The sequence below is a fragment of the Cylas formicarius genome, unplaced genomic scaffold (genome assembly GCF_029955315.1).
Source record: "Cylas formicarius isolate icCylForm1 unplaced genomic scaffold, icCylForm1.1 PGA_scaffold_9__14_contigs__length_23061073, whole genome shotgun sequence".
In the NCBI taxonomy this organism is placed as follows: domain Eukaryota; kingdom Metazoa; phylum Arthropoda; class Insecta; order Coleoptera; family Brentidae; genus Cylas; species Cylas formicarius.
This window is the reverse complement of record NW_026844365.1, coordinates 3,989,429-4,201,986: the sequence shown is the minus strand read 5'-3', so window position 1 is coordinate 4,201,986 and position 212,558 is coordinate 3,989,429. Positions and strand designations below refer to the sequence as shown.

The 212,558-nt window shown below is 34.7% G+C and overlaps 11 protein-coding genes and 1 long non-coding RNA gene across 16 annotated transcripts; 6 read left to right on the top strand and 6 right to left on the bottom strand.

Annotated features, from left to right (window-relative positions):
- The first annotated feature begins 9,196 nt into the window (after positions 1–9,196).
- LOC132707592 (uncharacterized) lies at positions 9,197–11,477 on the top strand. Its single transcript, XM_060679501.1, has one exon. It carries the CDS (start codon positions 9,272–9,274, stop codon positions 11,057–11,059), a length of 1,788 nt encoding a protein of 595 aa, XP_060535484.1. The 5' UTR covers positions 9,197–9,271; the 3' UTR covers positions 11,060–11,477.
- Positions 11,478–15,635: 4,158 nt separating this feature from the next.
- Positions 15,636–27,254, bottom strand: LOC132707410 (uncharacterized). 2 transcript variants are annotated; one of them, XM_060679257.1, is made up of 8 exons: positions 27,103–27,254; positions 23,863–24,177; positions 23,549–23,800; positions 22,830–23,009; positions 20,079–20,348; positions 18,516–18,722; positions 16,475–16,655; positions 15,636–16,365 (listed from the first exon to the last, which is right to left on the bottom strand). In XM_060679257.1, exons 2-8 carry the CDS (start codon positions 24,172–24,174, stop codon positions 16,202–16,204), a joined length of 1,566 nt encoding a protein of 521 aa, XP_060535240.1. In that variant the 5' UTR covers positions 24,175–24,177; positions 27,103–27,254; the 3' UTR covers positions 15,636–16,201. The 2 variants fall into 2 exon arrangements, with proteins under 2 accessions (XP_060535240.1, XP_060535241.1); XM_060679258.1 differs by lacking the exon at positions 20,079–20,348.
- Positions 27,255–27,811: 557 nt separating this feature from the next.
- Positions 27,812–37,723, bottom strand: LOC132707669 (uncharacterized; the record flags this gene model as incomplete). Its single annotated transcript, XM_060679592.1, has 7 exons — positions 27,812–28,110; positions 28,742–28,896; positions 31,058–31,214; positions 32,470–32,673; positions 32,737–32,894; positions 36,957–37,083; positions 37,630–37,723. Coding segments are annotated over 7 exons (1,026 nt in total), but the record flags the coding sequence as incomplete, so codon positions are not given.
- A 5,820-nt stretch (positions 37,724–43,543) lies between these two features.
- Positions 43,544–47,477, bottom strand: LOC132707283 (zinc finger protein 711-like). The gene is made up of 4 exons (XM_060679074.1): positions 47,340–47,477; positions 47,129–47,284; positions 46,788–46,901; positions 43,544–44,475 (listed from the first exon to the last, which is right to left on the bottom strand). Exons 1-4 carry the CDS (start codon positions 47,408–47,410, stop codon positions 43,587–43,589), a joined length of 1,230 nt encoding a protein of 409 aa, XP_060535057.1. The 5' UTR covers positions 47,411–47,477; the 3' UTR covers positions 43,544–43,586.
- Positions 47,478–48,162: 685 nt separating this feature from the next.
- On the top strand, positions 48,163–54,831 carry LOC132707237 (zinc finger autosomal protein-like). Of its 2 annotated transcripts, XM_060679006.1 has the most exons (7): positions 48,163–48,215; positions 48,280–48,647; positions 48,704–49,069; positions 49,164–49,361; positions 50,014–50,222; positions 51,069–51,438; positions 54,340–54,831. In XM_060679006.1, the coding sequence occupies exons 2-7, from the start codon at positions 48,454–48,456 to the stop codon at positions 54,782–54,784; spliced, it is 1,782 nt and encodes a 593-aa protein (XP_060534989.1). In that variant the 5' UTR covers positions 48,163–48,215; positions 48,280–48,453; the 3' UTR covers positions 54,785–54,831. The 2 variants fall into 2 exon arrangements, with proteins under 2 accessions (XP_060534989.1, XP_060534988.1); XM_060679005.1 differs by lacking the exon at positions 48,163–48,215 and having other exon boundaries at positions 48,239–48,647.
- Positions 54,832–57,930: 3,099 nt separating this feature from the next.
- On the bottom strand, positions 57,931–60,395 carry LOC132707238 (protein halfway). The gene is made up of 5 exons (XM_060679007.1): positions 60,243–60,395; positions 59,938–60,163; positions 59,552–59,875; positions 58,875–59,470; positions 57,931–58,816 (listed from the first exon to the last, which is right to left on the bottom strand). The coding sequence occupies exons 1-5, from the start codon at positions 60,243–60,245 to the stop codon at positions 58,538–58,540; spliced, it is 1,428 nt and encodes a 475-aa protein (XP_060534990.1). The 5' UTR covers positions 60,246–60,395; the 3' UTR covers positions 57,931–58,537.
- Positions 60,396–77,569: 17,174 nt separating this feature from the next.
- On the top strand, positions 77,570–91,938 carry LOC132707206 (uncharacterized). 2 transcript variants are annotated; one of them, XM_060678952.1, is made up of 8 exons: positions 77,570–77,649; positions 80,658–80,921; positions 80,993–81,244; positions 82,877–83,059; positions 84,688–84,957; positions 86,180–86,386; positions 88,863–89,043; positions 91,760–91,938. In XM_060678952.1, exons 1-8 carry the CDS (start codon positions 77,638–77,640, stop codon positions 91,927–91,929), a joined length of 1,539 nt encoding a protein of 512 aa, XP_060534935.1. In that variant the 5' UTR covers positions 77,570–77,637; the 3' UTR covers positions 91,930–91,938. The 2 variants fall into 2 exon arrangements, with proteins under 2 accessions (XP_060534935.1, XP_060534934.1); XM_060678951.1 differs by having other exon boundaries at positions 80,658–80,939.
- A 1,087-nt stretch (positions 91,939–93,025) lies between these two features.
- Positions 93,026–101,180, top strand: LOC132707768 (cytochrome P450 6a9-like). Its single transcript, XM_060679709.1, has 7 exons — positions 93,026–93,257; positions 96,434–96,697; positions 96,878–97,187; positions 99,164–99,300; positions 99,545–99,715; positions 100,101–100,352; positions 100,442–101,180. Exons 1-7 carry the CDS (start codon positions 93,050–93,052, stop codon positions 100,606–100,608), a joined length of 1,509 nt encoding a protein of 502 aa, XP_060535692.1. The 5' UTR covers positions 93,026–93,049; the 3' UTR covers positions 100,609–101,180.
- Positions 101,181–101,979: 799 nt separating this feature from the next.
- Positions 101,980–145,092, top strand: LOC132707668 (uncharacterized). Its single transcript, XM_060679591.1, has 21 exons — positions 101,980–102,202; positions 103,440–103,703; positions 106,296–106,605; positions 107,826–107,962; positions 108,271–108,441; positions 109,573–109,824; positions 114,539–114,696; positions 119,789–120,053; positions 120,517–120,780; positions 124,305–124,614; positions 125,183–125,319; positions 125,367–125,537; positions 125,597–125,848; positions 125,931–126,096; positions 137,316–137,557; positions 139,923–140,186; positions 142,556–142,865; positions 144,107–144,243; positions 144,294–144,464; positions 144,524–144,775; positions 144,836–145,092. Exons 1-21 carry the CDS (start codon positions 101,995–101,997, stop codon positions 145,000–145,002), a joined length of 4,608 nt encoding a protein of 1,535 aa, XP_060535574.1. The 5' UTR covers positions 101,980–101,994; the 3' UTR covers positions 145,003–145,092.
- Positions 145,093–153,683: 8,591 nt separating this feature from the next.
- Positions 153,684–157,578, top strand: LOC132707769 (probable cytochrome P450 6a14). The gene is made up of 7 exons (XM_060679710.1): positions 153,684–153,932; positions 155,036–155,299; positions 155,672–155,978; positions 156,597–156,733; positions 156,781–156,951; positions 157,011–157,262; positions 157,316–157,578. The coding sequence occupies exons 1-7, from the start codon at positions 153,725–153,727 to the stop codon at positions 157,480–157,482; spliced, it is 1,506 nt and encodes a 501-aa protein (XP_060535693.1). The 5' UTR covers positions 153,684–153,724; the 3' UTR covers positions 157,483–157,578.
- Positions 157,579–157,703: 125 nt separating this feature from the next.
- LOC132707767 (cytochrome P450 6a2-like) lies at positions 157,704–168,250 on the bottom strand. 2 transcript variants are annotated; one of them, XR_009619773.1, is made up of 9 exons: positions 168,028–168,250; positions 165,845–166,108; positions 163,203–163,515; positions 162,254–162,390; positions 162,024–162,197; positions 159,338–159,589; positions 159,093–159,284; positions 158,197–158,426; positions 157,704–158,125 (listed from the first exon to the last, which is right to left on the bottom strand). XR_009619773.1 is itself a non-coding variant. In XM_060679708.1 (7 exons), exons 1-7 carry the CDS (start codon positions 168,239–168,241, stop codon positions 159,112–159,114), a joined length of 1,527 nt encoding a protein of 508 aa, XP_060535691.1. In that variant the 5' UTR covers positions 168,242–168,250; the 3' UTR covers positions 159,067–159,111. The 2 variants fall into 2 exon arrangements, 1 of the variants encoding a protein (XP_060535691.1); XM_060679708.1 differs by lacking the exons at positions 157,704–158,125; positions 158,197–158,426 and having other exon boundaries at positions 159,067–159,284.
- Positions 168,251–192,920: 24,670 nt separating this feature from the next.
- Positions 192,921–194,500, bottom strand: LOC132707518 (uncharacterized). The gene is made up of 2 exons (XR_009619743.1): positions 194,268–194,500; positions 192,921–193,151 (listed from the first exon to the last, which is right to left on the bottom strand). It is a non-coding gene; the product is annotated as an uncharacterized LOC132707518 (long non-coding RNA).
- Between the last annotated feature and the right edge of the window lie 18,058 nt (positions 194,501–212,558).

Genomic DNA, 212,558 nt, shown 5'->3' with positions numbered 1-212,558 from the left:
CGAAGTATCATTAAATACCCACAATGTTACTCGGCGCAATTATAGCTGACGCTGCCACTGTCAAAATTATCCACATTTTATGCTCTTATCGATATTCACTTTGCGGGAAAATTCACTACAAAAAAGGGAATAATTTTCCTCGACTTGCTAATATTACAGACGTGAGTGCTCTTGCATAAAATATAATTTGCGTGATTTCATCCTATAGGGGGATTTTAAAGGAACGCCTCTTGCACTGCGAACAGATTGTTTTTACGATATTCAAATAAGAATTTAGTTATGGGAGTCGTAACGTGAAATCGTCTTTTTTTACATAAGCAATGAGCTTAAGAAAGTTAAACGAATTTGGTGAATTTAGATTGGATTTTGGATATCAAAAGTAAACTTTGTACTGGTTTAGAACGATGACAAAACACTTATTTTTAAAATAAAGAAAACAGGTAGGTATAGCGTCAAATGTTTTTCACTTTTCCATTATTATCAACTTTAATTTTCCTTTAACCTTAAATTGCAAAAGGCTTTTGTTTGTTTTGTTTATGTTGATCAATCAAATAATTAACACACTAAGTATCAAAGTTATTTGTTTTATAAAAAAAATATGATATACGCTTCATTCGAACTGGAAGTTTTGATTTTGAAAAGAATGATAGAGTCAAGACTGTAGTGAGCAAGGAAAATGGATTTCAAGTGCCACTTATTTTCATAGAACACCAACATGTATGTGTACGACAAATGTTCCAATTTCCAAGAGTTCATCAAGAACTGAATGAAAAGTATTAATAAATTAGATCAGCATTTGGTGAATGTGCACAACAAACAACTTTTGAAGAAGTTGACTATCAAATTTATTACTTATGGATGAATCGACATTCCATAAAAACAGTTGTGTTAATGGGCATAATTTTCACTAATTTTCTAACACCACTTTATGGTGTTTAAGTGTTTGGGGTGGTATAATAATGTAAGTTCTCAATTTTTTTGAAAATGCGCTAGTAGACTTTGTAAAGCAAAAATTACAAAATATGTTAAGTATTATTCCAAAAGAACTGGCGCATGGCGGAGCTCGTGTATACTATGCCCATTAAGTTACGAACAACTTCAGTTATTTATTTCCCCAACAGTGGGTAGGAAGAGGTAGATGGCCTAAATCTCCTTATCGAACACAGATGGACTTTTTTTGGTGCGGCTATATTGAAAACCAGGTCTGTAAAACTCACCTCACAATACGAAAAGACATAAAACAGAGGATAAGAGAAGCCTCGATTTTTTTGGTTTTTCAGTTATCATTTTTAATCATTTTTGATTGCATCACTTTACGTGACGTAACTGTATAACTTCCACTTCATAAAAACCCTCAGTATGGATCGTAGCAACCCTACATTGGATGATAAAGTATAGAAGGGAGTATCTACTAATACCATAATATAAAAAGATAAGTTTGCTTTACCACATATTTATTAATCACCCTGTATTTTTAAAAATGATTTTAGATTGTATTTAAATTTTTTCTGAAACAAATAATTTAGGAGATTTGTTAATTATTTATTAAAATTCTGCTACATTTATTAAAAAAAAAAACTGAAAGTTTTGTAACTTACATAATGAAGAATTGGTTGTCCTGTTTGTAAAGTGAAATAAGATGTCCCATTGTATTTGTAATAAAAATATTCCTCAAATAAATTTTTTGGCATTTGAAACTGTACCCTATATTTTATTGTAGCTACATTTTAGTATTTCCTGTACCGTCATAAGACTAAATATTGATACGGAATGGAATTTTACTTAACGAGATTGATAAATTGATTAGTTAAAAATCATACGAGTCAAGCGAATTCACCAGCACACGACGAAATCACACATAGTGTTTTCCTTATATAAAAAAAACACTCATTACCACTCTGTACATTTCTGAAATAAACTATAATTGGGTCCAATTTATTTTGCGCATTTGATTACCTTTAGTAATTGCTAGGCTATAATTTACAATTAATAATAATAAATCGCCTTTATTAAAAAAAAAAAAACTAATTTAAGTTAAAATGACACCGGTGGCGATATCTCGTAGCTTTACTCTACTTAAACCCAATGTGAATGTTATCGTGTAAAGCAGAAAGAAAAATGAAAACATTGGAGTCTTTCTTCAGTCTCTTTAATCCACTTAAATAGTAGCGAACTCAAAACACTTAACTGCCCAATGCCATCGTTTCCGACCTAATTTTCGCTGTTTTTACACTCTACTTCACCGCTTACCTTGAAAGTTTGTCAAAAGCTTTCTCTAAGTCTAGGAAAGCTAGGTAGATCTCTGTATTGCTGTGTCGTGCTGAAGATGTGACCGTGTACGCTTCTTCCTTTCCTGAATTCGCTTTGAGATTGCTTTAGTTGTGGTTCCAGGACTTTTGAAAGGGTTTCTTGTAAGACCCGCTTTTAAATATTGAAACAATGGCTCCTATCTTCGGGCACCTTTTTCCTGTTGTCAAGCTTCTTTGCATTTTTAAGCTTACTCTGAGCACTTTTCATATCGTCCATGCTCGTGTCGCCAGTGACCTGTTCAATTTCTTGATCTACTTCATTGCTGATATCCAATAAGTTTTAAAAATATGTTCACCACCTGTCAATTATAACGTTATCGTTGTTGAGTATCTTTGTCTTTTATTGGTTTTATAGTTCAATGCTTGTCTTTAGTCTATTTTATTTCCAAAATCTTCCTATGATTCTTTCTTTGCCTTCATTACATTTTTTACTCGTGATAGCTGTCGTCGTTTTTAGTTGCTAGATATTTTTTTCATTTTTCTTTTAAATTCTTTTAGTATCGTAATTGATCGCAGTTGATCTAGGTTGTTGGATTTTGTATCACACATGATCATCTTGCATTAATTCTATAAGGTTGTTCGGAAAGTCATTTCGTTTTTTCCCGTCAGAGGACTTAATTACGTTTTTTCGAAACCAACTTCACACTTAAGCATAACCATTATATGTCTTGAGAGCTGATATTGCAAGGCTTGTCTGTGAAAAAGTTCTATTAATTCTACGCTGTAGTTTCTGGTTGGTGCCCTTTTAAATATGGAGAGCAATAAGCAGCATTTTCGTCATATTTTACTTTTTTACTTCAGAAAAGGTAAAAATGCTGTCCAAGCGAGAAAAAAATTGACGGATGTGTATGGAGAAGGCGTGTTAATAGTACGCCAGTGCCAGAACTGGTTTGCAAAATTTCGATCCGGCAATTTTGATGTCGAAGATGCACCACGGTCTGGAAGGCCGGTCGAAGCTGACAAAGATGCGATAAAGGCATTAGTTGATGCAAATCGGCGAATAACCACACGAGAGATCGGTGAGAGATTAAATTTGTCGAATTCGACTGTTTATGGCCATTTGAAAGGCATGGGCTTAACCTCGAAGCTCGATATGTGGGTGCCCCATGTCCTTACGGAGCGAAATTTGTGTCGTCGCGTTGACGTGTGTGATTCGCTCCTCAAAGGTCAAGAAAATGATCCATTTTTGAAGCGGATTATTACTGGGGACGAAAAATGGGTTGTATACAACAATGTTAAACGCAAGAGGTCATGGAGCAGAAAAGATGAACCGGCTCAAAGCGTGTCAAAAGCAAACATTCACCAAAAAAAGGTGATGCTCTCCGTTTGGTGGGATGTCAAAGGAATCGTTTTTTTTGAGCTTTTGCCGGACAATACAACGATTAATTCAGAAGTCTATTGTCATCAACTGGACAAATTCACTTAAAGAGAAGAGGCCCGAATTAATCAACAGGAAGGGTGTAGTGTTCCACCAGGATAATACGAGACCTCACACAAGTTTGGTCACTCGCCAAAAACTTTTACAGCTTGAATGGGACGTACTGCAACATCCACCATATTCTCCAGATCTGGCGCCTTCCGACTACTATTTGTTCCGGTCCCTGCAAAATTTTTTGAATGGCAAAACCTTTACCTCAAATGAAGATGTCAAAAACCACCTGAACCAGTTTTTTGCCAGCAAGGACCAAAACTTTTATGAGAGGGGAATTATGTTACTGCCAGAAAGATGGCAAAAGGTGTTGGACCAGAATGGCCAATATATAATTTAATAAAACATTTATTCATTATACGAAAACTGTCTTTCATGTTCCCCAAAAAAAACGAAATGATTTTCCGAACAACCCAATAGTTTGGAATCATCTGCTATCTCTTTTATGCCAAGTTTCTATGATCAAATTGAATCCTTTCTGTTTTTATTATACATGATGTGTTTGGGTGAGGTAGCGGTCACTACCAATCTCTACTCCTATTATTTAAGATCCATTTTTTAATTTTTTCTAATTGACCATTGATCCAGGCTGTTGTATTATATCTAATATGAGTTTCGACAAATGCCTGATAGAGCAGTTTAGGTGATTATCCTAAATGCTTTATATGTCATTTGGATTTTATTTGGACAACTTTGTGATTGATAGTAAATATAAATCCAAATAAGTAACGATGTTTCTGGCATATAATGTAAAGGCTAAGGAAAATGTTTTTTTTTTACAATTTACAGTCAACAAAATACTAAGTCCCGTTCAGTGATTAAATTAGGTTCCGTAAAGTTTACTGCACTATAAATAACTGCGGATTAATCATCAAAACTCAGAACCCGTCTTTTGATGCTTAACTTGAAAAGTCGGTTAATGTAGATATTAAAGAGTATAGGGCCAAGTACCGTTCCTTGAGGCACCCCATATTTTATCAATTGGAATTCGCTCGTCGCATTTTGAATTTGAACACATTGTTTTCGATTATTTAACTAACTTTGTAATAACTGGTATGGAATGCGTTTAAAGTCACTATCGTGCTGACAAGCTGAAAAACGTTCCTGATCGACTGTGTCGAATGCTTTTGTCTGTACATTTGTTTATGTTAGCGACTAATTCAGATACCGCATCCTCTCTCTGATATCATAATGATTTTCTGACAAAATGTTGTACTTTTCTTAGCCCATCTTCTTTTTTAAAACTCTTTTTTTTTATATAAACGATTTGTTTATTAAGTATGTAAGAAGAGACAGGGACAACATAATGCCGTCCATTCCAGGAGCTTTATTATTTTTTAAGGCTTTAATTGTTCTTAGCACATCCTCGTCCGTGAAATGGAATTTTCCAGTACTCTATCATGTTTTTGAGGACTTAGAAAACCTTGTTCTAGTTTCATATTTTGTGATAATTTTTCGCCTGTTTTTAAGTAATAGCTACAAAAGTAATTGGCAAGGGCAGGAGAAGTCATTTTTATTTTTATTTATTTGTTCGCTGTGGTAGTTTTGTTTACATAATTTAATTAATAAGTTTTGATGGTTCTTATAATTGTTTGTATATTCAGGGGTCGGCAATACCTTCATTTTCCGGTAAAGTTTATTATTGTAATTCGCGGATTTTGCGAGCTAACGAGTTTCCCATGAGTTTCTTTTTTATTTCGATGTTTCGTTTCCACAACCGTGGTACAATTTTCGTTATAGTATTTTTATCAGACTATCAGCGTTTCTGATAAATATGTGATCAATACATGATTCAACGCTACCTTCGTCGTATCGTTATGTTGTTAATAGCAGATTTAAATCCATGTTCATTTAGTATGTTTAAATAATCTTGCACGTAAAGATCAGAATTTAGAATATTTATATCAGAAAATGTAAGTAATATCTTTAACGCAGTTAGTAAGGCCAAACAAACTGTTATTATTATTTATTATTAATATTTATTATTAATTATTACTACTTTACTATTGTAAATCAATCAAGTAGTTTACAAGTTTAAATTGTGATAGATCTTCAATATTCCATGTTCCTGAGAAAAATAAAACTTCAAAATCAGTTTTTTTCTGACTCAGAAGAATATTCACTTCCAAGTCCTCATTTAACATTCGAATATTATAATGAAGGATACTCAAAGTAATTTTATTCATAGTTTATATATATTTCGTAGGTACATCGTCATATTTTATTAATTAAACATGCACCGCCTCCCCTAGCTCGCTCGTTGGTATTTACTCCGCTTAGTACCATAACGTGACCGTTTTCTACTTCTTTGATGCTTCCTCCATTTTTCTTACTTTAAGTGATCCCTAGTATGCTTACATCTATCTCTTCAAATTCTCTTATCAGTACTTGTCATTCCTTTTACTGTGTTTGAATTGGTATCACATTTCAATTCCAATTTTCCTCCGGTGGTTTTGCCGAGTGGTCGCCACGTTCTGTTGGTCCTACGATTCATTATATTCATTATATTTTTCGCCGCTTGGTCTTTTATTGTTTCCTTTTTCTTTACATTGTTCGTAACCAAGTTTGCCTGAAAGCGGTGTGTATCAGTTTTTGTTGTTGAAGGTAATACACATATCGTAAATGCGGTAAGAAAGTTGATTAATGTCTCCCTTCCCGCCGCCGTACATGAAAACGTAATTGTTCCAGAAGAAAAGGATAATCGACTCCGTAATGAACTAACTTATAGAGAAATGCTCAGAGGCAGTACAGCAGCCGAAGATCATGATCAACTCTCCTTTCAGAATAGGAACCTTCCGCCCTCAACATTAGATACTTCAGTAATCTTCTGTGCACACTTTTAATGGACTGAACGTGGCAGTTATATATCGCTGACCATACTAGCAAGCCACAGTCTTCCTTGGACCTAACGTAACAGTTAAATTGCAATTTAACAGTAGCTAACCTACAAAAACGAATGCAATTTCTTATCGATGATAATAATAATCTCGTCAAACGCTTTGTGGGAGTCAGTGAATATAACGTCAACTTGAACTTATTTGTTCAGGGAGTCACAGACATAAGAAGAGAGGGAACTTAAGTGGGTGATACATAGAAACCATGTTGTTAAGAAGATAGTTTATTTGTTCAAAAATTGCACCAGATCGGTGATTCTCGGTTGCGAAAGGATCACCTTTTTTGAGAATAGGAAGGTTCTGGATAAACATGCGTTTCAAGTCCCACGTAAAAAGTGTGACGAAAGGAGCACACGATGCGTGGAAACAGTCTCTGAAGGTAAAACTTGGTATGCCATCAGGACCGGCAGTTATTTTATATTTGAGTTTTTGCTCGCTGATCACACATTCTGGGTGGTAAAAATCGATATGTGGACTAGATCGCAATTACAGGACGTGGTTAAAGATGAACATGGATCTGGCTGGGATATGGTGTAAACGCTACCAAAGTACTTTGCTTCGACGACCATACTACGCCCATGGCATCTCTGATTAGAATACGACACCGTGGCACTGTGGGCCCCATGCATAAACTAGGTTGCAATAAATCATTATTAAAAATGCATAATTTGTCAATGTTTTTAAATTAGGAACATACTCAAACATGTAAAAACAGTATTGCTTTCTTTCAAGAATTTTTTATTAAGGCACGATGCCAGATGTTTAAAAGGAAGTCTCTTTTTATTGCAATCTCTTCAATAAAATAACGAACTTTTCGTACTTTTTAAATGGCTTAGTAGGCATTGAAAACAAATGCCGCTTTAAGTATTTGACATCTGATGTCAGTCCTGTTAATTAGTTTAGACCTGTATATGCAATGTAGAATGTTTGGGTTTTTTCTGCGATTTGACAAGAAGTGACGGGACAAGTACCATAAATATTTAATTTTTTAAATTCTATAGAGTAAAAAAAATATGAAGGCCAACGAGTGCCAAACAAAAATATACATTTTTTTATTAGACAAGGATGTATACTACTAAAAACTGTTAGCCAAAAATGTCGCGAAACGTATGCCACTTAAAAATGTCAACCTCTGAATGATAAAAATATTAACAATTAATATGCTCTTAAAGTTTTTTATCGCAATGAGCCAATTATAATGCATTATTTTTATACATATTGTTTTCATTTTATACACCCGTTTAAACTCAAAATTGCAAGACTACTTTTGTTTTTGTGTTTTTAGAAATGTACGAAATATCGAAAAAAACATTGTTCCAATTCTGGAGTGTCTCCAGTAAGAAAAACCTTGTAGAAGAAATATTTAAAATATTTAACTCTTTACTCGTGGTATTATATGGCCATAACCGTCCGCAAACTGCTGTACCATTCAACAGATATTATTAAACATTGTATTGTGCCTATTGGGCAGCTCTCTGAGGAGGCCCAAGAGGCACGTCACAATGAGGCGATATCGCGAGCATCATACCCAAAAAAAATTGCGCATTGCCACGAATAAAGACTTGATGCGAATGTTATTGGTGTCCTCTGACCCCGTTATAGCCAGTTACCGACAAAAAACTGAAACACCAAAAAAACCACTATCATCTGATATATTGGCTTTACTTAAAAGCCCAGAGCTTCCATGCCTTACAAAAAATGACTATTTTTCGGAGACCTCCGAATATGACTGTGAGTGTAAGGGTAGTGAGTCTGACATGCCACGACAGCGAGAATGAATAAAATTATAATTTACCTAGCGGGTTTCAGGGTTAAAAAAAGTATGTTAAGTAGAAAACGTCCCTGCCAAAAATTTATTTATAAGCCAATTCTAAGGGTTTTTCTTATCCTTTAAGTTTTTTGTGTTTTGTTTGATCCCTTGGTTGCTGTGTTGTTTTAATAAAATAGTTATATTTTCAATCAGTTAATTTAATTTAGGTAAATAGTTTATATATTTGGAATTTGTTAACTAGTATGTTTCCTGTTTCCTTAAATACAGTTAAATTGTTTCACGCGACTGCTGAAACTTTTTGAATAAAACCGGGCAGTAATTGCAAAATGTTTCCAATTTTTTTTGTTCTAGTTTTGGTATGTCTTTAAAATATTCTCCGAAAAGTACTAATGTGGCAACGCTGGAAAATTGAAAAAAAATTATATTATTATTTACCGGCAATGTATAAAAATAATAAGTAATAATTTTTTTTTAAGGTTTTTAAGTAACTAGAAAATAATCGAATTAATGCAACCTAGTTTGGGCAACGGGCCCACAGTGCGAGGATTTGCGCAACGTGGAATATTCGCCCAAATATTAAGACTTGTGTTGCTTGAAATTCCGGATAACCCTCTCCTTTTCAAATATATTTAGGATAATGTCATTATTGAACCGTGATTATCTCAGCTTCCTGCAATATACGGAGTTATATTGCACAAGTTCCATCGCTTGTTGTGTAGCAGCACACGCATTTGCGAATAAGCGTATTAATTATGTTCAATTTAAACACCAAGGTCAGATGTAATTATTCGCGCATACCGACCTGCGTCAAAATGCATTCCGCAGTGAAACCAACAGGCGAGTGGGTCGCATTTTAATTTAAAACGCAATGTCGGAACAAGACGAAGAGAACCTGCATATAATTAAAACGATTTTGCAGAAGCTCGCTGCCCATCACACAGCCGGGGCCTCGTTCGACCCCAAGCTAACTAAAAGAAAACACCTGTCGAAGGAAAAATGGACGGGGGATCTGAAACTTTCCAACTTCGCTGACAAGTTGGACGCCGAGATAAAAAACTTTGACGACGCCCAAGCTGCGGGACCTGTGGTGAAGCAGTTGGTATGTTTGAGATCAGAAACTGTAGTTTTAAACGAAGATCAGGAGGAATACGTGCCGCTACCCTTCGACGCGTTGCTGGTGATATTTTCGCTAACCGACGAGCAGTTCAGGAAGAAGAACTTTCAAGGGGTGCTTCATTACTACTTCGAAAGTCTGCGTCTCAAGAAATCTTTCAGCGAAGATGTTTTCCTGGGGTTAGTGAAGGCGGTGTCGTTAGCTGCCAAGCTCGAAGCCGCTTGCGGCTTGGTAACGTGCAGTCGGGTCGGGTTTGAAGAACTTCTGAGGAATATCTCATCGGATTTGAAATTTACGCGATTAAGCAGAGAAGATATCTACGAAAGCGTCCGCAACAAACTCAAGACGTCCGAATACGAGCTCGTTTCGTACCACATCACGCCGTTGGACGAGAAAAACGGCCACTTGGGCGACTACTTCCGGCTCAACGCGGAAGTGGAGACATTCGGCAGCAAACGCGACCTACAACTTTTTATCAAACTGCTGCTAAAGAACAACGAGGGTTTGAAACTCCTGGTGGAAACCGCATCGATCAAAGAGGAGTTCTTCTACCAAACGCTCCTGGCGGACTTCGAGCGTCACGGTCTCGATCAGCTGATGTCGTTCTCGCCGCGATGCTACTTCAGCAGGGTTAACAACGTCTTGGTGTTGGACGACATGACGGAGTTGGGATTCGTGGGCTTCGATCCGAGCGCCATGTTGTCGTACGACGAGCTGAGCGTCTTGGTGCTGCAGCTGGCGAGGTTTCACTCTTGCTCGCTGATAGTGGAAGAGATGCTGACCGAGAAGGAGGGCAAACCAGTCCGACTGACCGATTTGTACGGCGACTATATGAAAGACGTCGGCAAATACTTTTTCTACGAAAAGACGGCGTACGCCGCCAGTACCGACGGCATCACGTACTGCATCGAACTGTTTCCGGAAGTCGCCACTCAAATGCCTTTGGAGGAGTTCAAAGCAAGGGCCGTGAAACTCTACGAGGTCAACTTAACGAAGTGCAAAGATTACCGGGAGTTTCGCAGGGCGGTTTGCCACGGAGACATGTACGCGGCGAACACGCTCATTAAATATGGCGACGCCGGTAAACCGGTCGAAGGCAGACTCATCGACTTTCAACTTTTTAAATACGCCCTGCCGGCGGAAGACTTGCTGGTATTCATTTACATAAATTCCACCAAAGACACCAGAGACGAATACATGGACATCTTAATCGAGGAGTACTACGCCGAGATGTCTAGGTGCTTGAGGGTGTTTGGTTTCGACGCGGACGTCGTGTATAACAAAACAGATTTCCAAACGTCCGTCAGGTATTTACAGTCGCTGGCCATATGCCACGCCATGATGTACAACCACTACGTCAAAGCTCCCGGGGAGGTCAGGCAAGACATTTTCACGAACGAGGAGAAGCACAAGTATTATCTGATCGAGCACATGAGGGAATTCATAGACCTCGCGATGGTCTCGGACGATTACAAGAAACTTCATGAGGGCATGATCAGGGACTTCTACGACATCTGCTCGAGGGAGGACTTCGAAGATTAGGTTTTATATAAATATTTGGTTAATATCTAATACGATGTAGTCAACAATCTTTTAAATAAAATTGAAGCAGTTACGATTCCATTTCAAAATATTAATCTCAAATTTTCCTATGTGAAATTTGTTCATTGGGATATTTTGAATATGTTTTAGGCAGTTTAGTCGGATTCCACTGACTCAAAACGACATCGTGGGCAGGTTTTCTTTTCCTTTTTTTTCATCCTGATCGACTTTTCACGATTCCGACACTTTCCGGTTGCCGACGAGTACATGTTGGATTTGGCTCTTGTAACATGGAAAATGTTGTGATATTTCAAAAATGGATATTTTGGAGTTTTGATGCAGCCTGTTTCAGTTTTGATGCTTCCTTTTTGGTTGCGATATTGATTACGACGCCTTGGTAGTCCCGTCCCAGTTTCTTTCAAGTCTTGGATGTGAGCCAACAATATCTAGACCTCTACGAAGCATAGTTACCTACTCAGGTAGGTTCTTTCATGTGAAACTGAAGATCGCTTCTGCTTTTCCAGGATTTTTTCCGAATACGCGCTGGGTTCTCCATAAGGCGTGCGTTTTTCTCTAATTCTGTTAAACATTGTTCTCAGAAAAAAAAATCTGCATTTCTAGTTAGATCAATAATTTTGTGCTCCTCCTCCTTCTTGTCCCAACAAACCTAAAGAAAGACGTTGAGCAAGCAAGAAAAACTCATTCTGTGTGAGAGAATGTCTTCAGATCCGACAAACGACCGTCGTACGTTTTACTTGATCTGATTGGTCCGGTACTGACAATGATGTTGAGACATTTGACAGGTTTTGCGAATATCCCAGGAAATCAAACATTCTAAAGCAAAAACAGTACTGCCTTACCGGAGCGCATCATCAGAACTTTGATCGCGAGTTCAAATCTTCGCCGATATTAAACAAGCGGGCCTTGAACTATCTAAAAACAATTAAATCGCGGAGTACACATCTCCATGGTAAACGTAAACAGCATCCGGATATGTGCCATCGTGTTACGCCTCCGCTTTCTTGCAGAAATAATAAAAAGCCGTCCAAGTTCTGCTTCCTGTTTTGTGGCCACGATAAGTAAATACCTTTTTTCAATAGACGGAGTTAATAGAGGCAAGTTTAGGCTACTTATATCAATAAGGGCTATTAATTTTGTTTTTTTTTTGGAATCCATTAATCGAGAAAAACGGTATCACAATCTTTTTTTTATGAATGCTCTTGTCTCATAAACCTTCCTAAAAAATAAAATTCTACCCATCACTGTCTCCCTATTTTATGGCTATTGTTTGATATACAGATTTCTCCATACTGCCGAAATTGTCAATTGCCAATATATATTTAGGCGAAATTTGAAAACACAATTATCAATCAAATAGGAAATATTTTCATGATGCCTATAAATGAGGAATACCTGGTATTTCCTCACTTCGTACGTGGTGCTTAGAATGTCTTCCAAAAATTAGTTATTGGTTACATTGGTTGGATTCAGAGATTCATAGACGCCGTTTTTGACAGGTAACAGAAAAATCAATTGCTTCATGGATTTAGAAGAAGTGTTCGATCATGTGCAGCTAAGAAACGTAGTACATCTCCTCTAGAATAGGCAAATCCCACACAAGGGAATCCAATTTGAGCCATAATTAATGGGGTTCCGTCCGAACCAATAAATTTAGGTCAAGGTAACACTACACTGCCAAATCTCTTAATATGATAATGTCAACACAGAAAACTAAATGTATGACGACATCAAAAGTACTATTGAGATGCAAACTGGAAATTGAAGGAAACGTTATAAGGCAGGAAATCAAATTGAAGTATTTAAGCATAGAGATCTCAGAATACGGTGAATTTAAAGAGAACGAGGAACAAAGGCAACAAGAATAATGATGCCTCAATGACACGATATGGCGAAATAAAATTATGAAAGTGGAAACTAAAAGAATGAATTTATAAGGGAACGGTGAGATCAATTATGACAGACACTGCAGAAACTCGACCTGATACAGCAAAAACCAAACAACTTCCCGAGGCAATAGAAACGAGAGTACTTCGCAGAATAGTTGGAAAAACGCTGTTAGACAGAGATAGAAATGGGAATATAAGAAGAGCAAGGTGGAAAATGTGAATTAATGGGTACACAGTAGAATGAAAGAATGGATTGAACATATCAGCAGAATGGAGGAAGAAGGATAGTAAGAGTTGAACGCGACCAATCACCGCTAGAACGCAGAAGTGTAGGACGTCCTCGACTTGCCTAATGTGAAGATGGAAGAAGAAAAATGTTACAATTGGAAAAATGGCAGGCACGTGGAAAGGACAAGTTACTTGTTAAAGAAGAAAAAAGAAGAATTCAGAATGAATTTCGATGTCGTTCGGTAGGCAAGGCTCAGACTTTTCAAAAATTATACAGTTTCCGCCGAAATTACCAAATTAGATGAAAAACTCATTTCCAGTTTTTGTTATTTAACAAGTGGACATAAAAACTGAAAATGAGTTTTTCATCTAATTTGTTAATTTGGTGATATCAGAATCAAGGCGTTTCAAAGAAAATATTAAAATTGTAAGAGAATCAGACGAACGTAGCGACTCTGATTAAGGGTTGATTTAAACTTAAAGTTGTTATAATAATAATATTAATCATTTATTGTCTAACAGATTCTACATCCATTTACAAGACAATCTGACAAGCATATGATACATCATTTAATGTATAAACAAATTAAAGACAAGAAGGAGAGGTTGACAATGTCAATATCACTACAACGGTCATTGAAAAGATACAGATACAGATATAGCATTGTATAAGGGGGTTTTTATAAGAAAATTCGTAGATGGGGTAAGCAGGTGGAAAATCGGCGAACTGCGGACAAATCGTTGAGGAAGATGGAGGGGTAAATGCATTAATAGCTCCGAGCAGTCAATCCTGGACAGAACAATTTTGCAGAGGAATATAACCGCTAGATAGTTTCTCCGCCATTTTAAAAACGGGAGTTTAAATCTTTCCAAAAGTAATGACTGTTCAGTACCCCGCGCCGGAAACACTCCGTCAGTTTTAAATGCCAGGAATTTAACGAACTATCTCTGTATACAATCGAATTGGTCTATATATTTAGCGTGAATGGGGAATCAGATTGTCGCACAGTACTCAAGCTTGCTTGAATGTTCCGAAACTCCTTAGCGTTACGAAACATAAAGCCCATCGGTCTTGTTGCATCTTTGCAAGTGGTTTCAATATGAGAGGCAAAGGACAGTTTAGTGTCGTACAAAATAATAAGGTATTTGAAACAGGTGCATCTGGTTATTGGAGTAGTTTCCAGGCTGTAGTTAAAAACTATTGGGCGCCGTCTGTTGCAGAACGTCATCACAGAACACTTATCCGGATTCAGATGAAGATTGTTTGCCACACACCAGCTCCCTCGGCAATGTCCACCACAATCCGAAACAGCTTCAGGTCATCGGCAAACAGCTAGTTATGTAGTCGGCTATGTCGTTAACGAATAATAGGAAGATCAGTGGAGCCAGATTACTGCCCTAAGGTGCCCCGCTTGTGGCTATAAAATTATATTATATTATTATTATTATTAAATTAAAGTTGATACTGTTTAGTTTTATTTTGAAATATTTTCTGCCTTTTTTTCAAATCGGTGCCTACAAAAACTACAGATTTGCCATTATCTCAGAATAAAGAATAAAAAGTGATATTTTTCTACACTATTTACTCATCCAAATTCAGATACTAATTTCTCGTTCAAATATTTATCACAGAATGAATGAATGCAGATACTCTAATTTTACTAATTTAGTATTTTCTCATTACCTTGGCTATTACTTGCTGCATCACATGATTTCCGAAAAAAACAGCCTTTCAAACTAAGGTAAGTCTACAGGGTGGCTCAAAAAACGCGACGAGTACCCTGATAACACACAATATCACCAGTATATCTGGTCAATGTCCCATTTAAGTAGCATGTCATATTCATCTAAGTGAAAAAATTACAAAAACGTAAACATAATATATTTGTTTTTAAGATCCCATTTGACAACACTGTTCGGCTGCAACCAATGACGCAACTACTCGCGATCGTGCCCCGCCGGACTCGCTCGAGTCTCGTCGGCTTCTCCTCCGTCTCGTCATCCGCCATCTTTTCAGCCTTGTTTTTGCAGTTATTGGCGGTATAAGGTATACGGCGACTTGACGTCTATTTCGAGTATTTTGTGTCGTGTGCTTACTGCTTTCAGTGCTTTAATTTTAGTTTTTTTTGGTATTATTATTACTAAAGAACTAATAATTCATGTAAGTAAAACTTTATGGTAATATACAACATAAGATTTGATTGATTCCTGTGTAGTCTACCAACATCATGCCTCGTTTTTTATAATTTTGCTAGGTCAATGAGATAGCAAGATCGAGCGGCGGCAGCAGTTATGAAGTTGTAAAACAAGCTCTGACGCCAGCGATTCAAAATTAAAATTGCCCAAATTAATACTTGGAAAGAAGGAATTATGTTTTTTAAAAATAAATAGGAAGTAAATGTAATATAAATAATACATATATATTATAAGAAATATAATTTAATCAAATATATATCATGGTGATTGCTTAGTTTTCTGAACCGAGTTGAGCTAAAACTGCCTTTTCTGTAACTTACACATACACGTTTTAGATTACGTATCTTTTTTGATTCTAGACTTCTTTTCGTATCTTATTGCTTAGTATTTGAAAACAAAAATAAAAGCCACTTTCTCTACATGTTTTTTGAGCAGTTAAATTTAGGCATACAAGACTAAACTAATTTCTTATTTATGTAAGCAATTTTAGAGAAAATCTCCAGAACAAAATTATATTGTTACTTATATACTATAGTTAGTACATTTTTTTCTTAAAATAGGTGCGATAATAACCCCGCAAAAACAAAGTATTAATTTAGGAATCACCCTTCGTAATTTACAACATTAAAATGGTTGTTGGGTAAATTCATGAAAACATTTTTCAAGGCTTGTTTTCATGGAGATAGACGAGCAAAAAAAACTAGGAAATTTTTTCGAAGGAACATAAACATCCTATATTTAACATTCATAGGTCACTTCATAATAATCAATTACTTCATAAATGATTTATTATTACTCTAATATCAATGTTTTAATTAGGGTACATGCGGTTCGTCTCCAAATCCAACTGCCTTATATACTTAAATACGTCGTCGGTAATTTTTTGGGCTTCTTGGGGACTGGATATCAAAGCTTTGTCGACCATCAGTCCTATTTGAAACCTGTCATCGTAAGTACAAATACCGACGCTTAAACCTAAATGCAAATTTCATTAATATTAATTAAATCTCTCCCAAACAAAATTTCTGCTCGCTTCATTTATGTTATAAAAAGGACTAAATAACTTTTAGGTAGTTTAGCTCACCCAGTTTTTCCCTATGCTGCGGAAAGAACACAATATGTTTCAAATTGCATTGGTCAAATACTTGAAGTTTGCTCGTTGCCGGTACATTTGATACGCACATCGTGACACCCGGTATAGTCAATAATTTCTTGAGTAGAGGCATTGGGATCACACCGCTTATGTATTGAAATAACATCATAGCCTACGGCAAGTATACACTACATAGCACAGGAATTATGAAGCAACCACTAAAAAATGGAAAGTTACATTTGCGATTTATAGTTTATAGCGAGAAAATTTGGGTATTGGGCATAGGGTACATTTGTATTTAACAGAAGCATTATACACACCAAATTTCAACAAAAATATGTGAAAAACTCAGAATTGTTTAAATCAAAGTATCAAAGGTTTTAAATAAGAAAATGATGTCCAGACCTTTTACTCAGCAGGTTAATTCATTACTTCTTCTTCTTACTTATTCATTACTAACCAAGGCTAACTAAACTTTAGTCTTATCGCATTTTGACTATGCAGATTTTGTTCGTGTTGTAGATTCGTATGCTCTCGTATGTTTAGAGAGTTAAACATCCTAGGAATTAATTAGTTTTTCACTTTCCAATAATAATAATAATAATAATAATAATTCATAAAGTTAAGCCCAAATATGCAACTGCCCTTTATCATTATATTCTCAACAACCTTAAACCTCTAAATAATTTTAAGCCTAAATATGAACGATTTTAATTACTCTTCCAAAGAGTAACTATAGAATAGTCCTTTATATACAAGGACTTATATGGTATACGAGGTTAGCGCCAAAATTTCCCGGCCTGACATAGATGCAGCTCCAGTATCACGATAAAACTTGGTCTTCTTTTAAATATATATCTTAGTAGGCTGCGAAAAAAATATTGAAGTCTTGTCTTGAAGACGTGTCCGAAAAAATGTGGAAAATAACGCAAATTGAATATAGAACAGTCATAAAGTTTTTGACAAAAGTAGGGTTAGCACCTAGAATTATTAAAGAAAGGCTGGATGGTCTGTACGGCCAAAGTTCTCCTTCGTATTCTGTAGTGAAAGAATGCGCAAAACGTTTTCGGATGGGGCAGGAGTCCCTTGAAGATGATTCAAAAACTGGTCGACCAGTGGAGGTCATATTGTTGCGATTGTGGAAGAGGTGGTATTGAGTGATAGACGTTTAAAGGTCAAGGAAATCTCAGAAATTACTAAGCTTTATAATGCAACTGTTCGTCGAATCCTGCAGGATCATTTAGGGATGCATAAGGTTAGTTCAAGATGGGTTCCTAAAAACCTTTCGGTTATTCAAGAACAACGCCGTGTCGAGTGTGCGCGGTCTTTTTTGGAACTCTGTGGGTCGGGACCGAAGCCTGTAATAGAAACCATTGCGACGGGGGATGAAACTATGATTCTCTATTATGACCCTCTATTGAAAAAAGAATCAATGGAGTGGCGTCGTAAGGGTGAAGCACCTGCAAGAAAATTCAGAGTCTGCCAGTCAACAAAAAAGGTGATGGCCACGATCTTTTGGGATTGTGAAGGAATTCTTTTATTTTTTTTTAAAGATTTTAAAGACACTAACTAATACCACTGTCAATGGTAAATATTACGCAACATTATTACGTAAATTGGGAGACTGCATACGTGTAAAACGTCGAGGAAAACTGACCAGAGGCGCGCGTCTTTTGCATGATAATGCACCTGCCCATACTGCTGCTGTTGCACAAGCTGCAATTTTAAAGTGTGGGTTCCAACAGACAGATTATCCTCCCTATAGTCCAGATATGACCCACAGCGACTATTATTTGTTTGGATTTTTGAAAAAGGAATTAAGTGGACGGCGGTTTAACGACGAAATTGAATTAAAAGAGGCTGTTTTAGCTCATTTTCCAGACAAACCAAAAGAATATTTTTTTAAAGGAATTGAGTTGACTATATTGAAAAATAATAAAAAACTGTTACTCAACTTTGTTTCTTTGATATTCAGGCCGGTAAAGTTTGGCGCTGCCCTCGTACATCGATTAGTGTTATTGTATGGCATTACCTTTGGATCTGGAAGGGTTGACAGTAGCTCCGATTGATCTATCGTTTTCTGCATGGTGTCTATGAGGGTAGATCTAACCGTATCCAACGGAAAAATCACCATGCTAAAATTATTGGTGAGCGGGATGGGTCCTTCGGCGAAAATGAGTCTATAGGAAAGCACCAAAGGGGCGGCCAATGTTATACGTTCTGGAGTGTCAAATCTGTTCTAGAACATATACGTAGTTGCGATAATACGAGAGATATTAGCAAAGTTCTGGGAATTGTGCCATAAATAAATATTCGCAAAACTTATTAGTATTTTGCAAGACAAGTTTTGCATTATTTCCTCCGTCTTAGGTATTCGGCTGATAAATCAAAATCTCACCGGGCACTAATTTGGGTGGAAACGACCGAAATAATTTAGTGTGCAGAATGCGGAAGTACTGCCCATCGGTTGATGGATCATTTTAAAACCGGAAAAACATCACTAGAACGCGAAGGCGGTGGTTTTGTTTGCCATGGAAAAACAAGAAGTTCAAAAAATTATAATAAATTTGCAAAGTCAGTTGCCCAAGAAAGAAGGATGGAGGAGCAGTAGTCAAAAATAACTGGAACTGGCGCAGACGCAGCAAACTCTAGCACATGTCAATTTTGTATTAACTTTAGGACTGTCGATAGCCATTTTGTGTGTGTGAGAATGATTTGAATTATTATGTATTAGTGTGTCCGTGTGTGAGGGTTTATGGTAAATGAAAAAATCTAATTTGTTCTGTAATTTAGTTATAGCTAAGTCCAAAAAGTTGAAAGAGTTATGTAGTTACTTATCTATGATAAATTTTATACGGTAATTTAATTAATATGAATCAAAAAGGACTGTAGTTGTCATTCCGTTCCAGTGAAACAAGCGAAAACATCATCTACGTATCTATACCACCAATGAAATCTTTTACTTAGAGGATGGTTATGTATGATACTTACTATATTGTCCATGAAAATTTCTAAGTGGATTTCCCATAATTAATCCTTCTTTAGCCATATACAATTTAACGACTAAATTCCAAATAATTATGGTCTAAACACACTATTAAAGTAAGGTGAATAGTGATGATACTGATCCTAACAGCTTCACGAGTCAGACAGCTGGGTTATTAACATGCATAAAAGAAAAGTTAACTAATCTTGATGAAAAAGTATGTAAACCTGAAAAAGATAGTATTATGTTATGTTAGGAGATGTATCTCCAATATTAGGTGATCTGAAACGGTATCCAAACAAGAACAGCTATTGACATAGATTTAAAAAAGACAAAAAAGTTTATAAAATGACCACAAGGGGCGTGGTTTCAACTCTTTTACACCGGGTCAAATTATAGCAGTTTTTCGTTTAATGGCCTTTGCTCTATATCTACACATGGTGTAAGGGTGTTCTAGCATTTTCGGAAATAACTGCTGATAACTCCAAAAATGCATAGAAACTTAGAGAAAAGTGCTTTTGCTAGGCTATCGATCTTACTATGTGCGTCTATTTTCCGAAAAACATATCGAAAATGCCTTTCGAAAAATAAAATTAGGAAGATAATCACCCTTTTGAAGAAATCGGTCAAACTTGCGGACAAGGCCGTAAGCACGACGGAGGAGAATTTTCCTCCGGGCACTCTGTTTTTAATTCTTCTCACCGTGGGCACCAATCCGGCGGTCTCTTCGCAGGACCATGTTGCAATTTTGTCGCCGGTAAGGATTCGTCCGTGTAACTCGTGCTTATCAAAATCTCTGAGGCTATGATGGTAGATCGACAATCCCAAAAATATGAAGAGGAAGTACGCGAAGTTGACAAATTTCGAGACTCCGTCTTTCTAAGAGATCTTATATATAGTGTTTTTAAGCTTTAACAAATACTTTAAAATTGTATGTGCTTGTGTGGCGAGAACTGAGAAAAACAGTATTTTTAACCTTAAACAAAGACCTGTGTTCGTGCTGCTTATTTGCAGTGTTATTTAAGAAGAAATACATTTCTTTTACCTTTTCCAGTGGGATAAGTTACATCAAAAAATAGTTAGGTATGCCTGGAACGAGATGTGCCATGCATGGGTGCAATAAAAACTATTTTGATGAAAAAGCAAGTTCTCGAAAATGTAGTTTTCATGGCTTTCCCGAAAGGAAAGATCAAGTATCCCGAACTATTCGGAACGAGTGGATAGTTCGATGTAGAAGACAGGACAAACTTAATCCAGATAAAAGCTATATCTGCTCAGTTCATTTTACTGAAAATGATTACGAAAGAGACTTACAAAATTAGTTATTAGGTTTTGTTTGTCTTGAGTAACGCATTAAATTCAGATTGAAGTATATGTACTAATATGTATTTTTATACTATGTACATACGAGGGTACTTATAAGGACATATTATTATTTACTTATTATTATAAATAGTTGTTATGTATGCCTAATATATTGTTTGTTTTTTATTATGTTCTTTAACATGTATAAAATAGGGATTTCTAGTTTATAAGTATTTGTTGATTTTTGTATATTTAAAATGCCGTAAAACACAAAGTTTTACAAGTAAATCGTTTTGTCCGCTAGTTTAATGTATTTATGTGTAACAATATTTAATTAATACATGTATTTCAAGATAATACATATCAGCCAACCTTGATTGCCATAGTATTATTTTTACCCTACCCTACGCTACTTCCCAATAATTATTAGGTAATCCTATTAGGTTTACGATTCTTGTGGATATTAAAAATTCTAGACACCTACATTCCGTTATACTTTGACACACAACAACGGGCTTTGTAGTAGGTTATATCAACGAATCATAAATTTAACAGAATCGCCAGGATCTTCAGCTAAATAAAATAACAGAATATACCATACAACTTGAATGATCTGTAATAAAGCCTATAGCCATGTACAATTTGCAATAATAAACATACGTAGATCTATTCTGTTCCATAATGTTCTGTTTCTCTCATCCTCATCCATAATAGCTATGAAACACGAACATCACCAACATTGGCATATGGTTAGTGAAAAAAAGAAGAAGAATGCAGAAAACAGCATTGAACATAACCTATAGGTATTCTGTCAGTGGCAATGCACATGGCGGTTTAACCTACGTTCGCTCCCGACGGAATCCGTTGTAATCGTCCTTCTTTGGTTCCAAAAGTAAAGTGTTTTTTCTGAGTGTTTAGTAAATGGTTTAAAGTTATAATCGTTGTCGGCTGTTTTTTCTTGTTCAGAGGCCTGATAGGCTCTGTTGGTCTGCGGGGAAAACGGGGGAGTCCGTTTTGTGCTATCGGTTAAAGATACTTTTTTATTGATGAATTGAATAATATTCACTATTGTTGTAAGTGGCCGAATCGTAACTAGTTTTTAACTATGCATTGTTAACTGATATTCGAAACTGCTAATTTGTAATTTGGAGAAACAGATTACAGATTGTTAGCCATCATTTTTACTTGGCAAGAATATCTAAGATTATTAAGATCACTTTCGCTCGGACCCATATGGGCGCTAGTCGATTAAATTCGCAGTGATATTGTCTTCTTTCTTTGTTTTGTTATTTTCATGACAAAGTTGGTGTTTTTTCTGTGCTTGGCGGATGGTGGCTGGAATTATCCAAAACCATTGTACGGTCGGTCAGAAGATACTTCTTGAAAAACATGGGTATTCGTGTCTTCGTAATAATCTCTAATTCAAGAGGGCCCAGATGTCAATAAGGAATCCGTTTGCGTTATAGAGAGAAAATTCATAAACTTCAAGGTTTGTGATAATAGGTTTTACTTTGTTATAAAGCTGTAATTATAATGTCTTTATACTTTTCTTTAACTGACGAGAGAAGATTATTACAGCTTTTTATAGAACTAGTTGTGTTGTTCATTGGGACTAACCAAATGCTCATTGTTTATTTGAGGTTTGCCCAATTTATATGGTTTAAGAGGATAATTTTCCACTTACATCTATGGAGGACACTTACATTCGGTTAGACTGAACTTTTTATTACTCTTTAATTTTTAAAAACAGACTTCAAGATTAGACAACATGCATCCTAATCATAGAATAAGGAATTTTTTTATACCTACAAGGGGCACTTGGTTCCTAAAAAAAGTTGTTTCAATCAATTTTGCTCACTAATGTAAAAAAAAAAATTGTTTTGATTATTTAAATCCTTTTAACCACTTTCGGTGAGTCGATTTACCAAATCAACAAGAAAAATTCTGTATGAATGATATGATCATTAAAAGCTGGAACAATAGCACTACTACACATCTACATGAAAGTACTGTTTTCAAATTTCACCATAAGTATTTGAATAGCTACATACATACCAATACAGTGTACCAATTAGCAGCGCTTTGTTCCGAATTGGCATATGCTTTTTTAAGGTGATCTTGTAGATAGGAACTTATACTACCATTGCTGAATATCTTAATCAGGAAGGAAACGTATGTCACTCCATCCCCGACTGCGTGACTGAATCTTAGAATAATCGGGTATAAGTATTTACCCTGGAAGGAAAGGATCATAATTTGTATCAGTTCTTGTCGGTACCAACTACAGAAACTTAAGAAATAACTAACATACACAAAATATCTGGTCATCAGGATATCAGGAAGTTTCAGTGGCACAGTCAAATGGCAACTGCAGATATCACCAGTAAGATTTACGTATCTTTTAAACGTAGGAGTGAAAACACTTCAATAAGATTGAAAGCTCCCAGTTTATCTTGTTTTTGGGGAGTTCGCGTTGCTAAAATGAAGGATTTCCAGTGGAAGCAAGGAGCTGCTTAAATTTTATAAGCAGGAACTCCAAAATTTAACAACAAAATTAAATGTATTCAAAACGTGAATGGTAGAATCTAATTTTTTCATTCTACGTGGTGTGGATTTCTTTTTCAACGCAGATCTTTTTTTTGCTATGAAGTTGACACTTTACCTTTCTTGTCAGTTTTAAACGCTGCATTAGGTGGTAACTTAAAGATAACTTTTCGGTTGCTCTTAAATAAAAGAAATTGCAGCTTGCGGTTCCACTCATTGTCTCGACTGACCTCGTTTTTTTGCGCCAGTGGTATGGGTGACACTAGCAAAGCCCACATGGCGGTGTCTTCTTTATCTAACGGACTGTTGCAAACTTCACTTGCTACCTCGTTGAGTGCACTCTCATCAAACGGTTTGTTTTCAGGAATTTTTAGTAAACTAATACCCTCTTCTGCGGTATAAGTGTTCCTTAACATGTAAGTGTAGCCCAAAAAGTGGTGACGCGTACTAGAGAGTTTAGGATAATCTGTGGTGTGAAACACCTAAAAATTAACCTTGTTTCCAAAAGAAATCCCAATGACATTCATTTTTGAGTTGCACTCACCCTTTCTTCGGCGATTTTTCGCAGTCTATCTCTCATATCCATTTTTGTATCGCTTTCTAGCACAAGTATTATCGACAGTATACTCCTCCATTCTTTTTCTTGAATCGCCCAGACCATATCAGCGCCCTCGAACATGCCACCGAACTTGTCACCGTGTCTTAAAACGAGCAACAATCTGACCAGGTGCCGATAGGCGGCGAGAACAATCAAACTGAGAACTACAATCGGTACTAGGGTCAATGCTAACAGGTACAATAATGTACTAGGGCGTTTCATTGAGGTGGTGCCACATCGTAAAATTCGAGTAAGCATTATCTGAAACAAAATTCATTTTGAGTGCTATTTCAGAACAGTGTAGGGTTATTCCTTGAATGACACTTTAATGACAGAGTATTTGGTACTTGGTATTTGTTACTCATGTGAATCAAGCAGAAAGTAATGGCTACCATTGGGAACACATGATATAAATTTAGAGACGCTGATAAATCGATTTTCATCTTTATTTGTCACACATCGATTTGAAAAGGTTTATGTTTGCTGAGACATGGACAATGCGTGCTTCTTTCTAGCTTGCAGGGTTGTTCATGCCGATGACCAATACTATCGAATCTCATCGCCATTCGGCACAGAACTCGTGGGTTTTCAACTCTCAACCCACCTAACAACTGATGAAGAGAGTTCACCATGACCTTCCAAGGAATACGATTATAACTTAATTTTAAGAATTTATGTATATTCCGGACCGTCCGGGCACTTTTCCGGGAATATAATTGACAGACCTCGTAGTTCGAAAGCAACCCCACACTTGCCACAGAATACATTGAAGAGACAGGACGAAAAACATCAACTAGGCTTAAAGAACATAGCAGATCCTCTTATTAGAACATCTTATTCAACGATACCAGTTATTCTAAAATATTAGCAATTATTCTAGCAAATAAAAATTCGAAAACAGAATATATGCAGGTACAAAGTTGAATGGAAACCAGTTTAAGTTAAGGTGATTGGCGAAACGTCAGCAAGTTCGATTCATCAACAATGACACTAGATTTTTAAATAGTATTCTGCATAATATATTTTTTGTTTGCTAATTTTTAGATTTCTTTTTATGTAAAAACGTTAGTACTAATATTAAAATAAAAAGATATGCCAATTTTGATATTTAAAATCACCCCTAAAAATGTTGTTCTTTTTAATAATGTTATTTATTGTCTTTGTTTTTATATACTTACTTTATGCTACAAAACTGGTATTACAAGCTTACTCTTTTACGTTACGTTTTTATAAAAAGAGGTTAGTAATTTGTAGCTAATGTTATAGTCTATAAGTATACCGGGACAACCATAAATTATCTACACCACTGTATTCTACGAAAAAATTAAAAAAGAAGTTATTTTACACCTTCGTTTAATAGGAATGGGGTCCCAAAACATTTTAAAAATGCCCTTGTATCTTAAAGACTGAAGGAGTAATGAAAATATGAATGAAAAAAATATGGTATTTTTAATTTTACGAAAGAACATCACTATCTCTCAAAATAACGGAGATACAAATGTACATAATACGTGAATTTTATTCAGTTAAAGCAAGCTTCTTTCTTGCATACCATTTAGTCATAGACAAAGTCCATAAACTTACGCTGTCAATCGCAATCAGTTGCTAAAAGTATGCAACCTCCTAAAAAAAAAGAGTAAACCAGAAATAAAATTTCAATGGGAGAAGGGTGATTTGAATAGTGCAAATGTCTCTTGGAGTGGTACTCTCGTACTACCGTTAACATTATCTATAGATAGTCATCCTGTCGATTTTTTTCAACTTTTTATGAGTCCGTCACTTGTCGAAGAACTCGTAAAATATACGGTAAGGTATGCCACTCAAAAAAATGTTCCTGGATTTGAGCTTTACGTTCCTCTACCTCGCCGAAGAATGTTTTGGGAAGATGCAGAAGATGTGCATAATTCACTGGTAGCTCAGTCAATGAGACGCAATCGGTTTAAGGAAATATGCAGATTCTTTCATGCTGCTGATAACAACGCCTTACCTCAAGGGGACAAAATGGCAAAGTTACGGACAATTATTGACACTTTAAACAAAAAATTTATACGATATGCACCCTTGCAGTCAAATATTTCAATAGAAGAGTCGATGGTTCCTTACTATGGAAAACATGCCTGCAGGCACTTTATACGCAGCAAGACGATTCGATTCGGATACAAAGCTTGGGTTATAAGTACCAAACCAGGTTATTGCTTGCAGTTCAAAATTTACGAAGGACGAAAAAACAAAAAAATCGCCAATGAAAGTTAATGTCTTGGGAATCTGTTGTACTAAACTTTGCTGAGGTTCTGCAAAGAGAATATTCTAGTTTGCGCTTTTCAGTATACTTTGACAATTTCTTTACCTCTGCTAAACTGATATACAAACTTACTCAGATAAATTTTGGGGCAACAGGGACAGTGTGAGAAAATAGAACTGTGAAATGTGAATTAAATGACTCAAAGATAATGAAAAATGAAAAAAGGGCAATTATGGACAGTGCGGTGGATAAGGACAAAGGTATCGTAGGAATAAAATGGAAGGACAACAGTGTTGTCAGTGTTTTGGCAAATGACTTGAGCCTTTACAGAAATATAAAAGGTTTTCGATTCAAGAAAAAATGAAATTTTATGGAGGGTGTGGATCAAATGGATAATAATATATCCAACTACCGAATTGCCATGAAGGGCAAAAAGTGGTATACCCCCTAATCACCCTAATCACAAGATAATCTTTATTTTCGAAGAGAAATTTCCCAGTATCTTTTAAAAAAATACTGAGCAAAACCGAAAATGCCTGGGCCAAAGATATCTTCTATATATTGTACCACTTCGGAAAGCCACTTGATAGTTTGTCAGCAGCCAATTATAAGTAAAAACAACAACTCAAAATCGTATGAAACTTTTTAATGTTTCTGTTTAAAATAACAAAAAATGAAAAATATATAATTAAGTCTTGTTTTTTATTCTATAAGACCCATTATCAAAATCAAAAACATTTCTTTTCAAATACATTTCTAAAAAAATTTTTGTCATTAATTCAAAACAATGAATAAATGTTAAAAAAAAAGGTCATATTTCTGGGCATTGATGGGTTAAGTGGACTTGCATATATTCGTTTTGGTTTGTTTTGACTAGACTAATTTAGGCGACAGAGGAATGTTTTGAAACACCTGCTCTAATATATTTTATAAAATACAATTACCTTTATTTTACACAGCACGTTTACACGCGAATTGTTCAGCTACGGTGTAACTCTGCGCTCGAGTCCGCGGAAACATCGTTTTCTAAGATTCCGCATTGCGTGTTGCCTAAATACTGCTAACGCAGCAATCAACTGATCATAAACAAATCAAAACAGCTCAATTAAGTTTTATGCTTTTCGGTGTAAACGGTTCCGGGAAATTAACTAGGGCTAATTAAAGCGGAGATAATTATTTTAAGTAATCTCCACTATTAAGTTATGGCGTACAACTTTTATAGTATTAAAATCTGGAAAAAACATTTTTTTGATGGTCATTTGTGACCACAATGTATAATATACTTTCGAATGTTGTGACTTCATATAAGGTTGACTATTTCAAAAATTTGAGACATACAGATTATAAAATTGTCGGCTTCTATGAACTGCAATTAGTTGGTTGTTACCACTATGGCTATAAATTAACAATAACAATAATAAGACAGGTATTACAGAAAAGTCGTTATAAAAAAATTGCAAAAAAGGCGGTGGCAGAGAGGACAATTTTAATACAGGCCAGTTTCGACAAAATCGAGCAAAATATATTTTTTCTCTATTTTATTTCGAACCCTTTACTTTTTGAAACACACTGTACATCATTCTAGACGACACGAAACTTGATCTGGTTTTCATAAGGTTTGTAAATAAATAAATCGAATTTGACTTTCGCTGTTCAAATGTATTTGATTAACTACTTATGAATTAATACAATTAAATTGACAATTAAATACACTACCACTAAACGTTTCATTAAGGCAATGCCATACTTCCTCGATTTACTTTTCAAAGTCAAGGTGGAAAATCAAAATTGCAATTAGATCCTCTCTGACAACATCTGATGCTAAGAAACGGTAGGACAAGTATTATGGGATTGCACTTCATAATTAATTAAAAATCCGTATTTTTCTGCGGTGATAGGTCCGTCCAAGTCTATGGCCTTGACGAATATTTCTAGGGGTCCTGGAGCCACATCTACAAAAGAAATTTGCGTATTGGAGACGTTACGTCACATTGTATCCAAATTACAAGATTTTTAAAAAGTTTCACCTTTCGGACACACGAGGTCCCCTGTATATTGTAGCATTTATGGATCTTCGATCAAAATTGTTGTAATATAATTATTATAAAAAAACTTTTCTTTGTTCCGAAACAAAAGCACATTGCAATTGACCTAGACACTCAAAAACCTGTTTACACTACATTTCAATTTTAATGCTAGCTAAAATTAGATAATCGAAAACAACAATTTCTTTGGAAAGAAATTGTTGGAACATCAGTTTACTAAATTTGTTGTACCAAACTGTCACTGTAAGATTGTTGTAGAAAACGCTATATAGTTTTACTTCTAATAAGTGAACAAAAACAACAACAAAACAATTTTGAAATTCATTTAGACATAAATTTAATTCCTGTCAAAATAAAAAACACCAAATATTTAGTCTAAGGCAATAGATAATGATGAATTAAATATTACCGTAATACAGTTTTGCTGTCCTTTTAATACACATGTTATAAAGTAATGAATATTGAACTGTAAAACTGTAACTATCACAACATGAAAGTAATTAACAGTAATGCACTGTTTATTGTCTATCGTACGTACCATAAAAGAAATCGCCCTCACTACCCAAACATATTTGAGAGTTGGTGGTCGTCACAGTAGTCGAATAAGCATCTGGCACAAACAAATACTGCGAACAGGCAGCCACGGTTGTTCCAGATGCCTTCGGCCCGAGTTGAAGGTACTTGATGTTGAATCTGAGAATTAAATAAATATATGTTCGTGAGTTCCGCTTAAAAATCAAAACATGAGCACTTAAATTTTTCTGTTCAGTCGAGAAAACTTTAATATTTTGTGCAAGTTTTTCATCTAAGTAAAATATTTTACCAATATTTTTTTAAGGTATATGAGGATTATAAAAAACGGTGATAGATACGTTAGTCACTATCCCATCGTTAAACCGTCTTAAAACGTATTATATTTTATGGGCATTTTGAACATTTTGAAGAACGTCTAAAAAAATTGAGGTGGATCAATACTGAGGACACCCTTTTTTATGTATAATTATCATATTGTACAAACACTAACTTTAATAAATAAAATGAACTCTGAGGTGGATAATAAAAACATTCATACGTCACTATAATCGTAATTCTTCCATCGATTACTTAAGGTTCTATCAAATGGCCGTTAATTGTGATTTGTTCGTTTGTGCCACTCAAAAAACCCATTAATCGGTAATTTACCCTCAATTATCATTAAACATTGATGCCAGTGCTACGTTCACTTAATTGCGAATAAAAAATTAATTGCAGCTTTGTGCTGCGGTCGTGTAAATATCCACTAGTGATTTTTTCATTTCGGGTACAGGGTGTCAAATTTTGGTTAGTTTTGGTTTGGAAGAACTTCATACTTAAGTATATACAGTGAACTCCTGTTATAAAATACTCTCTAGGGAGCAAAAAGGAGTACTACATAAGAGTATGCTATAAATAAAAACACATAGAAAACTAAAAAACACTAATACAGGTACTAAAAAAACAAAAAAAAAATTATACTACCTAAACTAAAAACTTATCTGTCTATATAAACTTTACAACGTACAAGTAAAAATACATATTTTATTCTTTTTGAGTAAAAAAATTCGTTATTTTTGTTTGTTTATTTTTTCTCAATTCAAATTTCATATTTTCGATGTGCTTCTCATCCTTCCAGGGCGCTTACATACATATTTGGTACTTCGTCCTGTTGAACATTATCGTCGCTTTCGTTACCAGACCTATAAGGATCATTTGGCTGTAAAACTTCTGCAATAATATCCCTTAATAACTCCGGTGTTATTAAATTATCATCAACAGCTCAAGAAGATACATTTCAATCTTGGTTAGATCCTGGCCGCTATTGCCCAACCAATTACTTAGGGGAACCTCCCGGTCACCACCTGAACCAAAGATCAGTCATCGTCTGAATCAAACTCATCTTCCGATTTTATCACACCTGCATGTCGAAAGCCGTTTAAAATAGTGGTTGAAGTAACGTCATTCCAACATTGTGCAAGTAATTTTCAAATGACTGGATCGAACGATACAAAAAATATCTGCGGCAATATGTCTTAAGGCATTTTTTTTGGATGATCTCCACAATTGTCAACCAGAAACAATATTTTTCTATTCTGACGTTTTAGTTTTTGTATCCAAATACTTTAAATAATCATGACTTATAAATGACAGGTAGATTTTTCACATTTTTCGTGAATCTCGATCCTTTATATTTACCAATAACAAGAAGTTTGCAAATTTCGCTTCTTGTTATATTTGCACAAACCCAAAAGGTGTACTTCAACTTCGACCGCTTTCGAGAAAGGCTGTGATAGAAATGTGGTGCACGGAGAGCGTTTACATCTCAAGTTTAATGTGGGTTCGTCTTCTTATGGCGCGTTGGTGTCTATTTCAAATTGTTGCATATTTTCTAACTATATACTCAGTATTATGTGTTTAAAGCTAAAAACTAGCAAGTGGTCCCCACTGTATCTCACTCATTTTATTGCAATTGTTTTTCTTTTAATCAAGTGTTGGTAGTACCCACCGGTATATAATATATAATATAAAAATACAATTAGGTAAGAAATAATAATAAATAAACAATAATTTCATTGCACCAGTTTTCCTATGCTGAAATTAGGCGGAACTTTAAGAAATTGTTTATTTTGTTATCCAACGCTTGAGATGTACATTATTTCCTGTATCCTGGGGTTCGTCGTCTTACTGGATATTCTTGCTTATTAGGAAGGCTAGTCACTCAAATGCTAATATATATTGTATGTAAAATAAGTTATGTTGAGTCTTCTTTTTATTAAGAAGTAAGTAAAAACGCTAGCAAAGCGTCATTAAAAATACATCTAAAATTTAAATCGCTTACCTGATACCACAGACGTATTCCGATCTTTTAAATGCTATCCCGTAATATTCTCCGAAAGGATAACTCTGCTGAATGCTGTCGTCTAAAGTTTCATCGTATCCGAAGGACTTGATAACTCCAGTTCGCTCCGTGAAATATTGAATAGCTCCGGGTGGAGCTAGAATTAAGGAGAAATCAATGTTTTCACTTTCCGTTTCTGTTCTACTTTTAAGTTAAGGTGTTAATTAATTATTGATTAATGATATTACGAACACGATAATATATAAAAATATAATGTGAAGTAAATTAGAATTTTATTGATTTTCTCAGATTAAGGAATGAAAAATACAACTTTTATGTCAATTCACTTTTCGTTCTTTCTCGCCTCATTTTTGTAGAAAAAATAAAAATTTTCTAACAAAAATTAATTTGCTCGTGTTTTTTAGAGTCCCGAGCTTAATGCTTTTTTAATATATATCTAGCATTAAAAAAAATAAAAAGAAAAAAAAGTGCTTCTAATGGCCACACATAACCTAGAGAACTGAAAAAAAAAATCAACAAAAATGAAGTAAGATACATAGAAAAGGCAGGAGGCTTAAAAGATTTATTTTTGGATACTGTATCGAATCAATAACATCGCCATGTTTTATTATTTAAGAAAAAACACTTCACCTTTTTCATTTAAATAATATTTGTTTGCCGTTGCCTAATTTTACAACATTCAAATTTTTAACAATATCGGCAACGTAATAGAAATATTAATGCAAAACCCGAAACTTTTTCTACCTTAAATTGTTTCAGGTACAAGCAATGAAAATTAGTACAAGCCTTTAAGTAGATAAAAAATGTATAGTATCATCCTTCAATGTACAGTTTCATAAAAAACTGATACTGCTTGAAAGTTCCATTACTTAAAATAAAATATATTTTGTATTACGTTTGCGGTTAATCAGCCTTTGCTCATTATTTGAACATGAAATTATTATAAGGAACATCCTCCATGGTAAATCTGTGAAGAAATCTTGCAAAAAATGTACATTATGTAAGTATTGGAGGTCGATCCCTTTCAGCAGGGGCCCAGCATTTTAACATAAACAAGACAAGAAGAAACACTTGAAAGGAATTTAATATTCCCTGCAATCTTCATCCGCATCAATCACAGCTTGAAGTCTTCGTCTCATGGTTATGAAAGGAGTTATGAAGTTTTCTTCTAGCCTCCCCCTACTTCCTGAATACCTTGCCTCGCTATTTTGAGGACTAAAATGTCTTCGATACAGCCGTTTTGGAGACATTGTGTAAATACGTTTCAGTGTGGACAGGACAGTTGTCTTGTTAGAACATATACATACATACATCAAAATGCTGAGCTCAGGCTGATGAGGACCACCATGAGAGTCGTATCAGTTTATTATGACACCAGCCGTACAATTCACCTAACAATGGAAAGTCGGTAGCTATCTCATTGCTATCCTTATATTTCGATAAATCGAAATGTGATTTTTTCCTCGGGCATTCTAACTGCGTCACTTTAATTTTCCAACTGGGTGCGAGTAGGGAGGTTGATTCTCGACTCGCCAGACTAAATTCCAAAACGACCCCATTCACTTGTTCGTCCATTTCGCTCAAGTGGACATACACTACAATGGAACTTTTGTTTGCGAGGTGTACATTTTTTAATACTAAGATAATTTTGTTGTTACCGTGCTGGTCATTGTTTCTACCGCATATTGGCGGAATTCCGTAGTTATTCGGGGAAATACTCAAGATGTCATCCTCGCATCGATATGTTTCGGTGTTCACAGTTGTCGATAAAACTGTCCGTTTCGCTGGTGCAAGAATTAGCTTCTCAAAGTCGATTCTAAAATATTTAATTACTAATAGTACGGTATAGTACGCATACGTAGTACTCATGTGAATAATCAGAAGATAAAATATGAAATAAATAAATTAACTAATAAAATCAAAAATAAAATAACCATTAATATTAATATACAAAATTCGAGTCGTTGCAAATTATATGAATGAGGAAACTTTAAAAATTATGTACTTTGCAAACTTTCAGTCACGCATGAGGTATGGAATTATCTTTTGGGGGGGTAATGAAAATTTTCGTGGTTCAAAAGAGGACTCTTCGCACTGTCAAAAAATGCAATTTAGAGAGAGCTGTGGGAGGGGTGAAGATGTTTTTACTGTATATGCTTTATATGTTTATGAAGCATTGATATTCTTTTTTAAAAATTGAAAGGACTTCGAACTACAGATATTTCATAGATATAATACCAGAACCCTAAATGTAAATTACCCTATTCACCGTTTAACCTTAACTGAAAGGAGTTCTTATTGCATTTGCCTGAGATTGTATAATAAATTACCAAATGAGGTAAAAACAATTGCAATAAATCTAAAAATCTTTAAATACACAATAAAAAAGTTATTGATAGGGTTAGAACCTTACTCCATAGAAGATTTTTTCTGTAAAATTTAAATAATTGTAAATACGATGTGATTGAAATTTGTAACAATATCTGGTGCTTTTCCTTGTTTGACGCCGTTTTCCTTTGTGTTTGGTATATTATTTTTAGGTAATATATTTTTGGCACAATGTGAAATAAAGTTAATTAACATTATTATTATTATAAGAATATATTATTTTAGGTAGAATAGTTCATAAAACTCTGTGTCCCAAAATGTCTGTAGTAATTATAGTTAAACCCAATGGCGTTTCGACGGGCACGCTCACTAAAAAAATGCTGATATATTCCTTGGATTAAGCAAGTGAAAAGCAGATATAAAGTAAAGGCAACAGACATAGAAGTTACATTTTTAGTTGGTCAATACGAACAATATGCTACTACAGAATTATGAAAAACCTATTAAACAGACAAGTCGCCGATGAAAAAAAGGCTTTCTTCTCAAACTTAGTAAGTCTTTCTAACAACAAAAGTAAAAAAATGTGGGAACTCGTCAACGAGAAGCTGAGTAAGGAAAAAACTCAACGCCGTATACGAATAAATGTTAATAATGTCAATGTAATTAATGATAACATAATAGCAAATGAATTCGGATAATTTTTTGCCACTCACGTGCAGTCGAAGACCGATACTATGTTCACTAAAGATGAAACTGGCACTCTTCCAACCACCAAGGCAAAGAGTATGTTTTTCATGCCATACACCGATAGAGAGGTACTAACCTTAATTCAATCACTCAAAAACAAGCGATCTGTTGGAATCGATGAAATACCTATACAACTCCATATTTAACCACTTCCGTTCTCTGCGGGCAGTTCCTTGCGGCATTGAAAAAATCAAAAATGATTCCTGTATTCAAAAAGGGAGACTCTGAGCTAATAGAGAATTATAGGCCTATAACAACCGCACGTTGGTTCTCTAAAGTACTCGAAAAGCCCATGTAAGACAGAATGACAAATTTTTTGGAGCAAGAAAACATTATATCGAATGTGAAACATGGTTTCCGTGTTGGTTACTCGACGGAAACGGGGACTGATGACCTTGTCCAGTATATCGACGACAAACTCGACATGGGTGAGACAGTTGTGGGAGTGTTTTTTGATCTATCGCGCGTCTTCGATTCCTTAGGTTTGAATATCATGGCAAAAAACTAGAATGCCTGAGGTTTCGAGGTAATATCAATAGTTGGATAATATCATATATGAAACACAGGGAAATAAGGGTCAAAGTGAATGGAATATACAAATTTTTGCATTCCTAATATTTTTTTATGCATTTGTAAGGTATTTTAAAAATATGAATTACTGTACTTTGCCTGGAAAGAAATAAAAACAGAAACCCAGATTTATTTGGCAGATCTGCGCACTCAGAAAACTCATCAAAATAGGAAAATTGTAGTTAGTAATAGTAGTATTCTTAGGAACGAGAATAATATTCTAACCGAGTTGACAGCCCTATTGATACTCTAGTAAATATATAAGGTTGTTCGGAAAGTCATTTCGTTTTTTCCCGTCAGAGGACTTAATTACGTTTTTTCGAAACCAACTTCACACTTAAGCCGCATAACCATTATGTCTTGAGAGCTGATATTGCAAGACTTGTGTGTGAAAAAGTTCTATTAATTTGGTGGTTGGTGCCCTTTTAAATATGGAGAGCAATAAGCAGCATTTTCGTCATATTTTACTTTTTTACTTCAGAAAAGGTAAAAATCCTGTCCAAGCGAGAAAAAAATTGACCGATGTGTATGGAGAAGGCGTGTTAACAGTACGCCAGTGCCAGAACTGGTTTGCAAAATTTCGATCCGACAATTTTGATGTCGAAGATGCACCACGGTCTGGAATGCCGGTCGAAGCTGACAAAGATGCGATAAAGGCATTAGTTGATGCAAATCGGCGAATAACCACACGAGAGATCGGTGAGAGATTAAATTTGTCGAATTCGACTGTTTATGGCCATTTGAAAGGCATGGGCTTAACCTCGAAGCTCGATGTGTGGGTGCCCCATGTCCTTACGGAGCGAAATTTGTGTCGTCGCGTTGACGTGTGTGATTCGCTCCTCAAACGTCAAGAAAATGATCCATTTTAGAAGCGGATTATTACTGGGGACGAAAAATGGGTTGTATACAACAATGTTAAACGCAAGAGGTCGTAGAGCAGAAAAGATGAACCGGCTCAAAGTGTGTCAAAAGCCAACATTCACCAAAAAAAGGTGATGCTCTCCGTTTGGTGGGATGTCAAAGGAATCGTTTTTTTTGAGTTTTTGCCGGACAATATAACGATTAATTCAGAAGTCTATTGTCATCAACTGGACAAATTGAATGATTCACTTAAAGAGAAGAGGCCCGAATTAATCAACAGGAAGGGTGTAGTGTTCCACCAGGATAATGCGAGACCTCACACAAGTTTGGTCACTCGCCAAAAACTTTTACAACTTGAGTGGGACGTACTGCAACATCCACCATATTCTCCAGATCTGGCGCCTTCGGACTACTATTTGTTCCGGTCCCTGCAAAATTTTTTTTTTACCTCAAATGAAGATGTCAAAAACCACCTGAACCAGTTTTTTGCCAGCAAGGACCAAAACTTTTATGAGAGGGGAATTATGTTACTGCTAGAAAGATGGCAAAAGGTGTTGGACCAGAATGGCCAATATATAATTTAATAAAATATTTATTCATTATATGAAAACTGTCTTTCATGTTCCCCAAAAAAAAACGAAATGACTTTCCGAACAACCCAATATAATATACGATACAAATGTAAATAGGTCATATACTTCTTTTACTCACTGTAATGGAGTAGAATTTTTATTAAATGAAACTCAGCTTAAGAACAACATTTAAAAAATGTTCCTTTTTGCAAAAAATATACCAAAAAAGAAAGATAAGAATACCTGCAGTGGCATGGTGGATAAGTTAGAAGCAATACCATAAAGATTATGAGAAAGTTAAGGCAGAAAGAACATTAAAGAGAGAAATGAAGCAGAAAAAAATTGCAGTACGGTATTAGAAGAGCAAAAGGACCTTCAGAAAGTCTAAGCGAACTTCGGATAACACAAGTGTCTGGAAATGACCTTCAAAGGAGGACCAGCATTTATGGTAAGATGTACGAACTTGTTATAACTAACGACCGAGGGATACCTGAGCCTTGTAATTTTGTTACTTTCAAAATGTTTAAAAAAAACCATTTGCAACAAGAAAATTGTAATTTCAAAAAATACTGTATTTATTTTTATATACTTCTTAACCCATATTTCCTAAAAATCGTAAATGACATTGCTAAAACACAATTTTATTCTTTATAATGTCAGCTAATGACTGCGTTAACTTTGAATGTATCAAGAAGAAGAAGCCAGTTATTTTACACGAGTTGATACTTTCACATGCAACACTTCTGCAATATAAAGTTACAATACTAACCAAAACTAAAATTGAAACGGTTTAATCTTACCTCACTTGACATACATTTTTATTATGTAACTTGACAGTGTACTTGCAATGAGTGGTGTCGGAAGTTATTTCTGAGGACTCAAAATATGACACTTTGTCCTGGGTGGACTTTACGCAGCTCCTTTGATCTAGAAATTGACACAAGAATATTAACCGAAATTAATTTTAAATTTTTTGGTCATTGGGAGAAATAGATGAACGACAATAGGTCATTAATAAGTAGTAAGACAAACGAAAGCCAATAAGTAATAATAAAAAAGAAAGAGCATTGACTTTTGGCCGTCTTTATTGATATATTTGGGAAATAGTTTTTATAATAAAATCGAATTCAATTATATATTAACCGACATTATTTTTTATTTTTTGGTAATTGTGAGTAATAGATGAACGACAATATGTCATTTATAAGTTGTAATAAAAAAAGAAACCGCATTTTAAGTCCAATTGACTTTTGGCCGTGTTTATTGATTTTTTTGGGAAATAGTTTTTATAAGAAAATCGAATTCAATTGAATATTAACCGAAATTATTCTTTAATTTGTTGGTAATTGTAAGAGATACGTAAACGAGAATAAGTCCTTAATGAGTAATGATAAAAATAAAAAGAGTATTTTAAGTCCGACTTCAAGTGAAAATATTCCTGTTAAAAGCTGTACAGGATTATGTTATACTTACGGCTGCAGCAGGACGATAGCATTCCACAGTATCCAATAATTGATCCCCCGGAGAGCAAGCATTTCGTCTTTCCTATGCACACCCCCTTCTTGTTGGTGCCAATCTGACATTCAGTTACTTTATTAAATTGATTTGCGACAGCTGTAATGGTAAAAATTGATTTTTTTTTTAAATTTTGGCGTGCATCCACCAGACTATCAAGAATCCTCGAAAACGTTATTTTAAATGGACAGAGAAAGCCACAGAATAAACAAAATTGACTCTTTTTAATAGCAGACAATCCCCCGCAGACCCGCTTCACCTCAAAAGATTGAGTTAATATAAGAATATGATATCAAATCTACAAAAATTTTTCCTCAAAAAAAGTAAATTATAGAGAAAATATTCAAAAAAATATAAAAAAAGAGATTTTTTTATAAATATAAATATGAATTGTTAAAAATATAAATATAAATATAATAATATAATATAATAGTAAAAAATAAATTGTTAAAAGAAAAATATGACATATAATTAAAAAATATGTTAATTTAATTTATTATTTAATTTAAAAAGGCATTAACATATGGGTGTTTTATTTAATTTATTTATTTAATTTATTTAATTTTATTTAATGATATTTATCCTCAGTGCCGAAAACAATTTTTTCATTCCAATCGATAACGAGAATACTGTTTCTCGCATATTTTATTGCGCACCATTGAATGTAATGTGACTATTTAGTTGCTTATTTACTTATTGCTGACTTATTATACTCATTACTTATTAATTTTTACGCATTTCTAATCAGCTTGTTTTCAGCTTTACAAAAATATATAGCCCTATATAAAGTGAGACGGAAAAAGGATATGGGCACTTTTTTAAATTTTTCTTTTACTGTTTTTTTTTTCATTTTTTTCCATTTCCATTTTCCATGAACCATCAAGCTAAAGTAAAACGGAAAAACGGGAAGCGCATTTTTTAATTTTAAATGAAAAATAAATACGAATCTAATCTAAATCGTAAGAATTTTCAAATGGTCAAGACGCCGTTGTTGCCAAATTAAATCAAAACGTACGAGGTCAGAGCAACAATTTATAGGACCCTACCTATATTTATTCATTTTTAATCAGCTTTTAAAATAAAACGGTTAAGCGCATTTTTTAAGATTAAATGAAAAATAAATATCTTAATCTTAAGAATTTCAAACTGATTAAGACGCCATTGTTGCCAAATTGAATTAAATAAATTATTAAATTTCCGGACTAAGCGTACGAGGTCAGGTCAATAAGTTACGGGACCTTTCTTATATTTACTCATTTTTAATCAGCTTGTTTTCGAATTTCAAAAATATGTAATTCAATCTAAAAAAAGTCTGCAATTTAAATTTTCCATGAACCATCAAGCTAAAGTAAAACGGAAAAACGAGAAGCGCATTTTTTAATTTTAAATGAAAAATAAATACGAATCTAATCTAAATCGTAAGAATTTTCAAATGGTCAAGACGCCGTTTTGCCAAATTAAATCAAAGCGTACGAGGTCAGATCAACAATTTATAGGACCCTACCTATATTTACTCAATTTTAATCAGCTTTTAAAAAATATACAGCTCTGTCTAAGACAGCAATTAAAATTTTCAAAAAAACTATCAAACTAAAGTAAAACGGTTATGCGCATTTTTTAATATTAAATTAAAAATAAATATCTTAATCTTAAGAATTTCGAAATTCTTAAGACGCCATTGTTGCCAAATTAAATTAACTAATTAATTACATTTCCGGACTAAGCGTACGAGGCCAGGTCAACAAATTATGGTACTCTACTTATATTTTCTCAAAAACATATAATAAGAATTTCTAAATTTTTAAGACGCTGTCGTTGCGAAATTTGGCGAATACGCGAAAACCACTCACGTCTGATGTTCCACAGCAAACCCATAGGATCTTCAACATCGGTGAGGTCAAAAAACCCGCATTCCGAAAAGCTCACGATCGTCAAACATACCGCGAGAACTTTGTACATCTTGGCGCGTTTGGTCAACACCTACTAAATTTCAAGTGCCTTGACAGCACCTTTTATTAAAGATTTTTCATACACGGCCCGTAGATATGTTGATATAACTGAACCTCCGGTTTCCTGCTTTTAGGCAAATTAGGCCGTGGCTCTAACAAACAGCGCTTAATGCTTCGGTCAACATTCGTTTTCGGGGCTACGAAATGTTTGATTTAAGGTTGTTCGCCCTGGACCTCCGGACGTTTCAGTCTTTTACTTAAAGCTCGAATTTTATAAGGTTTACTTGACTGAGTTAAAACAACGAACTGAGTAAATCGGAATCCTCACTGCCCATATCGATGAAATGCATTAAGACATTTATAAAAGGTATTTCTTAAGTGTAGGACAATACTATCAAAATCTATTTCTTTGAGATTTAAGCACACTTAATTCTCAAATAAATTGGCATTTCACACGCAGCCCTGATTTAGTAAAAGTGACAAAATAAAAGTGTTTCAAAAATCTGTCACTAGAGGGCCACCTAGAACATTTTTTTCCCTGTATTTTATTTATTTAAACTGATATTGCCATAAGCAGAATCACAAATCATCAAAAACTGTTACTCTTGTTTTAGGTCGATAGGTGTTATCTTTTAGCCACAATTTATTTTTTATTTTCTGCCCTTCTAATTTACAGAAAGGTAATACTGTATATCGCGATATGCATTCCAGTTACGGAAAAACAAGTGCACTGCACTATATTTTTCAAAACAGTATGCTACAAATTTCACAGCAGGTTTAAATTAAGTAACATTTCACATTTTCCAAGATAAAAATTATTAATAATAATCGAGAATTAAATAGTATACAACGCTAATTACAATTCATTTTCAAAATGCCCACCGTTAATTTGTAAACATTTATTATCCATTTGAAAAATTGTCGTCAAACATGAAAAAATATGCCTAACCAATTTTTTATGATTTCACAACGGTTAATTTTTTTTTCGCAGATCACTGATGTCTGTTATAGGTGTTTCACGCACTAAAAACTTTAAATGCTCCCAAAAAAAGAAGTCCATGGGATTAAGGTCCGGCGAGCGAGGCGGCCAAGTTAAAGGCCCTCACCGACCTATCCATCGATGTTGAAATGATCAGATGATGATCAGTGTAGAAATTTATCTGTCTCTTCTCATAAAGACTACATAAAAAGTCCTTTTGGCGATATGCGAACTCAAAGAAAAAAAACCTTGAGTGTCCACAATGCATGTCGCTTGATGATGAAAGTACCAGCGACACTCAGAGAATAGCGGATATGTTTAACCAACATTGCACGTCAATCTATTCGGAATATGCAAAATGCAATACATCATTTTCTTGTGATAAATCGGTTAGTCTGGGATTTTTAAAATTAAATGTTGTGGATGCTTTCAATAGAATAAGTATTTTAAAGCAAATCTTAGGGCCGGGACCCGACGGTATACCTTTGATACTGGTGCAGAATTGTAAATTCGTTCTATCCGAAATTTTATGTAAAATTTTTAATGCTGCGGCGTTTTTCCTTCATATTGGAAAAAATCTTGTGTTACACCCATTTTCAAAGATGGTGGCAGGGCTAAAATCTGCTTGTTTTCGAAAATATTTGAGGGTATAGTTGCCGATTACGTCACCCCTCATTTTAAAAGCTTTATTATAACCGAACAGCATGGTTTTGTCAAGGGAAGGTCAACTGTTTCGAACCTCGAACCTGACTTCTCCAAGGCCTTCGACAGGGTTGATCATGGCATTCTGGTAAGGAAGCTCTCAATTGGGAATTGGTTTCGCAGTAATAAAACCGGAAGCAATCAGTTAAACTTAAAAATTACATTTCGTTAGAGACTGTTGTGACGTCGGGTGTACCACAAGAGGGACAGCTTTCCACATTCCTTTTTAATGTCTTCATTAATGACCTAAAAAACATTTTTCGCTTTTGCCAATTTCTTGCGCTTGCGGATGATCTAAAGCTTTTTAAGGTTATAGCATCACCTCTTGACTGTCATCGATTACAGGAGGATCTTGATGGGTTTTCTTTGTGGTACAGACAGAACAATTTAACTCTTAATACAAACAAGTGCAAAATTGTAAGCTTTGGCAGATTCAAAAATCCAGTAACTTTTACCTATCAGGATATAAACTACGAGGAGATTATGAAGCTTTTGAATCTGACATTTTTGGAGAGTAGGCGCATATTTTTTGACATCGCTACATTATACAAAATCCTTAATAATATGATGGATTCACCAGATCTTCTGGCATCTGTTGGTTTTCATATTTCTCCTGTTAATGCAAGAAATAGGGCTCTTTTTAATATTGATTTTCATAGGACCAACTATGGCATTAACTCGCCTATCAATCAAATGTGCAAACTCTTGACTGGAACCTTCGGCGCTGCACTAACACACAATAACGCGTTTTACCACAAGCCGAAACTCAATTTTATGTACTCGACTCGCGTTTCGCCAACCAAGTTGCCATCTTCAGGAGAAAATTAAAACTAAACTTAATGGAACAAATGCTCACGGGAAGTGGAAGTGAACTTTTCATGCATCACTTTGAACATAATGCTAAAGAAAATTCCGCGTACTTTCCTAGGATATGGTATAGATACGTCGACGATGTTTTCGCACTTGCACGGATTTAAATGACTTTATTTCAAACTTTAATAATTACTTCCCATCTATTAAATTCACATACGAAATAGAAAGTAACATGCAGTTGCCTTTTTTTGACGTTCTCGTTATCAAAAACAGTGAAAATCATATAGTTTTTGACATTTTTAGGAAAGATACTAGTACTTTAAGATACATAACCAATGAATCTAACCATGCTTTTCAACATAAAATGGCAAGTTTTAATTTTCTGGCCTTTAGACTTGTCACATTTCCTTTAAATCAGGGGAAAAGAAGCCTTATAAAAAAGATGGCTAGAATCAATGGCTATGAAGATAGTTTTATCGATAAGTTAATTAGGAAATTTAGATTTAAAAACAAACTTCAAAAATCAACGACTTTTCAAGCTGATAAGGAAAATTTAAAAGTAGTCTCAATTCTTTTCTCTCCCCAATATACAAGTGGACTTGACAGATTCTTCAGGGCCGCAGGTCTTCGAAGTGTCTATCAGTCCGGATCAAAATGAAAAAATCTCTTCGGTAATTGAAAAGTCGGGAATTTATGAAATATGTCGTAACGATTGTGACAAGTCATATGTAGGGCAAACCAAAAGATCAATCAATGTTAGATTCAAGGAACACTTGGCTCATTTAAAATTTGCTAGATTAGAAAAATCAAGTGTAGCCGAACATAGGTTCAACAATAATCATAAGGTAGATATTAGCAACTTAAAATTAGTTGAACATGTAAATAATAGTAGAAAATTAGATGCCTACGAAATCTTAGAAATTGTTAAGAGGGGGAATAAGACACTGAACAAGGATAGAGGTCCAATCCCATTTAGCCCATTATATGCGCTGATTGGTTGCGTGAACAGTGCGTAATTCCCCCTCCCACTTTCCGATGTGTATATATATAGAGAGAGAGCATTTGTTCTATTAAGTTTAGTTTTAATCTTCTCCTGAAGATGCCAACTTGGTTGGCGAAACGCGGGTCGAGTACGCAAAATTGAGTTTCGGGTTGTGGTAAAACGCGTTATTGTGTGTTAGAACAAAAATTAATGTTTTGTGGTCATTTTTCGGTATATATAGTAGAAGGTAGTTCGTAAATCTTATGTTTGATAAAGACACGTTGTTGTCAAAACAATTGTCACGTCAAAATATATAATTTCGTGAAAATCTGAACTTTTAGTTCTTATTTATGTTGATAAATGGATTTTCATCATGTAAAAGCCGCCTCAGTCCGAAGGGTTGAATGTTGTCGCTAATGAAACACCAGAAATAAATAATTCGTTTAATCATCAAAAATATCTCCCTAACCACTGCTACGTTAAATTCGTACTAAGTGTCTTCCAATAAACACCCGGTCGCCGATCCGCGAGGGGCCCGAGCCAGTCCCAAGTGCCTCTTGCTCAGCAAATGCCTCTTCAGGTTGTACCTGAGTTTCGTTTTGAACGAACACTTCGAACATTCGTAAGTGCGCAGGTTTTCCGCGTCCTTGTGCGTCGACACGTGCACCGCCAAGTTTCGCTTGTACTTCGTTTTAAAGTTGCACTGCTCGCACGTAAACATGGTCGCTTCGTCTGGACCCTCGTGGGTAACCAGGTGACGTTTTATGTCGGAACTACGGACCGTTTTGTACGGACACTCGGTGCACGTGTATTCCTTCACTTGGGCCAAGTTACGGAAAATGGAACGGTTTCGGGGATCCAACCCTTTCGTCAGACGGTTCAGGTGGACAGCTTTAATGTGCAGACGCAATCGGCACTTTTGCTTGCTCGAAAAGGTACAGTCGTGGCACCGATACATGACCACGTCTTCGGGGCTTTTGTGCACCAACAGATGGCGCGTCAGGTGCCCGCTTTGCCGAGTCCGATAGTCGCACAGGTGGCAGCACTTCAAACTTCTGTCTTTTTTGCGGGACGGCGGAGGTTTTTTCGATTCGAAAGTCTCGCGGTTGCATGTAAAATCTCCAAAGTCGTCCACGTGCTTGTGAATCTGTTTGTGACGCTCCAGCTGCAACTTATCGGGAGGGTTGTACGGGCATCGGTCACAGAACAGGGACGTGTTAAGGTCGCCGTGAGCCTGCGCGTGCAGCTGCAGGCTGCGTTGCGTCTTCGACGTGTAATCGCATCTTTTGCAAGCCCAAACCCGCTTACCGGATATTTTCGGGACGCGTTTCGAGCGATCCGACTCTTCGGATTTGATAATCACTTCGTTGGTACCTAAACTAACGGAACGCTTAATTAGACACGTGCGCAGATGGACTTACTATTATTGGGGCTTTTGGCGCGGGTGGGCTACATATTCTTTCATTAAGTAATATTGCATTTTGAGACATCTAAGTATCTCCATTATCCTTAGAACTTATCGAAAAGGTAAAATAACATTTTGTTTTCATAATCATAATAAACGACTTTCATTTCAGTTAATAGCATAACAAACTTACAATACAGAGACCTTAGTTGCACCGTCTAGCTTGGAACTAGCTAGCTAAAGCAGTGCGTGGCGCAATAGTACACAACAAAATAAAAAAAGAGCTTATCTTAGCTACGATTTTTTTAAAAAATCTCTGTAGATGCAGTAACTTTTTCCTATATTTAATGGCACTCAGATGATGAAGCCTTGTTAGAAATACCCCTTATGTATTCCGCCTATCGGGATCGATAGTCTATATTAAAGAGTACAGAAATGTGGTCTTCTACGAGACTTCATCCTAAACCAAAATTAGAACTATGGTCACATTTTCTCAAGCCATACACGAAGTGCACACACTGGTTTTGAATTTTTTGAATTCTATACTCACTTTCGTTGTCTAAACGACAACAAAATTACACAAATTTAAATTTGATAAGACAAGGGACTAGCACAACTTTTTATTATTATTTTATTGTTATTATATTATTATTATATTATTTTAATTCCAAAAAGTAAGTAAAAGTAAAGATTTTGTAGGGTTTAACTTGAGATTATGGGTTTTGATTTATATTTCGTTCTACCTCCAAAACATCACAATCAGCAAAACAATAATACATTTGTGTATAGTAGGTAAACGCTTGAATTTTAAAGAACGTTAATGAATTTAGAATGAAAATAGGTCGCTTGACGATATTATTTGCTTTCTATTACTCAGATTTGATAACGTGAGAGAAAAAGATTGATCAGAAAATCTATAATATTTTAGCTTCGATATTAGAAGTTGATGATTGATTGTATCCAAAAGTCTTCGAGAAATCCAACAGCACATTTTCTTATCGTACGCTAGAAAAATATTATCCAATACATTCAGCAATGCTACTTCTTTTAAAAACCACATTGCGTAAGTGGAACAATGTTGTTAGCCATAAAAAATTCATACATTTCATTATATAAAATAAATAAGTCAGAAACTTTGATCTAATATATAAATTTGCCTTAATTTTCTATCTACCATCCTCATTTAAATCAGATTCACTACTAGAAGATGACAAGAATAGAAGAAACGTTTATTTAGTTCAAATTATAGAAGCATGTTAGAAGAGCAGACAAAGCAGCCCAACTCACCCCAAAAACTTGAAACTACACGCTGATTTAGGTTACTTTAGTTAGAGCGATGCAACGAAACGTCAGCAATGGTTTAGAACGTGACGTAAACGCTACGCAGCGTGCGGGAGCTATATTAACACATTCGCAGTTCTAAGGTTCGCTTTGCTTATCTACATTTGGGAATTATGTTGTCATTATTCTTGAATTTTAATCCGAACTGCTTCCAAGTTACTATGCGCCATGCCCGCCAAATTTCAAATTGTTGTAAATAAAACAAGAGTTACAGGCCTAATACAAAGCATTTACTTTTTAGGGGGATGTATTTTCTCGTCGCACAAGTTCTAATTTTCATTTGACCAATACTGATTTACTGATAAAAATTCTATACGTTTTTAACGTTCTGTAAAAATGTCTAACCATTCTTTTTGACAGTCCGTTTGCCACTGGTTTGGAATTGGTTAGAGATAATATAGAGGAAACAGTTTATTGTGACGCCACTGCACCATAGAACCATACAGTTCAAAAGACAGACATGGCATAAGTAAAAAATAAATAAATCGTATGTGTCTCAGTTAGTTGCACCTCATTGTAGACCAGTTTAAATGGTACTTACATCTGTCAAACTAATGCAGAAATTAAGATAAAAATGGCAATGAAGACATCATCCAAAAGAAACTGATGTACATAAAGGCGGGAGAAGGCAAAAAATTTGGCATTTTCAACGCCTAGAATTGTTTTTGCCTCAACTGAATGTGAGTAAAGAATTCCTTTTTAAGAAAACAAGGTTTATAGCTGGAAAAACATTGCTATTATATTAGTTTCCACCATCCTCCCTCTAAACTCTCAAATGGGATAACGTACCAACTATTCCAAATTAAATACCAAATAAACACAAAGTTTTTCAAATAGGCCACCAATATTGGTTCACACATCTGCATTGCTGCATTTTGTAAATGGGTATTTTATCTAATATTCAAAACACATGCAAAAAATAAGTACCCATATAATGTCGCTCACCTCTTATAGTCTAATAAATTTTCAGTTTTTATCACAGCATCTTCTTTGACATAGTACTTATTGACAATGTTATTGTTTAATTCCACAAATTTGTCACCCACTTCCGATTTAAACCTGCAAACACAAACGAACAAGGGTTTACAGAATTTTCTAATTAGAAAAGCTAAAATGTATACAATAAAGTCTTTGCCAATGACCCACTAAGTTGGCTTTAGATACTACTTATTTTCACAAATGGACGAAAGTCCAGAAATTGGTAACAATTTTTAAAGATTTTTATAATGGACAAACGATGAATAAACAAATTAGGCAAATGTAATATCAGAAAATATGAGAGATACCTTAACTCAGGATTTTCTCCAAAATCATCTGCTTCACTATCTACTGGTTCATTTTTTATTGCCACGAAACTTAATTCTTCAACGGTATATACATCATCTTTCTCTTCCTTAATGTAAGTGCTTTGAAAGGGTACTTCATTGCTAAGCACATCTGCCCTGCAATTTAATTTCATAATAACTCTATCAGGTTTTAACACATTAAATGAATTACGAGTAGCGCATCTGATCTACGTCTTCCGTTTTAATTTCATACGGTTTCTTTAATTTAATATCTATGTCCATCTGCCTATAAATGATATTTTGCTAGTGTCCATTTAAAACCTGTTATTACACGTCAACACAGTCATATGATTCTGACAGTTTCGTAAGTCACAGAATATTTTCTTCTTCTTCTTTTCCATAACGTAAGCACATCATTTAAGGAAATTCGCCCATTACAGACTTCAATCGAGGATTTTTTCAATTGGTCACAGACTAACAAGTAATAAAACAAAACCAACATTTGTTCTTTGACCGTTCTTGCTCAGCTAGCAGAAAACAATTTTGACCGATAACAAAAACCGGCATCGCCCTGCGTCCACCGCGGACCATCCGGGCCCATTGGGACTCCATACCGGCCTGAACGGTTAAAACAGCGGGGCCGGCGAACACTAAACACTACTGAAACAGAGTCACACGAAAAATGACCGATACCAAGGTTTTTGGGACCAATACAATGGATACTGCTAGTAGCGAACAGAGGTTAAACCGCCGCGTGCAATGCTCCACCACAAAATCCAAGTCACAGAACATTCAAGTCAATTCAATAATGCGTTTCACTAATACAGTTGGGCACGGTCACAGAACATAGAAACTTTTCTTCTTTAATTTAATACTACACATTACACGGTTTTAAAGGTGTAGCAGTGAGTTTTTCAAATAAGTAAGAATTTCAAGTTCACAAAATGTCATTTTACTAAAAATTATTATTAATTTGACACTTGTATGTTGGATGTTCCAGACCGTTGATATTAAAGCTTGCGTGCTTGCAACGATTGATTCGTTTTTGTACCTTGTCCCAAAATTAGTAAAAGAAGAAGACCACAGGGTGAGTTTTTTTTTTAATAGAAATTCATGATAAAAGATAACCATAATTTTCACCAAATGTTTAGTTGTAGTGTTTGGGGTTTGGGAGTATGATAATGATATGTCAAATTTAAACAAAGTTTATCAGTACCAGTATACAAAATAACCACTGTGAAAGTGCAGCTAATTTACTGTTTAACAAAAAGGCACCAAATTGGAAGTGCAGCTAATTGGAAATACCTATTGAAAACTGCAACATTATGAATAACCAGTTATTTTATTTTGTGGACACTGTTCAGTCACCAATATACAACCAACCATCAATAGTAAATATGCCAGTAGTCATGAATACTATTGCTCCCATTACATTCCTTTTGGATAATACCTTTAATGTACCTAGACCCTTGCTTAGCTTTGACAATCAAGCAACCATTCCATATAATACAAATAACGGGTAAGGCCCCCTCTGAGATAAGTAAATTTTGTAAATTTCAATAATAATTGTTGCAGGTTTATAATAGCCTCTACAGTTCCTAACAATACATTTAACTATATGCCAATGCCTAGTATTAAGGTTGAAGGTGTGCAAGAATCCTTGTGCAATGTTTCTTCAAGTTACAGTGTTAAAGTAGAAAATTCGCAAGGGTCCTCATGTGATGTTCCGGCAAGTGAACCTATTAAAATTGAAAATTTGCCGGAGCCTGATGTACAACCATTAGCAATTTGTAAAACTGAGATTGCAGAAGCAAATCCGTCTGATTCAGCTGTAGTAGATATTACCTTTGATGATGTATTAAGTGAGGATGAAAATATTTGTGATCATTTGGACATTAAATGTGAAATTCAAGAGGAATATGGTTCCGATGCTATATCAGGGTATGTGTGTTACAGATATATGCTTGAATTAGGAATGTGGGCCAACATTATTGTCTAGATCACTAATATAAATATTTTTGCATTAATGTTTTAGATCTTGTGTTTCCAATTCTTCTGATCAGACATCTCCAAGAGAGAATCCAAGTGCCACGCCAATAACAGAAAGTAAAACTGAAATTTGCAACTCTAAGGAAGCTTTTCTCAATTATATAACAAATGGTAGTGACTTACCCGAACAAAATATTACAAATAATGGAATATCCGAAGCAGCTGATGAAGATGGAGTTTTATAGTAAGTCTAGTAAACATTAAATTTTAAGTTCAGGATACATTGAATCCAAAAATCTCTTTAAAATAAAACTTTCACCTTTCAACATTCCCAAAACTTAAATTTATAGATCATGTTCATAATGTCTTCTCACATCAAATATTCCACATTCTTTATTCTATAGTGAAAGTGTTTATCAAGAATAATACTAAAAATAAACATTCATTACTTTTGGGTGGAACGTTTAAGGAAAATAACTTATAAACAAAAGCGAGCATGTAATGTTCATTTTAAAAACATGCAGTGCTTTGAACATTACAGACATTAACATTAAAACAAAGCCTTTGGATTTTTAACAATACAACTGTAATGAGTAATATGCAAATAATATACCTGCCAAGCTACATTTTATTAAACTCAACAGTCAGAATTTCATGAAATTTCTGACAGCAAAAATGATTATTTGGCAATTTTTTTCTAATTATATGACTTTTGAAAAAACTTGGAACAGTTTTGAAAATACCTGAAAAAAACTATTTATTTATTGAGCATTTTCCAATACTTACATGGTGGAACTCTTTTGCCACAACTAAATTAGTTACATATTGTAAAAACATAAATTGTGTTTCAAGGGTGTACAGGTGTAAAGTTTCTTATTATATATTCATTTTTACAGTATTAATGGGACAGTCTTTAGTGATATTGACGTTTTGAATGATAATTCCCTAAGACGAAAGGAGCCCTTCAGTCGCAAAAAATTATGGAAACCTGGTCAGTCTAGCGTCTCAGCTCCAGCGGACCCGGTAAAACCACAACTTACCTTGGAAGAAGTGAAGAAATTGGTCTCTCTCAAATGTAATGAGTGTGATTTCTCAACTCAAAAAGGTATGTACAATCAAACATATTAAATTGCTCGTTTGCAACATTTAAGGGTATGTGCTAGCATGCTAGTGGTTGCAGTCACAGAACATATTAAAAAGTTGCAGGTGTTTAGACAAATCTATTTTGTAGGCTAACTTTAACCTTGGTAGATTCTATTATAAATGATAGGTTAAAATCAGTGACTTTTTTCTGGTCAGTTGGCTATGAAAACCAAAGAATAATATGCTTTGGGGGATGGGATACAAATACAGTTAAGAAATTTGACAGCATAGAATCGTTTCTCCATGTCAAATTACCTTTCTCCCATTTTAAGAATAGAGGTTTTTGACTTTTACAAATGTTTTTAGGGATTCTGTGGTGGAGCATTGCACGCGACGGTTTAACCTCTGTTCGCTCCCGACAGAATCCCATTTATTCGTCCCAAAAAGTTTGATATCGGTTTCCACGGTTGGGATTTAGTGTTTTGAGTGTTCAGTGTGCGTCTTAAAGTGATAATCGTCCTCGGTCCCGTCGTTTTTCCCCGTTCACGCCGGATGGGCCCGGATTGTCCGGGGCGGAAGCGGGGGGTGTCGGTTTTTTTGGTATCGGTCAAATTTGTTTTTTGCTAGTTGAGCAAATATTGGTTATATGTCTTCTTTGTACGTGTTGGTCAATGACCAAAAGCGAAGATCCTCGACGGAAGTCGGCAATGGGCGAATGATCCTAGCAGTCGAGCCCAACATTTTTTGTGAAACGCATAATTAAATGTTTTTAAGGAATGAAAATCAATGTGAGGAGTAAATTTTTTCCATTTTTTGTACGACACAGTATGGCGTGCAATGTTAACCAAATAATTTTGTTACTCTGTAGGCGTATTAGACCTGAAAAGGCACAAGTTAATCCACAAGGGTGTGAAAATCTACAAGTGCGACGTGTGCTCGTACCAGACCTCGACCAGGAGTTACTTGCGGGTCCATATGTTGGTACACTTCAAGAACAAGCAAGTGAAGATGCATAAATGCGTCAAGTGCGCTTATGAGACGAGAGACTACAGCAACCTACTCAAGCACCGGCGGGTACATCTGACCTCGGAAGAGTTGGACAAGTTGCCTTACCATCATTGCAGTTACTGCAACTACAGAACGAAATTCAAAGACATATGCCTCAAGCACGAGCGTATCCACAAGAAGCCCGGCGAGATCCGCATGTACCAGTGCGACAAGTGTCCGTTTTATAGCAGGTACGATAGTATTAATTCTCTTAGAAGGCTGCTAGGGAGAGAAAAACCTCTCACGAAGTAAAAAAGAAAGAAATGGGACTTATAAGTATAATTTTCAAAATAAATGATGCTAAATGAAGGAAAGGAAATATATAATAATAATAAATTCACGCAAAACAGGTTTATTTGAGTAATATCAGACATAGTGTTTTCATATATTTCCTAAGACGATTTTCGGTTATTTTAATTTTTTGGCGGGGCAGCTCTGAAATAAAACTTTTCATATCGGCAACGTCGGAAATCATGCGGCGTTGCCATTTTTTGTTTTTTTAGGGTGTTACGTCCCTGGGTTTCCTTTGGCGATTTCAAATCTGAATGTTGTTTGTGAAAATAGTAGTAAATAAATAATCTATTAACCCCACAGTATCTTTATGGATATTCTTTCTCTCTTTCTTCGTGACTTATTCGGCTTGTTTATTGTGGATTTAGGTGCAAACAGTACGTTTGCAATAACAAAGAGGTCGTATGAATTACTTTTAAGTACCCACCCATTATTGTAGAGCAAAATCGATATTTAGGGAAGAGTAAAAATCAAGAAAATAGTAAATATTCAAGATTTTGAAAATCTTTTAAAAATGAAATCCAATATTGTTTTCAGAGAAATAGTTAGAGACAAGAATATTTTTGGAGATATCAGTGCGTTAGGATTCTTAAAATCTTTGGTATTTCTTTTAATACAGCCCACAAGTTTGTGGCCAAAATAACCCTCAAGTCACTGTTTTCGTGACCAAAGTGTTTTATTTTTATTTTTTGGTAAATGAAATACTGAAGTACTGCAAAGTGTTATAAAATAGACTATTTTTTTAACCGCAAAAGATCTGCTTTAAGTTCCCGATAGTTCTTTTGCCTCTCAATCTATTTGAATCCTCCCATGTAATCTGCAAATACCAAAAATTTGGTTAGTTTTGGTCACCAAATACCGAAAATTTGGTATTTTTATACCACTATTTAATTAAAATTAGAATAGAGGGTTAAGGCGGCTTTCTCAGAAAGGTTAGTTTTCAACGATCTTTGCTGGAAGATCTTTGCTCAAGAATTTTACAAAAAATACGTAACTTACGAGTAGCGCCAAAATTTCCCGGCCTGACATAGATGCAGCTCCAGTAGGCTGCGAAAAAAAAATTGAAGTCTGGCGTCAAAGAGTTTTTATTGACAGCATTTCAAACAAGACGTGTCCGAAAAAATGTCGCAAATACCGCAAATTGAATATAGAGCAGTTTTTGACAAAAGAAGGGTTAACACCTAAAATTATTAAAGAAAGGCTGGATGGTGTGTACGGTGGCCAAAGTTTTCCTTCGTATTTTGAATGTTTAAAACGTTATCGAATGGGGCAGGAGTCCCTTGAAGATGATTCAAGAACTGGTCGACCAGTGGAGGTCATAACGGAAGATATTGTTGCGATTGTGGAAGAGGTGGTATTGAGTGATCTACCTTTAAAGGTCAAGGAAAGCTCAGAAATAACTAAGCTTTCTGATACAAGTGTTCGTCGAATCCTGCATGATCATTTAGATATGCATAAGGTTAGTGCAAGATGGGTTCTGAAAAACCTTTCGGCTATTCAAAAATAACGCCGTGTCGAGTGGAACTCTGTGGGTCGGATCCGAAGCCTGTGATAGAAACTATTGTGTGTGTCTACTATGACCCTCTATCTAAAAAAGAATCAATGGAGTGGCGTCGTAAGGGTGAAGCACCTCCAAGAAAATTCAGAGTCTGCCAGTCAACAAAAAAGGTGATGGCCACGATCTTTTGAGATTGTAAAGGAATTCCTTTGATAGATTTTAAAGAAACTAATACCACTGTCAATGGTAAATAGTACGCAACATTATTACATAAATTGCGAGACTGCATACGTGTAAAACGTCGAGGAAAACTGACCAGAGGCGTGCGTCCTTTGCACGATAATGCACCTGTCCATACTGCTAGTGTTGCACAAGCTGCCATTTTAGAGTGTGGGTTCAACAGATAGATCATCCTCCATAGAGTCCAGCGATTGTTATTTGTTTGGATATTTGAAAAAGGACTTACGTGGAAAGAGCTTTTAGCTCATTTTGCAGACAAACCAAAAGAATATTTTTTTAAAGGGATTGAGTTGTCAATAAAGAGATGTAATAAGTGTATTGAAGTTAAAAGGGGGATTATATTGAAAAATAATAAAAAAATGTTACTCTACTTTGTTTCCTTCATATTTAGGCCGGGAAATTTTGGCGCTGCCCTCGTACTTACTGGATGTTAGTTAAGAACATCTTTCCTACTCTTAAATATTTGTATTATTTCACAATATTGCCATTTTTGGGAACTTTTACGGATATTGGACCACACTTGAACTAATTACATTTGAATAACTTAGTTTCGGTTAGTTTAAATCTGTATACAATATACAATTTAACTAAACTCAATCGGGTTTAAAGATTTAAGATTTTAAGGTTCCAGTGAGGAAATAAATTTTATTTTTATTATTTTGCAAAAGCGATTATTGCCAACTATCATTGTCGAATGAAGTTATAAAATATTGCATTCATAAAATATTCATGATGAACCCTTCATTTCTTGCAGACGTTCACAGGCGCTAACCAAACATTACATAAGGCAATATTAACGTTTTAATTATCTCAGTATTAGTGTCAATACGCAGTAAATTGCTTTTATTACTCTTGATGTGACCGGCAATATTAAAAAAAAATGCTGTATAGATAGAAAACAATAACGTACGGAACACAGTCCCCGCGGCACCCTTAGCAAAAATAAAATTGGAAAAATTGCCACCTCTTTCGAAGAAATGTTGCCTAGTTCGAAATACTGTCTTAACGTCTTTTTACTAACATCGTGTAGAACAGTTTTCTACGAGTATTATTTCCATGCCAGGTACGGGCTCCACAAACACAAGCTCGTCCACAAAGAAATCACAGAGTTGGACTTTCTGCAGTGCGGTAGCTGTTCCTATCTCACGTTATGTAAAAGAGCGTTGAACGAGCACATGATCAAGCACAAAAGCCCCGACGAGCTCGAATGGTTTTACTGTAACGAATGCGACTTTAAGTCTCCGCTGAAGAGAAAGTTGAAGTGTCACATAATGGTGAGGCACCTGGCGCCAGCAAATAAGAAGTCGAAGTCCTTCAAATGTCACATCTGCACGTACGCCTCTAATAACAAGAACAATCTGAAAAGCCATTTGTTGAGGCATCAGGATCCGGCGGATTGCCAGTTGTTTGCGTGCGCCACATGTGACTATACGACGCGGTTAAAAGAGGACTTGAGGTTGCACGTCAAGCGACATTTGAAGCAGAGGGAGAAAGAGATAGAGACTTGATTTTGAATTGCATAGTTCTAGTTTCAAATAAAGATAAAACAAACTTACTTTTGTTGTTTTCGTTGGGTTACTCCTCAAATTATTAGTTGCTCCAAGGCACTTCTTTTCACACAAATTTTCTTGCCTAATTGTTCTTCAGAGTTACATGGCAGGAACTTCTTCGAATAATACTAGATAATTATGCTCGGCAATTGCTGGGGAGATTATTTTATTGCAGTCTAAGGCTCTTTCATAACGAACTTACACTTCAAGTCAATAATAAAAAAAACATCAAAAACAAAGATAACGTTCAAATAGTATAGGTTGGTAGAGACAACAATTCATTTCAGCGAGGTTTCACCAATTCTTTTGGGCCAGTCTGCTGTGATCATTCGCCTGTTGTCGACTTCCGTCGAGGAATTTTTTCATTTAGTCACAGACCAAGAGAGCTATTACCAACATTTGTTTTCAGCTTTCGATGTAGGACTTTGACCGATAACATAAAACGGCCTCCCCCACGGACCATCCGGTGACCAACGGGCGTGAACTGGAAAAAACAGCGGGGGCGACAACCATTACAACTTTAAAACATTCACTAAACACTAAGAACACTGACACAATGGGAACGGATTTCAAATTTTTGGGGGACGATTACAGGGGATTCTGTCAGGAACGAACGCAAGTGTTCAACCGCCATGTGCAATGCCCACGATAAAATTCTGGTAGACGACAAACAAACGCGTCGTTATCCGAAAAGTGACATTTTTGTTAAAAAATAAATAAGAACTTTATTTTGTTAAATGGACTTTCATCAAGTAAAAGCCACCCCTATTCAAGATTTTTGTTAGGTTATATTTATTGTTTTGGCATAAAAACTGAGATAAGAACCGTTGAAAACATAGGACGATTATCATTGTAAATTGTTCTGTTATGTGTAATAGCTAAGAAACTGTTCCTCAGAAAAAGTTTCTAAAATAGTCTAAGCAATAGGTTGTATTTGATATATAGTGCCAGTGATATCTTAACTCGTTTTGGTATATTGTGTTAGATAATAATTACAAAATTCTATTTTCCAATTTTTTTATACACATGTATCGTTAATATTATATTTGAAGCATGATGGTAAAAAAATTACACTCTTTTCTTTTAATTTTTATACCCTGGAGTAAAGTAAAGTATGGTTTCTGTGTGCATCTACTCGTTATGTTAATAATACAGGAATTTTTGAAGCGACAATGAAAAAAAAATTGAAATCAAATTTAATTGCGGTATATTCATTTTTGTCACATCTTGAGTTGATTGAACTGATTGTCATTTTAAGAAGTCACGTAAAGTATAAAGCTAGTATTAAACTTTTCATAAAAATCCAGCAAGCCAATTTTGCTTTGTCCACTTTGAAAATAGGGATTTACGATCAAAACACCCGCATTTTCGACACGTACGGGGTATATTATTTTTCTTCAAACTCGGCCATTTTAAAGCACCCCCGTACCTCCTCTATTTAGATATGAACGTAGAATTCAATGTCGTTCTCAGAGTAAGATTAACAAAGGTATAAAACTGAAACTTACGACAGACACGATAATTGAAAATTTGCAAGAAAGCACGAAAAAATACTATTAAATACCATGGATGAACTGACAAATCTGGTACCTATGACCCCATCTACCCTATGCAATGTAAACTCCAGGGTTACCAAAATTATAATTAAAGAATATACAATTTTAGGTGAATTTTCTTTGTTGAGGTATTTTCTTATCATTGGAGTAAGATCACGTCAAGTGGACCCCCCATTTACCACTTGATCATAAAAATGTAATCTGTATATATTTTTTATATAAACTTATGATTAAAAATCAACTGTAAGAGAATTAAAATTGTTTGTTTAATTTCGTATTATTAAGTTACCAAATGAAAATTTAACTGATTTCTTGATAAAAAAAATGTTTTTTTTATCGGTCACATGCTTTATCCATTTAAATTTAAGATTCCAGAGGAAAATTTCACTGCTCGTCATCAGATTAAACAAAATGAATTTATTTATGACAGCGCGCTGCCGAGCGTCTCGAACTGCATTGAAGGTTTTATCAGTGATAATTTAAAATAATAATACAAAATATTATTATAAAACAAATTTTATTATTATTTGTGTTATTTTAATATTATTATTATTAATAAAATTTTATTTTTTTTAACAATGTTTTAAAGAATACTATCATTTTATCAATTTAGAAAAAAATAATCAACTTTAAATTAATAAAACTGTTATGGTCTGTATTTATTTTTTCGAGCTAATTTAGCAAATTATTTTTAAATTTACTAGTCAACACTCCGCTCCGTTACGATTTTCATTTGATTTTCGCGTATCCTAGTAAATAACAAAATCATTTTAGAAGTTATTCCTGTCTATGCGTGACATAAATTTATACCTAAAGCGTGAAATAATTACTAAAAATAAAAGCTGAAGTGTTGTTGAGTTGTGTTTTTTTAGTTAATATTAAATTAAAATGGGCCGAGTCAATTATGAAATTATGTGATTAAAAAATTAGTTTTAATTATTATTTAAATATAATTTTTCCAATTTAGTTAATCATAAAAATGATTTTGGTGTTGATGCTGATTGGACTTTTTCGCTACATCTCATGGCAAAGGAGCGGGTGATGGCTTAGCAGGGAGTGTAAGAAGACAAGCTTATCGTGCTAGTCTCCAACGAGATAAAAACAACCACATACCAACCCCACTTTCCTTTTTGCAGTGAGGCCAAAGTTCTTTAAAAAAAAAAATACCAACCTGGATTCGAACGCTTAACTACAATAAAAAATACTCGCCAATTTCATTATTACAAACCAATGGAAAATGTTTCACTAGAATCCAAGCTCGTTTCAGAGGATGAAAAAGTATTTATTTAAAAAAAAAAGTTTTCTTAAAAAAAATAAAAATAACTGATGACAAATGTACAATTTAATTATTTAAGCTTGTTTGTTCTATTTAGTATGTTATGATTGTTAATATTAAAAAAATAATTATGATAAAATAACATAAATAATAATAAAATGTTTTATAATAATCTTTTGTATTATTATTTTAAATTATCACTGATAAAACCTTCAATGCAGTTCGACACTGCGCTGTCATAAATAAATAATAATAAAATAAGTTCATTTTGTTTAAACTAAAATGACGAGCTGTGAAATTTTCTTCCGGATTCTTAAACTTAAATATATAAAGCATGTGACCGATAAAAAAAACATATTTTTTTTACGAAGAAATCGGTAAAATTTTCATTTATTAACTTAAAAGTTAGTTAATAATACGAAAATAAACAAACAATTTTAAGTGGTTAATATATTCTTAAAGCATAGACATTTGACCATGGGTGCTGAAAGTTTTATAAATTTGCCTCTTACGGTTGATTTTTAATCCGTTTTTTAATTAAAAGTGCTTAAAATTTTCACTATAAACAAAAATGTTAAAATCAAAATTTGAAAAAATCGTTCGGGGGGATCAATTTTCCATCATAAGTAATGGTGTGGTTTTACTCATTGGTTAAAAGTATCAAAATCAAACCAATCTACAAGAATGAATGCTGCAAAATAAAAAGAAATGAATAATGATCTCACACCTATAATATAGTATATGCATACAAAAATAGGCAAGAAACAAGGCACTTAGCGTCCATTTGATGACAAGGCATGCGCGATATTTTAACTATATAACAATGAAAAAATAATGTTTTTGGATGTCCCCCTGTAAGCATACGTAAAAAATAAGGATCTATTCGCACAACCAGTCGCAGGGCAACCGGGGCATTTTGCTCGCAGGCCAAGGCAGATACCCAGCCGTTTTAAAGACCCAATAATCGTAAGACACTTTGGCTATAAGGCTGACTAGTAATAACACCTCGCCGGTTATTATGTAGTATATGTAATCGGTCCAGTCTTGGGGACTTTGACAGAGTTTCGAAGCGTCCAGCTCCGTCACCTTGGAGTTCATGTTCTCGCATTGGATCTGATCGTGGTCGGGAATGTGGCTCAGTTTGGACAGTAGCCACACCTACGAAAAAAAAAAAATTCTAGTCAAAGGTCATCGCTACACAGTACCTAAGGCCTACTTTTAATTTCATTGTATTACAGTCACAAACTAAGCTGTTCATTCCTAAATTGACCTTCCTCTGATTAAAGTTCCTTTCAAACTGTATGTTGTCTAACAAATAAGTCTCGAGCATCTTAATCTTGTTGTTTCTCAGACTCAGAGTGTCGAAGTTGCCAATAAACTTGGTACCTTCGAGCGGCTGAATTGAAGAAATCTGATTGTTATCAGCGTAAAAATGTCTGAGATTTTGGTACGAAGGCTCGCTCAGTTCCTTTATTGAGGTTATGTTGTTACCGGACACATCCAAAGATATCGTGTTGTCGGGGAGTGGCACGGGCAGAAATTGAAACTGTTTACCGGAACAGTTCATTTCTACTTCAAAAGAGGGAAGTTTCCCAGGCACCAAGTTCAGTCTGTAAGTCTTGCAAGTACAGTTATGGTAGCAATTTTTTTGTAGCTCATGATCTGCTATCACTTGAGATAAAGGCAGCTTCTCAGTGCTTTGGAACCATTCAAAGTCTTTAGATGTCTCACAAAACGTCTGGTTTTCATTAACAAAGGACACTTCTGGTCTCAAGGCACTTTTTAAATTACTGCAGGCCATTTGCCCATTGTCTGAAAGCGATTATTTTTTGCCAACTACTTGTAAATTAGTTCTGTCATTGAAATATTAAAAGCAAAGGTCTACAAACTCACCAGATACATCTAGTGTGACATTTCCCTCCATCCTGAACCTTGGGATGGCTGACAAATTATTATTCGACAAGTCCAGAAAACTTAAATTGTATAAATTCACCAAAGACCTTTCTTCAAACTTGCTAATGCTGTTAGAAGACAAATTTAAGCAAGAGACAGACGCATGTCTTGCAAATTCCCCGGCCACCTCCCCTATCTGTCCATCAGAAATTGTCATGTAGCGGAGTCTCTTCAGTCTTCTCCATACAGGTTGAGACAAATTTAGTACCTCTAGGGTGGCATTGCGGATATGGAGAGCCTCTACTTGACCATCTGAGCCAATATCTGAAGAACAGCATAATGTATGAACTAATATTTTGGGGAAAGTTAATCCAAAAAAAAATTACTTCCGCAAGCCAATCCTTCATTTAGGGTAAACTTATTTACATTGCAACAAATAGCGGCCCTTCTACAGTTCGGTAGCTGTTGACATCTGCACGTGTGATTTAACGGAGGACAAGCCTCTTGAGGTTGGTGGAAGCAAATATGATGGCAGCTGTTATCATCATCAGGCAGTACACATAAGGTAGGAACAATCAAGAAGATAGCAGCTACAAAACGGACTACCTGCATCTGCAATGGATAATTTCTATAGCGAAATTTGTATACTACATACAAGAAAAATTGGAAAAATAGTAATACAGAAAAGTACCATTCAAATCATCTTATACTAAAATATGAAATGTTATTAATATTTGTCAATAAGGTCTTTATAATCAATTAATTTTCTCAGTTTTTTAGTGCTGTCATATATTTGTTTAAATTTTTAGGCCAAGTTTTTGTTTATTTTGATTTAGGTGTCAAACATAGATTATTTGTTCGTCTTCATTTCAACAACGTCAAGCAAAGTAACTAAGGGCACTTGCCCAAGCGCGTTATTCCCAGTTATTCTCTGGTCTAATTTCAGGTTTTAATTACCACAATAAAGGATAGCCGGTTTCATTAAAATTTAACACTTAATGTGATAAATGTAATTTAAAAGCGTGTCGCAATATGATACGGCAAATTTCTCAAAAAAAATGTCTCCAAACTATCTCAAAAAAACTAAGTTGGTTCATAGTTGTACTAGTTGTGGTAACGCTGCAAGTTCCAAATATTTTAATAATACAGATCATAGTCTCATACTTCTAACAGGCTATCGATAGCGGGGAACACGGCATCCGCAGGACTACGACAAAAAACAATGGACTCTTCAAGGACATGAAGACGCAAAGCGTGTGAAATATGGTGTAAAGTCCGTTCATAGATATAAGAAAGTGACTAACTGATACGAATTAAGGAAAGACCGGGGCAAGTTGTAAGAATGAAATATGGCCGAACAGGTCCGTACTTTGCTTAGAATTTAATTGTTTGGGGTTTTGTTAGGAAAGATAGTAAACAATATTTATTTATTTGTGTATGTATTTATGTTTAAATCTAAAATAAAATTTGCAAATTATTTTTATTACCTACTTAAATTACTTAACATTATTCATATAATATATCGGTATCACTATCGCTATCATCGCCTGTTCTAATTATTATTTGTTCTATATTATTGTGAAGGGATGTTAAAAACTTCAGTTTCTATAAGTTTGAGGACATTGGAGTTAACACGGGGAAAAACATTGTTACGACGAATGGCAGATTTCAGTTGGTGCCAAACATGTTCAATGGGATTAAATATATAGTGATAAGGTGGAAGCCTTAAAACTGTATGCCCTAAACTTTTTGCATAATTATCACAGACGTATTCCTTTTGTAGGTTCAATTAATTGCTTTTTGGTATAATCTTCGTGAAAATAAATGTCGTTATTATACATGCAGTTTTGGATTGTTGCCTTTGTGTCACATGAGGAAGGGGTTTTAGTCAACTGTCTACTGTGATAACTTGCATTGTCCATTACAATGACGCTATTAGGAGGAATGTTTGGAACTAGTTTGTTTTTAAACCAACTTTCAAATAAATCAGCGGTGGTGTCTTCATGGCAATCCAGAGAAGAATCTTTAATATTTTTCGCAGACAGAGAAAGTCCATTTGGAATCCAACCATCTTTAGAGCCAGCATGCAAAATAGTTATTCTTTTACCTCTTTTTGATGGCGCGTTTGTTTTACACTTATCAATTGAGTCAACCCAACCCTCTTCCGGGGTATGATAAGTGTCGAACCAGGTTTTATCCAAGTTAATAATTGGCCTTTGTTGTTCTCTGTCCTAATTTTTTCTAGATATTCCAGTCGCCATTTCCGAATTCTAAAAGATTCCATTGAAACTTGCCTTTTGTTAATTTTTTAAAATCTGAAACCCATTTGTTGAATATCTTTCCATAAGGTAGTTCTGCTACATTTAACACCGGTTTCATCTTTTTCAAGCCTCCTAATTAAGATATCTAATGTAGGCACGCTTTGTTCCTCGTATAACTGGTTAATTTTTCGCCATATTATATCTTGATCACTTTCATCTACACTCGAGAAAATGTCAGCATCGCTTCTTTTTTTCCTCGCTGAAATGGGATTATTCACCATTTTCCATACAGTTGATGTTGCAATTTTCGTCAATGTGGCTCTTTTTACTAAAGATGCTTGCTTGCTGGCACCACGTTCAATGAGAGTCAAATAAACATTGTTTATAACTTCCTTAGTCTCAATAGAATAGTGTTTTCTACATTTGGGCGGGAGCATCTCCTGAGATACACTAGACTCGCACATATTTTGCATAATTCGCACACGATTCAACACACGCTGTATTACACACGAAATAAGAATGATTACTAATAAACTAAGTAGTATACCAAACCAAAGAATATTAAACACAGGTAGGTATAAAATTATTTTCTATCACGAACCACAATTTTACCTGAATTTAAATTCCGAAACTTTAGGTAATAATCTTGTGGCATTGTATATTAATGGTCACCCTTGGAAAATCCCATTCAAAAGCAATTGGTCACTATCTATGAACAGACCATAAAAATTTTGGTTAGTGATTTATCCATCACGCCTGACTAATGGACAAAAAAATATAGGAAATTTCTCATGACTGTGAAACGCAACTCTCAACATGTTAATAGCACGGAAACCTAATAATTCCAAATACATATAAGCAGGTAAACCCTTTTAAGCGAGATACGGTGAAACTAAACTTCGTATAATACACCCGCGGTCTTGGCTTTGTAGTCCTTCAGCGTCCCTACTACCCCCGGTCTAGTTTTATGTGTTTTGTTTTATTTGGTATATTGTCTGCTCCCCCTGCACATCGAAGGGCGCCTTGGCAACCTGCGGACGAGGTAGATCTCGCTCCATTTCCATGGAAACGCAGTTGTTTCCCCCGGTGCAGCGGTGATCAGCTGAGGATTAGACCTGTCCGAATGCTTGTCTGAAATGATGCCGGGAAATTTATTTGACGTCGTGGGAGAAGGAAACTAAAAGTCTCAGATAAAATAAAATAAAGTGGAATTCACGCCGATACGTTTCCCCCAGTTGACGGCGCGGCATAAGGTATTAGTCGATGGAAAATCGCGAACGCTTCTAATTCTATTATTTCCAAATTCGATTGGCTGTTACACCAGGCAGACTTTCGAAAATGCTGAGAATTTAGCCACAGCTTTTAGTGTTTTGTTAATTTTTGTCAATAGTACAATATAACAACATAATCTCCATTTAACTGAATACGTTTATCACAACTATTTGAACTTTTGCGATGTTTCTTTAATCCTCCAAATTATTTATTATATGTTACATTATACTATTATTTATATTTGATACGTACATTCAAAAACGGGAAGGTTTGTGCTCTCCTGTATGGTGCAAACCCGAATGAACCTTTTATCTGGATTTTTCACAGTTGAACTCGTACAGAAATTCAGGAAACAATATTTATAACTAGTAGTTTAATAAAAAATAAAAATTACATACTTAAAAACCGGCACTACGATGCAAATTTGGTAGGAAATCTGAACGTATACGTGTACTATCCAGCGGTGTGACGTCACACCGGCTGCCGCGTATTTTGCTTTCTTTGAATACTCGGCGGCGATTTTAACTGTAATTATTTATTGTGAAATAAGTATTGCTATTTAAGGGTTCATATTTGGTATAATGTGTTTTCATATATAAAAACACATTTTAGTAAAATAAAAAATGGTCAAGTTTCCTATTGACAAAACCTGCATATATTTAAATCAAGTACTCGCGATTTAGGTTAACATGGATCTAGATCTATTTCAAATGTTTCATGCATTGCGTCAATTCCATATGGTGGTGGCTCAGAAGAATCGTAGTCTAGTTCGAAAATCTTCTAGCACTTTGGATCAAGTATTAATATAGAGATGCACTGCTACATAGAGTGTAAACTGATATATCTTGATATTTTGGGCAGTAGAAAAAAATCAACAATGTTCTTTGGCGAGAGACTCCATTTCTTCGGATAAGGAGTAGAGTAATAATAGGAAAATTAGCAAAAACCTCATTACTTTGTTAAAATCCGCAGATTTTAAATTATTTTGGATAGTTTTCAAGTATAAGAAAACACACTTTGCCCAAGACCTGTTTTTCGGTAAAAAAAGTTATTTTTTTCTAAATAAATACTAAAAATCAAGAAAATAATTAGAATTTTAACTGTTTCTGTCCTGGCACAATGGAACACCACGTTTAATCTATAATCTACAAATAAAACATACTTATATATACATATACTAAGTTATCAGAGACAGACTAAGAAATATTAAAAAATAAAACGATTTTCTTTATTTTAGTATTTCCGTCCTAGCATGTCAAAGTCTGTTTTTAAAATTTTAAATTGTACACTGGACAACAGACTGCCGACATCTGTTAAAATCCTTTATAACGAAAAATTTAAAACAGCAATGCAAGAATATATGCTTGCTCGTTGCTTCTATTCAGTTCAAGAATACCTTGCGAGTCATTTTGTTTTCGACAAAAATGATTAAGCCGTAGCCATGTTTTTCTTTTTTCTGTGCTAATATTTATTTTTTTATTATATAAATATGTGTATGTGTTTCGATTTAATTGTTTTACATTTATATTATTTTTACCTTGTCTTGAAAGATTAAGAAACTCTCATACTGCGGGCATGTTATGAGACATCCTGAAACATCCTTCATCCAGCATTTGATCATTTTTGGTAGCTTTAGTTCGATTTTTCAAAACGTCATGTCAAAATTATAAACAATTGTTATCTGTTTGCGCAAAACTTGCAGTGACATAGACAAACCTCGTGCAACGGAAAACTCATTTATTTATATATACTCGGCACACAACAGATCTGTTTGTTCTCCGTTAACCGTTTTATATATCGCAGTTTGTTCTTGGCACATCTTACCCTCATCAGTAGTCGAGACGCGTCGGAAAACGAACCTCTTCGGCAACTCATCAGGCCGACGTCTCATTCATTATTCCAGATGCATCGCCAAAGGTTTTTGGATTTCCATCCATTACTCTTTTATTCGGAGAGTCTTAAAACAAGACTGGCCACTCTTCCACCTCACGTTAAATCTACTTTTATTTAGGGGGATGGTTTATAGTCAACCGCAGCGAAAAAGCTGATTTTATGCATAATATCAAGAGTAGAAATTTCCTGATTATCAGCCAAGCAAATATCCAGGAAAGGCCGTATGAGAGAGAGTGAGAAAGTACACATGCGGGGCTGGATATGCGGAAAATATTCTGCCCAGGGCTATAAACATTAGACATGACATCTACGCAATGAAGCAGCACCTAAGACGAGATCTTGCGAAAACTAGAAGTCGAAAGCAGTAACCTGGGCTTAGATATAATCTAGTCAAAAACCAAAGTGATGATTGTCCACTAATGCTCAGAAACATCAATTAAATATTCAACGCATTGATTTCGAATGGGAGTGCTACTCTTTTTCAATGGGTTTTCAAGACTTATATTGACGCGTTTCATAGACTTTATTAGATGCATCAGATACTTAATTACAGAAAATGTTCACTTGGTACGTAAACGAAAATTCCCTCCAATCAATGCTCAGCCAAAGCCCTTCTTGGCTGATTCAAGGTTGGATGTGGTTTAAAAAGTGACATTCTCTTTTTCCTCTTTGTTTGGAGAAATGGGCCACACAACAGTTTCCAAAGCGAGCCACGCAGCGGACACTGAGAAAGAGTAAGCTTTCCTCTTGGGATGCAATTCAAAAAATATGACAAAACAACCTTACTAAACGTTTTTTCCGAATATCTTCCAGTTTGGGGCATACGTATTTGAAATCACATGTTGATAGATAGTTATTAGTTTACTATTTTGTTTTTTTTTAGACTTACGTAATGTCTGATGCGACTTTCTTGGAATTTCTGATACACAATAAATAATAATAATAATAATAATAATAAAGAACGGGGGTGGTTGTTCACAGGATTACGATCAAAGGTTATCTAAAACAGTACAACTAGAACGACTAATTATCCACAGGCCGAGCTTAAATAAAACAGTTTCAACGTTAGGTAATTCGACTCAACAAAAACCGACGCAGGAGGAATCGAGAAGTTTTATAAAAAGTATTACAGTAGTCTGTGGAAGCTTCTTTGAAAAAATTGAGAGAAATCCTAAACATGACCCCAAATGAGTTTCGAGATCCGATGACGACCAATCTCTGTCAATAGAAAAACAAAGAAGAACTAACACACTAACACAAAACTAATAACACAATAGGGAAATTTTTAAAAAATAATAAAATGAAGTATCCAAAATCTCAAAAATCAGGTGTATACAGGTTGAAATGCGGATCGTGTGCTAAAATTTATATTGGACAAACAGGTAGATATTTCAAGAAATGCATTAAGGAACATAAAAGAGCTTTTAAAAACAATAGTCTAGATTCTAATTATGCTACACACTTAAACACAGAAAACACATTTTTGAAGACAATTTTGTTATTTTACATACAGCCACAAAAAGTAGAAAATTCAATTTATTGGAAGCCCTGGAGATTAACAAAATGAGACATTCAAATGTATCGCTTAACGATCAATTAGATTTAAATACATCTCCATTATTAAACTTAAATTCTCACAACAACATTAATTAATGTTTTATTGTCATTTTTCGGTATATATAGTAGGAGTTAGTTGGTAAATATTACGTTTGATAAAGTCTTGTTTTGTAAGCTATGTTTTGGTCGCAAAAATGAAAAAAAAATTTACTCGAAGAGCACTATATATTATAAATGCATTTTATTTAGCACATCCCCAGAAATATTTTTACTTTGAAATAGAATTAGTATTTTCTTTCTGGTTGAGTGATCTCGCAGCGTAGGTTTGAAACCTACTGACTATGTCCATTGTGAATGAAAATAACATACATGGTGTCCCAATTAAAATTTCAACGTTGTTACTTTTTCGAATTCATTATTATATTTATTATTTAAATTATAAATTTTTACCAGTATCCGAAATATTACTAAGTTTGTTGTGATTACTTGTCATTTTATCCACTGTAAAAAGAGAAGAGGAAACGGTGCAGAATAGAACCTAACCTAACATGAGAGAGAGTGTTAATTTAAAATAAGTGTATTCATTATTAATAAAGCTATTTTAGTTTAATACATCCGTGTGTTCATAAATTCACAACAGGTTATGGGCCCAGAACCACGCAAGACGTTGGCTGGCGGAAGGTAGATAGAGAAAATTTGAAAAAAAATTTTTTTTAACACGTGTATTAAACTTGGAACGCAGGAAAACGAATATTACGTTATTTAAATACTACTAAATTTAAAGGATTAACTTTTGTGAAAAATGAATCAAACAATGACAAAGTAAAATTAAAAGCTTTTTCAGATTCAGATTGGGCATCAGATAAACATGATCGGAAGAGTGTAAGTGGTCGCTTAATTTTACTTGGTAACAACCCTGTATGCTGGTTTTCAAAGGAACAGGGATGCGTTGCTCTTTCTACCGCCGAAGCGGAGTATGTTGCAGCGGCTGCTTGTGCTCAGGACCTAACGAATCTTAAAGGGGTGTTAAATGATTTTAAGCTTAATATTCCCACACTGCCTTTTTGTGATAACAGAAGTTCAATATTAATATCAAAAATAATGAGAATTCAAAAAGGGCTAAACACATAGATATAAAGAACCATTATTTAAAAGATTTAGTATTACACAAGAAAATATCTGTTGAATATGTACCAACTGAGGAAAATTTAAGCAAGGATTTATTTGTAAAACTTAGAGATAAGTGTAATATTGTATAACACTGCAAGTGTTTATTCTTGTAATCACGATTTTCATTTATCCAAACATTTGTAAAACTTCAAATCGAGGAGGAGTGTTGTGCTTACTTGTCATTTTATCCACTGTAAAAAGAGAAGAGGAAACGGTGGAGAATAGAAGCTAACCTAACATGAGAGAGAAAGTTTTAGTTATTAATTAGTTATTATTATTATTATTGATTATTATCACCTATTTTTTTGGCAAAATTTAGACTTAGTTAACTAACCAGAACTAATCAAATGAAACAAAAAATCAAATTCAACTAACTTGATTAAGTACTGAATTTTCTACGTAATAAAAGGTGCATTAAAATAATCAAAATAATAATAGTTCCAATAAATATTAATAATTAAAATTAAAATTTTCGGTGAATTTGATCATTAAAAATGAATGTTTCGTATTTCCTGAAATAAATTTCCATACTATTTAAGTAAGCCGCTAAATTTCTAACAGGCTCCTTGCGCAGATTTTAATTTTTACACAAAAGCTATTTAATGAGCTGTCGAAATATAGTAATAGGCTCCTCCTAATGTCTTTTCCAAAAAAAAAATAGTGATAATACCGAAGATAATGCTAAATATAAATAAAATAATATATAAATAAATAAATAATAATAAAATAAGTTACTCTCCAACAATTGACCATAATAATACTACCGAAGACAATATTAAATATTTTAAAATGGGCCAAGAAGTTAAACGTTTTAATAATGTAAGCTGCTATTATTCCTGTTTCAAATGTTTTAATATATATTATAAAGAGTAGATCGTCGTTTTATGTGATAAGCCAAGGATAACTAGACATTGATAACAATTGGCTGTATCATAATGTTTTCCAAATTTAAATTTTTTCTTTTAGGTTAGGTTCATTGGGTTGTTGGGTCCTTATTTGAATATCCTTATTTTTCTAAAATTTTACTTACCTTTCGAATGACATTTTTCTCAACTTTCAAGCAATACTTTTAATAACTACGCCTCCTGCTGGCGACTTAGGAAACCCGAACATAATTTTCTGCGTTTTTCTCCAAAAAGTCTCCAACTACTCTGAGACATCCTGCATTTGTAAAGGAATAAATATTGCCGACGTAAGAAGAAATACATCTATTCTTTATATATCACAAAGGAATTGCGTTCTCGTGGATGTCCAACCTTATTAGCCTATTGTGCGGCTGTCCGCCCTTTAATTTTTCTTTTTGCGGAACATCCCCGTCCATAAATATTTTCCGGGCGATGAAAAGGGACCCGGAAACGAGATTTTCGGTCATTGGTTGCACCTGCCGGCCGAATAATTCCGGGTCAGAATGGGAGACGAATGCGACTCGGCGTTTATCTAAATCGCTAGTGGACAAATGAAGACTCTGCCCGAATTTACGGCGTTGCTAATAAGGTTTAAATTTAACCGGGAAAGGATTAAATAAAATGTTTCGTTGTTTCATAACTGAGGCAATTTCCCCTAAAATGAAACATGATTCAAATTTATATTTCCCGCCTTGTTATTCAGGGCATCGCAGCGATTATTCTCAAAATTGTTGTAAGTTTGTAAAAAATATAATCGTGATAAAGGAGAGGAGAATATGAACAGCAATTCCTCTGCTTTCTGGAGTAAAGTGCCGCCCAGCTGATTTTAAGGTTCGCTACGTTTGTTTGGAATTTTTAAATCAAATCTTCGCAGGTCTGTGATTGAGAACTCTCTTGCTAACAGCAGGAACTGGTTGTATTCTGAGATTTTTGGGCCTCTCGGGCGCTAGCATCACCGTCTTATTCAAAACCGCTCTCTTCAAAAGGCTCTCTCGCAGGTGAGGTTGTTACTTTACAATCTGGTAGATGTTTAATTGGTGATTAAGACTCTAGGATTCCTGATTCCTCTTCATCACCAGATTTTTGACTTGCGGTCAAAGGAAACTAAATGTCACTGATACACGCAGATAGACCTTGAAGAAATATGGTACTTTTTTTGGAAAGGCAGTTTTGTCGAGTCAAAACCACACGCAATGGAATCTTGGAATCTTGTGTGGTGTTCGTTATAAACTATATAAAACTTTTAGAATCACTACGTTACTTAATCAAATTTTGGACAACAAATTATTGTCAGATCTTATTTCTTGCTATGACCATCGATGGTAACTTAAAATGGTAGGTCTAAGTAAATCAAATTAAATCGTATTTCATCTTCACGATATTATAAATGCGTAACTATTTTCATCCATTGCTCCCTTATGGTACAAAAGGATATAAAAGCAGGGACTTTTACAATACGATACTGCTCTGATCATGGTTGGTACTTAGATATTTTTCTTGATTAAGTTAGCTTACTATTTACTTGCAAATCTTTTTACGTATAGCTTGAGAAGATATGTTGGGATTATAAGATTTCTGTCTCTCAGACATAATGAAGAGAAAACCTTAAATTAGGCTACAATGTCGAACAATATTTGAATTATATTTAAAGCCATGAGGCTCTTTCTTACTTACTGAATTATTGCGGTAACTGGTCCTCACAAGACTCCCAATTCTCACTTGTGAGTGAGGACAGCCAGATATGACGAAGTTAGCAGCTTCGGGTGGACGAGTCGAGTAAGGAAAGGCACTCTTTTGTCCTGGAGTGGGGAAACTGACTCCAAAGGCGGAGGAACAGTAGAATACTGTCAACTACATAAAGATGAGGAAGAAGATATTGTACAAATACAATCAAATGAAACTCTTCTTCTGTTTCGGAAATCTGGACTGGATATACTTTCACGTATATGAAAAAATGGATTGACAACATTTATTCTCTGAGGAAGGAAATAGACTCCTCTACCAATATATCGCCACCGGTTGTGCAAAAATGACCGAATTTCGCAAATAACAGGTCGGGCATTAAAGTGATGCGCCAAACCGACACACATGAAATGTGTTATTGCACTTTGCGAAAGGAATGATCCGGGCTTTTAACTTTAACGTTCGATTTGTACGGATTTATGACCCAAGTTTTTCCGCTTTCGCTGTTATATCGACGCCGAGTTTTAGACGATTCCTGTAGGAAATTGAACACCTGTCTCGATCACAGGCGAAGGAAAGTCGATTTCGGTGCAAAGTTCCTCCGATTGGATTAATTAAGACTTAATTGTTAAGCAATTGTATAAAGTGCATTTAGAAGAAAGCAAGTATTAATACATTATTCTTGCGATCTTTATTGCACCTCAGTGCCGTTTCCAATGCAACAAAGTGTTAGTTTAAAAACAAATAGCTAAGGCATGGTATGTCTCGAAGTATATCGTATGTTATATTATCTTTATTTAGGTGTAATGGAAAACACGATTAAGCTAAAAATACAGGGTGTTTTCTGATTGCATGTCAATAATTAAAAAGAATTTTTTAATTTTAAATCTTAAAAGGAAAACTTCATTTGAACATATGTACTAAACGTCTTTACTTTTGAGATACAAAAATAAAATAATTTTTTTTAATCTCTGTAATACCACTGTAGATATTTTAATATAAACATTAATAAAAATATTTTTAAATTTGTAACTTTTTTTACAAGTGTTATTCGAAGATGAAGTAATGTAATATTTACAAACTACCTGTTACTAGATATACCGAAAAATGACAATATGATATGATGTGATATAAAATATCAAACTAGAACATCCTTTAAGTAAAAGTTTTCTATGGTGATATAGATACGTAGATGATGTCTTTGCTTGCTTTGTTGGAACGGACAGACAATTAAATTCTTTTTTAAATTACATTAACTCATTACATAATCGTATAAAATTCACTATCGAGATTGAACAGGATAACTCGATTCATATTCTAGACTTAACTATTACGAAAACGCAAAACAAATTAGATTTTTCCATTTATCATAAACCTTCACACACGGACACAGTCATACATAACAGCTCAAATCACCCTTCTAAACACAAAATGGCTGCATTTCACTCTTTTATACACAGACTTCTTAATACGCCACCCTCAACAGAAAATTACAACAAAGAACTTAATATCATTAAACAAATTGCACTGAACAACGGCTACAATCTGTCCATTATAGATAAAACTATAAATAAAAAACAACTTCAGACAACAGTAAACTCTATTTATCCGAAACTCAATACAGAACAACAATTTAACACAAACACATACATAGCAGAACCCAGTGAAAAAGTTTCATAACATTTGTCAAAATGTGGTTTAAAAATAGCTTTTAGAACTAACAATACAATAGGAAAATTTTTAAAAAACAATAAAAGAAAATGTCCAAAATCTGAAAAATCAGGTGTTTATAGGTTGAAATGCGGATGTTGTCCTAAAATTTATATTGGACAAACAGGTAGATCCTTCAAGAAACGCATTAACGAACATAAAAGAGCGTATCGGAATGAGAATGTTCCATTTAACAAATATGATGTAGGCTTACATGTCAGAAAATTGATGGGGTTGATAAGTTGCAGTCTATTAAAATGTTATCAAGATAAATATTATAAATAAATATTCTCGGTATTTGCAATGCATACTACGATTTTCAAAACCAATTGTTCAAACACTAATCAAGTCAGAGCCAGCGTAGACAAAGACAAATGGTGTTGTATGTATTCCATAGGAATATAATAAAATACAAAAAAAATAACGTTTTTTTTTTTTCGAAGATACTTCGACAGGCTACTGTAATGCTTTTTGCAAAACTTCTGGATTCCGCCTGCGTCGGTTTTTGCTTAATCGAAATTGCTGACGTTTCGCCAATCATCCTGTTGGCTTCTTCAGAACCAGTTTCAGTCAAGCTCTGAAGAAGCCAACAGGATGATTGGCGAAACGTCAGCAATTTCGACTAACCAAAAACCGACTGAGAAAGAATCCAGAAGTTTTGCAAAAAGCAAAGTATTTTTTCATACCTTTTGAGACCATAGATTCGCGATTCAATCTCGAATTGTTTTTTTTTTAATTCCCTGTCGTATCTACCGCAGTGACGTAAAATCGCTGCGCTTCGTGGACTTGCAATTAATCGAAACGAATCGTCCCCCGTTCAATATAAAAGCAATCTCTTCCCGGGCAATCCCCCGAAGGCTCTCCGTTTCAAAACGTCTATTAAGTCCAATTATTTTCAGGAAAACTTCGGGCGTTAAAAAAACTTCGACAAAAGATTTGTTTCGGACCGTTACCGGAGTAATCCGGTTTCTTGTTTCGCAGGAATTTTTCCGAAACTTTCAAAGTTTGCCCGTCCCTCAATCGCGCTAGGAAAGTCTTTTAATTGCGTGTCCGTTTTTAACTGCACCGTAAACGGAACTTTAAAATAACGCGGAACGGGGAAACTTTGAAAGCTTGGATAAATGGATATGAGTCTTTTGGTACGGCGATGCTCTATCGATCTAAAATGTTTTTAACTCTGCGACGTTGCCACTTCTACGAAAAAGTAGCATCAACATGGAAGTTTTAAATGGGACACCTTGTATATTACTGCATTTTTGGATCCGCTTATGCTTTATGATTAGTTTCGAATAATACATCCTTATACCTATCTTTAGTCGTTTAAGAGGAATTAATTATTTTCTTTATTTTTCTGCTAAAACATGGATTCAGTTAAATTTACTGGAGCCAGTAAAAAACTAAAATTTTGGACATAGCTTAGGGATTTGCTGTACATTGTTTCTTTTTATTGAAATGAGCTCTATATCACACAGGGTCGGTCAAAATTAATGATTTACCCACGACATACAAAAATGGTAAAAAAGGCATTTTTTTTAAATAGAACACTCTGCAAATATCCTTTATTCCAGGCACATATCTCTTCTATTTATTTATTTTATTAAGAAATCAGCATAATAGTCATATAAATTATCATGGTCATCATAGTTCATATTAAATATCTTAATTAGGACGCTTGATAAAGATGAAACCGGTGTTAAATGTGGCAGAACTACCTTATGGAAGTGTATTCAACACATGAGTTTTAGATTTAAAAAAATTGACAAAAGGCAAGTGTTAATGGAATCTTTTAGAATTCGGAAATGGCGACTGGAATATCTAGAAAAAATTAGGATTTACAGAGAACAACAAAGGTCAATTATTTATTTGGATGAAACCTGGTTCGACACTTATGATACCCTGGAAAAGGGTTGGGGTGATTCAACTGATAAGTGTAAAACAAACGCGCCATCAAAAAGAGGTAAAAGAATAACTATTTTGCATGCCGGCTCCAAAGATGGCTGGATTCCAAATGGACTTTCTCTGTCTGCGCAAAATATTAAAGATTCTTCTCTGGATTACCATGAAGACACCATCGCTGATTTATTTGAAAGCTGGTTTAAAAACAAACTAGTTCCAAATATTCCTCCTAATAGCGTAATTGTAATGGACAATGAAAGTTATCACAGTAGACACTTGACTAAATCCCCTTCCTCATGTTACACAAAAGCAACAATCCAAAACTACATATATAATAACCACATTTATTTTCACGAAGACTATACCAAAAAGCAATTAATTTAAGTTCTACAAAGCTTAATCAAGCAAGCAAAATCTAGGGCATACAGTTTTAAGGTTTCCACCTTACCACTGTATATTTAATCCCATTGAACATGTTTGGCAGCAACTGAAATCTGCCATTCGTCGTAACAATGTTTTTCCCCGTGTTATCTCCAATGTCCTCAAACTTATAGAAACCGAAGTTTTTAACATCCCTCCACAAAGTTGGGCAAATTCTGTTAAACATATACAAAAAGCAGAACAATCGTATATCCATATTGCAAATAATATAGAACAAATTATAATTAGAACAGGCGATGATAGCCATAGTGATACTGATATATTATTATTATATATTATGTGAATAATTTTAAGTAATTTAAGTAGGTAATAAAAATAATTTGCAATTTTATTTTAGATTTAAACATAAATACGTACATAAATAAATAAATATTGTTTAGTATCCTTTCTAACAAAACCCCAAATAATTAAATTCTAAGCAAAGTACGGACCTGTTCGGCCATATTTCATTCTTACAGCTTGTCCTTGTCTTTCCTTAATTCGTATCAGTTAGTCACTTTCTTATATCTTATATCGTGCTTATTTGATTATCTGTATCATTACAATTTGAATGGTTTCCCTTTCAAATGAAATGTAAACAATACTTTTGATAAATTGGTTAAGGCTTTCGCGGCCCGCGGACGTCTACGTCCAACATTGGAGATGGAAGGACCTCTGAAGAAGCTTGCCACTCGTGCTAGCGAAACATTAGGAAGTAATTCCAATCGACGACGGCCTTTAAACCCGAATCAAGATAATAGCTTAACAATACTTTTGTTTTAATAAGAATAAGTAATAAAAATTAAAAAAAAATGTTAATTAAATTAATTTATGATTATTAAAAGCTCATATTGTAGCTCCAGTTTCATGATAATAGTATTAGCTGGAATTTAATTAAAATTAGGAGAAGGAGAATTATAAGATTGATATATATATATATATATATATATATATATATATATATATATATATATATATATATATATATATATATATATATATATATATACATATATATATATATATATATATATATATATATATATATATATATATATATATATATATATATAAAATAACCTTTAAATTAACTTAATTAATGAACTTAACATTTTAAGTAATAAAAATTTGTAAGATTTATTCATTTTTAATTTTATTTTTTTCTATTATATTTATTTTAATAATAATAAATTTATGAATTAAATTAAAGTTTTTTTTATTAGAATATGAATTATTGAATTATAAGTCCGTCTGTTTAATTTTTTCTATGTTAATTGATTGAATATCATGTATATGTAGATTGCAATTTAAAAGTCATTTAATATAAAGAAGGGTATCAAAAGGGGGATTTAAATTTACCTAGATTTATTATATTTTGTATCAATTTTATTAGAGTGAGATGGGTTAGGTTTAGTATCTAATTTATTAGTAATTTATTATCAAAATATACAGTCTTTTAATGCAGGCATATTAACAGCATTGTCAAATCGTATTGAGGATGCAGCTTTATTATGATCCATTATTATTATTAATAGCACAAACTAACTACCATTTTGAATTATATTCTTAATTCTATTTCTTGAATTAAGATCAAATTGTGTTGCTTTAAGAATACCTTAACGCCATTATCTGAAGGTCCGAAGGGCATCTTAAACGATATATTAAGGGCTGCGACGATGCGACGAAATATGGAGCCAATTTCCTGGTAAACGCACATAGCGATTAATGCACACGCAAATATATGACATCGTTAATAACAAAATATTTAATAATACTAATAGCGAACCATGCGGATAAAATTATACTGCAAAAAAGCCACTCGCGTGATGCATAACTTGTTATTGGACACGAAGAGGACTAACCAAACCAAAATTCCAATTTTACCTGGTTGTAGTGCATAGAATTTTTCTTTTAATTTAATTTTTAACAAATTCAAATTGAATGTTAATTAAATGGTCATAAAAATAACTTTACAATAGGGATATGAGTAAGTCTCGTAGTTACGACCTTATTACTGCACACTTCTAAGTATTCACTTCCCTATTCTATGAAAGTGTAAGTTATCCACGTCCCTAAGTCTGATGGTTTCGGCCCCCAGCTTGAGTACCTGATTCTTTCCATTGCCGATCATATGGACTGCATCATAAAGCCAGTTTTACACTGAGCCGAGTTATCCCTGCTTGCAAGTTCAGCCGTGGTTTAATATCGTCTATATCAAATGCCTGTGTTTGCTGCAAAATAATTTAAAATAGTCCCTACTTTAGGACCTTGCCTCTTACGGAGAAAGGGATAAAGCACAATCCTTGTAACAACAAAAATACGTCAAGGAAGCTTAACGCTAACATGTGAGGTCCGTTCTGGTACCACTGTCTAATATTATCTACGCAAATAATAATTTCGAACATTTTGACCTGGTTTGTACGCCTGTTCGTAGACTATAGTGGTTATTATGCCTTCTTTCTGGGAGATGAGGGAAATTTTTCAGTGGTCAACGGTGTGCAGCACCAAGTTCCTGGGAAAACGGTTGGTCAGAATCTAAATTTGAAAAAGCATTGAATTAAGCGAACTTATCTATCCTATCTTCCTGAGGTACGGATTTTGCTTTCGGGATCTTCCTGATGGAGAATGAGAATGTTGTTGATTTTAACCATTTTAAAGCAAAGGAAATTTGTTTTCTGGAAGTGACTGCTACCATACTGTTACGGAAACTTTAAATTTATTTTCAATAAGACTTTCAGAAAATCGTTTGCTTAAATAAAAAGTCCTTTACTTGTTTACATTCCTCATAAACTGTGTGCTTCATAGCAAGGTAATTGTTATAAGGTCATAAGGTCTAACGGACTATTTAAGTGTAATTTTTTAAATAGTAATAACTTAATAAAAAGCAAGACAAATATCGCTGTTTTATATGAGAATTATTGGAAAAAACTTAAAATTATCTTATTACGTTTTCTTTAGTTTTGATCACTTTTGGTTAGTGTCACATTTCTTTGAGCTAATTCTCTACCCACTGAACGTACTGAACGGAACCCCGCGTTTTATTACTCCGCATCATTTAGAAACAGACTTTAACCATTTGACTAGGTTTGGATTTAAAAATGCGGCAAAAACTTGCATTGCATCTGTAGGTAAAAAATATACTATGCGCGTAAACAGGGCTAATTAAGTTTTTGTTAAATGCACACATTTTTTCGAACACCGTAAGGTGTAATCAACACTAATTAAACGACATTGATTATTAGCAATTATCACTCAACTCTTTGGGCTATATTCTCGAACATAATACCTTCCTATTTGATATCATTGTGCTTCAACAAACATGCAACTTGAGGTGAGCTTAACGACTATTACCTAAATGTTTTTCGCTACTATTATCAAATTGTTAAATTTAGGCGAATGAATTTTTTCAAGTTCTCATCAAAGAATCGGATATTTTTTTTAATTGTTGCTTAAGTCTTTAGAAACGACATTATTATTTTTTATTTAAATATATATTTTAGGCATGTACAGAGTGTTTAATGAAAAAAAAAATCAGTTGAATACTAAATATTTGTCACATTTTGTGGGATTTAACGTCAAGTCAATGCATATGCAAATTAAAACTAAATATCGGGCAATTCCTATTCTATTCCTATTCTTAATCTTTAATTCTTGTTTAATCGATATTTCATTATGTTCTCTGCATTCATTTAAGGATGCAGGAGGTTGATGATGTTTAAGCCACCTTCCCTTTTTTTTTTTTTTTCCCGTAGCGTCACAACCCTTCGTGGGTCTTAGCTGCATCTACGACTCGTCTCCATCTGTCCCTGTCCAACACAACCTCCTTCCAGTTCCGTACTCCCAAGATTTTTACATCCTCTTCGATATTGTCCCTCCATCTGAGCCTTGGTCTTCCTAAGGGTCTCTTTCCTGCTGGGTTTTCTTCCCATATCCTCTTTACAAGACGTCCATTCGGCGATCTCTGCACGTGTCCAGCCCACCTGAGCCTTTGTGCTTTTATTTCGTTTACTAAACTCGGTCTTTTGTACATGTCGTTAAGCTCCGCATTCGTTCTTATTCGATATTGACCCGTTCTCTCATCTATTGTTGGTCCAAAGATTTTCCGCAACATCCTTCGTTCAAAGCGTCTTAACACTAGTTCGTTCTGCTTTGTCATTGTCCATGTTTCCGAGCCATACATTACGATTGGCTTGATTACTGCCGAATATATCCGTAGTTTTGAGTTCCTAGATATCAGTCGGGACTTAAACAGGTTCTGCAAGGCGAAAAAACATTTATTGCCCTTTTGTATTCTTGCTTTTATTTCGCTGGTGATATCGTTATCCGAAGTTATAACTGCTCCTAGGTACTGAAATTGGTTTACGCATTGAAAATTGTGGGTGTCCATGGTTATGTTCTGTCCTATTCTGCCCCTTCCTGCTCTCCGTCCGGCCCACATATATTTGGTCTTGTCCTCGTTGATCATGAGTCCTACCTTCTTGGTCTCCTTCTCTATGTTCATGAACATTTCTTTTGTTTTAATCGTACTGCTTCCTACCCATTTAACCCCATAAACCTTTTAATGGGTTAAGCTCTGGGCTGCGTGGAGACCAGTCCTAGGTCTCATTTAAATAACTTCCTGTATAAATTTTTTTGCATTAATTGAAAATTATATAAGCTTTTCAGGAATATGTATCGGAAGCAAAATTTATTTTTTTTAATTTTATTTGCAACAGTAGGTCGTGATTATTTATTTTAACGTATTTTATACGTTATGTATTTGTAACAATTTCCTACTTATTATATTAACTAATACGGAATATTAACGTAATAATACACCTAAAACTGTTGTTCTAATTAGAGACCATTTTATCGAATGCAAAACTCGCACATTTTTCTTATTTTAAAAGTATTATTGGTCTCTTTCGTAGAGTTTCGAAAGTTACAGCAATTGCCAATAGAAGTTCTGCCACAGTTATTTTACATACATTCTCATAAAAAGAAATCTAAAAGTCAAAGATCCGGAAATCGCGAAGGCCATCTTACAGGTCTGTCCATTTTTGAGGCAAGTCTGAAAAGTCCAGAGTTATGACTTGAGGCACCTTCTTGCTTAAAGCAGATATCATTTATAATATGCTAAGGGAATATCTTCGCGTAATTCCTTCCTCAAGAATATCTGGGTGCTGTAAGTTCTACTTAATACATTTTGTAAGCTATTCGTCCCAAAGTATGGCATGATTAAAAAAAAACAAAACACATCTATAATATAAAAATCATACTGAACATATCCCTTTAAAAACGTCACCTGTGGTAATATTATTCTGAAGCTTCTTGGGCATTTTCATATCGTATTTTTCAGAATTTTCAGACATTCCCATTCTCATAGAAAATTAATTAAAATGAAATGAAGTCTGCTAAGTTATTGACACATTTGCTTTTTTGTTTTTAATAAATGCTTCATTGCCAATAACGTACTTAATATTATTATAACATAATATTTATCGTAATAATAAGATATTATTATTTAAAAAAATATATATTTTCATCCTGTTTTTTCAAAATTCAGTAAAGAGTCTCTTGTATAGCAATAACTGTTTAAATTTATTTTAAGTTTGATTGATGTAGTTGATTTACTATCGCCTACTGCTACAAATAAAATAAAAATGAAAAAAAAAATTTGATTTCAACTTTATACTAATGTATGTTTTCAAAAGGATAAATGTATGATAATTTTGTGCACGGAATCTTTAATTTTACAAAAATAAAGCGTAAACTGCGACCCTATACTAATATATATTTTTGAAAAGCTTAAATCATTAAATAATATATAGGGTGTTCAATTTAAAAATATACATGTTTGATTCATAGCTAAAAAACAGTTAGAGAAAGTAAAAAGCAAACTACGCCACTAGATTCTACGGAAATATCTTATATGAAAGTTTCAATAACTCATGAGACGAAAATCGATAGTTTTGGATTTCACCCTGTATCTCAAAAACCGGGATAATTTTGTTTACAGAATCTTTAATTTTACAAAAATGTATCTTTAAATATTACTGAGATAAAGTGTGTCAAAGGGTTCAAGATGGGATACCCTGTACATTTCCTTATAACGAGATACGTTTCACAAGGCAGACTATTGTTCACATAGCAAATATTTGGTTGTTGGCACCAAATAACGTTTTAGATATGAAGTCTTTTTTTTTCATTAAAGTTATTTTTTTGAATAAAAGTGAGTTTTTGGTGTTCGATTTTGAGAACTAAATTCTTTATTTCGGTATTTGGTTTGGCATATCAAAAGGTGATGGTTCTAGTAATAATGCTAGTACTGCAACCTCGAAAAATTTGGGTATTTTTCAGAAAATACAGCAGGGTCCGAGCCTGTTGTTTTACTTGGTGACGGCACCTTTTTTGCCGCTTCTGATACCCGTCTTCGTTCTACTCTTCATTTTTAAAACGCTTCTCAAGCTGGTGCTTATTTCCAAACATGGAAAAAGGTTCGGCGGGTTCCTCGCTAGCCCCGACACCCTGTGGACGCACGAGAGAAACGAATGGAGGTGTGTGGTGAACGTATTGTTTTTGCTGGAGTGCCAAGATAGGATAGACCTGAAGCAAAAGCTTACGGTACGCGCTAAAGAAAGGGTAAGAAGCCGCGCATATTTTCCAGCAAACCAAACGTTAAACTTTTTTTTTAGGTATTTGACGTGAACGACTATCCAAAATTAAAGGCAACGGTGCACAAATCGTGCGGATATTATTATTTTGTAAACGACGATGTGGATTTAACTGACTGCGCCAAAGTGCTGCGCGTGCCCAAAGATAGGCCGTTTGATGACGACGCTTTGAGGGATATCGTTAGTGAAATGGTTAACGAACCGCTTCCCAAAAATGGCGCTGGGATGTGGGAGTTTCGGGTTAGCGAAAGTCCCCTTGTAGCCAAGAGGAATGTAAGTGTACGATTTAAGCGCTGCGAGCTATATTAACCCAGGTGACTGTTATCACCATTCAGCTATTAGCTATATAGGGTGTTCGGAAATTGAGTTCGGAAACTTGTATGTATGTATTTTATTTATTGCAAAATAAAAAAGTCGTCACAACTGCTACTGAATGTATGTAATGTATTAATAATTATAAATGCATATGGCGATATCCAGTATCACCTTTCTGTAAATTAGAAGTGTTGTCGGGAATTAAAAAGTCAATTTGTGGCTAAACGACTTAAAACAAGAGCAACATTTTTTGAGGATTCTGCTTGAGCCAATTTGTTCTATTTTGCAATATCAGTCTAAATAAATAAAATATAGGGAAAATTAAAAAAATGTTCTAAGTATAGTGCCCTCTAGTGATAGATTTCTGTAACACTTTTATTTTTTAACGATGACTTTTACTAAATCAGAGCTGTGTGTCTTAAATACCAGCCTTCCATTTACTGACATTATTTTACCACATTGAATCTTTCCTCCAAGTTATACATTTTGGAAGAACCGTAGCCACAATTTGAAAGTAAAATCTTTTATTAATACCATTCAACAGCAAACAATTTATTTATAAAAAAATGCATATTTTATAGGCTGCTGTGTATTGGTTTATTGTACTATTGTATTGTGTATTATAACTTTGTTCTGGAACTCAAAATAACAAAAAAAAATCAAAAAATTTTAAAAAATACTTGGCGAAACTTAATTTCTCCCAAATGCAAAATTTACACGAAAACTTTGTACAATATGTGAAAACCTTCAATATAAAAGTTTTAGCTGTCCATGCGGACTATACGGCCATGTATAAATATTGAAACACAGCTTTCTAGTTATTGTCAATTATCTTTTTCTATTCCCGTCTGTAAAATACCTAATTACACACGGATCTAGCTTGCGGGAAGCGTCACTTTACCACGTCAGTTTTGTTTCCCACGAATCCGAACTACTTCGGACATTTCCGGGATTTTACGGCACGGGTTTGAATGTTGACGTTTGTCATTTCTGACTGTCAGTGAATGACGGTCGTAGAAAAAGTATAGTATGCAACATGTTCGGTAAACTGTTTAAGGTACTCGTTTATTAAACACTCGCTCCGCTGCGCTCGTGAGTCAAATGCCGTTTACAGCACTTGTTGCCTAATATACTACTATAGAATTCGATCTGGCAGATCTATTGTTTCAAGATTTTTTTTTATCGTGTATTTTTTTTCTCGAAAAAAACGCTTCATGTCTGCGGAAATCGCTGTTAACAAGCAAATGGATACTGTAGTAGGATATGATAATATCAAATAGCTATATGGTTTCAGTACTTCAGGACAGCCATTTAGTTCTACATTCTCAAAGCCATGGGCTACCGTCTAATACATCGTAATTACCCAAGGGGAAATGACCTTTAGTACGGAATTGAAATATTATTCTGTAAGGGATCGTTTCTGCATCACAAGTTTAATGATTCCACAAGTTGATTTAAACATGGCGACCCAAGACGATGAAAAGGAATGCTAACCATTTGCTTAAAAAAACTAAGTTTCTCTCATTTTTGGTTTTCTGGACTTATTTGCTTGTAACACCCACGAATTATTATACTTATTACTTTTTCTAGGGTAAGCACGCCTATCCAGTGATATTTAGATTTAACCACGTGGTGGGAGACGGGGCCACCTTCATTTCGTTTTTTATGAAGGTCTTCAGCGACACACAAGCGGATCAGTACTTGACCACAACTCTTAAGAAGTACAGCGGATTACTAACCCAAACCTCAAATGACTTCAACTTGGTGATTTGGGTACGTAGTTAATGTTGATGATGCATTTTATGTATCTCTCAGTAAATGTAAATCGAAGAAAAAGCAATCACTTTTCCTTATAAGTGCATTCGAAGAAGGAAAACAGCAAAAATAATAAAGAAATTAACAAAATTTAATTTATTTCATTACATTTCCTTATTCACTGATATACTGACAAATGACTTAACTTATTAGTGTCCTCGGGTGAAAAACAGTATTAGTATCAATAAGGTATAATATTCCTCGAGTTGAAGCAAACTTCCTGTTCCTCAAAAAGTCTATTATTAGTTCATTCCGATTCAGTAACTTTTAAACTAATATTTCCATGATTTTTACCAAAATGGCATCTACTTCTACTGAATTGCAAGTTATCTAATAGAGCTCTTTCGAAGGAGGTGCTGCTATAAATGCAGAAGCAGTGTGACATAGAAATTTCAACACCCAGTGAATGTAAATATATTTTATTAATACCTTGTGAGGCTTTTGGGATACATGTGGGATAGGAATGACCTGTTATATATCATATATGTTAAATAAGCGAACAGTCCATTGATCTGGAGTACTCCAGAAGAAAGGTTACATTAGTTTGTGGGAGGAAGTCAAGAGGTACGTGGTGTAGAATTATTTTACTGAAAAATTGGATCATGTATTGTGAATCCACAAGGAAAAACAATCATTGATACCATGCCACACGTATCTGCATATTCCATATGATCATCTCATAACTTGTGGTTCTTTGATAAATGGAATTCACTGGGCTGGGGGGTCGGGAAGTATTCTAAAAAAATTAAAAATCGCGTGTGCAAGGGTCTACAAAAAACATCATTTTTCAAAAACCGTTTAGGAGACCAAAAAAATTCTTGAACCAGAAGACGCAAAACTTTTATTCTTGACCATTTTTCAAAAATATACGGCAAATTCAAAAAAATTGAAAAATGGGTCCCCTTATTATTGAAAATTTCTTTCACTTTCTTTTATATTGCGATATAGCCCGTATAGCAAAAGCTTTTGTATTTTATTTCCCGAAATAAATAGAAAATTGTTTTTTTACAGAGTAACTTATTAGCCGCAAATCAAAAATCGCAAAAAATATGGCTAATTGGTTCAAACAGTGTCATAGGTGGCATCAAGACCTACAATTGTTGTATTCGTAGGTTTCGTCTATCACATACTCTGCTCGGGATATTTGAAAAAATCCATATTGTAATCGTTGAAAACTAAACTGTGTCTTCAGTTACCTTTCTGCAATAGAACTGAATAAAAAAATAATAATTTTTTGTGAAATTAAAGTTGTAAACATTATACACATGTACTGGGTGTTACAATCTCAATGCCATTATAATTAATGCACCAGAATCAAGTACATTTATGTTGGTCTCACTTAATAAAAGTTTATTCTTCTAACTCTCAATTACTTTGTTTTTAACCCGATAAAAGTTTTTTCTTGTAATAAATAAAAGCATGACGCGTTTCTAAAACAAAAACATTTTGGTTTGTTGACCATTTTTGAACATTTTTTTCACTTAGTTTAACATTTGTGAGTGCTTTTTCTTCTAAGTTTGGTGACACTTTGCATACGTGCAAATACGTTCTAGACAAATACTTGGCGTTGACGTTTTTTTTTTTAGTTCGGCCGCATTAAATCAATCCTAAGGAATTTATACGTGCTGTTTTTCATCTTTGGTACGTTGCTTCATCTTCTTTTCGCGCGAGAGAGCGACGAAAATCCTTTACACGGGCCTTGCCTGTGCGGCGATAAAATTGTCGCGTGGTCCGTCGAAGATAAGGAAGAATTGATCCCTACGGTGAAAAAAATTAAAAACAAATTCCCGAAAATGGCGTTTTCGGAAGTAGTTCATACTGCGCTGGTTGCCAGTTTGACGGATTTTTACAAGAGGGTGGGTAAATACGAAAGTATGGTTATGATCCTAATAGATTTTGGTTTGTTTCCGTTCACATTTTGTAAGCGTTTTTGAGCCAGAAAGGCACGTTTTTGCTGACTTAAGTTGCGACCCAACAAATAAATTTAGCATTGGCAATGGCATGGCTTTCATCCTAAAAGCCTTCATCGAATATCTGCCACCCTGACAACAGAACGAGGATTGATATTATTTACACTGATTTTCGTAAGATTTTCAACAATGTTTGGCTTGCTTGCTTCTGAGATGGGTCCTCAAATTCATATCGGAAGGGAAGGTCACTAAACGTTTAGTTCAGGGTTTTATTTCAGACTCAAACAAGTATCCCATAAAGCGTCCCACAAGGTTCATACCTGAGACCCGATTTTTACCTCTTTTATACAGAGTTTGCATAGTTCCTCTAATTAAATAAATAATTAGAGGAATTGGACTTTCTTCCTCTTTTATACTGTCTATATATGCAAGCGAATGGTACCTTAATAGATAGCATTGTTATAAAATTCATGCTTGATCCAGCTCCTGTTCGTGTTTGTTTTGGTTAGTTCTCTCTGTCCCTCTTCACACAGAGGACATTGTAAGAGTTTGAATATCAAGACTTGTTTGAAGGTTTTCTTTATTTTTGTGTATACATTAATAGTAATAGTAAGTAGTGATAGTAATAGCAAATAAATAGCTGTCTAGGGTAGTTCGAGGGTATATTATTTTTCTAACCGGTCTGTAAATAAACACAGACAAGCAGACACAGTGGTAATACGTATACCTAATAGAATAGAAGAAAAAATCAAAGAGTAAATGATTGGAGGACTTTAGTTGAAAAAAATGTAAAGAAAAATACAAAATAGGCAAAGAATAGCCATCACCAGACGGGCATGTTTCAGATGAGTTGTTGATGATGAACCAGACAATTTTTTAAGATTTAATTCTTATATATGCCCGTGTTAGTTGATTTTCATTCAAAATTTTTTAATGTCCTGTTTCTTTTTTTTTAATTTTTCTCCTACAACCTTGAAAATAATGAATTGAAACTTCTTACATAAATTAAACTTCAAAAACTCAATATTCAAAGTTATCAAATTATTTTTATTCTATATTTAATTGAAAATGTTTAACACAAAAAATTGTTTAGTTTTTTTGTAATTGGCTGTTCTATTTACAAATCAGGGAATTCAGAAGAAACTTTGCAAAAACTTCTATTTTTTAGAACGGATACGGCGTGCCAAATTACATAAGCGTAGGGATGCCGTTTATTATGTCCGTCAGGGACATGTTGAAGCCGGGTCCGGTCACGCTGGTCAACAAATTTTCTTTTGGCATTGCGACTTTTCCAACCAGGAGAGCTACGTTAATTCAGACGCTTCTAGAAGTCAAAGAGCGATTCGAGATATTAAAAAGTGGCATCGAAATAGAGGTAATTACATCCTACTTTAAAGGCCTGCTCACCCCTCCACCTGAAAAATTTTTACATATGACATTGCTTAAACATATAATGCATTGGATCAGTCTCTTAAATTGCTAAACAATACTTTTTCCACACACCTGCGTGAATTATCATTAAATATTTAAGTAATGTCTACTGTAAACTATTTCCAATGTGTAAGTCCCACTATTTGCACATATTATGTGTAGTTTTCCTGCCTAGCACTGCTACCTTCTTAGGATAGGTTTAAAAACGGAGGCACAAAATATCTTATTTTGATCATGCGAACCCTGTCCTTTCGATTGTATATCAATACGTGAATAAAATTATTATTATTATTATTATTATTAAACACTCTCAGAATTTTTGAGGTTTTCGAAGGTAAGAATCCTTAGAACTGCACGTTCAAAAATCCTCAGGTATTGAATTTTATCGTTCCAACTTTGGTAGTTTTGGAAATATTTAAGCGTCAAATTATTTTTTATGAACCCGGTTTAAAACCAGTGTTGTACAAAAATCTACCAGGGGTGAGAGAGCTCTTGAGCTCTTCTTGTCAGAGAGACTAAAATAATTTAGTAAAAAGGAATAGCATAAAACGTATTGATTTTTTACCAATAACGGATTCTAAGTCTCAAATCTTCGAACGTGTTTTATATACTAGACCGATCCTATAAAAAATTTAAATTATTGAGATCCGGAAACCTTGCGGGCCATTGTGGAAGCCATTTTGAGAGTTTTATGAAACCCAGCGAAAGCTGCAAGTGCAAAGAACCCAAAAGAAAGTGTTTTCTGTCGAATAATTATATTTTTCTACTCCCGTCTGTAAAATACCTAATTAGACGCGAGTCTAGCGTGCGGGAAGCGTCAGTTTCGTTTCCCACAAATTCCAGCCACTTCGGACATTTCCGGGAATTTACCGCACGGATTTGGGAGCAATCGGATGTTTTCGGAGATGTTTCCCACGCTTTTAATTTTGATTGTCAATTCTGACGGTCATGCCGCTGAATGTATTCGTGTTGTTTTGCGAAAATGTACCCAAAAACTAACGGTCATAGAAAATAGTGTATTATCCAGCAAGTGCGGTAAACGGCATTCGATTCACGAGTTTACACGAGCGGAGCGCAGCGGATAATTTAAAAAGTTTGCCGAACGTGTTGCATAGATAAATAGACAGATAGATATATGGTTTATTGACAACTTTACAATATCATACAAAGCAAAAAAAAATAAATCGAATATATGTAAGTATATACCTAACATAAAATTGTATATAACGTCATAATATACTAAATCTAGATATACAATGAACATAACTTCACAATAACAGGACAACAAATAAAAAAATAAATTTATATTTATATAGCACAGAACAACATTAAAATACAATCAATGCCCAACGCCCCGCAACACGTGATTACCGATGTTGTCTTGAAAAAAATCACCAACGCTATTATAACCCTTACCTAGAAGAAAAAAAAAGTTTAAAAGATTTATATTTATATTTATTGTATATTTATATAAGGAGACTTTTGTTTTGATTTCTGCAACCTGTATCTCGGAAGCACGAGATTATTTGCAATCCGGGTGTCATACCTATTCATACCTATGAGAATCAGAACCCCTCGGCAAACTATCGGTCTTGGAGTGTATCTCGAGAACACTTTTGAAATATGAACATGGGACAGTCATTATTTTATGTTTAATAAACAATGGCTTACAGTGTTCTTTAAAATTTGAATTTGTAATTATCGGTAGTGCCTTTTTTTGCATCCTAACTATTTTAATGGCATGGTGGCGTAGCTTATACGCGAGTGAAATGAACCAAAGTAAGTTGACTTCAATACATCAAAACTCACTATTTTGCGACGTTGACGCAAAAGAAAATGAATATTTCAAAGATTTTTCTTAGCTCGCCAATGTGTTCGCCCAGAGTCTTGCATGATTTGCCACATTAATAAACGTTGTGTCATCAGAAAACAGCACAATCTCACTATCAGGCATCATGTACTGGCAAATATCATTTATGTATATAATAGAAAGGAGGGGTCCCAGAACGGAGCCCTGGGGTACTCCAAACTCAACGCAAGCCAAATCAGACTTATTGTTCTTTGCGCTCACAAACTGTTGTCTATTGATTTACTTCAACAAATTTATATAGCCTCTCTTTTAGGACTATAGGATAGGACAGGATAGGACGATAATTATCGACCATTTGAGGGTCTCCGTTTTAGATATTGGCGTTACTTTAGAAATTTTAAAAATACTTGGGAATATTCCTTCATTAAAACAACTATACTTTTTCTACGGCCTTCAGTTTTTGGGTACATTTTCGCCAAACAACACGAATATATTCACTGACATGGGCGTCAGAATTCGCAAACGCTCCGCTCGTGTCAAATAATCTTGTGAGTCGAATGCCGTTTACTATTAATATATTACAATTAAATAAGCTGTGTTACTTCTATAGGTAGCTTTCATTATTATGGAATACTTCATGGGTCTCTTGCCCGCTTTCTGCGTAAAAATAGTATCCACGTTGCCAGGAATGACTGCCATTGTGACAAGCCTTCCAGGAACTGCTAAGGTTACCTTCGGTAACACGGCCATAACTTCAGTAACGTTTTACGCCCCAAATAGGATGAAAACAGGTAAGTTATCTTGTTTAACCAATTGTTAAGATCTTTTAAGTTACTGATTAGATGATGGTGAGTTTAAGTTTTATTAGCGGGAGTTATTACCACTTCCCCCTTTCTCACTACATTTTACGCCATGTTTGCTGGTAATTCCTAATCATCTTCAAATCAAAAAGGATTGTAATTGTCCTTAAATGTCATGACTTGATGTAATTTTGACAATCTTATTTATATTTCTGTAGAAAAATAGAAAAAATCGTTTTTTTGTTTTATTTCTATAGTAATTCGTTGAGTTATAATTTTTTGATAAAATATAATCGTATCATGTAATATGGAATAGGAGAACTAACCTAAAAAAAGTTTTTTTTTGGCCGATGTATGTTTTAATGCGACCATATTTACCATTTACCATTTCGAAAACCCCAAGGGATATAAGGTAAAACACATTTTCATGGTCCCTATTTCTACTCTAAAACTCCGTCTACAGTGTTTCCGCTTCTGGCGACCATCACAAACTTAATTTTGTTAAATACGGACCTAATGGTTTTTTCAGTTTTCCAGAATATTTCATATTTATTTAACCATAATACGGCCCTGAACTACATTTTTAGGTGAGAGTGTAATAAAAACAAATTACATAATTTAATCACTATAAGTGTGCCTCGATGCATTTTCCAGCTCTATTTTTTTTTATCAAATTTCGGCTCTAGTAATAGCAAAATGGTATTTTTTTTTCTTTCGAAATGCGCATTATGATAAAAAGCCGTTATAGTTACAATCCAAAGACTCAAATAGCAAGTCAAGTGGACTTGTATCCCTCAATACCATAGCCTCAGCAATTTCAGACAATCATTTGTCTCTATGATAGTTTTCATAAACCAAGAAGAAAATATGGATCCCGAGTAATTGCTCAAGAAGAGCAGATTATTAATGAAGTTAGCTTATTTTTTTCGACCATTTGCTCATGAAGTGAACAAATCCAGAAAACCTGTTCAAAATGCTTTACATTTTCATAGCAACAAAGCGTTTGAAATATACTTTAGTCAAGCACTCAGGAAAGGAGTTTTTCATATTTTGCATAATTCGCACGCGATTCAACACACGCCGTATTACACACGAAATGATTACTAAAAAACTTAAACTAAGTAGTATGCCAAACCAAAGAATATTAAGCACAGGTAGGTATAAATTGATTTTTTGTTACGGACCACAATTTTACCTGAATTTAAATTCCGAAACTTTAGGTAATAATCTTGATTGGTCACTTTTTTATATCTATGAACGGACCACACCAATTCAATGTATGGATTGGTTTGTGGAGGAACAGAATCATTGGACCTTTATTTACGACGGGACCTTAGTAGTTATTCTAACGCGGGACTGTGACGATTCAAGGTCACCGATGGCTTGTTCCATCAGCAGTGTACCAAAGCTTCGTAAAGGGTTATGGAAAAGAAGTAAAGGTCACGGCGAAGAAGACCAGAGTGATTTTCCACCTATGTGTCAACAGTAATTAAGGTGTACCATAAAAAATCTGTAATTAGTGACAGGTGTAGGTAGTTGCAAGGGGTCCCCTGGGGTAACCTCCCCTAGGGGAGGTACTATAAAGGTATGGGGTGGAATTGCCAAAAAGGCACTAGTGGGGTCGGCATGCCGAAAGGGTACTATGTCGTCACACTTCACGTTCGACACACACACCTTAATTAGTGACAACGACACCACCTCTAGGGGAGGTACCCTTTATTTACCTTTAATTAATGGTGGAAAATCACTCTGGTCTTCTTCGGCGCGACCTTTACTCTTTTACATGACCCTTTACGACGAACTAGCTTTGGTACACTGCTGATGGAACAAACCATCGGAGACCTTGAATCGTCGTCACAGTCCCGCGTTAGAATAACTACTGACCTTAACTTCAGAACGATATGTAAATTTGATTATGAGCAGCAAACTCCTGCGCACAATGGAACGGAAGTAACTCGATTTTTTAACCACTAATAACTTAACTTAACTAATACAACTTTTGTATAAAACTTAACTCACAAATGGATATTAAACAATGGTTTTGTGAGATCGCCCGTTATTAGCGCAGTTCCCTTGATTATTTAATTTTTGGATGTTTAAATAACACCTCACGACCTTTAAGTTCTACGACAAAACTTGATAAGGGAAGATTATCTCTTATCTGTTATGTTTATTTTTACCCTGGGTAGCAAGATAACATAGCACAACTTGTTTATGTAAATTGATTCATTGTCCACTTTCTTTGTGTGTTATGTTTAATTTCATGAAAATTTCCATTATTAAAGTAATTTCCGATGTTAGATAACAATGAGTTCCAATAAAACGATCATGAAAATATAAGAAGATTATGCTTTTTTTTTACCTCACGTAAAATTGTAGTTCAGGGCCTTTACACACAGAAAATATCAAAGTCACGATATACAGTGATGAAAGGAGTTTATTAAATTGCAAAAAATCAGGTACTTATTAAAAAAATTAAGTTGATGATAGTCGCCAAAAGCCAAGGTATAGAACGGAAAATGCGCTCATGAAAATGTGTTTCTCAATTTAAGTTATCTAAATAGATAAAGCCAGGAGACGAAAAACACCAACTATTTTTTTCGAATATTTTGGGAAATGTTTGGAATTTTCCAAAATGCAAAACGTCTCCCGTAATTTGAGCTACCCTGTACAAGAATACTTTCTGCCATTCTTCGTTATTTTTCAGGACTAACGATCAGCATCCTCACTTACGATGACCGGTTTCAAATAGGCCTGGAGGTTGATAAGGCCCTTATAGCATCGAAAACGGAAGCCCAAATAATTTGCGAGGATATATTTAAATACTTAAAGTTGTTGGACGCTGAAACGAGTTCGCTTGGTTATAATGAAATTTGATAAATAATAGGAAAACAAATTTTTTTATTAACTAAAATTGTTTTTTTTTTGGCTCATACGTCACCCAGCTCAAAGCATATGAGTGTAGAAGAAAAAGCAAGCCCATTCGAACATAAAAATATGTGCCAAATATGAAGTCGATCGCTTCAAATTTCGGACACAAAACAGTCCAGTCCAAAAAACAGTCGAAAATCGCGAAAAAAAGGTCGCGTCGGATCAGGGCTAATTTTGTAGCTCTAACCATTCGAAAGTTGTTCAGGAAAAACCAAAAGACGAGAACGGAGAACGGAGAACCAACCGCGATCCCGTAGGACTTACCGTTACCGAGATATAAAATTTTTATACCAGCGCAGATACTTTCGAAAAATTCGATTTCATCGATTTTCGAAAGTCACAAGGGGAGCGTAGCCTCCGTACGATAAAACAGTAAACAATTGTGCTTTCATTGAAGCCTACTAATAAACTTTTATTTAAATCCCGTGTTGAAAAGGCGACCATCTGAGTTTTACTTTCATTTAATATTATTGCTCATTGTGTTGGTTGCAACGCTAAGTTGCTCAGACGATGCTGCCGAAAGGGTAGAAACTGCATTATCTGTACAAATGGAAAAGTAAGTATGGAGGAAAGATGAAAACACATCATTTATAACTACTATGAACTGTAAAGGTCCTAGTACTCTTCCCTGAGGTACACCGCAAATCACTGACCTAGAGTCAGAGACGTATTCAAATCCTAAGGTGTCTCGTAATTTGACCAACTGCGTACGAGCTGCCTTTCTTCTAACTTGCCAAGAATATGCTTATATAAAGAGAGAATAGCTGAGATAAATTTATTCAAATAAATTGCTTTCAATCCAAGAGTGCTGTGAAAATATATCAGTATCAGTTTTGTTGTTTTCAAATAAAAAATTAACTTTTAAGGACCAATTAGCAGTTTTGGTATTTGAAAATTCTATATTCTATCCGAAATATTTCATGTCAAGCTTATAAAGGTTAAAATGCAATTTTTTTGATTTCACCAGCCACGCCACTGTTTAGATCGATTAAACTTATAAATACTCTCGCATCGCTCAACGTTCAGTCAAGATTTATTATTTACAAAATAAACATAAGCCCGGGCAATGTTACTAATATTGTCGGCGATTACTGTCTCTGTGCTTCTATATATTTACATAAAATGGAAATACGCGTATTGGAAAAGCAAGGGAGTGGTCCAACCGGAACCAGAATTCCCTTTCGGAAACTTCAAGGCTACGATTTTGAAGAAAATGACATTCGAAGATACGGCGAGTATATACTACAAGACATATAAGAATAGTCACAAGTATGGTGAGCGATTTGATACTCTCTTCTAGATAACGCGACATGGCCTGAAATGTATCGCTAATATTTAATTAAATAGGGAATTCTGATTGGCGATAACCTTAGTTCATTAGTATCCATCCATGTATGTATGGATATTTCGTTCTTGAGAAAATTTCGCTGGTTATTTCTACCTACTGATAAATTTTAAAATTTATGGTGTAATATTACTTTGACACTAGATTATTTAACCGTTTTTGACAGGTGTTTAAACTGTGTTAATAGAAACAAGAATCTCCCTTCCTTTATCAATAAATTTATTAAGCAATTGCATATTTCAAAACTATACAACTTTTCTAAATGTGTATTATTACGCTAGGGTGCATCAGGTCTTTCTCTTATCAAATCATAAAAACAGATTACCCTGTTAAGGTCTTTGCATTCTACCGCAAGTCCACATTATCGCTGTTGATATATATTTTTCTTCTTTCTTATAATTTTTCTGCTTGAACATATCCGAGATTTATTATTATAAGATTAAAAAGATAAGTTTATTCGTCTAAATCTATATTGTCACCCTCAACGTAATCCCCAACAACTGCAACACATATATTCGATTTTTGATATTCCGTTACTTCCTCCCGGCTGCTGAAACGCGTTCCCTAGAGTGATTTTGGACTGGATTGAATAGAAAAAAGTCACAGGGAGTCAAATCGGGTAAATCCGGTGGCTGTTGGGTGGTATTTGTCGCACTTTTTATCAAAAAAATACGAATAATGATGACATGTGCGTTACCGTGGCGCAAAATTCACGAGTTTCCTGCCACAATTCTGCCCTCTTTCGGTGAAGTGCTGCATGCAACCCTTCTGGCAAAAATTCATGATGCCCACACCTTTCCAATCCATGAAAACGGTGAGCATTGTCTTCTTTTTTGACTGAGAAGTATGTGCTTTTTTGGTCTTGGCTCATTTGGTGAACACCATTCACTGTGGGATTTAGCCATGCAAATCATCTCTTTTCGGCGAGAACACAGTATCTTTTTTGAATGAAATTGAAGTCTTTTGTTACGAACGAAGGAAACCCAAATCATTTTCAATGTTCAAGTCGTCCTGTTCTAGTCGGGTTTCAATGTCGACGGTCTTTCATAGCGTTCATCATCTTTGATTGGCTCACGACCACTTATGAACGGCTCGTGGCACTGGTAACCAAAGTTACAAAACGTGTTTGCAAATATGACACGCATACGAGGCGTTAAGTTTTATCAAAAACTGTTTATTTATTCATCAAAATTGATGTTGTTCCCCTCAAAGTAACCCCCCTCCCAGATATAATACATTTGTTCCAACGTTTCTTCCAATCCTTGAAGCACTTCTGGCAAGCACTTTCTGGTATAGCCTTGAGTTCCGGCGAATATGGTGACTGAGGCATGATTGTGGTTTTGTTTTTGGCCAAAAAGTTAGACCCAAGCAATGGTTAGTCAGCAGGTGCATTATCGTGATGCAAAATCCATGAACTGGTTTCCTACAATTGCGGATGTGTTCTTCGTATTACTTCTCGCAAACTTCCAAGAGGCCTCTTTATTGACCGTACGACCTTGCGGTAAAAACTCTCTATATACTATGTCACGATAATAAAAGAAAACAATAAGTAAAATATTGACATTTGATCGAACTTGACATGCTTTTTCCTGTCTTGGCGATTCTGGGTCCTTGCATTGCCCATGATTCGTCGCCAGTTATGACCTTTTTGAGTTCTTGAGGGATGCTCGTTAGACGGTCCTTTTGGTTAAAAATTAAGCAGTTTCGGAACAAATTTTCGACGATATTTCAACACCTTTTGTTTCACTTCTTCAACGCCTTCATCAGTTATTGACGTGCTGGGAGGTCCAGGGCGAGGTTCGTCATCGACGTCTTCTCGGCTGTCTTGGAACAGCTTTATACCACTTAAAGATTTTTTTTGCTCAAAGTGGATTCACCATATGCCGTTGTCAACATTTTCTACCCAAAATTTTTACAAATTCTTTGTTCCACTCAACTTAAGGTCCAAAAAAACATCATTGATTGGTTGGTATCATCCTTCAGCTTTTGCGCAATAAGTGATGGTGGATAGAGAGTTCTTTTCTTTCTTTTTGTATTGACTGATCACTCTTTCTATAATTTAGTTCAGACCCTTGTTTAGACCCTTGTTTACGAGAATGTAATATTTTCCGTAAACAAAAAGTAAATGATGCATCGCCAGTTGCAGAAAATTTGCAATATCGAGAAAATCGTTGAAAATAGATGCAGATAAAGATCTAACCTATCGATGTATAATTATACTCTCCAATTGGATAAATTATTTTCCAAGATGAATTTTTAAAGGGTCATTCTTGTGTTTCGATTTACCTTACCTTAAAAAAAACGTTTTAAGATGCATGGTTGATAATAACTTCTTTCAAAATAGTCAAAACACCAAAGAAACTGATGAAAATGGGTTAGGTATATTGTAACCAGCCATAAAATTCTCTTTGAAATCAGAAATATCAAATTTAGTTGCTATGGTACATACGAGATATAATTTTATTAATTTTGCAAAAAAAAAACTCCACAGGCAACTGTCATACTATTTACAAATCTTATGGATTCTTCCTGTGTCGGTTGTCAATAATCCCCCCTAGTTTTACCACTGAATTAGAAACTAATAATAATCTCACATTCTTAGATAGTTTTATCAATAGGAAATCAGACGTAACATCGAGTCAATCTGTTTACACAAAAGCTACGCACACAGAGTGACACCTTAATGCATTGACACATCACCATCCATCCCAAAAATCATTATTTATCAACTGTTTTGTTTACAGAGCCATAAAACTATCCCAGCCCGAGTCACTGGACCCAGAAATAAAACACGTTACCTCTGCTATTGTCCTAATAACTTTCACATTAGAGATATTAAGGGTTCCATCACAAAATATACTCCAGCACAACCTTCCAAAGACAATGAGTCCGAAAGCAACCCCACACTTGCCACTGTTATCCTTTCTAGATTTAATGCTTGTCCAAAATCCCTCATTATCTTAGATCCGCCCCTCCCTCACACAATATATAAGCAGGTACAGAGTAGAATACCAGTGAGTGTTACTTAAGCTCTGAAGAAGACAGCATGATTGGCGAAACGTCAGCAAGTTGTAAATTCTAAATAACATTTTGTGTTTTTGGTAGTTGGGCTTTATATGTTCACTGTTCCAATCTGGTTGGTCACGGACTTGGCGCTGATCAAACGCATTCTGCAGCCCGACTTCCAGCACTTCACGGATCATTTCTCATTCCACCACGAAAGCCAGATTTTGACGAATCACCTCTTCAGCATACGAGGAGAGAAGTGGAGAACTATGAGAGCTAAACTGACACCGACCTTCACTACGGGGAAAATAAAAATGATGTTCAACAATGTCTACGATCTCAGCAAAAAGCTGGAATCATCGGGTGCGTTTAGCATTGCACTGTCTAACGTATTGTTGCGCCAATGTAAAAGGGTTCCTCTTTTAAATAATTATCTGCTGGTTAGCAACTAAGCCAAATTTTTCACCAAATTTTTATTATTTATGTGTCCAAAGTGAAAACCTTTTATAGGAAATTAACATTTACTTAAATTCTTACGCGCAGTCAAGCAAAACCACGTCATAAATCCAAAAACGGTGAGCATAAGGGACACCGTTGCCAGGTTTGCGACTGACGTGATCGCCAGTTGTGCGTTTGGCCTAGAGACTAACTGTATCGAAAATCCCGACGCTGAGTTCAGAAAATACGGCAAGAGGGCGTTCCACCCCAATAAGCTCCGTATATTGGAGCAGATAGTGAACTGGAATCTACTTGCTGCCATGGGCTATGTACGTTTTCCGGCGGATGCGACTAACTTCTTCATGGACGTGGTCAAAAAGACCGTGGCATACAGGGAGAAGAACAACGTTCGCAGGTAGCAAATGAAGTTTTAGCACTCTTAACTCGATTGAACTATTTCTTAACTTTTGGACGTTCGCAACTTGCAATCAAAATCTTTGTTTGCGGCTTACAGAGTAAATATGGGTCTTGGAGTACCACAGAAGTCTGTAATTGACCCTGCGCTCTTCTTATCTATGTCAATACTTTAAGTACCACACTCTTGCTTGAACTTGCTTGATGACCTTAAAATAATTACCCCAGTGCTACCCACCAAATAATTAAGAATTGAAGCACCAGTAAAGACTTTTAGGTATATATTTGTCTTTTGCAATTCATGATTTTCATCAGAGCTCTCAGTACATGCTATATACTTTGATTCCTTCGTCTATGGTTTTGTGTGTTGATGCATGATGTTATGTTGTTATGCTGTTCCTCATATGTACATCTTTCATTGTCTAAATTAAGAATGATCTGAATAATTACGGCATTAAAATTTCTCCCCTGTCTCTCATCTATCTACCGATATCTTAAGCAACTCAGATACATATTTATAACAAACGCATTTCATTACTTCTCTTTTGAATACTTAAGTAGAAATTAAAAATTAGAAATTTAATAGTAATTTGCATTATATTGTGAGAATTTTTCTTATTTCGCATGAAATAAAAATTGTTACTATTAAACGGAGTGAGTATAAATACAACATATTTTAATAACCGTCACCACTGGCCTACATCAACAGTCTATAAAGCAAAGCAGGTCGAGTATGATATACTAATTCTGAAGCATCCTGTATAATATGCACGTATCATTTTGCCGTTGACCTTTAGATTTTTTAATAACAAATTCAGAAATTTCGAAGGACTAAGCCATTAAAAGTTTCTTCCTACCTATTAATCTTTTTCGTCCCTCGTTTATACATTGAAGAATAGGGCGTTGCAGGTGATGACGTTCTCCACGTATTATATGGTCCAAGTGTGCAGTTTTTAGTTTAGTTCTTGTTGGGTGATCAACCCAAGGTATTTGAGCATTCGTGTTCACATTTGGAAAGGTTCTATTTTGTTGATTGTAGTCGCTTTTATCCTTCACGCCTCGACCATATACAGCAGGATTGACCAGATATAGCATCTCACCATGCTGAATCTGAAGAGCCACTTGCTTTCAATGGGGGATCTTCGGGTCTATCATCATTAAAGAGATTAGTTGTATATGTTTGTCCTTTTTCCAATATTTCATCAGTTATGTTATTGTTTAATATTATGTTTCTTTTATTTTTTGTCGAAGTACTTGTATTCGTCGTAGTTGTTTTGGGTTTTACACTTCCTCCGTTCTTTAATTAGTTCCAAACTGTATTTTGTCTTTTGTTTTTCGCTGATGTCTTATCCTTGGTGAGATACTTTTGGTTATTACGATCAAAAGCTTTCAAGGTATCGTCTGTATTCTCTATATTTTATTTTTTTAATTTTATTTTTTTTGTATTTTACGTTAAGTAAAAAGGTGAGGAAATTATATTACCAATTTGTTTTTAAGCTGATGGATTCTCAATAGCTCATCATAACTTCGTATTTCTAAAAATTCAGGAAGCCAGGTGACTTGAGAAACTTGTGGGATACAGTTGTCATTTCACTTGCATTAAAAAATTTTGCCTAAAGTAAATTATGGATATACGAGTATAAAAGAATTCCGCAGTAAGTTACGTTGTATATGTTGGGAAATACTCCAAAGCAGTAAATGGCATAGTAATTGGCTCAGCTTTAACCATGGTTGAATTGTTCTCGTTGTACGAAAAACTACTACTACAAAAATTATTCGTTAATTTTCTAAGAAATAAAAAAAAAATCCATTCCTATCCATAGTTTCGGATAGCAGGCTGGATAAAATTTTTGAATCAAAAAGTTCTAACTTAATTTTTTATTCTGAATAGCTTCCTTTATGGATTCTGCAGTTCGAGACGAATATTCTTCGTGGATTTTATTGATTACGTGCCTAATTGAGAGCAATATGTTTTAGGAACGACTTCGTTGATCTCTTGTTGCAGCTGAAAAATAAGGGCAAGTTGGAAGACGGCGGAGATATCTCAAAAACCGACCAGGGGACCATCACAGATAATGATGTGGCCGCCATGATGTTCATCTTCTATCTTGCTGGTTCGTTTTTTAAGTTTCCACTTAAACAAGAATTAAAATAAAGCTCTCGTCACTTTGAATTTTTTATTATTACTATGGGAGATAAGCCTGCTTGGCAATAATCTAAACCAGACAAATATTGATAACGTTTCAAGTCAAGTTGCTATTTAGAGGTTACGTAAAATTTGTTTCCTGCAATTACAGAGCCACATTTATTTAGATAACACATAAAAAACAATATTGTTTCTACTTTTCTCCATTTTAGGGTTTGACACGTCGTCGTCCACAACTTCCTTCTTGTTTTATGAGTTAGCCTCTCACCAGGAAATTCAACGTAAATTGCGACAAGAAGTGAGGGAAGTCACTGCGAAGTACGGAGGGAAACTGACATACGAGGCTTTGCAAGACATGCATTACGCTCAGATGTGTATCGACGGTACGCATTCACCAAATAATAATAATGAATTTACTATAAAAAAATATAGAATTTCAGTCTATTTTACGAAAAAGAATGCGTAGTTCCGCTTTACATTACTTTATCTCCAGAACAGGTTTCTGACTCGCTAATCAGAGAATTCAGATTTAGTACGACCACTTATCGAGAGATGGCGGTGGTTTAACATTTTTTGAAGTAATTACTTCAATATACTTCATTTGAGTTCCTTTTTCAAGGCTTCAAATTCTTGGGAGTTTGATAAGTACAGTTTTTACATTACTTGGGGCTTGCAAATCATATCGTTCTTTGCTAACTAGTTTTGAGTTAAGTTATTTTTCACTAAAAATTTACTAACGTGGAACGTTGATGCTCAATCTTATTTCAGAAACGCTGAGGTTGTACCCGTCGGCTCCTGTTCTCACCAGAGTGTGTTCAAAGACTTATCAGGTGCCTGAGTCCGATCTCGTGATAGAAAAGGGAACCCAGGTAATCATTCCCGCAGTAGCAATCCAGAGGGATCCGGATATATATCCGAACCCCGACGAATTTAATCCCGAAAATTTCATCGAAGAAAAGAGGAAGGATAGAATATCAAGTACTTGGCTCCCATTTGGTGATGGTCCCAGGCAGTGCATAGGTCAGACCATTATGATGTTAATTATCCATAGAATAACATTTCAAATTAAAACGAAAGGGCATAGTAAGACTGGAAAATTTTTCTTATAGGTATGAGATTTGGGTACATGCAAGTGAAGCTGTCTATTGCCGCATTGTTGGGAAACTTCCAATACAGCCTGCACGAAAGTACTCCGAAGAAGTTGGAGTTTATGTTGGACGTGCTCACGTTACATCCGGAGAAGGAAATACTGCTGAACGTTTCGCGAGTCGACTGAAACTATATGTTACTTTTTATTAAAGCAAATGTCATTTATTTCATACATTATATCATGTTAAGTATCCGAATGGATATACATAATGAATGTCAGCCGTTGTAGCGTATTAACCTCTAATACTATATGCAAAGGTTTTATGCGGTTCACTTTTGAACAATCAACAAGCTTGACACTGAAGGATTCTAAGAAAATGTAATGGATTTTCCTTTGTAATCGTTGATTGATTGATTGAGCATATCTACATTCGTCTGTAATGTTTTGGCTATGATTCATTAAGGGCATGCCCTCTTGGAACCCTCAGGTATATAAACTGTTTGTTGGTCCGAGTGTTTCGTTTCGATGAAGTGCTTGAAAATTCTTAGTTACAAAATTGGCCAATCAGTTTATTCTTAGAAAAAATTAAACATGTGAATCATGATATTAAAATATTAAATAAAAAGAAGAAGTTCAGCTTTCCAATTCCTTATTAAAGGATTAAGAGACTAAAATTAATAGGAAATCCCTATAACTCTGGGACGGTACTATAGATCGAACCGATATTTAATATTGCAAACATTTTATGCTTACATAAGAAACATCGCTTGATTTTATAGATTCCACATACTTCTGTGGTGGTTTATGGCCAAAGGAGAGATAGTTAAGCAGTTGAGCATAAAATGCATATTTTTTTTTATTGTAGATAGTTACCGTGCTACAAAGTTCGACTTTTTGTTCTGTTAACCAATTCTGAATTTCAAGTTTGGTCTATGAACTGCGTTGATAACATGCTAACAACTCATGTCTGCTTGTTGTCTTACGAAGAGTTTGCCTCATACTACTGTAGCTATGACCTCAAAAATGTTTGGTTTTTAATTTCTCTGATATATGTGGTCGTATAAGAAGAAACAACGTATTATATGTAGCAGTGGAATCGCGCTTTAGACTCTTGTTGAAGTGCATCTTTTCTTACTCGGCAATTGTGATGAAGCACAAACAGACTTGAAAACAGCCGATAAAACAAGACAATAATTGGACATCACGTTACCAAAACTTTCTTTTGGTAGGTATGTTAGATATGTCTGGAGAGTGTCACTTTAAATGGGTTACATTTGGTCCACCAAGTTGTTGGCGTATTGAACATAAATGGAAATGTTTTTTCTTTCCATAGACGCAAAACAACCCATTCGAAGCGATAAATTAGTAAAAAACGACGGAGTATACAACCGGTTAAGTATTGGGTTACATTTCAATTCAATTTTGCTAACAATTGTGGGAAAAAAAATTACAAGATATAAAATTTATTTCCTACGTCACTGTTTTAATTGTTTTAACGTATAAGTAGGCTCGTATCACACATGGTTCCGTCTATCAGTAAAGACTGGAGATTTTGGGAAAGTTGTCCGCACAATGCTAGTAATATTTGTGGTGATCGCTGTGCCAATATTTCTGTATGTTTACGCGAAATGGAAATATTCTTATTGGAAACGAAGGGGGGTAGAGCAACCGGAACCGGAATTCCCTTTCGGCAACTTCAGGGGTACGATTCTGAAGAAAATGACGTTTGAAGCGACAGCGGGGATATACTATAACATATACAAAAAGTCTCATAAGTATGGTGAGTGAACTTTTGGTTCTGTGCTGCGTTTCTTCATAGCCGTAGTCGATTGTCAAGGGACTCGAGAGTGGCAGTTAGACGGATAGGGAGTTACTACTTAAAATTAGAATTATAACTATTGTTTTGAATTGAAATGTGGAATTGGACAGTGAACAGTGTACCAGCAAAATAGTGTCCCATCAGGTCACCAAAGAGAAGTATAAGAGAAAAGTACAGAGAAGACAGGACATCAGAAGAATAACACAATCATTTTACTTACAAAAACGTGAGGCAAGCTTGCTTGAAAGGATGGTCCATGATTTTTTTCTAAAATAATAATATTTATTACAATTTGCACTTACTATTTCCATATTATTCGTACTTCTATATACGTTTTTAATTATTTTATTTTTTTATTTTATTCATTTAATTATTTAATTATATATATATATATATATATATATATATATATATATATATATATATATATATATATATATATATATATATATATATATATATATATATATATATATATATATATATATATATATATATATATATATATATATATATATATATATATATATATATATACCAAACTCTTTCTACTGTATGCAACTTCGAGTGTGCAACTCAAATAGATATATAAAACGCTTATGCGAAAACAGTTGGCACGCCACTGAAGCGAATCTAATTTATCTAAATGTAATAATACTGTAAACCTAAAAACGATTTATCAAAAAGCTGTATAAATTTAGCGCATATACCAAACGCTCATTTCTGATAATTTTATTTAAATTATGAAATCGGTTTAGCTGTTTACTCTTAAATTTCACGAGTAGCATCTTGCATTTAGAATTTTGAGGTTATTAACACGTTGCCGTGGACCAAAACTAACTTCAAAAGAATGGAAAGTGAGGGGAAGGTCCATACAAAGTAGCAGATCCCACTTAAGGTTGATAAAATAAGTGCATTATAAAAGATATCTTAAGACAAAAGTCAATAAGATAAGTTCGTCAAATTTACTTCGAAACGCAAATGTGAAAATTTCTCGCGATTGGCTGAATAATCCTTGAAATTTTATGTAAATTTAAATATCGTTTAAATATGAGAGGTTTCAATTCTCCGACAGTTTTTACTAAAATTTCGAAAAAATGAATGATTGGAATTTGGATGTAGAATATGCTGCTTTCGGACACACTGTATACCACTGCTAAGTCGGCAACCTCAAGTTTAAAATAGATAATTTTATTAGTGGGACTTTACATGTTCACTGCTCCACTATGGCTGGTCATGGACTTGACGCTGATAAAGCGCATCCTACAACAGGACTTCCAACATTTTACGGATCATTTTTCTTTCCACCACGACACCCAGATCCTAACCAATCACCTCTTCAGCATCGAAGGGGACAAATGGAAAACGCTCAGAGCTAAAATGACTCCCACTTTCACGTCCGGAAAGATGAAAATGATGTTCAGCATAGTCTACGATCTCAGCACTAAACTAGAATCGTCAGGTCTGTATAGTATAATACCTCACTATACAAATCAGCTTTAGTAATATTATATTATTAAATACGTTAGAACATTTCGTATTCTCCTTTAGGATCAAAATAAAACTTTTTTAGTCTTGTGGGACTTGCGGTTTACAAGAGCAACCTCACAACTGTTATTTGTTTCTGGTTAGATTTTTAATTACCCCACTAATCTTATTAAATTCATGCAGATTTTTACAAGAGAACGAGTAAACCAGAGCTTGTGTAATTAGGCTTTTTTTACTGCCTCTTCAGGTCTAATGTGCCCAGGAAGGACGTTTGCAAGTAAGAAGATCGATATCTACTTCATTTGATATAACCATCTTTATTTGGACGACGATTTTTTAATTTCCCATATAAGCGTTCTCACATTCAGAGTACCTCAGTTTAGGAACTCCTCACAGTTTAGGCGCTCCGAAAACACTTCGAACACGAGCGTAAGCATTGAAGATGCCAAGTGAGATTTTGGCGAAACGTCTGCAGGATTCCAGTCGGAGTTCAAGGAGCGAAAGGAATGACATCCCGGAATATAGTGTCATCACATTTTTCCATCCGTGAATCAATACGTGAAAATTATATATATCCTGCATCCGACTGGAATCCTGCAAATCTTGCATCCGACTGGAATCCTGCAGACGTTTCGCCAAAATCTCACTTGGCATCTTCAATGCTCGCGCTCCGTGTGTTCGAAGTGTTTTCGGAGCGCGAGCATTGAAGATGCCAAGTGAGATTTGGCGAAACGTCTGCAGGATTCCAGTCGGATGCAAGATTTGCAGGATTCCAGTCGGAGTCCAACGAGCGAACGGATGATATCCCGGAATATAGTGTCATCATATATATATATATATATATATATATATATATATATATATATATATATATATATATATATATATATATATATATATATATATATATATATATATATATATATATATATATATATATATATATATATATATATATATATATATATATATATATATATATATATATATATATATATATATATATATATATGATGACACTATACTCCGGGATATCATCCGTTCGCTCGTTGAACTCCGACTGGAATCCTGCATCCGACTGGAATCCTGCAAATCCTGCATCCGACTGGAATCCTGCAGACGTTTCGCCAAAATCTCACTTGGCATCTTCAATGCTCGCGCTCCGAAAACACTTCGAACACGAGCATTGAAGATGCCAAGTGAGATTTTGGCGAAACGTCTGCAGGATTCCAGTCGGATGCAGGATTTGCAGGATTCCAGTCGGATGCAGGATTCCAGTCGGAGTTCAACGAGCGAACGGATGATATCCCGGAGTATAGTGTCATCACATTTTTCCATCCGTGAATCAATACGTGAGAATATATATATATATATATATATATATATATATATATATATATATATATATATATATATATATATATGACACTATATTCCGGGATATCATCCGTTCGATTGTTGAACTCCGACTGGAATCCTGCAGACGTTTCGTCAAAATGTCACATTTCTCCATCCGTGAATCAATACGTGAAAATATGTATATATATATAAGAAAAATTTAATGTTTACGTCCTGATACTTGACATCTCTTCTCTGCTATTATTTTTCCTATTTCTGGAGAAATTGTGTTTGCAGTGATAACTTTCAACACTGACCCAAGGTGAGCATCATTGATACGGTTTCTAATAGGAGACTTATTACCTTTCATGACTGAAAATAACTGCTCGCACCGATAAGTACTACCAAACATGGAAATAATTTCATATGCGAATTTTCGAGTATTTTCAAATCTGACGTAAATATTTGAAAAATTCAGGCACGCCCACTTGAATGAATTTTTCTTTCAAATTTGAGTCGCATTGAATCTGGATCACCTCCATTTGCATATGGCTTGGTACTGAATCTATACTTATTGAGAAAATCGAAGAAAACAATAAAAATTTGTCTTCGAGGGAACTAAAATCGTTAAACCTCATTTCAAATTCAGCTATTAAATTTGCAATTTTTTCTGCGTATTTTTGATACGAACACGTATCATCTAAACTCGTTTTGTTCATGCTGCACGTCGGGAAGTGTGTCAAATCTTCATTTTTGAGTTGTTTTTCCCAAAGAACTAATTTACATTTGAATGCTTTAATTATGTCAAACATTTTCGTAATAATATGATCTTTCCCTTGTAACGATAAATGTAAATCGGTTAAGTGTTTGTTTATATCAACTAAGAAAGATAAATCTTGTAAACTTACGTCTTGATTTTTCATTTTTAGAAATTGACATATTTCTTCTTTCAAACCCCAGAATTGTTTGAGAATCTTGGAGCAACTAGGCTAAGCGAAGAGCCATATATCTTAACTTCCGAAGTGTCTGCTTTTGTTCATATCATAAGTCTTATTCTTTGTTGAATATCCAATCCAAATCTAATGTGTGTCCAAGCAAAAGAAGTAGCATGAACAAATTGCCTTTGCTGTTCCAGAATTTGCAAAATATGAAATATAATTTCAATTTTTTAATTTGCTTTACTTAATTCTTCAAAACGGAATATATACATCGTAGTCGTTGCACCTAGTTCTGGAAAACCACATCCAAAATCCAAAAAGCATGAGCATAAGGGACACCGTCGCCAGGTTTTCCACGGACGTGATCGCAAGCTGCGCGTTTGGCCTGGAAACCAATTGCATCGATAATCCAGACACGGAGTTCCGAAAATACGGCAGAAGGGCGTTCCATCCCAACAAGCTTCGCATACTGGAGCAGATAGTCAACTGGAATTTACTGGCGAGGTTGGGGTACCTGCGTTATCCCACGGACGCGACCAACTTTTTCTTGGACGTTGTCAAAAAGACCGTGGAATTCAGGGAAAAAAACAACGTTCTCAGGTAGCAAAAGGATGCTGTAATATCTTTTTATAATCTAATCACCTTTGTCAAGAACAGTGGCGGGGAAACTTTTTTTCAGACGGGTCATTTGTAATAACTAGACGATCGTATACATGTACATATATTATTACATACACTTATTAATAGTAAAAAAGCAAAAGGTAAGAAAACTATAAGCGGAGAATATAAAATGAATTTAGTGTAGTTCTTGATGTGAAGTATTACCACTTTACTTTTTGGTGTCATTAATGGTTGATGGTGCATGAGAAAAATGAAATTGAGATTGTTTTAACAAAATTTCATCATTTGCGAAGCAGAAATTCTTAAAACGTACTCATCTAAAATTCTGCTTAGTAAAGAAGTTATCCTAAGCTTCATTGTTGAAAAGATTGAAATTAATTTCGTATTTTTTAATTTTATTGTCTTTGAGAATGATTAGAGCTCTATGAAATAATTGTTGTTGACTTGATAAATTTTTTATTAAATCTTTCGATTTAATCTTTTTCACCTCTTCACTTAACTATGAGTAGGAGTGGTTTTCATGATTGCTCTTGAAATGGCGTTGAATGTCATATTCTTTTAAAACTGCAACAGTTGTATTGCAAAGTAAGCGCACACACGTCCATTCTTCTTTAAAAACTCGAAATTACGAATCCACGTTTCTTTTTTTAACATCCACTAACTAACTAATGCTGTGGGAGTTTCGGGGATTACCCAAACAAGTCGCTAACTAATTGATCTTGCAAGGATTGTTCGGGAATTGGATTTTTCCGGTTCTTTCGGAAAAACAGAGCAACGAATCGAAAATGCGAGAGTGTCTGGAATTGTCCAAAATATTATTGGGTTTTGAATATCGCCGCAGGTAGTTTTTATGCGGGTCGTCACATTACGAAGTGAGAACGCGTTCGAACATTCTCACGACATCACTGGTCTAGATTATCTTAGAATGTTTTATGCCACTTGCAAATAGCTTAATTAAAAGTATTAATTTACTTTAAATAGAGATCAGTGGCAAAACAGTCACCATAAAGGAACACCCTGTACGTGCAGTCATATTCCTTCCAAAGTGCCGTTTCCACTAATCACAGTGGAAAGTAGCACCCTCTAAGAACTCTTATCAATTTTGAGCTTTTCAATTGGTGATGAGCTGGAAGTAACGTTCTCAATCAAATTTGTCACCTATGGATAGAAAGCACTTAACAATTTCACATAATTTTTAGGAATGACTTTGTGCAGCTCCTGTTGCAGCTGAAAAATAAGGGCAAGTTGGAGGACGGTGGCGATATATCAAAAACTGGCGAGGGAATAATAACTGACAATGATGTGGCTGCCATGATGTTTCTCTTTTATTTAGCTGGTTGGTATTTCCAGTATGCTTATCATTTATGGGTCATCCATTTTGATTGAAATACATATATTTACATTTTTTTTGCCAACAAGGAACATTTAGTGGAAGTTATTTAAATTTGTATATCAAAATTTCAAATTTCAATGTTATCACTGATTTCGGGTAGAACCGGCAACGTTGCAAAACATTTTTAAATTGTACGTCAGGGCCAATCATGGCCATGTACCATGTTTCACAACAATATTATTTTTTCTCATAAATCTAAATTGTCTTTTCATTATCCGTAAGATTTTACGATGCTTCCATCTTCATTTCAGGTTTCGAAACGTCTTCAACGACAACTTCGTTTTTGTTCTACGAATTGGCCTCTCACGAGGAGATTCAAGACAAATTGCGCCAGGAAATAAAAGAAGTCAGTGCCAAATACGGAGGGAAATTGACGTACGAGGCTTTGCAAGAGATGCACTACGCTCAAATGTGTATCGATGGTAGGCATACACAAGATGGTTCACTACTTCCTTCAACATTTGGTGATCAATGCTCACCAAATGTTGAATAGCAACACTTTGGTGTTGGATATTTTGATACGGATTCTATCTATACGAACAACATTGTCATATTGGCTTTTGACGGCAATTACGGCAATACTGTTTAACATAATCTTTTATGAATTCCAATTGTTTGGTTTTCTGAATCACACCATTATCTCAGTCCTTGATCTGACTGGACTGTAAACACTAACCGTTTATCTTTACTTTGAATTAATCCTCCAAGACCTTGTTAAATTTGTGCCTTTAATCGAGAATCAGCTGGATGGGCAAGTTTAAAATGACCAGCATGTAGCATGGATCTCCACCCTGTTCGGCATGTTTGGAATGAACTTTGCAAGACTTGTTGGCAGAATTATCAGGTTCTTCATCAGAGAATCTATTCTTATTAAGTTGATGCTACGAGGACCACATGCATTGCTACGAAAGGGGGCTCTTCCAAAAGTTGCACTTTTCAAGATAAATTTCATTTCGCAGCAAGCATTCTTGAGCTTCAGTTTTTGAACTTTTATATTTTCTGAAGGTAACAAAATCTTAAAGGTGCGATTATGTTACTCCTCTTTTTTTGTCCTTTTTGAGGTATTTAAATTAAATTTTATAAGTAACTCTATGGAGGGTGGCACGGCTAATAATTATGTCAGTTTCGCCTTTTTCTAGTTCTCTTTTTAGTTGAGCATTCCCGCACATTTTTCACAATTGGCATTTCATTTAAACTAGTACTTACTTATAAAAAGCTGTCTGTGTTTCTTCCGGCTTCTTTCTGCGTTGGTTTTTGCTGAGTCGAAATTGCTGACGTATCGCCAATCATCCTGTTGGCTTCTTCAGAGCTGATTTGTGGAAAGTATTATGTGGAAATATCTTTAAAAAAAGCTGTCAATAAATTAATGGATTTACCCACAACTGTGCTATAACTTCTAGGTGGATGGTCTGTCAAAAGCCAAGACAATATAATTTGAGACACACCATTACTTTCGCAACTTAAATAAACTTTTATTTAATCCATTAACCTCTAATTATTCTTAAAATCGTACACCAAAGACTAGCTGTCGTTATGATTATATGAATTTTTAGAAACCCTGCGACTATACCCACCAGTTCCTTTTCACACTAGAGTGTGCACAAAAGCGTATAAAGTGCCCGAAGCCGACCTGGTAATAGAAAAGGGCACTCAGGTGATTATTCCCGTTATTTCGATACAACACGACCGGGATATATACCGAAACCCGGAGGAATTCAACCCGGAGAACTTCAGTGAAGGGAAAAAGAAGAACAGAATTTCCAGTGCATGGCTGCCGTTTGGCGATGGCCCTAGACAATGCATAGGTAGTTAATTTTGCTCTTTGTGACGATCGCGATCTTGATATGAACTTCTTATCAAAATCTATAATTTAGCATCTCACCATATACGTAATGGTAGTTCAAATGCAACATTGTACATAAATTTGATGATTTTTATACTCTTAATCCTTTGGAAAAACATTTATTCTTCAAAAAGATTCTCTTATCATTAAGTTTCTTAAAAATATAATAAAAATGGCACCTGAAAATGACACTTTATCATTTCCATTATCATTTTAAACTTCGAATAATATACAAGCTGAAAAAATAAGGGGTTCAACTTTTTTTATAGTTATATTTTGGAGAAAAAAAAAAGGAATAATTCCCACTGGATAGCTATAGCAATATGGGAGTTATATAAGTTTACGATGTTGCCATATATCGCTGTTAGAAATGGCAAAAACAAAGGATATTTTAGATGCAGATGAAGGTGGTTTCTATTTTAGAAAAAGTGGTTAGGTGGCAAAATGGCAAAAGAAAGATTGACTATAATGCTATGTGCAAATATGATTGGAGAAAAAGAGATGCTTTTGGTTGTTGGAAATGCTGATCGACCACGAACAATGAAAAATATTGCGGTTGATAATTCGCCTGCTACGAGTCGAAATTGCTGACGTTTCGCCAATCATCCTGTTGGTTTCTTCAGAGCTTGACTGAAACTGTTTCAATTTCGACTCAGCAAAAACCGACGCAGGAGGAATCCAGAAGTTTTGCAAAAAGAACCATTCACTAATTAAATAAAAATGTTGAATCGGCTGGTAATGGGGCTAGTGTATAAGCAGAGGATACTTTGAATTTGGTATCAGAACACAGTGTTGAAGGAGACCATGAAGATTGTGATCCAATAAACGCCTAAAACTAAAAAAGTTTTCAAAAAAATATTTGTTTTTTGTGAGAAAGACTTCTAAAAGCACCTACTTATTTTTTATCAAAATTAAAGTACATTTGTATTGTATTTCTTAAGCGAACTAAACTCAGATTGATTTCTATCAAAGCACTTGAACAAAGTTCAATGAGGTTGATATTTGAAATATTTAAAATGTATGATTGTTGGAATAACAACAGCAACTTCTAATATATCTTTAAACTTAATTTAATTTAATTTACCTTAAATATAAATAACACTATTTTTTGAAAAATAACTTTTTTCCTGCACATCCTTGTGTATAAATATCACACGACTTTAAAAGTCATGACATATTTGACAATGAACGGATTTTTACAAAATAAATATTGACAAAATTACGTCCCAAATTAAATTCGGTAGCAAAATCTAGAATTAAATTATAGGTACCGTGTCTATTTCAAAATTTTACAGCCAATACAGTTATTCCAATGACCAATACGTGACTTCGATGGTAAGTCATATAGGATATGCCAAAAATTTACATTTCTGATGTAACGCAAAAAATATTTCTTCGTAGGCTATGGCTTGCTTAGTTCTTTTAGTTGATCGTAATTGTTTCCACATTCTTTTCTGACTTCCATAAAAATCGTGAATCTTTCCCAATATTCCTCTTTGATGGTTTTTATAATTGCATTCGCCCCGCTTCTTCTATATTTTAAGTATACGTCTCTCTTGAAGCTGTTATTATGTTGTTTGTTTGTTTTCCAGCATTGTTCTTCATCATCGTTATGTGTTATTTCGATTTCTTCTATTTTTAATTCTGTTTTGGTACAGAGTTTTTGTGCTTTCGTTTTCTAGTGATTCTATATTAGCTTTATTTATGTATTCTGGGTGGATTTTCATCAAAGGTGGTCTCTGTAATCTGATTTTGCTTAACACTGAGGATAGTACCCGAACATCCAGTATGTTCTTAGGCTGTATGTTTTTATTAGTTATTATGTAATTTATTACGGATTTCGTTCCTCTTGTATTGAAAAGTCAATAGAATACAACAACCCTATCTTCATGTGTTTCGTGGACCTAAAAAAAGTGTTTGATAAAATTCGATAGCATACTCACTTAAAAAAAAATGTATTACTGTATTAATGCTCCACTAAAATAAAAGCTGAGGGAAAGGTATCTGGAGAAATAAAGGTGAACACAGGAATAAGAGAAGGAGACAGCTTAAGTCCGTTTCTGTTTAACCTGATTATGGACAAAACGATGAAAAAGTAAAAAGATTAACAGGATACAAAATAGGAAACATAAATATCACGATTCGATTCTACTGATATCTAATAGCGAAGACAAACCGCAAAAGAATACAATACGGCAATGTCAATAGAGAAAACTGAATGTCTAACAGTATCTAAGGAACCCATAAGATGTAACCTGGAGATAGAAGGGACAATCATAAAGCAAGTAATGTCATCTAGATTCTTAGGAGTAGATGTAACAAGCCACCGACATATTTACCAAGAGACGATATATGAAGTAAGGAGAGCAGCAGCCACAGCAGGTGCATTAAAGGATATAGTGTGGAGAAATAAACAAGAATCTATAAAACATATATAATACCAATTAATACTTATGTATGACAGAGAAGCCAGAGCCGATGCAAAGAAAACAAAACAAGCGCTAAGAACAACTGAAATGAAAACATTAAGATGCATAATAGGAAAGAATAGAGACCATGTAAGAAATGAAGATATCCGGCAACAATGTAAGATATAGTAAGATGGGGACGAGAGAGAAAAAGAAATTGGAATCATCACGTAACGAGAATGGAAGAGCACAGATTACAAGAGATGGAAAACCCGAGGGGAAAAGATCCAGAGGAAGACCATAAAAAAGATGGCAAGATAGCAGGTCATCAGAATCACAAATAAGATTATTACCCAGTAAACACAAGTCATTGGTCTTAACGTAGGAACAGGAAGAAGAAGAAGAAAACTATTTTTGACATCGCTAAACAGTTTTAAATAAAGCATGGAAAAACAACACAAAAATAAAAAAATGTAATTGTATATTGAAATATCTATATTTTAAACTTGTTTTGCTTTCGGGGTGGGCGACGCTGAAATTCTCACCATAACATCATTTTTTGAGGATAGTGGCTTCCAGTATGAAAAAAGCGATATTCATTGTCTTGGCTCGAGTATCGCCAGTTCGAACATTTGGTTCGTTGGTGAATAAGAAACTCTTTCCTCATCGCCTTGCCGGAGTTGTTGATGCTTTTCGTATTATGTGTTTGATGTTTATTTACAGATTGTCCAAGAATGCTATTATTAAGCAATCTAATAAATCTTGTTTTACCAATTAATTAACCTGTTTCCGAGTTAGGGTGAAATCTACTAAATCCATCACATCCATAGGTGGAATACAGGGGAATAGTGTTGCGTTAGAAGGGATTTTGATATCTTTAATTTTATAGATTAATTAAAAAAAATATATTGCAAATTTTGGTTTAAAATCTGTGTGGAACTTTAAAATATTTACTAATTTTGATGAGAGTTTATCTGCTGGAGTTGTTAAATAAGACATATAAAAAATATTTGTCTCTATCACTAAATAGTGTGGAGTTACTAATTACTTCCTTGACTTGTCTTTGACATAACTCTGTAGGATCGTGTCTGATACACTGGAAAAGTTCTGGTTTAAGAAAATTGTTGCTTTTGAAATATATTCTGGGAGAACGATAGCTATGACTGTCTTCACTTTATCTGCACGTGTATATATTATGTTATTTTCAGAAGCTTTGTTTTTGATAGTTTTTACTAGTGACATTTGGTCAAATGTCTATCAATCTTGATAATTTTCAGAAATATACAGGGTATGATCGGCATTTGCAAAAAACGGAAAATTTGACATGACCATGTAGTGTAGTGTGGACAGCTGAAACTTTTGTATTAAAGGTTTTTACATAATAATGAGTAAGAGGTGTCTCAGATTTGCAGCGATTGACTTCAAATTTAGCACAAAAGTAAAAGGCCACACTCGCATCTAAATTGCAAAATAATTGACCCAATCAAGACTAGCCAAATATTTTTTAAAATTTCGAAGAACCTTTTTTCTGGTTATTTTGTCTTTCAGAAAAAAAATATTTTCTCAAAACTGTTAACCCGATCGGCAAAGTTCCTTAACCAGGAAACGCGGAAGATTCAGTGCTGTAATTTCTATTTCAAGCAATATTCATTGTCTTGGCTCGAGTACCACAGTTCGAACATTTGGTTAGTTGGTGAATATGAAACTCTTTCCTCATCGTTGTCCAAGAATGCTCGTACTAATCATTTTGTTTTCCTCCACATGCACTAAAGTGTTCGAATCTCTATTGTCTGTTTCCCCTGCTCTATTATAGACATTTTCAGCTAAACATTTTGCGCTTATCTGTTGCAGTACCTTTGGATTCGAATTGGATAATAATACGTTTAATTTATAGTTTTAGCAGGAAAGTAATCTGAAAATATTTCAGACACTGCTACTCTAAAACTGTTTCCTGCATAATACCACTTAATTACGGTTACGTAACAAATTGTAAATAAAAATATTGTCACTGTCACAAATTTTCGTGTTGTCAGTCTGACAAACTATAAAAAAATTTCTAAGCTTGCTATCATATTGAAGATTGGCTTGTTAAACTTCATTCAAACTCGGCACATGAGTTAATCATACCCTTCAAAAAGTTATGTCAATTTACCTGCTTTTAAGAACAGATATTTCTTTCTCTTTAGCGATATATGTAGTCAGAATTTTGGAAAAACATGGAATTTGGAAATTTACGTTGCTATCGACGTCAACGTTTTTATTGTTTAGGCATGAGATTTGGCTACATGCAAGTGAAGCTGTCCATTGCCGCGCTGTTAAAGAACTTCAAATACCGTCTTCACGAAAGCACCCCGAAGAAGTTGGAGTTTATGATGGACGTGCTTGCCTTGCGTCAAGAAAAGGAAATCCTTTTGAACGTTTCACGAGTCGATTAAATTTTTATTTTACCAAAATGAAATATAGTTTTTAATTTACCCGACTGTTGTGTTTTTTCACCATTGTCTTCCGTTCATTAAGTCTTAAATTATTACCTGGTAAACAGCGCAGTACCATATCATTTGTGAGAGGTTTGACGGCTTATTATGGTGCGTGACACTCACTTGCCAAGCGAGATAATTAAGCTTACTCATCCTGATAACGAATCGCATAACAAGCTGAGTAGGCAAAAATTAATTCGGACAAATGTAAATATAATTGATAATAATATTTTGGGATTGATATGACTAACAATAGATGCCATTTTCAAACAAATTTGTTGAAGGGAATTCTTAAAAATGGTACGGTAACTGCCAGTATAACATCTAATTAAAATGGGAGTGAAATTGTTACTAATGGCATTAAGTGATGGAAGTGGCACCGAAGAAACTATCGATTCTTGACCAAGCCGGGCTCTAGATTCACTTATTAAATGACACATCTTTACTTTATATGGTGCCCTGAATGACCTAGTAAATTTCTATGTTTCCAAGTTTGGCAGTTTACTTATTTATTCATGGAAGTACTGAATGTGTCCTACGTTTTATGATATTTGCCTATCTTGTATTTTAAACAATAGACGGCTTGTTACTAATAAAATTAATGTTCCCAGTTATTATTCGATTTTTACGCATGTTTTTCAACAACAAAACCTTAATTAATGTTGTTGTGAGAATTTAAGTTCAATAAAGGAGAGGTATTTAAATCTAATTGATCGTTAAGCAATACATTTGAATGTCTCATTTTGTTAATCTCCGTTCTCTGTTAGTTCTGAAAGTTATTTTTAAACTACATTTTGACAAATGTTTTGAAACTTTTTCGCTAGGTTCTCCTATGTATGTAATTGTTTTAAATTGTTCTTGTTATGTATTAGGTTTCGGATAAATAGAGTTTACTGTTGCCTGGATTTGTTTTTTATTTATTATTTTATCTGTAATGGAAGGATTGTAGCCGTTGTTCAGTGCAATTTGTTTAATGATATTAAGTTCCTTGTTGTAATTTTCTGTCGAGAGTGGCGTATTAAGAAGTCTGTGTATAAAAAAGTGAAATGCAGCCATTTTGTGTGTATAAGGGTGATTTGAGCTGTTGTGTATGACTGTGTCCGTGTGTGAAGATTTATGATATATTGAAAAATCTAATTTGTGTTGCGCTTTCGTAATAGTTAAGTCTAAAAAATTAATAGAGTTATTCTGTTCAATCTTCATAGTGAATTTTATACGATTATGTAACGAGTTAATGTAATTTAAAAAAGAATTCAATTGTCTGTCCGTTCCAACAAAGCAGGCAAAGACATCATCGACGTATCTATACCACCACAGAAAACTTTTACTTAAAGGATGTTCTAGTATGATATTTTAAAAATTATCCATAAAAATCTCGGCTAAAAAAGGACTAAGTGGGTTTCCCATAAGCAAACCTTCCTTTGAGATGAAAGTCTGTCCATTAAATTATAAAAATCTCGGCTAAAAAAGGACTAAGTGGGTTTCCCATAATCAAACCTTCCTTTGAGATGTAAGTCTGTCCATTAAATTCAAACTAATTTTAGTCTAAGGATATTATTAAGCAATCTAATAAATCTTATTTTACAATGGGTTAACCTGTTTCCGAGTTAGGGTGAAAACTACTAAACCTATCACATCCATAGGTGGAATACCGGGAAATAAGTTTTGAACATCAAAAGACAATAGTGTTGCGTTAGAAGAGATTTTGATATCTTTAATTTTGTTGATTAATTCAAAAGAATTTTTTATTGCAAATTTTGGTTTAAAATCTGTGTGGAACTTTAAAATATTTACTAATTTTGTTGAGAGTTTAACTGCTGGAGCTGTTACATAAGGCACGACTGGTCTAATGGGCATATCTTGTTTATGTAATTTAACTAAAGAATATAATTTCTGCGGTTGTGGTTTCATAATTCTTAAAAAATGTTTGTCTTTGTCACTAAATATTGTGGAGTTAGGAATTACTTCCTAGACTTGTCTTTGATATAACTCTGTAGGATCGTGTCTGAAACATTGGAAAAGTTCTGGTTTAAGAAAATTGTTGGTTTTGAAATATATTCTGGGAGATCGATAGCAATGACTGTTTGTTTTTGACAGTTTTTACTAGTGAAATTTGATCAAATGTCACTAGTAAAAAAAACTGAAAGTAAAAGTATCTGCAAAGTTCTTTAACCAGGAAACGCGGAAGATCCAGTGCTGTCATTTTTATTTCAAGCAGTTTTTTTACAATTATATTCAGGTTTTTCGATTATGGACAAAAATCTATAAGACCCTGAAAATTGTTCTTTTCCAGAGTTAATTATTATCTGTAAATCAAAATTCTTAAAAAATATGGCTAATTGGTTTAAACAGCCGCCTCATTTGCTACATTTTTTCTATTTCTATGCTGGAGAAAAAATCCACTTGAAAATCGCTATTTTCTCAAAAACTATTTACTCTATTGGAAAAATTCTACAGGGTGTGTCGTTTATTGGCAAGGTATCTCCTAGTCAATGGTCTCATGTGTCTACACAAGAAAATCCTGCTGACTGTGCTACCCGCGGCATTGTACCCTGCGAATTACTCCACTTAGAAAAATGGTGGGCGGGGCCGTCATTCCTAACTTCCCATTGTGACCCTTGGTCAAACGAGTCTCTAAAGATCAACGAAGTGACATTAGAAAGACGAAAGACGACTCTTACTATTTCGACTACAGAGAGATGTTGCTGGGATAACCTAATAGACCGGTTCTCATCTTTATCAAAATTGAATCGCGTTTTCGCTTACATAATGCGCTTCATCTCAAAGACTAAAAATCCAACGCTGTTGCTAAATGAATGTTTTTCTCTATCTGAACTCGACCAAGCCCTCTTAATTTTAATCAAGCAAATTCAAAGATTTTATTATAACAAGGAAATAACTGCACTCTCTAAAAAGGACTCGTATAATTTGAAGTCCTTCCCGAAACATTTTCGCAAGCTCACTCCCTTTCTTGACCAAGATGGTATTCTCAGGGTGGGCGGACGTTTACATCACTCTTCTATTCCATATAGTAATAAACACCAGTGTTTACTTCCAAGTGATCATAGGCTGACTCGTCTGATTGTGGAGCATACACATGTTAAGTACTTACACGTTGGGCTACAAACTACCCAATATTTACTTAGCCAAAGATATTGGATCCCGTCCTCTAAAAGAGTGATACGAAAGGTCATCTCTTCTTGCGTTCGTTGTTTTAAAAGTAACCCCTGTTCTTCTCCTCCGGTAATGGGTAACTTACCTGCAGTGCGAGTAAATGAAATAAAATGCTTCACCAAATGTGGGGTTGATTTCGGTGGTCCATTCCAAGTAACGATGGGCAAAATGCGAAGCTCAAAAAGTTATAAGGCTTATATTTGTCTTTTCGTATGCTTGGCCACCAAGGCTCTGCATTTAGAACTCGCTACTGAATTGTCTACCGATGCATTCCTTGCGGCGTTAAGACGGTTTATTTCTCGGCGTGGTCTTGTCACGGACATCTACAGTGATTGTGGCACTAATTTTATTGGAGCCGCCAAACAACTCGCTCAAAAGATGCATAATGCTTCCACACGAGAAGGCATAAAGTGGCACTTTAACCCTCCTTCGGCGCCAACTTTTGGTGGAATATGGGAGAGTAACATCAAGTCAGTGAAAACCCATATTGTTCGGGTAGTAGGAACCCATATTTTAACCTACGAAGAGTTCATCACAGTTCTGACCGCAATTGAAGCGATTCTAAATTCTAGGCCATTGTGCCCTGTTAGTTCCGACCCTAACGATCTAAGCGTTCTAACTCCTAGTCATTTTCTAAATCTTCAACCTCTTAACACATTTATTGAATCAGATTTAACCGAAGTTAAATTGGGAAGACTCTCGCGTTGGCAGTTATTACAGCGCATGCATCAGGATTTTTGGAAAAGGTGGCATCGTGAGTATCTTCACACCCTTAACCAAAAATCGAAGTGGTATGATCCCTCCACTGATATTAAAATTGACACCCTGGTGTTAATTAAAGAAAATCTCTCTCCTCCATTGGCTTGGCATTTGGGGCGCGTAACAGAAGTCCATCCGGGTACGGACGGAGTGGTGAGAGTAGTCTCTATTAAGACGGCAAAGGGTATGCTCAAACGCCCAGTTTTAAAGGTTTGTCCTTTGCCAATATATTAGTTGTTAATGTTTTCCAATATATTAATTTTTAATTTTAAGCTTAGAATTCGCGTGGCTATCGGAATTGTTATTACGGTTTTTGTTAATTATTTTCTTTTTTTTTGGATTCATTAATAAAATGTTGCCATTTTAGGTGGGCGGTATGTTCCGTCCAGTCGGAATTGTTTTGTTTTATTTTTCCTCTTTAATTTTTGTAATTGGGGAATTTTTATATCGAGCAAATTGAAATTGGTTTTCTTTTAATTAATTGCTGCGGTTATATTCTCCGCGTATTTTGGTGACAATCTCACTGGGTATATGGCCAGAAAAACTCGTATGTCGCTTGGGTGTCGTACTCCGCCGTGATCGGGACTAGTACGATTCAGGTAGAGACCAACGTGAGAGCATTTTTCCGCGTGCCAGAATTAATATCTCGAGTGCCGTCAAGTATTGCGAAATTGTGTCGGTCAACAGCCAGAGCTACATCAAGGTAGGCCAAGAAGAAAAGAGATTGTCATTTTTCGTCTCGTTACATCGATATATTATTTTTTGAATTGCCCCGTTATTTCTAGCTTCAATTAAACAAACAATTACAGTCCATTGCTCTTTCTCGTCCAGGCACCAATATTTTTTCGTGCGTTTCGAGTTTTTATTTTTTTTTTACATATGTAATGTATTCTTAGGTGCATGAAAATAAATAATTTCAGAGCAAAAAAGTATTTTTTTCTGTTTGGGATAATATGGGTTAAACAAATTAAAATACAGCCAAAAGCGCTGACGTCAGTGCAAGAAAGCGAGACAAACGATATGGTGCGCGCGAATTCATCTTGAAATACGATCACTATATCAAGAATTTCGTACGCCAATGATGAAAACAATGCCAAAACCTCTATAAAAACGAGCAGCTACTATAAACAACCGTTCATTTAAACAAGTCGCGGTGGTTATCGCCATGTTATTGATATTGTTTGTGTTAGCGGTGTCGGTGTCTTTATATTTCTACGTAAAATGGAAGTACACATACTGGGAAAGGAGGGGGGTGGCACAAGCGGAAGTGAAGTTCCCCTTCGGCAGCTTTAAACACGCTATCTTGAAGAAAATGACTCTGGAGCAAAACATTCAATTGTTTTATAAAAAATTTAAAGACGACCAGAGATACTGTAAGCAATAAATTGTAGAAATCTAATCTTCAGTTCTCACTTTAAATGAAAAAAAATCCCATTTTATTTATAAAATAGTGTCATCGTCAATTTAAAATGCAAATACCAAAAGTTTTGTGTCGCTTTTTTTAAATTTTTCGTCTTCTAGTTATTATCTCGTAATTTGGTAGGAGTCGCATTGGACCTTCGAGTTTTTACTATTTGAAAAATAAAAATTTAAAAACGTACTTCAGATTAAAATCTAAATGCGCATACGAAAAAAAAAATCTGCAGAGACACGGTAAATATTGATAAGAAGATTTCTATTTGAACGTCAGGTCTAATTTACATCGATGACATTGCAAAAATGGGAGAAAAATTGAAAATAATGCAAAAAATATTAGACACATGAATATCTTATTTTATCCAGCAATATTAAGGGATCCCTAGCGTTAGTTACAAACGTTTGCTTTTGCCGTTTTAGTCGGGATGTACCTTTTCTTCGAACCCGTTTGGATCGTTACGGATTTGCACTTAATAAAAAGGATCATGCAACCGGATTTCCAACATTTTACCGATCACAATTTTTACCATCACGATAAAGAGATGCTGACCAATCACCTCTTCAATTTAGAGGGCGAACGCTGGAGAACATTAAGAGCTAAGCTCACACCTACCTTTACCTCCGGCAAGATGAAGATGATGTATAGCATAGTCTACCAGATGAGCAAAATATTGGAATCCTTGGGTACGTTGAACGAAGTTATTTTGCAATTGTTACTTTCGAAAAATCGAAAGTATACGCGCTTCTTACTAAACTCCAGATCTCGGTAACGGTTGGTTCTATTTCTTTTGTCTTTCTGTTCTCCGTTCTCCGTAGACTGAACCCATCTACGGCCATAACTTTCGGACGCATTAAGGTAGGAGGATGAAATTTGGCTCCTTTTTTACCCTCCACGATCCGCACAATATACTCTAAAATGGCCGCCATCGGACATTGACGTCTATCTTCTTTTTAGATTTTCCACTGTTTTTTGAACTTCGCTATGGAACACAATAAGTGTCTGAAATTTGGAGCTATCGATTTGAAATTTTGCAAAAGCATAGAGCTTAAGCCCGTGACGGAACCTATTGAGAGGAATCGGATAATGGGAAGTATTTTTAAAAATTGAAAAACCTTTTTTTTTCAAAAACCAAAAAGTGACTATTTCTCGAAAATCGTTCTTCGGACCGAAAAAAATTCTTGAACGAAAAGGCGCGGAACATTGATGCCCATAAACTTTTATTCTTGACAATTTTTGAAAATATACAGGGTGTGCCAGTATTACCAAAAATCTCAAAATTGAGTTAGCTTTGAAAGGAAAGTTGATTGTAAGTTAAATACTGGTACTCTTCTTCTACATGACAGCTTAGTCCATAGAGATAGCTCAAACGATTGTATTTAAAGTGTTCGCATATTGTACGGGGTGTTAGAGATATAACGTGTTATATTGAAAGATGCAGCAAGTGCCCGGAGTTTGCAGCTATTGAGTTAAAATTTGGCACGTTGGTAGAAGTCCACCCCCTCATGCAAATTATTTTTTCGATTATATACAGGGTTTGTCAATTGTTGACAAAAATTTAAGAGACCATAAAAATTGTTTTTTTCTATAAAAAATTATTAATCGCAAATTAAAATTTGTAACAAATAGTATTAATCGGTTCAAACAGGCAGCATCAGGAGCTCCAATTTTTGTATTTACGGTTCGTATATCGCATAGGCATCCATATGAAAATCACTATTCCTCGGACTCAGTCTAGACGCGATGACGTCATTTACTATTCCTACGTACTGCACGGTTTCAGAAAACAAATCATATTCCGGGAAACGTGGGAGATCCGGAGTTATAACTTCTATTTCGAACATTGCTTGAATTATATACAGGGTGTGTCGTTTATGGGCAAACATTTTTAAAATATCCTAAAAATTTCCGTTTTTGTGAAAAACCATTATAGATGGGAAAATTTTATTTGAACAATATCGTAAACTGTGCTGAGAGAGAGTTATACAAGGGTTTCACTTATACAGGGCGCGCGATATTTGAAAGAATATCATTCGACATTCGATACTTTCGAAAATCGATGAAATCGAATTTTCGAAAGTATCTGCGTTCGTATGAAAATTTTATATCTCGGTAACTGTAAGTCCTACGGGATCGTCGTCGAAAAAAAAAATTTTTTTTGTCTGTCTGCTCTCCGTTCTCGTCTTTTGGTTTTTCCTGAATAACTTTCGAACCGTTGGAGCTACAAAATTGAAATTTTCCTCCTTTTTAACTCTCCACGAGGCACATAAGCTTATAAGAAATGGCCCTGATCCGAATCCGGTATCCATCTTTTTTTCGCGATTTTCGACTGTTTTTTGGACCTTGCTATGAAACACGATAAGTGTCCGAAATCTGAAGCAATCGACTTCATATTTGGCATATTTGGCAGCTTTGCCCCGTGACGGAAGCTATTGAAAATGGGGTCGGGAAGATTAAAAAAGAAAAGAAAAAAAAAGATCGTAAAATTCTTGAACCAGAAGACGCAGAGGAAACGACTCCATAAACTTTTATTCCTGACAATTTTTCAAAAATATACAGGGTGCGCCGCAAATTCAAAGAAGTTGAAAAAGTGTCCTCTTATTAGTTTCAAATCTGTGTTTTAGATGTCAGTTTATTTTACATGACAATACAGCCTATATAGTATTGCAAAGGGTGTTCGCGATATTCCGTGCAATATTGAAAAACAGAATAAGTACTCTAAATTTGCCGCTACCGACTTCAGACTTGGGAGAGAATTTGAAGTCTGGACTCGCATTTAGAAATTAGAAATTAAACTGGGAACAATGAAATAACGCGAAGTATTTTTTTTATTTTTGAATTTTTTTTTGTGGTTATTTTGGCATCCAGAAAATCAGCTTTTCCTTCCTTCCTTTTCCTTTTCCTTCATTTGCAGCCTTATTTTTGTCGACTGTTAAAACTATTGATTGTTGTCCAATTAAATTGCATTTTATACCGTTTCTCCTTTCTGGCGTAGAATCTAGTGGGAATGATTTTTCAAAATTAGAATGTACAGTTTTATGATGTCTCTCAATATTTCCATTTTTAACAATGGAACCGAAGTATTACAGAACAAACACACATTTTTACCTTGAACTTTTGTAAAAAAATATTGTTCTTCCCTTTTAAAGCAATTCAGATCGCTCTCGAATACTAACGCGCTGGTCCGGTTGGTCGGACACACATATTTTGATTTGTGTTGGTCCCAATAGAGCTAAAACTTTGTGTTCTTTTAAATATATATCTTAGTAGGTTGCGAAAAAAAAAATGGAAGTCTTGCGTCAAATAGTTTTTTTATTGACTGCATTTTAAACAGGACGTGTCCAAAAAAATGTCTCAAATAACGCAAATTGAGTATAGAGTCATAAAGTTTTTAGGCTTAGCACCTAAAATTATTAAAGAAAGGCTGTATGGTGTGTACGGCCAAAGTTCTTCTTCGTGTTTTGTAGTGAAAGAATGGGCAAAACATTTTCGAATGGGGCAGGAGTCCCTTGAAGATGAATCAAGAACTGGTCGACCAGTTTAGGTCATAACATTCATAAGGTTCATAAGATGGGTTTCTAAAAACCTTTCGGCTATTCAAAAACAATGCCGTGTTGAGTGTGCGTGGTCTTTTTTTGAACTCTGTGGGTCGGAACCGAAGTCTGTGATAGAAACTATTGTGACGGGAGATGAACCTATGGTTCTCTATTATGACCCTCTAACGAAAAAAGAATCAATGGAGTGGCGTCGTACGGGTGAAGCACCTCGGAGAACATTCAGAGTCTGCCAGTCAACAAAAAAGGCGATGGACACGATCTTTTGGGATTGTGAAGGAATTCTTTTGATAGATTTTAAAGAAAGTAATGCCACTGTCAATGGTAAATATTACGCAACATTATTACATACATTGTCCATCCTCCCTATAGTCCAGATATGGCCCCCAGCGACTATTATTTGTTCGGATATTTGAAAAAGGACTTACTTGGACGGCGGTTTAACGATGAAATTGAGTTAAAAGGGGCTGTTTTAGCTCATTTTGCAGACAAACCAAAAGATTATTTTTTTAAAGGGATTGAGTTGTTAATACAGAGATGTAATAAGTGTATTGAAATTAATAACTTTGTAAAAATGTAATCTTTGTTGTATTTCCAAAAGGTCTAGATCGCCAAGTAGCATTTGGCGCACTAGATAAAAAGTATTTTTTTTTCAGTTGAAAAGCATGTTACCGCTAACAAACCGTTGGTGATAAGAGACGCCGCAGCCCGTTATTCGACCGATGTGATCGCGAGCTGTGCGTTTGGTTTGGAAACGAATTGCCTAACGGAACAGGACGCACCTTTTAGGTACCACGGCAAAAAAATATTCGAGTCCAGGCCATTGAAGGCTTTACTCGAGCAGTTTGTCAATTGGAACGTTCTAGCCGCCTTGGGGTTCCGGTTCTTCCCGGAAGACAGCACCAAGTTCTTCTTGGACGTAGTGAACGATACGATCGAATACAGAGAGAAAAATAATATACAAAAGTAAGTATCGAGATGACATTTAAATAAGAATTAGGCGTTGGTGTGGATGAGATTCCAGAGGTGACGGTTATAGGCAATAATTTTTGAAAATTGTTATGGAGCGCCGATTTTGGAGAATGATAAACGAGAGTCTATTCAAACGCAAATGACTACTCGGATGGAGAGTTTCCGAAAACAACTTTTCCTGTTTGCCTTGCTGATATTTACATTCTAGTTACTTTCCTCAAAATTGTTGAGATCGAAGTGTACCTACAAGTTCCACAGTCTGGCGAAGTTTATTTCGAAAATAAATTTTTCCTACACTCAAGTTGCTCAATAAAAACTATCTATAATATTTCGTAACTTCCCCACATCAGAACTAAGTGAAAGAAACATCCTTTGTTGCGGATCTCGGTACGAAGGATGCAGATAATTCAATTGCCATAATAGAAAATTTTTTTTCGTAAGTCTCGGTAATTACTGAGGAAAGAGGTCGAAGTTGTTGTTTGTTTGTTTTCATTCAATGCACCTTCATGGTCTAGTGCAGAGATAACCAAGTTCGATAATAAAAAAAATGTCTTGCTTTTAGAAACGATTTTGTACATCTGTTGCTCCAACTGAAGAACAAAGGCAAGTTAGATGACGGTGGTGACCTCACCAAGACCTCTCAGGGTACGTTGACCTACGAGGACGTGGCATCGAGTATGTTTGTGTTCTACCTAGCAGGTTCGTATGCAGAAATAGACACCTTCCTACCTGATACTTGATATTAGGTTTCGAAACGTCTTCGTCCACAACATCCTTTTTGTTTTACGAGCTTGCCAAACATCAAGACGTTCAAGATAGATTAAGAGAGGAAGTTCGAGAAGTGTTGGAAAAACACAATGGGAAGTTGACATACGATGCCCTACAAGAAATGCACTACGCTCAGAAGTGCATTGATGGTCAGAAGACCTTCTTCAAAGCCTAAGCCGTATATCTAAAACCCCTTTGTGGTTTCCAGAGACTTTAAGGTTGTACCCACCAGCGGCTGTGCATTTTAGAAGGTGCACCAAGACGTATCAAGTACCGGATTCGGATTTGGTGATTAAGAAAGGTGTTCTTGCGATTTTGCCGACATTTGCCATCCAACGCGATCCAGACCTGTTCGCGAATCCGGAGGAATTTAATCCCGAAAACTTCACAGACGAAGCAAGAGCGGGGCGAATATCCAGCGCTTGGACACCTTTTGGAGATGGACCAAGGCAATGCATTGGTAGGCTATACTAAGTAGTAGAATTTTTTTTCGAATATTGTGTTAGACCAAAAAATAAAATAATAAAAAATACGTTTTTTAGGAATGAGATTTGGATACATGCAGGTGAAGACGTCAATTGTGGCATTGCTGAAGAATTTTAGGTATACCCTTCACCAGAGCACCCCGACCAAATTGAGCTTTGCCTGCGACACCATAGCGCTGGCCCCCGCCCAGGATATATTTTTAAATGTCTCCAGAGTTGATTAAGTTAATCAGATAAAATGACTGAAATTTAAAATAAATTAGTTGATGTTTTCAAATCACTATTTTTCTATTTATTGGCGTGAAGCATTGGACTCATGCCATTCACATTCTGCGAATGATTGATTGGTTAAAAATAATGTACAAAATACATTATTTTAAACCGATGAGTTGAAGCACAAATATCTAAAGTAAAATCTCTTAATTTAGTTTTTAAGAAACAACTAAATAAATATTGGAAATAGAAATACCTCTCGACCTGAATTGGTGTGAGGAGGTTGTTTCCTTTCTCTTGAATTTAAGAGATTGACCTTTGGAATTTTAAGTTTTATCCTTAACTTTTGCAAATCAAATAAAGAGAATTAGCTGCTAGGTAGTGGCTTCAATATTGTCTAGGAATTCTCGACTCATTTCGATTTATCGTTGAGCTTGTTGAGCTGTGAGAAGAATACATATGGTAGTGGCAGTAAGAGGTAGAGTATAATAGTAGGATGATTTAGTAGGATGATATAGCAGGATGATTTCTTTTCCCGCCTGAAACATTTTAATGACGTGTATAGATGAGCTGGGAAGAAATGATACCAAGAAATTTTTGACCAGTTTTCTGTTCGAAAGTGATGTAAGTTCAAGTTCCATGGACGAGCAGACCTTGCTTGCGAAGACAAGTCTACGATGAAGCAACTATTTTTGTATAGCTATAATCATGGGGGGAGACAACAGCACATGTCAGCTCTGTTTAGAAGAGGAGAAAACGTCAATTCATCCAATAATTGCTTGCGTGCCACTAGGGGGCAGCAGATCAAAAGAGTACGTGTAGGAACTGAATTCATTGAGTCGGAGAATAGTTTCTAGTAGTAGGCCTGGTTCCAGACTAGCACTTTCCGCACTTTGAAAGAGCTCAACAATATCCTCTTCATTCTTTTCATTTGCCCAGTTTTCTAGCGCCTTTATAATAATCAATTCTTCATATGTGTTAAAGACAATTGCAGATATAATGCACGATTTAAAAAAAAATTACGCTTGAGCAGAACATCCAATTGTTTTATGAAAAACTTAAAGATGGTCATAAATACTGTAAGTATTTTATTATTAATGTTATTTAAATGTTGTGTAATAAAAAAAAACAATTGACCAGTATATTCTCCATATAATTAATGATTGTATTTTGTCCTCGTATTTTCCGGTACAGAGTCAGCGATGGAGTAACGTTCAATATCTTTCAAAGTATACAAGGTGGCTCAAAAAAATAGCGTAACGCATAAAACCTTATTTTTTAATGGAAGGCCATGTTTTTGTTTCTAATTGGTTTTGAAGTTTTTCATTTTTTTAAATAATACGTGCCTAAAACTAAAGCACACCTAATACACACCGCAAAAATTAACAAAGTAGCTCAGCACATTGAAGAGGTTGGCGACCACTGACCTAGGGTCTCTGATTACAGATAACATTGACCCTGATGGTCTATGAGGTCAATATTCTGCAAATAGCAGCTTGAATATGGCTCGTGGCAACACCTTCTGGAAGCATTTGAGATGTGGATCCTTTGGCGAATCTTAAAAATTTCGTGGACTGCAAGAATGACCAACGAGGAAATCCTGAGAAGAGCAAAGACACATATATTTGGGACATATAATGGGGGGGCCAAAAATACCATCTCCTCAGAACGATTATGGAGGGAAAGATTAAGGGTAGATGGGGAGTTGATAGGAAGCAGATGTCCTGGCTACGTAACCTACGTGACTGGACCGGATACCAGGTCGCAGGAGAATGTTTTAAACTGGCAGAAATGCCTTTTCCCAAGTACTACTGACGTCAGATAACTGGTAGGGCACTGAAAGAAGAAGAAGAAAGCTACTAAGTTTTTCTAAAAGATCATACAAAATACTATATATACCTATTAATACTTTGCGACTTTTCAATATTTACCCTTTTTTCTGTCTAAGACTATTGCTATAACATTTGTCGGCCATGGCACAGTGATATCGTCAAATACTGAGTAAATAAATTAATACTTTTTATTGTTGTGTCAGCAAATTAAAAAAAAACTAATTGTGGATTTTCCTAAAGCTGAATTAGTTGATATGATTTATGTACTATCTGAGGTAAGAAAAAATATTTTGTGGGCAGTAAGACTTTACAACGCGAAGTGCCCTATTATTCAGTTATCAACTTTTCCCACTAATAGGGTAGTTCATCGTCATTCTTTGTACGAGAATTGCAAAACCAAAACCTTCTTTCAGTGTGGTGTGGAATAAAACACTTTAAAGTTATTGGACCATATTTTTTTCGCCATCCACTACTTTTTCAAGAAGTTGGTAACATTGGGATCCAGCAAACATGGTTTCGGCAAGATGCAGCTCCTCCGCATTACTCTCTAGAAAATCGAGAATTTTTAATTAATCTTTACCCACATAAATTCATTGGACGGCCTCCTCGCTCATGTGACTTAATATCACTTGATCGTGTTTATGTGAATCCTCATACAATATCAGAAGGTAAGGAAAATAATACCATTTGTGCAAAGGAACGTCGAAAAAAATATGCTAAAAGGACTAAACATGTGTAACTTAAAACCACGTGCAAAACATAAATCCGGAAATTTTCTACAGTGCTCGAGACATTCGGAGATTCTCTGCACCAGACTCAGACAACTGATTGTATGCAGCGGTAAATATTTAAATGGTCTGCAAGGTATTATCATAAAATCTCATGTAAACGTATAAGAGAAGAAAATTAGTTGTGAAAGCCGACACTGAAAGATGGTCTGGTTGGTTAGTAAGACTAATATTAGAACAGAAAACTCTTTGCCGTCTGGGCTTCAGAGAATGCAAGCTATAATAGTGATAATGCTCATTATAAGAGTGAAACGAAAATTAATAGCAATTTTAAGACCTACACATTTTAAATTGTTACATTAGAAAAACAAATATAATAATAATTGTACATGATTATAATTCTATAAAAGTATATAAAATGTACATGTAAAAAGAGTGAAAGTGACATATACAATGGTAAAAAAACAAAAAAAAACTAGACGATACGATAAGATAGAATTATGTACAAAATACCACAGATTAAATCAAAAGGTACATACCATCCTATATTATGATGGTGGTGCCTATGGATTCTGGAGTAGAAACAGTGCTAAGATAAAAGGAATTCTGCTGTCTGGAGCAGTTGATAGATGAACAGACATGGAAGCAACATGATTTTCGAATGATTACTTTACAATGTTCTAGATAACACGCACAGGACCACAATATAAGTTAGGAGTGAATAATAGAGAAAATATGTCATTATAAATGTTTCCTTGGCGATTATTTTTTCTTATTCACGGACAACAGAATTACTAGATGGCAGTGTTTTAAATAATAGAATGTTATGCCGAGCCCAGCCCAAAGTATCATCCCCATAGGTTTTGCACTAGCATCCAACACCAAGTTATTATTTGTTGAAAGCACAAAGTGCAGTGCTTTATCTGGATTTAATGTAGTTGTTACAGAACCATAACTTGGCCTTATCTATATGTTCTCTATTAAATCTTGTATGTTTTGGTGATAGCATAGATCGATAATGTATACTGTAAAAAGTAGCACAAGATAGAGCCCTGTGGCACACCATTATGACATTTCATTATTATAGTCTACACATTGTCTCCTAGATGACAAGTATGACTTAATAAGGTCCAATGGAAGTCAACGTACACTATATTAATTCAATTCTTTTGAGCGGTAATTTGTTCCGCCATCTATCGGACTGATCGATTATCGAACAAAGTGTAACGCTCGCAGAAGAAGACGAATAAGAGGCGCGTAGAAAAGTATATAATAATAATAATTATAATTTAATAATAAATTGCCTTTATTGTTGTTACATACAAATATACAGTAGAGAAGAGGCGAAGTCTAGCAAAAGCTTCTCCATTTAACTTCTTAAATGTTTAAATTGAAAACTAAATAGGAAGTTATAAATACATTGATAAATTAAATATAGTATAATAGATAAATATAATAGCAATATGGAACAATAGAAAGTTTAAAGTATTTAATTGAATGTGATTTTACTGAATCGAGTATACTATTAAAAATTACAACAGCGTTTTACGAAAATGATCTGCGGAACAAAGATAAACGATATCGTGACAAAAAGTACTTGAAACTACTGTCAATTTTTGGCCAGTTAAGTTGCTGGATTTTGGGGGAAATCCTATCAAATTTACGCAAGCCGAAAATGAATCTGCAACAGCTGTTTTGAACTTTTTGTAATCTATATTTATTAATACTATCAAGAAATGAGGACTAAACCATAGTTCATAATCGAAAGGACAAGTGATTGAGTTTCCGTGAACTGAAATTAAGGACAGTTCTATGCCTGTATAAAGGGCCCAAAACCAAATAGGACTTTTTCACCAACAAAGATACATATTCCACGTATCTAAGTCTACAATCAAATATAACACCAAGGTTTTTATTACAATTCACAGTTTTCAAACGTTTACCGTTAATTAATAAATTCATTTACAAAGACGCACTTGCATCAAGGAGCAAAATAGAAATAAGTTTTTTATTTTCTTTCTGTCGTTTTGAAAATAAATAATTATTTTTCGGCCATATTTGCGGCGGAATGTCTCCCTAATGATGGCTTTTAACCAAACCCTTATATGGTTGATGGTAACTGAGGCGTTTACGCCGAATGGAAATTTGGCTAGTTCCATAAGCGGCAATGCTATAGCGACTTAAACTATTTTTATAGTTGCGACGTTGCCGCATCTTCGATCTGCTAATACTTTATGATTGTTTTTGAATAATACTTTAATTTACTTCAGCGGTTTTCTAGATTATATTTTTTAATTTTTACGACCAATAGTTTTAATTAATTTTTTTTAATTACTTTGATACTGAAGCAAGGAGAAAGCAAGAATTTTTTGGCATAGCTTAACATAGAACATAGAAGGTATCGAACAGAATTTCCTTAAATCGAAATTAGCTCTGCATTATACAGGGTTGGTCAAAACTAGTGATTTACACACCGTATACAAAAATAGTGAAAAGTGCATTTTTAAAAGTGGAACACGTCGTGTATTATCATAGGAAAAAATTAAATTCCAAAGCAAGTTTCTCTGAAAACCGCATAATCTTTTAAGTAATACTATAAGGATTCAATTAAACTCCGAAGTTGATGTCACAAAAATTATTATTTGTAAAATGTTACACGTGTTTTCGCCCATACGGGCATCATCAGACATATAAAGACGTCAATTCAAACGCACAAGGACCGAAATTGGATAAACTTTTATGCGGCCGACTATACTAAATTTGGTGGTAAATGATTTTCTCTTCACTAGGTGGGGTACCGGCTCACAGCACTGAAGTTGGGGACGTGGGATTGGCCAGCAAGATCGCCCGATCTCAAGATTTTTAGCTGGCTTTCTTTCAGAAACGAAAAGACTTAGGTATAGGGACACGATATATCATTCGAAAAGGAATTTAATTTGCTCTTAGAATATGTCATGACGTACAGGGCGTTAAATTATAAAAATGCACTATTTACCATTTTTTTATCTCGTAGGCAAATCCTTATGTTTGATAAAGCCGTGAAACACCCTATATATCGAACTACCCTTCATTTTAAAAAAGGAATCACCCTCTTAAGTTTTTCGCATTTGTTTTGACACATCCTGTCTGTGGAAAGCTCTTTTAAAATCGATTCAAAGATTGACTTTTTTTTGAATTTCCTAAAATTTCTATAAATCATTATATTTCTTCAATTTTTAATCATTTCAGCAAGTCCGCAGTAAGCCCTGCACAGGAATATTTCGTTATTTCTGTATATCATTCCAGTGGCGTCCCTTAATAAAAAGTGTAGTGGCAACAGTGCGGGGATGGCGGCACTTGTGAGAATGCCGGAAAGAGAGACTGCCCTTTGTGTTAGTATAAATTCAAAGTGTGAAAATAAATGCCGTTGTCAAAACCGTCTTCTCACTTGTTTTGGCGAACCCAGATCCCTGATCCACTTCTGCCTGTCTCTAGTTGAAACTATCACTACAGAAACAAATTATGATTGGTGGGTGATGTGGGCAATTTCGTGGGGATCTACACTTGAATAATAATATACGCCGGGAAACATAAATAGCATAATTTTGCCTTTTCTGATATTTATTGAAATTTCTATAAAATTTCCTGACAATTTTTTTTATCTCAACCGTTCCCATTTCAAGATAACCGAAACCTTACTGCGTAAATTATTTCCGTCAAATCGTACGAAGCCGTAATACAGAGATTATCGTGTATAACATACAAATTACAATGTGATATCAGTTTGCTATCGCACATCCGTATGAACAACTTTGTTGTTCAAAGTTTGCGGAGATCGTCATTTTTTTATTTTTTATTTCAACATACTTAACTGTCTGTTAAGATCCAGAAGAAACATTTTTTTTCTAGCTGTATGTATTATTCCCACACATTTCAGCTTTTATTTTAGTATATTTTTTAAAAGTCGAAAAAATATTCGTCCTGCACTGAGTGTAATCAGCAATCATGTCACGAACGATGAATCGAGATGACTTCGCCACATTAAATACCGATATTTAATAACAACATGCACGGTGGATGCGAAAAGTTCAATTTACTTAGTCTATGCACGCGAAAGCACTGAATGAAAATGGTCACCATTTTATTTACATTTGAAGGGCGCCAGGTGAAAACAACGAATCTCCTTGCAACAAATTTGTGACATAATTGAACTTTTTGTTTCAAGGTAATAAAGTTTGTTTAAATTTTTCTAGATGTCTTTTTAATATTTATTATCTCTTAACTTGCAATTCGTGTAATAATAAGGTACTGCTGTACATTTTTTTGTAATTTTTTCTTCCGCGCTTATATTTTGGAGGAACACCAGACTTTTTCAAACTTTACTTTTCAAAAACCAATGTTTTTTTTGGACATACTTATGTTTGGGAAATAACGGAAACCTGTTTGAATACTTGCTGTAAATTAAATAAAAAATGAGTAAATTTCTTTGATAAATTGCATAGTTAATTGCAATTTCATCATGCAGTACCAATAGCACCAATGAGGAAGTGTTATCCGTATTGCCCGTTTTTCCCGAATATCCCAGCAGGCTATGGAAATTTTTGAAGTTTTTAGACCGCATGTGAATAAACTTCAAAGAGCACAACCTTTTCCTAATTCAACCAAAGCTGTATCTCCAGCGGGTACTGAGATTCCCAGGTTCCGTATCTTTGATTCTTGTATAATAATCTATATATAGACCAAGTTTTAACATGTCGTTTAGTAATTTTGTGACTTAAAAATCGGGAAAGGCCAATGGGTAAAATGGTGTAAAAATAAGAGTAAAAACTACAAACTTGTTAAAATAGTATTAAAGATTGAAAAAGCCTGGTTGAATCAATGGCACTTGTATTTACAACTTACACCAGATGGTGAATCGTACCGCGGGAACAAACAACACATTCTTCTCTACATGTTTGACGAATATGGTCCAAATTTGTTATTTTCTAGGAAATCAGCGTAGAAACAGAAATGTTACTCTGTAACTGACAATTCGTTCGCCATGGTTCCTACAAAATACTATCCACCCTTAGATACTACCTATTAAAATTGGACTACGGGACCAGCCACCGACTTGAAATTTATCAGGAGGGTGTGTAGCTTGACGACCAAAGATGTCGGTTAGGTTAGGTGAGAGGTGGCCATGTCGAGAGCTAAATTTTCCTATTTGTCCGTTTACCGTGGTTTTTACATTGCCTTCTATTTCTTTTGAAATAATTACCAACGAGAACTCTTGAAGTAGAAGAAGAAGGAGTTCATCCCGAAGAACATGGTGTTGGTGGTATTTCCCACCCATTTTGATCCAGATTTGGTATAATGTAAGGAACGCGGTCCTAAGTTAGTGTAAAATTTGCTTCGAAAATAGTGAATTCTGGCACAATTTCTTCATTAATAATTATGATTAATAATGTATAACAACAATGATTAAGAATGCGTATTTTTTCTGCCCCCCTCAAAGGTACAAAATAGGATAAAGAAGGGAAAGAAAGATTTGTAAATAACATTTTTATTTTTGTTAGTTTTAATGCTTTTAAATTTGTTCTTTGCTAATTAAATTCGTGAAATTACGAATGTTCGTGATAATTGTTAATCCATTTTTAATTAATTATCTCTCTTCATTCCGGCTGAACTATTGACTATGGTGTACTCATGCGACAGTTTTATGTGGACAATTTCGTTCTGTACACTGGACATAAAAACTTCTCCACATTTTAAAAATATTTTTCAACCGAGTAATTCTTTAGCTTAGTTAAATCCACTTAAATCTGACTCTCTCAGGAGTGAGTTTTAATTTTAAATTTTTTAAAAAGGGGAGCTGGAGCTGTCTCTTGAGGGGGCTTAAAAGCACATTCCCAATGAATTGACCAACCCCACCAAGACATTCCGTATCGAATTCTAGATTCTACATTAGAGTTGTGAATTTATAGTAATTGTTTCTGGTTAAATATAGGTTTTAATTTTTTCAAGAGGAATGTTTCTGAACGAAGTTTTGGGGCTAAATGATGGCAGTGAAACTTGCTGACGTTTCGCCAATCATCCTGTTGGCTTCTTCAGAGCTTGACTGAAACTGGCTAGTATTTTACTCTGTACCTGCTTATATGTTCTTTGAGGGGGGCGGAGCTAAATGAGCAGCATGAACACTCGGATGACCAATTCCCATATTAGTGACATTGGGGACAGCTAGAGAACTGAGTCGTGGTTAAGATTGTTTGGTTGCTTATAGATTTCTATAGACTCTCGGATTTTTGGTTGGTAGAAGAACTGATTACATGCAAGAATTTTAGTTTTATCAAATAGAATTTTGTGTCCGGTATCATGACTGTGTTCGGCAACAGCTGATGAGTGTATTTGTCTTAGTCGTAAGGCTCTTTCGTGTTCCTTGAGTCTAGTTGATATTTTTCGTCCGGTCTCTCCAATGTATTCCTTGCCGCATATGCATGGAATGCTGTAAACTCCTGGCTTCTCAAATGGAATTTTGTCTTTGACGGACCGAAGGTGTTGAGAGATTTTTGGACAAGTGGTAAATCTGGTTTTGACGTTATGCTTTTGATATGTGGTCAGTAATGTTTTGAATGTAAGGAAGGACTACAGTGGCAAGTGTAGGATTGCTTTCGACCTCATTGCTATGCTATTGCTCATGGAACGCTTAATATCTTTAACGTGGAAATTATTAGAGAGAAGAGCAGAGGTAAGGTGTTTTAATTGTGTTTTCAGTGACTCTTGCTGAGATAGTTTTACAAGAGAGTTGATAACCGATGATTTTTGGGAAGGGTGGTGATGTGCCCATGCATTAAGGTATCGGTCTGTGTGCGTAGGATTTCTGTGAACACAATGACCCAATGTTAGGTCTGATTTTCTATTGATAAGAATATCTAAGAATGGAAGGTTATTATTACTTTCTAACTCAATGGTAAAACGAATGTTAGGGTGTATAGAGTTTAAATGTCTAAGAAAATCGACTTAGGTTTCTTGACCATTGATACGCCCCCGTGATCAACACAGTTAAAGGGCCACACCACCAACCACCACCACCTAAACAATTTTTGCAGGTTCTTCCTCTGTACACGGACAGAAGGTAAGGGTTGTACCGCAGGTTTCATTCTTAGACAAATTAGTTCTTTCATTTGGTATATTACTGACTTTTTGTAATATTTCTTTAGAGATGTTGTTATTGTTTTTTAGATATATATTTGTTTTCTTTTCATTTATTTCATGTAAGTCGGAAACAACGTTGCAAGTATTTTTTTATTATATTATCGGAATTAAACATTTTGTTTTGGTAGAAGGATAATTTTCTCTTGCAACGCCAGTTTCACCGTTACAAAAAAAATTTGTTCCAGACAAGCATTTTTCTTGGATTGCAATATAACTGAAATATTGTTGAGAGTTAAGAGATGACATAATCGCGTTTTGATTCTTTATAGACTGGTTTTAGTTGTTCTTTTTGTTGAAGAGTAATCTTTTTTTAGGGGAAAGAAAGATAGTAAAATATTATTCATTTTTTTACGTTCCAGGTGCAGCATAGTTAGCCCAAAACTCATATGAATGTTACAGACTTCATTTTCGAGAGAAGTCGAATTTCTGAGCTACAGGGTGATTTTTAAAAACGTACTTTTCTAAAAAAAGCCCTTTGTGAAGATAGAGTTTTTTATTCAAAACGTCTTTTGAAGATTTTTTGATGGCAAATATACCTGTTTCACAGATTTTGTCTTAAAGCCTTTAGTTCATGAGATATAATACCCCAATTTAAAAAAATAATTCTAATAAAATTTCCCGTCAACTACTAGAAGGGAATTGGAAGATGCACTTGTTATGTGCAGAAGTGTTGCGTAGTATAATTAATAACAATTTTAAATAAAAAATTGCTTTTAGTAATTTTCTTTCCGTTTATTGTTTTAGGGTTGGTAATTATTGTAAACTAGAAGTTGTGTCGTAGCTAATTTGATTTTGTATGAAAAAAAAAAAAACAATAAAATTTGCGCCTACTATGATAAATATCAAAAATTGCAAATATATTTTAAACTATTTAATGAAAATAGGTGTATGGCACATCGTTCGACAGGAAATTTTATTAGGAAACTGATTTTTTAGAAAAATTGGGGGTATCCCATTTAAAGAAATATAACTTTGTGTGATATCTCGGGAACTAATCGCTCTAAGACAAAACGGGTAAAATAGAGAGATTCCCGCTTAAAAAAACTTAAGAAAGTTATAGAGGGCCTTTAAAATCGTACATTTTTAGAATCACCCTGTAGCTGAAAAACGCCTTGAAATACCGCGACGCGGTTTTCAGTTTTTGAGACCTCTTGAAAATCGAGCCCGTAACATACATATTAGTTTTGGGCTAACTATGATGCAAATGCTTAAAGCCATAGAGGCCACTCGAATTTGGAACACCTTACACTGCATTTATCTCTATACCTAAATTTTATAGCCACAATGTGTATAGACAATGAATTGAAAGTTCTAGCATATTTTAAAGCCTATTCTCATCAGAAGTGCAGAAAAAATTGTTTAAAAAAATATGAATTAACAGGTACTTCTAATCTGCGTACTGTTGCAAAAATATTGTCGCACGTCACTGATAAATGCACTAGCAAAAGTTCTATAAATACTGCACTTTACCATAAACAACTATTCATTTGAACAAGTTTACGAGCGACTATTGCAACAAATACGATTGCAATGTTGTTGACTTTGTTTGCGATTGCGGCGCCTGTGCTGGCGTACCTCTACGTAAAATGGAAGTACACTTATTGGAAAAGGAGGGGGGTGGTGCAACCGGAAGCGAAGTTTCCCTTCGGCAGCTTCAAAAGGGCGATTTTGAAGAAAATGACATTGGAGCAGAACGTTCGTTTATTTTATGAAGAATTGAAAGGCAGCCATAAGTACTGTGAGTAACTTGTGAGTTATTTATTGCGAAATTAGACTAAAAATCAGTAATCATTACACCGGGAGCTGCCCTATTTAATAGTAAACGCAATTATTCGTCTTATCTCAAACTGCAGCAGATTAAAATTCTAATCTTAAAGCTTTAGGGGGCCAACTGTCTTGTCTATAAAGTTTTTACTTTGCAAACTTCCACAAAAACGTAAAAAAAATTGTTTTCTATGTCTGTAAAATGCCTCATTACACACCGATCTAGCGTGCGTCAATTTTGACGTTTGTCAATTCTGACGGTCATGTAAGTGAATGCATTCGTGTTGTTTTGCGAAAATGTATCCAAAAACTAACGGTCATTCGTTTATTAAACACTCGCTCAGCAGCGCTCCGCTCGTGTCAAATAAACTCGTGAGTCAAATGACGTTTACCACACTTGTTGCATAATATACTATTGTCTCAAATGAAATTTCGCCTTTGATGGATGATGGTGACAGATTTTTGATCAAGTGGAAAATCTGATCATTGTACATTATACTTCTTAAGTACTTTTGATGTACGGTCAAAAATGTTTTGAATGAAGTGTGTGGGAATGATTTCAAATTCGTTTTCTTTGAGAGGTTGTTTGTGGGAGACATAAGATGTATAGGTTTAGGTTTAAACCATACGTCATACGTACCGGGTTGCCGGCTTAAAATGATCTTTAATTTTTGTACTATTTGAATTACATACAGGATGGTCAAATAATATATTTTAAAGGCGAATGCAACGATATATATAAATATCGTCAAGATTCGACATTGAAATATTTTTATGAAATGAAACCAATCTCAATTTTTTAAGTCAAACTTTCTGTATATTTTTCCATTTTCGGATAGCCCTTTCAAATTTGAATTTTTTTATTTGTCCGTAATATGGACTCAACTAACCTTAATTCTGAAAGTCTCTAATATTTTTTTAATGAAATTACTGTGTCTATAATCATTTATTTAAAATACTGTAAAAATTATAAATTGTAACACTTGCCACAAATTTTCAAAAATAAAATTTATAATTTTATATTAAATTTTGCACATGTCCATTTTGAATAATGCAAGTGTTAACTCGAAATTATTCCAAAAATTAGTTAGGCTTATTTTTGTATATTATATATTTTAAAGTGTCCCACAAAAAGAAGTCCAGTGGGTTTAAATCCGGACTCCTTGCTGTCTAGGTGGTGTCATTTTGCCCAATCCATTGTCTGAAATTTAACGATTCACTGATTATAGCATTTCGCTGACAAGGAGCGCCGTATTGTTTATAAATTAAAATTGGATGTTTTAATAATGCTGGCTCTAAAACTCTCTCCAAATACAACACTTTCACCGATCTTTTATTTGTCTCAAATTCAAAGTACAGTAAAAACTCCCTATAGCGTATGACGTATAACTCTGTATTACGAACAAAATTTGTTGTATTTGCATTAATCGGTACGTATAACAGCACACCATTATTTCAATAAGTTCTGATTTGCGAATAAGCGAAAAATTTTATCTCTAGATGGTAAAGTTGCTTTAACTCGGGAGATAGAAAAGATAGAAAAGAAAAGTGATGTGGGACGTCGATACGGACTTACACCGTCGACTGCATCCACGATTTGGAAGTGCAAAGAACAAATCATTCGGGCTGAAGCGGCAGACAGTTCTAGCAAAAAACTAAGATAGCCAAAATTTGAAGATTTGGATCGGGCAATGTTGCAGTGGTTCCAACAGCAACGTCCTAAAAATGTACTGGACCTATCGTAAAACTAACAGCAGAAAAGTTTGCTTAACAGCTTGGCATGGTCGATTTCAAGGCTTCGGAACGATGGTTGGGGAAGTTCGAACAAAGACATGGTATAAATTATATAAATTATGGACAGAGAGTGGCGAAGCCCGTGATGTCGATAGAAACGCCACGAACGATTGGCTGAAGAAGTCGTGTCCAAAACTAGTAATATTAGTAAAGCTTGGAAAGAGGTGACACCAGAAACAATTCAACATCATCATGCAGGACTTATTACCGAGACAGAATGCGAACAGGACTTGGAAGATGATCTTGTCAGAGGAAGCCATATTACAACAAGCAAGAAAGGGCGAGGAAGAGCACCAAGAGGAAGAAGTTGATTTGGGGCCTATATTCAGTTAAGCTGCTAGAGAAATGGTTTATGTATCATGGTGAAAATAAAAGCCAACTGATTATTTCGCTATATAGAGTTTCGACTGGTATCGAGAGAAATAACATTTTTCGAACCATCGCGTATTTGATAAAAATATTTCAATTTTGAATATTGTCTGACAAAAAGTATGATTTCCCAAAGACCTTTCCAGCATAACCTGAATTTCGTATTATTTTTTCAGTCGGGTTGTACCTTTTCTTTCAACCCATATGGGTCGTTACCGATTTGAATTTAATGAAACGGATTTTGCAACCGGACTTCCAATATTTTACCGACCACAATTTTTATCACCACGACAAGGAGATGCTGACCAACAACCTTTTCAATTTGGAGGGAGAACGTTGGAAAACGCTAAGGGCCAAGCTGACACCTACGTTCACTTCCGGAAAGATGAAGATGATGTACGGAATAATCTACGAGCTGAGTACAAAACTAGAATCGTTGGGTATGTTTTAAATAACAAAATCTTATTTTGTTAAAACTTTTTCAAGATGGCCGCGCTTTCGCTTATTCCATATTCTTTGCAGTTTGAGATATTTCTCGCCTGTTTGCTTGTCCGGACACCAAAGAATATATAGGGTGGTTCACGTAGACTGCCTATTTTTTTAATTTAATTAATTTAATTAATTAAGTTTTAATATTCTGAATTTCGCTATGAGTATATTTGATATGGACGTCGATGTATAGCCGTCGTCAATATCAGCTTTCTCGTTTTAAATGGACCACCCTATATATTGTCGCATTTTTGAATTTCAAATAAAATTCACAGTTTCTGAAATATTTGATATTTTCTGAAAAAAAAAAGGCAGTACTTTGTTAAAATGAAATTACTCAACATCGGTAAAAAACTTAAAATTTATAAAAAAAAACTATACTATACTACAGAACATATCCTGGAGTTATACAGGGTGTACCAAAAAAAAGGTTACTTTTTGTTAAGTTTGATTCATGATAAAAAAAATTTCAAATGGAACATCCCGTAATTTTTTATTTTGTTAAGTTCAAAATTAAATTCTGAGAAAAAAATATTAATATTACCATATACCCATTTTTCTTTCTTTATTTGCATGAATAGCTTACCAGTAAATCCTTGTTTGCATTGCGTATAAAATTTCGTGTGGAACCATAGAAACGCCATAATTTTTGTTTCTTCATTTCCAATAATGGGTTTAACATGATGTATGGGACAATCGGATATTCCATGAATAGCGTAAATTCTTTGTATTAGATTAAAGTTTTTTGCACTCATTGGTGGTAAATGTGGATATTTTAAGTTAAGCGAATAAAAGTTGTACCCCATGCAAAATTCTACGTGAATCACCTTGTCTAAAGACGACTTCTTCCGAAGGCTTGTCAAATATATATTTTTTTTCAATAATACAGTCGGGAATCCCTTCCCTTTGTTGTATGTTAAAATTTAAAAAATAAACAATATACAAGTTTCAATATCTGCTTCGCAAGTTGCACTCAATTAATTGCAACACAAATTAAAGATAATTTGACAAGCATTTTTCGAATTTTGGGAAAAGGCATCCTAAAGTTGAACCTAAGGTGGGTCTGGCGGATCTGATATTCAAGTTGCTAGTTACCTCTAGCAAGTACTTCCCAAGTTTGATCTCTTCATATTAATGATTTATATAAGATTAAATTGATTATAGTTTTGCATTTTCGATTTAGTTATATATATAAATAATCAAATCATATCACCATTAAGCAAACTTTATTGATAATTTTTATGGGAAACTGAACTTCCGAACCATTTCAAAGATATTCGAGATGGTATAAATTCTAGGGTAAAAAAATTGAGGTAGATCAAAAGAACATCAGATTATTCAAAATTATTTGAGTGACTTCATGTCTCAAAAATCATTGAATTTGTTCAAAATCCTTGACCTACCATATGATTTGCTTGATGTTAAGTTCAGATTTTCACGAAATTATATATTTTGACATGATAATTGTTTCGACAACACCGCGTCTTTATCAAATGTGGAACAGAATTCTTTTTCTATTAATGCATTTATTAATACTTCTTGAACAAAGAACTTTTTTTTTCTGAAATAGATAATAAACTATCTTAAAATTTACTAACTCAATGAATAAATAAGGATTCCAAGAGATATTTTATGTAGAGCATTAAATTTTCCATGAGAATAATTGAAAACATTTCACGATAATTATTTTTCAGTCAATAACAAACTTCAGAAGGAAAAGTTATTTTTCTTTAAATTATTCAATCTTTGAAATGATTCGATTTTTCGAAAAAGCTATAACTGCTCATACGTGGTAAGTACTTTCTAGAGGTAGTAGCAACTAGTTTTTGTATGTCAAATAAAAAAATAGAGGTTTCGTTGACCCCCTCCCCCAATCCAAATACCCGGTGAAGATCAAAAAGTGAGCGATTAATAAGATATTAAAATATTAAAATTTCAATAGGTCATTTTTTCTCTGTCAATTTAAATAAGACGAAAACATAACTTAAGCAAAAACGAGCACAAGCAAGTGTAAACCAAGTAAATAAGCAACATGTCAATTAGATTTTTCTTATAAAATCACATAACTAAAAAATTTATAGGTTGCTGCATTCGAAACAGGGAGATTGATCTCATTTCCGGGAAGTAATAGTCAATTGTTTTATTTTTCAACATGTAGCCATAATTTATTTATATTATTTTTTTGAGTTATCTCTTGGCTTTTAATTCTTGTAAACGTTTAACGTCGTTAAGTTGTATTGTTCGTGTTGGAGTGGTGTGATCACAAAAAAAAGTCAGCTTCTCCATTTTTCTTCACCAAAATGACGATGATTTATTGCAGTTGAAAATCATTTCGCCACCAAGAAACCCTTGGCGATAAGAGATGTCGTGGCGCGTTTCTCGACTGATGTCATAGCTAGCTGCGCTTTTGGTTTGCAAGCGAATTGCCTAACGGATCCGGAGGCGGCGTTTAGACAGTACGGGAGGAAAATATTCGAAGTCAGGCCGGTCAAGGCTTTGCTCGAACAGTTTGTCAATTGGAACCTTCTTGCTGCATTGGGATTTTCCTTCTTCCCTAAAGACACCACGAAGTTCTTCCTAGACGTCGTTAATGAAACAATCAATTATAGAGAGAAAAATAATATACGAAAGTAAGCAACATGAGTATTTTCAAAGTGGACAATTCTAATTCCAAATATAAAATAAAATTTTGGATTAGTGTATCATAGTATGCCATATAGCTACCAGAGATATATAAGCTCTGTTTATGCCGAAAATACAAGAACTTATGAAGCAACCATAGAAAAAAATTGAGAAGGTCACAAGAAGGGACAACCAACATGGCCGCTTACAGATGGTGACTAAGTTAATATGCCGCATTTTATGGCAGTGTTTTCTTAAAATATGTCCAGATCTCATCGAATGTGCGTGGAAATAGTATAGTAGAGCCAAAAGAATAAGAATGCTATTCCTTTCTGAGAGTTTTCGTCTCTATTTTGAAGCTTTTTGGTGGCCTAAAGGTAGAAAAGGCTTCAATATTGATGCGAACAGTCGCAAAGTTAAGTTTTCAAGTATTGAAAGCAGCTGCGGGGGTTGACGGAAGTCACCGACAAAAACTTTTAATACAAAATTTGTATTATCTTTCAGACTTGTAGAAGCAGACATCGCAAAGAAATAGTAGCAAGTTATTTATCTTTAAATCAAACACCCTATGCATCACCTGGATAAATATCTGTTTAGTTAATCAAAAATTTAAACTTAAATAATTGCAGAACATCTTATCCAAATATCAACACTCTATATATGTGTAAAAATGGGTCATAACAGAAAACATATAGTGTGCTCCAGTTAAAAATGAAAAACTTGCTATTATTTCTCAACTTTGCGATGCGAATTTGTTTTCTTTTACAAGTCTAAAAGATACTACTACAAAAATTATACAACTCTTGTATTTAAAGTTTTCTCGGAGACTTCCGTTAACCCCTGTAGGGGGGTACACGCTATTTCATCATCATCATTGGCGTGATTAACATCCTCAGTGATGTGTTGGCTTTCATTGTTGAGTTCCAACAGCTTATTGCTGCTTAAAGTAATAAGACACATGTATACAGATTTCAGATTGTATTCACATGTTCTTTTACCAATTCCCTCCAATTTCTATTTCTCTTGATTTGGGAGTATTTATGGTATATAAAATAGACTAAGATATTGATTGGATGAACCCACATGGTTATATAGGCCTTACCTTTACATTTTTGAAACAATATTAAAAAATGTCAAGATCGCATTAAAATAACCAGATGTCTTTAAGTTGAACATAGAATGACTGGTTCAAAATCCTCCTTCTCTCTTGGTCTTAACGGATTAGATCCACTAGGTGAGTTGCTTTTAGGAACGACTTTGTGCATCTCCTGCTCCAACTGAAGAACACAGGGAAATTAGATGACAATGGCGATATTACCAAAACGTCTCAGGGAATATTGACCTACGAGGACGTGGCATCTAGTATGTTCGTGTTTTACGTAGCAGGTTGGTGATATGAAGCAATAACCATCTACCTATCTCATATTTGATCTTAGGTTTCGAAACTTCTTCGACCACAACTTCGTTTTTGTTCTACGAGCTCGCCTGCAACCAAGATATTCAGGATAGATTAAGAGACGAAGTTAGGGAAGTGTTCGCGAAACACAAAGGCAAATTGACATACGAAGCCTTACAAGAAATGCATTACACTCAGAAATGCATCGATGGTTAGGATACCAACATCTGAATGACATCCATACCTCTAATATCTGTTTATTGCGTATAGAGACTTTAAGGTTGTATCCACCAGTGGCGATGCATTTCAGAAAATGTAGCAAGCGATATCGAGTACCGGATTCGGATCTGGTGATCAACAAAGGTGACGTGGCGATTCTGCCAGTATTTGCCATTCAGCGGGACTCCAACATATTCCCAAATCCAGAGAAATTTAATCCCGAAAACTTCAGCGACGAAGCGAGGTCTGGGAGGATTTCCAGCGCTTGGACTCCATTTGGGGATGGACCGCGACAATGCATCGGTTAGATAGCCGCTCCTAGTTCATTTTGGCACCATATCATCGAAAACCTTTATTTTGTAGGGATGAGATTCGGATACATGCAGATAAAAACATCCATAGCAGTGTTGCTGAGGAATTATAGATTCACTCTCCATGAGAGTACTCCAAAGAAATTGACCTTTGCTTGTAGTGCTCTCACGTTAACGCCGGTACAGGACATAGTGCTAAACATTTCGAAAGTTGATTGATAAACTCGGATAATAAAATGCTTGTATGATATAAAAAGTGTTAATATATGATGTAACACATGAACCTTTGAATAAATCAATACATACCGAGCCGATTAGTTTTGTTGTTGTTGCAGATAAGTCAAGGACTATTGGCGAAACATCAGCACTGAAAACTATGAAATTACAAACAAATACACATATCAAAAGGCAAAAACTAATTAAATTTGTTAACTGAACTAAATGATATGCCGCTTGACTTGACATAAGTCATTTTTTGATATAGTGTAAGTGCGTATATGGGACTCAGTAATTTGGAGCGATGTATCCAAGTGTAAACTTGAATGGTGCTTACCATGGTACCTTTGGTCCAATTAATATGAGCCAGACATTATGAAATATTTTTTGTTTTCTTTCATTACTGTAATTAAAATAACCAACGAATATTTCAGTTGTTTTCGTTAGAGTTATTTCAAAAAAATAAAAATTAATATATTTCATTCATTCATTTCATTCAATTCATATGTGTCTGGGCTCGTAGATCTTTGGCAATCACTAAAATTTGTTATACGCAGATCGAAGAAAACATTTGTCGGGACCTGATCGCAATCAGTATTTATCAAAATAAAATACTCTCACTTGAGAACATCGCCATGCCTCGGGCGGAGAAATGGAATGACCTTGTTTTACCGAAAGTCTCACACTTAAATAATTCACTCGGTGTGCAATTCATAAAATTAATGATGAGGTATTCACAAGCAAAATCGTTATTATTTAGTTATACGGTGAACTAAAATATGGAACATATTCTCCCTCGTAGAAAATATAGAGGATGCGTCAAAGAATAGATGACCATGTAGACAATTGTTACCAATAACACAGGGCAACAAAGATTTTGTGATCTAATAGAAAAATATATTTTTTTTGTTTCTCTCACTCCGAAAATGAAATATAGTATTTGGGATTCCCAAATATTCCAGATACGTCACCGCTTTCGAAAGCAAGTTATTCTTGACATTATCGGAAAACTAATCGAAAACATCTAAGATACAAACAGCAAAAAAATTCATCATTCGTTTTAGTCAATGCCTACTTTGAAAAAAATTGGCTTCTGTTTTCGCACAATGTTGCTGTCTTTAATTGTAATTATGTTATTCAACGCCTACTTTGAACTATTTTACTAGTCACGCGAAACAGTTCCACGAAAATTTCTCGAAAAGGACTACTATAGGTGAAATTTCAAACAAACAAAATTATTTTTTTTAAAAAAAGTGTAAGAAGTCATATTTCCATTAAAAATCTGCATACTAAGGTTCCAAAAAGTACCGTATCTAGCGCCGTCTACAATGTGCCACAGAATTATTCACGAAAATGGATTTCCCATGATAAAATCTCCGATTTTACAAATTTTGTGCAAAAAGCTCGACCAATTCAGAAATTATTTTAAAAAAATCATATCTGAAATTGCAACTTTGATATCTTGTCTGTGTATTCGGGAGATTAATATCAATTTTTGAGACATATTTTATGTATATGTATATACCAACTATAAAAAATAGTGAGTTTGCTATTTACTTCATTGACAACACAAGGGAGTTGCTGATGCAAAAGATGTATTTATAAGTATACGGTGTAGAAAAGATTTTAAATAGTATACAAAATACGTTGCAAAAACCAAAAAAAAAATCTGAAAACGGGAACGGATTTTTGGTAGTTTCTTCGTAATAAAAGTTAGACCCGCTAATTTTGGGACGCCCTGTATATTGTGTTTCATAAATCAACAATCAAAACAATAACAGGAGTAAACAGTGCGACACCTAACACTGTAACATCAACAACGTGAGTGCGTGAAAGCTTCTTTATTGATAAGAAACAAACGAAAACAAAATAATTTTGCTCGTGTGAACAGCGGCGCGCGCTGGCAAATTCATAGACAATAGATTCTTTCTAGAGTGCTTCTAGAGTAATACATCAATTATGTACCTTACGTAAATAATAAAAAAAGACAATTGAAATCATTTGTGAAGCAACTGCACTTAGAGACAAAAAATTTCAGTGAGATTAACGAAAATAGAGTACAATATTAAGTAAAAAATTATACTACGCAAAGTCTACAACAAGAATCAATTGATTTGTATTATGAAAATAAGAAAACAGCAACAAGGATTTAGAAAGTACACGAAGATGAAGCTGTATGCAATGAATATCGTTCAAAATAAAACTTCCTGTTCGAAGAAAATTTAGTAGATAATGGATTATTAGTTTTTAATTGTTTTTGAGAATGTGACCCACGTAATAGACTATCCCTTACCTAAGAAAAAAAGATTTAAGATCTACATAATACGACAGTCCATCAAAAGTTAGTTGAAGGTAATTGGTATTGGTATAGCAGTACGTAGCTAACAAGAAATAGTATATTATGCAACCAGTGCTATAAATGATAAGCGGTTGTTTATCAAGAAACCCATGTGCTAGCTAGATCGGAGTATAATTAGGTATTTTAAAAAACTGAGTAGAACATAGTATATTATGCAATAAGTGCGGTAAACGGTATTGGACTTACGAGTTCATTTGACACGAGCGGAGCGCAGCGGAGCGGGTTTTTAATAAGCAAGTGAGTTAAAAAGTTTACCGAACGTGTTGCATAATATACTTCTTCTACGACCGTCAGTTATTGGGTACGTTTTCGCAAAACAACACGAATATGTTCACTGACATGCCTGTCAGAAATGACAAACGTCAAAACTCGAAGCGTGAGAAATATCTCCGAAAACATCCGATTGCTCCCAAATCCGTGCGGTAAAATCCCGGAAATGTCCGAAGTGGCTGGGATTCATGGGGAACGAAACTGACGTGGTAAAGTGACGCTTTCCGCACGCTAGACGGGTGTGTAATTAGATATTTTACAGACGGTAGTACAAATATACGTATAGAATAACAAATAGTTGTTTGGTTGATCATGGTATCAAAAACAGCTGTTATAGATTTCGCTCAATTCAGGTTTTTTTTTTTTAAATTTAAGCAACAAATTATTCCTATTTTGTTCTTTAGATAATCGTGTACCTTGAAGTGACATTTATAATGGACTTTTTGTCTTTTTCCTCTCTACAGTCCGTTGGTTTTTGATTTTTTGTGTAAACATTGAGAGTATTAATTCGTGGGCATAGTAAACAAAAAGTGATCCCTATCTCGGAACACGAAGAATTCGCAAGTGCGAGGCAACAAAATTTATCGCATTCATAAAGGGTCGCGAACATTTCATGCAAGATAGAACTCTGATGACCATGTCGAGGAAGAAAAACATATAGCCCTCCCAATAAATGTATGTAAATTTGGAGTTCAGGTAGAAAAGACAACCAACGTCCGCGTTTATTGCCGATTTGTTGAAATAAGAAAATATACTGTTCAAGAGTTTCTAATGTTTCTAATAATCAATACCAATGAAATTTTGACGTAAAAAAATTGACGCACACCCCTGACTAAAAGTATCAAACCATATATAAATACCAGATGTTACTATAAAAATTCATTCAGTTTAAAAAGTTGTTCTGACACGTAAGACAGCAATGTTGTTGCTACTGTTTGCTTTAGCGGTGCCTGTGTTGTTGTATATATATGTAAAATGGAAATACTCGTACTGGGAAAGGAGGGGGGTGGTGCAACCTGAAGTCCACTTTCCTTTCGGCAGCTTTAGGAACACGATTCTGAGAAAAATGACTGGAGCAAAACGTTCAACTGTTTTACGAAAAATTTAAGGGCAGTCACAAATATTGTGAGTAGAATAATCATTCGGCCAGTTGAAAGATAAAAATTAAAAGCACAATTTCCATGAATGTTGAAAACATCGAGAGGCGAATTAAAATTTAAGCTGCTATCGCGACAGTTGAGTTAAATGAAACGGTTTTCTTATTCGAAATAATTTTTTTTCCGTTTCAGCATACACATTATGCTTATGCATATACCTTCCTTTAGAGTTTCAGTGCACATAAACCTTAAGCTCCGTGCATATTTCTATTATGCTTGAGTTTTAGATAGTTTTTATGTTTACTTTTAATGTTCACACAAGATTGTATATTACAGGGATATTCCATGTTGATATTGGAGACTGTAAAATATACAGCGTCGCTTAAAATGGCAAAAAAAATCTAGCTACGTTTTATTTTAAAGCGATGCCATTACGCATATACAGGGAGAAAAAGGAGAATGTACAATATTCAAATTTTGAATATTGAATTTTACCATTTTCAAAATCATCTTTAAAAATGCTTTTCAATAGACTTTTTTATTGCTATTCAATTGTAAAACTTATTTAAATAATGCGTGGACAAGAGAGAAGTCGATAAAATTGAAGTTGGAGGTTCGAGAAAAAAAACAGAAAAATTTTTATACAAACCTATAAAGTTTTTTATTCTTTCACGCACAGAAAATGAAGAAAATTCTCATAATTTTGTTGCAGGCCTAACATACACGTGTTTCTTCACAAAACTTCTGCACTAGCTTCTTTTAATTCACTACATTTCCGTAGGTCCTACTGTATATTTGATTTTTGAGGTCACCCCATACGAAGAAATCAAGGGGTATGATGCATTATCTTTTGTTACGATTTTTTGTACAATGTATACATGTCTCTCCGAATTTCAATTATCTCTCATCTCATTTGTTGCTTAACTTCACGAGCTAGCCGTAAATTTTCGTCTGCCCAGAATACAGCATTACTACGATTAAAGAGTCCACAATTAGTAAATCGGCACTCATCCGGCCAAAAGACTTTTAAGAAAAAGTTTGTAGTCCCGTAATTTTTCTGAATAAAGCACTGGCGCAGTGCTATTCTTCTAACGGTATCGTCAAAACAAAAGTTGACTTCGGCAGTGCGCAGCATAGTAGGCCTATTTTTTTTTGGCGTAATTTTAACATTTCAACTTCTATAATAAAGAAACTAATGTGCTCTTTCCAAAATTGACATTTTCTTATTTCACCCTTTATGTACGTAACGGTATCAATTTAAAATAAAACAAAGCTACTTTTCTTCGATTCAAGTGACGCTGTATCTGTTACAGTTTCCAATATCCCCATGTACTGGACACCCTGCATGCTCACTACCGAAAATTTTGGTTCTTGTTCTTTCATATTCATATATTTTTTTGTTAATTTCAGTCGGGCTCTACCTGTTCTTTCATTCAGACGTCTAAAATCTGTTTATTGCTTACAGAAACTTTGAGATTGTACCCACCAGTGCCTTTTCATTTTAGAAAATGTACCAAGCGATATAGAGTACCGGATTCTGATCTGGTGATTAATAAAGGAGATGTGGCGATCTTGCCAATATTTGCCATTCAACGCGACTCCAATATATACCCAAATCCGGAGGAATTTAATCCCGAAAACTTCAGGGACGATGCTAGAGCTGGGAGAATTTCCAGCGCGTGGACTCCATTTGGGGATGGACCGAGACAATGCATAGGTTGGCCCTTTTTTCAAACTTATTCTTAAAATGGCAAGAACCAACAACTTTATTTTTCAGGAATGAGATTCGGGATACATGCAGATAAAGACATCCATAGCAGCGTTGCTGAAGAATTTTAGATACACTCTCCATGAGAGCACCCCTTCGAAGATGTCCTTCGCGTGCAGCTCTCTCACTTTGACGCCAGCACAGGACATATTACTCAACGTTTCGAAGTTTGATTAATAAATTGTGATAATAAGAGGCTAATATTTGTGATATAAAAATATGTTACGATGACTTATTTAGATATTAAATAAATTACAAAACCGGGTAATCAATCAATGAGGACTAAGCTAACGATATACCGTTATTGCGATATAATCTAGTATTTAAATTTGAGTATTCCTGAGAGTCTAACTGCAGGCCTACCTCTCTTTGTAACCTTCAAAAAATAATTGAATAGCAGTAAGTTGGTAACTCCACGATCCACTCCACTATCGGCTATTAACCTAAAATTCCCAGCGGCAAACTGATATTGATGATTACGTTCCTGCTCTAAAAGTTTTGAATTGGATCCTTGGGAGTTGAAAAAAACATCCACCTTTCGAAAACAGTTCGCAAAAAACTTGAAGGTGGGTTATGAAGACAACTGTTCTTCAACAACTTTCGTAACTCCCCTTGTCGAAACTTTCAGATGCATGTAGCTTTTATAAACCAAATAAGCTGTGATCAGGAGGTTTACGCATATGGGTATAAGATAATACGGTAAAAATTGTTTTGTTACCGTTACTATACAGAATATCCTACATATATAGGTACACTTAAATAACGACAAGAAGGATGTTAGAGTAATATATTTTACTATACAAGAATTACAGGAAATATATCAAAACAATTCTTACTAGTACAAATACAAGAAATACCCCTTGATAATTAAAATGCCTTGTACAGAGTTGCGAAGAAGAGATGTTGCTTAGACTAGAACTATTTTCTCAGCCATTGCTTGACTGGGGAGTAAACTATGTCCTTGACTAGTAAGAATCACCTACCTACCTGTGTAAATAACTATTCAGTACAAGTTTTTGAGGTTTTTACATTTTAGGCTACAGCAGAGGTGGTAAACACTTGAAAAATTAGGCAGATAGGTTATCAGTATATTGGATAATTTGTTTTCTGGTCATTCTAGTTGTCGTAGGTATTTGACAGTCCAAATGGTACATTTTTTTTCTAAAACCTTTTGCTATATATCTCACGGTCTCATTTCTGGTCTACATCTAACCAGCTTGATAGAAATTAATCAAATCATTTCACTTTGCTGGCGTCTCAAAAATATTATTTTGTTGGTGATATGTTGCCCACTTTTTTTGGGTCAAAAATATTTGTTTTCCAAAATTTTCATGGATTAAAAAATTCTACACTTAATTTGTGAATGTGAAAATTTTCATAGATATCTTAAACCATCTTGAACATAAGAGAAATGTTTGCAGCAACAAGCAAAGCAGATTTACATTTTCTCAACTCATGTATCTTTATTCATTCATATCATTACATTATATTATATATTAAAAGAGTTATAAAAACACTGTATAAATTGTTGATATAATTAAAGCAAGTAGTAATTGTTTCATAAACCACAATCATGTTCACAGACCATAGCTTTGAGTGTGCATCTAGAACTAAATAGGATATCTTCCTTTTAAAGAGTTTCATGTGAGTTTACACAACATTTTTTGTTCTTTAAATTTCGATACAACAAACCACACTTCTCAGCGTTAAACGGTAAATCCATATTCCCAATACTAGAAACGAGGGAAATGAGGAAATGCTGAATATATACTAATAATTTAATTTATCGTTTTACGTTTAGGTTACATATTGAAATAAAGTTTCTTTAAACAAATTGTTTGTTGACTTGTTTTATAATGGTGTTTAATTTTCATGGTTATGTTTTCCAATATCCACAGTTTCTCGCACTTTTCATAATTACATATTTTTGAGCTAAAACTTTTTCTGTATACTTCAACTCTTTTTCTCGCAGAAAACTTATTAGGATTATGATATATTTTGAGCGACCATTTGGGCTAATCATAGCCGCAAGATCTTCTGCGGCGATTGGTTCTTAGGTACATTTTCGCAAAACAACACATGAGCGTCAAAATTGACAAACGTCAAAATTTTAAACGTGGGAAATATCTCCGAAAACATCCGATTGCTGCCATACGCGTGTGGTAAAATCCCGGAAAGTGGCTCGGATTCGTGGGAAACGAAACTGACGTGGTCAAGTGGCGCTTCCCGCACGCTTGATCGGTGTGTATTTGACAGATGGGAGTAGAGAAACTCTATATTCACAACCTTTCAGGATACCTCGTGCGTATTGTGTTTTGTAAATAGTATTTGAGTAGTCTGTAGAAGAACTGTAGACAGATCAATTTAGTCCTCTCCACTCATATATAGGAATTGTGTCTTATAACATCACTGCATTCGAGTTAAACAGGTGAGGGTGAGGTGAGGTAATTAACATCCTAGCATTTTACAAATGGACCACTTTCGGTTCAAATCATCATTACACCTTGATCGGTGAAACGGGATGACCTTCAGACATTAAACTTCTTATGTATTTAACAATATACACAGTGTGCGTAGGAATCTCAATTAAAACTCGGCTCTTCCTCTTTATCATTGTTCGACGGTGGAGCTACGTAAATTGTGTGTTTTAAATGAAAAAATCCAAAGTGCAACATCAAAACTGAAAACTCTTGAAGGGTGATGTTGCGGAGGAATGGTGACTTCACTAGAGAGAATATTATTATCCCTTTCAAGGATTGATAAATTAAATAATCTACGAGATAGCGGTTGGAATTTAAATTTAAATTAACCTAGCAATAACTACACCAAATTGAGACACCCTGCGACATCAACAACATCGGCTTTTATTTACTGATTAGAAACAATCGAAAACAACTAAATTTCGCTCATTCATGCGACCAGTGCCGTGTACATGCGAATTCACGAGGGCTAATAAAAATCATTTCCTTTCGTCCTTAAATGTCACATGATCAAAGGTACCTTTTGTGTCCATTTCATGTGGCGTTTATAGTCCGTATGGAGATTGGATCTGTAGTTTTGCAGTTCAACCCAATAGTAGTTTCAACAAAATGATGTTGTATTGATATCTCTATGAGTATGAGTACAAAGTGTTGCTGATGCACGGCACTGGTGAAATAAAAGCCACAATATGTATAAATAGTAAGGCTTAACAAATATTACGCATTTAAAAAAACAGAAAGTTAAGTCGTAATGTTGTTGATATTGTTTGCGTTAGCGGTGCCTGTGTTGTTGTACATATACGTAAAATGGAAGTACACATACTGGGAAAGGAGGGGAGTGGCACAAGCGGAAGTGAAGTTCCCCTTCGGTAGCTTTACGAACGCCATTTTGAGAAAAATGACTGTGGAGCAAAACATTCAACAGTTTTATGGAAAATTTAAAGATCGTTATAGATACTGTAGGTACCTCATTATTTATATTCATATTGCTCTAGATATTTGATAAACGAAAGCAGATCAAATTTCATAGTTTTTAGATAATTGAAAGTTATTTTTATTTGAGTAAGAGTACAAGGTTAGACACATTTTGAATTGAAGATTGTCTGTCCACTGTATTTTTGATGGTCTTATGGATGGCCTAGATTGATAAATAATAACAAGGTTTCCCACGTTTCCATAGTCCATAGAAACAAAATAGATATTGTCGTGAACCTTGGTATGTGGCCATAATTGTTATAAAACAAGGTCGATTTTGCAGTGTTGCCGCTTCTATCTGAACAATGTGCACAAATTGTTGCCGCACTTATCTGCCGTCTTGTTCGATAGGTTTACGTGAAATTTGTCCCGAAAATTTATTTCTTTGAGGTATATCTCGCAAAATTGTGTACTCCCAGTAAAAATGGAGAGCGGACGTATAATTTCAAATATTCCAGCAACCAGTTTCCGCATCAAGGTTTCCATTTTCCCGAAAATTGTTCTTGAACTTTCTGAATATCATTCAGATATCTGAAAGTTCTTCTGATGATGGATTTTTAATGGTGATTTGTAAATAGTATTTTAGAAGTTTGTAGAAGAAGGGAAGGCTTAGCTTAATTTAATCCTCTCCATTGACTTAAAAAAAAGTTAAAAAATATATGGGAAGTGAATGCAATTAAATTATAAGCGTTATAACTAACCAACTCATTTTAATTAACCCAATCGACAAAGGGATACTTGAGTTAAAAAAAGTAACTTTCAAACTACCTGGGGTTTTTAAGGATTTTAAAAATATGTATTTTTAAAAAAAAAATGCTTACTAACATTAACTATCGACTTTGGAGGTTTAATATATACTCTCAAATATTTCTCTACAAAAATACACTTTTACTGTTAACTGGAACAAAACCTCTCATATTTCAATGACTGCCAATACCTGAGAGTTCTAGATTCTAGTTTTTAAACTTCTTCGCTTAAACTTTGGAACTATGCTCTGGCCTGTTCGACATTTGTGTGAATATTCTTGAATTTACATCATTTGTTTATTATAGTGCAGTAGTAAATTTATTTGTTTTTATCATTTCAGTCGGGATGTACCTCTTCTTTCAACCGATATGGATCGTTACGGATTTGAATTTAATAAAACGTATCTTGCAATCGGATTTCCAACATTTTACCGACCACAACTTTTACCATCACAATAACGAGATCTTGACAAACAACATCTTCAATTTAGAGGGCGAACGATGGCGAACCTTAAGAACTAAGCTCACACCTACGTTCACTTCCGGCAAGATGAAGATGATGTTTGGGATAGTGCACGACCTGAGCAAACAGTTGAAAACATTGGGTAAGTTATACAATAAAGCTTTTTTGTCCATTCATGTATATAATGATAATGTTTTTGACATTAAATTTGTGGCATATCCCATAATGATATTTTGATTACTATTCTTTGATAATACTTTTTCAAATATGTTTCTACATTCTTTTCTCTTTGCCTCCTTCTTTATCCAGTTAGCAACATTTGTGTTTGTTTATACGCATCTTTCATTTCCTGTCTATCTATTGTTTGTTTTGTGATTGATTGCGTAATTCTTTTATTTTTTACCTTTCCATTCTACTTTGTTTTATATCATTTCCAACATTTTCCTTTCGTTGCATATTTGTAGCTTTCCTATAGGGTGGTCTATTTTTTTATTAATTTTTTGATTTTTTACAGTTGAAAGTCACGTAAACAACAAACCGTTGTTGGTTACGGATGCCGTAGCGCGCTATTCAACCGATGTAATCGCAAGTTGCGCTTTTGGTATAGAAGCGAATTGTCTAGAGAATCCGGACGCAGCGTTCAGGAAGTACGGCAGAAAAATATTTGAGCCGAGGCCGTATAAATTTTTATTTGAACAGTTTGTCAACTGGGACGTCCTTGCGGCGTTAGGCCATCAATTCCACCCCAGCGACACCACAAAGTTCTTCTTAGAGGTGGTTAAGGAGACAGTCGAATATCGAGAGAAAAATAATATACGAAAGTGAGTTTGTGAAGTCATATTGTGGTTTTACAATATTATGTCTGGTACTGTCAAAGTTGTCAAAGAAACACCATTTTCCAGTACTTTAAGGGCTCGTCTCTGTAAAAATACAAATATGGAAAGTTTATCCTTCGATATCTTGCAGACATTAAACATTGAAGATATAAATCACAACAAGAGAGATCACTTTCCAGCTGTCCGCCTTTCTTCTTATTTTGAAACAAGCTGCCAATCATATACTCCATATATCATTCAACTTAGTTCCATAAGTCATATCAGATTTAAGAACTGCGTGTCTCTAACTTCGAAAGAAGTTTTGACTGATCCAAGATTTAGAGTAACGTTAAACTCGGAAATCATAATACTACTGGCACTTATCCAGTACTTAAGCAATGATATAAAACTTTGGCTCTGCGATACTTGGATTCAAACCCTTATTCGGCGATTTTCGCCATGGCAACCGCAGAAGTTGTCTTGGTGAAATTGGATTAAAACCATTTGAAGAACTTGATAGCTGTATCAAATCTCCAAACAGTTCTTAAAATGACAAGCTAAAATAAGTAGATAATACTGTAATAGAGCCAAAAACAAAGACATTTATTATTCTTATTATTTCAGAAACGATTTTGTACATCTCCTGCTACAACTGAAGAACACAGGCAAATTAACAGAGGACGGTGATCTTACCAATAACTCCCAAGGTATATTGACCTACCGAGACGTAGCAGCCAGTATGTTTATATTTTACGGAGCAGGTTAGTATGTGGTGATATGCACCGACGCACCTAACACTTAATATTAGGTTTCGAAACGACTTCGACCACAACCTCGTTCTTGCTCTACGAGCTGGCCTGCCACCAAGATATTCAGGACAGATTAAGAGATGAAATTAGAGAAGTGTTGGAGAAACACGGAGGAAAATTGACATACGAAGGACTGCAAGAAATGCACTATGGCCAGAAGTGCATCGACGGTAATCGAGCCTGCCATCCGACCTCACTAGTATTTCTAAAACCCGTTCATGTTCTGCAGAGACTTTGAGGTTATACCCACCGTTAGCTGTACACATGAGGAAATGCTCCAAGCGGTACCAAGTGCCGGATTCCGATCTGGTGATTAATAAAGGTGACGTGGCAATTTTGCCCGCGTTTTCTATCCACCGCGATCCGAATGTATTCCCGAATCCGGACGAATTTAATCCGGAAAACTTCAGCGACGAAGCGAGGGCCGGTAGGATTTGCAGCGCCTGGATGCCATTTGGAGACGGACCCAGGCAATGCATCGGTAGGGTACTCGGAAGTGGTTTGAAATTTTTGGTAAAAACATACACATTTTAGGAATGAGATTTGGATACATGCAGATGAAAACATCAGTAGCCACGTTGCTGAGTAACTTCAGATTCACCCTCCACAAGAGCACTCCCACCAAATTAACTTTCGCCTGCAATACTATCACGATGACGGCCGTGGAGGATATTTTGTTGGACGTTTCGAAAGTCGATTAAAAATTTATGAAGGAGAAGTTCGATAAAATTGTACAGTATATCGAAATAACGGAGCTATGCGACCAATAAATTTTTTTAAATCATTATTAGAATAAATTTTATTTAATTTATATGAAACGTATGTTGCGATTTATAGGAAGCGTTTTTTTTTAAATAATAAAATAACTCAACGTAACTTAAGAATAAGCACATATAAAGACGTCAACTCAAACGCACAGAAACTTAAGCTGGAATAATACCAAATCCGTTTGATTTTTCGAAAATCTAAAAAATGAAACAGGAAATGTTAACCCTGAGCTACTATCGTGGGGTCAAATCTGCCCCGAGCACTTAAACATCTGTGATTGAACTGAGGTGGCTTTTACTTGATGAAAATCCATTTATCAAAATTTTATCAAATGTGACATTTGATAAAGACACTGTGTTGTCGAAACAATTGTCATGTCATAATATATAATTTCGTGAAAATCTGAACTTTTAGTTCTTATTTATTTTGATAAACTTCTGTGATTACCTGGCAGACAGTGTGTACAACTTTTTAGACTCTTTAAACGACCCACCTGAGATATAGCCTTATAAGTCCATCTAAGTGACGCAGATTACATAAGCGACGAAGTCGAATCAGCATCTGATGAAGAATCGTCTGAAAATTATTATTGGGTTAAAAATCCTCCGGCACCATGAAGAGTTCGCGCGCACAATATTATTACGCACCTTCCAGGTCTTCGTCGACCTGCCTTACAATCAAAACCATATTATTATTTCGATGGAAGCCTGCGCTGTAGTTTCTTACCCTGGAAATTCGCGCTAGATTCGGATTGTTTAGAGGTTTCCTGTAGAAGTGCTTGTTTGCTCGAAACTTCAGTAATATCAGCAAAACTTCTATTTTTTCGTGACTATGCTTCTAACTATTCTTCTATGGATGCCAAAAGCATGGTTGTCACCTTGAGAAGAAATCGGAATCAGAATTACTGTGTAGCGTTTTCCTGAACTTTCTGAATGTAGTTATATTTTATTTATTTACTATTTATTATTATTATTTATTTATTATTAATTATCATTTAACAAATTGCATTGATCAACGGCTATAATCCGTCCATTATCGATAAAATTATAAATAAAAAACAAATCCACACAAACAGTAAACACTATTTATCCGAAACCTAATACAGAACACCAATAATTTAAAACAATTACATACATAGGAGAACCCAGTGAAAAAGTTTCAAAAAACAGCTTTCAGAACTAACAACACACGAGGAAAATTTTTAAAAAACAATAAAACGAAATGTGTAAAATCTCAAAAATCAGGTTGATCTTGTCCTAAAATTTAAAATTATAGAAAATACAGCCACAAAAAGTAGAGAATTAAATTTATTGGAAGCGATGGAGACAACAACAAAATGAGATATTCAAATGTATTGCTTAACGATCGATTAGATTTAAATACCTCTAATATTAAAATATTGCACCTTTAAACAATTTGATTTTAACGTTATCACTATAAAAACAGTTAGTATTCCATATATGCCGACTTTGCTCTAATGAAATAATTTTCAAAGTTATAAAAAAAACTGCAGAGCTACAAATATAAATATTCCTTTAATTACATTCTCTTAACAAAAGCGATTAATCCGCCCCCACATTTTCGACGTCCAAATATATTTCTTCTTTGGTAGCTAGCGACAGAGAATCCACGAGGTACGTAAACGTTTCTGGTGTCAGTGGATTCAAGGTGTACCTGTGGTTTCTAAGCAACGCAGCCAGAGCAATTTTCACCTGCATGTAGCCAAACCTAAGACCTAGAACCGCACGGGAATACCAATTGGGTGTTTCTGGGTAGCAAAAATCTCACCGATGCATTGCCTGGGACCCTCGCCGAACGGCATCCAGGAGATTTGTTCCCTCTTAGCCTTGTTCTCTTCGCTGAAGTTCTCCGGGTTGAACGTATCAGGATCGGGATATATATCCGGATCTCGTTGCACCGCCATAACCGGAACGAAAACTTGGGTGCCCTTCTCGATGATGGCGTCGGAATCAGGCACCTTGTAGGTTTTGGTGCACTTTCTAAGCAACAATCCCGATGGCGGGTACATTCTTAGCGACTCTATTATGACAAACACGGTTATCTGCTTGATAGACTCCACATCGAATTGGAAAGGTGATAATGGGTCTCTCGAAATGATCTGGCATCAAATTTATTTACAACTTGAAAGCACAATAAGCCAGAAAATGTTTTAAAATCTTATATAGCTGTGTTTTTTTTAACATTTTGAGATTTTTGGAACTGCAAGGGCAACTGGGGTGACATTGACTTAAGGTGAAACAAAGTCGAAAAAAAAATATTTTCCAGAAGAGGCATGCGTCAAATTTAACCTAATTTGGATCGCTCGGCATCAGTCAAATATATCTATCTATTCATCCTTTGTTAGAATAGAGAGAGCCATAGCATTTATATTTCACGGTATCTTCGAGTAACGCTAATATCGAATATAATTCTTTCGCTAGTGTGAAAACTAGTATTTTTTTAGAAAAATAATATTGTATACTGCAAAATAATTTTTTAACTTGACTCACCCTGTACACATAAGCTATTTCTTCGACATTTTCAATACCACTTCAAATGTATTTTTGCAAGAAGCTATATGTTTTAATAAACAAAATGAAAATCTCCATATGATATTATCGCACCCGATTCTCTTTGCAGTTGAGCAAAATCTATTTAAGGATAAGCCTATATTACAATTATTAGATTTCAATATTAGAAGCGACTTTTCGTAATAGCAGTTACTTAAACGCGAATAAAAGAAATTTTTATAAACTTGTCAGCGATCTACTGTCTCAAGTTATTTCAAATTTTAAATAAAGTCATTAAATAATGGTAATCATGGCGATTACCAACCCAGATAGCACACAATATCCCCAGTATATCCCGTCAATATCTCATTTAAGTCGCATGTCCCGGGACATGTCGAAAAAAAAATATTTTCCAGCAGAGGCATGCGTCAAGTTTACCCTATTTTGGATAGCTTGGTATCAGTCAAAGATAATCCGTTTTGTATCTATTCATTCCTTGTTAGGATAGAGAGAGTCATATCATATATATTTTACGGTATCTTGGAGTAACGCTAATATGGAATATAATTCTTTAACTAGTGTGAAAACTTGAATTTTTTTAGAAAAATAATATTGTATACTCTGAAATAATTTTTTGACTTGACTCACCCTGTACATATAAATTATTTCAAAATGTGTCTTCGACATTTGCAATATCACTTCAAACGTATTTTTGCAAGAAGCTAGATGTTTTCAAAAACAAGCATTAACGAACATTAAAGAGCGTTTAAAAACAATAGTCCAGATTCTAATTATGTTACACACTTAAACACAGAAAAACCTATTTTTGACGACAATTTTGATATTTTACATACAGCCCCAAAAAGTAAAAAATGAAATTTATTGGAAGCCATCAAAATTAACAAAATGAGACATTCAAATGTATTGCTTAACGGTCAATTAGATTTAAATACCTCTCCATTATTAAACTAAAATCATTAATTAAGGTTTTATTGTCACGGTGGTGTTGTCGAAACAATTGTCATGTGAATATATATGAACTTTTAGTTCTTATTTTTTTTATAGGTGTACCTAATTTTAGATTTTATCTTCGAACCAAAGGTACTGAACATTTTTCAATTCTGAGGGACTACCCGTATTTCTGAACCTTTTGTGACATCCAGCTTTCTTTTTTATATTGTATTTCAAAACGAGGAACACATATGTTAATCATTTCATACAATTTGACTAAGGTTATTTATTTATTGACTTTGGAATACAAACAGCAACAGCAAATTAAGGAGCGTTTATTCAAAAACATAAATAAATTTTAAATGTCACACTATGATTTTAGAGATACAACCAACTTATTTTAGGCTGTTTGGCAAGAATTTTCCGCAATACGGAATATTTTGAACGTTCCACATGCCCAATATCAAAGGTATTATATATTGAACCATCCCTCGTAATTGCGATATATAAAATGTTTCCTATGGCCAACTGCTAGAACGTTCAAATTGATTGTACAAATTTGAAAGCCTAGCCAAATGCCTCTGAAAACTCAACCAGTGCTCAATGCGAAGAATATTAAGATAGGAAGGAGAACAAATCTCTAAAATCCGAAAAACGTATCGTTGTCATTAATGAACAGCGAAAAAGGGGCCCGGATAGGATCCTTGTTGAACTCCTCTGTCAGATTTTTGTCAAAGGCCTTACAGAAATCGGAATGCACTGAAGCTAATCAAGACAATTAGTAAGTCTAATATGATACAACTGAAATAAACAGCCGACCAGATAATTTTCTGGTCGTCCATGAAGTTAGGTACGTAGTGGTGACGTCACTTCAACTTGATCTTGTCACCCCTGTTTTCTTCTGTATTAAGTGGGTCTTGATGTGTGATAAGAAAGAAACAATTCAACAGTTTTATAATGAAATCTTGTAAACTGATGTCAAGACTTTGTCTGGGCCATAACATAGTGCTTACCGTCAATGCATTTTTGGGTGTAGTGCATCTCCTGCAAACCTTCGTACGTTAGCTTTCCTTCAGGATCGTTCCTTACGATATTTCTTATTTCCTCCCTTATCTTGTTCTGGACGTCTTGGTTGCGCGCTAGTTCGTAGAGCATGAAGGTGGTGGTCGTCGCGGAAGTCTCGAATCCTAGATGCAAAAGCGACCGCTTGTAATGAGATGGGATACCGCGTTGCTTCACTTGCCTCCAGCAAATATAACGAACATGCTGGCCGCCAAATCGTTCATGGTGATGACGCCTTCGTTGGTCTTAGAAATGTCCCCGTCGTTGAGCATCCTCCCCTTGTTTTTCAATTGAAGGAGAAAGTGCACGAAGTCGTTCCTAAAACAAGATATCTACCGTAATTTAGGCAATGAAATAACGATTTCCAGAGTCAATGGATGTCATGATAAAATTGTCGTCCTTTTTCTTCCAACAGTTCATCTCGTCAAAACTTGTTGCGTTGGTCTGGTATACTTCCTTCACTTTCTTTTCGCCATATATTTTCATTTCAGTATTATTGTTTTGAGGTACGATTTCTGTAGGTGAGACAGCCCATATTACTCTCTCAACTATTTTCTCTTGAATTCCATCTTCTTCTCTTTCATCATCAATCGTTATTACTCCCAGATAAATAAATGGTGCTCTTTCATTTATTTATTCTTATCATTCATTTTAACCCTCTTTCTTTATCTGTCTGTTCTAACACTGTTGCTGCTTTCACTAAGTTCTCGAAAGAATTGTTAGGTCGTATGTGTGCATACTTTCTGTGAGCACTATACTGAATGAGGTTGTCGAAAGGGGGACTGAGGTGCTCTGTCTTTTTCTACATTCAAGATTTTTTCTCTTCCATTACCTCATTTATTCTATTCCTAGCAGAACAATCATTAATTTGTAAACCGTCTGTTGTCTACTTGTTGAATTTTTTGTTGTTCTTCCTACCCAGTCTCGGTTAAGGATTGGATGACTGGCTTTGGCTATGTCTCCATCTAGATTTCACACACAATCTTATCAATACGTCTTCTTCCTTTTAAGTCTCCTAAGCTTCAAGAAATGAAATGCGGTATACCACTTAAACACGCGTTTAGGTTAGAATTCAAAGTCTAGCACAACTTAGATGAAACTCCTTCGCACTGCCATTTGGCATTTCTTACCTGTGCACGTGGTTCTTCTCCCGAAATTCTACGATGTTTTTCACCATTTCGTGGAAAAACTTGGAAGAATCACTGGGCAAGAACGTGTACCCCAGGAAAGCCAACAGCTTCCACGGCAGAAACTGTTCGAGAAACGATTTCAAGTTCCTCGGTTCAAAGATTTTTCTCCCGTGTACCCTCAGCTCGGCGTCCGGATTTTCCATACATTTGGGGTCCAGGCCGAACGCGCAGTTTGCGATCACGTCGGTCGAAAAGCATGCGATAGTCTCTCTGATGCAGAACGGCTTTTTCGAGTCGCTGTACATTTCGTCGACTGTAAATTGAAAAATTGTATACACAGTGTGTCCTACTTACCAGGCAACCTAATAATTCAGTTGTTAATAATTGCCCTGAGTTTTATTAAACTCGAAACTCGATGCGTCAGTGCGAGTGAACTCCAATAAAATATATTGGGTTGTTCGGAAAGTCATTTCGTTTTTTTTTGGGGAATATGAAAGACAGTTTTCGTATAATGAATAAATATTTTATTAAATTATATATTGGCCATTCTGGTCCAACACCTTTTGTCATCTTTCTGGCAGTAACATAATTTCCCTCTCATAAAAGTTTTGGTCCTTGCTGGCAAAAAACTGGTTCAGGTGGTTTTTGACATCTTCATTTGAGATAAAGGTTTTGCCATCTAAAAAATTTTGCAGGGACCGGAACAAATAGTAGTCGGAAGGCGCCAGATCTGGAGAATATGGTGGATGTTGCGGTACGTCCCATTCAAGCTGTAAAAGTTTTTGGCGAGTGACCAAACTTGTGTGAGGTCTCGCATTATCCTGGTGGAACACTACACCCTTCCTTGATTAATTCGGGCCTCTTCTCTTTAAGTGAATCATTCAATTTGTCCAGTTGATGACAATAGACTTCTAAATTAATCGTTGTATTGTCCGGCAAAAGCTCAAAAAAAAACGATTCCTTTGACATCCCACCAAACGGAGAGCAACACCTTTTTTTGGTGAATGTTGGCTTTTGGCACGCTTTGAGCCGGTTCATCTTTTCTGCTCCATGACCTCTTGCGTTTAACATTGTTGTATACAACCCATTTTTCGTCCCCAGTAATAATCCGCTTCAAAAATGGATCATTTTCTTGACGTTTGAGGAGCGAATCACACACGTCAACGCGACGACACAAATTTCGCTCCGTAAGGACATGGGGCACCCACACATCGAGCTTCGAGGTTAAGCGCATGCCTTTCAAATGGCCATAAACAGTCGAATTCGACAAATTTAATCTCTCACCGATCTCTCGTGTGGTTATTCGCCGATTTGCATCAACTAATGCCTTTATCGCATCTTTGTCAGCTTCGACCGGCCTTCCAGACCGTGGTGCATCTTCGACATCAAACTTGCCGGATCGAAATTTTGCAAACCAGTTCTGGCACTGGGGTACTATTAACACGCCTTCTCCATACACATCCGTCAATTTTTTTCTCGCTTGGACAGCATTTTTACCTTTACTGAAGTAAAAAAGTAAAATATGACGAAAATGCTGCTTATTGCTCTCCATATTTAAAAGGGCACCAACCAAAAACTACTGCGTAGAATTAATAGAACTTTTTCACACACAAGCCTTACAATATCAGCTCTCAAGACATATAATGGCTATGCGGCTTAAGTGTGAAGTTGGTTTCGAAAAAACGCAATTAAGTCCCCTGACGGGAAAAACGAAATGACTTTCCGAACAACCTTATAATTTCCGAGGTCAAAATCGGTACAGTATTTTGTTAAAATGATAACTGATTAACACACTTTAATTCATACATAATTTAGTGCTTCGCCATACGTTATCTTTATGTTGGGTCGAATGTCAAGCCAACTCAACATCAAAAGTTGCCAACATACCTACAAGAAGCCTTGCAGAAGATCCGATCCTTAAGATTTTTTTTATTTTGATCCATGAAAGTTAAAATCCCAAATGACATTTCCGCAAATATTTTTGATAAAAATGAAGCAAAACAAAAAAGATAGCAAAAATGATTTCAGTAAAAAATAACTCCGTAAATAGTAATTTCAATAATTTCCTTTGGAAAAAACTTAATGATGAAGCAATGTTTTACTGTCAAAATTCTTTCTTGAATAAACAGTTGTAACAGGTACCCTTAAATGTAAATGTTTTTATACTCCTTTTTTTCCATATGAGCAACTTTTTCCAAGAAGAAACTTTTTTATTGAAATTGGTTCAAATGCGTTGCGTTTACTGTATTACACCCTGTTTGATCTCTTATTAATAACAATTTTTTTAAAAAAAATAGGGGACTTTAGCTGCCTGATATAATTGCTAATTAACGTTGCTTTATACAAGGATTATTTCACGGAAACATAATTTGCCATTAATTTGAAAAATTACGCAAATCTACTGGAAAATTTCTCTTGTTAAATGAATAGTAAACTTTCAACCTGCTTATTGAGTTTGCATTTTTTTTGTATTTTTTTATTAATTCACATCATTCACATTTGACGACTGTGAGAAAATCACAAAAAAAAACTTACAATAAAAGTCCCTTAAAACATATCAAAATTTTATAAATAAGAAACTATCCTGGTGGTGATTAGATATTATAACGCCTTGCTTTTAACTCATCAACTTTTATACAAACCCAATTGTTCTAGGGCCTGTCCCAAGGCGTAAACGATATCGAACATCTGCTTCATTTTTCCAGAAGTAAAGGCCGGAGATAGCTTGGTCCTCATCTGCTTCCATTTGTCCCCTTCCATATGAAAGATGTTGTTCGTCAGAACTTCCTTCTCGTCGTAGTAGATGTAGTGGTCGGTAAAATGATGGAAATCTTTCTGGAGGATGTTTTTGATCATATCGGGACTGACGGGGATCCATATGGGAGTGGAAAATAGATAAATACCACCTACAAGCGTTAAAAGAACTTCAGGATACTGTTAGAACTGTTGATTATATTGATAATATATTACATTGATAATCTTCGTTTAAGAAAGTGTCATTTCATCACTAGTAAAACACTTTCTCTCTTGAGAAAAATTACAATCATTAGTGGTTGTTGATCAATGAACATTAGCACCTCAACCTCAACATTTTAGCATGGGCTTAAATTGAGGGAAATTTTATAATCTTTTTCTTGCTTAGTTATATAAACCTGCGAATATTGTTTTCTCCTTGTTCGAGTACATATATTGTTCTTAGTGAAATTTGTTGCATATTATTATTATATGATAATATAATATTTTCTACAAAAATTTGTAAAAAATATAATTTTATATTCTTATCACTTCATAACAAAAACTTAACCTTAAAATAAAAACAGAAAGCCTAACAAATATGTGTTTTGTGGTCCAATAACCAATTTAGAGGTTTAAAAAGAGAGTGGTTAAGACGAAAGAGAGAGAGAGAGAGAGAGAGAGAGAGAGAGAGAGAGAGAGAGAGAGAGAGAGAAATAAATAGGAGAGAGGTTTTGATAGGCTTTTGTATGTGATTACTGAAACACCAGCTAATCTCTTGGTGTTATCGCTGAACTTCTAATTGACAATAAAGTTCAAAAGAAAAGAGATACCACAAATTCCAACTAAAGTGTTAGGTCTTCTTCAATGAATTTTTTTTTCTGAACTTGGCAGTCAAATGCAGTCTTTAAAATGCAATAGACGAGAAATTACATTAAAACAGACATAAAATAAAGAAGAATAACCGCTTAAATGATAATAGCTATGAAGGAACAAATTCTAGAAACCTTATAGAAACTTTTGAAAAAAAAAACATATATTCGTATCGGCGTATTTGAGGTGCCTCCTAGAAAATCTATTGTGGGCACTATTAACTTCGTCTACTTAGTTTTCGCCAAAATTACAGGGTAATTTTATAGAATATAAAAAATGGTTTAACAACAACAAGCTTAGCATAGATTTCCCAAAAATCCTTAAATTTTAAACTCTACAAGCTTTGACATAAAATCTTGCAATCAATTTAAGTATCTTGGAGTAATTGTACCATGCTCTCGCTCATTCGCATATAAATTACAAATTAACGTTTCATAAAAAGGAATTTTAAAAATTGTTTATAATATGCATATATGTTATCCAACAACACAAATATTTAATGAATCAGGTATGCTCGATGCAAGGCCATTCTATTTCCAAAAAATAGCAGTCCAAATCTTTTTTAAATGAAATTCAAGAAATGTTGCAAGCTGCGTCATACTAAAACAATATAGTATATGATTTCAAGAATTACCTACAATTTCAACTTTATTAATTTGGTTCATTTATCCATTATTTGTTTATGATTATTTTGTAATTTTTGTATAAATATTCACTCTGTATGCTTACGAGGTTGAAATTGGCAATTATTAATCTAAGAGGTTTTGTTTATTGATTATGGAGAAAATCCATAGTTGTTAATGTTTTTTTATAGTTTTTTGTTGGTTCTACCAAAATTACATTTAAATTTCTTCAAGGCTAAAATTAGGTTGTAGTTTAGCTAATAGTGTATTATCTTACCATAAGTTATAGGTTATTCTTGTGAAAAATGTATTTATTGTCTTCATGGGTTGTATTGGACTTATCTTATGACTTTGTATTGTATTTGTATTATATATATTTTTTCTTGTTCTCTTTTTATGACAATAAATGCAATATAATAATAATGAAAAACAGAGTAAAAAGTGTAACCTTCCTTTGTCATTATTTGTTTTGGTTAGTTTTGGTTGGTTTGGTGTTCACAATTTTTGTAGTTTATAAATATTATCCAAAAGGAACCAATATGTCCAACTAGTCACCTTCAGTCCAATTCGATATAAGCGGATAAGTTTAAACTTACCGTGTTTTTGGTTGAGTTGCTTAAATTTGTTTCGCAAAAGCGTCAAATTCTGATCGATGGTGCGCCTCTTCAATATAGTTTCCTTTAGATTTCCGTACGGAAATTCGGGTTCAATTTGGGTGACCCCTCTTTTGCTCCAATAACTGTACCTATATTTTATGTAGAAATACGCAACGAATGAAAGTATTGGTATTAGGAAAACAATGAGCACCATTGCCTTGGAAACTTATCAACGAACTATGTTCCAAAAATTCCTCATTCGCCAAATAAACAACCGTTATCGCAATGAACGTCGACATGCAAAAGTCGCTCGACTTATACAGAGTGTTCTTTTATCGGCATCCTAAAATTTCAATCTGAAAGCCATCCTGATGCCGAATTGGTGTTATGCTCTGTCCATATATAATAACAATATACAGGGGGTTCATTTAAAATAAGGTAACCGGAGGTGGTATGATCTTCAAAATATTTTTGAATAACCTAAAATTTAAAATTTTCAAGCTTTCGTAGCTAGAAAGACGCGGAACAGAACAATGGCGAATTAAAAAATCGTACTTCAAGAAAAAAGCGGCAAGTCAGTCAAATCCTGACGATTATATACATTACTTTGATGATTTTAAGAGTTTAACCTTAATTGCAATTTCGGTAGATTAATGAAAAATACATGATTTGAATATGTGAAGCGTGTTCGCAAAGGTATAATGTTAGAGCGAACATACATTATTAATTGGAGACACAGGTATTTAAGCCGATTAAGAAATACCACCAACAAAATTGTAATGTAAAGTATTTAGATAAAAGTTGGGTCAATGTGGGTCAGACGATTAATTATGTTTGGCGTGACACAGTAACACACCAAAACAGACCGCAGATAGAAATGAACTGTGAATATTTCGAGTTTGGAATAGTCGCTTATTCGTAATTTACTTTTCAATGTTGTGCCTACGAATAACGCTTCCCACCACTCTTGAAACTTGAGCTATCTACTGGCCTCATAGAAAAAAGCCGAAATTCAACATTGGTTGCTCTTTGACGTTTCCTAACTAGCTGGTATGGAATTCCAATATAGAACACATTGGTGCGGCACAAGCGGAAAGAATACTGAATTCATCATCGACTAAAGTGGTCATTCAAAATGTTTTGCTTGAAAACGATTTGTGTTTTGAAAATTCCTACCCAAAGAAGCACTTATTAAAAGTTTTTAAAATGGGAATGTGTGTTAGGAAGTGTAATGCGGATAAGTTGGCTATGGACCGGGGATTCAGAGTTGTCCGTCATCTATCATGTCATTAGAATTTTAATCCCATAGAACTGAAACTCAGTTGAAGAAGAAACAACACCTCGCCGAAATTTAGTTCTGGGGCAATAGAATGAATTGGAAGTGAAGTAGAAGAACGTAAGGGATGGCAACACGTACAAAGATATTCAAAGACTTGTAGGATCAAAGATTAGAATAGCAAAAAATGAATGGCTTAAACACGAATGCTAGGTTATAAAACAACTGCACATTCAAGGTGACTGGTCCCTAAAGGGGACACGTCATTCAAAAAATAACAAAGCCACAGGCCCGGATGCATTTCCTTCAGAAGTACTCAAACTCCTCTATGAAAGATACGTTTGAATGTCTCATGGATGAAGGAAGAACGAAGACACGAGTACAGAAAACGGAATACAAACAACATTTATGTAAAGGTGTTCTGAATTGTCTCATAGACTTAATCCCCTAGACCAGTATTCCACCTATGGATGTGATAGATTTAGTTGATTTCACCCTAACTCGGAAACAGGTTAACCCATTGGTGAAACAAGATTTATTAGATTGCTTAATAGTATCTTTAGACCCAAATTATTTTGAATTTAATAGACAGATTTACATCTCTAAAGAAGGCTTGATTATGGGAAACCCACTTAGTCCTTTGTTAGCCGAGATTTTTATGGATAATTTGGAAAATATCATACTAGAACATCCTTTAAGTAAAAGTTTTCTATGGTGGTATAGATACGTGATCCCACAGCAATACAAATAAAGAGAAGAAGAAGAAGTGGGCAGGTTTCAATACTTGGGATGCTGGATAGATACCAAATTAGATCCAGACGCAGAAATAAGATCGAGAATAGAACAATCCAGAAACTCTTTTGTACGACTCAGAAAGCTCCTATGCGACTGACGAATCAACCTCGAGCTGCGTTTAAGATTCTCAAAATGTTATGTGTGGTCTACTCTCTTGTACGGAGTCGAAACATGGACACTAAAAACACAAACCATTAATAAACTAGAAGTTTTCGAGATGTGGACATATCGCAGGATACTTAAAATACCATGGACATCGCATACCACGAACGAAGAAGTTTTGCGAAGGCTGGGAACTGAACGAGAACTATTCAAGCTTGTGAAAGTCCGTAAGACTGCATACCTGGGTCACAGCTCATCGTCAAGGGAAAGATCGAAGGCAAGCGGGGGCTGGGTCGGAAGAAACTGTCATGGCTGAGGAATATACGACAGTGGACTGGCATGGACTTCGAAGAGCTCATAAAATCGGCTGAAGACAGAGAGAGATTTGTCACTGTGATATCCAAACTCCACTGATGGAGATGGCACGTCAAGAAGAGAAGATAGATACGGGGATGATGTCTTTGCTTGCTTTGACAATTGAATTCTTTTTTAAATTACATTAATTGATTACATAATCGTATAAAATTCACAATCCAGAATGAACAGCATAACTCTATTAATTTTTGAATTTATCATAAACCTTCACACATGGATACAGTCATACATAACAGCTCAAATCATCCTTATACACACAAAATGGCTGCATTTCACTCTTTTATACACAGACTTCTTAATACGCCACTCTCAACAGAAAATTTCAACATAGAACTTAATATCATTAAACAAATGGTACTGAACAACGGCTACATAGATAAAATTAAAAATAAAAAATAAATCCAGACAACAGTAAACTCTATTTATCAGAGACCTAATACAGAACAGGAACAATTTAAAACAATTACCTACATAGGAGAACCTGGTGAAAAAGTTTCAAAACTAATTATGCTACACACTTAAACACAGGAAAACACGTTTTTGACGACATTTTTGATATTTTACACAAAGCCACAAAAAGCAGAAAATTCAGCGAAACATCAGGCAGTGGACAGGACTACAAGATATAAAATTCTTAATACAGGCCACAAGGAATAGAGAAAATGTAATCGCAAAGTAGAAAAAATATCTGCTTGGGAAAAATTTGTAGAATATGCCGTCGAAAAAGAAAATGGCGAGAATTAATCATTAATGTGGGGATGAGTCCAGTGAAGATAGTGATTACTTTGATCTAGAAGAACTTTTTTTATAAATATTCTAACCTTGTTTTATAGAGAAATTTACTCCTTCATTCGTATTTATAATAAATATTGTAAAGAATGGATTTTTCCCTGCATGGAAAAATAATGCATGCGAGAAATCTCACCGATGAAACTCTACACAAATCGAACGAAGTACCGAAGTACGATTCTGGAACATCATTATACAATTGCGAATCTATTTATTTAGGGTTATACCCCAAGCGGGGTAGGCCTGTGTTCATAAAAAACTACCAATATTAAATACCGAAATATGTCGTAAAAACGATATATCCTTTGGCGAACTTTAACTGCTCAATTGCTCTGACTGGATTTATAATAGTATAGACAGTGAGCACGCAGATTTTGATATTTTCCATGAAAGTTTTGTACATTTTAAGCTATAGTTAAGGGTAATGACGTCCTACAATTTAGTTTCATTTCTTTAGTTGGTGCTACCTTACATTTAGATATTCAATAATGAAAGTCGTGACTAAAGTGTAGTTTCTAAATCTTTTCGCACTATATACCACCTGTATGTAACAGCGCACAACCGGCATGCAAAAATATTTGTTCCTTTCATGTCGGCGACGATAAATAACAACGAAACCGTTTCAGATACCGCTCGGCGGGTCCACCACAATACAATGCACCTAAATTTCATATTTCACACACCATTAAACGCGGCCGACGTTACCGAAAAATGTCCACAACGGCCGGAATGAACACATCAATTACCGTAATCATTGGATTTGCTGGTCCACTTGTTCACGGCGATAATAATATAGTTTGTGCCACGTTGCCGCCTCGGAGCTTTCGCAATAAATCGTTCGTCGAGCCCGACTACCATAGTTTCTGGGCAATTATGGTTGCTGGCTGGCCCTCCATTTTCGGTAGGAAAGGTACCAAGATCCTATCTACGATTGTAGATAGGGTATTTGAAAATTCTAGAAAACGGCGTTCCGCCCCTTGTCGTGCGCCTGCTGGTCTCATCTGTATATAAAATTATTATAATAAAAAGGAAATAACAAGTAATACACATACACAAAGGACTCTAAGAAAATGAATTTCTTGCAAAAGTGGGCCGTCGGCCGCTTGGAAATTAGTTACCCTAAAATCTAATTCCGACTTCGCGATCCTAACAACAGATAAAGGAAATACTACCATATTCAGGAACACAAATGAATATCAGGAAAAGAGTCAAGATGTTCTTACAAGCGGGTCCTATCGTCAATTTACAATAGATTCTACGTCATCTATAGAACGCAACCGTTAATCCGTTATTGAGGCTTTTTCTCTATCAGAATGGCTGAAAAAGTCTCTTACCCCTCATGACTCTAAAATTCCTCAGCTCTACGGACTCCCTAAGATTCGCAAACCTGGAAAACTTCCATAGGCTACTGTAATGCTTTTTACGAAACTTCTGGATTCCTCTTGCGTCGGTTTTTGTTAAGTCGAACTTGCCAACATTTCGTCAGTTATCCTGTTGGCTTCTTCAGAGCTTAACTGAGCTCAACATTATTTCGGATATATTAAAAACATCGGGAATAGCTATGGGTTCTCCATTATCACCAGTCACTTTAATGATACGCTGATGATAATTTTGTTATTTGACTTGAATTATAAACTAATAATCATCTCCCATTTTTAGGTATTCATTTCAATAGAAAATCAGACCTAACACTGAGTCGATCTGTTTACAGAAAATCTACGCATACACACCGATATCTTAATGCATCTGGCCCAAAAATCATCGGTTACAGACTTATAGAGCCCCAAAATCGTCTCAACTCGAGTCACCCAGAACTAAAACAACTTACATGTGCTCTTCCATTTAATATTTTTGTGGATTGTGACCACGTTTCTACAGTTTTTAAGAAATATAACATCAAAATCACCACTTTAAAAAATGTCTGCACATCTTAGATGTGTCAAAGACAAAATTCCGTCTGAGATAGCAGGAGTTTACAGCATTTCGTCCATACGCGGCAAAGAATGTATTGTGGAGACCGAACAAAGAATGTCAACTGTGCTCAAAGGACATGAGCGAGTCTTGAGACTGCGAAAAATAAACTGATCAGCATTTCCGAAAACAATCATGAAACCGGATATCAAACTGAAAATTCTTGCATTTATATATGAGTAAGATTTTACCACGTGATCATAAAAAAATAATCTATATATATTTTTTCTTACTTATGATTACTTATGATGGAAAATAGATCCCTCAAACGATTTTTTAAAATTTTGATTTTAACACTTTTTTATAATGAAAATTTTAGGCTGTTAATTAAAAAATGGATGAAATATCAACCGTACGAGACAAAAAAAAGAAAATTTCACTGCTCGTCATCAGTTTAAACAAAATGAATTTATTTATGACAGCGCGCCGGGCGCTGTCAAAGCGCCGCCTTGAGGAGCGTCTCGAACTGCATTGAAGGTTTTATCAGTGATAATTTAAAATAATAATACAAAATATTATTATAAAACAAATTTTAATATTATTTATGTTATTTTATTATAATTGCTATTAATAAAATTTTATTTTTTTTAACAACATTAACACATAAATTGTAAATTTGTCGTCGGTTATGTTTATTTAAAAAAAAAAACTTTTTTTAAATAACTACTTTTTCATCCTCTGAAACGAGCCTGCATTCTAGTGAAAAAATTTCCAAAAAATTTCATAAATTTATATCTTACGGTTGATTTTTAATCCATTTTTCAATTAAAAGTGCTCAAACTTTCATTATAAAAAAAATGTTTGATTTACAAACAAACTTATAAACTCATAAATAAATTCCTTTGATTCCGGACTGAATCAGAATCGAAGCTTCCACCATTTTGTCAGTAACGAGTAATTAACATGCATATTACTGCTGCATAAAAGGTTTTTTTTTAGGAAGCTATTGCAATTATGTGAAGATGGATGGATGGTAACAAAAAAACATTTTCTTAATAATTGAAATATTATCTTTTCTCATATATTCTTGTCAATAAGAAAAATACTAGGAAAATCACCTTTGCGCTAGTTAGCTGCTCATCTGTCACTATCAATATTGTAGTCATGGTATCATAAAGTCGTTCGCAATTTCAGTTATATCGTAAAAAAAGTTCTCACTGATTGCCTCCATCCCATGTTGAAGAGTGAAAGGAAAGGTGTCATTTTCTTAAAATTAAAAATTATTCGAACTTTTCTTCTTCAAACTAAAGAGTTTAAAACTCGAATGCAATTGCCTACCGTGCCACCAGATGGCGCTCTCTATTTTCTATTCCTGTTTTTAAATATTTACCATTTTCACTCACTTGGATGGCAGCCTCATTTTTAGGAAGGAGACCAACCAGCTAACCATATGGTATTAGGACCCATGAAACAAGCAAATGTCAAATTTTGACCCAGCATTAGGACAATCCGCAGCAAAACGATTGGTATCTATCCACCCAAACATCAGATAGATGCAACCCTGTATATTTTCCAAGCATTATACTCGCATAAAACTTATTAACATATTTTTTTAAGATCGCCGAGCGCGTGTTCTCCTTTGCCGCTATACATGGCCAGTTTTTCGAAAATAAAAAAAACTCGGCGTAGTAGCCTACAATATATCTTCCAGCGGACCCGAAGGAACTCGAAACAATAGAATCACGAAGCGGTCCAGATCCGGATTTGCGCTCTTATCAAACCATGTTCACGGGTTAATTAATTAAATACATAGGCGGATCGTGTACACTCCTGCTATAGGCATCACCCAACGGTTTCGATATAATTTTCAGTTATTCGCCTTTGTCCTGGGGTGTCCAGATGGATCATTGAAACTACTCCATTAGGGAAAGTTACTATTCAAATTTAAATTCAACATGCAAATTTATTTCATAATACTTACAATAAAACAATTGTTTTCACACGTCAACTATAAAGTATAAGATATCAAAAGATATCACAGTCTATGCATCACATATTATAATACTAATAAATAAGCAAATACAACAAATCAAAAGTATAAAACACAAGAATGTACACAACAAATTAATAAAAACAAAGTTTACAAAATTTAAATAACACTATGCCAAGCCCAACCACAAACGCCACCGTATCTACCCAAAATTCATTTTTCCAAAATCAAACTCGAGATATTCTTGCATATTGTAGAAAACCCTCTCAAGTAGAATTTGTTTTGAGTTCGCTATAAATGTATTCAAACTTGAATCCCTTAATTTGTTGGGTAAATTATTATATAAGACAGGACCGTACTATAAGTCAATCTTGTAAAAGGCAATGTTATACCAGTTTTACCACGGGTGTCATGTTCGTGGATTTTAGTATTTGTCTTATGAAGCTTAGCATTCTTCTTCACGTAACTAAGACACAATAGAATATAATGACTTGGCAACGTCAGAATTCGGAGGCCAATAAAATATGGTCTTACCTCATCGGCATATCCTATTCTCGAAAATACTCTCACCAATCTCCTCTGTAAAAAAAATACACTTTATGTATGAGCAGCATGGCCCCATATAGGTAAACCGTAAGAACACTTGGAGCCAAGAGAGAGTGGTAATCCAACATTTACACAGACCGAGGCATAAGACCTTTCAGTGATCTAATTAAAAATATATCGCCGATAATCCTATTACATAATTTGTCTACATAATCTTCCCACGTTCTCAAAATTTGAGGTCCACTTGATGATCTTCAAACATTGTGTTTGAGGTTTTTCAAATTTTATCCCTTCCTTTCTCCACACCTATGGCGAAGAAGCGGAAGCAAACACTACAGATGATAATGCTAGGACTTCGAAAACCTGTTAAGTAATGGGCTCTATCGGAAGGTAATATTAAAATGAACAGTGAAAAGAGTATTGGTATTATTTACCTATTTTATATTTAGGGAACGCTTAGTATTTAGTGCACTTGTTTTCTTTTATTTTAATATAAATTACTGTTATAAAATGGATTGCAATTGAGAAACATATACGAGGTGTATTGAAAAAGTAAGGTGACTTTTGCAAATGGGAGGGCTACGTGCATTCGATCTTCGACATCTTTTTTTTTCTTATATTAGTACACAGGTCCCTAACATATGTTCACAGTTTCAGTTAGTTTGCAAGTTTACTTTTTTTCGTTTTGCATCACTTTTTGACCGAGAACAGAACCACAATCATGCCTCAGCCACCATACTCAACGGATATGGCTCCCTGCGACTTTTTCGTGTTCGCAAAACTCAAGAAACCCACAATAACGCGTTTTACCACAAACCGAAACTCAATTGTACGTACTCCACGCGGGTTTCGCCAACCAAGTTGGCATCTTCAGGAGAAGATTAAAACTAAGCTTAATAGAACAAATGTTCTCTATATATATACACATCGGAAAGTGGCAGAACCAATCATCGCGTATAATGGGCTAAATGGGATTAGACCTCTGTCCTTGTTCAGTGCCTTATTCCCTCTCTTAACAATTTCTAAGCTTTCGTAGGCATCTAATTTGCTACTATTATTTACATGCTTAACTAATTTTAAATTACTAATATCTACCTTATGATTATTGTTGAACATTTTTCTAATCTAGCAAATTTTAAATGAGCTAAATGTTCCTTAAATCTAACATTAATTGATCTTTTGGTTTGCTCTACATATGACTTGTCACAATCGTTACAACATATTTCAACATTGACACTTCGAAGACCTGCGGCCCTGAAGACTCTATCAAGTCCAAGGAATTGAGACTACTTTTAAATTTTCCTTACCAGCTTGAAGAGTCGTTGATTTTTGAAGTTTGTTTTTAAATCTAAATTTCCTAACTAACTTATCGATAAAACTATCTTCATAGCCATTCATTCTAGCCACCTTTTTTATAAGGCTTCGGTCCACCTCAAATCTTTCTTGATTTAATTAACCCCTGAAAGTGCCGTGAATAAATTGAGCAACGCGAACCTTTTTTGAGACTTAGATGGGCGCCGCCCATGTTTCGGGAGCAAGTGGCGTCTTCCGTACTGGACGCAGCGCAGCGGCGGAACTGATCAAAGATAACCGCTCGCGGTAGCCGACGTTCCATTGTTTTCGCGTTCGGAGTGGGTGTCTGCGATCTGAGGCCAACATCGCGAGCGAAACACGATCGGAATATATCGTAATTATAATGAACAAAAGAAGTTAAACGCCGAGAACGCCATTTTCAGAATTCTTGCTGCCAAAGTGAACGCTTGTTTTTAAATCTCGATAAATTTCAAAATAAAGCGTTGATTGGAAACCCTCTAATTTGTGACTGTGAACTTTGAACTGACAATCGAAAGACTTCGCAGCCGACTAAAAAATTACAAACACAAACCTTGTCTTCACTATGCGCAAAAAGAGAAGAAATGGAGCTAAGTTTCTTGTCTAAACCAAAATGCAGGAAAAACAAACTCACGGAAGTGAAACTTACAGTTAATACAATACTTAAGAGTTTAAACGCTTATTTTTTCAAGTGGTTTTTGAATGAGCTAGTGGAAGTACAAATAAAAAAAGTTCACAGCAACATTGGTCCGAGGTCTATTTAAATAAAAAAAAACGCTACTTCTATTTGCGAAACAGGGGCTAAAATTAAAATTTATGCTACTTAGGAGAAAAGAGCAATCAATTCCGTCTTGATTCTGGTGTTTCATAGCGAAATTCTTGAAGTAAATGGTATGTCAAATGTATATTCTATAATTTCTATGGTTTAAAAAGTTTAAAATGAGCTTCCGATTTTTTATTTCCTCTGTATATTTTTGGTAAAGGTAAGCTTAATCAACTTAACTTCATACTAGCGAGTTGTACAAGCTTTCAAAAGTTTTTCTGTGTTGAAAATGTAGGTTTGATTTAATTTAAATCTAAATCGCTTTAAAATGCATATGAAATTAACTAATTTATAAATAAATATGAATAAATTTGTGCAAGGTTTTTGGCATGCAGATTGTTCATCTGATCTGCAAAAGGAATTATTATTTACGAATTATTTTGATTACCAATAGTATAATTGTATTGTACACCAAGTACTTAATTTTAATTATATTCAAAATATCACCTGAGTGTTTAGTCTAAAAATTCTCGTATATACCCATGTTTAATTCAATTAGTTAATTAATTTCATCAAAGTTTGGTTAGTGCCCTTGTGATTGTGTGATCGGTAAGGATTTTATTTCTTCAACTGTATTTGATTAATACGAAATATGTGTGGACAGGAGTGTAAGTAAAATTGGAAAGTTCCGATGAAGATGACCTAGAAATATCAACTTTTACACCAAACCAATAAAACGAGGTCGTTAGTAAAGGGCTGCAGGCTGGACCTCGCCAGTCCAATTATATAAAGGTATTATTATTATCATCATCATGATAATAATAGTAATAATAACAGTAACAATAATAATAAAACTTATAATAATAATAATAATATCCAGCGACTAGACACGATTTAATTTTGATTATTATATTACCAATTAAATATTTTCAAAAAGGAAACTAAAGAAAAACCCTTTTCCTCTAAGTATCAGGCTTAAGAAGAATGTCAACTTAACGGGAGGATTTGGTGTTGGTTTGGATTTGGCATTTGTTGAGAAATTGTCAAATATTGTGGATCTAAGTCTAAATTATAATAAGGACATGAACGGTTTTACGCCACAAAAATATTAAGCTGAAAATTCCCTATCATTTTTATTAGAATTAGGTTTTCCTAATGATGGGGCTCAATCAAAAAATGAAACTATCAAAGTAATCTTGCTGAAATAATACAGAACACAAAAATTGATAATACTTGTAGCTTAAAAAAAAACATTTTCTATGGTGTCCCCCAGAGATCCGAGATAGAGCCAATATTATTCATTCTTTACATAAATAATTTGTGCCGTGTAAACATACCGGTGACCATTAAATAATCTTAAAATCAAAGCGGAAGACGATTTCAGTAAATCCTTGAGAGATGTCACTCAAGGTGAATGAAGAAAAAACAGTTTTTATGTCATTTTCGTACCATGAACGGGATTTACCAAATTCTTGCCAATACTTTAGATATACAAACAATAAGCAATAAACACCATTCAATAAAGTCTAGAGAACAATAAACAATAAACAATGAACAAAATTCAATAAAGTCTACAGAAAAATTAAAATACTTAGGAATAACAACTAAAATGGAATAAAATAAACATTTGCAAACAGTAGTAAACAACATAAGGCTATATATATATATATATATATATATATATATATATATATATATATATATATATATATATATATATATATATATATATATATATATATATATATATATATATATATATATATATATATATATATATATATATATATATATATATATGTATATATATGATTTAAGAAAATGAGTAGTCGCATTACCCAACCAATATATTCGTTTATTTTGATCACCCTGTAGCATCTAATTCAAATATCGTCTGCGTCATCTTCGAATGACACGAATGTCAAATGTGACTGATGGACATTTAAAAATAGTGGCTCTTTCGTAATTTTTTGCACATTTGAAGACCAGTATTTTGTTTATTGAAGAATGAAACAACGCTTTTAACGCTTAATTAAAGTGTATATCCCAACCTAAGCACACACTTCAGTGTTTTCTGATGATTGCTTATAATAATGACCATTTAGCCATTTTGGTCATTATTTTAGCATATTTTTTATAACAAGTTTGGCATACATTGGCCAATTGCTATTCTAAAAGGACTCCACCATTTAAAGCGCTGGTAATATCTCGAGAAGCATTTTTGTTGAAATATTAAGCAATTAATTAGAAATAAAAAATGCTAACAGTTCCAGAACTCAGTAAATTTTTGCGTGTTATGCATCAGCAAAAGGCGAGAGATTTTCACATTCTTCTCGAGTTCACTTCCTTGTTACGTCACACCCCCCTTCGATGCATTCGTAGCCAACTGGGCGTCGAAAGGGCAGCAACGAGCTTAAATACTTCGGGTAAAAGAAACATAATAATCCAATTAAAAGACATGCACTTAGGCCCCTGCATTAATTTTATCGCAGTAGCGGTTGGACCGAAAGCCTGCAGGGAGGATTATAAGAGGGTACGTTTAGATACGTTTTGTTTATCTTCGACCGATAGGCATTTGGCGGATCTCCAGGCGCTTGATATGATTACCCCGCCCTGTGGGGATTTAAATGTTTAATAAAACAACTTGGGGGTTTTTATCTGCGAGTCTACGCATACACTCCGCTCGTTCGTGGCTTGATTTGATATATTTTCGGAGAAGGAATTTGATGGTCAAATTTAAGAAATGTATACAGGGTGAGTCCACAATAAACTCCATTATCTCATGGATTTGAAAAGTTATGAGAAAATGGTAAATACTAAGGTTGTAAAGATTGTCGGGATGAAGGATTTAAAATTATTTTAAAGTATACAGGGTGACTCAAAAAGGCGCATGGAACACCCTATTTTTAAATTTTGATTTGAATTGAAAATTATATGCAACTAAATTTGAATTAGAGTATACAGGGTGTTAAAATAAACGGATATATTTTGATCATGAAAAATCTACATGTTTCATTTCAAATGGACACCCTTATGTGGATACAGAGTGAAAAACGCAAATGTCCATTTTTGAAAAACCACAATATGTTCCTCATTATAGAAGTTGAAATGTTCAAATTTTCAGGATATAAGTAAATGTGTTGCTAAAAAAGGCGTAAAAAAAATTAGGCTTAAGGCCGAAGTCAGCATATTGAATTTATGCATTTTCAAAATCCTCTTTAAAAATGCTTTTCAGCCATGTGTAACACATTTATATTGGGTCCAGATAAATGCGGAAAAATAACAAAAATAAGTTTTCAGAATAGTAAGCTTTGATATTGGTATTCCATTTTAAAACACATGTAAATAATGAGTGGACAAGAAAGGAGTCAATAAAATTGAAGAGAAATTAAAAGAAAATAACTCCTTTACTATAACTTACTTCTTTACTGCAAAAAAAAGAACCAAGCAAATCACAGAATTTTACGATAAAATTAGGGCGTGTTCAAATAATTCGCCTCTTGTAGCAAGCATTACATACATCTTCTCAACACTGCTTCACAGTCTGAGTGAAGTGATTCTGTTAACAGCTTCCCTTAGTTCTCCAACGTTTCCATAGGATCTACTGTATAGTTGAGGTGACCCCATACAACCAAAGCAAGGAGTGTTATGTCTGGGGATCTCGCAGGCCGTCGTTTCAGGTTGCCTATCCACCTGTTGGGAAATTCTGTGTCTAAAAAGTTCGTCATAATCTGTGTATAGCGCGACAATGCGCCATAATATGTTATGTGACACATCTCTCAGCATTTGAGTTGAACTGAGGTGGCTTTTACTTGATGAAAATCCATTTATCACAGTAAATAAGAACTAGAAGTTGAAATTTTCACGAAATTATATATTTTTACATGACAATTGCTTCGACAACACCGTGTCTTTATCAAATGTAATGTTTACAAACTACCTGCTTCTATATATTCCGAAAAATGACCATAAAACTTAAATTAATGTTGTTGTAAGAATTTAAGTTCAATAAAGGAGAGGTATTTAAATCTAATTGATCGTTAAGCAATACATTATTTTGTAAATCTCCATGGCTTCCAATAAATTTAATTTTCTACTTTTCGTGGCTGTATGTAAAATATAAAAATTGTCGTCAAAAATGTGATTTTCTGTGTTTAAGTGTGTGACATAATTACAATCTAGACTATTGTTTTTAAACACTCCTTTATGTTCGTTAATGAGTTTCTTGAAGAATCTACCTGTTTGTCCAAAATAAATTTTAGTACAAGATCCGCATTTCAACCTGTATACACCTGATTTTTGAAATTTTCGACATTTCGTTTTATTGTTTTTTGAATATTTTCCTATTGTATTGTTAGTTCTGAAAGCTATTTTTAAACCACATTTTGACAAATGTTTTGAAACGTTTTGATTAGGTTCCCCTATGTATGTAATTGTTTTAAATTGTTCGTGTTCTGTATTAGGATAAATAGAGTTTACTGTTGTCTGGATTTGTTTTTTTTTAATGATTTTATCTATAATGGACGGATTGCAGCCGTTGTTCACTGCAATTTGTTTAATGATATTAAATTCTTTGTTGTAATTTTCTGTTGAGAGTGGCGTATTAAGAAGTCTGTGTGTAAAAGGGTGAAATGCAGCCATTTTGTGTGCATAAGGGTGATTTGAGCTGTTATGTATGACTGTGTCCGTGTGTGAAGGTTTATGATATATTGAAAAATCTAATTTGTTTTGCGCTTTCTTAATAGTTAAGTCTAAAAAATTAATAGAGTTATCCTGTTCAATCTCATAATCCCATTCAAAAGCAATTGGTCACTTTCTTATATCTATGAACAGACCATACCCATTTTTCTCACCAGAGTTAATGCAACAAGATTTAGTGAAAACCCACTGAGCAAGCCTAAAAGCATCTAACCCAATTAAATAAAATTGAGCAGCTTATTTGCAGTTTATTATGCAGTGATTCAATATTTTATTTTTATAGATTTTTGTGTTTTTTATGCATGTGCAGTATTGGTATTTCTTCTTATGTTTTTCAAATAAGTACCTCAATTATTTGCTAAAAACGAATCTATAACGCAGTTGTTGATATCGTGACAGATATGAGACAGATACGAAAAAGATACAATATCTTTCCCATTCGTAACAGCCGTTTTAATTTAGCCCGGGAAAATTTAGCAAAACTCTCGTTTCGTTTGCCGAAAACTTCCATTTGTGTCGTGTAATTTTTCAAAGAAGCGCCGTCGGGAATTGAAATGAAACGTAGCGTGCAACGGGCATAAGGAAAGCTTCATATTTCATATCTTTTTTCGGGTCTATCCGTCGGATAATCTCTCGTCGGACGTAATCCAGCGCTAAGGGGTCCTGATCCCCACGTTTTCCTTTAAAAATTGATCCTATCCTTTTATATCTTGGCCTACGAAGCGATAAAATAAGAGAAACACGAGTGCTAATACAGTGGAAACTCCCATCATGGTTCCTCTAGTTTTGTGCGCATGAAGAAAAAACATCATAAATCGTAAATATTTACGTGTTTTTTGCTTTAACAAACTCCACTGAAAATGATCTTCTAAATTTTTATGGTGTTGAAATGCAATGTAGTCCTATTTAGCAAAGACTTTTAGATCGATCGGATTATTTTTGAGGCTACATTATAGCTGTTTGGTTCCCCACCATCATATTCTCGATCGCTGTCTTCTTCCGGTTCATGTTGTTTCATGTTTTCAATTGCATCTTCAATGTTCAACCAGCCAACATAGTTTCCAAGAGTTTCTTACGTTATGTTCATCTCTCTAACACATCGTTCCATTTCAAGTATCGTAGATAGTGGGATATTATCTTCTGGATCCCGTTCCATTGATGTAGAACAATTGTTATTTTTTTTTAAACTTTTTTGTATGGTTTCTGACAAATCCTCATTCCAGGCTGACTCAAAATGCTTCTAAAATAATTACAGACTATGCTAATCCGACGCGGAGATTACTTTATCTATATTTGATAAAATGTGCTTCAGTTAACATTCTGTATCTAGAGGTTGACATACTGATGTCGTATTTGGAGGCAAGAAGATAATTTTTATCTTTTGTAATTTTACCTCAAGAGTAATAAAATTTTTCGCTCTTGTAGTGCAATTTTTCTAAGAAATTGTAACAACTCACATCATAATCCAATCACGGTCAAATCTTCTTTTTGTCCTTCCATATGATGACTGGTGATAGTGGAGAACCCAGAGCTGTTCCCAACGTTTGTCCAAAAAATATATTCCAGACAAGCATTTTTCAATTAAGGTGAGAAAGTTTGGTTCCAGATTCTCGGATTTTAATATATCTGAGATGATGGTGAGGGTTTTAGGAACGTTAGTAAAGATGAAAACTGTCAGTTTTCCATGTAAAGGGTTTTAATAAGGAACCTTAATATGTTGCCATAGAAGGGCAGGATTACCCTGTTAAGAGTTTTAATAAAGAAGCTGGATATGTTGCTGGAGAATATTTTGGAGAACCAAAGTTGCTGATAATGGGTCGAAGATTTAATCCTGGTTTGTGAATCTTTGGGAATCCGTAAAGAAGAGGAATTTTAGAGTCACGAGGATTTTCGACGAAGCCTGACAGAGAAGAAGCCTTAATGATAGATTTAAGGATGAATTCAATAGATGACGCAGGATCTTTTTTAAGTTTACGCTGAAACCTATTGAAAGAACAAACCAAGAGGAAAAAAAACTAATTTCTGGAAGTTGAAAATGTGTTCTGGATATATGGCGGCCGACGTTTATGTTACGAATTATTAGTTAAGGAGCAGTACACAAAGACCGCGATGTCATGTCACGCTGAAACGGCAATATGTTCTTGTCCGGCGCTAATTTATTAAAACAGCCTCCAAAATACGTGGATGCCATCATTTATTCTCGCCTGTCGTTTTCGGCTGCTGCCAGTTGAGTTTTGACCATACCAAAGCGCGTGATTGTTGTTTTTAGAATCCGATTATTTTATACAGGCTTGAAGCTCTAATAAGGGAAAGGTTACGACTTTGGTACTTGGAGTTATTTCAGAGCGAACTCTGAAAAATTCAAATGGAACGCTATGCACTTTTTGCTATTATTTTAATTCACACGTCAAACTTTTGCGACCCAGAGCAGTGGCCACAGTGGCACCTTTCTTCATAATTGATGAAAAAAAATCATTTCCTCACAAGTGAGGTTTATAGTCAAAATTGGAGGAAACGGGACTATAAAGTTAATCTTGATTATTTGATTTAACAGAATTATTTGTCTTAGATTTACATATAATAATAATGATAATAATAACAATAACAATAAATTGTTTATTGCCCATAAGATACAACCTTTTATCTCAACATTACGCTGAGTACAGAACACTTTAATTTAAAAGCATGTTAAGTACATAATCCTAGGCTACAAAAAAAACTGTTCAAGATGAACCAAAATGTTGGATTGCAGCAATTGAAGTTGTTTATAGCCATAGCTTTAAACATAGTCAATGACTGTGGGGCACTAACCGAACCGTTTAGATGTTATAATATTTCAGCAGAAATTATATAATTTATTTCCAACATATGGAAATGTTCGCTGCCCTATCCTTTGTTGTGTTAAGTTTCCTTTCGTTTTTTCTCTAGAAAAGTGATCATGAGATGTATGAGTCATGGTTACTTTATAGTATAGTCGGCGAATAATTAATACCCGGCAATACTGAAAAAGCTGATCTGATGTCAAGTTGAAATGTAACTTTCAGATTATTTTTATATGCACCACCCCAGCCGATAATGCCGTTAAGTAAAAGTGACTGGACCAACCCAAAATGTAAAGAAATATTTTCTATTATTGGCAGTAAAGAAGCCTTGGGCAACGTCCAAAATACCCTCGGCGATGGTCGGTGAATTACGAACATTGTTACTACAACCTGTAAAGGAGGTATCGTCTGCAAATACTACGCTGTTAGTCCCAAGAGTAACCCTCCGACACTTTGAGAAGTAGAGTTAAGAAAAAATGAAAAAAAAAAAGCGACAGAAGTCCCTAGCCACGTAACATGCTAGTAATCTGATAAATGAAATATTTACATAGTCTCCTGATCTTCTGGTTGACTATCGCTGACTTAGAATCACTGTTTTCTAAGTCTTTTAAGTTTTGCTTTCATTTTCTTTTCTGGCCTTTTATTGGCTTTTAGGCTTTCCTAATAGTCTCATTGCTGCCTCCTCAAGTTGTCTTTTGCATGGAGAACTAGACTCAATTGTTGATTGTGTTGCTTTTAGGTCTCTTTTAGAGTTTTGCTTCTCCGATAGCGGCACCTGATGATTCGCCATCGTCAGGAGATATCAACGTCACTTTTGTTTAAGGGTTGAACTGTACTGTTTTCTACTTGTTCTTCCTATTCCGCAGCAAGGTAATCGACCTCACTAAAGGCATGTCAAAAGAGTGGATACTTCAACAATGTCATATGCAGCTAAGGGCTTATTGTTTTCAAGAAACCATATGCGTAACTCCTTACTACAATATGACTTTGAAGGTCTGATAAATGAACTGCCCAAATGCTAGACCTTATGGGTGCAATGAGAGGGTAGCGAGAATATTGTTTTCCGTTTTTGTGTGCAAGGCTGGCGACTTTTTATATGATTCTGTATGTTCAATAAAGTGCTTACCCCACTCCGTAAATAAATTAGTTTATTGAACGCGGAGGTGATCCCCTTATTAAAGTGTCTGTCATGTTTTTCTTTGGAAAACGAATCGTTGATGGCAGAAATATACCAGCTGGGCTCATATATGTACTACAAAATTCTCTGAATCATAGGCTTATTCAAGAAGATCGTAGAACTTATCCGTGCGTTCTTTTGTGAAACCAATGCCGTATCGGTTGGCTAGACCACTGTGTGTGGGATGTTATCACACCTAATTGGTAAGTTAATCTCCTTATATCCATTTCAGTTAATCCATACGATTTGGATTTCATTTTAAGCGCATATTTCACCAAAAGAGATTAAAGAAAAACATTTTTTCGTCAATAGTTTTACCAACAAGCTGTTCAATTGGCATGTCATTTTCGACAAATAGTCTGAATAACCTGGTTCTCAGAATCTAAGTTTATGGATTCCTTAAGGTAAGGTCTATATCTTCTGGATGCCAGTTCTGCTTCATTTTTCTTTTTTAGGAGTTTTTCTGGGTAAAACAAAAGTAAAAATCAAATAGCAAATATAATTTGGAATGTTCCAAATTAGCAACATGAAGGCTCACGTCATAATCCGTTAAAAACAATCAATGCTTCAACTCAAACTCAACTTAAAATATCACCTTTTACTTACCTGACGATCCAAGGAATGATAACTTCAAAACAAAAACGAAGGCGACGATTGTCGATTAAATTAAAATTGTGTTTGCCCCATACCGTCAATTTAGATAACTACATTAAATACAGGCTAAACAATATTTATTTATTTAACGAGATGGCTCCACGCATAGCCTCAATAACTTACTATTAAAATTACTAACGTAATATTTGCGACGTTAGGGCAAGTTGTACAGGATGGAAAACTTAAAGGTCGTAAAGTTCTGATAAATCGCAATCCATTTTAGAAAGACTGAATGTTTTCTGATTATTACAAGTTTTAAGTTGCAAGCGTATTTATATATGTAAATGACTTAAGTAAGGAAAAAGAAATGAAACAACCAGAATACATTCTAGTGGGTATTAGTAGATTATGGAAGATTGGTTAATAGCAATACTAACCAAATGGTATAAATCTTGGTAAACTAACCAAAACTAACCAAAACTAACCAAAACTAACCAAAACTAACCAAAACTAAATCCATATCATGGTTGCACTGGTTTCGTAAAACTGTACAAGTACAAGTGTCGCCTGCTGCGGCGATTGCTGTTTAGAAATAAGGTTTCGCATGGGAAAATCCCTTGCATCCTTATATGGTGTAGAGGCTTGGACTCTCAACGCGTGGTCACATCATAAGAGGACTTAAATATGATATCCGGCAACTCATATTCCAGGGAAAAATTTTAGGAAGAAGATCTGCCGAAAGCAGAAGCTTCCAAAGCTTCCAGAGATAAAATAGCGATGATGATAGCGAACCGTCATGAAGAAGAAGAGGCATCAACGAATTCGAATTTAGTTCATAAGACATCATATTCGCTCTAAAACTTTTAATTTAAAACTAAACAATGGCCGTCCGAGTATCTCTTTGTCCGCCGGTATCCAATTTAATTTTGCTCGTATCGTCAAAAGACCGCTCCGGGGAAACTTGTCAAAGAAATGTTTACAAGTTGGAAAGAACAAAACGGCTTCAACCCTTTCCGTTACGAGTGCCTTTTTTGTCCGTCGCGGCAAAGTCGAAAGTGAGCCTCAAGAGAAAAATGTCACATTCGGAATTATTTTCTTTGTGGCGTACTGGAACTAAATGCGGGCTTGATGTTTCCGTAATGGATGTGTCGGGAACTAGAAAGGAATTTTATGTTACCGGAATGCTACGGACCCGGACTTTTGTTATTGGATTTAAATTGCCCCTAGTTTTTATTAAACGAAGGAGCGAAACGCGCAGCAGGTACCAAATTATTACGACGTTCTGAACGTTTGAACTCCAAACTTCCTTCAAGTGGTGGCGCAAGTCTAGGTCGCACTGGGTCAAAAGCCAAAGGTGTGGACGGTATCGATCTTAAAATATTTTCTTTAATTACTCCTCATCTGACACCATTGGTGACGTTTATTACTACTCAATGTATTATTACCAGCAAACTTCCCTCATTGTGGAAGGAGGCAAATATAATACCTATTCCTAAGATAACTTCACCATGTTCGCCTTATCAGCTTGCTTATAAACGGGAATTTTATGGTTTGGAACCCATTACGCTAGAGGTATTATGCTCTTATCTGCCTAACAGATGGCAAGCAGTTTTTGCAATCATAAAATGCCAGGTTTACAAAATGTAAGGCACGGAATTCCACAAATTTCAATTATGGGACAATTATCGTTTTTAGTTTAAATTAATGATCTCTTGAACCATATGGACTCTACATTTAAAATATCAACCACAAATGTAGATATGTGTTCGGGAAAACCGAACAAATAAATAAATTCAAATGTTAGACGCCAGGCACGCTGGCAACCTGTGTTACACGGTTGAGGTTATGAGCAAAAAGAAAGAAAAGGAAGCGTCTCCCGCTTGCTGGCAATTGATCGTTTTCGTTGATTTTTCCTTCGATGTTGTTGTGAAAGGATTTATTAATTTTTGTATTCGTAGAGTGAAATCTCGTTCCTGCTTTACGTTAAGCGTGTGTTGTACAAAAGGTCACGTCATTAAAGTGCTTGCGAAAACCTTTTGGACTTTGAATTACCCGGATGTTGCAACCTCAACAATATGCTTAAAGGAGAAACACAAAAGGCCCAAAAAGATGCCAATGGTTCAGAGCGAATCGTTTAAAATTAAGTGAGGATAAAACTCAATCGGTAGTCTTGTCAATAAATATAAATATTTCGGAAGGAAGATCTGCGAGGTTATTGGGTGTGGTCCTGGGTGATAGGTTCTCCTGGAAGGACCATATTGCTTATTTAGTAAATACCGCTCAAGTGTCGACTTTTCCTTACGACGGATGATTGTCAAATTTAATCGGAAAGGATTATCTGGTCTCGAACTACTATGCTCCTTTTCATTTAATTTTATCATATGCTGTTATACTGTATGCAAAAAAGAGCGATCAGAATTATATCACGCGGCATTAGAAATTCATAAATAATAATCATAAGCGTGAAAAATTCTCTTGACCTAAGTTTATAAAATTTAATTCCAAATCGAGTCACAAACGTGCTATTTAAAAGTTTTAAAACCAAAATAAAATCTTTTTTAATCATTGTTTTTACTCTGTAGAGGAATACAAACAGAAGATAAAAGATATACCCGAGGAGCCGATTCTTGATGGTGGCGACTGTTTGGTTGTGTACGCTATCTTTCGTTTTTTTTTCTTTTCTTTTTCATTTTTATTCCTGTTTGTTTTTATTTCTTATGTATTACGTTATTATACCTATTATTATTGTAGACTTTATCTAATCGTATGTTAAATAGAAAATTAATATTGCAATTTTTTTTTAATTCGAAGGGAAATCTTAAGGTTTAGGTTGGAAAGTTTTCAAATTCATGTAAAAAATAGTAATGTAATTAGGAGGGTGATAATTAATGAGTAAAGAAAAAAATAGAAAATTCAATTTAAAAGTAAATTTGAAAATTTAAATTTTTTGGATTTTTAGATATTTTAGTGGGAGTTTTGACCCTCCCCCCCACCCTTAAAAAAAATTGAAAAAAATTTTTTTTTAAGAGGGAGAAGGTTGATTATATAGAATTTACCATGGGGACAATTTAAATTTTAAAGCAAAATTGTTAGGGTTTATATACGATTTCTATTAAGCCATTAAGCAAATTCTATATGTCGGAAATTTGTCTTTTTTTAATATAGAAATTTTATTCATGAAACTTATGGTAACATACTATGTATTGTAATTCAGTCAAATAAAAAATCTTTCTATCTATCTACCTATCTATGATCGACTTAATAATCATGTTGCTGATTCGAATGTTTTGCCTGCCTCCCAATCTGATCAATAGGACCACAGCACTGCTTAATGTCAAGAAATACTTGTTTGATTTTGCTCGTAACAAGCCCGATAAAAAAAAATACAACTTTAGTGAATAATAACCCATTTCCTTTATTTTAATTGAAAATAACAAAATAATCTTAATTTTAGGAATTGTGCTTACTTTCATTGAATTTTAATCCCAGAGGAGGAAGTTTTAAACCCTTTGGCAGATAATACGTCAATAATAAAAATCTGAATTTTTGTTTGTTTATTATTTTCATATTGTGATAAAAATACAATTGGTTTGAAAAATAAACAAGGACAAAAAAAATTGCAGATATTTAGAGGGGTGTTGGGATATAAAATACCTATTTTTTCTAGTGGTTTTCCAGTTTTAAGCGCCACGCTGAATAACGATTTGGTTATAATTACTCTAGAATTTGCACACCATTCAGAAAAATGCAGGGTTTTATTTCTACACTGAAAAAACCTTCGTACAATATTTGCTATTACTAAAAAAATGTCCAAAATTGACAACGCTTTGATTAGGAGATTTTACAAGCAATGTCGATTTAATAAAATATTTTTTCAAGATGCATTCATAATTTTTTTACATACATAAAGTGGCAGATTTTTTAATTTTATATATGGTATATATAATTGCATATTTTATACCATTCTTGGATCTTCAGCATATCCTTGACGAAAAGGTGAAGGCCCCAAGCGTAGATTTCCATCCAAGTTATCCCCGATTTAATTAACCGTTCCTAAAGCTTCGACGGGAAATTGATTCCTGCTTAAATCTGAGACAATTCGACAAAGAATTATTATCCTTTAAAACGCAGGACAAGGAAATTTAATTAGAAGTTCCCCTGTGCAAAACCGGCGGCAAATTGAAACCCTGATCCTGGAGGATGTGGCTCAAAATCGGTTTCTAACGAACAAGATTGAAAATTGGGTCATAATATATTACTGAATCGAATCGTATATGAGATGGGAGTATGAATTTAATCTTTGTTCGGACACATTATTTAACGATAACCTTTGTATTCCAGTCTATTTTTTGTACACAAAAGAATTAGATATAGCAGTTTATTGCTTTTGAGTTGTTTGAAATGTCTGTAAATTAAGATATTACCACCGTGACGGGATGGTAGGCACTTTAAGAAGAACTAGTAACCGCGAATTACTGCTTTCAAAGCAGTAATTCGGAGGTTGGCATCATGGAAGCACATTCTGCTGAATATTTCGTTGTTTTGCTACAACTGGAAACGTTGTGTCTACAGCTAAGCTTTGGTGGGATGAAGATTTACAGGCAGCAGCAGCTGCAAAAATATAAAAAACGAGTCTGTAAATATTGAACTAGACAAAGCCTTTTAGACAAAATGTCACGTGACTTCATATATCTTCTAAGTTAATTATTAGTGTTCTAAATTTCACCTTTCATTCGGAAAGAAGATACTATATCTCCATTGGAACGCTTCCCAACGAGAGATTCATATACTTCTCTGATGTATTTCTTTCGAGTTTACATACAAGCAATTTCCTTATTGTCAGGGATGCTATTACATCAGTTCTTCAGACACCATGCCGAAGAAGCTAGAACCTACGAGCTCTTGTCTAAGTAATTTTGATCAAAACCATGTTTTCGGAATATTGAAAATATTTACTATAATTAATCACTAATTGATCTGAGGTGGCTTTACTTGATGGCAACGACAAATGACGTTTGACGTTTGTTGTCGAAACAATTGTCATGTCAATATTTATAATTTCGTGAGAATATGAACTTTTAGTTCTTATTTATTTTGTCATAAATATTGATTTTAGTCGCATTTCAAAATAAGAACCCAGTTGGCCTGGGCGCTGACTTATTGTTTAAACAAACACGTGATTTTCCTAAACCTCAAAATATTAGCTTTGACAGGTTCACGTGTACTGGGTTGTCCGCTTAAGACGCAAAGAAGACAGGTATGTGGAAAAATGTGTTTTTTTTTACACTTGAACCGTACTGTAAAGCTTGCTTCTGGGGAAATGATTTGGTGCTGTACAACTGTTAAAGCAGACAAATATCAAGAAACAGCCTGAGATTTATTTTTCAGCAAGATGCATCATGGTGCTGAAAAATCATGCTATTGAGGTTAGGGATTAACTTTACAACAGTTCCGACTTGAATGTAATCGAAATCATGTGGTATAAAATGAGAGAGAAATTCAGATACGATCCTCTATCTTGAAGGTCTAAAATTTGTATGAGACGCAGTAAAAGAAGAAGAAGAAATTTTGGCCTCAATTCAATCAAAAATTGATGTTAGAATGTATTTTCAAGTTCTTCTTTTCAATGAAAAAGGAATTTCGTATACGTTTGTAATCATATCTTTCGAGTAACAGCACAAGATATATGCGGTTATGTTGAAGGTAAGTACATAATCAAGACCTAAATGCATAACTGTTTATTTTTCTAAAAAGCAAACACAAAATTTGCTGGATTAACAATAACAATCGGTCCATTTCCGGCCATATCAGGCTTTGCCATCGGTTTTATCCTGGGCGCCAGTTTCCCCAGATTCCTTCTCCGATATTAGTCCCATTCCCATTCCTGGGTTTAGAACGCGACCTCTTTGGGCAGACGCGTTGCCCAAGATGGCCAGCACAGCCAATGCGAAAATCTGAAAGTTAAGTTGGTTAGTTGCTATTGCTTCAGGTTCCTTGGTTATTGAAACTTGTGTTCTAATTTTTTGTAGTAAGAGTAATGGGCAATCAATGTTCCGTTTTAAAGGCTTGTTGTCGTTAACTGATTTCCAAATTATAAATTATATGTTATTGAGTTTTCCAAAATTAAATAATAAGAAATGTAAAGGTACTTTGAGCACACTCAACTAGATTATTAATTAATTATAGCAACTATGTTAGTACTAGTACATGGGACAATAAATGCAATGCCTGCAAAATAAAAAAGAATCTCGGAAAAAAATTTCATTTAGTTGTTGAACAATGGTAAGTAATAAATCGGATGTGCGAATAAGTAATTACATATTACATATTAATAACTCCTCGTTCCCATATGAAAAAGTGACTTTTTCAATTACATTTTTGAAAAAAATTTTTCATTATCCTGTATTTATTTATTTTTAAAATATCAACGCAGACTTTCGTTAATATACAGGGTGTCGTATCATAAAATAAATATATTCGCAGTTGTAGAAGCTTTAATGAATTGAATTGAAACCTTCCAGAAAACAAAGGTTCGAAGAAGTGAAATCAAATCTAGTTAAAAATAAATGTGAACCTATAATGTTTAGTCTATACGTCCATCCATTCAGCAATGAGAGAAATTAGTTATTGTTTAATTAATGGACCAGTGATGAAAAACTTGGAAAATGTTAACATAGAATTCATAAATCAAACCAACAATAAGTCAACGATTGAAAATAACTCACTAAAGTATGATTTTAACCTATAAATAATAAGAAAATTAACTTTTTCTACTCCCGTCTGTAAAATACCAAATTAAGCACCGATATAGCACGCGGAAGCGTCACTTCACCACGTCAGTTTCGTTTTCCACGAATCCGAGCCACTTCGGACATTTCTGGGATTTTACCGCCCGAATTTGAGAGCAATCGGATGTTTTCGGAGATATTTTATCAATTCTGACGATCATGTAAGCCAAAATAAATTTGTATTAGTTGTTATAATTTTTACAAATAATACAGATATATCTATAAAAACAAATTCATTAAAGAGAATCAAAAAATACCTGCACATAGCACCTACCGACTTACCAGGAAAAACCTTGTGAAGTTCATGGTGCACGTACGGTACCAATGCGAATGAAAAAAAATCAGATTTCTACTTAATTTATACGTGTTAGCCCTTAACAATTTTATTTGCCTCCTCTTAAATTGTTCTATAATAACCATACGGATGGATTTTTTTTCTCAGGACATCCGCTTGGGAGAAAATATATTACAATAGCAAAATTGTTTTTTCCGTAGATTATTTTTACAATTTTTGATTATATGTTCTACGCGTATTATTTATTTCAATTGATTCGCTAGTTCTGAAATTGCAAGAAACGTCTTATCTGAGGTATTTCGCAAAGTATAATTATCAGTTACTAGTACTTCAGATACCGATGCGTTTCTTAGAATGACTATATGTCAGAAATGAGTATTATCAATTATGGCGCACCACATTGCTCAATATTAGTCACTGAGCTATTTTTTGTATATATATTAGAGATCTACTCCTAAAAGATTTCTTAATTTTTCAAAGAAACTTCTGGATTCCTCCTGCGTCGGTATTTGTCGAGTCGAACTAGCTAACGTTTCGCCAATCATCCTGTTGCTTTCTTCAGAGCTTGACTGAAACTGAAGTTTTGCAAAAAGGTAACTTACATTCTTGTCGGATCACTCATTAACTAAATACACATTAACGCCCTTTAAATGCTTTTAAAATATAGCTAGCAATTCGAGGTGTAAGTGTGCTATTTCATTTCGTTACTGTTTCTTGAACATCTTCCAACTTCATTCAGAAAAAATAACGAAGCCCTTGTAAATTTTCCGTTCTTTATATCGTTCACATCATATGATATCGCCAAATTCATATTCAATTGGAATTCTTATTAAATTGAGTTAAATTTTCGATTCCCTGTATGAGATTTTAAGTTTGGGGCACTGCACACCTTTCTTCTTCTTCTTCTTCTTCAGAATTCGAAGAATTAAAATTATATTACATTTTCACAAAATGAAAATTATTTCAAAAATCTTAAGGTTTAGTCAGCATAAACCATATTAAAATTCACTGTTAAATCGATGGTAGAATCTAAAAACGCTATAATATACAGGGATTCTATTTAAAATAATAAAGCTTTTGGGCCAACCCGAGTAGTACGAAAGATTTTTTTTGAGTAACGAAAATAGTACCTAAACAATCCGCCAGAAAAAAATTGAATTTAATCGAAAACAGAAATGATACTTTCTAATTTATGTTATAATTTGCTTTTAATCCAATTTAGGTATGACATACAGAATTTAGAATTTGCAATTTTTAATCACAATTTTTTTGAATTTTTGAATAAATTTGTGGCGGCAATAAAAGCAATCGACCATAAAAGTAAGGTAAGATGAACAAGTGAAATCCACTTTTATAAAAAGATCTTGCATCAAAATGTAAAAACCCATTGTTTTTTTTCTATTGTTCAAAGCACCATAAATATGCTACAAAGAGGACTCCAATCTTGTATCTGTAGAATGCTTTGTTCTCAACCCATTTTAACATTTAGTTAGGACATCATTTTCTTCTCTAGAAGCTTCCGCCGAGCGCCATCAAAAAACCATTGGCCTGTATCTAACGAACTGCTTTTGTTTTTTAATAATATGCAGCTCCAAAAAGCATAATTATCAAGAATTCAGACACAAATGCGTCAGAACTGATAATTCTCAAACATAGCGCACCACATGGTTCAAGCTATTTGTTGTATATATATTGAAGACCCTATATCTAAAAGGCAAATTACATTCTTGTCAGATCGTACATTAACTAGATACTGACATAAGACAAGAATTAGCTACCAATTCTAGACCGGCTGTAAGTGTGCTTCTAACTTCATTCTAGTTTTGTGCGTAGCTCATTCTCTAGCTCATTGTAGGCCGTTGTTTCTGGCACAGAGAATAATGCCATAATAAAAAAAGATTAACTCGACATGTGAAATGGGGCTTTCTAATTTCACCAAATGAATAAATCAATGAAATTGACTGGTTTAGGAATATCTATTAAATAGTCAGTTACAGCCGGTACTAAAAAACACTAAATATGTTAAAACTTACATTGAACTCAATCCCAATTTAAGGCAGGTCATGCAGAATTTAGAATGTGCAATTTTTAATCGCATTTTTTTTGGATTTTTGTTTTTGTCCAGAGAACCTTGAATACGTTAAATTAAACAAATTAAATAAACACTCATTGTTCGGTATTACAACGCAGCATAGTAGGCGCGTGACCCGGCTTCGCGGGTCCATCGTAGGCCACCGGCCCCTGGAATGCTTTGATCCGATGCCGATCCAGACCGGTCGAAACAGTTCCATGAGTCTCTCTGGCAAGAAGTCGCGAAAAGGTGCTAGTGTCAGCATTCATTTAAAGAATGTTAGTCCTTTGTTTTCTTTAGAAAATGTAATTTATTTTCATCAATAAAAAAAAAATCGTTTATCAAAAAAATCCCACACGCTCATTCCAATAAATTTAAGGAGGACAAAAAAAACAATCTACCACTGCGATGCGATGCGATCCACTTTTGTAAAAAGATCTTGCTTCAAAATGCAAAGACCCATTGCTTTTTTTCCATTTTTCAAAGCAGCAGAATCTCTTGTTCTAAACACATTATAAACATTCAGTTAGGATATTATTTTCTTCTTCAGAAACTTCCGCATAGTGCCATCAACCGCGTATCTAAAGGACTATTTTTGTTGTTGAAAATAGACACCAGCTTTGATGATTCCTCCTTCTTGGTGTTGTGGAGAATTTCTACCGCCTTTGAATCACAATTAACCAAACCAAATTATTACCTTTCATTGCTTTGTTCAAACATAAAATCCACAAAATGGCCGCAATATTAAACGCGGAGTCAAAATTAATATATTCTACATCGAAATATTGCATGTTTAACAAACGAAATAAATTGTTGCATTTCACCGAAACAATTAAATTAATGTTTTGGTCGTAAATAACGAAACATCATGATTAAGTCATTAATAACCGACGTGAAAACGTAAATTACGGCGGCGTTATACGGCGCATATTTTATCGGGATTTTGACATTCACGGAATTTTAAGTCGGTCTTTATGGGATCTTAGGTAGGACTTCATTTTTATTATCTTTTTACCATGTTTTATTTTTATAAAATTTATTTTCGTAAACTGGAGTAAGGTTCTCCCATAATTTTTTTATTTAAAAAATTATAAATACCCCATATTTTTTAATATGAACCAAATAATAACTTTTTTAAAATGTCGATATGCTTTTATTACCAATAAAATGACCAAATACCGTGTATATACACGATGATTCACGCTGGAAGCACCCTGTATATTGTTGATCTTCCTGTCTTAAGCAGTTTTCGAGGAATTACTTAAATTAGTTGAGTGCTGAAACTGTGTCTATAGCTTATATCACTAGTTTTGTGTAGATAAATTCACTCCGTCGCATATAGGGGCCAAAATAAATAAGAACTAAAAGTTCAGATTTTCACGAAATTATATATTATGACATGACGATTGTTTCGACAACACCATATCTTTATCAAATGTGATAGAGATTAGATTAGATTAGATTAATAGTTGGGAGAGCTAGCAATCAGCCTGTCCGTCATTGCGACCCAGAGGATCTATTGTGACTCTCTCCATAGCTATAGAGCTTTATCCAGGTTCGTCTCTCTAACCAGACTCCACAACTTCGATAATGGCTCCCTCGTATAGCTCTCTGCCTCTGGTTTGGTATCGCCCAGCAGATGGAAACGCACTCTCGCTAGGCCTTCGTACTGGCACAGTACGTGTGCGGCTGTTTCCTCCTCTTCCTGACAGAATCTACATTCTGGGTTTTCTTCCACTTCCATTAGGCTTAGATGCCTGCAGTGGCTTGTCAGCAGACCTACCATTATTCTTACGGCTTTTCTATTGTAGCTTAGTAGGTCCGCTGTAAAATTGGCCGATGGACCAATTAGGAATTCTTTCATCCACCATCGTCGGGATTTTCGGTCCATCCAATCCCCGATGGCTGTTTTTGCAACGGGTTTGGCCACCCCACAAAAGGGTTCTGGTCCAATCAGGCGCATTGACGACCCTTCATTACCTGTATGCCCTCCGTGCCCCGGTACCCATGATAGAGCAACTTTGTTCTGGCTTGCTATCTCGTTTAATGCCTTATGACAGTCCAGAACTAACTTCGATGTTATTTTATTAGATTGCAGGGCCTTTGTAGCCGCTTGACTATCGGTGTAAGTTGCAATTGATTTGTTACGGATTTTCCTCGCTTTTATTTCTCTTGCACAGTGTTCTAGTGCAGTGATCTCTGCTTGGAACACCGTTGCTAGCTTACCCATTGGAATAGAGATTTTCCTTTTCGTCGTGGGTTCATATATTCTGGCTCCTACTCCTTCTTGAGTTTTTGAGCCATCATCATACCAGGATATTTCTGTCTTGATTGGTGGCCCGGTGGATTGGGGACTTGTATATAGATCTGTATTGGTGGGATGTTCAGTAGGACCTCCAACGCTGCAGTGGGCGTTGTGCTCATGCCCCTCGTAGTGCACAGACTCTCTAGTCTTTGCACGCTACTCAGCCGCCTTATCGCCTCCCCCTGCATGGTTCTTGTCCACCAGATAATCGCCCCATACGCTAGCATTGTCTCACTACTGCTAGATACAACCAAAGTGTCATTTTTGGGTTTAAGCCCCAGTTCTTTCCACCCATCCTTCTGCATCTACCTAGTGCAATTGTTGCCCTAAATGAGATAGAGAGACCGGACGAAAAATATCAACTAGACCCAAAGAACACGAAAGAGCCTTACGACCAAGACCAATAAACTCATCAGCTGTTGCCGGACACACTCATGAAACCGGACATATCAATGAAAAATCCGAGAGTCTATAGAAATCTATAAACAACATAACAATCCTAACCGCGACTCAGGTCCCTACCTGTCACATATATATATACATATATATATATATATATATATATATATATATATATATATATATATATATATATATATATATATATATATATATATATATATATATATATATATATATATATATATATATATATATATATATATATATATATATATATATATATATATATGTTCGAAGTGTTTTCGGAGCGCGAGCATTGAAGATGCCAAGTGAGATTTTGGCGAAACGTCTGCGGGATTCCAGTCGGATGCAGGATTTGCAGGATTCCAGTCGGAGTTCAACGAGCGAACGGATGATATCCCGGAATATAGTGTCATCATATATATATATATATATATATATATATATATATATATATATATATATATATATATATATATATATATATATATATATATATATATATATATACACGAGCTAGTTTCAGTCAAGCTCTGAAAAAGCTAACAGGATAATTGGCGAAACGTCAGCAAGTTCGACTCAGCAAAAACCGAAGCAGCAGGAATCCAGAAGTTTTGTAAAAAGTGTTACAGTAACCTGTTGCAGTTTCTGTGAAAAATTAACATGCCTTGAACTTGTTTCTTTCTATGTTAATAAACGATTAAGACGAATATAGTCGCATTTCCTAGATTTTTCATCAATATTTCAGAACTTTCTTTTTGGTTAGTTGTTACTTTTTTACTTCCACTCTTCAATTATTCTTATTATGTATGATAAAGGTTTGTGATGCTGAATGTTCTTCTTTAACACTGACTCTGACGTTTGCATAGATCATTCAAGCCCTTAAGGAATAAGCGCTACAAAAAAGAATTTTCCCTGCAGAGCATCGGGACTTTCTACATCCGCGCGCGTCTCGTTCGCAGCGTATAAAAACCAATATTAAACCTAATAAATTGTAAAACAATATATCAAGTTGAGAGAACTATTAATAATCACCCTCCGACACAACGGTATGGACGTATAGACAATGAGAAATTTCTCGGGGCGTTTTTATTACATGGACCAATAATAAATTTCGAAGCAGATAAGAATAAAAAATAACGCAATAACAAATAATTCATATCTCGAATAACGTGGAACATCCGGCCCATGTTTATGGGTCGCCGTGTTTCGGATTCATTCCCTACGCCCACCCACGTGAAATTTTTAGAGACTGACATGTTTGGAAATTTTATTAATTCCACATAGTCGCTTAAACACCGGTAGGTAAAAATGTTTATTAATTTTTTCCGACTTCTTTTATCTTGTACGACATGACAGGTGAGTCAGTTCTAAACGGACGGCGTTTTATCGCTCGAGCTGTTTGGATCGTACGGTATATCTGTGGCGATGTATGAAAAGTAGCATGATGTTTGTCTCTGAAAACTCGATTTCCAAAAATATTCGAAAATTACAACAACAATGCTACATCCGTCCAGACAACAGTAAACTCTATTTATCCGAAACCTAAAACAGAACACAAACAATTTAAAACCATAACATACATAGGAGAACCCAGTGAAAAAGTTTCAAAACATCTGTCAAAATGTGTTTTAAAAATAACTTTCAGAACTATTACAATAGGAAAATTTTAAAAAAAATAGTAAAACGAAATGTCCAAAATCTCAAAAATCAGGTTGAAATGCGGATCATGTAGTAAAATTTATATTGAACAAATGGGTAGATCTTTTAAGAAAGGTATTAACAAACATAAAAGAGCGTTTAAACACAATAGTCTAGATTCGAATTATGCTACACACTTAAACACAGAAAAACACATTTTTAAGGACAATTTTGATATTTTACAAACAGTAGAAAATTTAATTTATTGGAAGTCATGGAGATTAACAAAATGAGGCATTCAAATGTTTTGCTTTATGATCACTTATTAGTTTTAAATACCCCTCCGATATTAAAATTAAATTCTCAAAACAACATTTATTATAGTTTTAATGTTATTTTTCGGCATATATAGTAGCAGGTACTTTGTAAATATTACATTTGATAAAGACACGGTGTTGTCGAAACAATTCTAATTGTCAATTGAAAATCTGAACTTTTAGTTCTTATTGATTTTGAATCGGGCACAACCGTTCTGGATTTTACAGTATATAACTTTAGAAAACATACATGCCTGAAAGAGTTTTTTTTCGTATGTATGTTTATTTGCATAAAGCGTTTTGAGGGATATACAAGTCTTTTTATATAAATTATAAATGTGGCCATCTGTTATCGTTCCTAAATTTTTTGCTTCATGTGTAAACTTAAGTTCTTCATTGTCCAATTGAATTTTAATATGATCACGCAAAAAATTATACCTTCCAGGGGGAGCAAATAGCAAAATTTGTGTTTTTTTTGAATTTGGGTTAAGATTGTCTTTTCTACTATACTTAAAAAAGACTTTTAAGGTCCAAATTCCGATTAGCTTGGACGTTATCATACTTAACTGAGTTAAATGTGTGTAACAGCTGGGTTTCATCAGCATATTTGAGAAAATTTGTCTTCCTTAGACATATCAAATGTGAACAAGCGATACAACAGAGACCCAAGAATTGAACAGTGTGGCACTCCCGAGGTACCTGAATCTAACGAACTGGCAAACAGCCAGTGCATCGACCTCGAAACAATATAATGAAGATAGTTTGACTAGAACCTTAATGGAACAATTTCTGAATACTTCAGAAAAAACCAACACCTTATAAACAATTTGTTTTTAAACCACTTAAATTTGAACACCCATATGGATCTTGATGACCTAAATAGTAAAAATAAAGAACAAACTTCCATCGTAAATTGATAATCATTTAATGGAGCTTAAAAAGTATTAATTCATATTCATTAATTAGGGATCAGGATCCAAACAATTATTTTTTTAATAAAACTTCCTCTATTATGAGCAACATACCTATGTACAAATGTAGAAAATTTATGTTAAGTCATATAAAAAAATGGTACCATTTTAATTTAGTTTTTTTATCGCATTTGTGAAAATCTTCAGTAATTAGATAAAAACTATTATTTGACAATGTAAATGTTTAAAAACATAAAAACAATGGCCAAAAAATATCTAACGGACGATGAATTAGCTACGGCTCTTGAAGAAGATGGTGACGTGGACATGAGTTATGAAGACGTTGAGTCCCAACTTCAACCAAGATGGACGAGAGCCAAACATCTACACTCCACCTTCTCTAGTGGCTGCTACTCCGCCAAGAGCAACGCCATCGTTATCCTGTAGGAAGGCAAAAAAACTTTGCGTTTACTGGTACCACTGGTATGGATCCAACGCTTGCGGAGCCAATAGATTATTTTCCACTTTTTTTGACCAAGGACATAATACAAATTATGGTCTATGAAACCAACTTATACGCAAAACAAAATTATATTATCCCTTTTTCGTGTTTACATCGCCGGACACCAACTGACCCAAATGAAATGAGACAGTTCATTGGATTGGTGGGATACATGGGCATAGTAAAAGGTCCAGGGCTTAACAACTATTGGTCTACAAGCAAAATATTTTCCGTTCAACTACCTAAAAACACTATGGCACGAAGCCGCTTTGAGATGCTGCTGAGATTTTGACAACGACGAGCAGTTCCTGGAAACCGGACGCGTAAATTAGACAATGTTTTCGATAAATTTGTTCAAAATTTCAAAAGCGCCAATGCACCGGGACAAAAAGTTTGCATTGATGAAACTATGGAGGAAGAGGAATAAAACTATATAAATTATGAACCGATTAGGGTTATACATGGAAGTACCAGTTTATGTTTGGAGGACGCAGGGTGCATCTGAAAATGTAACCTTGAAACTGATGAAGAAGGTAGAACATTATATGTAGACAACTTCTACGAGGGCAGCGCCAAAATTTCCCGGCCTGAATATGAAAGAAACAGAGTAGAGTAACAATTTTTATTATTTTTCAAAATAATCCCCCTTAATTGCAATACACTTATTACATCCCTTTATGAACAGCTCAATCCCTCTAAAAAAATATTATTTTGGTTTGTCTGCAAAATGAGCTAGAACGGCCTCTTTCAACTCAACTTCGTCGTTTAACCACCATCCACCTCGCTGGGCTATAGGGAGGATGATCTATCTCTTGGAAACCACACTCTAAAATGGTAGCTTGTGCAACACCAGCAGTATGGACAGGTGTAGTAATAGTTGAGTAATATTTACCATTGACAGTTTCTTTAAAATCTATCAAAAGAATTCCTTCACAATCCCAAAAGATCGTGGCCATCGCCTTTTTTGTTGACTGGCAGGCTCTTGATTTTCTTGGAGTTGCTTCATCCTTACGACGCCACTCCATTGATTCTTTTTTCAATAGAGGATCATAATAGGGAACCATAGTTTCATCTCCCGTCACAATAGTGTCTATCACAGGCTTCGGTTCTGACCCACAGAGTGCCAAAAAAGACCGCGCCCATAGTTCCTTTCCTAGAAGTGCAATGGGACCCCAGGCTTGTTAAGTTTTGTTAAGTTAAGTGTAAATTAACAATTTAATTTTTGACAGAATCGCCAACAGTTTTATCTGCTTAATTGCTCAATGCAAACGATCGAATAAAATTACGATAACGTTGTCGAAATTAATTTGGGACGTAACGCGACGTAAAACCGTGGACAAATAACGGGCGCTGCATTTCAGTTTGACATTAATTATCAATGTAAGCATAATAATTATTACATGAAAACGTTGCGTGCCGCGTCCGTCGCAAATCGGGCTTTGTTCTCCGCGTTGTTAACGTTAAACCGGGATAATAATTTTATATATACTAACTCGATTTTGCGGCGAATTTCATTGACTGACGCTAGTTTTGGTTTGCCGACAAAACGGATGTTTCTATCGGACGTTAAATCGTATTTGCCGTCGTCCTTGTTCGGTGTTGGTCAAGTTTTGGGAATTGCGCACTAATGGAGAATCATTGAAAATCATGGAGCCCAATGGAGAATCGTAGTAAATCACGGAGAAAGGAATTTCCACAGAATTTTCAAAGGCATTTGGTCGAGTAAATCATCCAAGCTTAATCAAGAAATTGAGAAACATTGGAATCCAGGGCAAACTTTTGGAATGGTTAACATCGTACCTTACTGAAAGCGTACAAATTGTGCCAGTCCAAAACTTCCAATCCTCCGAAATTAAAGTGGCTTCTGGGGTTCCGCAAGGATCACATCTGGGAGCCCTACTCTTCAATGTCCACGTGAATGATATTGCTATTATTTGCTAGAATTCTATAGGAGAGTCAATATGGTGCGATTTGAATGAAATGGAACCAACTAATAATAAGGGATCTTGGAGTGTTACTCGATACTAAATTGACTGTGTGTCTAAATGACTTCAGATTTTGGGCTTTATTAAGCGTTGTACACTGGACTTCCAGAGTATTCCGTCTCTCAGATTACTGTTCTGCTCCCTCGTGCGTCCACACTTGAATTATTGTTCCTCTCTGTGGTCACCTTCGTATAACGTCCACGTACAGGCCATAGAAAGAATGCAGGATAGGCACCTACGGTATATAGCACCAAGGACTCTCTCCAACTTCTGCACTCAAATTCTCGTGGAGCTGTTATGTAAGATTGGGCTTGGCATTCCCTCCCGTCAGACCAGAATAAACCGGGCCTTCCAGGTAGGTACTAGGTCAGCCGCACTAGCAAATCGCTTTTCGGACCAGCTTGACTGCTTTCAGAGTGCAAGAATAGATAAGAAAGAACTTAAAGACTGTCAGGAAAACCAATGTTTGTCATATTAGGGTTGGGTCTTTATTTATCTATTTCATTTTGTTTTATTTTTGTTTTATTTTATTTTGCTTTTTACTATTTTGTTTATGTGAATCTTATTTTGTAAGGGGTGGTGGGTCCGCCGCTAAATAAATAAATTTATATAAATAATATAATTAAATAAATATAAGCACTTGTAAAATTTGTAAAATTTAAATCCTCTTTTAAACGCGCTTTCATTGGCTGTGAAGCTACTAAAGAAATACAACTCGTTTAAGTGTCAAAAAGAAAATTCAGAAAATGACAGTAGACGATTTTTTAAGAGGTCACTCAGATAATTTACTTTTAGTGGATAGGTTTATGGCAACATTTTGCATATAAAACACCGAAAGTTTTTTGCTAAGTTTCACCGTGATAAAGCTAAAAGATATGTAAATAGAAAATGTAGCCACTAGTTTTGAACCAATAAAATATTGTCATCAGCTTAAAGTTTTCTACTTTTTAAAATTCAAATGGTATATCGAATTAAGTGTAAAATATTCAAAAAAAAAAAACTAAAATAATTTTTTTTTACTAATCTAAACATAAATACTGATTTTAGGATATATTCTATAACGTGATGGCACGATTTGTAATATTGTCTTGTGTCGCTTCCATTATTATCACGTAAAACACACTAAGCACAAATATAAACAAAAACAAAAAAAACGTAAACTGTACAAGTTTCGGCCTATACCCTCAGCTGTTATGTATGACTGTGTCCGTGTGTGAAGGTTTATGGTAAATGGAAAAATCTAAATTGTTTTGCGTTTTCGTAATAGATAAAAAAATTGTATAAGAAATTAATAGATTGATATACACAAAATGGCTGCATTTCACTATTTCATTCACAGACTATAAAATATAAATAAAATAAATAGAATTATAAATAAAAAACAAATCCAGACAATAGTAAACTCTATTTATCCGAAACCTAATAAAAAACACGAACTATTTAAAACAATTTCACACATAGGAGAACCCAGTGAAAAAGTTTCGAAACATTTGTCAAGATGTAGCTTTCAGAAGTAACAACACAATAAGAAAATTTTTAAAAAACAATCAAACGAAGTGTCCAAAAACTCAAAAATCAGGTGTATACAGGTTGAAATGCGGACCATGTCCTAAAATTTATATTGGACAAACAGGTAGATCCTTCAAGAAACGTATTAACGAACATAAAGGAGGGTTTAAACACAATAGTCTAGATTCTAATTATGCTACACACTTAAACACAGAAAAACACATTTTTGACGACAATTTTGATATTTTACATACAGCCCCAAAAACTAGAAAATTAAATTTATTGGAAGCTATGGAGATTAAAAAATGAAACTTTCAAATATATTGCTTAACGATCAATCAGTTTTAAATACCTCTCCTTTATTGAACTTAAATTCTCGCAACAACATTAATTAAGGTTTTATGGTCATTTTTCGGTATATATAGTAGCAGGTAGTTTGTAAATATTACATTTGATAAAGACACGGTGTTGTCGAAACAATTGTCATGTAAAAATATATAATTTCCTGAAAATCTGAACTTTTAGTTCTTATTTATTTCCCTGGACCACCATGCGTCGGCAACAACCCCAGTAAGATAGGAGAGATAATAATTTATCCCCCCGCCCTTTATTACCATATTCATGGCGGCGGTTGCGGAATCCCGAGCACGTATTCACTAGTCGTGGGAGGCGAGTCGGATTCTTCTCCGACGGTGGCGCCTTCTCGCGGATCGCCTTATTTACAAACAAACTTTCCCCCCGCCGCCGCCCCACTCCTTAACTTCTTAAGTGGGCTTTGAATTTCGTAATTTATTAGAGGAGATTTTAAGCGAGTTCCTCGCGGGAAACTTCGTTAGTTCTTCCAAAGTAAATTCGTTCGCCAGTCCTCGTCGGCTTTAATTGGCAATGTTGCGGATAGGGGGTCGAGGGGCTGCGACGGGGTGTCGAACGAGCGTAACGACTTACTTTCCTGAATTAATTTGGTTTCTTTGATTTCGGCAACTCTATTTTGAGGGCCGCCTGCCTATTATTATCGCCTTTTGAACTTCGCGAATGAAGATTAATTGCGTGGCTTCCGCGTGATTTTCCTGCTTACCGAATTGCGGCTCGAGTTGAAAATGGACGTGATTTTGGATGTAAAAAAAAGTCAAATCTAGCGCAAATAAAATAAGATTGATTTTGAAAAATGGTCGGTGGGCGGGGCAAGTTTGTAGCGCGTAGGGCGAAGTAACTTTTTATTTTAAAAAGAAGTCGCTTGGCGTTTCCTTGCCTTAGAGGGACGCATTGTTTTTCTATCGATGTAATTATATTGTGTACACACCCCGTATATAAAGTGCCCTTTACTTATTGCCGAATTTGATAAATATAAAAATATGTACAAGTAATAACGATTTCCAATTATATTACCCCAACTATCTCGCGCACTCTGTATGATAGACAAAACGTGAAACTCTCTCTCTCGACACAATATACAAATATGGACACCCTGCCAGCGGCCATGTTGGTTGTTGGAAGCCGCAAGGTCTTATGGGTCGGACGTCAGAAAATGCAATGAGAGGTGCCATTGGTTAAAAACGAAATTTTAAATCTCGCGCATGCGTATACTGAGCAGACCTTCTCAAAATTTTGTTACATAGTTGCTTCACAAGTTCCTGTACTATTAGCATAGGCAGGGCCTCTATATGTCAATATGGGTGCCCCAAAGTTGTGGGGCCAAAATTTGACGATACAGCATGTCAAAATAATTCAGTTTAAGTTTTTCATAAGTAAATGTTACTTGTTTAAGACACATTATCACCAAATTGAACTTTTAATAATAATAATGAACGGCTTTTTTTATTAGTCAAATAAAAAAAACATATACGTATTCACAATATAACACAAACAGTTCCGGCTAAATCGGGGCGCAGTCTAGCCGAACGGACTACTCTACTGAACCCCAAATCGTCGGATTATTGCACAATGTTTCTTTAAAATTATATGAGAAAAGTAAAATATAATGTTGTAAGATAGATTTATAACGTAACTTAAGATTAATCAAAAAAAGGTCTATATACACTGACAGAAATTGGTATGGTCTGTTCATAGAAATAAGAAAGTGACCAATTGCTTTTTAATGGGATTATCCAAGAGTGGTCATTAACATACAATGCAACAAGATTATTACATAAAGTTTCGGAATTTAAATTCAGATAAAATTGTGGTCCGTAATACAAAATAATTTTATACCTACCTGTGTTTAATATTCTTTGGTAAGGTATACTACTTAGTTTAAGTTTATTAGTAGTCATTCTTATTTCGAATATAATACAGCGTGCGTTGAATCGTGTGCGAATTATGCAAAATATGTGCGAGTCTAGTGTATCTCAGGAGATGCTCCCGCCCAAATGTAGAAAACACTATTCTATTGAGACTAAGGAAGTTATAAACAATGTTTGTTTGACTCTCATTGAACGTGGTGCCAGCAAGCAACTGGAATATCTAGAAAGAATTAGGATTTACAGAGAACAACAAAGGCCAATTATTTACTGGGATGAAACCTGGTTCGACACTTATGATACGTCGGAAAAGGGTTGAGCTGGCTCAACTGATAAGTGTAAAACAAACGCGCCATCAAAAAAGGTAAAATAATAACTATTTTGCATGCTGGCTCTAAAGATGGTTGGATTCCAAATGGACTTTCTCTGTCTGCGAAAAATATTAAAGATTCTTCTCTGGATTACCATGAAGACACCATCGCTGATTTATTTTACAGTTGGTTTAAAAACAAACTAGTTCCAAACATTCCTCATAATAGCGTAATTGTAATGCAAGTTATCACAGTAGACAGTTGACTAAATCCCCTTCCTCATGTGACACAAAAGCAATAATCCAAAACTACATGTATAATAACGACATTTATTTTCACGAAGATTATACCAAAAAGCAATTAATTGAGGTTCTACAAAGCTTGAACCTACAAGAGGAATACGTCTGTGATAATTAATTATGCAAAAAATCTAGGGCATACAGTTTTAACCTTACCACTGTATATTTAATCCCACTGAACATGTTTGGCACCACCTGACATCTGTCATTCGTCGTAACAATGTCCTCAAACTTATAGAAACCGAAGTTCTTAACATCCCTCCACAAAGTTGAGCAAATTCTGTTAAACATATAGAAAAAGAACAATCATATATCCATATTGCAAATAAAATAGAACATATAATAATTAGAACAGACGATGATAGCGATAGTGATACTGATATATTATGTGAATAAATTTAAGTAGGTAATAAAAATAATTTGTAATTTTATTTAAGATTTAAACATAAATACATACATAAATAAATATTGTTTAGTATCTCTCCTAACAAAATCCCAAATAATTAAATTCTAAGCAAAGTACGGACCTGTTCGGCCATATTTCATTCTTTGAGCTTGCCGGGGTCTTTTCTTAATTCGTATCAGTTAGTCACTTTCTTATATCTATGAACGGACTTTACACCATATTTCACACGCTTTGCGGCTTCTTGTCCTTGAAGAGTCCATTGTTTTTTATCGTGGTCCTGCGGATGCCGGGTTCCCCGCTATCGATAGCCTGTTAGAAGTATGAGACTATGATCTGTATTATTAAAATATTCGGAACTTGCAGCGTTACCACATCTAGTACAACTATGAACCAACTTAGTTTTTTGAGATATTTTGGGGACATTTTTTTGAGAAATTTGCCGCAACATATTGTGACACGCTTTTAAATTACATTTATCACATTAAGCGTTAAATTTTAATGAAACCGGCTATCCTTTATTGTGGTAATTAAAACCTGTTAGAAATTAGACCAGAGAATAACTGAGAATAACGCGATTGGGCAAGTGCCCTTAGTTACATTGCTTGACGTTGTTGAAATGAAGACGAACAAATAATCTATTTTTGACACCAAAATCAAAATAAACAAAAACTTGGCCTAAAAATTTAAACAAATATATGACAGCACTAAAAAACTAAGAAAATTAATTGATTATAAATACCTTATTGACAAATATTAATAACATTTCATATTTTAGTATAAGATGATTTGAATGGTACTTTTCTGTATTACTATTTTTCCAATTTTTCTTGTATGTAGTATACAAATTTCGCTATAGAAATTATCCATTGCAGATGCAGGTAGTCGGTTTTGTAGCTGCTATCTTCTTGATTGTTCCTACCTTATGTGTACTGCCTGATGATGATAAAATAATTTGTAATTTTATTTTAGATTTAAACATAAATAAATAAATATTGTTTAGTATCTTTCCTAACAAAACCCCAAATACTTAAATTCTAAGCAAAGTACGGACCTGTTCGGCCATATTTCATTCTTACAGCTTTCCTTAATTCGTATCAGTTAGTCACCTTCTTATATCTATGAAAAGACTTTACAATACTATTCTTTCAAGAGAATCTATATAGGAGAAAAAGAAAATCACATGTAAAACAAAAAAAAACATATTCATTCACTCTTATATTGTTTTTGAAATATTTTTTCTTCAAGGAAAGTGAATTCGTTTTGCAAAGAGTTATCAAATTTAATACCGCTATAAGTAAACGATCTCTGGAAGATGGCAGTCTCGTGACGTGGCACAGTGATTTTATTAATAAATCTGACATTGCGTGCGTGTACCGCCCCCCGAAAAACAAACATATTACTTAAAGATGAAGGTGGCGCGGGGTTCGTCAGGACCTTCATCGCAAAATTACCCAAATGAAGTGCTCTGCGATTCTCCAATATCAACCAATTAAGCTCTTTAGTCCTCTTAGTCCTAAAATAAAGCGTGAACATGTATTTTGCACGTTTTGAATTCTATTTTTCTCTGCTACATCAAGACAAGGGCCATAAATAAAATCACAGCTGTTGAAACTAGAACGCACAAGAGATTCACAGAGCATTCTACGTAAAGGAGAACTAAGTATATGTAACTACTGTTTTATATCATTTTTAATGAAAGATATGATTTTTAAATTAGGATTTTAATATATTCCCTAAAGCGCAACTCCGTATTGTCCACATTATCATTTAGAAAATCCTTATTAATTTTGGGACCGAAAAGCATTAGATTAGATTTAAGAGAATTAAGTTTAAGGTTATGTTCTGAGGAAAGTTGTCTTAATATATCTGTCTATCTGAAAATTTCGTATACCCATTTAAATATAAAATATAGGATAATTGCGAACTTTGATCGGTCTAACAAAATCAACTCACTCTGCTCTCGGTTGGTTCTCGTGAGTCGAAATAACCCGCGAGTAATCCCGGTATCCCGATATAAAGTCGGAACGGCATCAGAATGGGGTTGATGAAACGTGACTTCAGTACACAGGGTTGTTTGCTCGGAGCGAACGTCGTTGCCCTTTGTATTCTAAATAGGGTCACGTATACACTCGAGCCCTTTGATTAGATTATCCATTATTTATGTGTTTTTTTTTTGGCATTGCAAACTTATCTGTGATATCTAATTGAATGGTTGATTCAAATTACATCGAAAACCATTCGGGCAGGTTCATTAATGATCTTGTTAATTAGCCAGATTATTCCATTCACACAGCGCCGGCAGCGCGCATATAATTACGACGCAATTACAGCTGATCCGGTCTGAATTGATAGTTTTAGAGAAAGCAAAAACCAAAAATTCCCAATTCATACCATATATTAATAACAATTTTTTTCAACATAATTAAGCTATATAAGCAATATAGTTTATTCATTAATGAACGGAGAAAATTAAAAAGGCATCGGTTCCCAAATCCCGAACCTAGTCTAGAATTGTTTAATGCGTGGGTGAAGTTAACCGGGAACCTGTAAAGGGTTTTAATAAGCGGTGTAATACAGGGAAAACTGACAGTTTCGTAATTAATTCATTTCACTTCATTGAACAATTACAAAGCATTACATTAGATAAACAAGATGTTCTAGTTAGTTTCGACGTGGAATCCCCCTTTACCAAAGTTCCTATTCCTGAAACTCTCGACATCATTTCAGGTATATTAAAATCCGAGAATCTGGAACCAAACCTTAATTGAAAAATGCCGATGATACATTTGCTATTTGGCCTCGTGGTCAAGAAACCCTAGTAGATTTTCTTAGATATTTAAACTCGATACACCCTAACATACGTTTTATCATTGAGTTGGAAGCTAATAATAACCTTCCATTCTTAGATATTCTTATCAATAGAAAATCAGACGTAACATTGGGTCATTGTGTTTACAGAAAACCTACGCACACAGACCGATATCTCAATGCATGGTCACATCACCACCCGGCCGAAAATTCATCGGTTATCAACTCTCTTGTTTATAGAGCCGCAAAACTATCTCAGCCCGAGTCACTGAAAACAGAATTAAAACACCTTACCTCTGCTCTTCTCTCTAATAATTTCCACATTAAAGATATCAAGCGTTCCATCAAAAAATACAGTTCACCACAAGCTTCCAATAGCAATGATGCCGAAAGCAATCCTACACTGTGGTCCTTCCTTACATTCAAAACATCACTGACAATATATCAAAAGTTCTAAAGAAGTATAACGTCAAAACCAGATTCACCACTTGTCCAAAAATCTCTCAACATCTGCGGTCCGTCAAAGACAAAATTCCATTTGAGACTCCAGGAG

Coding starts and splice junctions, on each gene's coding strand:
- LOC132707592 (XM_060679501.1), top strand. CDS start 9,272: ATGTCGGAACAAGACGAAGAGAACCTGCATATAATTAAAACGATTTTG.
- LOC132707410 (XM_060679257.1), bottom strand. CDS start 24,174: ATGCTTACTCGAATTTTACGATGTGGCACCACCTCAATGAAACGCCCT. Junction 20,349..22,829: donor CTAATTGGTACACTGTATTG/GTATGTATGTAG, acceptor AAGATCTCTTAG/AAAGACGGAGTCTCGAAATT. Junction 16,656..18,515: donor CAACCCTTCCAGATCCAAAG/GTAATGCCATAC, acceptor TACTTGCCGTAG/GCTATGATGTTATTTCAATA.
- LOC132707283 (XM_060679074.1), bottom strand. CDS start 47,410: ATGGACATAGATATTAAATTAAAGAAACCGTATGAAATTAAAACGGAA. Junction 47,285..47,339: donor GTAGATCAGATGCGCTACTC/GTAATTCATTTA, acceptor ATTAAATTGCAG/GGCAGATGTGCTTAGCAATG. Junction 46,902..47,128: donor GGAGAAAATCCTGAGTTAAG/GTATCTCTCATA, acceptor TTGTGTTTGCAG/GTTTAAATCGGAAGTGGGTG.
- LOC132707237 (XM_060679006.1), top strand. CDS start 48,454: ATGAATAACCAGTTATTTTATTTTGTGGACACTGTTCAGTCACCAATA. Junction 48,648..48,703: donor CCATATAATACAAATAACGG/GTAAGGCCCCCT, acceptor TAATTGTTGCAG/GTTTATAATAGCCTCTACAG. Junction 49,362..50,013: donor GATGAAGATGGAGTTTTATA/GTAAGTCTAGTA, acceptor TCATTTTTACAG/TATTAATGGGACAGTCTTTA.
- LOC132707238 (XM_060679007.1), bottom strand. Junction 59,876..59,937: donor TGAAGGATTGGCTTGCGGAA/GTAATTTTTTTT, acceptor GCTGTTCTTCAG/ATATTGGCTCAGATGGTCAA. Junction 58,817..58,874: donor GTAATACAATGAAATTAAAA/GTAGGCCTTAGG, acceptor TTTTTTTCGTAG/GTGTGGCTACTGTCCAAACT.
- LOC132707206 (XM_060678951.1), top strand. Junction 83,060..84,687: donor ACTTCAACTTGGTGATTTGG/GTACGTAGTTAA, acceptor TTTTTTTTTTAG/TTCGGCCGCATTAAATCAAT. Junction 86,387..88,862: donor AAAGTGGCATCGAAATAGAG/GTAATTACATCC, acceptor TTACTTCTATAG/GTAGCTTTCATTATTATGGA.
- LOC132707768 (XM_060679709.1), top strand. CDS start 93,050: ATGTTACTAATATTGTCGGCGATTACTGTCTCTGTGCTTCTATATATT. Junction 93,258..96,433: donor TAAGAATAGTCACAAGTATG/GTGAGCGATTTG, acceptor TGTTTTTGGTAG/TTGGGCTTTATATGTTCACT. Junction 100,353..100,441: donor TGGTCCCAGGCAGTGCATAG/GTCAGACCATTA, acceptor TTTTTCTTATAG/GTATGAGATTTGGGTACATG.
- LOC132707668 (XM_060679591.1), top strand. CDS start 101,995: ATGCTAGTAATATTTGTGGTGATCGCTGTGCCAATATTTCTGTATGTT. Junction 125,849..125,930: donor TGGACCAAGGCAATGCATTG/GTAGGCTATACT, acceptor TACGTTTTTTAG/GAATGAGATTTGGATACATG. Junction 144,244..144,293: donor GTTCGTGTTTTACGTAGCAG/GTTGGTGATATG, acceptor ATTTGATCTTAG/GTTTCGAAACTTCTTCGACC.
- LOC132707769 (XM_060679710.1), top strand. CDS start 153,725: ATGTTGTTGATATTGTTTGCGTTAGCGGTGCCTGTGTTGTTGTACATA. Junction 155,300..155,671: donor CAAACAGTTGAAAACATTGG/GTAAGTTATACA, acceptor GATTTTTTACAG/TTGAAAGTCACGTAAACAAC. Junction 156,734..156,780: donor GTTTATATTTTACGGAGCAG/GTTAGTATGTGG, acceptor ACTTAATATTAG/GTTTCGAAACGACTTCGACC.
- LOC132707767 (XM_060679708.1), bottom strand. CDS start 168,241: ATGGTGCTCATTGTTTTCCTAATACCAATACTTTCATTCGTTGCGTAT. Junction 166,109..168,027: donor GCAACTCAACCAAAAACACG/GTAAGTTTAAAC, acceptor TAACGCTTGTAG/GTGGTATTTATCTATTTTCC. Junction 163,516..165,844: donor ACAGGCCCTAGAACAATTGG/GTTTGTATAAAA, acceptor TTCAATTTACAG/TCGACGAAATGTACAGCGAC.